At 43.4% G+C, this 277,301-nt stretch overlaps 4 protein-coding genes and 2 long non-coding RNA genes across 19 annotated transcripts; 4 read left to right on the plus strand and 2 right to left on the minus strand.

Annotated features, from left to right (window-relative positions):
• Nucleotides 1-2,387: 2,387 nt before the first annotated feature.
• On the plus strand, nt 2,388-18,676 carry LOC120754311 (uncharacterized). Its single transcript, XR_005701380.2, has 4 exons — nt 2,388-2,436; nt 5,660-5,750; nt 7,511-7,595; nt 17,330-18,676. It is a non-coding gene; the product is annotated as an uncharacterized LOC120754311 (long non-coding RNA).
• Nucleotides 18,677-19,509: 833 nt separating this feature from the next.
• LOC120753997 (homeobox protein SIX4) lies at nt 19,510-30,789 on the minus strand. Of its 2 annotated transcripts, XR_005701307.2 has the most exons (4): nt 29,933-30,789; nt 27,890-28,578; nt 24,339-25,473; nt 19,510-24,240 (listed from the first exon to the last, which is right to left on the minus strand). XR_005701307.2 is itself a non-coding variant. In XM_040067042.2 (3 exons), the coding sequence occupies exons 1-3, from the start codon at nt 30,757-30,759 to the stop codon at nt 24,677-24,679; spliced, it is 2,313 nt and encodes a 770-aa protein (XP_039922976.1). In that variant the 5' UTR covers nt 30,760-30,789; the 3' UTR covers nt 19,510-24,676. The 2 variants fall into 2 exon arrangements, 1 of the variants encoding a protein (XP_039922976.1); XM_040067042.2 differs by having other exon boundaries at nt 19,510-25,473.
• A 1,155-nt stretch (nt 30,790-31,944) lies between these two features.
• On the plus strand, nt 31,945-148,446 carry MNAT1 (MNAT1 component of CDK activating kinase). 6 transcript variants are annotated; one of them, XM_040067468.2, is made up of 8 exons: nt 31,945-32,077; nt 66,022-66,174; nt 67,777-67,850; nt 76,111-76,214; nt 80,256-80,396; nt 85,857-85,982; nt 114,297-114,418; nt 147,805-148,446. In XM_040067468.2, the coding sequence occupies exons 1-8, from the start codon at nt 31,989-31,991 to the stop codon at nt 147,923-147,925; spliced, it is 930 nt and encodes a 309-aa protein (XP_039923402.1). In that variant the 5' UTR covers nt 31,945-31,988; the 3' UTR covers nt 147,926-148,446. The 6 variants fall into 6 exon arrangements, with proteins under 6 accessions (XP_039923402.1, XP_039923406.1, XP_039923405.1 ...); XM_040067472.2 differs by lacking the exon at nt 147,805-148,446 and adding an exon at nt 137,528-137,552 and having other exon boundaries at nt 31,954-32,077; XM_040067471.2 differs by lacking the exon at nt 147,805-148,446 and adding an exon at nt 121,466-121,992 and having other exon boundaries at nt 31,954-32,077.
• A 420-nt stretch (nt 148,447-148,866) lies between these two features.
• On the minus strand, nt 148,867-157,221 carry TRMT5 (tRNA methyltransferase 5). Of its 6 annotated transcripts, none has more exons than XM_040067475.2 (5): nt 157,174-157,221; nt 154,812-155,461; nt 154,367-154,491; nt 152,261-152,915; nt 148,867-151,242 (listed from the first exon to the last, which is right to left on the minus strand). In XM_040067475.2, the coding sequence occupies exons 1-5, from the start codon at nt 157,176-157,178 to the stop codon at nt 151,178-151,180; spliced, it is 1,500 nt and encodes a 499-aa protein (XP_039923409.1). In that variant the 5' UTR covers nt 157,179-157,221; the 3' UTR covers nt 148,867-151,177. The 6 variants fall into 6 exon arrangements, with proteins under 6 accessions (XP_039923409.1, XP_039923411.1, XP_039923408.1 ...); XM_040067477.1 differs by lacking the exon at nt 157,174-157,221 and adding an exon at nt 157,090-157,128 and having other exon boundaries at nt 150,990-151,242; XM_040067474.1 differs by lacking the exon at nt 157,174-157,221 and adding an exon at nt 156,983-157,103 and having other exon boundaries at nt 150,990-151,242.
• Nucleotides 157,222-157,410: 189 nt separating this feature from the next.
• Nucleotides 157,411-195,436, plus strand: SLC38A6 (solute carrier family 38 member 6). The gene is made up of 16 exons (XM_040068334.1): nt 157,411-157,566; nt 158,103-158,224; nt 158,925-158,998; nt 163,052-163,104; nt 165,976-166,015; nt 175,043-175,121; nt 179,527-179,609; nt 180,080-180,138; nt 184,342-184,407; nt 184,616-184,669; nt 186,197-186,276; nt 186,961-187,061; nt 189,109-189,233; nt 190,112-190,256; nt 190,377-190,471; nt 191,596-195,436. Exons 1-16 carry the CDS (start codon nt 157,411-157,413, stop codon nt 191,674-191,676), a joined length of 1,413 nt encoding a protein of 470 aa, XP_039924268.1. The 3' UTR covers nt 191,677-195,436.
• Nucleotides 195,437-222,930: 27,494 nt separating this feature from the next.
• On the plus strand, nt 222,931-231,078 carry LOC120754297 (uncharacterized). Of its 3 annotated transcripts, none has more exons than XR_005701372.1 (4): nt 222,931-223,056; nt 227,019-227,181; nt 227,325-227,764; nt 227,909-231,078. It is a non-coding gene; the product is annotated as an uncharacterized LOC120754297 (long non-coding RNA). The 3 variants fall into 3 exon arrangements; XR_005701371.1 differs by lacking the exon at nt 227,019-227,181 and having other exon boundaries at nt 222,932-223,056; nt 227,909-230,009; nt 230,098-231,078; XR_005701370.1 differs by lacking the exon at nt 227,019-227,181 and having other exon boundaries at nt 222,932-223,056.
• Nucleotides 231,079-277,301: the final 46,223 nt, after the last annotated feature.

The raw sequence follows: 277,301 nt of genomic DNA on the forward strand, positions 1-277,301 counted from the left end.
ACCAAAACAAACACCACTCTTGCTGGGAATAAGCAAATTATCCCGATGCGGCCGGCGGAAGAGCTGACAGACACGGGCGAGGGCTGAACGGAGGCTTCCTCGTGATCCTTAAGCGGGACTGTGTTCTTCCGTCTCATCAAAATTCACACAGGAGGGGACAGACCCGCCGGGATCTACCTGGGAGCTGCCGCAGGCAAGGACCGCTGAGCATCAATCTTCATTAAGGCTCCGGGGTTGGTTTTCCTAAAAACTGGGGACCTTTCATTTTGAACCACGGAAAGAGGCGAATGTGTTTCCAGAACACCCCATCCCATTTAGAGAAAAATCACAAAAGCAACAACAGCTACAAAAGACAGAGAGTTTTGAGCCGCTCAAAAAAATTAAAAACACAAACAAGACAGATGCAAATAAACAAAAAGCCACCGAGCAACACAACGGCGCGGAGATGCCTCCTGCTCCTCTCGGTCCTTCCTTCGGCGGAGGAGCAGGAGCAGCCCGGCAGCATCACCCGGACACATCAGCACGGAGGCATCGCCCCGGCAGCATCACCCGGGCGGCATCGCCCCTCTCCCCTCCCGGCCGGAGCTCCCCGGGGCTGCCCCTGCCGCCGGGGCCTGGGCGGCCGAACGATGCTCGCCCCCATTGCCCGAGCACCCCACCGGCTCTGTTAGTGCGGGAAATTCACTTATTCCCTTATTTATTCGATGTGTTTATACAGCGCAGGGCGGGGATGGAGACGGAGCCCACGCAACGCGCTGCGAGTTTTTCCTCGATTTCGCCAGAAAAATCAAAACAAAGCGAAAAAAAAACCCAAAAAAATGAACCAAATGCATGCCCCATGTCCTGCCGAGCTTAGAAATAAAGTTCTTCCCCAATCAGAAGTAATTTTTTTTTTTTTTTTCTTTTAGTGTGACGGTCTGGAGGAAAGAAATAGCGCAACAAAATAAAACCAGCAGCGGGTTTTTGGGAGCCGCTTCTCGTCGGGATGAGAACCGGGGCTCGAGGCTGGGAGCCGGCGAGGCAGAAACACAACGCTGCCGCTCGCCGAACGTTTCGAGGGCGAAATCCAAAACCGGCCCATTAAGTCAATGAGGTTTGTGTTGTAGAGGCTCCTTTCCCATCCACTTGCTGCTCTGAAAAATAGATCGCATTTCGTTATCTCGAGCGAGGATCTGCAACGCGATACCGGATCCGCGCCGCCTTCCCTGCCGAACGCGAGGCGCGGGGAGACAGCCAGCTTCCCGGCTTATCCCCCAACAATAAAGGATTTGTATTTTCTTTCTCCCCCTCGCTCCCCCCCCATCCTTTATTCTATTTTCTGATGGGGAAGAACAAACCCCTCTCCATGCGCACCGCTCTTCTCTTCGCAGGAGCCTCTGGCCCGGCTCGCCTGCAAACCGGTGCGACCTTTAATTACTTGTTAGTAAATCGCCCTCCCGACACCTGTAAAAACAAAGCCGGTGTCCTCGGGGCGGGGGCCGTGTCCCTGCCCGGGCCCCCAGCCCCGGGGGTGCCCGGCGAGGGGGTCCCCCCGCGCCCAGCGGGGTCAGGCCGGGCCGGGGCTGCCGGAGCAGGGCCGGGCCGGGATGCTGGGGCAGGATAAGGATGAGGGTAAGGCCTTCCCGATGTGGCCGATCCCCAGGGCACAAAGGGCTCTTTCTTCGCGCACTTACCGGGACATTTTTCAAAGGATTAGAGGTGATCACGCGTTTGTTTTTTGTTTTTTTGTTTTTTTTTTTCCTCCGAAGGTCGATACGTCTTTCTGCCCCTGTCCCCCCACCTCCACCTTTATTTCCTCCTGTTTTTGTTATGGGACCCCCAGATCCCGTTCCCGTCCCCCCCGCCCCCCCACCCTCGCTAATGTACCTCCTGGATGCTGACTCTTTTAAGCTACGAAGAATTTCCTTTTCGGAGGCGAAACCCTCCAGCTCCTCCTGTTCAGAGGAAAGTGCTAGTGATGGTAATACGGGGTGACACTAAATAAACAGTTAAAGCAGGGCTGGAAAGATGGAGTTAATTATCCAGTGAGCTACATTTAAACCGAGACCAGGAGGGGCTGATTTGTTTTGGCGCAGGGAACTGAGAGGGAGAGGAGCCACCGAGGTCTCCTTGCTCCTCTTTGGTGGCTCTTTAACTTGTCCTTGCTGTCGCCAGCCCGGGGACCGGCGTCCTTTGGCCCGGGTGGGGGAACCCCCAGCTGGGAATCCCGGATCACGGCCCGCCCGGCCCTTTGGCCGCAGCGCTGGGAGTCTCTGTGGGAGCCGTGCATGGGAGCAGGCGATTTCAGTGGGTCCAGAAGTGATTTTTTCCTTTTTTAAATTTTTTTTCTTTTTTTTCTTTTTCTCTCTTCCCCCCCCCCCCCCCCCCCCCCCCCCCCCCCCCCCCGAAGTTAGATACATTCTCGTCGGTGCGGCTCGCCGGTGCCTGTGTTCTCAGGTAAGTCTGCATCCAAGCAGCAGCCCCGCGATGGGTTGGGTTTTTTGTTTTTTTTTTTTTTTTTAAATTTCCCTTCCTGCTTCTTCCCTATTTTCCTCCGTTTTTTCGTCTTTTTTTTTCCTTTCTTTTTCTTTTTTTTTTTTTTTTTTTTTTTTTTTTTTTTTCTTTTCCCTTTGAGAAGTCTGATATTAATAATCCCCGTATGCCCCGCTTTCCGGGTCATTACGGTACTGCTGGTCTCTAATCAATCCTAATGCGATGGCAATTGGAGTCTCTGATGAATGCATCTCAGGTTTCTTGTAATGGCTCTACCACATTTTCCTGGACCTCCTTCTTTAACCTGAGATGCCAGGGGGACGTCTCCGTTCTCAGCTGCTGATTACTTCAAGATGTTTGGGCTGGTGCTGGGAGAGAGGGAGCGAGCGAGGCAGCCTGCCCCTGAATAATCTGGAACTGAATTGGATGAGCCATTTCCTAAATCAAAGCACGACGGCGGGGTTTAACTCCTTTTCTGCACGGAAGCCCGCCGGCTCGCCTTGCCCGGGCCGCGCTGCCTCTCCCCCCGCGTGTCCGCGTCCCCGACCCCCGGCTACCCGCGGCTCCCCCCATCAGCTGCGGTCCCCCCATCGGCAGGGGACACCCCCACCCCTCTCCGTCAGCTGCTCCCGCCGCCCCAAAGCCGCTCAGCGGGATCCCCACGCCGAGGGGGGAAGGGGCGCTGGGATCCCCCCGCGGGCGCGCAGGGACGCGCGGCATTGGCGCTGCCATTCGCTTTTCCGCGACATTGTTCTCCTGCCTTCTTCCCGGCGTAACAGCATTTGCCGCAACACGAGGGGATGTCAGCGGCAACTCGCGCCTCTTTCTCAATTTTTTTTTTTTTTTTTTTTTTTTTTTTTTTTTTTTTTTTTTTAATAAGATACTGCACCAGGAACTTGGCTGCGGGGCTGCCGCGGGTTCGAGCGCTGCTTCCCCGCGGCCGGCAGGATGTTCCCTGGGGATGCGGCTCCTCCGTGGGAGAAAAACTCGCCCCAGCTGCCCCTCCGCAGCCATTCCTCTGCCGGCAGCGGGATAAATCCCGGAGCGACTCAACACGCGTGGGCAGCTTCGTCTGCTCCTCTGTGAGACGGGGGTGCTCTGAGAGCGAGGGGCAGAATAATATTTAATATTTGAAACGAATAATTGAATCTTTCGGCGCAGGACGCGATGGAAAAAATGAATCCCCGGCAGAAGAGCGGCGAGGGGTGAACCCAGCCTGTTCCCAGCGGGCTCTGGCCCTGCGTAGGGAGGCAGCAGCGCGGTCGCGGGTGGGGTGTTTGTACTGAGGGCGCGGCTGGGTCCCCGCTGCACCTCAGCTGTGCCACATGTGCCAGGGACGAGTCGCTCGCAGAACCGAAACAAACCACGGGCGCCTTCCCCGTGGGGGGAGGCGGCTCCAGCCCGGCCGATCCCCCCGGATCCGGGGGTGCCGGGGCTGAACCGGGGCTGCGGGGCAGCGCAGCCCCCGCCAGCACCCGCGCCGTGACACCCACCCGCGTGTCACCCCACACGGGCCGAGTGTGCACCCAACCCCAGCCGTTCCCCTCCGTGAGCCCACGCCCCCAAATCCGCCCGTGGGCAGGGAGCTCAGGGCTGCCGTGCGGGTGGGTCCCGTCTGTCCCTGCCTTAGGTGACGGCTAGGGCGGGGGCGGGGGAGCTGGACACAGGGAAAACTGAAAAAAAACCAAACCAAACCAAACCAACAAAAAACAACTAACCAACCAAACAAAAACAATCAAAAAAACCCCACCCACAAACTCAAATGAACAAACAAAACCAAAACAAAAAACCCCCCAAAAAACCAAACAACCTCCCCCCCCCCCAATAAAAAGCAAAAAAACCAAAAACCCAACCCCCCTTACTTAAAAAAGGAACAACAAAAAAGCAGCAAGGGTGATTGTTCTTTTTTGTTGCTGTTCTTTTTTTATTTTTCCTTTTTTTTTTTTTTTTTTTTTTTTCCTTTCTTTCTCCCCATCCCCCTGCAATACATTATTGTAATGATTTGCGTGAAAAACACTTGGGAAAAAAGTATAAATTAAATTCTGGGTCCTCCCTGGATCGAGGCAGGCACTTTGAGGGTTCTCCTCCCTCCGTGCCATCCCCCAGCACAAATCCTTCTCCCCACCTGGCCAAGGCACGATCCGCACTGGGAGCAAGGTGCTGCCGGGTGGCAGCTGGGTTGGGGACAGGATTTACATCCCAGGCTCTGCTCTCCTTTGTGCTTTGCATTCGGGTGCTGGACAAACATTTCCATTGCTGGGGGGTTGTGCCGGTTTCGGCTGGGCCGAGGGAAGAGGCACCGTGACCCTTTTGGATGGCTGAGTGTCCCTGCGGCGGCTCAGTGGGCACCCAGGTGCGGGAATGTGGGGTTGTGGGGGGGCCCATCCCGCACCCTCCATCCATCCCGGTGGGTTTCCGAGCTGGCTGCAAGGAGGGGACCTTTCACCTCTCATTAGTGATGCCATCAGTGGCTTGGCAGAGCGGAGCTGAGGTCATGTTACATATGGCACACAGTCTGTTCAGCGCCGGCAACGCCAGCTTTGAAATTTTAGAGAGGGGAAAGGTCACCTTGCGTAAGCCGAGGTCTGGGGGTCCTCCGGTCTGTCTGCGCCCTGGGTGGGTCTCCATATGCCTCTGTCGTCGCCAGCCTTGCTCTGTCTGGCCCTGAGAGATGCTCAGCCCATCATCTCTTCCACCTCCTGAATTTGCAGGCAATCCTTTCACGCTGCCTTTCCTTTTCCCTTACAGCAAGCCTCTCCCAGCGCTGTTTTTTTTCCTCCTTCCTCTTCCCAGAACAAACCTGTCTCTCTAAAAACTGATTAATTTTTTTTTCAAACAACGTATAATGCAGCTTTCCAGGAGCAAGTGAGTCGTCTCTGTTTATCAGCAGATCTGCCCAGACGGATAAGTTTACTCTTCTCAGAGCCGGGTGTATAATTTCATAGACCTTCAAAAGTGTCGTGCTTCCATGGTGATTAAAACTCGCTCCTGAATCTTGCTGGGGCATTTCAGGTTTCATGCCACTGGATCTTTGGAAAGCACATCTGTACAACCGTATATCTTTCATCTGAAGGGCCAAAAAAAAAAAAAAAAAAAAAAAAGCAGACCCAAAATATTTTGTGTTTGGAAAAATATGACACATTGCAATAAATTAATTCCTGGGGTAATTCACTACTTTGAATTTCAGCAGGATCCTGTTGGCGCTTCATCTGGAGTGATCCTGGAGGTGGTGACTGCAGGGAAGAAGTGATCAGTTTTCCATGTATCACAACAGATAGGTAAGTTCATGTCCCTCCTCAGCCCCGCTGCAGAATTTTATTTTTCATTTTTTTGTTTGTTTGGTTGGTTTTTTTGTTTTGTTTTGTTTAAATACGTGGGGCATGATCCTTAAGCTCTTCAAGTAACTTGGCCGGGAGTCTCTGGCATGCAGCTGTTGCAGGGAGCTCTTCAAAAGGACATTTGCTTCTTCACAGGTCATAACTAAAAAGGCTCTAAATGAAATAGATGCTTATCTTGAGAATCCGGGAGAAGCTGGAGCTGAACCAACACGCAGTGGATTCGGGATGCACTTTTCTGTCTGCTCCAGTGAGGCATCCAAACAGCCAAATTAAAGGGAGCTGGATTTGATCTGATTTCCTACAAATAGGGCTACTTGCATGGATTTTCATTTTTCAGTAGGAATATTCTGCCTTTCAAAGGGGGAATTTGGGAGCAGAGGTATGCGAAGGCTTATTTCTAGAAGTGGAGATGCTGCAATGTGTGTAAGGTTCTTGTCATAAATGACGTTTTCCTAGCATGGGGCTAAACTGTGCCCTTGGTTATTGAATGCAAATCTGCTGATTTAAATGGAGTTCATTGCAAGTGGGAAGAGGACTTAGCCATCATTTTCCTCTGCTGTCTAATCGCTGTAGTCTGAAGAAAAGCAACATATGTATAATGGTAGCTGAGATGCAGGAGGGGTGCAAGCTTTCTACCAATGAGAAGCACATTAAATAATTAATTCCCAATTGCCTTTCTACATTAGTGCTTTCGGCTATAAAAGCTGGTCAGCTTTGTAAGGCCCCAGGCAATGAAACATTTGGTGCATTGTCAGTCCAAAAGTGGAGGTAATAGATATCCAGCCTGGCTGGAAAAGTGCTGCTCTCCATCCTGCCATTCACATATTCCAGCTGCACAGCCTCATTCCTCATCCTTTCCTTCACCTTACTGAAGTTTGACAGGACAGCATCTCTTCAGAAGTGGCTGCTGAAGCAGCCAAAAGCATATTTATTTTATCAAAAAAGAGAGGAACTTAACGTTCGAGTCTAAAAATGGAGTGTGCAAAGTTGCTCTCTCTTATCAGCAGACAAATCTGACAGGTTAATAAGGAAAAGGCTGAATTTCCCCCTCCTTTGCCATTTGCCCCCCTTGCCCCATCTGCTGGTCCCCCAAGCCCAGCCTGTCACCTCAGGTCACGATGGGATTTTTTGGTCTCCCACGTCATTCACAAGAAAGGTCTTGCCATGGGAGATGACTTCACAAAGCCTTTTGATGTGCAAGTCATCAGAGGCTGCTCCTCACCTTCTGAGATAAAGATACCTGTGCGTGTGTATGAGGCCAAAGAAGAAAAGGAAGTGTTGGAATAAATTGCCTGGGGCGGTGGGAGATTCTCTGTTTGAAAACAGGTCTAGACAAACATCTGCCAGAAAACACCGACATCTATTTGATCTTGTCTTGGAGCTGGGGGAAAGACTGAACGGTGCTGTCAAGTCCTTTTCAGCCCTGAGAGAACACAGTTACACACATATATCTGCTCAGATGTGTGTGTGTAAATGTATACATTTCCACACTTTCAGGGGCAAGCTCTTGGCCTCTGTGGTAATTTGTGCCTGTGAATCTTGTAGGTTAATCACACCGAGCTTTGCTCTCTCATGGCTTCATCAAATTTGAGTTTCAGTTCTATTCTAATGTGCTTTGTGTCCCAAGTAGATCAGATCACAGTGTCTAATCTGCTGACTCTGTTTTTCTCCCCTCCCCTTCTTCTCATGTTCAAATGAAGTTCCTTCAATCCTGAGAGAGTTCCAGCAATTCCACTTAACTCCCAAAGCACACCTGTGAATGCACATGGGGTTGCACCTCTTGAGGTAAGGTCGTGGTAGTTGAAACTTACCTTTATCATCTTGTAATAGGTGGGTGCTTGGAGGAGTTGTCAGGCTGAGCATGAGGGCAGCATGAAAAATTTGGGGTTTTTTTATGATTATTTTTGTACACAACCAGTTTCCAAAGAATTCCTCAGCTTTCAAGACAACGTGGTCGTGGCTGCTGGCACCCCTATAATTTCTTCCCAAGCATGCAGACATCAAGGGGATCACTGAGCTGCAGGATGCAGCTTTGAGGAGCGTGTTGGTAGCTCATTTGTGTTTGTGCACGAAGGACTGGGAGACGCCAAGGGCCAGGACTTGGGATCCTTTACAGAGCTTCCAATACTAATTACAAATGCTTCCATTAAAATTCATTTGAAAGGGAGTTTTAGCACCGTGATGCTTCCCTAAAGATGGGGTCCTGAGCAACTCAGCGTTGGAGCTAGAGGGGAGTGATAGAAAACTTACAGTCCAGGGAGGTGAAAAAGGGGTTTGCAGGGCTGATGTGGAGGAAACTGCACAAGAATTCTTCTGTTGCTGCCCCCAGAGCACAATTACACCAGGCAATGCCAGTGTTCCCTTGACATCCTGGTGCGTGGAAGCAGGAGGTGCTGCAGCAAGTTCCAGAAATCAAACACTGCCGTTTTGTAGCAGAAATTGTACTCTGAATTTCTGAAGCCAAAAGCTGGGATGGGCCAGGCTGCAAAGGTTTATCTAGGATTTTAGCTTTCAGGAGGTTTCAGAGGTGACTTCTCTTGCTTATCCACCTTATCCTTCCAACAGAACTTTGTGCCCCCCCCTGTAGCAGGACCCTTTGTGACCACATTTGTGATTTGATGTCCTGGCTGAAGTCAGGCTGAAGTCAGGCACTCCTGGCAGAGTGCAGCAGGTTGAACTCCGCAATGAGCATGGAGGGGACCCATCACTGCCTCTGCCAAGACCACAGAGAGGCAGAAACCTTTGTCCTGGGGACAGGCAGGGGCAGAAAGCTCTGAGAGTGCCTGAGAACGAGCAACCAGAGCTCATAAGTGTGTCCCTGGGCAGGGTTTGAAGAGCAGCTGTGAGTTAAGTTCACATTTTGGACGTACCTTCCTGGCAGAGCTGAGCTCTCCTGCATGATCATTCAAGAACTGTGAGCAGCATGGGGGAGAAGGTGAATTAAGAGCTCCTTGGGTGCAGAAAACCGGAGGGGCTCTTGCAGGGTGTGCTGAGTCCCAGCTGATGATGGGCACGGCGCAGGCTTTGACATCAGGACAGGGAACTCTTTGCAGGCCAAGCTCTGTGCAGTGAAGGCAGGGTGAGACAGGGACGGTGACTGTCCCCTAGAGCCACATCCAAGAGGAAAGAGCTGGGAAAGCGAGCACAGGCTGGCTGTGAGCACACAGGAGCTTGATGTTGGGACGAGGTCTCCAGCACGTGTGATGCCCTGCAGCAAGAGCGACAGAAATCCCACTCCTTTCACACAGGAGCCCTGTGGAAGTACAAAGATGGGCTGTTCCCCTTCTCTTATGTCACCCTTTAGTATTTTAAACACCGCTTTTCCTAAGGGCCGCCTGCAGAGGGTGGGGCAGGCAGGACACCAAAGGCAGAATTCCTGTCCAGCCAGTGCCTGTTTGTCCTTCCCAAGGGGCACATTTGCGTCAGCCGTGTCAGATGGGCTTTTGGGGGCAAGGCAGAGGAGGAGGAAGGGGAAAAACTTTCCCCCATTCTGTTTTGTACATTCCTTTTGCTGGTGAACCATTACCACCGTGGCTGGGGAGGTTTTTCTGATGCCTCTTGGGTTTGTTCTTCAGCCAGCACTTCTGATTCTGTCTGGCCACATATTGTATTTGGCTGGTTGTCTCTCTCACTCTAAAAATTCCTCTTTTTCCCCCCCCCATCCTTTCCCCCCCCCCTCCTTTTTTTTTTCTTTTTTTCCCCCTCTGTGGCATTTTAATATCTCATAACTGGCACCCTTACCAAGAGATTAAAGGTTCTCTAAACAAACAGCTGTTTCACAGGCAAGCTTTAACACAGGTAACAAGTAAGAACCCCTTGTAGAAGAGAATTTGGGGAAAATTTCATCAGTGTGGGTAACGCTTTTAAAATATTTCTTCCACAAGACTGAGGTATAACAAACAACTCCTGAGCTAACACTCAAGTAAACCACCAGCAATTATTCAGGTAATTACAACTTTGAGAGCATTTTAGGGGAAACTAGGAGAGAGTGGAGCATTATTGACCTTAAAAAGTTTCTACAGCAATGAGAGAAAATCCATATGCTTTTGGATGGGTGGTAGAGGCAGTCCAGCTGTAGGGAAGGAAAGGGAAGAGCCACAGATCTTCGATGCCAATAATTTGTTTCACATTCTGGTAGAAAAGACGTTGGAACTGTACCCAGGGCTGTGCTGGAATTGTCTTGGCGCTGTAGGCCTGGCCTTTTTATTGAGGTTAGTGAAAGCACTTCAGAGCTTGGCCCTGGGAATTGGGGAGAGCAGGATGATGGGGATCATGCAGCCAACAGGCTCATACAAGGAGCAGGGATCCCTTGGCAGGGAGGCCAGGCGTGGTTTTGTCCTACTGTGAACTTGTGTAAAAGCAGCTTTAACTCAAATCCTTTCCTTTTGACGAGCTAGAGTGGATCTTTTTCTCTTCATCACCTGAGAGTTTCCACGTTCTGCTCTCCATTAAAACCTTCTATCTGGTAAATTCTGGGGAGCTTCTTTCCTGGCAGGGCATCTTCCTGTCCTGCATCCACGCTCTCCTGCCTGGAGATGGAGTGGAATGTGTCAGCAGGTGCTGGGAGGGTGCAAGGGCACAAGTCAGGAGTGACAGCAGCTCAGAGCCCTTCCCAAGGGCTGGGTTTGACAGATTCCAGCCTGGCCCGAGGGCAAGGAGTGCTCAGCTCAAGGGAACAGCGTGGCCCTGGCTCTGCAGGGGGCTGAGGAAGGTGCTGGGTTACAAGGACTTCAGGACAGCCGTGAAACGCGCAGGGGACAGCAGCGTGGAGGTGGATTAGCTAATTAGTGCACAGCTTGATTAGGGGGTCGAAGCCAGGTGTGCAAGCCTTTCTCTCCTCCTCTCCTGGTTCTGACCCCTCCCACCGTGACTGTGACACAGGGAGCCACTGGAGCCCCCGACAGGAGAAGTAAATATGGATGTTTCAAACAGAGGATGGTTTATTCTGCAGCAGAAGAGAGGCTGTGTTCTCTTTGAGAGCCTGCACTGAGCTCGGGGGATTGGAGCCCAGCCAGCTGCCAGCTCCTCTGGCAGGCACGAGCCCAGGTGCCAGGTGTGCCACCCTAAACCCACAGGGGATCTGTGTAGGGCTGCAGTGAACACATCCAGTGGCTCCAGAGATGATCCATCACCTCCTCCCTGCAAGCAGGTCCTTTGCTGGTGTTTGGGCCAGTTTTGGGCCAGGTGCCAGGGCAGGATGGAGTCCCTGGGGTGCCAATGGAGCTGTGAGGGACAGGATGCAACCAGAGCAGGCACAGAGCCGGCGATGCTGGGGGAGAGGAGGGTACAAGCTCTGCCCTTCCCTACTGGAGCTGTGTGATCCTTTGTATAATCCCTTTAGCTTCGATGGCACCATGGTGATTTACAGCACTAATGCTTTGATCCAGAACACGATGGACCATGGGACACGAATTAAAATACGAGAGATGGCTGCAAAGCGCAAGTTTCCATTTGTGGCCGGTTATTTTGTGAAGACGTGACTGCAACCAGGTGTGAAGATCTTGCAGGAGATGAGGGGAAACCAAGGCAGTCCAAGCAGATTTGTCCGAATGTGAATGGGAGCACAGCAGCGTAAGTGCTATTAATAGGATTTACACAGATTAGTAAACTAATCTGTGCATTTCAGATTGGATTTCATATTATGGAAAAGAAAATTAAGCCACATACCACACGGACTTTCCAGGCAGTGATTTGTGAGTGTGATCTGTTTGCTGGTAGAAGTGGCAGCTCAGAGAAGTTGTGACAGCTCTGTTGGGTGGGTCAGTGACACCCACTGGGAGCCCAGGAGGGGAACAGTGTTAGAGGATGCAGAGCTGTGCTGGTGGATTTGGGAGGCAGACAATGAAAGGAGCAGTTTGTTTAAGGAATGGCTCTTTAAAATGCACTGCCAGGAGCTAAAGCAGCATCCAGCCTTGGCTGCATCACCACTGCAGAGGAGTTGTCCTCCTGCCTCAAATGAAATGAGGAGCTGTGGCTGCTTCATCCGTGGCAGTGTTCCAGGCCAGGCTGGATGGGGCTTGCAGCAACCTGGTCTGGTGGAAAGTGTCCCCATCTATGGGATGAGCTCTAAGGTCCCTTCCAAACCAAACCTTTCTATGTCTCTCTGAAAAATAACTTTTCCTCCTCTGTACGTGGACTGAAGAGGACCAGAACTGGTCAAATGTTGCTGAAGTGGGGAGGCAAAGGGCTCCCCAAAGGGAAGGGCAGGGTTCTATCGCTGTGCCCTGCTCCTGGTACCAGTGTGCGGGAGGTGGGAGGCATTGGCACAGCTTGGGGAGGGATGGAGCACCCAGGACAGTTCTGAGCAGTCGTCTGTGTAAGCGGAAAGTTTCACGGCATCCAACAATCCATTATATATATTATGTATATAGAATATCAAACAATACATTTAGATGATATAATATAAACAAACATTACATATGGAATTATATAATAATGTAAATATATTCGATACATTTAAATAGATGTTTCATATAAATAAATAGTTTGATCAGTAGGGCCTGGCCTCAGTATTTTGACTGCGCCATTCCGGATGGGAGAACCCCAGCCTGGCTGTATCTCTTGCCATGGAGGAGGGAATTGCTGTTAGTGTTGTTGTACTGATGAGGAGACGGAAATCCAGATATTCAGGGGCTGGAGTTTTGGTTCCCAGTGGTTAACATCAACTAACCTTGGGATAGTTACTGTTCAAGCTGCCTCTGAGTAGGGCTTGAAAAATAGAGCATAACTCATCTTTCTCTCTGTGCTTCCTGTTATTACGCAAAAATATAAGTATTTGGAACACTTTAACACCCATTATAGTCAGGACTGAAGGAAGACCACCATTAGCCTTTCAGATTTCTGGTTTAGGCCAGAGCTTTAAGAAGCAGCGTGAGCTGAGCAGCCCAGTGATTTTTCTTCTTGCAACACCTTGTTAGCTTACAACAAATAAAAATCCCCAAAATTGATTTGGTTTGTCTGGGAGAACAAACAATTCGGATTTTTCCTGGGCCAGGGATGAGGGTGGCAGTTAATACAAGGCACATCAGGAAGGTTTCTCTCCCTTTTCTGCCTCCTTTCCCACAGCCCTTGAAGGTTCCTCTGGTCCTTGCTATGGGTGATAACTGAGCTGAAAACCATTTGTCACAACCAGGAGCCATTTACTTTGTGACAATTATGGATACACCAAAATGCAGTTTGTGTGCAGACATGTGCTGAGGTGTGGTGTGGAGCTGGGCTCTCCAGAAACCTGCCATGGAATGCTCTGTGCTGCCAGCCTCGAGAGCTGCCAGCAGCAGGATGCTCTGGAAATCCTGCCTGTGTTATACAGGGATGTAGAATGAATTTGCTTGAATTCCTCGAAAACAGAGCTGCTTTTACAGAGCAGATTTTAGGAAACGCATTTGTATGCTGGTTTTGGGGAGTTGTTTTTTGGTCAGTGAAATGTGTCTCTAACTTGAGTTATACTGAGGGTTTTTTTTTTTTTTTTTTTCTTTTTAATCAGCTATTAGCTTTACTGATTATACTGCAATAGTCTAGAAAATTATTTCAGAAGCTTAATTTTAAGTTTATGGAAATTTGGGCCCAGAGGCAGCTTTGACAAATATTCTCTTGAATTTGTAGACCATTTATTAATTTTATTTCCAAAAGGGCACCTATTTTATACCTTCGTTTATTTTCCTGGCATCTTGTTGCACACAGTGCTATCAGACCCAAAGGCTTGGAGAGCATGAGGCAGCACCAGATTTGAGATAAAATGCAGATAGATAGCTAAATAGATGTGATATACCCAAATTTATATGTAGTCTGGCTTGGAGACCATCAGTATCTCCAAATTTATTTCTGTATTTTAAAACCAGGAACTTAAGAATGAAGTTGAACAGGAAGTTGTGGCCGTAACCCCTTCGCCTACTTCCCCTCTCTCACCATCTACTGAGTATTCCAAAGCCCATAAATTGTGAAAGTTGACAAATCAGAGCTTTGCTTAAGTATAAGACTGAGACTCGGGGCCAGGAGGTTTCAAGGCTGCGTTACCTGGAATATATCATCACTAACAGACTTGCTGGGATTCGATTTCTACTGGCTATAAAGTGGGATTCTCAAATTATGTCGTGCCAGCCTCGTTGCCTTTGATGACATGATACTGTGCTTGGAAAGGGAAGAGCCATCAGATGTGACACAGCTTGGCATCTGCCAGCCTTTGGTGCTGTTCCATGCCCTGGTGAACTGGGGAAATGCGATCTGGGCAAGTTCTCTGCAGGGTGGATGGGAAATTGTTCTGAAATGGTGATTGTCTTGTGCTTCCAGGCCAAAATACCACGATCTCTTGATCACGTGTTTCTACTCTGGGCGGCTTCAGGCTTTGTTTGCAAGGACATCTCGGATGTTGGAAGAGGGTGTGTTTATAAAATACAGAAAAACTGGTGATCCTGCACAAGTTTCACAGGGTGGAGTCCTGGATCCTGAAATGTGGGATCTTGTGCTGGAAGTAGAGCTTGCAGGACAGGAGGTATTTCTTCCACTGGACTTGGCTCTGGTAAAACCTAAGCAGGAGTGCTGTCTGGTTTTGGGATTAGGTACAGTCTTACTGCTTTCCAGTGTTATGAGTATGTTCAAAACAGCTGCTTATTTCACATTCATTTATTCTGGCTCCTAAAAAGACCCTAATAATTGAGAATAGTTAAGAGCTGAAGGGAAGTAGGCTCTACCCTGTTCTTTAATCTCAGGGTCTGGTCCCCAGGTCACCAGCAAATGACTATTTCTTGTTTTTCATAAGCATCATTCACCTGAAGCAATACTTGCTTTCCTAACCCAAACTGATCCAAAACATAAGTGAAAAAGTGAAAAGGATTCAGGTATTGGTGAAGAAATCTGGGAGGAACAGGAGCAGTTCTCCCCATGTACAGGTGACCAGTGCTTGCTGCCATTGCTGGGTAACAAGCACAGACTGTGAGCAACGGGTCAAGTGGTTTCATTCCAAAGGAACGGGAGGAAGCTCTCCTGGCTTGAGGCTCAGGTTCACTCTGCTTTGTTTTGCACAAGAAAACCCCCCAAAACAGCTACAGGAAACTGAGGCCAGAAGGGGTTTACTGAGACCTGCAGCAGGAGGTGCCAGATGTCCTGGAGCCACGGAGGGCTGGCTGGCGCTGTGTGATCTCTGTCCTGGGACCAGGCCTCCTGCAGCACTGCTGGTCAGTGCAAGGCAACTGTGCCTGGAATGTGCAGTGTGTCCTGAGCTCCTGGGAGCACTTCCAGGCCCTCCCTGATAAAGCCAGACCTCGAAATAGGCTGCTATCAGCAGCCTGCTGCCAGGTACCGCTGTTTTTGGAAGTCCTGGGTCCCACCTCGTATCAAGAGGTCTGCAGGGCTGAGGGGAAGATGGCAAATGAGAGCAACCCTTAAACACCTCCTTTGGAATTTATCTGGCGGGTCCTGGGGCGGTCACAAGAAAAAAAAATGACCTGGAGGCTGGGCCTGCTGTGATCTTGCACCCAGTCCTTGTCCTTGTGGGCGGATGTGTAAAAGTGAGTCCTGCTTCTCTGCCCTGGAGTTCATCGCTTTCTTGGCAAAGCTGGGGGGCACCAAACCCTGAGGGTGATGTAAGAAGTAAAAACACCTCAGTGTTTTGAAGCTCTGGGGGGGAACAGCACTGCATTAGTAGGAAAGAGGAGGAGAAGTGCTGTAGCAGCCCTCAGAAGCTGATGTGACTCCCCACACAGGGGTGGGATGTGCCTAAATCCCTCCACATGCAGGTGGTGTCACTTCCCTAGAGTCTGCAGCTCTCTCTCTTACTGATACTGAGTCTGCCTCCCCTGCAAGAACAGCACTGACAGGGCAGTCAGCCCCTGCTGCCCTTGTGCCACAGGCTCTGAGCAAGGGGACAGCATGGCTGACAGCAGCAGCTCAGAAATCCAAACCTGTCTGTGGAGTTTTGGGACGGGGCTCTAATATTTGTCACCTGCAAGAGGGAGAAGAGGCTGCACCTCTTGCACGATTCCACAGTGGACCTCAAAATAAAGATTTTTTTTTAGTCTTAATCCGCTCAGTGCTCACTTCCACCTGCATACAACACAACAGATAGTGTTTTTTTAATACAGAAAATTTATACATAAAATTGTATATACAGTTTGTATATTTGTATATACAATGCTTGTATGTGCATTGTGGATGTGCTTGGGATCATATTGAGTGCCGCCTTTTAGAACTGCCTTCTGATCCCCTGGCCTGCCTTGGTTTTATTAAGCAGCAGCAAAGAGCAAAATCCCCAGCATCTCCCTAGGACATGAGTGACATTTTATTGTCATTTGTTCTGAATGTATTCTTTTAAGAAACCACTGACACAGGACATGCAGGAGCATGCACAGCTCAGGCTCTGGACTAACCCTCCCTCATGCCCCTGAGCATTTCTCCCCCTCAGCTCCTTGGACTTGACGGGAGATGAGTCAAACCTTTCTCAGATTGCCTTGACCTGGAGGTGGGTGGCTCTGGAGTCCCCCAGGGCCTGCATGTGCATCCCCCTGAGCTGATGGTCCAGGCAGGAACAGTTTTTTGGAGGCTGAGTGCTTGGAAGCTCAAGGGAATGCTGGTCCGGGGCCAGCCTAGTTATCAACAGAGCTATTGGTCGGCATGGGAAGGTGGCTGTAAAAATAAATCAATAAAATGATAAAAAATGATAAAAAAATAAATAAACAAATGAAAGAAACGAGCTCAGCTTGGGTGCCAGCACCCAACTCCTCTTGTTGCTCTCAAGGGAGGTGGCATCCAAGCGGGACTGGGCTGCCGGGGAGGTGAGCCAGTGGGCAAAGCAACAGGGGGAGTCAGAGACCTGGCTTTGCGACCTGCCCGCGCCAGCCTCCGCCTGCACCGCCCCGGGAACATCACCTCGCTCCTCTCCTCCCTCCTCCCAGCCTGCTTTTATTTCTGGGCCCTGTAAGCCTCCGGGGAGGGGCTGCGTTTACAGCTGCGGGCAGTGTGTACCCTCAGCGCCGAATCGCCGCCTGCCAGCCTGGGAGGGAGATGCGGTGTAACGCTCCGCGAGTGCTCTCGCAAGGTAAAGTCTGCGGCAAAGCGCTCTGGCTGCCACAACAAAGCTTATTGATCAGCCGCGAGGGTTGCAAATTGTGTCTCTGTGCCCGAGAAGTAGCGGGGTGAGGAATTGAAGCACTTACACAGGAGAATATTGTGCGTGGGTTATTGAGTAACCATCAGCAGTGCTCCAGGGCTGCTCCGTTCCTCTGGACTGCAAGGCAACTTCTGAACATTTTATCTCTTTCCTTCAGCTTTTGCAGGCCGGTGCCAGCTTCTGTAGCACATAAACTAGGTGCTATTTTTATTGAATCTGGCTTTAATGCTGGAGGTTTTTCACACGTGTGTTGGTTTTTTATTGCTGGTCTCATTCCTGAACTTTCTGGCACCTCTAAGTGTGAAATCGGTTATGTGCACGTTGCTTGGCAGATGAATTCCTGTTTCTGGGAATCATTTTCCTTCTAAAATGTATTTTTATATTAAAAATGTGATCTATATCCATATACCGGCCTAAGATTCCAGCCCAGAGTTTTCTGCAGCCAGAGATCACCACAACAGAGGATGCAGCCTGGAAGGAGACCTCTGCTTTCCAAGCTGTGAGTATTCGTATTAAAATCTTGTTTCACTGACCTGACCTCTGCCTCTTGGAGCAGCAAAATCCCCTTCTGATCTGGCACCAGGGAAAAATCAAGACAAATATAGAGGACTCTAAGTGCTGTCTTCCAGCATTGTCTCCTTTCCCAGCTTGTCTCCCTGCTAGATCAAGAGAAACCACCAATCTCCCCGAGCCTTCCTACTGTCAGCTCCATCCCAGCTACTGCCTCGGCAGCCCCCCTTCTTCCCTCCAGCATTCCCAGGCCCTGTGTGAAAGGCAGGGGCTCTCAGGGAGCCAGGAGGGTCCTGTCCCCCCTTTCTCCGTCTCCGCACAGGCTGCCAGCAAGAAGGAACCGTGGCTGTGTGTGGTTTTTCTCGCCCAGGGTGACCTGGAACACATCTGCGAAGCCCTCCAGAGTAGCAGGAATGCGCTCCGTTAGGACATGATTCATCCTGCATACCGCATGGGTGGCTGCTCGGGGAGAATTTGGACATTTGCATACGCTGCTGAGACCTTCCGCTTCTCGCTTGCTCTCAAACCCCCGCACTTCATCCAGAGCGAGGGGGCTGCACAGCCAGAAATCCCTTCCCGGGGGAATGGCTGGAGCCAGCCCAGCAGCGGTGGTCCTGGGGCTCCTTCCCCGGTCTGCATCGTGAGGCACAAAGCAGAGAAGCTGCCCCCAGCCAGGCTGAAGGATGGCTTTTAGGTTTTACAAGACCATCCCTTAATGTCTCCCCTGCAGGGATCGGATGAGTAATTTGGGAACTTGCCCCAGTACACCTTTAGTTCTTATGTCCTTTAACTTCAAGAGAACATCCTCTGCTAAACCCGGGCACAGACAACTTTACCCGAATGCAAGTAAGATTTTTTCTACAAGCAAAGCTGGGACAGAGCATGGAATTCGGCATCTGCAGGGCAGGAAAACGCCATCCCAGACCCAGCGCTCAGGCAGAAGCTGGGCACGGCACCGGGAAGCGCTGCGAGCGGGACTGAGCCAAGCACGCTGCTTCTGGGAAGGAAACGGGAATTGGGTAACGAGGGAACTGGCACTGCCAATCCGGGCAACGAGGGAACTGGCACTGCCAATCCAGGATTTGCTTTGGCAGCCGCACGGTGGATCAGCCTCAAGCAGAGAGGGGAGATGCTCCCCAGGCTGGGAGGTGACTTTGTCCTCCCCGTGCTTTGCCATCGAGCAGGACGCGGCTGCGATGGATGGGGAAGGTGGAGGAATGGTGAAAAACACCAAGGTAATGTTTCAGCAAGTAAGAAAATCACGAATTTCATGTTTTTAATTCTATCTATTAAAAAAAAGAAAAAGTCTCTCAGATCTCACCTTGCTTCCTGTGGCCTAAACACAGTTTAAGGGGATGGAAGGGTGTTTTCCTGCTGGCGTGTGTAGGCTGTTAATTATCTCTAAAATGCATATATAACTTCGGTGAGGGAAACTATTCCACCTGCACAGATTAGTCCATTTGGATTTACTGCAGTTCACTTTGGCATCGAAATCATAACCAGGCAATCCTGGTGCTTGGAACACAGATCTGAGGTAATATGGTAATGTGTTTAAATCCTTTAATATCAGGGGAACATAACATTTCAAGCTGTTCTCAAAAGGCTGCCAAAACCAAGTTTGACACTATGTGAAACATTTTAAAGAAAATTTCAGCAAACAGGAATTTAGCAAATACGAGTACACCTACCCCAAAAAAGCCCCTGACACAGAAAGAATGCCAGCGTCATGGGAACCACAAGTAAATACTGACTAGTCCTAACTAGCAGGTGGAAATAGATTTTAATAGTACCTAACTAATTATGGCATAAATTTGGTTTGAGACACAAACAGGTTCAATGTGAGGTATGAGATTTACGTTTTTTAATTTAGTATTTTAGAATTCCAACAAAACCCCCTCAAGTCAACAGAAAGTCTCATTCTTGCTTAAATAGGGCTTCAATCAGATCCCTGGCAAGCACAGGCGTTCCTAGTTGCCATCACCTTTCATGATGAGTCATTAGAAGCCAAGTTTCTACTTCAGATTGCTTTTCTAACTCAAAATTCAAAGCCCTCACATGACATCCAAACAGAAATATTTGCACAAGATGTGTATAAATATAAAGTTTATTCAGTATAGTGTTTAGAAAAATAAGTTCACATCATCTCAGAATACAAATAAAACACTTAATTGTCCAGGCACAAACCCCTATTACAGTACAACAAACATACATACTTTAGATCTCTTTGGTTGGGTAATTAAGCACAGATATGTTTGATGATACACTCTGGGGCAGCATCACCTAACAGTGCAGTAAAGACTTCTTGATTATTCCCTCCTCTAATGCGTACATTCCGCTTAAATTTAATATTTGTTGTAAGGCACAATAAAACCCATATTGGAGAAATAACTGGTTAGTTCTGGACAAACAGTACATGCAGCAAAAGAACAAACATCCTCTGAATGTGAATCCTGAAAGCCAGAAGATTCACCCCCTCCTTGAGTTCAGAAATTTAAGAAGCAAGTTTTAAATTATATGAAACATACAACTAAGGTATAAAATATCCTTCAAGATAATAACTGCTAGGAGATACAGGAAGACTTCAGGCATCCTTGCTTTTAAAGATACCATTATTTTTGTTTTCAGAATTATAAAATTACTATTCTTTTTGATGATTTGACATTCTTCTTGACCACAAGGCCTGGGCAGTTCATGTCCCCAGAGCCCTGAACGAATATTTCATTTGATACTGGAGGGATGCATCCTCCTGTTCATCTGCCCTTGCTAAGAAAAGTGCACAGACACTGGATGCACATGAAAAGCTCCTGTGCAAACAGGGCCAAATTCCACCCTGATTTATTTAACTGAAAATCGTTACTGAGGTGATTTTGCATGATTTGAAGTCAGAACCTGCCCATTCTTGTCATCAGTCTCAGACTGGGAGTAGTAACGACAGTTCCAGCCTCACTTCTGGGTGAAGTCACTTTCTGAATGAGTCTTCCTGAATCCACAGGTAGGGGAAAGCAGTAAATGGGAAGAGGTATATGCTTTGATAGACTGTGACTGTTTGGTTCTACCCAAGTGTCAGCCTTGTGCTCTGCTTTGTGCTGCCACTGTGCAGCTGGGCCAAATCCATCCCTAATCTAAGAGCAGTGAAATGAATGGACCATATTCCCAGCTGGCATGAAAGGACATCAAAGACAATGGAAACGTGCTGGTTTAGCCCAGCTGAGGACCTGGCCAAGAGATGTCTGTGATTTACATTGCTGAAATGTCCTTGCAGGTAAGACCACAGGGATAACGCTGCAAATAGTCCACAGAGAGCATTCAATTCAACGTGGTTCTGGTTTTCTGCAAAACTCTGGGTGAAACAGAGGCAGCTTTAATCAAAAGTAGTAAAGAAGAGAGGGGTTTGTAACATCGTGCTTTGTAAGAATTTGCTTGAACTTTAGGCATATTTTTCAAAGCTGAGTCTGGGACTAGTAAAGCAGTAGAATTTGGCAATGTTTTCTCTAAGATTTCCAGTGGACTTAGAAGTTACAAACATATGTGAAGTTGAAATGATCCTCTATTCTCATCCATAACAGAGAGGGAGGGAAGGGAAGGAACGTGTATGCCAGGTAGACATACCTTCCACTTAAACAACAGAATGTGATAATAAAGGCTGTCTGTGGGGCTTGGACACTCACTGCCCTCCCATGTGTGGGAGACCAGCATCCAAATCCCCTAAACACCACGTAAAAATCCTTGGTTTGGGAATCAGTGGAGCAATGCCTTATTTACAGCAGCCAAAGATCTTGGCCCTGGACACTTTTTGGGGCTTTGAGTACTGTCTACTGAGAGCAGTGAGCCTGCCTGCCTGAGGGCCACAAAATAAGAACTTACCCTTGTAAGGAATAAAACTACTTATTTAAATTTCTATTTTAAACACACTGTACCGTGCAATGAGTCTTTATATTGTGCATATGTACCCGCAGAAAACATGAAGTTATAACTACGTTATCTGGAGGGAATGACACTTATTTTCAACAGGAGAAAGAAAGAAAGAGTCAAAGATAATAAGAAGTTACTTGATATCTGGAAGACTAGAATAGATTAATCTTACTTTGTCCCAAAACACTGCTTTTATGTACATCCTCCACTCCCACAGAAGAGTGGGAAGTCTCCTATTAGAAGTACCAGACACTCCAAGAAACGTGCCACTGTAACAACATACACAGTTTTTCACATCAACTGTGCAGCAAAGCCATGGAATTCAGAGCCTCAGTAACACAACGAATGCAAAGAAGGAAAAATAAAAAATAAAGTAACAGGTACTGTTGTAACACCACGGTCTCTTCAGTTATGAGAGATGATCACACCAACAACTGCTCTGAAATATTCCCTAGCTTGCCTCCAAATATAGTCTGAGCTTCACAGACCACATGTTAATCCACCATCAACTCTTTCAGAGCCAAGTACACATTCTCCATTAAAATGACAGCGATACAGGGTATTCCTAATTTTCCAAAGGGCTGAATGATTTCATGCAAAGCATATAGAGCTACAGCTACTGTCATCACCATCTTAGTTACATGGGTGAGGAAGAGGTGGGAAACAGATTGCTCATGCTGGGGCCCAGCAAACAGATAAACAAGCAGAGCCTTTAGGAGAACTCGAGACTATCCGATTCCCTGCTCACGCGGAGCTCTCGGGAACGTCAGGGAAAGTTGTGCCAGGGGAACATACAGCTCCATGTCCTGTTTGTGATAATCTCTGCTTTAAAGCACTTGCCTCAACCACCCTGTTTGCCTGGGAGCACGTGGGGACAGCCAACTGCTGGTGGGCTGCTCCTGCCTGCAGAGCGTCAGCGACTCCGTACAGCTGCACACTCGTTCTTCCCTTTTCCTGCACTCTTCCCTGCAGCTCTGGAGACTCTGGCTCGCAGCGTGGACTCCAGTGCTCACCAGCAGAGCTCAGCCTCAAGATTCCACAGGAAACCTTGCAAAATACGCAATATAGTGCAAAACTACAACGAGAATGCCGATGCCATGCTCGCGGCACACGGAAAAACCTTCATTCCCCAAAAGCTTTCCATGGAACCAGTCAAGACCAAGAAAAACACACTGGGATATGCCACCTCATTTATCTTTCCTTTCCATTTTTTTTGTCCTTTAAAAGTGGTCTTGTTTTGTCCTGAGCCTGATACAGAGCCCACAGAAGCTTAGGAAAACACTTCCCATTGCCTTCCGAAGGCTTTGGACTAGGCCCCTGATGAGGATGAACACATGCTTTAATTACTGTATATATTGACATCAGGATAAAATATAACAAAACCAAACCCATGAGGATTAACGGCACTGCCATTTTTGTGCATCTGAATTCTTATCATTATTTTAAAGCTTAAAGGATGTGCTTTTCCATGCTACAAAAACTCCTCTGGAGGAAAGGTTAAGATCTGTTCCACCTGCCCAGAGCCCGCCCGCTCCTGCTGTCCCCAGGGAGAAAGGTGTGGACACTCATCCCCAGCCAGGCACGCTGCTGCAGTTCCCACCAGCATCCCCCAGGCTGCTTCTCCTGGGAGGATTTACATAAACACACACTCAACTGCACTCCTGGATGGGGGTCTTGCTCAACCAGCAGCTGAAGCCCTCCCACGCGGGCTGTTTGGCCAATGGGCCCGTGTAAAAGTGGGGTTCCCTTCCTTGCCTTGCACATCCAACCTTTCCTGCCCACCTGCCTGAGGCTGGAGCCAAGAGCTTCCCCTCAGCACAACCCTGTGGTGCTTCTGCAGCCCGCTCCTGTCCTGCTGATGTGGTGCACAAGGACCCATCCTCGGCTCTCTGCGCTGCCAGGAAATGTCACCGTGTCCAAAATCAGCCACGGTGCCCAAAAGACTCTTAAACCTCTGCATCGCCCACGGTGTCCAAAAGACTCTTAAACCTCTGCATCACACACAGTGTCCAAAAGACTCTTAAACCTCTGCATCGCCCACGGTGTCCAAAAGACTCTTAAACCTCTTCTTACTCGTGCAAGCAGGGTCACCCAAGTCAGCGGGTCTACTTGCAGAAGTAAGGCATCAGGATTTGGCCCTGAGGACGGATTATTTGCAAATCAGTGTTTTTATTCCTCCTGCCACTGTGCTTTAGTAACAAAGATAAGGCCACTAGGAAGAAAGGCACGTGGAATTCTGTAAAAAATACACAAAAGGGTTCAACTAATTCGCAAATTACTAACAAAACAAACAAACAAACAAACAAAAAAACCCTGAACACAAAGACAGAGGGGGTAGAAACAGTGACCTCCTGGGTTTGTGAGACTGGGAATTAATTTTCTAGTTTCAGTGTGATTAACATTTTACTTTTACAGTCTATTGCTTGAAAAAAAAAACTACAAAAAAAAAGTAAAACCTTGTCAGAAATAACTACGCTTACTTCCTGCTCAAACAATAAAATAAATTAAAAAGCCAGAAAATGTTTTCCTTTTCAATGCATTGTGTCTAAAGTGAAAGGGAACATAAACCATAAATAAAATCCATTGTACTAATTAAAAAAAAAAAGTCTCCTTTATAAGAACTGAAACAATATTTACATTCATACTGGATAGAAAGCTTCTGAATTGCATAATTAGAGTTTCAAACTGTGCCTTTACTGGTGCACTGACAAAATGCTAGCTGTAGCATTCAGAAACCTGTACATGATTGATGTGAGATTTTTGGTTTGAATGTAAGTCTGCTGGAAAAAAAGCAAACATACCAGTAACAATATTATGATTTTGTTTTGTTTCTTAACCTCAAACAACATAAAAGTAGCCGGAGAGGTATCGTCTGAAGTTCCTTAGAAATCTCTCAATGCCCATGGACTGGAAGTAAACAGAAAAAAAAAAAAAAGTCTGCATTGTTTCTACCATTTTGGAGTGAGATTTTTGTTTTCTGCCTGAAGCTAGGAGTGTATACTTACTGTTAAGAGTATGTTGTACTATGGAGAGTCAAGTTAAATTTTCAGGGTAGTATCTGGTAGCCAATCCTGTACCCATTCCTCAGTACTTGCCCTCGCCATTTCCCTTCTCCTTTAATCTGCTTAAAAGAGAATACTGCATGCAAGCCAAGCGTGGCAACCTAATTCCACTGTCGGAGATTCCTCTGTACATTGATTCAGACCACTTAAATGTTCTTCTGGTTTCTTTAAATGAAAAAAACCCCACCAAACAAAAAACCCCACAAACACCCCACTAGGTGCTTGTTAGGGCCTCAACAGGAGACTTATCTATTAAAACAGAAAGCAAAAAAAGAAAGAAGTTACAAGTCTTGCATAACTTCATCCATCTGAACTGTCTGCAGTTTGGCAAGCTCTTTTTTGTCCGTTTCCAGTTCTTCACACACCGTGTCAACCATGTTACTCATAACATACTTAGATTTGGAATCCAGCATCATTAAACTGCCAGTTGACTTACTCTCAGAATTAGGTAAGAAATTCTCTTTGACATCGGGTACGGCTTGCAGAACCAACCTGTGCTCTCTGCCGAAATCCTGGTGCACCTGTGCAGGGGGCTGGCTGACACGCTCTCCACTGGTCGAAACTATTTCTCCAAGCACGGGCTGCGCTGTGGAAATGGACAACAGATCCTGACTGGTGATGAGGGGACAGTTCTGAAGGGTTGCATAGTTAGTGTTGCTGATAGATATCACTGTAGAGGTACTGGTCACGGGTGAAGACATGGACTGGCTTTCCGAAATACCAGAGCTCAGTTCTGCAGCATTTAAAAGAGTTGGTGGTGTGAGGGAAAAATTATGTGAGGGCGTTACATTCACTAACGAGGAGGCCAGGGACTGGAGTCCTGCGCTGGATATATTTTCAGAAGACATGTTGACGTTCAGCTGCGTGTTCTGACTGACTGGCATCAACTGAGAAAACACCAGGCTTCTTTCCAGTCCTTCCTGCTTGACAGATCCTACTGCCTGGCCCGAATTGGGAACTGTATAAACCACTGCACTTGGAGCAAGGGGGCTGAAGAAAACCTTTCCTTGCTGCACGGTTGAAGATTCGGTCGTAAAAGTTCCTCCATCGGATGTGCTGGGGCTTACTGAAACATTACCTAGGGAAAGGGAAACAAAAGAAAAGAAAACAGAGATTGCAGCTGGCAGGGAGTTATGCAGTCTTGGCTTTTTTTACCTTTGAGGTGTACACATACACTAATACTTCATGCAACACTGAAAAGCAATTCAGGTGAAAAAAGCAATAGCAGGTGAGAGAAAACTTGGTGTAGAGAAATCAATGCTGTTAATAGAAGTTGCTTCTAGAAAGTTAAAAAAAAACCTGTTTCTGGTATATTAGATTAGGTATCTTTCAGACTCTCATTAAGGGGCAAACAGTCCCCAGCCATGTGACTAAAATGAACGTGCTTTGGCCTTCACTAGTTGCCACCACTCAATTTCCATCTAAGAATAGAAGCATGGAAAGCTATTAAAGATAGTTCAGTGACAGACTACAGCTTGTGTGTGGGAACTGGAGACACGTCACATGAAATCCACTACTGCTGGGCAGAACCTGCCCGAGTCAACCCGCACAGAAAACTCAAAAAACCGCTAATTTCTATCGGTCTAAATGGCTGATCCTCAAGCACTCAGCTCTGTTCCCTTTCACCTTGCTTTATCGTGTTTTTCCAAAATCCTAATCCTACCACATCCACCATGCTGTGAAAAGTCACCCAGCACCGCCTGTCCTTGCTGAAAGCCACAGCTCTGCTCGTGTGATGTTGCAGTGAGCCAAAGTAAGAAGAGGCGGCCAGAGATGACCTGAAGTTGTTTCCACTGGATGTGCCGTGTCAGTTGTCATTAAGGTAATTCCTAAAATAAGAAATGCTGGCTCTCGGGGCTGAGTCCCACTTGGAACACCTCTCTTTCTCATAAGCAGTTTAATTATAAAAGATTACAGTTGCACACAGCTGAATATTTTAGAACAGCACCGAAGATGAATTTCTCACATGCAGACTATTTTAGTTCCCTATTAATTACAGTTAATCAGTGATGAATTTTTGCAAGATGTTATGCATATGGGTAAACTAGACTAAGAAAGCCAGGTAGCCTGAAGTTACCTGTCAGTATTATTTACTGGCTTACTTGAAATAGCCTGCAGCATGCTTCACTTGGAATAGACAGCCAGCTACCCACCCAAGAAAACCAGAACTTTTCTCTGCACCAAAGATATGGTGGATCACTTTCCAGTGGGCAGTCAAGTGTTTTTAACCGTTGGGAAAATGGTCAGAGAAGAGATTATGGATCTTAGGACTTTCAAATACAGTAAGTCCTACAAGACTTAAAAAGACAGGACTTTCTCACCTTTGCTGGCTGTTAGCTTATGCCTTGGAGCATGTGGATTAAATGGCTTTAGTAATTACAGGTGGCATTCAGACTAAATGTCTTCTCTCTCTAATCTTGGTTAAACTATGTGCCAATACCTTCCAGTGCCTGTGAGTGCCACATTTTAGGACCTTGTAATTGTGCACCCATTTGAAATGTGGTTGCACGGCTCCAGTGTTCCTCCCTGCGCTTCAGCAAGAACAATTCACACCCTATGCACATTAAATTCAAGAAGCACACGAGCACAATTTGATTTTCATTATAGTATTCACAGCTCCTGAAACTAGAGACAATCATTCCAGTTTAATCATTTTCATAACCAAGGATAAAGTGGCCAATGAGTACCAAAGATGTTTAACTGTGCTTTTTAACTGACCTGCTTCAAAAAAGGGATCCAGAACTAGGTTTGTGCTCCCTGGGATTCTTCCTGGCCAGCTGCAAGATTCAGACTACGGTACGTTAAGACCAGCTCTAAAGCAAACTTGGGGCGGAGCCTGCACACTTGGCACATGAACCTGTGATGACATATTTCCCTTGGACTGAGGGCAGTTTTATCCAAAGAGCCTCACAGTTTCTATCTACTTCTATTGTCTCCCTCAAGTTTAATCTTTCTTAATTATGGAACAGAAAATGTACAAGCAACTGCTTGGTCTTGTTGTGTCTACAGTAATTCAAAATGTATTTTTGTGCACTGCCTTCCTTAAGAAAACAAAACCCCAAAACAACCACCACAAGAACAACAACGGTAACAATTTCCAGCTGCCATAATTTTCATTTTTATGAACCTTCTCATTAAAAGAATTCAGCGGCAAATGGGGAATATTTTGAATTACTGAAACATGTAAAATTTACAGATATTTGTGAAGACTCGTATCACAGACTTCTGTGAACAGCACGAGATGAAAGGGGTGTAAATTACCAGACCTCCTTCCATGCCCTTAACAGAGGAGCTCAGCCTCATCTAACGGTCTGCCCATGAGTATAACCCACTATAAGGGGAGGCAAACAGTATTATTTGATGTTCTGTGCATGGCCATGGCTGAGATAGAAGGTTGGCACCTTGGAAGGAAAGGACCACAGCTTCTAAAATGCTAAGTGAGCCCGATTCCAACTTTTTCTCATACCTCTCACTGCAAGAGGCAAAGCTTTTACCTTGTGAAGCTGCCACAGAAACTGGAGGCAGCTGCAGAGAAGAAAAACCAATGCTTCCGTTCAGCAGCTGGCCATTTGTTCCTGAATTGGGGATCTGGACAATGCCATACTGGTTTATTTGGACAGGAGCAGTAAAAGTAACTACAGAGCCCCCATCCTGGGAAGCAGCAGTTTCTACGCCTTCCCTTTTCACCTCTGAGCTCGGTATCAATCCTGGGAAAGTGACTGGGATGTTGCTAGGGCTGAAGGTTGCTGTGGCATTGGGGACCGAGGCCTGAAGGAGTTTGAAGTCCTTGACATCTTCTGACGACGATGACGACAGTATATCAGTGATGGACACGCCGTTGCTCACAACGCTCGCCGCGGTTTTGGGCGAATTTAAGGTAACAGTCTGCGAAGTGCCCACGCTGAGTCCATTGAGTATGACACTGTTGGGTCCCTGAAGAAACGAGCTACCATTGAGGAAGACAGGAGAGGTACTGGCAGGCATGAGGTTCCCATTCAACAAGACACCAGACGAGCTCAAGGCTATTTTAGTGTTTCCAAGCTGCTGCATGTAGACAGGCTCCATGTGGCCGGGAAGGCTGAGGCTGGTAACGCCATCGGAGGAGCTGGAGAGTGGATGGGGAGATAAATCCTCACGCCCCTTGCTGGATTCATCTTCTGTGCTAGGGTTGCCATCTGACTCGCTATGGGAAAAGATGGAGAGATGACATTGCATTACCACGGCGTGCCAGGATCTCTGCACCAAGGGGGACTTCTAGCCCTAACACAAGCATGTGAGAGTTTCCACGAACAATTTTTTTGCCTTTACAAGGCACTTTAAACGAATATTCAAGCCAAGGGAGAGGAGGTTTCTTAGAATAGAACACATCAAACCAAACACTCGCCAAAGGAGAAACTTTACAGACTGGGTTATGGAGTCGTAAATAAATTCCTCCACCCCGGCGACCGAAGGAGGCTGCCTGGGCCCCCCTCCGCCGGCCCGGGGCGTCCACACGTGTGAGACCGGCCGCGGCCATTTGGCAAAGCGCTGGGAGGTGAGGCAAGGCCGGGAAGCGCCGCCGGACCCTGCGGGCTCAGCGTGCCGCCCCCGGGCCGGGGGAAGGGGGAGACCCCGGCCCGCGCTGCCCCCGGGGCCGGCGGAGGCACCTCCGGCCGTGGCCGCCGGCCTGGGGGAGGGCCGGAGGGACGGGGGGGCGGCCTTTGTGCCTCCGCCCGGGGCTGCGCCGGGTTTTTTCGCTGACTGGTCCGCCCTCGGCTGCATTTTTCGGTCGCTCTCCCCTCCCTCCCCCTCGCCCTTTGATGTGTCCCGCGGAGAGGGGCCGCGGCGGCACAATCGCGCCCTTGGTTGAGAAATGCCTTGGGGCCCCCTCCGCCGGCCGCTTTCCCTCCTTCTCTCCCCGCTCCCTTCCTCCCCCCTCCTCCCCGCGCTTTCTCTCCCCCCTTTCCCGTCCCTTCCCGGAGGAAGGCGGGGGGCGGGAGCGGGGAGGTCACCTCCACCTGCCCGCGCCCCCGCCGCGGGGCGGGGGGAGCCGGGCCCGAGCCCGAGCCGCGGGCGGAGCGGGGCCGGGGCCGGGGCCGCTCTCCCGCCCGGCGGCGCGGCCGGGAGCCCCGGGAACCGGCCCCGCTCCCCCGCTGAAACCCGAGCCCGGCCCGCTCCCGAGTCAGGTTTCAAAACAGAAGGGACCCCGCGCGTCCTCCGGCCGTCAATGATTAACTCTGTCAGGCGCGACAATTGAATAAAAACAAGGAGCGGGGGGAACGAACACCCCCGTGCCGTCCCCTCCCGGGAGTCCGCCCCGCGGCTCCCCCGTGCCGGGAGCTCCCCCGGGAGCGCGGGGCGGCGGGTCCGGGAAGTTTCCCCGCGCCGCCTCGCACGCCCGGGCCGGGTGGGTGTGTTGGGAACGAGGGAGCGGGGAGGAGGAAGGAGGGGAGGACGAGGCGCACCGAAGGTAAGCGCCATGTTTGCAAGGGAAGAAAGAGCCGGGAGAGGGAAAGGCAGGCGGGAGAGGGGGCGGGGAGGAAAAAGTTTTCCCTCACCTTTTGGACTGGGTCTCGGAAGGGTTGCGGTCCCGCTGCCTGCGGTTCTTGAACCAGTTGCTGACCTGCGTGAGGGACAGCCCGGTGATCTTGGCCAGGTTGCGCTTCTCGGCGGGCGAGGGGTATCGGTTCTGCTTGTAGAGCTCCTTCAGCGCGTTGCGGGACTTCTCCTTGAAGCAGTAGACCGTCTCCTCGCCGTCCCAGATGGTCCTGGGCAGGGGGTATTTCCTCCGCAACCTGTACTTGTCCACCGCCCCCAAGGGTCTGCCCCGGGCTCGCTCCGCCTCGGTGTAGCGAGCCTTGTACCAGAGCTCCTGCAGCAGCGGGTGGTTGGAGGAGTCGAAGTTGTGGCTCTCCAGGATGCTGTACAGCTCGGCGTAGATGCCCTGGTGAAAAGCCACCAGCGCCCGGGCTTTCATCAAGCTCTCGTTGCCACGTAGCAGATCGCTCGGGGGCAAAGACCACAGGAACCTGGCCAGGCGGTCCAGGTTCCCACCTTGCTGCAGCGCCTCGCACACGCAGGCGACGTGGTCCGGCGAGAAAGCCAGGGGGGTCTGCGAGGAGGAGGAGGAGGAAGACGAAGAGGAGGGAGAGGAGGCAGCGTGGTGATTCCTGGCCAGGAGTTCCGTATGGAGCAGTACCTGTTCCGCGGCTCCCTCCTCGCCGGCGGCGGCGGAGCCTGCACGCTCCATGGGGAACGGGGCAGCGGCGGGAGGGGGCGGCGGCGCGGGCCCGTCGGGGGCTTCGGAGAGCATTTCCATCACATTTTCCTCCTTGATCTCTACCGCGATCACGATGTCGTCCGTGGCGGGGGAGGCAGAAGACATGTTTCGGTTTGTTTTCCTTTGTTTTTTTTTTTTTTTTTCCTTTTTTTTCACGTGGTCTTTTTTTTTTTTTCCTTCCTCCCTCCCCCCCCCCCACGAGTTCCCTTCTCCTCCTCTCCCCCTCTTCCTATCTCTCTCCTCCTCCTGCCCTAGCCGATCAGGTTTCCCCCGGCCCCGCAGTGACCATCCGGGATCGCTGCTGTATCCCGGCCGCGCTCCGCCGCTCCCCCCGCCGCGACTCCCGCACCCGCCGCAAGACTATGTGGCCCCGCCCACCGCTGCCCCGGCCGCGACCTCCCATTGGCTGCGCCGCGCCGGGGGGGCGGGGCCAAGGCGTCTCCGTGGCAACCGTCAATCAAACGGCGGCGCTCGTCTCTCCGCTTCCCCCCCTTCCCATCTCCACCTGGAGCCCCCGGGAAGCGGCGGCTCCGTCACCTGCGGCTTTTCCTGGAAGGGGAAGGGTTAAAAGGCTCCCGGTGCTGTGGTTACGGGGCGTGAGGGAGTTTTGCTGGAGTACGCTTCTGGGCCCCTCGCTTGAAGAAAGTCATTGAAGTGCTGGAGCGAGTCCAGGGAAGGGTAGCGGAGCTGGTAGAGGGTCTGGAGCACGAGTCCTATGGGGAGCGGTGGAGGGAGCTGGGGGTGTTTCGCCTGGAGGAGATTTGTAAATAAAGGTGACTTTTTCAGCGTCTGCAGCTCCCTGGAAGGAGGCAGTAGCCAGGTGGGGGTCGGGCTCTGCTCCCGGGCTGCCAGCGACAGGATGAGTGCACAGAGTCTTAAGCTGCGCCAGCGGAGGTTTAGGTTGGACATTAGGAGGAATTTCTCCGCGGAAGGGGTGATTAAACATTGGAGCGGGCTGTCCACGGAGGCGGTGGAGTTATCATTCCTGTGGAGGCATTTAAGGATAGACTGGACGTGGCACTTAGTGCCACGGTCTGGTTGACAACGGTGGTCTTTCCCGAAGTAATTGATTCTGCGGCTCCTGTTGGTTAGTCATGGGCGGGTGTCCCCCGCCTCCCCCTGTCAGAACCGGAGCTCTGGGGCCCGGACAGCCCCCCAGCCCCGCCGCCGGGCAGGCGCTGCCGCCCGGGCTCCTTCCCGCTCGGCCGGGCGGTGTCGGGGCCGGGACGCGTGCGGAACGCGCGGGGCGGCGCCGGGCGGCGCCGGGGCCTTTTGGCGGCGGCACCGGAAGGCGGAAGGCGCGGCGGGAGGAGGGAGGGGAGCGGGAGGCGGCCATGGACGACCTGGGCTGCCCGCGGTGCAAGACCACCAAGTATCGCAACCCCTCCCTGAAGCTGATGGTGAACGTCTGCGGGCACACGCTGTGAGTGGCGCCGGGCCCCGGGGGGAGCGGGCGCGGTCCGGAGCTCCGGCCGCTCTGCGGGGCACGGCGCGGCGGGGCCTGGGGGAAGGGGTAGCTCCGGGGGTGGGGGCGACACCGGCTCCGCCAGACCCGAGCGATGTTTGCGAGGCGGCTCCGTGCCGCCCTTTTCTCCCCCGGAGGGTCCGTGTCAGCACGGGCTGGGTCCGGTGTGGCTTTGACGCGCTGCCCTCGGTGCCTTCCCTGCAGTGAAATTCCCGGGAGAAGGGGGGAGGAACCCACGGGACACGGCGTGAGTTCGGGACACCCTCCTGTCCCGCAGCGCTGCGACGCTTCGGGCTGCGAAGCGGGCAACGCATGGAAAAATACATTTCCCATGGAGTTAAACGTTTCTTGTTTAAAACTGTGCTCGGGTTGTGAAGAAAGGTGTGTTGTTGTATTCTTTTAATGTGTTCTGCTGGATGAAGAGCGCTTTGCTGAAGGTTTTGGGCTGGTTTAAATGTTGGAAAATCCTCTTGTGAACCTGTGCTGATGGCAGTCTCAACTAGTTCGTGTTTGTGTTTTTTTTTTTTTATTTCTTTCTATTTTTTTTTTTTTTTCCCCCTAATTTTTTTTTCTTTCCCCCAAGAACGGTCATTACTTTTTTTCCTTTTCTCCCAAAACTCAGCCCTTAGATAGTACCCAGCACTGGCTCTTGCTGATTTAAGTCACAAATAGCCAGAACTCATTCACTTTCAGATCTGGAGACTATCCATAGTTTAAAAGGCTGTACTGTAAATTCTTTCTGGATGTACACCATAGAAGTCCAGTACTGCAGTAGCAGCCCTTTCTACATTTTTATTTTTGACTTGTCATCTTTCCTGTGACCTGTATGTTTTTAAACCACGTGTGAATTACACTGAAAAGATGCAGCCTGAGAGCTTTTGCTTGCCTTGGTACGTTGTTGTAAGTGAACAGGATGAAGGAAGTCAATTACAAGAAGGGATTTATCTGTCTTAGGAGAAAAGAGTTACTTTTCATTCTGTTCCCTGCTCCTGTTCTCTGTGGTCCTGCGAGCACTTCTCTTGCCATGAAAGTGTGGGAAAGGTGGCCTCAGAAGTGTCCCTTTGGTGACAGCAGTGCAGTCTGTGCAAGGGCAGCAGCATCAGCTGGAGCTCAGGAGAAACAGCCCCGTTCAGGCCAGGCTGTGCTGGTGTGAAATGATGCCTCGATCTTGCATTCACCAAAGATCAAAGGACTTGATCAAAGTGGTCCTGATGCGCTTTCGGGCTCCTCCAGAGCCTCTTCCAGCAGAGGACAGCATGTCTCAGTCTGTTCTTCTGCTTTGGTTCTCAGTTGTTTTGGGCTGTTTTTTGTAGCTGAGTTTCGCTTGAGACAATGGTGTTTTCTGCTTTACTGGGTGCAGTTGCTGACTCCGTGGTTGGGGCTGATGTTCTTGTCTTGCTTCTTGTTTCTGCACAAGGGCTGCCTCTGCTTCCCCCAGCTCTTGTTTGCATCTCTGTTGCAGAGTAGGATCTCTGGGTTTGTTTTTGATGTAATTAAGGACTCTCCATCTCGATGTGGTTCAGGTGTATCACTTCTCCTCTGTGTCTTCCTTCCAAGCTCTCCCTCTGGGTTGTATATCTATTATTGTTTCTGTACAGTGTTACAAAGCCTTCATGCTGGGAGTAATGAAGTAATGGTTAGTAAATTTCTGCAGTAACTCATGTAGGAGCTGGAAGCTCAGATGACCCACCTGTGAATGAAAGGAGGTAATTGATACTTGTTTTCATAGATTCACCATATTTCAGTTACAAGGAAGGAACAGTTAATTAGCTCCTAATGCAAATGAGCTAAAGTAAGTTTCTGATCCTTAGTTGATCTATTTTGGTATTTTGTAGTTCTTACCATTGAAAATGCTACTCCTAATTTCCAGTCCAAATTTATTTGCTATAATTGAAGCATTTAAGAAATCTACCGTGAATTTTATACACTTGTGAACTCTTTATTACATCTCTTTTGTAGGAATGTCTGGAATATTTTGAGGGCTTTCTCTTTGGTGTTTTTTACTCTGAAGAAATCCCATTGCTTTAGTCTCCTCTCTTCAGTGATTTTTAATTTTTTTTTTCCTTGGGGGCTGTTCTCACTGGGTTTTTTGGGCCTTTTCCACTTGGTTCACATTTTATTGGAGCTGGACATGGTGTTCCATCTGAGTCATTACTACAACAGCCAGAGTCAAAATTATTTTGTGCTCTTTTCATACCTGCATTTCATCCAGGTAGGATAATGCATCTTGATGTATGTGGTTTTTTTTGTTGGTTTTTTTTTTTTTTTTTCAGTGATACATTTGATTTATATAATATATAAACCCCAGATTCTTTATCAGTTTACCACTCAGCATATCTATGGGCAGAACAGAATTCAATCTTTCTGTGTTATCTTGTGCAAATGATCATTATTACCTTTTGGCTCTGTTAAACAACTTGTTACTTCAGGTGACTTTTGCACTTGCTTCAAGTAACTTTGGATTCTGAGACCCTCCATCCAAGTTTTTGAAGCTGAGATCATTCTCTGTTAACATCCTTGTATTTTCCAATGTGTAGTTTGTGGACAAAATGTCTGGGAGATTTTGGGAATTGTTGCTTGTGCCCATAAGAAATCCAGGTGAGGCAGAGCAAAATAGGAAGTTGCCTGCAGTAAGTTATTTTCATAATAACCTAATTCTCCTGGTTACCTTCTCTAACAGTGGAGAATGTGCAAAGATTAGAACCATGTGAGTGGGCTTGCTACCAATTTTCCCTCTGACTGAAATAATGATAGCTTATCTCTGGGTGTGGGTTTCTAATCATCTCTGACTGCTTCAGTTTGTTCCGCTTTTGTTTAGATTCTGTGACTGTCAGTTTAAGAGTGTCAAAAGTCCAGTTAAACCAGACCTGTATTGCCTATAGTTGCTGTTTCACTGCCTATATTGTGTCACTGGAGGGAATTATATTCCTTTGATACAGTTTGTTCCTAAGAAATTGTGTGTTAAATTTCATCTGTTCTGTTATCTGAAATATGTAGGAGGTAGGTTTTGTCTCAGATTATTTTGGCATCTTCCCAGGATCTGATGGCAAGCCTGACTCTGGTCTGTGTTTTCCTGTGTACTTGTCTCCTGCTCTTTAGAGGCAGGTGCTTTAGTCCTTCTTTAGGTTGCTGGAACTTAATGGAGAAAGCAGAGATGATCCAAAACTGCTTTTGTCAGTTTTCAAAGGGTAAATATTGCATCTACCAGATTTGAAAACCTTGAAGTACTCCTAATGCTGTAACCCCTGGATACAGTCCACAGGTTTATGGACTGCACGTCCATGGGTTTATGGAAGCTCATTAAGCTGTCTGCAGAAGCACAGTGCCTTTATGGTGCTTTTTGTTTGAAGGGTGCCGATAAATCTGCATGGAAAATTCAGAGCCGTGGCTTTGCTGGCTCGGGAGGCTTGGAGCAGTTGCTGTAATGTCTTTCCCAGTTCTAGCCGGGGCTCCTGCTCCTTCTGCTGTGCTATGAGTTACATTAGCCAGCTAATCCATCTTACTGAGTGGAGATTGATGCAGAAAATGCCCCAAGTGCTTTGGCATCATCTGTTAGAGATTTTCCCTCTCGTTGAATCGTGGCTTAATGCGCTCCTGCTTCAGCTGCGCTTTCTTGCATTGCAGGCATTCTGATGGAATATTTTCATTTTACCTTCAGCGCTGTCTCCTGGTAGTTTCTTTCCTAGGGCCCTGCCCTTTCCTATTCTGTCAGCTGTGCTGTTCACTTAATGAAGTGACCTCCAGTGATGTGATTTGTGCTTGCACAAAATACCTTGAATTTTAAAATATTGAAGAGCTTTTACTTAGCTGATTTGTCTGTAAGCTTCAGACCTTTGTTTCATGTGGGTTTCAGAAAGCTTGTGGTTTTACCATGAGTTTGTTTTATTCATTTTGTGACTCTTGTTTTCCCTTCTAAAGAACTGTGAGAGTTGTCTTACGTCTTCTGTCAGCCAGGTTGTTTCCACATTCATGTTCTTAGGTGGTTCTTGCCCTCTGATTAGAATGAAATTAGAAGAGCCATTCCTTTTATCATGGCTTATTTTCTCCCCTCTTTTTTTTACTTCTCACCCCTTATATAAAAAACCCACCTCAGACTATCTGAGAACTTGTTGGGCAACAGATGTCCAGTTTTTTCTTTCTTTTTTGACAGATGGCTGCAGTGAAGGTTCTTCTTGCTCTGGAATCCTGTCCTTTGGAGCTTTAGCTGTTCATTCTTCTCTTTTTCCTCAGTTCATTAATTTAAATCTCATCTGAGGTAGATGCTATGTGTGAAACTCCCTGTGCTGGCTTCCCATCTCTCCTCTTGCTGTGACCTTGACCCTGCCATCAGATTGGTGCTGGATTTTGGCAGAAGTGTGCAGGTAGCGCTTCTCCTCCCTCATCCTTTGCATCTCTTCCCGTGCCAGTGGCTTGACCCTGTGTGAGAAAACTCGGAGTTCCTTTCTCCCAGTGCTGCAGGTTTGGCATGGTCAGTTCCCCCATGGGCAGTGGGGCTCTGGAATGTGCTCCTGCCAGAGTGGGATCAGAGAGCTGATAAGCACAGCAGTGCTGCAGTGGAGATAAGGGATACACAGGTGGCTACAGGAGGATGAAATCGCTCATTTGGTCTTTTATAAACAACTTCCAGGTTGGGATTCCACTCTAGTTTATTCCAAAAGGATCTTGCCAAGCCTTACAAGTGTGGGAATGGTTTTTTTTGGGGGGTTATGTCTTAGTAGTTTGTTTTCCTTGGTTATTGCTTCTTGACCAATATCACCAAAAGTGTAACACCATGTGTTTTTGGCATCAGAGTAATGTTAAATAAGCCTTTTCCACTATAAATCTTCCCTGTCACTGGGAGGGAGGATGATAAATTAGCAGTTAAAAGTTGTTCTAGGATGGGACTTAGTAAGGAAATGCTTAGTTCAGGAATAATGAATGTCTTTTAAAGTTTATTTTCTTAAGTATAACACAGGTTCAAGGCATCAGATACTTGGCTTAAAAAAAAAAAAAAACTTTTGTGCAGGGAAAAGTGTGTCTAATTAAGGAGCAATGCTTGATTAAAGTCCTGTAGTGCCTTAGTTTCTAAGGTGCACTGATGGCTTTGCTTTCTTTCAGGAGTTCACTGAAGAATTGCATTCAAAATCCCTTGTGCATGCATGACAATTTTTGGTTTTTCAGACAATTCCTAGAGTCTTTTCTAAGCACGCAGATGCTGAGTGCGTGCTTGCCAATGGAGTTGTAATCCACCTGGCTTCACTTGAGACCATGAATTATCTTTTACTCTGCCTGCCTGGATTTCATGGGCTGTGTTGAGTTTTAGGAGGCAGGTTAAGCATATCCCACTGATTTACTTACATAAAGAGGAAAGGAAATGCATCCACCCAAACCTGCATTAAAAGAACGTTAAGGTTGTTACTGCAAACAGCAGTGGGTGAAGAGATTTATTCCTGGCTGTAAACTTGGACCATATGGTCTCCAACAAGGAGACACAAAAATGTTAGGTAAAAAAGGTAATTAATTGGGACTGCTGGTTCACCTTTGTTATCCCACTGCCTTTTATAGGGAGCAGGAAGGGGGACTGGTATGTAAAGCTCCTCCTTAGGAGTCAGTCCTGGTGCTCCAGCTACCTGTGAGCTATCCTGGCTTGTAGAGAGAGGAAATGTGGGTGTTTGCACACCAGCAAAAGCAAAGAAACTCCTTTTCTTCCCCACTGTCATGCCAGCTGTTGTGCTGTCTCAGCAAAGTGTCTTTTGACACTTAACATCTCTGGGAAACAGAGGTCAGGGACCAGAGCAGCCTCCACAGAAAACTGGGAAGCTCAATTTCAGCTGCTGCCAGTTTGGTGGTTTTGGGTTTGTTTGTGTACTATCACAATCTTTGATGGTAGTCGATGAACTTGCTTTATTATAAGCTTTTCTGGTCTCTTCCCTGTCTTCAGGAGACTTACGGAAAGGTGTCTGGGCTCCTTACTAAAGGACGGTTCTTTTTCTGAACTGTAGGGTTCTTTTTCTCCTCTTCCCAGAAGAAGATATATTTATTTCTCATTTAATTTGTTAATAAGGCCTCAGAACGAAGATGGTGTAAAAAAGCTCGCTGTCTCTAGGCCCAGCTTTGTGTTGCTCAGGGGAGACATCAGTTCTCCAAGTTGTGTTGTGGGGATTGTCTAATCTGCCCTGCACCCTGTTAGGGTGTTTCCAGGGATTCATTAGGGGGGAAGTGCATCCTTGGAGAGCTCTAATTGCGGTGTTAACAGCTGCAAAGATGAAGAAACAGAGGTCTCATTATTTGCCTATTTATTTTCATGTCAGAAGCCTTTGGAGTTTTGTGGCTGTCAAATTCCCTGGGAGGTAGAAGTAGGAACATCCCTGGTGAATTCAGGGGAACAGGGTCTCATGCCAGTGCGTGGGGCTGGACTTGTTGGAAACCAGTTTGGAATCTTCTTGTTTAAACCCTTTCCAAGTGAAAGGATGGCTTGGCTTCCTGCTGCATTCTTCTCTGCAGTGTGGTTCAAGAAAATGCCTTTCTTCTGGGATGAGGGGAAGCCCTGGAGACTGTGGAAAATAACATAAAGCTGTATTTCAGCCAAGTGAGTTTGACTGAAGAGGTCTAAACTCGAGGTAGGCAGTGCAGATCTGTCAGACCTGTAACTTTTAATTTAGGCATGTGGGAATTATGGGAGCTTAAATGTGCATTTGAGTTTGATTTGGCAAGCTTTTTTTCTAAAGAAAATACCTTGAATGCAAGATCTACAAGGACAATGATTCAGGGCTGTCATTTGTAAACATAAAGGTTGGCTGTGATAGATACGATTTTTAGGCCAAAAAAAGTGGTGTGTGGGCTTTGGAGCACAAACAAGTATGAGAGTGCTGGTTCAGCCGTGGAAGTGTGGATTCAAGATTTGTGAACATGCAGCAGGCACGAGGAAAAGAGCCACCAGGCTTTGGTGCTTACCAGACCCCTGCAGGAGCTGGTCTAGTTTGCTAACCTGGCATAAAATGTGCTTTTTTTGGTCAGTTAATGCTGTTTGTACAGAACTAGTGAGTTGAAGTGGCTTGTGAATGGTTAGCCAGACATCAGAGGTGGTGCAAGGTCACCTGTAGGAATTTGTGACACAGATTCTACCTACAAATGAGGTAGGAATAGGACCTTCCTATGACACAACATTAATTTACCTTTTTTTGCCATTTTGTGAAGTTGCATGCTTTGAAAGTTGGTTTATCTGGGAGAGCAAGTTTTCTGTTTTGTCTCTGAGGCTTGTTTTTTTGCTGTTATTACTGTATCACACCTCAATTTAGATTTCTGCATGGTAAATCCTTGGCTGTATTAAATAATGAATAATCTTGGTGGATTAAAGTGGATTGGGACTACATGCAGTTGAAAATCTCAACCAGAACAGGAACTTGGTGTGATCCTAAAAATGCCTACTTGGCTTTGGGGAGATAAATAGTGAAAGCTATGTAAATGTATTTCATTCCCAATAATCTCCACCTCTGAGAGAATTCCCTTAGTTCCTTCTGTGTGACTTGGGAGACAGATCAGGGAGGTTTTTACTAATTTTGTCAGATTTACTATGAGACTTTAGCTGATGCTTGATTGAAGTAGTTGCACAATCAAAGCTTGTCTGCTTCCTCAAAGGAAGAAGCAAAATTTTATTTTTTTTTAAAAGCTAAGTTGGATGTATTCCCTCTGAAAGAAAGCTTTTTCCTGATTTCTTAGGGAATAAAAATCTAGGTCATCTTTCTTCTTTGTCTTTTTGGAGTTATTCCTGGTTTTATTAATTGGGATTAGATGCTCTTTGGATCCAGTTCCATCCCATTAGTCTTCCAAAGTCTCTACAAGTTAGTCATGGGAGGTGATTAAATCATTGCTGAAATACCCAAGAGGTTATTTCCTTCTGCCATCCAGTTTTGACAGTGGATATTTGCTTTTACATTTGGCTCTGAGTCATGGTCTTGATACTTCTGATGAGGTGGTGTTAATGCCTCAGTTTGATTCTTTTGTTTTAAAACTGGCATATTTAGAAAATCTTCTCTTTTCTCTGTTGAGCTTTCAATTGCCATGTCTGCTTGGTAATACTTCTTGTCTGCTTAGCAAAGCTCACAGAGCCCTTCTTTCCCTCTGAGTACTTTTTGGAAATTTAAGTTATGGTTCTGCTCCTTGTGACCTTGGCAAAAGGAAAGCTGTTGTTTATATCCTGTCTCTCCAGTCAGTAAATGGAAAAGTAAATTATTTTTCCTTAGTTCTGAAAATTCAGTCTGTTTAAATCTGCAGCCTGGATTGGAGACTTTGGAAGAGCTTGCAGTGACAGGATAGGGGAAACGGCTTCACACTGAAAGAGAGCAGATTTAGATTAATTATTAGAAAAAAATTCTTTACTGTGGAGGTGGTAAGGCCCCGGCACAGGCTGCCCAGAGAAGCTGTGGCTGTCCCATCCCTGGAAGTGTCCAAGAAGGAACTGAATGGAGCTCTGAGCAATCTGTTCTAGTGGAAAGTGTGGAATGAAATGATCTTTAAGGTCCCAGCCCAAACCATTCTGTCATTCTGTGATCCTGGGAATGGGTTTGGGTGCCCACCTTGAGGAGTCCTCCACCATGCTCGGCCCCTTCTGGGCTGGGTAAATGCTCACCCTGTTGGGGTGACTGTGGTAATAGTCTGACACAGGTGTGGTGAAAACAAGTGCTTCTCAAAAAGAAGCCAAACACAAGAGCTGTTTAAGCAATTTCATATTAGGCAGGTTTTGCTTTTCTCTTTCTTTTAATTGCATCTACTTCATTTTAATTGAAGCCAATAATTCTGTGGGTTTGCCAAGAGAAGGGACAATGGGCTTGCTTCAGTGTGGTTCCATTAGCTGTCAGATGTTAATAAACCAATATGCATAGGTTTCATATTTATGAAATTAAGCAAATAGCTTCCTGAGTCATTTTGGAAAGCCCGTGTGTCTTGGTAACTGTAAATTCACAGCAGGGCAGATCCAGAAGTGCCCTGGAGTTCACAGAACTTGCATTTGTGTGCATGATCTTTCTTTGGGGCTTTGGTTGGTTGTTCCTGCCCCCTGGACAACTGGAGGTGAAGTTTGAAGAAAAGCCAGGTCAACATTTTGGAAGTTGAATCGAATATTCCAGTGCTCATATCTGGTGAGGAAATAAGGAGAACAATTCCCTGAACGTAACAGACTGTGGGATGGGCACTGTGCTGAGCTTGCACTGGGGACATTTCATTTTCATATTGCTGCTTCCCTCTTTTGGTTTGATGATACACAGGGAACAGTGGATGTTTCCTCACAGACCACTCTGTCTGCAATAAGTCACAGATAGTCATAACAGTTATTTGAATTTTGTAAAGACACTTACCTGATTTCTCTTTGTAAAAAAATATTTTGCAGGAATTTTGATGAGAAGAGATCTTAGCACGAATTGCTGCTATATGCTAAAAACATTTTTTGATGCTCTGAAAATGATGTTAAACTGTTCTTGCTTTGAATACAACATGTGAGGGGAGAGAATATATGAGGAAATTCTTGCAGGTTTTTTTGTGTGAGTAAGTTCAGACCAGTGAGAACACGATGGCTCTGTCACAAAGGAACAATGAGGAAGTCATCTGTCTGATAAGTATTTTGGCTTTGATATGAGAAAGGTGAGGTAAGGATTTTTGCTGTGCCCACACAGTCCTGCCTCAGTGGCTGGCACTAAGGTTAGATTATGTCTAAGCACTTGCAGAATCCTGGCCTCAACGTGAGCATGACAACTTGTTTAACACTTTAGAGAAGAGAAGTGGTATCTTTTATAACTCTGCTGAGAGTTAGGAAATAGTGGGATGGGACAGAGTGAGAAGAAATGTGTTTTGTTGGTTTCCTCATAAGGAGTGTTGAGGTAAAATTTCCCAAGAATGTTGTGCTCTTCAGTTTTTTTTTATTAGTTCCAAGGAGTGTGGCCAGACTGCCAGTCTCTGCCAGGGTGGCAAAGGAGAGCTGATGTTCCTAGACAGCAAAAGGCAAGGGAGTGGTTTGGGCAGTGTTGACACCTTCAGGCTGCTGAGCCAGAATGGGAAGTGTTGGGTCTAACTGGGCAGGAAAGTCTGGCTCTGGGATTAGATGTATTGCGAGAGCTGCCTTCAGAGCCAGGGTGAAGGAGGAAGGTCTCTGGTCGCAGACAAGTAGAGGCAGACAAATGTTTAACTTCTTTGTCTTACTTGAGGGTGCCATGTGTTCATCTGTAAAAAAAAAAAAAAATCATCTTTGTGCGGATTAGGATCTGAACAATCTGTGGGTCTAACTAGTGGCTAGGTAATTTTTACTGTGAGTATATGAATAGCCTTGTGTAAACAGAAGAGACCAGATTGTTCTGGGAGTAGTGTCTGTAGGCTTGAAAAGACTGAAAAAATAATCCTTACACACCCTGGACGGCGTCAGGAAAGACTATCCATGGCAATTGTGTAGTTTGATAAACTTGTGACTGATGTGCTGTGAACTAGAAAAGGGAGGCTGCCTTTAAATCCCCAAGATCCCTTGTTTTAGGAAAAAAATGAAAAGTTATTCAGTTTGGGGTATGATTGTGTTCTGTAAAGGTAGAGAGAGGGATGTTAACAGGATTGAGGGCAGTGTTGGGGTGATGGGATGTTCCTGAACATCATCAGCTGAGCAGGCTTGGAGGAATTCAGGAGCTGGAGAGATTCTTGTCTGTTGAGCTTAGCCTAGAAGTGCTGCATTTCTTTGAACTGTTTAGTTTCTATTCTTGCAATAAAACTTTGCAAAACAAACTTTTGGTTTCTATTCTGTCTGCCTGGTTTTGGGGAAAGGTAATACAGGAGGTGTGTGCAGAATTAGCTGCCTTCACGTGGGCAGGATCTCAGTGATGGGTGTGTGAAACAGCCCCTTGGAGATTTGATTTTTGGGATGAAGTTAGAGACCCCAAATTGCATGGGGTCTGTGGGGGGAAGCTTTGCTGCCAGCTGACAGATTTTGGAAGGGAGCCTTCTCTTCTGACTGGGAAACACCTTGTGGCTCTGGGGAAACTGAAAGGCTGACTCCCAGTCTGACTGTGGCAGTGAAGGAAGCTGCAGAGAGCACAAGGGAGACTTGCTGGAAGAAGGGGATGTTGCTACGTGAGAATTTTGAGAGAAGGAGTGATGAGTATAGGAAGATGTGAAGTTCTTGGAGGATGAAGGTGTGGGAATGTCAGAGGTGAGGACAGTGAGTGTGTGTGTGCTTGAACATTGTGGTGAAGGTCTGTAGGTGCCTAAATGGAAATTAGCCATGCCTGGATACAAAAGTCTTGGCCAGGAGAAGAAGGAAGGGTGCAGAAGGGCACTCGGATCCTGTGTTCCCTCACTGGGCTGGAGCAGCACCTGGGTGTTTGTGTTGTTTTACAGAACCCTGGGGTGGAGCTGGCCAGTTCCTGGAGTGCAGCATTTTGTAGGGGCTCTGCTGTGCCCATGGGATGCCCCTGAGGAAGTGCAGGCTCTGTGCAACTCCTCGAGCCCTCCCTGGGAGCCGGGCTTTGAGCAGAGGAAATCCTATAGAGCGCTAATGCTAATCGCTCTCAAATCAGGAATGTGAAATTTGGGCATGCTTCAAGTATTAATTATAGTGGCTTAATTTCCTTATCTGGTAATGTGGGGATAATGCTACCTCATGGTGGTTTTGAGAAGGTCAGTTATTTAATGCTGACTGTGCATGCCAAAGAAAACTGGAGAGGGGGAGAAAAGCAGTAAACGTGTCGAAGCAGGATTTGAGCAGGGCAGAATAAACAAAGTCTGAGGATAAATTGGCATTGCCTGTGTGTGTTAGCTGAGCGTTGCCTATCCAAAAGGCTGAAAGATGTGGGATCTTAACAAAGTGGAAAGAGCAGCCCCTCATCCTGGTGCCTGGCAGGCCATGCACATTAACTGTAAGGAAAATATGTAATGCCCAGGCTATACATTGTGCAGGTTGTTAGAGGAATAACATGACACTGAGGCCTCTACCCTGCTGCCTGGCTTAGTTGACATAAGGTAATGGATATTGAGGGGAGGAGCTGAGTAGCAGCCTGATTGCATAAGCCTTTTTTTTCCAAAGGAAGCTGGCTAGCACAATGTGGAGATAAAATAAATTTATATTGTGGTGCACGACCACAAGAGGGATCAGACCGCTTGAATTTTCACTTTTGTGTTTTTGATTTTGCCTTCTTTCACGTAACCTGGGTTACATGTGGAGCTTTTAATTGTCTGACGTGCCAATGATAATATGAGAAATTTGGTTGAGCAGTGGGCTTGGCTGTAGTTTTGCTTTCTGTCACAGATGTTTCTTGGCTTCAGCCTCTGCAGTAAAAACAAAGCTGCATTACTGCATGACTTTGATAAATAGATTTACATTTCAGCTTGCACAAGATCTCTTACTGTTTGCTAGGTAAAGCTTCATTTCTAATACTCTGTTTTTTTTAAAGTGAATATTCTGAAAAGTGACTGTGCCATTGAGTTCAGATAAAATACAGAAACTGTATGAGCTCAATCATTCAAACCTGATTTCTCTCTCCTGGAGTATCAGTTGAAAAATTGGCACACATATACAAGACAAATGCTGACCTGAAAGTGACCATTCCTTGAAAATAATGGACCACAGTCACTTTCTCTTATACCTAATTAGTCCAACATTTTGTTTCAAAATCCATTTGTTTTCTAGGGAGAGTAGAAAGATGCAAAGTTGCTTGAAGGAGAATTGTCCCAACTTCTTTCTATGGTGTCCTTCCTCCACAAATATAGAAGCAGCTCTATCATTGAAAATTTAATGAAGCTTTCATCAATATAATGCTGTGCCTCTGCATTCTCTGAAATGTATTCATTTTTAATGAGCTTCTAATTCTAATTTCAGGTAACAGGAACAACTGAACATAACCATAAATCTGATTTGTTTGTGAACAGCGTCCCACGAAATTTACAATTCTTTACGTTGTCACTGATGACTTTTGGCTGCTTTTGCTAGTTTGATAAAAATGGTTTTTTTCAGACCTTTATTTATTTTAACAAAAATCAGCCTCAGCAAACAGAGAGCAATGACCTTAAACCGACAAGGTGGTTGTCCCAGTGTCATATTGGAGTATTTGCATTTTTAAAAGAATCTGTTGTATTTATTTCTTAGCAAGCCTGGGGTTAGTGCCTTAGTTAAAAAGTACAATAGTGGGAAAATATTTGGGGTATGTGGGAGAGCTGGTAATACTGCACAAAATATAGTATTGTGGATAATGAATTACAGAAGATGGAAATAATCTTGGAATAGCTGTGAAAATACCCTACTGCACTCTGGACAGTCTCAAACTGGAGAGACTCATGAAGCATCCAATAACATTGCCCTGCTGGAAGAAACAACCAGACTTACTTGTCTTTTTCTTACTGGGAGTGAATCATAATGCTGAAAAAATGGTATTGTTTACCAAATTTTATGCAATAACAACACCTAGAAGTACATAATTACATTTCAATTAGAATAAGAAAGTATTAACACTGAAACATTGTTTTGGTCATGTGAAAATATATTATTGTTCTATCTGCATTATTTAATTTATGGTCCTTTTATTGTTTCTCATAATCATAATTGACATTTATTCATAAATATTTAATTTGTGTTTTGGATGTTAATTGCAGAAAAAGGCCACATATAATATGATGCCACTGGCTAGAGAAACATAAAATTTAATAACCACAAACATTCTCTACTACACATAGTATTGCCTTTATAATAATACCATGAGTAATGTAGAAAGAAGGGATGGGATGAATACCATTCTTGGCAATGTGCAACTTTTTGTTTCATCTATTAACTTCCTTGAAAAGAAATCTTGATTTAGTACCAGGAGGAAGCTGTACTTGCATGGCACATGTTTGTATTCTAGTTTCTTTTGACAGTTCTCATTTTCTTGCATTGATTTGCTTGGAGCATTACACAGCAGGGTATTTTTTCCATGTATATATTTTTAATCCGACTTTTAAAGGACTTTTTAGCAGCTTGGCAAATGAAAACAGCATGCTGAGCATATTACATGGATATCCTGAGCTGTTTCAGGTATGTGAAGCAGCCCTACAATTTTATTCAACCTTTAGTGAGACTTGGAACTTCTTGACCTTGGTGGTTTCTCCTCAGTGCAGACCAAGAGAAGGTGTTGGGCTGGCATCGCCTGGGAGGTGCAGCTCTGGAGCGGTGTCCTTGGCACTGCCAGCGTTGGCACAGGCTTGGGGTCAGTCCCTGAGGGCACAGCCAGCCAGAATGGGGCAGGGATGATGCCATTCCTGCCCTCAGCCCTGTCCTGCTGCCACGGGAGCCTTTGCCCAGGGGAAGGAAGCTGTGGGGAATGCAGCGGTGCCTGCGGTCCGCTGGGCTGTAATCCCTGCTCTGGGTTGTTCCCTGGTGCGTGGCCCTGCAAGAACACTGCTTTTTTACCTTCTCAGTGTTTTTCTAAGTGATTTTCAAGGCTTTCAGAGACTCCTTCCTTGCAGGATCAGGTCTGGTGTGGGCAGCTAAATCTGACATGTCCTGAAGTAGGAAAGTTTGCTGTGCTGGTCTGTTCTAGAGACTTCACCCTGGGCAGTGCCAGCTCTGTATCAATGACAAACACTTCCGCTGTGGACTGGTACCCATATTTACTGAATTTATGATGGCTAATTACAAAAAATCAATTTTCTGCTTAGAATTTCCATTTCCTAGCCGCTCTGAATGCAGAGCAGTTCAACAGAAGAGTGGCTGAAGGCACTGTGTTAACAAGCCTGTTGTTTCCAAAGACTGGCTCAGTTTATCACTTCCTTGAGTGCCAACATAGCCTCACTCATGCAAGTAGCCCATAGAAATAGTGAAAATCTGCATGTGATGATTACTCTTAGGAGCAAACCCCTGCTATTTATTTTCACTCCTAAAAAATGTACATCAGTTCTTCTGACAGTTGTTTTTCTGTTAAATAGTTTACTTAACACAGACAAACAGTTTATTTAAGATAAGTAGATAGCACCAGACTTGGAGTTTGTCTTAATAAAGTCACCTCTCATATTTGGCTTGGTCTATTTACAGGAGAAGGTGAAGGTGAATGAGATGAGGGAGAGATGTAGGTTTGTGTCAATCTCCCCCTTTAAATATGATCAGTTCAGAGGTCTTAAATGGGTGATAGCAGACCTTTTACATGCCAGTCTTTGGCTTGACTAGGTCAGCTTTTGACTAGGGATTGTAAGAAATACACCAGTCCCACTTCATTTCATGATGAGAGAGCATTTTTTTTTTTTTTTGTGCAAGTTTGGAGCAATTACATTAATAACACTCTGTTTATTTTTCTTTCCTAATATCTGCAGAATTTTTTCTCCAGATTGTTGAAGAATAATTCAAGTATTGTTACTTGGAGTCTATTGAGGAATGTATAGATAGTGCATAAAAGCTACATTCCAAGCTTTGTTTTATATTTTAGCACATAGAAGTTAGAAAACTGCAAAATAAGGACTCAGGCTTAGTGTGGTTCCTCTGTATATATCATAGGGTACTATTATTGAGCTAGAATGGTATTTTTCATCTTGCAGGATGTGTTTTATGCTATAATCACAATATTTTAATCCATTACTCTTTGGGCACATCAAGCATATGCAATGAATAAGAGGATCATTGATTTCTTCATTTTCTTTAGCATTCTTGATATAAAACTTCTTATGCCTATGTATTTTTCCTGTGGTATTAAAGCAATGTTGCCTCATCTTGCTGATGAGAAACATCATAATGATATTATGTGGTCTCTACATTTTTCTGTGCGCTAAAAGGGGAATATAGAACTTTTTCCATCAAGACTTCAAATGCACAGCCCGCTTTCCCAGCAAACAGAACCAGCCTTTTGAAAGCCTCCTAATGTAAAGTGTTAAACTTAGATTGTGCTAATCCTGTGAGTAGCTGCTGGGCATTCCAGAAAAGGGTATTTGCATTAGTTAAGAAAGTTATACTGTAGCTTTTCTCTGCAGCATAATTTTGGATTTTTTTACAAGTTTTAATTTATCATAGAGCGTTAATGAGTTGGAATGGACCTTAAGGTCATCTAGTACCAACCCCCCCTGAAATGTGCAGGGATACCTCTCAAGATCTTAAATTTTGTGTAATGACATTTATTTACCTTTGCCAGGTGTCTTTGGTCGTACCCTTTCCATTGCTTGGGCACAAAATGTTATGGCTCTCCCCACACTCTGCTTTCAGCACAAATGAGCTTTTTACGGGCCAGACAGGTGTAAAATATTTTTATGCCTTGGACATGATCAGACATCACTGGTGGTGATGCCTTTTATGTATAAAGACAACAGGAAGAGAAGTGGTGTGGTTAAGAAAACAAATAAAAATTACCGGCTGCAGGTGTGTATTGACTTCCACTTGAGCCTCACTGGTTAGTCCAGCTAATTAAAATCCAGGTGTTCCCTGTGTCACATGCCTGTCCCATCCTTGTGTTCCAACCCTTTTTTTGTCATTGAATGGTGAATCAGTTCAGGAAGGTGGTCACTTTTAGGGTTTTAGACTACTTATCAGCTGAGTTAGGTCTTTGCACTGCTCCTGAGCATGTGTGCTGTTGTAGAGATTGTAGGGCAGATCTAAAATAGGATAAGTTGCTGTAGGACTAGACTTGACCTTGCACTTGTAGTAGCCATATTTGATACCATAAAAACAGATATATAAATGTGTATGAGGTACCTGCATGTGTCTTTGTTGATAACTTCAGTGCTGTGCCAGAGGAGTGCTGTCCTGGTAACATTCCTACAGCCTAAAGTGCCCTGTAGGTGTGTGTCAGCCATGCAGAAAAAGCTTTGATCTCAAATAATCCCCCACAATTTCCCCAGTACCTACTGTGGGAGTGAAGATGTTTGTTTTACTTGACAGCCTGAGCTTGCAGAGGCTCCATTTGTCTTTAGCTCAAACACGGTGTAGCTTGGATTTGGATTTCACTTAAACAAATGGCAAGAAACTGCCTCTTCATGTTATGTAAAGTTTGCTTCTGAAAATGAAAGGATCACTTTTGGATTACTGAAAGTGTTGCAATTTGAAAAGAGCCGTGTTGGGAAGGAGACAACTTTCTTCTTGAAGTGGCAGAAGAGTTTTCAGACCTCTTCTCATTTTCATGGTCCTTTCAAAACTTGCGTAGGGTTTTGGTTCACGGTGGACTTGTAATATCACCAGTGTGAGTGAAAAGCTGGACTGAGTGATTACTCAGTAGGGTGCACAATATGGTCCTTCATAAGAGTGGTGGGTTTTGTTTGGCCTGTTTTTCTTCTCTACATCAATGAAAATAAAGGTAATACAAAGCAGAATCTGTTTGGAAGGTGATAGGAATGGCAGTGAAGCAAGTTTGATGTTCGATGTGTCGTGGCTGTTGTCACCCAAGCTGCCTTTTCTCTTCTCTTTTCTCTCTCTCTCTCTTTTTTTTTTTTTTTTTTAACATTGTTTACATTGGTAGCAGCCAGAAGACCTTTCATGATTCCCAACTCTCAGTTCTCTGCAAGGAAAGGAAAAACGCTTGAATGAGCTGTAGTCTAAAAAGTAAAGAGATTTGGGCAGGGAAGGTGAAGATATAGCAGGAACAGGGGACAATTTCCTCCTGAGTTAGTTGGTAGAGTGTCTCATGCTGAAGTACTTGCCCAGTTTCATCCTGAGTTTTCAGTGGCGCTCCAGGATGGGATGGGAAATAACACTGGAGCTGGAACTCCATGGAGCATAAGTATTTGTGTCTCCTTATCTCTTGGGTGGGTTTATTTCATCCTCCCCGTGGAACAGAAGAGATGAGCTGGTTGTCAGGGTGTGTCTGCAGTATCAGAGAGATCACATGTATGCAAGTCATCTTTGTCTCCATCTCTTTTGTCCTCTGGCTTGGGAAGCCATCCCACAACTCCTGTCTGAGCTGATGTGTGCAGAGGGAGAGAAGGACAGGAAGATTCACACTCCCATCAGCGTCAGGAAATTACTTTGTGTCTCCAGGAGTGTTAAAATTGGGGTCTTTTCAAAGTGGAATAGATACTGTACAGGTGAGTCAGCCTTTTGTGCTAAGGGCCAGGTTGCTTGACTTATTTTCAGGCTGGCATGCTCGGACACACTGGCATTCATCACATTTGTAAACACTCCTCAGAGCTGAGGAAAGCTTTTGTTTTGTAACCGGTTTTCCTTAATGCTCTGGGAGTGACTGGCTTGACGCATTTTCCCCAGGTGGCATCAGCAGTCTGTGAAACACAGAGGAAGCATTTCTGCTCTGTGACCTTTGCAGCAAAGTGATCTCCAGCAAGGACAACCAGGAGTGAGTGTCTGTACAAATATGGACACTTTTGACTCCAGAATGGGAGTAAAAGGCTCCATGACTTGGAGCCCTTGGGCAATGCAGTTCTTGTCTTCACTTTTCTGCTGCATGTGTATTTGATGGTTGATAAGTCATTCCTGCAGAGCAGGAAGAGAAATCTTTTGGTTTTAGCAGTGGAAAGATTGTTGCTGGTATTGGGAATGGAACAGAGCAGGTTGTGGTCTCCTGTGCTGAGTTTTATGTCAGGTTTAGGCTCCCACTTTTCTGGATGAGTGTTCAGGTTTCCTTGTAGTAATCTAAGTAGTATAATATTAGTCTAAAATATAATAATTCGTTTTTATAGCATTTGTTTTAGAACAAAGACCGGAGAGTATTTGTCTGTAGCAAAGAACAAGTGAAAAGTAGTTCTTGGTGAGTTTTTTACAATATGTGGCATAAGGATGCCCTCAGTGCTGGGGCTGCTTGCAGAGGTAGGTGTTGGGCTGTCCTGGACCATGCAGTGTTGCTAGGGAAAGCAAAAACTCCAGTTATATGGGATTTATCATTGCATGTACTAAGTGTTTTCTCAAGTGTCTAAATCTGTGGTCTGTTTTTTTTTTTTTTTTTTTTTTTTCTCCTTTTTCTGTAGTGGGTTTCTTGTTTGCTTTCAGTAGACCATTGTCTTGAGGGGCCTGGTCTTGCAAACAGTAATGAACAGGCTTTTTGTTTGCCGGTGATACCTGTGAGGCTGTTCAAATAAGTACATGGAGCTGAATCCAGGACCTCCTTGAAGCCCACCAAATACTCAGGGTTTGTTTCCCCTTCTTCCTTGAGACCTCAGTTGCCAGAGTGCCTTGAAGCTAGTTCACCTCTCCCAGTAGTCACTGACTGAAGGATTTGGCCATTTTTTTTTTTTTTTTCATAGTAGAAAAGACCTGGACATATTCACATTTTGACATGTTATGTCTGAGAATGTCCAAGCTTGGGAGCTGCTGTTCAGCTACACAATTTTACCTTATTGATGATGAAGTCTTGAGTGTTAACATGCCTATTAAATGGGTATTTTGGGCATGTGAAAAGTGGCTTAATTGTACATTGTGAAACCCAAAGAACCTCTTTTGGCCTGGCCATTTAATAGACCGTGTAGCCTTACTTGAATCTGCTTTTGATAAAAGCTGCTGAGCAGAAATCACATGGGTTTGTCTTTCACTGTTCACTGCTGTGTAGGTGAGGGTACGAGGCAGGTGCTGGAGACAGTTTGAGCTGTCAGACTTTGTGCCCAGAGTGACAATTGCTACCTCACTAGCAGAACCTAAACATGCATTATCTTATTAGTGCATTCCCATCTTTATGCAATTAAGCCTTATTATGTTTTAAGCTGCATCCACTGTGCACATTCTCACGGTTTTAACAGTTTATCATTTAAAGCCTATGAGAATTTGACCGAGATTTAATTCCACCTGTAGGGGCTGGGCAGCAGTGAAGTGTGATTGTATCTGTGTGGTTTAAGTGCAGCTGCCCTGAGAAGTGAGAGTGCTCCAATCAATATTGTCAAGGTCTTCAGCAGCCAGATAAGGGGGAATGACCAGCAGGAAATGCTCCTTTCTGGAGGAGAGTCTTTGTTCCATGAGAACACTTTCAGATAAAAGGTGAAAATTGATCATCTTTAAGGCATTCCCTTACCTTAAAATTACTTAAGGGCTGGTCAGCAAGGAAGTTTCCTTGCAGTGTTTAATAATACTGATTTCTCCAGAAATCCCAATATTTCACACGTCTCAGTTCTGTTGCTTGAAAGTTTTGCAGATGAGTCCTTGTCAGTTCTGGAAGCTGTAATGTATATTGCCGTTAAGGTGATATTTTAGGGTGGAGTATTTATCTTTTTTTTTTTATGAGTAAGCATCTGTGTCTTAAAACCCTGAGTCATGTATTCTATTTTTTAATACAAAATAGTTTTGAAAGCTCAGCATGTTGTAGTGGTCAAGATATGGCACTAATCATAAAGAGCCATTGAAATACCTCCTGAAAGGAGGAGAAACGCTATTATATCCCTGAGATCACTGAATTAATTAACACATTTATTTATTTCTAATGACTCAGGCAATGCTTGTTTGCAAGCCAATTAAGGTATGTTGATGGGTCCAGTTTTGGGGCAGACATCCCCCTGCCCCAGTTAACTGAGGATGGGTGTTGGTGGCAGGGCAGCAGGTAATGGTTCTGCTTCACCTGTACAGACAGGGCAGGTCTTTTTCTCTTGGATTCAGTCATCTTGGGAATGTGGCCTGATCTTTCTAATTTCCGTGACCGACTGTAGCGTGTTTTTTCACCGGGGAATTTTGTTAAACTTGGTTAACTTTGTGCATTGGAGTCAGGTTGTGCTGCAGTGGGTGTCACCAAACTCGTTTTACAGGGTTTTCCAAGGAAAACACCCAGTGTGGTGTTTTCTGCCCTGGGTAGGCTGTAAATGGCTTTTTCAGTTCAGCTGTAGTCGCTTTTCAGATACCTGAGTTGCACAATGGCACCGTGACTCATGAACCACAGCCTGTGCCCCTAACTGGATTCTTTTGAGGCTTTAATTGTTGTGTGCAATAGCCAGGGTGCAATCTTCAGCATCTACAAGCACTCCATCTTTTCCTTATCTTTGGATGCCTTTTGTTTTATTTTTGTTAGTAAACTTGGTTTATGAGCTTTGTGAGAGTAGAGAAGGCGATCACTTTTCTGTAACATCCTAATGTTTCTCGGAGAAAATACTGGTAAACTATGGAACGCCTTACACGTCTCTCCAAGATGTTGCATGTATATTTTGGGGTGGAAGCAGCATAAATTGCCCTTTAAAAGCTGAAAGTAGCTGAAGTTCACGGGAATCTGAGAGCTTTAGAGAAATTATCAAAAACGTGTTATAAATAGCTGGAATATAAAATAGTATCATAAAATGATGAGAGTAGATTTTTAGTGTGGTATCTCCTTGGAGATTCATTTTTGGGTAGAGAGAATTAAGTATTTTGCACATGTGCAGCTTGCTTTGGTCAAGAAAGTTAGAAGAGGTCAGTGTTACATGGGCACCCCAAAATGTCAGGAATTGGAGGGGTCATTGCTTTCTAAAAATCTCATCCTTTGTTTTACTTTGTGTCTTCACTGGATCTCCCAATCATTGGTCAGCATGGAGTTTGCTAGTAGCTATTGCTTTCTAGAAGGATCTCTAGAATGAAAAAATCACGTGTAAAATAGGCGTGTTGTTTTTTAATTTTTATTTTTTGAGTGGGTGGTTGTGAAAAAATCCTTTTCATTATTGTGTACAAGCTTACAATTTGATTGAGACTAGGAGCATATAAAAAGCATAAAATCCTGTATTTCAAACTTCCTAGAGCTGTGTGCTCAGGGGTGTTCTCTCCTGACTAGTTTTAATTTGACTGCTTTAGTGGCTCTAGATAATATCAGGCATTTATTGTGTGTGATTTATATGGATAGGGAAAATACTGTACACAGTTTCTCAAGCCAGGAACAATGTTCTTTACACATGGCCTTTAGTACAGTTGTGAGCCTAAATAAATGCTGCTTTTGAATATGTGCACAGATCCTGTATAATTATGGAACAGTGTGGTTTATTATGAGATAACCTGCAGTATTGTGGAGTGAGATCCTGTATAATTATGGAACAGTGTGGTTTATTATGACATAACCTGCAGCATTGTGGAGTACTCCTCAGCTGATGTTTGGATAAAACAGATCAGCTCAGATATTGTCTGGAACTGATCATCTGAATCTTGGGTCAGATTTCCTTTTCCTTACTTGTTTTCAATGGATCTTGAGTTAATCAGGGGGGAGTAGTGGGCTCTGGTGGCACAAAGCATATGGATGTAGCCATGGTATGGATGTACCATGGATAATGGTGGGGTTTGGTTGTCTCTGTGATATTCACTGCTGAAGTAGTGAATGGAAATGGAGAACTCCTTCCGTTCCCATTATCATTACACAGAGATAGGAATGAACAAAAATACTCTGCAAAATGAGTGAGTTAGACCAGTCCCGTAGAGGGTGGCAGGTGGGGTTTATGCTAAATCAGGCATTCAAAAATACTCTTCTTGGCTATATCCACACATGAAAACGAGCCACACACAAAATCCCAACAATCTGTACTCTGAATTCGCTGTACGTGGGAGGAACTTCACATAATGAGGAACAGATTTGTGGATATTTATCTGATACTTCAAATCATTTGACAACAATTTGATCACGATCAATCCCGCCAGTGTGGGGAGGCAGCTGTGTGTCCTCCCTCTTGTCCCAGCATCTGCATCCGCTGCTGAGTAACTTCACTGGGGTGTTCTGCTTTGTGTGGTTTGGGGCAGAATGGGTACTGAGAGAAATGCTAACAAGAACAGAATGTATTTTCTTAAAGCTTTTTTGCTTTTGTCTTTTTGATCCTCCGTTAATAATACGAGTTGTCTCACTTCTTGCTCCCTCCGTGCAACTGATTCTCCTCATTGATTTTCCTTCTAACAAACACTGAAGGAATAAATACGCATCACCAATTTGCGTCGTGATAGTATTCTTTGAAATGTGCTGCAACTTTGAGAGAACAGCTCGTGTTACATTTTGTAATGGTGAGTAATGTGTTTGCTCGCTTTGTCCTTTTTGTTTGATAACCTGTGAAGCTCCCTCCAACTTCACTGCAGTAAGGCTGGCTTTTTATTCCCCACAGTCTGTAGAAAATGATTGACATGCCAGCACAGCTAATGAAGGTCTGACATGTTCTCCCTACATTGAATATGACCTTACAATTTAGCTTCAAAAAGTTTGCATGACATTCAAATGGTTTAAGGCACTAGAATGGCAGTTGCCATTTATTTTTCAGGGAAAAAACGTTTTTTTGGAATGATTAAATTTAAAATGCAAAAAAAGTTCTCTACCATGCTATAAGTGGGTCAAGATTTCTGCCACCCGTAGAAAGGAAATTAAAACCTGACCTCTCTATGGCCAGGGTGGGATAGGGGAAGGAGGTTTTGTGTGTTTTTCCTTTTTCTTTCTTTTTTTTTTTTTTTCCCCCTAAAAAGTCAAAATATACTTATTTTTTTGAGATTTGTTTCACTGGCCACATGTTGCATATTATAGGGTATTTCAAGACATCCCTGAAATATTTATCATGCTGTGTCCCACCAAGAATGTAATCTTAAGGTCTCCACTGTTTATGAAGCACAGTCTATATTTTATCTCATGCTGAGAAAAGATGTGATAATGGTTGTTTGGGGATTATGTGAAAATGAAGTGAGGAATGACCCTTAAAAATCGGTAGGAAGTGGGAGATTCCCAAATGAGACCAGGGAGGTGGGAAAACTGAATTGCTGCTATGGGGTTTTTCTAATGAATATCGCCTTTGCACTTATAATGAGGAAAATTAAAACTGGGGAGAGAAAGAAGCATTTAGAGAAAGTGCAATAAAAATCTGTTGGGCTACAGAAATGAAAGCTAAAGCTGTAATTTGGGGAACTTGTGTTTGTCAGTGGTGCAGTTTCAGGGAGTGCAGGGACAGAACCCAAGAAGGTGCCTGTGATGCTAAAGAACATCCGTGGATCAAAAGTGCTGGGAAGTGATCTGATGTAAACGAGCTTCAGGCACAAGTTGGCACAGCCACTCCTCTAAGAGAGACCCATTGCAACATTGGTTTTGGGTTCATTTCTTTACATCTCCTTCAACTTTCTTTAGGTTAAAAAAAGAAAGTAGATTTGCCAAAACTTTTCTTTTTAAGACATACTTGCCTAGGCTTATTTCTTGAAGGATGAAGTCTGAATTTGGATGAAATATGGCAATAAAGTGTTACTGAGTTGCATCTTTTGTTTTTTCTGCAGCTTAATATTCAGAATAATTTGGGCTCTGCTCTGTGAAGTATTAAAGGAGTTCACAGAGATCTTTCTTCCCTCTCTGACATCCAGCTATTCAAATTGCAGTAGTAAAGCCAACAGAGATTTAGCAAGTCATTCTAAATGGTGCTTTAGGGCAGGGAATAAATAATGTCCTAATCAATTGAGATTTCAGCAGGTAATTGTGATGTGATGTAAAATTACCTACATTAGTCCAGAAACCCCATGTGATCTCAACAGCAGAAATATTACGGAGTCCTTAGTATTCAAAGGCTCCTGGTGCTTTTGATCTGTCTCACTGAAAAGGCAGCAGCCTTGAAAAGCACTTCATTCCCTGAGGCTGTATTGGGCTGGAGAGGAGGAAAGGATGATTTTGCTGCAGAAAGGATTTTTTTACTTGCTACTAGAATATATCTCAATAACAAATTGCATGTTCTAGCTGAAGTAGGAACAAGCTGGGGATTCTTACTCCAGTTTCTTCTTTGTGTTGTATTGGCACTTAAGGACAAGCAGAATGGTGTGATCTTATCTTTTCTCTTTGCACAATGTAAAAAAAATGATCCAAGTGAATCAAGTTTGGGTTTCTGACATATATTTATTATGGGTTATCCCAGATAAGATAAACTATTTGCTTTTTAATAGAATAATATTAATTTCTGTTTAATTTGGGAAGACTGCTTTAGGTTGATGGCTAAGAGTGATTACTGTTATGAGCAGAAGATTGAATATTGAAAAAAAAAATTGAAGTAAGACAAACATAGCCCAGATATTCTAAGATGCACATAGTTTTAGCTTTTCTGTCTTCTTTTTTATTTTTCTTCCTAAGCTCTTGTTTCAGGGTTTCAGTTGTTAGAGCACATAACCAGGACTTACAGATAAGTCTGGAGACATCTTTACCAAATCTGGTTACCTATGGAAGACAATCCTCCTCTTGTTAACTTACAAAACCTTTTAAAACTAAGTAATGTTATTTTTTTAAAATTACTCTTTTGTCCTGTTACTCCTGTTGATTCTGATTCCAGACCCCCACTGTTGTGGCTGATAAGTACAGTTTCCAGTATGAAATTTTCCTCTATTGGTTGGACTTGTTACAGTTCAGTAGCCTTTTCTGCTTTTTTCCTGAAAAGCCAGCCTTCCTCATCTTGTGGTTATCTAGTTGCCTTTTTGTGCTTTGATAGAATGAGCTCATCTGTTTTGAGTGTGATTGACCAGAACCACTCTGGTCACTTCAGGTTAATCCTCACATCCTGCTGGTGACTCTTTGCAACACCAGCAGCTCTTCTGCTGCTGCCTTGGGTTCCGTGTGCCTTTTCCTGACTGCACCGCATGGCACAGGGACCACGAGGTGTTATTTAATTGGTACAGGGCTGTCACTTTCTCTGCTTGATGCTCTTCAAGTGATGAGCTCACAGTGACTCTGTGACTTCTTTCAAATGTATTATTTTTTTTTTTTTTTTTCAGTTGTGTTGCCTTCTGTTTCAGTTGTGGAAGGACTTGGCTGTAAAGTAGTCTTGTGTGCTTTGTATAAAATATTCTGAAATAATTTGTTATGGTCTTTTGGCTGTCTTATTTTTAGCAATTCTGGAAAACAGTATTTACCCTCTTTCTGCTACTCCACGTGTTATTGCATTGCTGGTGTTTTAACTGTTCATTGACTCAGCTTTTTAAAGGTGTGTTGATCAAGCAGCTTGCAGGATACCCTGAAATGATGATAAACACTTGTTGGGTCTTTTTTCTCTCCTTATACTTTTGGATCAAGATAAACTAGCTGAGTATGCCTCAAAAGCTTTGGAGGAGGGAAGGAGAAATTCTAATAAACAGCATTGGGTGCTGTTGATTCAGAGGCTGGGAAGAGAAGAACGGCTTTTTATGCCCTCCCACCCAGTGGGATCTTAGTTCAGGGATCTTGTTCAAACTGTAACCTGCCAATGGGAGAGTTTATCTCCCTGGAAAATAACCCAAAAAATAACTGTGTGGCTGCACAAATGTTGTCTTGGCCTCTGGAGGAGGACAGCAGGGGAAGGACAGTGCACAGCAGTGCAGGTTACAGCAGCTTCTCTGGCATTGCTGCTGACTGAGCATGTAGGGACACACTTCTGGTGTCCCCAAGCTGAATATATAAACTCAGGATTGTTGGGACTTCTGCTGCTTGTCAGAATGGCAGATGATGTCTTAACCTTTGAGTTTGGCCATGTATTTTTAATTAAATGAAGAGAAACATTTGATTTTATTGTATCATAAAGCAAGATTTATGCAGGAGCTCCCACTTGGTCATGGCAACTTGTTCTTTCAGTGATTTCAAACAAAGCAAGTTTAGTGGTAGGGAGGACATCACTTTGTTACACTTTGTTTTTTGAGCATTGAGAGGGGTTTCAGAGCTGTCCAGGATACGGGTGATGCAGTTATTGCTCCACCAGGCTGTTTTTTTCAGTTGTTTTTAATCGTGTGTGCATACACCCACACTGTCTCTGTATTTGAATAGCTTGAGGAAACTGGACTGTGTACCTTTCATGCTTCAAGTCAAACACAAGTCTGTGCTCCTGGCAGGAATTTGGCTTGGTTCCTCCCAATAGCAGGGAGAGATGAGCCAACATTCGTAGATCACTCAACAGTATCTTTGCAAAAGATGGCTCAAGATTTTGATTTTTTGGGAGACTTTTAAAGCCTTGCATGTTTCCCATTGAGACCCTAAACCACTGTTGTATTTTGGAAAAACTTGGTTGCATGCCTGACTCTCTGACAGATGTGTCTTATCAATTTTATCTTTTTACTCTGAGATTAGACATGAAAAATGGGAGTGTCTCGTGACAAACCCTCAGTAATGTGGTCAGGATATCCCATCATGCCACAAATACCTTTTAATGTTTTTCCCCTTTTACCGTAAAGCCGCATTTCCTTGTCTTGTTCCCACATGCTGCTGTTGCACTGTAAAACGCATTGAAAATACAGGACAGAAGGTAAAGTCTTGTTTCAGGTCAAGTAAGAGGTTTGTCGTGACTCTTTTGGGACCCCCCCCAAGTGTTTATTTTTTGTTGTCTATGTTTTATTTATTTTTTCCATGTGATTTCTGGCTTCTGTGGATGTTTGGTGTGATGGAGTAAGTGAATGCTCAGAGTACTTGAGTTGGTAAGATCTGTCAGCTCTGGGGGCAGCTCAGCCCACACCATGGTGCAGGACTTTCTCACGAAATATGGAGGGGGAAGGGAGCAACATATCTCCTGTGGAGTCTGGTGTGAGATCTCACACTTGTTAATGATAAGTGTGTTTATTTTGTGAGACAATGGGTGACGCTGAGCTGGATTGTGGCTAAAAAATTGTGGTTTCGTCAGTTTGGACAGACATGGAAAATTTCGTAATTGTGTCTTAAGCTCAGGTGTGCTGTGGGCAGCTGTTGATCCCGATAACCACTTAATTTGATATTTGCTGAGAACTCTGAAAACTTGCAAAGTTCTCATTGAAGAAGAATAAAGCGTAACAAAAAAAAGTTATTGACACAGTTGAATTATTGTTTTAGTGCATGTGTTTGCCCAATGGACCATAATGGATTCAGAGTAGTTGTTCTGGTACACTGAGTAAATTCTGGGTCGGTTTTGGTGTGCCTAGTCATTGTGAAAGCACTTATTTCTCAATGCCACACAGCTGCTCTTGAAGTGTCAAGAATTGGCCTGTCAAGTACTGGCCTGTTGTTTGACCAAACTGGCAGAATGGTGCTGTAAGACATGTTTTTGTGATTGTGTCCTTAATTGACTAGGCAGCACCATGTCAGAAAGAACCACTTTTATTTAAATACCCATAGAAATATTTTTTCTATACTATCAAGAGTTAATAACATATAAGCTTTTCTAATATTTATTTTTTTTTCCCTAGGGGAAAAAAGGCTCATCTGTACTGGATAAAAGTGACTTAAGTTTTAGCTTGCTGCAAATTCTCTTGTCAGGTCCAAGCCCCTTGAAATGGTTTTCTAGTAGAGATGTTGAAACAATGGGTGGTGGAAATGTTTGTTTATTATTAATTGACTCAGTATGTCTTTTTTCTTTTTTTTTTCCTTTTGAAATGCCAGTCAGTCATGGCTGTTGTTCAGTCACTACCTGATCTGCTTTATTTCTGGTGCAGCTGAGATGAAGTGGTCTGTACAGCAGAGTATGTACATGGAAAATAGGAAATAATTTGGAAAATAGGGTTAACTGTGCCTGAAGGTCTCCTAAATTTTTGAGATGTCTGGGCTCATTTAACCTCCTCTTTTCTGCAATATGGAGCAGAACTCGTCTGACAAAACAAAAATGAAACAGAAGTGGTGTGCGTGCATCCTTTTCCCAAAAGATATAAATAGTCGAGGAGGAGGATTGTGTTCTCAGCAACTTGGCAGATGACGCTGAGAATTGACATAACACAGATATAGGCAGAGCACCGGAGTCTCTTTTTGCTTTTGCTTTGTTGCTTAGAGGAGGGGGTTCAGATCAGCTCTCTGGAGTCCTGATACTTTTGGGGGAAAAAAAAAATAAATTGAAAAGTTAGCAAAGCAATCTCAGATTTTGTGCCACAGTGCGTGTGATGGGGCTGAAGAGAAGGGAGCTGCAGACAACTGCAGATAGCTTATCAGCAGTGTTTAAAACCCCCCAAATTTTCATCTGAATTGAGCTCTTCTCGTCTGAATCTGACAGAGTTGTGCTTCCTGCCTGAAAGCTGTGCCCTGTTGCCATGATGAGCTGTAGTCTCTGCGTGGCACATGGGCTGTCTGTGAGACCTGTTTATTTACTAGCTGAAGACAAGACCCATTGTGTGGGTTTTTTTGCCAAATAAGGTTTTGAGAGCATTCTGAAGTTGTCTCCTCACAAGGTAAGGACAGCAAAATCCCCATCGGTGGGACTTAACAGAGTTTGGACAGGATTGAGAGTGATTGGTGTCATCTTCTCCCAACTCCTTCTTGTATTTGGCAGTCAGGGAAGAGATGGTCCCAAAAAACACAGGCAGCAGCTGCTGCAAGTACTTGAATAAGGATTCACGGATTCCCGAGGCTGAGGTGTGAAAAGGAAAAGACTGATTTTTATCCCTAATTCCCTACTGAGCTCTTAAGCTCCTTTATTCTGAGGCTTTCAGAAGCGCTTGATGTCCCTGGAGTCGTGCTTCTCTTTCCTCGGCTTTTGGTCCCTCTCCTGTAACATGGGAATAAATGGCTTTAGCTGGGTTCTTGTGACTCTTTTGGATCACAGAGGTCATGGTTGCTGCAGACTCCAGGAAGAACCTTCCTTCTAGGCTGTGTCTATGAGTTCATCAGCCCAGAAAATAAAGCAAATCCTTGATGAGCTCTTGGCTATGTAGCAGAAACCACTGTGACTTGTTCAATGTACTGGAGGTTATGAAATAAACAGGTTTGACAGCTGCTCCCCTCAAATTGGGCTGTTCTTGTCTCAGTTCAAGAATCACTGCTTGAGAATATCAAATTGTCTAATCCAAGCTAAGCAAGAAGCCCAGGAATGTTTCTAGAAGCATCTTTGATTTAAAAAAAAACTAGATGTCATTCTGTAAGCTTGCTCATGTGTGTATTTTTTATTTTTTTAATATTTCCTCCCCATAAATCAAATTATTCCACTTCTGTAAGTAAATTTCCCTCTGACATTGAAATTGAGGAACAAGTGAAAACACATCATTTTTGCTGATTCTTTCCACTCCTCTTGTCTGTGGTTCAGGTCTTGGCTATGTATTGAGGACTTTTTAATCGAAACTGATTCTTCCCTAGTAGAGAGGATAATTTTTATTGCTTTATATAACAGAAACATCTTGGTTATAAAAGCTGAAGAAAGAGGGGCTTAGAAATTCTAAGTATTTGATACTGTTTAATGAGTGTATCTACTAAAAATAGGCTTTGTAAAGAAGAGTACTAACTCATTCTGTAATACTCCTAGTCAACAGCAAAAGCCATAAAGATTTTTTTTTTTTTTTACTGAAATGATTAATGACTGTATATCTAAAGTCCTGCACATTTTTGTAATGCTCAGCAGAATCTAAAATTTTGAGAGGATGTCTTGTGTTCCTGCTCGTGAAAACAGCTGCTCCTTTAATCTGTTTTGTTTGCTCCCTTGCCAGCCAAGGTAAAAAAGTGAGCAGCACCATCAAGTTATGCTAATGTTGTGAGCCATTTTCATCCCTCCGTGTCCCAGAGGGTTGATTCCTTATCTGCCATCATCCCTGCATGAAGTGGATGTGTGCCTGTGTGAGGAATGCAGGATTGGGCACAAATCTTGTACCCTTTGAAGACACTCTGTCCAAAACAAACATTTAGTTCCCAGTAAGCGTAATTTTGGTGATAAATATCTTAACAGCTTTCTGGGGAGGAACCTCTGCTTGTTTTCTGCAGTGTACCAAAAGCATTTTTAGTACGATCCTGAAGTCCTTGAACATGAGGGCCTGTAGTGCTGTTTGTGCATTAATGGTGCCAGACCATGTTGATGCTTTGTTGTTTGCCTCCCCAAAAAAATGTGGTGTTCTAGACTGCTCAGAGACTGGGCCTTTTGTTTAATGTTTCATGAGGATGAAAGAGAAGAACAACAGATAAAACCCTTGTCCATGAAATGAAAATGAGCATTCTAATGTTTATTGGTGTCAAAGACCAGGAGACTTTATTGTTCTTGGCTGGCATTACTGATTGTCCCTGTTGTACGTCCGTGTGTAAGTCCTTGGGCATTTTCTATTGATATCTTCATCCTGATTACGTGTTCTCAAGACACAAACTCAAATCCAAAAGGAAGTGAAATGTTTTAGTCAGTGTGTGGAGTAGAAAACAGATTGCAGAGGGTGTGCAACCTCTGTGAAGAGGACAGCAACATCACACCCTGTCTGTTTAGATTTCATGTGAAGCTGTTGTCTTCAGACAAACTCAGTGTTGAACAAATGTATGGATGTGATTTTTTTAAAATATGAATACTTGTCATCATTAGTTTACATGTTTAGCATATCTGCATACATAATACACATGCAAATGAAAAATTGCTTATTGAAGGCTCCTAATTTAAGAAAACACAGAGCCATCTGTTTTGGCCCTGATTTGAAGGTGAGCTAAGCAGGTGCTTTGCTCATTTGGGGAAAACCACACATAATGCGTTGGCCAATGAGAGATGTACAGAATGATGTCCTGCTTTCAGGCAACTTCCTTGCAGTAGGGCCAGTGGGGAAGAGCTGGACTTGGAAAGAAATGGAGGGATCTCCTGAGATGATGTGGTCTTGTGTGGCATGAGGAGCTCTCTAATACCAGTTAATAACAGTGGTGGTGGGGTGTCCCTCTGTGCTATTGGACAAGTTGGGTGCTTTTGATAAAGTCACAAAAATTGCTATGTATCTTTAATAACTAGATAACTAATTAATCCATATAAAAATAATGTATTTTTAAATTTTGGGGTGCAAGGTAAATTTTTTTTTTCAAGTCACATTTTGAAATCTTTATTTCAAGATGTGAAAGAATTCATTAAATCCCCCTTTTTAACAATCTGCCTTCCTGGTGATGACACATGCTCTGACATTAGTGGTCTGCAGCAAAACCAAAAGGAATTCCTTGGAGCAGGGTTGGGGAAATGGCTTTTTTTGGATGGAAATGTGTGACCCAACATCTCCATCGATGGTGGAGTGGCTGCTGTTTGTGGAGGCAAGGGTGAGAGATCCGTTTGGAAGGAAACTTGGGATCTGTGTGTATTAAATCTGTCTGGAGTTGGGAGAGGAGGCAGGACGTGGACAGAATCCAGCTCTGCCCTTGGCTTGTCCCATACAACCCCCTTTGAATTCAGAAGGAATTATCTCCAAATAAATATAAGGGTGGATGTGCATGAGTGAGTGAGAATGCGATCACCTGATGTGGGATTCCCATAGTGAGGTGTTGACTCATCTTTTTATGTATGGAAAGCTATTTTGCAGCCTTAGAAACAGTGGTTTCGCTTGGGGAAGGCAGTGGAGCACTTGTGTGAAGTGCTTTTCCAAGGAGGGATTTTTTTTTTTCCATAGTCAAGTCCTGTGCAAACTTGAAATGTCTTTGATTTAGGGCAGGGGGAGTGAAGTAGTTTCAGGTGCTACTGTCTGTGAATAATATCCTGCACATGGAGCCCCTGTTCTCTTGGTCCTTAGGCAACACCGGGATAAAACCAACACAAACACCTGCACTTGGATCCACCTGCTGAGTTCTGTCGCTTTACATTCCCAATTCTGTAACTTAGGAAGGAGGAGGCAGGGGCTTTTCTGTGCTTTGGCTGCTGTGTGGAGGGAGGCACAAACAGCACGAGCTGCCAGAATGAAGGAGGCAGTGAAGCCATCCTTATGTCAGGCTCCTGCTTGCACAGACAGGTTGGGGGAGGAAGGAGAAAACCCCTTCCCTGCCTTGCCTGCTCTCTTGCATTTACTGCTGCTTCTCCTGTAGTGGGGACATAAATTGCTGTCATTAGGTACATTATATTAATTTCTCATTATTTTATCGGTCCGTGTTCCAGCAACTTGTAAATTCCAGGCTTAGTGTGCTAATGGAAGTTTGAGCTTTCCCTACCCAGAAAATTTGTACTTATAAATAACTTTGTTTTCTAACTGAAGGAATTGTGGAGCAGGAAAATGCCTGAGTGAATTCAAGGTTTTCTCTGTAACATTGGCAGCTGCTGTTCAAGGTGCAGGCTGAAGCTGTAGTTCTCCATGTGTTAACAAAAACAACAAAAAAATTGCCTTTATTTTTTTTTTTTTTTAAATTGTGAGATACAATTGTGTTTGTTTTGCACTTTCTAATCTAGAAAACAGAAGCTGGGTAAAACTGGTTGGCTCTCCTCATCTCTGCCTCTGTAAGGACTGGAACCAGTTTAGTTGGGGATAGGTCAGCAGTGTGAAAGTTTTGTTTAAGATCTTTCTCAACCATGTCAGTGTTGTTTCTCTTAACTTGTTTAGCTTTTGTGCTTGGTTTGTGAAGGTAAAACATGGCTTAGCCCTTAATGTACAACTGTTTTGGCTTCAATATAGCAAAGCTATAAATAGGCTCCCCTTTGCCTCCCCAGCATTAGGAAATGACTGCAGCAGGTGTTGTCCTCTGCTAGAAATTTGCCCATTATTACTACCCAAGTACTTTTTTCTTAAAATCAGCTTTTTTTTTTTGTTACGTGTTCTTCCTTTATTAAATGCTAACTGACTGGTCAGCAAGTATCTCGTTAAAATCTGAAGTCTTCATTAGGTCAAAAGAAGTAAAAGCAGAAAGGTATTTTTGGCTTATTTCTGCGCAGCCTCTGCGTAAAGTTTATTTTATATGCAATTTAAAAAGTATTACCAGAAGGTACAGGAGAGCTGTGTAAAGCTGGTTGCTGCCTGAAACGGTTTTGACTCTTCTAGCTTTGCTGGGCTGGAGTTTAGCTCAGGTTTGTTGTGGCAGTTCCTCTGTGACAGGACTGACAGATGCTTGGAAGTCTGCAGGCAAGATTTGTGTCCGTGCTTGGACTGAATTCTCCTTGCGCTGCAGCATCAAGGAAATAAACAGGGGGTTTTGTGCAGCGAGGTGGTGCTTAGGGTAAATAAGGATATTGCAGTCTGCTGCACGTGAACTGGGTTTGGTGGTGTCAGTAAACAAGCTTCCCCTTGATGCAGACCCCATGATTTTGTTTGGGTTGATGTTTGGTGCCGGCGAAGGGCCGGAGCTGTTTGGGCAGGGAGGATCAATGTGTTGGTGGTGCTGAGCCTGTTCTGTTTGGTGGGTGCTGCAGGAGGAGCGAAATCCAGGGGAGATGGGCTGCGCAAACAGCAGAGAAGGGGGACAGTCCTGTGTTTGGGTTCCTGTGTGACACCTGTGTGCCTTTGCACCCCTTCCTTTCTCCCACAGATGCGAGAGCTGTGTGGAGCTGCTGTTTGTGAGAGGGGCTGGGAACTGCCACGAGTGTGACACCCCCCTGAGGAAGAGTAACTTCAGGGTGCAGCTCTTTGAGGATCCTGCTGTCGACAAGGAAGTGGAAATCCGGAAGAAAGTGCTGAAAATGTGAGTGTCCCCATTTAAAAGAACAGAAAGTGGATGCATTGCATGGATCAAAATTTAAAAAAAATTGACTTATCCAGTAGTACAGAGGAAATTTTTCTTTTTTTTTTTAAAGTGGCATACCATAAAACTTCATTTATCACGGAGGGATTTCAGAGATTCCGATTTTGTCCAACAATTGAGAGCTGAATTCTCAATTTAGCCTTGAGGGATTCCTGCTTAGCATTAGAAAATGTTGGGTGTTTTTATGTGGCCTTCTTTGGCAAAGACTTGGCTCCAAAATGGAGATGATTAGATATTGAGGGGGTGAACGTGGCAGTAGAGCAAGAAACAGGACCTTGATTGTTTTGTTCCCTGGGGACCTCTTCTGAGAGTTGAAGGCCAGTTCCCTTCAAAATCAAAACGGGCGAAAGAGAGTTCACATTGTTTTTTGCTTCACACAGCAATTGTTAGTGGAAATGGTTCCTTACGAGCCTGGTGTTACCAGTCTGTCATGCAGATTTGAAAGCTCTTGAAATTGAGATAGATGGGGTCTAAAATTGCATCTCGCTCCCTGTGGCCAGTAAACAGCATTTTATAAGGAAAATAAGTGAGCCACGTGGTGTTTTGAGAGAAGAAAATCTGATAAATGTAACAACCCAGAGAGCTGTGTGTGCCTAAGTGAATTTACAGGTAAATTATAAGCTTGTCAGCCTTTATGCAAAACTCGGTACAATAGTAAATGAATCCTAGGATGTTGCTGAGATGTGGGGAAACTGGTCCACTGAATACCAAGATGCTGATATGAAAAGCAGTAATAATTTTGATGCTGGATTTTAAAGTCTGCTGAAGTTAACAGAAGTCAAAGTGGAATAGGTCAATGGAGTTCACTAAACGTGGAATAAAGTTGAGTTAGAAGGGAGAAGGTTGGAAAATACTTGACCCGCTTGGGTTTGCCTGATTAGTTTTAGGAGGTGGAAAGAATACCCTCAAATTGAAATATGGCTTCAGGTCTTGGGATTTTTATATTCCTGGGTGTCATGGTCCACAGATCAGGCAGAATCTCAGTTTTCTGTTTTCTTGGGAAGAAAGTCTGTGTGTGTTGACCTTCAAAAGCTGTTCTAAGCCAGTTGTCCCTTCATCTTTTTACTTTCTCCAGCTCTGAAGAGGTGAATATGAGTGCTGGAATGGTCTATTGACATGAGATAATTGTATAACATTTTCAGTTTGCAGCTGACATAGGCTTTCTGTTGTTGGCACAAAGCCAAACTCCCTTTTCTCGAAAAGCTTTTTTTTTTTCCTGTGGGTGTTACTGTTGCCTCTGCCTTTGTTAAGAGGCTGGCTGGGAGTTACTCTATCTTGGCCTCTGTGCCCATGTTTACCTGTAACCCTGGAAAAGGAATTGATAAACAACAGGCAAAGATAGCGCTGGTTTCTTCCAGGCTGCCTCCTTTGCTTTGGAACAGGTACTTCTGTCTCCCATTAAAGATTCTGGGCAGTTTGGGAGTCACAAAGCACACAGTAGATAAAACTAGATCAATGCCTAACCAGCTTGCAGCAAAAGCCGCGTTGAATGGAGATTGCATCCTTCTGTGTTTTTATAAATGCTTTTCTCTTCTCTCAAAGATACAATAAAAGAGAGGAAGACTTTCCCACCCTAGATGAATATAATGATTTCTTGGAAGAAATAGAAGAAATTGGTAAGTCTTAATGCTTGCACTTTCGATGTGCTGTGCTTATGAGACCACAGGCTTTTATCTTCTGACTCAGCTGCCTATGAGAGTGTCTAAGTTCAGTTTCTGTAATATGATTTATCATAGTATCAGATTTTTATTTAATTACTTTTTTTCTGGATTTTAATCATATTTGCTGAACTGTAGGACATGGTTAAGTAAAACATTTTGTCTGCCAGAGGGGAAAAAAACCAAAACACAATCCAACGAGGAAGCAAGCTGGAAAGGAAAGGCTTGCAGGGGACTGTCAGTGCTGCACTGGCAAGGATTAAACAAAGAGAGGAGAAATTGAAATTTTCATTATATGCCTCCATTAGCTTTATCTACCATGACAGAAGCCATATGGTGTCTTTCATCATTTTTGCTTCTGCAAGTACAGTAGTTGAATCTGCTTTGAAGCTGATGACCTTACATACCACTGTGGTAGCATTTTATGTTGCTGTGCAGAAGGAGAAGGTTTAGGAACAGACGCTGATTTCTTTCTCTTTGGATTAGCTGAAGCAGAACTTTGCCCTTTGGGGAAGGGACAATGTTATCAACAGAGTTTATTTTCTTCTTAGTTAGGGTGACTTGTGATTTATGGTGGAGTGATGGGTTTTGCTTAGAAAAACAAGGATGTGTTCAAAGGATTGACTCCTAAATGGTTTGTTCTTGGTTTTTATGAGCTTCTGAGGCTTTTCTTTTTTTTGACCTGGAGGAAGAAGAGGTGACTTAGAGCATGCCAGAGGGGCAGTGAATGTGATTTGAAGGAAACCACAGAGATGACACTTTTCCTTCATTTTTCTCAAAGGAGCCCTTGCTCCTTTTTTGCACTGTGGTGTTTTGTAGAAATGAATCCAATACATTTACTGCTGTGAGCAATGTATCATGTTTTTGCTGGCATCAGAAGGCTAAGGCTGGGAAGCCAAATCGTGTGGCTGGGAAACACCAGTCACACTCACATGGCTCCAAATATCTGGAGGAGATGATGTGGGTGTAGCTTTGTTTGTGTATTTTTTGGAATGGTATGGGGGAAGGATGGAATGAATAGAAAGAATGGCCAGAGGATCCTGGAAGAATCTGTGTGCTTATGGAAAGCAAAACTGCTTTTTTTCATGTAGCATTAAATACAATTTCCCACTTTAGTGCTGTTGCAGGGCTTTTCAACAGCTGTAACAAGGGAGTTGAAGTTTTGCCTGAAATTGTCTGAACCTCATGAATTTGTGCAGGATGTTGTGATTCTACAGCTCTTGGGATTAGATGGTTACATTGCAAACGGTTCCAAATCCTGTACTGGGAACTTGGTTTAGAAGCAGCAGAAACCCAGCTGGTCTTGGTAACCTTATAAAAAAATGGAATTGGCCAGTCATTGTTTTGGCCCTGCAAATGCATAGTGAAGAAGCTTGGTAGAGGTTTTAGGAATTAGGAGTTAGTTACCTGAGAGGGACACCTGAAATACTAAAAGGAGTTGGAAGTCCATCTGCATCCTAGTTTGTTCATGTAGCAGCCAGGGTGCTGAGAGGAAAGAAGGGGTGCAGTCAGAAGACTCCTAATTTTCACTGTCAGTGAGTTCATTTATGATATCCCAACTCCAGACAGATCCCAGGGGACAGGTTAGATTCAACAACACCACTTTAGGCAAGTTGAAGCCCTGTTTGCTCTTCCTGGTGACACAGGCCATTGCACATTTGTCTCCAAGCCCATCCCTGCTGTGGTCCTGGGCAGAATTCCCCACCTAGCAGTTGTCTGGTGTGACATTTTCCAGTGCATGTTGTGTGACTGAACGGTGTTAAAAGTCATTGACTCTGTCTGATAATTCCACGCTCCACTGCTGAGAGCAGTTCTTTCATTTTTGTGTGTGTCTGAAATCCCTGCTTGCTTGCTCATGTGCAAAACTGGGCTGCAAGATGGAAAAGAAAGGATGTGCAGGGCAGCTTTGCATTGTGGAGCCAACATTCAGCAGGCTGGCAGTGGCTGGTGCTGGTTGGGAAGGTGAGGAGCCAGGGAACTGGATTTCCCCTCTCTCCCCATGCCCCAAACTTCCAGTTTTTCTGTGAGAGGGACGAAGTGAAGCTTTACCTATTTTTTATTCCTCTTTGCTGGAAGGTTTTGTTTCTGGAGTTGTTGTGGGGGCTTAAATGAAGTAGTTGCTTAGCACAGTTAAAATGTAAACATCTTGTATAGGTGTATTTCATGTGACCCTGATTCTCATAGGTTTTCTAAATACTCCAGGTAGGTCAGCTCCAAAACTAGCAATGGAATGAGACACAGCAGTTGCTGCCCTCACTTGAAACACATTTTTCCCCTTCATATCAGCTGTTTTATACCTACAGACTTTTTCTGTTGAAACAGAAGAGTTGGGTGGTGCAGCAGCAGCGTGTGTGTGTGTGTGGGAAGGTCAAACAAACATTAGGGTAGTCACCTTTTAAGATTTCTATTATAAAAAACAGGTTTTTGAAGTGGTTTAGAGTGTAGCCACTGAATAATGCTTTGGGCTAAAATGTGTTAAACAAGGCTTTAAATAAAAACCACATTTTAAAGCGAGTTTTCCCCCGAAAGAAAAATCGGCTGGACAATTTGAGAACATTGTAAACACAGTTTGTTGTCATTAGCGCTAGGAATAAAAAATAAAGTGAAAGGGTTAAAACCTGCCTTTGGGAAAGGTGTGGACAACATGTACTGAGTGAGTCAGGTCTGTGCCCATGAGATGAGAGGGACCTAGTTAAAGTCCCTTTGAGTGTGGCCGCGAGTTTCGCTCTCTGGACACAACGTGAATTTCACTTGCTCTTTCTACAAAGTTTTCTTTCTCCCAAGTGTTTCTTCTTCCCCTGAGTATCTCTGTAGCCATTTTCCTGGCACCTTGTCCTGGTACCTGAGTGAGGCCCCCGGGCATCACCGCAATAACAATTGTTAGCTGGGAGTTGCTGCTTTTTGAAAACATTCACTGCATTCAGCTTGGAAGGAGGCTGCTGTTATTTGTGTATTCCTGTATCTCCCTGATCCTCCAGGACTTGATGCAACACTGGCTGGTTGCCTCTTGTCTTGCTCAGAGCACTTATCTGACAAGTGATCCTTGGATGGAAGGGGTTTTGCTATCTGTGATCACTTGTGGCTTGTGCTGTTTATTGTTTTGTGGTTTGGTTTTTTCCCCTTTCTGCCTGTGTGTCCTCACACAGGCAATAACCCAACTGCAAATTAGGCAGCTTTATCACTGTTTCTGTCATCTCACCTGAACAAAGATTTCACACTGTTCCAGCCAAAACAGTCTTTCTTAGACTGATGGGGTTGAGTGATTTCAATAATTTGTTACTATTCAGTTTTTCTAGAAAAAATATTGACTCAATAGAAGACCACTGAGGATAAACAGAAACAGTTATTAATAACCAGCTAGACTTTTCTGGCTTAACTCTGGGTTTTCTTTTGTTTCTGATAATTTTTTTATTAAATTCTCGTCCATATCTTTTACCCTTGACTCCTCTCCTCCCCCTTTTAAAAGTAAAGGGATCAGGCATCAAAATCCCCAAGGGAAGGTGCCACAGTAGCCTGGGACATCCAAGGCAGACTGAGGATGAAATTATCACCTTCTGTAGCACTCTGCCATTCCCAGCCTGGGGTTTTATGAAGATAATTGGAGTTGTTTGTAGTAGAATGGGAGGAATATTGTTTACAACGAACTAATGCTAATAATTTTTAGTCTTAGTCTAAAACTGGGAGATTTTTAGGGACTTAGTCCTGCAGTGCGGTGATATTCATTCATAATGCTATGTCTCTGGACAAATTCTTGTGCTATTTAATTAAATTTTTTGTCTCATTTTCTTTTTTATAACTAGGAAAATATTTTTCCATTTGTTGCGGAACTACATAATGAACGTTGTTGTTTTGAAAAGCAGAGAAAGTCTTTCTGTAGAGGCTGAATTTTAGGAGTTGGGAGTTTCACCTAAATAGAATGAAATGTTTCACAAAAACACAATAGTCTTCCTGTTATACTTAACAGATGTCTCAAGGCAAGTCATTTTATAAACCAACCAATGTGAGATGGATAAGTAGATAAATAATTGTTGCATACAAAACAGCTTCTGTTTCTTTTCCCTGAAGGGCTTCAGGCCTCTTATATCGGCTTATGCTATATTTCAACATGGACAAAAATAAGTCTGTCTTCTCTTTGAAACCTTTTCAAACCAGCCATCTGCTTTGCCACTCATATTCAGATCTATACCAATATTTTTTCAGAGTAGGTGTAGCATGTGAGTTGGGATTTTTAACTCTTTCTAGTTCTTCTAGTTCAATTTTTTTTTTTAAGTTAAGTACATTTAAAATAAATTTCTGGCAAAAGCCAAAGCAGGCCAAATCAAAAAAGTGCTGCATAGTCCTAGCTGTGTTAAAGTTAATATGTTGAATATTTGCAACTGTGTTCTTTGGTTTTATAGCTGTTGGGTTTTATATGCCAAGTAACTTGTGGAGGGGACAAGGGACAAGAGAGGGAAATAATATCTTAATTATTTTTTGTGCCCTAGTGCCCCTTGCAAAACAGACTTGTCAGCTGTAATTGTGAGGGTACAATGGCAAGAATTTGTGTTCTATAAATATTGATGAAAAGACGTTTGCAGCTCATGAAAAATTTATTAGAAAATATGTTGAAAGATGTTTTGGCTTGGCTGGCTGGCCACTGGTGACCACGCAGTGTCAAAGAGCAGCTTGTTTTGCTGGTAGGTGTTTATTGTAGAGGGAAGATGCTGTTTTTATGTACTTAAGGACAGCTGTTGACACTGAAGTTGATGTAGACAGATCCAGTGTTACACTTTCCACTGTTTTTCTTTTTTTTTAACACATTTTCTAGTCTTGCAACAAAATGCCTTAAGTGTTCCCACTCTTGGCATGTGCAGGAGTAAGTGTTGCGGAGGAGATGCTTGGGACCAGGACAGCGTTCGTCATGGATGGTTATATATCAGTATTCTCTGGGACAAATTTGCTCTGGCTTTGAGGGTGCTGGAAGTTTGAATCTCTGATTGCTGGTGCCCTGTGATGTCCTTGGGTGCCAAAGCAGAGGAGGATGGACGGAGCAGAGCCAGCATGGTGTGAGCAGATCTGACTGCTGACAGGGTTTTAGCTGTGGTTTGGTTCCAGCCACAGCAGGAGGACAAGGGGGGGATAAACACTTTCACCATGAGCAGAACAGCGAGCTTTTAGGGTGTGCAAGTGGCTGCTGGAAATTTCCCAAGCATTCATGCAGAGATAGATTCTTTAGACAGAAATGTTACTTCCTATGAACACACCCATTTTTGTAAGCCATTCTCAGTAAAGGTAGGCATCTGCATGTGTTTAAAACATTCCTGCTTTTCTCCAGTATGGGTTTTAAATCTTAAGCTTTTTAATTTACAGACCAAATTGGTTGAACCTACTACAGGTAACTGAGAAAGGAGCAAAAAAACCAAACCCTGAAGGTTTCAAGCAGCGATAATTGCAAAACAGAGATCATCAGCTTATTGCTGGATTTATTTTTAGAGAAATATTCAGGATGTTCAGGAGCCTGAAGGCAATTTGGCATCTCCTCATGCACCTGAAGGTGGCATCTGGGCATCCTGCTAGCCCAGCATGGCTCATATGCTATTTCTTTCTCGTGTCGTCATTGAGGAGTTTAGAGAGCTGCTGTGTGGATTTAAGTTGTAGGAAGTGCTGACATTCCCATGCAGCTGCTGTCATTGCAGAGCCCTGGGCTGATTGTGTGCCAGCATTTTCATATGACACCTCTTCTCTGCCCTGATACTCAAATATTAAAACTTCTTGTCAGTGGGCAACTGTAGGCTGGAAATTTGGTGGTCAGATTGCCGTTAAAATGCTAAAGATTTAGACTAAAATAATGTTTTACTAAGGAGAGGTTGCTACAAGCAAAAAAGCGTGTGTTTGTATTTGTCACAATGTGAAATAGGAAAATGTCATGCCTTTTGGAGAGGAAAAAAGTCCCAGAACATTTGGGATGGGTAGCTTGCTTCCCAAAACCGAGGAGCTGAACTTTGAATGGCTTGTTTGGGTTATGACAGTGCCTAGAAGTTCCAGCTGGGATGAGATCAAGACCACAGGGAGAAATGCTGCCTGAAGCTGTAGTGTGGAGATACAGCAGGTGGTGTGGAGGAGAAAGGAACCTTTATTCCCCTTCTCCTGGGTCTTGCCAGTGGGAGACCTCCAGTACAGAGGCCCAGTGGTCTGCCCAGGAACAGCAGCAGAGTTCCAAAATTCAGCTCAGGTGTTGATTCTGAAATTCTTAAAGCACAAACTCAGCCATCTTAGATCTTCTCTCTGAACTTGAGGATGCTGGGGTGGGGCTGGAAGAGTTCAGCTGATTCAGGAGCCAGACTGAATTGAAGTGTCATTCATCTTGATACTGCTTATTTTTTGGAAAAAGGGAAAAATAAATACAGCCTGGGTTTTTTTTTTTTTTTAAGGTTAGGAAGTTCTTGAACTGGATCTTGCTGAGCCCTGCTTTGTTGCAGTTTGAGGAAATTGAGTATTTTTAATAAGAGTGAGATGTTGTGGTGGTTTGGTACTCCTGGAAGGAGAGTATTCCTATTCCCATCTTTACCCTTTTCTTGCCTCCCTGGTACCCTCTCTGGCACTTGCCTGACCCCTGTGTTGAGCCAGTTCAGGTTACTGGAGGATTTCTGCTGACACTCCAGAGCATCCAAGGGAGTTCTGGAATCAGAGCAGGGAAAAGAATGAGGCCTGTGCTTGGGGAGAGGGGCATAACAGCAGGAATGCCTCTCTTGGCAGTAGGGAGCTGGGCTTGGAGATCTCAGCTGCATCCCACAGCTCTACCATTTTGGACCTTCCTGTTTCTCCTTATCTCCAGTTGCTCCTGGCATTGATTTCTTGATGTGTTTCCTTCACTGCTCTCACCTGATTTGCCAGTCTGGGCTACTTTTGGTTTGGTTTGCCCAGAACTCTCCTAACTGCTCACTTCTGCCATCTTACCTCTAGGGAGGTTGACAGAAGGGAAATGATGTTCTCCAAACTGGGATGTGTGTTACCTGATCAGTAACAACAGACTTCGTGCTGCTTCCTTCTGCTCCTCTAGCAGCCTCCCTGCTACGAATGACTTGGCAGTGGTGCCTGTGCCCAGGGTTAGCTTGGCCCTGGTTGCCTAAAAGCCTGGGAGGAGAGAACGGAACCAAAACCTCCCAAGTGCCACGCTGGTGTTTCCACAAGAAGCTCCTTCCCCTGCGCAGGGTGTGACGTAGCTCAGCCACAGCACGGTTGTTTCTTGGGAAGGATTTCTCAATGGCAGCACGGGTTTCTCTGCTGCTCGTTCGTGTAGGCACGTGGCAGAGCTCTTGCAGGCTTTGAGTGCTGTGTGCTGGCCCTGTTCAGTAGCTTTAGGGCCATGGGCATGAGCCCAGCATCCGCTCTGGACTCCCCAGTGACAAGGGCGTTCAGCTGGAATTCACTTGACCCACGAGTGAACCAGTGACCTAGAGGTGAAGGGCTCAGACACTGTATCGAATTACAAATCATCCGAACCATCTACAATATAGAAACTGTTCAATTTCTTGAGATGTTGTCAGTGCCATGTGTAGATAATTGGGAATGTTGTGCTAAACTATGGAGCTTGCTGGCTGACCCTGCTTGCTCATAATTACATGAGATATATCTGTCACCATTGAGAGACATCAAAAGAATGTCAGCTGACCTATTAATCTGCAAGCATCTGCAGATGCCTCATAATAAAGATAATTGTACCTTGGTGTCTTTTAACTTATCAAGCAATGTGATTTTTTTTTGTGTACCTGAGAATTCAGTCACTGTAGTCTTTGTGCATTAGATATTCCCTGTGAAATGGAATGACTTAATTTCTAACCTTGTCTTCATATGCCTGTGTTTGGTCTAATCTAATTTTACAGGAATCACCATGTTCTTAGCTATAACTGCTACTTGAAAAGGTCAATGTTTTATGAGTAGTATGATGATTATTTATGTGTATCATTACCAGTGTCACAAAATGGGATGCGAGATTCAAATTTTAATCTCCTACAGATGTGTAAACCTACAGAAACTCTGCTGGCTTTCATTGAAGTGCAATGACTTAGCAGATTGTCTCTGTCTTTATAGGGCATGTTTAAATAAGTTCTGTTACTGCAATGTTTATATTTGGCTAGAAGGGATAGAGAGCATAAGAATAGTGTTTCAGTGTTTCTTTGTCATAGTCGTGCATGCTGACCTAATACTTTTGCTTTCTGTCTTTATGATATTTTTGCAGTATTTAACTTGACCAACAATGTGGACTTGGAGAACACCAAAAAGAAAATGGAGCTGTATCAAAAGGATAACAAAGAAGTCATTCAGAAGAATAAGTTAAAACTGGTTAGTTAACTTCTCTCCCCTACAATTTTTATTCTTTTGTTAAAGAATTAAAGGATTTGTGGAGTACTTTCTTAAAACAAATCAAAGCTGAAAGCGCTATGCGGAGTTCTTTGTGTTTAAATATTGAGGTTAATAGTTGAAATGTAGTCGTGCTTTATTTTGGGAAGGGCTTGAGAAGAGGGGCAGGCAGTAGAGGCTGTGTCTAATACATCACCACGGCATGTGTGCTGGCAGTGTCGTTGGACAATATCCAGGAGAGATGAAGTTCATTCCTACACCAGGACAATCGTTCCTTTCTCATCTGAAGGAAAAAAAGAATCCAGACTCAGACATTATGAAGCTCCCAGGAGAGAGTTGTAAAATTGAGGCAAAGCACAGGCCTGGTTTATGCAAAATTCAAAATGAAAGATGTTGAAACAAACATTAAAACTTTCGTTCAAGAGCTGATAACAGCAACATCAGGGATATTGTATATACGATCTGTATGCAAAACACAGGGTTCTTTGAAGATTCATTCATTAAATTATGGCTCACATATCATTTTGTTCTTTAAAAATAAACTTGCATGCATCTATGCCTGTAAGAAAAGTTTAATCTGTTAAATATTTTTTTAGCATAAAAATACACATTGTTATCAGTTCTTGAAGGAAAATGTCTGCCCAGAGTGTGACATAACAAGGGTCTGTGTTTATAATCCAGTTGCACTAAGGACTTGCTTTCATATCAGTAGGGGTGAAATCCTCACTCCCCTGAAGTCTGTGGCAAAACTCCGAGTTGATTTCTTAAGCTCTAGGATTTCACAGGAGGAGATTGGAATCTGAAAAATGTTTGTTTGAACCTCTTCCTTTTAAAGGCAAGGAAATTTCCCTAGGGGTCCATCTCTGATCTGTTATCCTGTCTCTGACACTGTGCAATATCCTCTGCTTCAGAGCTTGAAGAGACCTGCCAAAGCTTTGGCTGCATGTCTTATTTTACAATGGAGCTGCAACCCCTGGGGTCACAGTGAGAGCAGCTCTGCCTGCAGCCCACCTTCCCTTCAAGGAAGTGTCTCTGACAGCCTGAGCAGGGGCTGTGTGATGCTGTCAAGCAGCTCTGTAATACCCTGTACCCACTCAAGCCCCCAGGACTTCTGTTTGCTGTGCTCCACAGTCCTGCTGTGCTGGAGGCTGGCTGCTGGAAGCTGAGCAAGCCTGTGTGAATCCAGACTCCCTGAAGAGCTGGAAACATTTCTCTTTTTTTTTTTTTTCTTTTTTAACATTTGAAACATTCATAATATCTTTTTCAACAATTGAAGCATAATAGACTTTACACAGTGGTTATTTCAAAAACTGCATGATCTTGCCTATAAATTTACCCCTCTCCTAAAAGCTGAAGGGTTGCTTTTCCTCTCCAGCTCTTCTTAGGAAATTTTGGAATGTCTTTATTCCATGCATGGTAAAAGGTGTGCTACTTTCTTGCCTTAACTTCTTATGGCCAGCCATTGTCCCTACATTCATGACCTAAACTTTTCTGCCCACTGTAATAGGTTACTTTTGAAGAATATAGATCTTTTCTGTCCCTCTTGTTGGTTTTGTTATCCTTTGCCTGCTCCAGTTTGAATTTGGTTGGCAAAGCAGAAGGGGCCAGAATTGAATGCAGAGATCTTAATGCCTCTGGTGAAGGAACTGTTTTCCCTTCGCTGCTGGAAATACATTGATCCTAAGACTGTTCTTCTCTTGTAGTTTAGAAAAAAAAAGTGAAGATATTGGTCTTCCTGTAATTACAAGTTGCTTTTTATATATAGATATTTATATACACTTTTTATTTATAAGATCTTGCACTCTGAGTGGACTTCAGCTTTTCCTGTGTTTATCGCTTAAATATTTGCAACTCTCTAGTCATATGGTAACTTGTTGCTTCCTACTTTATCACTAGATGTTTAACTTCACTTGCTGCTTTGTGCAGTCTGGAAATAGTTGTGTCTGAATTCTGTGATGTGGATGTGCATGTTTTCTTGATTATCCTTTTCTAAATGTGGCAAAATGTGATTTTACTATCTATTTACTTCTTCATTTGTAGGCTTGAGTTTGCTCTCGGCTTCACTGTCATCATCTTTTCCTTCACATATTAGGACTGTGTATAGATTATCTTTAGTCTGGACACAACTCTTGCTGCCTGTTGAACTCATCTCTTCTCTTTTCCTGTGCTGTTTGGTCTTCCTTTCAAGAATTTGATCTGACACGTGATAATTCTTCCATTTTCCTGCAGTCTGCTCTGGTTTAAGTTTGTTTATCAGTTTACTTATTTCAGACTATAATTTTTCTGGGCTGTTTCTTCAGACTAGGTCTGTCAGCACTTCCCTACAGGTTTTCTTCTGTTTTAGTGTAAATTCCAGTCAGTCTTTAGAGATAAATGTAGAGAGGCTTGGAATGTCTCAGAAAGCACCCTGAGCTCTTAGTTAGTTCTGTTAACCGAACTAACTCAATCCTCTTTAATTCTCAGACATAACCTCAGTTAGAAGTTTGGGGGTTTTCTTGTTTGTTTTTTTCCTTTCATTAAATGCAAAGAGAGCCCAGTTCCAGGTGGTTGCTGGTTGGTGACCAGCTTTTTACCAGTGTCACTGCACCAGTTACAAAATGGGAGCAGGTTCTGTTGGCTCGGTGGCAGGTGATGAGATCTGTCCTGCATCCAGGAGTAACTGGGCCTCACTGGACCCACTGGCTTGATCTGTCTGGTAAAGGGATGGGGTTTTTTTGCCTATTCTGGCTTTTATTAGGTAGCTGTGCGTTATCCTATAATTTTGTGACTGGAACAAACTTCACTATGGTCTTGGCCACGATGATTCCAGAATTGCAGAGTGAGCTGAGTTGGAAAGGACCCACAAGGATTATTGAGTCCAGCTCCTGGCCCTGCACAGCACCACTCCCAAGAGTCATCCTGTGCCTGAGAGCATTGTCCAAACCCTCCTTGGGCTCTGCCAGCCTTGGTGCTGTGACCACTGCCCTGGGGAGCCTGTTCAGTGCCCAGCCACCCTCTGGGTGAAGAACCTTTTCCTAATATCCAACCTAAACCTCCCCTGACACGACATCACGCTCTTCCCTTGGGTCCTATCACTGGGCACCACAGAGGGGAGATCAGTGTCTTCCCCTATGATGTTTTGCTGAAGCTCCCTTCATCAATAAATCATCCATTTAGGTTTATAAAATTTTAATTATCTTGCCATTTTTACTACACCTCCCTTTGCTTTAGTATATTTGGTGGAGAAGATTTGGAACGTGTTTCCCGTATGTTTTTCCTTGTACCTTCTTGCAACCAAACTGACATTCTTTTGATCCACCTTCTTTATAAAACTGTTTAATCTTCTTACTTTCTTCTGCCTCTGAGCCCTCTTCTGTTTCTTTTTTTTTTAATTCGTGTGATTTTCAAATACAGATTGCTAATAGTTTGCACGCTAAAATAAGACTTGCCAAGAAATAGATCTGTAACAAAAACTTGTCATTTTGTACTCGTAATCTTTCTTTTCATCTCATGTCGCATGACTGCAATCCAGGTTATGGGAAATATTCCTTATTTTTTGAAAATGTGACATTTTGACAGTTAATGCTTAAATGCTTAGAGTTATAGGCTTCTCTGTAAATATTCACATGTTTGTAATTTCTCAATTTTCTTCTAGACCACTGATAAGCACAGTGTGCTTTGCTAAGGAGATGCAGCTGATGAGTGGGATGATCAGGAACAGTATTGTGGGATTGTTTTTGCTCGCCCTACTTAAATCATTGAGTTATAGGATGTGTGGGAGCTGAGAGGGGCTCACTTTAGAGTGAAAGTGTAGGGAAAACCCATTCCCTGACATTTAAGGAGTCAGATTTGGGCTCCAGCAAGCAGCAAGTTAAAAATCTTGACTTTACACTGGACAATAAGAAGGTAGGATACTCATCCATAATCACCTTAAGATTCTGCTTTAAAAGATAGAATTTGGCTGCTTTCCCTTTGCATGGCCTGCCTGGGGTCCCCTTGGGGGCTCTGGGGCTGCTGGGAGCTGATTTCTGATTTCCCTTTCAGACACGGGAGCAGGAAGAGCTGGAGGAGGCTCTGGAGGTGGAGCGGCAGGAAAGCGAACAAAGGCGGCTGTTCATACAGAAGGAAGAGCAGCTACAACAGATGATAAAAAGGAAGAATAAACAGGCACTTCTGGATGATCTGGTGAGTAACAAAACCAGAGGCTTTGAATGCTCAGTAGCATTGACATTCATCTCTGTCACTGCTGACTGCGTGGAATTAGCAGATCTGTCCCTGTTTCGTGTGTTCTGTGTTTCCGTTCTCTCACCTGTTATTTATTTCAATGCAAGCCACTCTGGTTTTGCTAGGCTGGGGCTGGGTGAGCAGTGCTTTTGGGATTTGTAGACTTAATTGGACTCTCCCACTGCTGGCTTTTTAAGCAGTTCTGAGGAGTGGCTGATAGTCTGGTGTGTGGAAGCAAAAAAGTCGTCAGGAGGTGCTTCTAGACTCAGCCACCTCTGCAGTGGAGATGGTGGAGAGCAGGGGACAGTAACCTCATGAGTTATCCAAGCATTGGTCAGCCCTTTCTCAGTCAGAACACCTAAATGGTTGGTGGTCCCTTTGCAAAAACTCCTACAACAAAAAGTTTTCTTGCCTTGAGTGTGTCATGCTCTCTCACTGCAACTTCTCCTGTACAAGCTGCTCCTTTTGAAGTGGATGAAGCTTGTGTAGCCAAACAGAGGAAAACTCAGACTACTTTTGGAAGTCGTGGTAATCTTGATTAATTTACTGATTCTGAAATGCAATAATGTGTGGGCATGGAGAAACTCACTCAGTGTGTTACTTACACAAGGTTCACATCTCAGTGTTTTCAATACAGGCGTGTGTACAGACATGCACGCACACACATTCACAGGGGTAACACCCATGAGGACGGTCTGTGTACACATAGTCTGTGTGTAACCTTGAGGGACATCAGAAGAAAGAAGTATGTATGCATACATACACGTGTTCAGCTGGGTCAGTGTGGTTTGAAGCTCCTTGGCATATCTAAATCATATTTTCTCTCTTACATCAATGCATCTCACGCTATTACTGCCTTGTAGTCTTAGTTTTAATTCAGGCGCTTTTCTGCTTTCCCTGGAAAAGCAGAGTTCCTTTTTGAGCCGCTGCAGAAGGCACTGACATGGACAAAGGATCCAAGTGAAATTTAGGAGTTTCAGGGCCTCCTGAAGAGATGCCTTTCTTCAAGTCAGGATTCCTGGCAACCTGTTATTGGTTTTCCTTTTGTAGACAAAAGCAGAGATGAGCAGAAAGGTTCTTTAAAAAAAATCAAGCCTGTATCTTACATCCAACATTCAATTTTCACTTTAAAGGTAAATGTGTTTACAGTCCACGCAATTAGGAATAGTGGATAAATTAATAAGAACTCCACTATGAATTTGAATTTAATTTCTCAGAATATGGGTTTTGAGTTTCTGACTTTTTAAAACCCTGTTCTAAAACACACTCCTAACTGACTAGAGAACAGTGGTGATGTGTGGTTGGTTTAATTATTTTTTTTTTTTTAAAAATAGCATTTGGTTTTACTAGAAACCTTCACCAGGTGGCTTGCAGAAAGAATAGCTATAAATAACCCTTAAAGCATGACTGAAATAAGTAGAGTTAAGTGTGATTGTGTATGTATTGCTATTAAAACATATCTTAATATTCTAAAAAAAACATAAAAGTGATTTTTAAAGGCTGAGGGAGGAAACTGGACAATTTCAAGTTATGTCTCTGTTTCTGAAGGGTCAGTGTCAACTTAAATTTGAGCCAAAACTTGTTTTGTAATACTACTAAGGTTTATAAAACCAGCACCTAAGTGTTTGTATAATGAGTTACAAAGTTACAAAAAACGCTGGAAAACCAGCGTTTATTAAACAAATAAGCATTTCCTATGGTCTCTGAAATCCCTCTAATTCTGTGCTGCAAATCTGAAAATGAAACTGATCATGAGTAAAACTTAATTGAGAAGTGCAGCAAAAGCCAAGCATAAGCAGCAGCAGTGTAGAGGATTAACTTAAAAAATAATCTTATATCTATGGTTGCTGGTTCTGGGTTAAACCAAAAGAAATAATTTCTGGCTCCAGAGGTACCAATGACTCCACTGACTCTGCAGGATTGTGAGAGCAGAGGAAGATGAGAAGCTGACATTGGTTTTGAATCTTCTCCTTTGGACAGAACACCTGGTGTGGTCAACCTACAGCCCAGACCTACTGGATCTTGGGAATTTTTTTTTTCCATGTTTGCCCCCGCCACTGGGCAGCAAGAAAAAATTTAAGATGCATTTTTTGTGTTGTAAGTAGAGATGTCGGGTGTTTTCCTTGTCAAGAAGCGGATTTTACCTTTGGCGCTGAAATCTTACGAAGCTGCAAATCTCATAGAATGATAGAAATGCGTGGGTTGGAAGGATCCTTGGAAACCATCAAATTCCAGCCCCATGCCATGGAGAGGGAAAACATCCACTAGAGCAGGTTGCTCAGAGCCCCATCCAACCTGGCCTTGAACATTCACAGCATTGGGACATCCACAGCTTCTCTGTGCAACCTGTGCCAGGGCCTCAGCACCCTCCATAAAGAGTTTCTTTAGTGTCTGATCTAAACCTGCCCTCTGTCAGTTCGAAGCCATTTCCCCCTTGTCCTGGCTGTTGTAAATAGTCTCTCTCCATCTCTTTTGTCAGCTGATTTCAGGTACTGGAAAGCCACAATTAGGTCACCCCAAAGCTTTCTCTTTTCTGGGCTGAGCAATCTCAATTCCCTCATCCTTTCCTTGTGGGAGAGGTGCTCCTTCCCTCTCGTCATCCTGGTGGTCCAAGTCATTTTATGTGTTACTTATGGTGGCTTCATATGGAGTAAAAGTCTCAGCTGTGTACAAAAGTGTTGGAGAATGCTGTAACATCTTCAGAGAGCTGACAGTTTAGGTAGTCCAGAGGCACAGAAAAATGTTTGGTATTCTGAATGTTGTGCAGTGGGCTCTGGTTTGTGGCCAGGCTGTGGAGTGCAGGAGCTCATGCAGAGAGGGCTGGACCTGGGGCCGAGGCTTCATGGACCCATCCTAGGCTGGGAACAGGGAGGGTGAAAGATCTTCACTGGGCCAGTTTGGCAACTTCTTGGGTTAATTGTTGATTACATGGATTAATCTTGAGGTTGCAAATGTATAGAGTGCCAGGGCAAGCTTAACCGTAATGGAGGGAAGTGAAGTTTAACCAACAGAGAGAGAAAAGAGCATTATTCCTGACAGTGGCAATGGGTAATGCAACTTTGGAATCCAAGTGCAGATATCCTCAGTGATACTGCAAACATATCATATATTTAGACATTAATTGTGTGCAGGAACAAAATGATTATCAAGAGGATGCATGCAGTTTCTGTGTTACCTTCATTGTACCTCTTTTACAATAAAAACTCTCGCTTTAAAAGCACGGCACCCTGGTGTAATTTAGCCTTGCAGTCTCAAATGCAGTTTATGCATCACTGGAAGAGCTATATGAGTGTTTTATTTTGGATTGTTGTTTGTCTGGAGACTTTTTTTAACCTTAGATAATCTTGGATAATCCAGGCTGAGTAAAATATTAAAGCACTTTCTTTATGTGCTGTACAAACTGTCTCACATGTGTACAGAGGATTCTAAGATGATCTCTTCGATGTCTTGTGTGTTATGGGACTTGCACTCTCCTCTTCAACAGCCCATAATTCCCAGGCATGAGCACAGTGGGATTGCAGCACATGGCAGAGGAGCAGGTTTTCCCTGGACTGTGGCATAGCTTGGAGTCAGGCAAAGGCGTCGAAGACGTCATCTCCACACTTTTACCAGAACCTCGAGGGTTTGGAGACAAATCTTCCAGAAATTGTTGCGTATAAGCAGCTTTGTTCATCGTGCAGACAGTTTGTTTTCCCATACAGAAAATTGCTGGTGTGGATAAACACAGGGTTGGAACTTCCACGTGTGTTAATAGTTAACAGAAGGGCTCTGTGCATATTCAAAAGGACAAACAATCAGGATGTGGTGCCTTGCTGGCACAGTGTGGGTTTCCCACAGTTGTGTAATCTGGTTACTGGTCATTGTGCGAACTCTTGAGAAGTTGGTTAAAAATTGGCTTCCTTGAATCATTTTATTAGAAATGCAGTGAGTGTTTAAGGAATATGAATGACGAAATGAACGAGAGAACGCTTTCCACTCTTCCCTTCTTCCACCCACATGTTAAATCTGGTGATTGAAGGAATTCAACATCCTTAACTTCTGCTGACAGCTGGCAGCACAGGCTGCTGCATGCTGGTTAGAGATGTGCAACACTTGAAAGAAGTAGACTCTAAACCAGTGCATTTGTGGTCCAAATTTTCTCCCAGTTGTACAGAAATTAGATGTCTCTACAATTTAGGATTTCAGCATCTTCCCTCCCCTCCTCCCAGCTGATCACAGAAATGCAAGTAGGAACCTGTGCCTTAGTTGTTGTATTTGTGATTGTGGACCAGATCTTGTCATGTGAGATTTTTCTGCTTTTATCTTGCATTCTAGTGGCAAGACAAAGGGAGTGTAATAAAATATAGAGAGGAAAAAAGACTGGAGAATGATGTGAAAAGTCAGTGTACAACATGACTGTTCTTTATGGTCACTTCATAGGATTTCTCTAGGTACCATGAAAGCAGCAAGGCATCTTGTGGCATTAAAAACATCCAACTTCCTACCTTGAACTGAATAATTGAAAAAAATCACCATCCTGTTAATAAAATCTGTTTGGTTTTGTGAGTAAATATGGTTCATAGTTCAGTATTTGCTTGGCTCTTTGAAACAGAAGTAAATGTGATGTGTGAGGGCCTTAGCAATAAAATACTGTGCTAGAGCAGTCCAGGAAGAATCTGAACTTCTTCCCTGCTCTCAACTTCATGGTAATTCTAACCAGGAATTCTCAAGGATTTCTGTGTGCATGTAGATAGTCACATCAGTTTCTTAGAAAATTGGCCAATAATTTCCTGACTCTCTGAAAAATGCACTTACAAATATGCATGACAGTTTAAGTAATTCATTTGCTTAACTATTAATTTTACTACTTTTTATGTATATATATATTTTTAAAAATTGGCTGGCTTCCCTAAAAATAAGTTGCTGAAGGAGAAAATAAATATGCTGTTGGTTGCACTTACAATAGTGCCATTGTGCAGAGCAGAGCAAGGATCATTTCCAAACGGCCTCAGGTGAAATCTAATGGGAAACAATTTCAAACTGGTCTGAGTTCATTGGTAGAAAGAATGTGTCTTAGATAAACATCTGATCCAAGTTATGCTACTCAGTATTATTCCTTCTCTGATTGTGTTCTAATTTTTTTTTTTTTTTTAATAAATACTGTTGCATTGGCCAGTTGGAATAAGGAGCCTGTTATATTGTCTTTAATGTGGATTCTATAAAAATGGTTGTTTGCAGGTTACTCTGATTTATGGGGTTGTTGCAGCTTTTTCTTATTACTGAAAATGATGGTTTTCTGTAAACTGTTTCTGAAGGAGAGGATACTTGGCATTCTGCTGTTCTCCTAGTGATGGCCTTGCAGTCACAACTTGCAGGAATATGCAGTGTTAATTAATATTTGTTTTGGTCTAGGACTCAAATTTATTCCTCCTATGTTTACAGGAGAGCTCTGATCTTCCTGCCTCTCTGCTCTTAGCTCAGCATAAGGACAGATCTACTCAGCTAGAAATGCAGCTGGAAAAACCCAAACCTGTCAAACCAGTCACGTTTTCCACTGGCATCAAAATGGTAAGGTTTGCTTGTTTGGTTGTTTTTTTTAATGCCTTTCAGAAGATCAAGGATTTCCTCATATGAAATTCAGAGGTTGTTTAAACCTGATTTGCATGTTACATGAAATAGACCGTTCTCTTCCAATTAAATAAGTAATTAGGAATTAATTGAAGAATTTCATCATCCTGCTAGTTGGACTATTGTGATGACCCACGCAGAAGGGCCATCACAAATATATGGAACATTTTCATTGCCTAATTGTCAAAAAACAAACTATACTGCTCTCCTTGTGAAGCTGTGGTGTCCTTGAATTAATTTTCTCATTTATGTGCCACTTCTGGAAGTTGAAATTTTGGAAGTTCAAGAATTATCTGTGCTTTCTTCAGATTTATTTTGAACACTGGAATAATATGTGAGTATGAGATTGACAATCTAGAAAATGATGCCAAGGTTAAGGACTCTATTTCATTGTTATTTGGCTCTAGGATGCAGAGTATTTTTTGTAAGTGTGTCACCATTAGGGTGGCAGCTGAAGATCTCTCAGCATTCCTGTTCTGTGTTGTGGCATGGTACAAGCACACACCAGCCTGTGTACATAAATGTAAAGCTGGGGGTGGGAGCACGAGTGACTGGTCTTTTCTGCACCTTACTGGTTTTCTGCTTTGTATTGTTTTAAATCTCTGTACTTTTTTTAGGCTTTGTATTTTAGAATTGATAATGGTAAACTGAGTGTCTTGAAAATAACCAACACACTCTAATGTCCTCAACAAACCAAGAAGCAGCAAGGCAAAAATCTGCGCATCCAGCTAGTTTCCTATCAGTAACGGATTTATTTTTCCCATGAATATTTGTGCTGTGTTCATTATCTGTCAAAATGTTCACAGTGTGGAAGCATTTGCGGCTTATTTTTCCAAAAGCAGTGTCAGTTTTTGCAAAGCTGTGCGGATTGTTTTCTTGTTTTCCTGTGATGTAAATTGATCTTCTTCCTACTTCTTTTAAAATCCAGCAGTCTGGGAGAGATGGATATGCTTCGTGAGAGATTTTCTGTCTGTGTAGAAAAGCCAGACACAAAATGCCTGGTGTTCTGTTTAAAAATACTGCCTGAATGCATGTACTTTTTCTTGCTGTTAAAATATATTGTCAGAATTCCTTAAAGCTGTGGCCTTTCTGTGGGAAAAGGAAGAAGAGCAGCTTATGCATGTGATGGGGACAGTGGAAGTATTTTCTAATTAGTTTAAAACTGAATATTAAATGCAGTATGTGGTAATGGACATTTAAGATCTGCAGCCCTAAGTAAACTTCATCCAGGAGTGGTGAAGGACTTGGATGAAGAGATTCCGAGCAGAAGGACATTTAAATCCTAATGTTTGGAATAATAAGGTATATACCAGATAACAAATTGATAATTTATCAGTGTTCAGAAAATGTGAATAGATAAATAATTTCAATTTGTTCAGTCCCAGAAAACAAAAAATATCTCACCCTGACTAATCTTAGTCCTAAACTGTTCTTTTAACTCTAGTTATTTCTATTAATGTTTTTTAACTGTAAAGTTAAAGATAAAAACATTTGAGGTTGGTCACCACTACTTATGAAAAATGGATTGCATCAAAAATTTCACACCAACAAAATTACAGGTTTTGTTTAGAAAGATGAATGTTTCCTTATTTTCTTTACAGGTGCTTGATTTATTTATTACATGGTGTAATTTTAAAAAATATATGGGAATCATATGACATAATTATAACAATGTTGATACTCTGCACAATAAATGGATGAACTGTCTAAAGCTGTAATTTTTGAAGAAGTTGGTTCCACAGCCTGGGAATGTTCCTGTGGGTGTTCTGCTGGGAGGCAGCTCAGTGCTTGGAAGCAGATGTTGAATTTCTATGGATGATGTGCAAATTGGCAGTTTACAGGGTCGCTTTGACAAACTGGCCTCGTTTGAATGAAATGTGTTTTAATATGGCGAAATGCAAAATGAGAAATAAAAGAGCAAATAACAGGCTCTGGGAAGAGCATTTGGGAGTTTAGCAAAGCAAGTAAACCAGTCTGACCCTTGGGTGTGTGAAAAGTCCAGCAACAAAGAGGAAAGGACTTCTCTTCTGAGTGCAATATTGGGAGGAGTCGTGGACTGCAGAATTCAGCTGGCTGTGTTGTGAGTGCAGAAATCAGAAAGAGCACAAAGAGGAGCCACAAAAGTCCATCCAAAGGCAGAAAGATCTGCTCTGTGTGCTGCATTCTGCGTCTGGTTTGGGAGATGGTTAAGATATGACTCAGTTTACACCAAGTACCTCCTTAGCACAGAACATGCCAAGTCTGAGCAGTGCAGCATTAAACGTAGCAAGAACCAGTAACCTTAGTTAAACAAATACCATCTAAATAGGAACTGAAGGAACTAATAAGACCTAAAGTTGACACAATGTTCTCCTGGTTAATTGGCCTCACAGTTAAAATTGACTTTGGAATGCAGCAAAATGTCAAATTCTTGATGTTTTCACAATCGGATTGGGGTGCATGTTGGAAAGTTACTGTAGTTATCAAATGCGAATTTGCTGGCCTTGGAGCAGGGTTAGTTTGTGAAAAGCAGTTCTGCTCATTGCACAGGATCCATGAAGGCGTGTTCTAGTGACAGTGAGGTGAATTCCCACCTGGCACTCACCTTAGGACATGCTTGTTTGCCAGGCTGAGTGTTTTTCTAAGAACCTGAGATCCTCAGTTCCGCTTGTTTTGCGTAGATGTCCACATGAAGTAGGTGGAGCTTTTCTTGTGCTCTTTGTAGCTGTTTTGGCTTTGTTCCCCTCGAAACCATGGGGTTCACACCACTCCTGTTGGTGTGGGGGCAGCTGTAGGGCAGTACTGAGAATTTTATTATTAATAAATACAATTCTAATTAATGCTCTGGTGCAACAGTTCTGCAAATTCAGTGCATTTCTGTGAGAAGTCTGGATTGTGCCCACTGTCTGAGGTTTAGCAGTGCACATTTAATTAATGGCTATGTATGTCCTTCCCCATGGCTTTTGTTTTTTCCTAATAGTTTGGCCGCTGACCTTTTCTGATGGCTGTTTTCCTCTAATTTTATTTCAAAAGGAGGGAAGCCAGATAGAGCTAGCTGAGATACTGGCTGATCCAGAGCTGGTGTTTACACAAAGGCTATGAAAATATGCCACTTGTGGCAATCCACTGGGTTTTTTTCAGTTTGAACATGAGTGTTTTTCTTTGGTCAGAGATGTTCTTCTGCCTGACTGCTAATCAGACATGTTTCTTGGTGTCTGAGCTAGGAGCATGTCCATTCTAGTCTCCTGGGCAATGCTCAAGGAAGTTGGCTCATTTAAGGTGTCACATTAGTGCTGTGAGTTCCTCTGCTTGCAGGGGGAGGAGGGAAGGTCTTCCACTTGTAAGCTAAGCAAGAGCATCCCCTATAGCATGAGACAGACAATTGGCTCATGGGGACAGGGTCTCCTTCACTTCTCCTCTTGTGAAATGCCTTTTTTTTTTTTTTCTCCTTTCAAGTGGAAGCAGTTTTTCCTCTGTAGTCTGCTCTTTAACTTTTCCAGTAAATTCTATCCTCTGTGCACGAAGCTTACATTCCAAATCAATCAGTTTGATTTACCTCTGTGAGTGGGGGGAGACAATGCTGCCAGGCTTTTTTCCTTATCATGTTCATCATATCAAGAGACATACTTTCAGCACATCTGAATATTTAAAACAGTCTTATTATATCTAATCTCAAATCGGAGTAAAGCTACAATAGAAACTCTAGCAATCTTAATTGCTGCAGTAGTGCTAAAAATGAGATTTCCTGACAATTGTGGTACTTCAGACTTTAGCAGCTGTCAGAAGGAGTGAGGTTCATCAGAAATGAAGGATGTTTCCAGCATTTGTGGGGCTTGTCAGGAGGTGCCAAACAAATCTAAGGTCTGGCAAGAGAACCATTCTTCTGTTTCTTGGGGAATGTAATGACCATTTCTGGTTGTCAGGTAGCTTTAATGTGGAGCTCGTTTTAGGGTGTAAAAGAGATGCTCGCACGCATAGCAGACAAATGGCAGTTTGCAAATGCAACAGGAATTAATTGTTTTGGATGAATTTAGTTTCCTTCTTATGTGTCTGGTGTTTGCAGAACTGTAGAAGGCTTTTCTAGGTCTGTGCTTTACCTCACTGTTGTGGTTAAAAATGAGTAGAGGCGTGGATGTATTTAACTCCTCTTGAATTGATTGAACCTTTGAGTTCTGTCTGGCCCAGCTGTTTCCATGTTTGTAGAAAATCTCGGAGCCTTAGACTGGCTTCAGCTCATGCCATCTCCAGCACATTTCAGGCTGTGTGCCTGTCCCTTCAGTGTTCCTTCCAGTTCTGTAATGTTTCTTTTCTCCCTTCCTCCAGCCTCCCAGGACACTTAGTGATGGTATTCTTGGAGTAATCTCATGCAGTTAAAAACTCAATTACCTCTAACTGGATTGCCCAAAAATGCTGGAAAACAACATAGGTGCCCCCTGGCTTGCTCCCTGCTTGGGAGAGTTTGCCTTCTTGCTTTTTACACCCAAATACCTCAGAATTAATGTAATGCATCATTGACCTTCCAATTCTTATAATTTTTGTTTTATTACTTAATAGCAGTGGGAATATTTATTAATAGAGCTATTAGCGCGGAGTGCTCTCCGTGCTTTATCATTACCAAGATGGTCCCTACCCCAGTGAATTTGCAGTTTAAATAGATGTGTCAGGGAGGGAAGGGAAGCAGATGCCCAGAGGGGATGTTCTCACCCAGGATTAGACAGCAGAGCAGGGGAGGAAGGAGGAATAGGATCCAGCCCTACTGAATTCCTAGCGTTGCTGATCCGGCCTCCATCTCCTGTCAACAGCAGCCCTGAACGGCAGCGAATTAAGAGTGAAATATCTGCTCCAGCTACTGCTTCCCTGTCCAAATCACAGCAGCGGTGTTAAATAGAACTTTGTGGCTCTGAGTATTGCCCACATTTATTCCAGTTCTTGCAGTTTCAGGTTATTAGCAGCTGGATGCTGGGGTGTGCAGCCTGAAGCAGCCAGAGGTTGCAGGAGGGAGAAGTGGTAGAACCAATACTTCGGAGGAATGGATTTGTGTCAGACACAGGATGTCTAGGACACCTCAGGAATGTGTGTTACCGCTAAGCTGCACATAACAAGTGTCAAGGAAGAGATTTTGTGCAGTGTTACACTTGCAGTATTATTCTGATGGGAAATAACGTTCTTATTTTTACCTTGTGTGGAGCTATTTCTTTTAAAACATTGACCTCATCAGCTCGGGTCAAATTAACTGTTCTTTATTATTGCCTTTTCCTGCAATATTGCTTCCTGTGCAAACAACTGCTCAGAGGCTGCTCCTGTTTTTCAGTCTGTTTCTTTTATAGCTGGTGGAGCAATTATCCAAAATCCCGTTCCAAACTCAAAAAAGTCTGTCAAAATACCTTTTTAATCAATCGTGCTCCTTCAAAGTTGCTCAGACATATGCCAGGTACTCTGAGGTAAGTGAGGTGCATGTGACACTGTGGTTTAGGCTGCAGCCATTCTGCAGCTCCTGAGGGGGCTTTACTTTGCCAGTTCTTACTGCTCTGGTTTGGTTGGTTTGTTGGTTTTGGTGCAGTGTGTTTTAGTGTGTGAGGGGAGGGGTTGTGGTGGGGCTTTTTTTGGGTGCTTTTAGCGTTTGCCTGAAGTTAAAAAATAAAGCAGTCAAGGCTTCCTTCATTGTTAGCTCAGCTGGTCTATCTTCAGACTGAAACTCTTCAGATGGAATTGATTTCTTTGAGATGAATGCCAGTTTGAGTTTAATTGGTATTTTGTTTTTAATCTTTGTTTGGCTCATACCACGCACATTTCTCTCTTACAGCTGCCTGGAATATTTCCCTCTTTGCAACCCTTGGTAGTTTAGAATCACAGCAAAATCACACCACTTACTTTCAAGAGCAACTAGTGCGTTTAGACATAGAGATCCTTTTGGAATAGGCGTATTTGTTTAGAGAACATGCATGTAAAGGTGAAATTTCCAGTGGCATTGGGCATTCTGTGTCTCTGTGCCTGTGTGTGCTGGCTATGTCTCAGCTCAGACCCTCTGGGCTCTGTGTCAGTGCAATGAAGCAGAATCTCTTTCCAGAAGAAACCCAAATGCCCCAGCCAGGAGCGTCCCAGCAGTTTCCAGAGGTGCTCAGGGAAGCAGCTTTCCTGCCAAGCAGCTTCCCTGGAGCAGAGATTCACAGGGGTGCACACAGCCCTGGGACAAGTGGGATTCTGCAGTTGCTAAGCAGCATTTCCTGATTCCTAGTCACAGTGGACGTTGTATATTGCTTTAGCATTGAATTTTTGTCATCAGTAACAGTGTCTTGTTTTTAACAATGAGCATTGATTTGCGAAGAAGGATACTATTTCTGAAAAGAAGAGAGGAAAAAGAAATCGTGGCTGCTGGATCTCTACCATTTCTGGCAATATGTGGAACTAGAACTCAAATATATAAACTGAGGGACACCGAATATGCTGGATGATATAACTCAGGTTAGGACTAACATGCTGGATTCAAAAAGTGATCCACAGACCCACCTACTGCTCCCTTAAATCTCATAAGTTTATAAATACAATATGACTGCAACTTCCGAGTAGCTTGATGGAGAATGATTAGCAGTAGTAAATACATTTGTCATGCTAAATCTCTAGCCCTCTGTTTAAATAAAGATGTTTTGTTAAGAGTCAAGCCCATACATGCTGAACTGTGCTTTGAGTTTCTGAACTCTGGTTTTGAAGTGTATGCCAGATAAACTTTTATTTAAGTGATCTATCATCAGAATGCTTCCTGTGCACTCCAGCCCACGGACTGAAGTTTGAAACATTAATTGGGTTCTGGCCTTACTAAGTAATTACTGTTATATCAAAGTGCATAAACATTCAGCACATGATGTTGACTTAATGAATTTTGTTCCTGATGTTGGGAAGAAATGTTTCTGGAGGAAAAAAAGGCAAAGTAAATGACAGTATTTGTTATTTCCCCTCCCTTCATTTACACGGCAACGGCCTTGGAAAAGGAGACTATTTTGAAAATGCAGTACTGTGTCTCCCATAGCTCTCTGCAGGATTTTAGTTTGGAATGCCTTAGGAAATATGCTGTAGTTGAAATTAAGCTGTTTGGTGGACAGACATAATCAGAACTGCTTGACTCGATTCTCTTTTATGGTTGGGCTCTCTGATACTGCTCTGTTAAAATAATATTTGTTCATTTGCTTTGAGGCTCCCTTACAGGCTAAAGCAGCACATGTTTATGTACATATATTAGTATAAATACAAATTAGACCCCTAAGTTTGCACAGCTGTAATGATTGGAATTTAGTAAATGAATTAGTGCCAACAGTGTTAATTGTACAGGAGTGAATGGCATGATCAATGTGCTTGTTAGTTAAAGTGTCTGTGGCAAGCAGTGGAGCAGATCTCTGCTTTAGCTGTCACTTTTGGGAATGGAACTGTTCTTAGGGTTAGGTAGTTTATAAATTATCTTTTTTTTTTTTTTTTTTTTTTTTTTTTTTTTTTTTTTTTTTTTTTTTTTTGAGGTGTGGGGGGGTGTGTGTTGTTTCTTTGTTTTTTTTCTGTCTGGGGTGGTTTGGGTTTTCATTTTGCTGTGTGATTTTTAGTGTCCCGTTTGATTTTTGGAGTTGCCCAAGAGCTTACTTGCATGCCTGACTCTTCCTCACCAGTTCTCAGAGGACATCTCTGTGACATGCCGCATCTTCTGGTCCCATGAAAGGGCTCATAGGGAGAAGGCTGCTGGAAGAGTTCAGCCAGGTTCTCATTTGCTTCCTTGCCTGCATGGGAGCAGGCATTGGGACAGAACAGCAGGAATAGGCTTCAGGCTCTAACGTAGGATGCCCAAATTCCATCCCAAGCAGCAGCCAGACCTGCCACTAGCTAAGATAGCACAAAGACACCTTTTACAGTAATCTAAGGAAAATGCCATTTAAATCAGCCTGAGATCCTCCTGTTTCTGAGTCTTACAGCTCTGAATGTACCTTTGCTTGAGTAGGTGTTACTGTGAGCAATAAGGAGAGATCTGACTGAAAGAAAGAAGGTGGCTGAGAGGAGAGTCCAAAAAAACAGCTGGCAGGGAAATAAAGAATAATAAAAAGTTTCTCAATCATTGTTTGTTTTGGAAAGATCGTGCTTTAAGCACATGGAAATACTTTACACGTTTGAGAAGTGCTGACTTCCTACATGCCTTGTGAAGGAACAGCAAATCATTCATATAATGTAAACACATTTATAGATTGTTCCAATATAACTTTTTTCGGTGCTGCAGTTCTTTTTAACAGGATACAATTCAGTACAGACATGCTCTTTTGATGCTATACTTTGTCCAAGGGTTGCAAACATCATGAACGTTAAATATTAGAGTTTGTGCTAAATGAACGTTGCAAAGTTATTGAATCACACTTTTAATGCAAAAAGCTGTTAAACAGTGCTGTTTGATGCACTGGTTAAAAGTAAACACATGAGAAAGTAGTGCTGGAGTGAAACAGAGAGTAATAGCTTGTCCAAAATTTTAAGTATAAGCATTATGTCATGGTAGAGATGATAAAAAATAGGAATGGACGTGCCAAAAGTAGGCTGTTCTCTACCTCTTTGTAGGAACTTCTTATGTCCTTGAAGATGTCTATGTAAAGAGGACTTCACAGAACTAAATATTTTAAAATATAGGTCTTAAAAAAATAGTTCAGGCACCTTAATTGTCATTTAACAATAAAAACATCGATTTCTTCTGCAGATGGTTGGTAGACTGTCTCCACTCTTACAGACTGGTTGTGAAATGACATTCAGCTGAGGACTTTTTAAAGAGGAAAATTCATTTAAAGAGAGCAGCAAGAACATTTAAAGAACTGTAGTAAGATCAATGAACTATTTGAAGCCATTTAGGGAAGCTATAGTACATTTGTATATGTTCATAGAAGTACGTGTGACCTTTCTGCCATGATCCTTTTTTTTTTTCTTAGCAGTTTTCTGCATCTGTGAGGACATCACATATTTTCTTCTAATCCTTTCTTCTGTTGCTGCTGATCAAAGCAGTTCTGTGTCATTCCTTCATCTTCTCTGCTGTGTACCTGGAGGAGCACTGGTGGCCTGGAATGGCAGAGTAGAGATAATGGCTTTGCAGATTCCTCTGAGTCAGCACTCAGTTGGGCCATGGCTGTTTGTCTTGCTTTCAGAGACTTGCCTATTAGGGCACATGTGTGCAGACTTTCCTCACAGCCTGGTTTCACCCCTGGTAATTACATTTCTCAGTGAACTAGAATCTGTTTGTCGACGTGGAGTGTGTCGATCTCACAGCACAGTTAAAAGATTTCCCACGTGCCTGTATTTTCTTCCTTCCCTGTTCTCAGGGCCACCTTCAGATAAATTTTGGGTAAGCACAGCCCTAGAGCTGGCTTTTCTGAAATTTTTGCCAGACTTGGTCGTATAAAGAGAGCCAAGAGGAGGATGAGGGATGGCCGTAGTGGGAGGCAGTTGCTGGAAGAAATATGCAGGGAAATCAGTAACAAGTGCTGGCAGCAGCAGCAGTGGTGCTGTGCTGGAGCACGGAATCAGTGCTGCTGGAGAAGGGGAAGCACAGGGCAGCAGAAGAGACAGATGGAGGAGGAGGATGTGGGGACTTGGATGTTGAGGTGCTTTGGGGAGAATGTGGGGGGGACATGGCACCATCACTCTTGAGTGGGGAGTTTCGGGGCAGAGTTGGCAGAAGGGTGGGTGTGAGTGGGATGGGAGTTTCTAGGCAGAAGGGCTGAGTGGTTTCTGCACAAGGTCAGGAATTAGTGGGAAGCTCTGGGACAGAAGGATTTGGGGAGCTGGGGATTCCAGGATTCTCATCTGTCACAATCAGTTCTTGTGTAAGAATCCCGCCCTCTAAGGTCAGCCAGGGTGGAGTGTGTGCACTTGTGTGGCTTCCAATGTGACACACGTGTGCTAAGCAGGGCTCTGGATGTAGGCAGGGGTGAACAGGCAGGACTTGTTTCTTGCAGCATCTTCAGTTTTGTCTAAGGTACACCAGCCTTACTGATAAATTAATTACTAATACATTGATTTCTTATGGAGGAAAAAACCCGTCAGCATGTTGGTTGGGGCTGTGGTGCACATATGTGCATGTGCCACCTTTTCTGCACCTTAGCTCCTGCATAAGTGCACACAGCAGATAAATGAATGTTTGCTATAGGGTGTCAGAGAAATCAAACGGGGACATTTGTAAATCAAAAACTTACTTAAAAATTAAGATGCATTTCAAAGGAGCTCTTAGGGGGCTCTAGTTTTCAATTGTCATCACTACCATCCAAGGTGCATCTGTGTTGTGCTAGGGTACTTGAGGAAAGAGATATTTGGATCAGAGAGACAATGTTTAGTGTAAGGAGTCTTCAAAAGTAGTTTTCCTTAGAAATATTTGTTCAGGTGCAGAGGGTGAGAGAAAAGAATATTGTAGTGGCAATCGGTGTTGGAATTCAAAAGGTGGATGTCCCCATACATGTGTAATGATAGTCAGGGTGTCTCTGGAAAGGATTATTAACAGCACTGACTAGTAAGGAAACAAATTACCTTCATGAGGAAGTGCCTTGGTCTCTGAAAATTTGTCTTATCCTCGTGCCTCTTAATATTTTGGGTTTGTTGGGGTTTTTGTTTTAAGGGCAGAAACATAGATAATGGAGTATATTGAAGTAGAGAACTGACTGGTTTAGTTTATTATTTTGCTTTGCCTGAACGCAGTTGCTGCACAGGTAATTTCTGTATTTGGGGGAAATGCGAGGCTCCGGTGTAGCTTGTGACCTGTTACACTTCAGCAGAATGTGTGGCAAAGCAGTAAAATCCTCTGCCTCTTGCAAAGTCAGTAATAGCGTGGTAATAGGCTGTGTTTTATGCAGGCTTCTCTTTTAAAATATAAAGTACTAAAGAATATTGTGACTACAGAGAAAGCTGCTTTGACTCACTTAGACAAATGTGTGCCGCGGTATGGGCAGGAAATGGAAGGACAGAGAGCACATGTGGAACCATCTATCTAAATTAGCTGGATGGGGGCCAGGAGACTGGAACTTGCAACATTTGCCATGATTAGTAGAAAATGAAATGGTGGTTTTGTGTAAGAATAATGATTCTTGTATTATTCTGGGCAAGTGAGGTAGATCCTGCAGGACCCAGATGGCACATTTAAAGTTGGTGCTTGTGGAGTTGGAGAACTTGGAAAAGGTGAGTAGTTTGGAGGGAGGAACAAGTTAAAAGTGAGGGTTGTGCACAGGAGGAAAGCAGCATATATATATATATATATATATATATATATATTTAGGTCTGAGGCCCATTCTCCTGTTTCATCTCTTGAAAGAGACGCATAAATAAATAGAGCATCACTCCCTTCTCCAAGGCATAGAGGGATCACAGAAACGTGATCCTCTGCCAGTCAGTCAGAGGCAATGCTCCAGTAACCAGGAGCTCTGGGGTGGACTGTGGGGTCAGATCTACAGGGATGGACATGGGCACCTGATCCCCACCATCCTCAGGCACTTTGGGGCTGCCTGTGTTTGCTACCTGTGCTACATCAAGCAAAAAAGCCATGTGCATCCCAGTTTGTAATGGTTCCCTCTGATAGCCCTTTGGGTTCAGACAAGCAAACTTGGAATAATCTATTAGTAAATATTTGAAGAATTTTCCGTCTTTCTGAAGGGGTGGCACCATCTTGGCCTTGCCTGCATACCGAACATTCCCCTTTGTGGTTGTTTGTAGGAAAACATGATTAGGATTTTCTTTTGTTATGGGGGAGAAAAAGAGGGCTTGGCTTGAGAGTTAATGGGAGAACATAGAGGGGATTGCAGTGGGACTTTCATCCTTTCTTTGACTTTACCCATTTGGTTTCACTTATGCACTTTAATCTGCCACTTGGTGGGATGATGCCACATTGAATTCCTGCACCTAATCTGAAGCCTAGACAGGGTTAGGCCAAGAATTTATCAGGCCTACCTAATATCAGGCACTTCTGAAATCTGTTTGGAATATGGAGTAAAAACCATCCCAATCCTTAAGGTGCAATTTATATTAAAGCTTAATGTTGTGTCAGTTTAGTTTCATTGATTGAGTTGTGTACAGCATTTGATTTGTACTAATTTTTGACCTGTTCCGTGTCTGGTTAGTTACGTGGATTTGAAATACAAAATTAATCAGATGTGTCACTTTTAAAATAATACAAACATTCTTGAAGACTGCTGTACCCATTTAGCTGTTTGTTGCTTTTAAATTGTAACCAATTTGAGGTGTAGGTGCCAGGTATAATTTGGGCATTTTCTCTCTATCATCTAATTGAAAAATCTTTGGAGTTTTCTTTTTTTAAATCGTGAATGAAGTATTGGGAGGATCAGGGTTACTTTGTTATGAAGACCAAAGCATAAATGTAGCTGCACTTTAGTTTTTATTTGATTTATTTATGAAGAGGCAAAGAACATAGCAACTGCAGCTTTTCAAAATGTGAAATTTCTACTGTAGGAAGAAAGCTCCTTTAGAACAGCAGGTACTTGATCTCTGTTGTTAAATGCAGCACTCTGTGACCGTGCTGGTTCACTTTCTATTGTTTTCAGTCCATCTTTGCTCACTGGTAGCTTCAGATTTAGAAATGAAGGAGTGGACTCTGCTGGAGGTGGCAGAATTGGACCTACAGGGGGAAGTGAATTTAGACAGTAAAAACCACTGCTGCATGTTCTGTTTGGAGAAACTTCTGCCTGCAGCTCTGGAGCCGTGAAACTGCAGTCTGGACCTGGGAAAGGTGGGAGGAGACTGTGTTTCTTTCTATCTTTTGCACAGGGAAGTTTTTGCTGTTGTGCATTCTGTTGTCTTTGGTTTTGCTGGCAGAAAAGGAAGCTGGAAAGCCAAGGGATGGCCAGGTGGCACTTTTAGGGGAGAGAAACCCCCTACCTGTGGGTGACAGGGAGAGACACACGCTGCAGGTCTTTCTTCCTGCGGTGGGAGGGATGTGTGTGTGCACTGTCAATTGTCCATGACAGCTGACAGTGGGGGAGGGAGCTTTTGAGGGGAGCTCTGAGATTTAGATCAGTGAATATTGAGCTTCAGTCAAAATGCTTCAGTTGGGGTTAATACTGAGCGACTGCAGCTAGTTGGAACATGATTTTTGGATTGGAATATCGATGCAACTTAGGTTGAGTGGTTTTTTTTTGTTCTGGTTTCCCTGCCTTCCCTAGCAGGGCATGTTTTGCTGAAGGATCAATTGGAAAACCTGAAGGAATGTGCATGATGACAGGGTTACTACTCTGACCACTTTGGTGGACTCATTGAGTTGATAAAATCTACCGCTTTCACTATTGTTTTATGCTTTTATATTTTCTGATTAATGGAATCTTGAATCTCTTTTTAATTACTTGCATAAGGTCACACAAAGTATTAAGCCAAGGCCACAGAGAATAACTTTATAAATTCTTGCTGCTCTGAAATCTAATTAAAAACCTGCAAACTTCATCATTCATCATTTTACCATAGGAGTGTATTTCATATGGAGACAGTCTAATATCCTGCAGCAACTTCATGGCATTAAAAAAATAATTAATGGACCCTTTTAGGGCAATGTGTGTTGCTACAATGTGGAATAATACTTCAGTGTTGTAAGCGAATGGTGTGCTAGGAAACACTAATCCCTTGTGTATAGTAAGAGGAAGTATGAATATTACTTATTAATAATAATGTAAAACACCTTCACACACATGCTTTTTCCTGGGCACGTCTACCTTTTTGTAAACAACAGCGAATTTTAATTACAGAAAATTGGTGAGAAGCAAGAGGGATTTGTGTGATTAAGACGATCTGTTTATTTAAAAGTCTTCAGAAGCTGTAAGAGATGGAACTTAGCTGTATGTGAGGGATGGATGTTGTGCAATAATGCCCCTTCATTCCCCTTTCATAATAAATCTCTGCAGAGTATTCATCTGAAGGGCTGGATGCCAAAAAGAACAGGTTCGACTTGTCTGTGAGGATTTACACCACAGTGAAAGGCACAACTGCTTTTGTAGAGGTCATAGTGAAGGTCAGGGAGCCAGTACGCAACGCTGAATGGGAGCAGCCCGCAGCAATGGTGTGAGAGGTTGGACTGCCTGAAATCCCTGATTCAAACCTCATCTGAAATGTAGCAATAAGCTGGAATCCTTAAAACACACGGCTTCAAAGCGTGGAGGCTGTTTTGCAAGGAACAAACAGTCTCTTTTGTAGAAGTTTGCGTCTTGTACCCTCTGCTGAATGCGGCTCTGAGCTCAGAAAGCAGGAGTGTGCCCATTTCCTGACAATTAACATTGAAATAGCTGAGCGTGTCTAATATAAACATCCTCAAACCATTAATAATTGCCTCTGTCCAGGTAAAAAAAAAAAACCAAAAAAAACAAACAAACAAACAAAAAAAACCCACAAGGATACTGGATTTAATTATCTGAAATTTGGAGCACCTCTTTTTTTTTTACAAATAAGGTCTGAGTTTGACCGTACGGTCGCTATGTCTTTAAATAAAAGATGATGATCATTTCAAATGGCAACCGGCCATCAGTGGGGTTTAGTGCAGAGATTAATTAGTAAACTTTGGAATGCGCTACAGCAAATGCAGCTGATTGGCAATAGCATGTGGAGCAGCAACTGGTGGAAAGCTGGTGCTGCTGAGCAGCAGAGGTATTTCCAAAAAGACTTAAGGGTGCTGTGATGGGCTGTGCTTTAAATGGCACTGTGCTGATTGCATCAAACCACCGGTTCTCTGTTTGTGCAGTTTGGTAAATGCACGGATTAGAGAAATCTGGTGTGCATTTGGAAAGAAAGCAAGTTTTCTTGTGTTGTTTTGATAAGATGAGGCGCAGCCCATGAATAAGGTGATGCCCCTGAACATTAGTTTACAGGGATTGTCGTTTTACAGGTTTGCAGTGCATTTTACAGGTTTTTTTGATTAAGAAGAGAAATGTTAAATGCTAAGATAAGAATTAGTCTGAAAAGACACCAGCATGGTTGTGGACAATTCAACAGTTATTGCAGATAGCTGTTTCTTAGAATTCTAGTCCACTTATTAAAATCATACAGATTTCTAAGAATGTGTGTCTGCATGATTTATAATTGCTTACTGTCTTCCTTTTAAAGTTTTAAATGCATGATTAGAGAAATTTGGAAACTCTCTCTGTTAACTTTGTAAACTTTGTAAAGAGGTTAACTTTGTAAAGAGGTTTGATGTATTTGGTATGAGTAATGGATCCCATTATGTAAAGTCCCTAGTGGGACCATTTTCTCAATCTGTTTGGTCCGTGGGATTGGGGCCCAGATAATGAACTTAAGGTGATTTATATAATAAAAAACTAATCTTGAGCTATTACTTCGAAGCCAGATACACTTCTTAAAATCTATTCAATAATATCGTACTGGTCTTCTGATGCCCACCTTCATTTAGAAAGCGATGGTCAAACATCCGTTTAAATTGGTAAGAAAACTCGCACCAATACTGGTAGGTTTTTGCTTTGGAAATGGCTCAGAGATGTGGATTAGCCTGGTAAAATTCATCTGGCTGCCTCTAGTATTGAGCTAAAGTCTGCCCTGTGAGCTAATGGTATCACTGAAATAGTCATATAAATTTTTGATCCAAACCTAGCGGAGCTGCTTGATCTCGTAAGATGTGGATCACCGTGGCTTTGACCCAGAAAATCCTTAAGCACGTGCTTTGAAATGAAGCAAGCCTGTTTTCCTCTTGGCTTGACTCTCAGCTCTGTGACCCGGTCCTCGCTGCAGTTCAGTCCCTAGGGCCATCGTGTTTCGTGGTGGATCCATCCCAGCGATGGCACGCATTGGTGGTTGATACCTGGGTACGACCCGCTCCACTTCCCAGCTGCTGGAACGGCCCGTGCAGAGACAAGGAGTGGAGGCTGCAGTTGTGAGGGTGCTGCTTGCTCCTCTGGAGGCCTGTTTGTGCAAGCCTCTGCTTCCTAGAGCGTGGTGTTTATTGCCACAGGTAATTGCAGCGCAGCGGATGGGCTCGGTTTACGCCGTCAGGTTTAGGCTTGCTTGGCTTTGTTGGACTGGACTCGTAGGCCACGATGCAGGCGAAGGCATCGGAATGTGACTGCTCCTTTGGCTTTGCGTGCTGGGAGCTGGGGTAGTTTTCTAAGCTGAATCAGTGATGCTGAAACTGGGTCTAAGCCCCAGGTAAGTGTATGATAAAATTTTCTGATGGCAAATAAATCTATTAGCTTGACATGCCTCTAAATAATTCCCATGTACAAATGTGCACATGATTGGGGCATTACAGAGTTGTGCAAACATTCTGTGATAGTCTTTGTTTAAAACTGTTTAGCTCATGCACTGGATTATTTGCATCTGGGTGTACCTGTGTGTACATACATAGAACAGTAACCTCCATGCACACAAAGAGCATCTCATTAAAAACTGCACTATTTGAGCACTGCAACCAGCTAATTACCGAGGTGTGTTTATTTTATTCAAACTGCTGTGTGTATGTACAGTGTACGCATCCAAGTACATTGTAGAACACTGTGAATAATTAAAAGCAAACTGTAGCCCTTTACAGAAGCAAATGTAGGTACATCAAATGAAGCATTATCCTGGCCAGGCTGCTGGTTTGCTGTGACTCAACTGTTGTATGAATTATAGAATGTTCTTTGTAGCACTAGAGGGCTGCTTCTTAGTATTGGTCTAAATCTGAGATAGAAAAGGTTAAACAAAGTCTGAATTTCTTTGACTTGATAGCAAATAATCACTGCAGTTCCCTATTTGTGCTAATACCCTGGAACAGACCAGTGCAGCTGCTGGAGTAGCTGGGCTGGGGTTTAGGTGATTTCATAAGGTGAGCTGCTTTAGGCTCTGGCAGGCTTTTGTTCCATGTAGGTCTCTTGGTCAGTGCTCCCTGTCCTGGCAGTAAATGTTTCAGCCGACACAGCAACGGCTGTGAACAGGAGATGTGGGAGAAAAAAGTTGATGAAGTGTCATGTTTTAACTGTGCCCTGAGATTAATGTGAAACTGAAGGAGAAAACATGGTTTTCTCAGTCAGCTACCATTGATAAAAGTTTATGTCCGGAGCTAGGGCCAAGTTATTTAGGCTGCTGGTGATTTAAAGGGTGATTTAAATTTGTTTGTTAAAGCTTTTTTTAAAGCTTGCCATCTTTTGCTGAAAATATAATTTTACAGAGTTCTACATCTTAAACTTAATTTTCTTTTTCTTGTCAAATCTTGGACAATTGAAAACAAACCCCCAAAACCCCACCCTGGCTTATTAAGCCAAATGTGCCGTGAAAGCTTCTCGAACAGCTTGCCTTGGCACGCTGAAATTAATGTGGTTATAGTCCAGCCATGGTGGTGGTGGGGAAAATAACCTTCCAAACTGTCAGCACTTGGGCAAGGAAACACAAAAACCTATTATTATTCATATGTAGTGTAGAGTTTCTGATTTGCTCCCATTGACTCGAGCGATACGGTATCAGTTACTGCGATGGCCGTAGCGCCGGGTTTGTGTTTCACGTGATGAAGTGGAGCAGCGATGCAGATGCACAGTAGCCCAGTGTGGCTGGATGGATGGCTTCCAGGTAGATGGACACTGGGGCTGGCCAGCTTAGGAGGCAGTTTGCTGTGGTCAGCCAAAAAATCAGCTCTTGCTGGTGAGTCTGGAAGTGTTTGCGTGCGCTGAGTCAGTCTCTTTATATACCGGGGCGATGGGAGCGCTGATTAGACTGGAGAGGCTTGGCAAATCCTCCTGGTGTGCAAAAACTCGCCTCATTTTCTTTATTTAAATTAGCATCCTCCTGCTTGAGGCCTTTTGGGGAGCACATCTGAGTGAACGGCGTTTTAAGCTAACGCAGTGTTCACAATAAAGGGCAGTTTCAGAGGAGAAGGGTGTGCTTAGGGTTATTTTCCACAGGCTTCTGCCGTGGTACATGTGGAGGGACTCGGTTCTCCTGTGTCCACACATCGTCTTTTGTGAAATCTCTGCTTGAAAGATTTAATATCTTGAAATTTGCTTTATGATCAGCAATTCTTTGAACTCGCAAACAAGAAGGTGCGGATGACTTCAAATATCCATTTGAAGTCTGCTTCTGAGGAATGCTTATGTTGATTTTGACCTTAGAATGTGAAGTTTGATCTCTGTCTCAAAACTACAGTTTTCTAGCGGAAATGTAAATACAGTCTGAACTTTATAAAAAATACCTTTAAAGTGTGCTCTGTCTCTTGAAAACAGGGGCTTTATTCCAGGGATCCTGGATATTCAACTCATGGAAACCTATTTCTCTTCATAAGACCCCAGACTCAGGGGCTGATCTCTTATCAGCAAAGCTCACTTGCATGAGCTTTTGTTCAGGAGACACCAATCTTGGTGGTTTAGACTGGAATATAGGATTTTTGGTGATTTGGTAATCGTGAAACTTCATAGACTAGAGAAGGGTGAAGGGTGGAAGCTGATTGAGATGATTTAGAGTTTTATATAAGCACATAAAGCTGTAAGTTGTCTTGTTGTGTTTGAGTTTGAAAAGCACTTTTTAACTACTTTGACATTGCACTTTTATTCTCAAACATCTGCTTTAGATTGTTTGCCGTAAAAGTGTAAGAATTAATCTTGCCCTCATTTTTGTTATTGCTACCAGAAACCAAACTATTTTTATTGCTGCTTGTATAGGGATTTGGACCCTGAACTATTTTCAAAGTTTAGGAGAAAAGGAATTTGTATTTTATTTTCTTTTCTTCCCCCCTCATGCACTCTTCCCCCTCCCCAAGCTTACAGGTAAAGTTAATTAAATTATAGTTTTTAAGTGCACAAAGATGTTCGGCGTGGCTTGTAAAACTGTGTAGTAAGCTCTACTGTGCTTTATTTGGTTCAATGCTAAGAGTTTTAAGGGGATTCAAATGATAGCTTATGTTGGTTTGTTTCTCAGAGCAGCAGCTGCCCTGAGCCTGGCTAAGCATTTGCATCATCTGGTGAGAGCCTGGTACATATTTTACTGATTGGAAATGATATGTGAAATTCAAAGAAATTAAGACCTTCCTATATGATTAGTCCTTTGATTAACAAATGTTCTTAATGCTTGCTCTTGGGGCTCCCTTTTCTCTGGGACTGGAGCTTGTTTGTGTTGTTTCCCAAGCAGCAGCCAGTGGCCATGGCAAGGGATATCAGTGCAGTCCCTGATGCCCAGCACGCTGCCTTCGAGCCATGGCTTTCCCTGTTGGATATTATTAAATGTCAGGGCACTCTGCTGTGTGCCTTCATCCAGTACTTGTGCCAGAGCATACAGCGGTCTTCCCTCCTACAATGGAAGTGTTGTTTTTGAGGCAAAACTGTCTGTTGTAAGCCTATAGCAGGAAATGCTCAGGCAGCCTCTCCAGCTTGCTGGAAATGCGATGTTTGTGCTGCAGTTGCTTTCACAGCAGTCTCCTCTTTCAGAATCCGTGGCAACACTTGCCTTTTTTTTTTTTTTTTAATTTGAATACAAGTGTTTCAGCAAAAGGGTTCACAACGGAACCAGTGAACAAGATAAAACAGATGAGGCATCTTTTTATTTTGTAAACAGATAAATATGGCTTTTCAGGGACTGAGTGAAATTGCTGTGTGATTCTAACCATTTTTGCTGCCAGGCTCTATTTTCTCTGAAATTGTAGGTTTTTCATGGCAGGAACCATTCCTTTTTCTTTGTGTTAAAGATGTCTTAGATATTTCTGGTTGTGTTTCAAGGAGTTAGGAAGCTGTAGGAACTGAAACCAGGGCAAGGATAGTTCGTTCCTAGGAGGACTTTTTGCAGCTCCCTCAGGATCAGGCAAGGCTTACATAGAGGCTTCTTGGTCCTGTGAAATTCTGTGAATCCTGTCCAAAGGACTGGTAAAATTCAGGTGCCATGGGAAGTAAGTACTCACAACTTGAAAAGCTGTCATGTGTCTGTGGTTCAGACTAAAGCATCTTTTTGTTATATCCACTTAAAACATAGATGGAAACTTGCATGGAAAGAAGCTGAACCTCTCTGGAAGGACACAAGAGTAAATTTTGTGCAGATTAAAAATGCAGTTTCTTCTGCCCCAGGGAGGTGGTTTTTTTTGTTTTTTTTTGTTTTTTTTTAGTTTGAGAGAATTATTGTGCATTTTCGAAGCAGTGCCATGAAGTGTGTGTTATGTTTGCAGTGGGTCCCCTCCTGTCTTGGAATAGTTGGTTCATGTTTACTTGTGTGCCCTGCATGCAAATGGGAAAAGGCTAGAAATAAACTACTTTTACTTTAGTAATATATTTAGAAATTATATTACTTAACAGTTTTCAGTTTTCATTTAAGATGTTGTACTAAATACAGCCAAGAAATATTGTGAAGATGTGTCACATACTGCTAATGTCTGATACGTTCTTAGTTTGTTAACTTTAGTCTTCAGTTTTATAATTCACCCGTGCTGTTTTTCTATTCTCTTCATGCTTTTCCTTTCATCTGCTTTTATTGTCCTTTTCTTAATGTTTTATTCTTCTTTTTTTTTTTTTTTTTTTTTTTTTTTTTTTTTTTTTTTTTTTTTTTTTTTGTCTCTGTTGCTATAAAAACTTCCTCGCTTTCTCTTGCCAGATGATCATCAACCTTTAGGAGCCCCTCCTTAAAATCTAGCTATTCAAGGACTCTAACTTTATTTCTTCCCTTTATCAGGCAGACATAAGCCATACTGAATGTGATCTTCTGCATCTTTATCTGGGTCTAGGCTGGATGCTCAGTAAAACAGGGAATGTCTCTGACTTCCATACACACACACAGAGTTTCTCATTTTCTACAGTCTGAGGTCAGCTTTCTGTTTGGCTTTGTTATTTTAAGCAGTGTTTCTTTTTAAATCATCCATCAGACTTTGCATTCCTCAAAAACAGTGTTGTGGAGCTGTGGCTGTTAGAGAATCCCAGGAAAGAGCAGATAGTGAAGTACAGTGATGTATGATTCTTTATGAGCTGCTGTTCTTCCAACACAGCAGCTGGTTTTTACAGTTTCCACAGTTCTCCAGTTCTCTAGGAAATCCTAGATAATTTTCTTGCATAATAGAGGGATCGTATCTGTGTAACACACAGCTTTAGTTCAGTAAAGGAAGAGCACCAGTAGATTCACCTGTGCAAAGACTCAGGCAGTTGTTGCTGCTTGATGAGTGATGCTTTGTTCTCTGACCTCCACTGCTGTGTCTGTCCCTCTCTCAGTGTTCATGATACACAAAGTGGCATTTGTCATTTATTTCTGCTTCATATCCCTTGAAAAATTAGGTCTTTAATGTGTGTATTTAAAACAATGTTATACTAAAACCTGAAATCCCGTAATTAGACTGGCCATTGTTGCTAGTTGATACTGTGCTTTGTTGATGGCCAAACTGAAATGACCAAGGCTCCAGAAGTCTGGTGGTAGAGATGCAACAAAAGTTTGTTTAGTTCTGCTTAGTGCTGTATTACCAACATAGCACACTGAGGACTGGTGAAACAAACCAAACAGAACATGGGCTTTAAGCCACCTATAATAGAACATTTCTCTGAAAATAGGAAGAGCCTGTGGCTGTACCCTGAGAAGGGCCATGTAGAGCCCTGTAAAAGCCGCTGTAGGGAAAAAAAAAAATACATGAGCTGATAGTGAGGTTTGCAAATGCAACTGGCATTCCCAGGGTGTCAGAAGCCCCCCGGCAGCCAGCTCATGGCATGGCTCTTCAGTCCAGCTGAAGGTGGTCAAACAGGCACCAAGAGCAGGGTGGAGGCCCTGGGGACAGAGCAGAAGGAGCAGAAGTACTGAGCTGTGTCTGCCACAGTGGCATGCACAGAACTCATTTCTTAGGAGCTGAGACAGAGTTGGGAGCAAGATTGAGAAACCAGTGCTGAAAACCAGGAGTGGGCTTATTAGTGACACGAAAATGATGTTGTGTTGTAATTCTTCACTCCCCGAAATAACGCTGTCTTGCGTGCTGGGCTGTCCTTTGAACAGGGGTGGGGATTTTGAGGAAAGCTTGGCAGATCCTGCCAGAACTCTGGGGTCTCCGCTGAAAACGAGAGAGTGACTTGTTGCAGCAAACATGCAGACTATCCCCTGAATCCTGCCGGGCTGCAGCAGGCGGTGCTGGAGAGGACAGCCCCAAGCAGGCGCTGCGATCCATGGGCATGAGGAAAGGGCACCGGGCTTTTCTGTGAAGAGAGCGGGCACTAAATCCTGCCCTGGCTCTGAGCCAGCAGAATTGTATTTCGGCTTGTTAGATGGACACAGGCTTTCTTCTGGGAGATTAGAGAAATGGGGCTTTTTGGCAGGAGCTTCAAGATAAGTCTGGTCAGGTAATTACTTATGTCAGAAAGTTGTAAAGGAAAATTTTGGAGGCAAGTGGAAGTAATGGTGTGATTTAACCCATGTTTCTCCGTGGTTAATTGCCCAGGTACCTGTTTGTGTAACAGATCACGTATATATCTGATTGTCTTTGTTAATAGCTTCTTCAGTGCTGTTGATCTCTTGGCTTGTATCTGTCATTCCTAAAGAAAGCACATCTTTTAAATCTGTTTTGGCATTTGAAAATCAAATTAAGTTTCTGTGGAGGGAAAAAAAATGGTCTAAATTTAGGGAGATTGTTATTAGGCATCAGAAATCATCTACCACACAGAGAAGGGGGGTTGACAATCGTGTGTCTTTGATCTTGCCATTTGTGGTCAGATTTTGGTTTTGACATCAGCAGCAAATCGTAATGTTGGTTCTGTTGCTTTCTGCCAGATAATTTGGTCTTTCAGTTTCACTTCTGAGATATCCTCATAATCTTTTACTTCTCATAATCAAGTAAATACATTAGATTTACTGTTGCTTTTTCAAGAGCAAAGAGAGAACAGTTGATATTTAAGTCTTTGAAAAAGCTTCGCTGGCACAGGAATTTTAGGCCAACAAATAGAATTATACATTTTAGTTTGACATACTTTGTGTTTATTTTAAAAGGCTGTGGAAGACAGAGAGGGTAAAGGTTAAAATAATATTAACCGAGCCCTCCAAATCTATCAGTTTAATTCTCCTTTTCCTGAGTATTACTGTAGTCAAAGTAGTTAATCAGAATCAGAAAGCCACATTGGCATTGTTGACGTGGGTTTGTCAATAGTGAATTGAGAGGGTGGGAACTGGAGGGGGAAAATGAACCCACAACAACCCCAGCAACCCAGCTTCCGGCTCACACCACATCGCCAATGATATCTGCATTGATATCTGTAAGAAATTGTTAACAGAATTCAGGTTTCGGAAAGATTTCATGTTACGAGCTTAACAGTAAAATAGTTTCCAAAGACTGCTTATACTGAAAAATTCATGGCATTTGCAGTTTTGTTTTAATGTTCACTTGAAAGCATTTGGGTAATTGCTCACTCAGATGATGGTGTGTGTAAAAGGGTCTTTGTTAACCTCTCTGTCCTGCCATGTACAATGGAAGCAGCGCTGGGGATGTGTTTTAGCAGCATCGTGTCCTGGCATCCCACAGCCCTTGGTTCCTCCTTGTCTCCTTTTAGCAGATTCAGGAGAGTGACCTGACAGAGAAAAGGGTTAAATAAAAATAACGTTGCTGCAAACTGGCCTGATGAGACCTAGCGCGAGCGTCGCTATTTCTGGTCTCTGACGCGGGCTGTGGAAGTGGGGTGATAGCAGAGCTGAGTAAGTTCCTAAGCAGAGAGAAATTAAAAAAGCAAAAAGATTGGCTCCAGCAACTAGTCCAGCTGCTGCTAGTACAGAAACTTGCCGTGTCTGGACAAGTTTTACTGACCCCAGTCTCTGGCTTCTGTCTCTTGCCTGGAGATGTTTTTGTGGCGTAGCTGTTCCTCCTCTTTCCCCTACTAGTGCATTTTTGGTGTCAGTCTCCCTTCTCCTCCTCCTCGGCTCTTGAGAGATTTCTGGGAAGGCTGTCAGTTGTTTCTTTTTTGCTGCCGAGGGAAGGAGGTGAAGGAAGGCGGTGTTTTGGAGACAGGGGTAGGGAGAGAGGGGAGGACGGGAAGAAGTTTGAACGCTGCAACTTGGGCTGATATTTCTGTACTCTGAGTAAAATAACCTCTTTTCTGCTAGCAGGCAAATACTGATGTACCTGGCTACTGCCAAGAGTCCCTCCCCAAACCTGTGTGAAAGGTGCACTGATACACTATAATTTTGATGTTCAAATAGCCATGATTGTTCCTGAAAGAGTGTTGTTTTTGTTTAAAGTAAGCTTCTTGTTACTGCAAGTTCTTTGTATGTAATCCATGGCTTTTCTTTTATTAATGCCATGTTGTATCACAATCTGAAACCAAAACTGGCCACTGCTTTTGTTTCTTTTTCAGCCGAGAGTTGTCTCAAACAGTCGATCAGCCAGTCAGTTTTGCTTCTAATACAAAGACATTATTCAACCCTCCTCCCAATTTAATCCTGTATGTCTCTCATCTGAGCCCATACAGCACATGAATAGAATGTCAGTTGCTCACAAATCCATTGCTGTGCAGGCTTTTATATAAACAAAGTCCTAAGGATAAGCAAATGCCTTCCTTCTAATTAGCAGCATGTTTTGTGGTTCCATACATTCCAATATGTAATAGACAGCTCCGGTGCCTAAAATAATCCCAGGGAAAACACTGGTAAGCTGTGGAGATTGGGGTGGGAGGGAGAGGAGGCAGGAAAAAGTGTTGTCTGTGTTCTTGGAAGATTTTTCTGTCTTCATTTGGATGCTGTCAGCTTCTTTTACACAAACATTACGGCATCCAAGGAGAATTAGAAACACTTACCCATGACCACATCAGATTTTAGGTTTGTCAGGAGAAAGCAATGCAGAAGCAGGACCTTGGTCCCGCTGCTTTCATTTTGGTTTCAGCATGCTGATAAATGCCTCCTAATGCTCAAAAGAGGTAAGACTGACTGTCTAGGTGGAATACAGGAAATTTAGAAGTCTTACCTCATAGATTAGAAATGGGCTTTGAATCTGTAAAAGTGCTGTGTAAGACCGAAGTAACAGTTATTGTCTGTTGTGGTGTCTCTAAAGTTACACAGCAGCTTCCCTTTTATTACCAGTCTGTTATGAAGTGGTTAGGCACCACTTGGGACAGAGAGACAAAAGTGGGATGCTTCTGGTCAAATGGCTTTTAACTGAGATAATAGTGGTCAAATTGAACATTTTAACTCCAACAAGGTTTTTGTTTTTTTGTGAGTCAGCTTATCCCAACATCAGTTGAAATAGGAAAGGCAATGGTTTTGGTTTGCATCCCAGCCTTTTGCACCAGTCTGGGCCATACCCAGTTCTGGGACCGCACTAACCTGTGCAGGACTAAACAATTTGTAAGTCTGTAAGCTCAGGAGCCTAAAGGGCAGACAGCCATAGGACAGGAACAGCAGCTGATCATGGGGCTTTTTACCCGTTGCGAAGTGGAATGCAATCCCCATTGCCAAAGCCCCTCAGCTGAAGTTGTGATTTTGGGAAATGAAAACAAATGAGCTGTCTCATACAGCTGCACAATCTCCTTAAGGTGCAGATCTGCTGGCTGCACACAAATCAGTGCAGTTGTTTTGCCTTGTAAAAGTCCATCCTGGTTTCTAATACTTGCGCCTTGGGAGGTGAGAAAGACGTAGGAGAGAGTCAATCTGATGAAGCAGAAATGAGCTGCCAGTACTGGCAGTATACGTGCCAGTATGTATAGGTGAAGGTAGTTAACTACTGCTACAACTTACTTAGAGGATGTGCCTGTACCTCTGTGATCTGAGATCTGTAAGTCTAGATTGGATGCCTTTCAAAAGAAGATGTTTTGGCTGAACGGCCAGTCCTTGGGCTTCATACAGGAACACAAAATGTCCTGGCCTGTGCAGGACATGATGTCAGACCAGCTCAAGGGGGGACAGTTTCTATAATTTAGCTCCTCTTCTGACATTCTGCTGTTCTTTAGGCCACCACAGTGAGTTGGTGATGCAATTCCACATTGAGAAGTCCTTCCCCATGACCCCTGTGCTCCCCTGGGGGGCTGACCAGTCAACCTTCCCACCACTCATGGGCAGCTCCCTTACAGTTCCTGCTTGGTCATCTGAGAGATAATGACCATCATGATCCTCTGTGACCTCAGGCACCTTGGGAACCCCACAAAGAGGGGAAGACAAATGAAACATTTTCATCCTGTCCTGCCAGGAGCTTCCAGAGGTGGACATCTCTAGCAGCATCAGTGGTGGTGAGGAAGGAGGACAGTGATGAGCCCAGTCCATGTGTTGGGAGCCTTCCTATGTTCTCTTGGCCAGTGCTGGCAGAAGTTGCTCTCATTAACAAAGTGTCAGGAGGGCACCAGTGGCAACTCTGCTGACAGTGAGCAGCTGTTGTGGTGGTGTCCTCAAGGGATGGGGTGCTTGCAACCTGAGATTCTCCCTTTTTCTGCACAGGAGTAATTTCCCAAAGTACTTAACCATAGTTTTGATCTTTGCCCAAAATCGAAATTTATCTTCGGTTGCTGTAACAAAATTTGGATTTGGAAAGAGTGAGACTTCACTCACTCAGGTGAGGTTGTACACATGTAAAACATTGATATGACTTTCCATTTGGTTTGGTTAGACACAAAGATGTTGCTAAAAATTCAAATCTAAGTCTTATTTAAGCTCTTGCAATGGGTGTAAGAGGCCCACATAAATGTAGCTACAAAGTACTATATTTTAATAAACTTGGATAGATTGTAAATTGACAACTTCTAGGAAAGCAGAAACCCCTGTTTTTATGTCCTAAAATATAATGAAGTGGGATTAAAGTCGAATTTTTAACCTTTCTTTTCCTACTTTTTAAAAATATGTGATAGCCTTCTTTTAATGTTGCAGCAATAGTTTGTAGCACAGAAATAAACGTGCTGACCATGAGAGCTAGAGTGGTGCATGGCAGACTGGAGAACTTCCTTCACATCTCATCTCCAGGACACTGCCCCTGTACCAGTGTCAGCAGCAGTGTCTCCAGTCCCTCAGACAGGGCAGAAAAAGCCTAAAGCTGTCTGTTTTCATCACACACACGGGGCTGTTTCAATGGAAAACTTGAGCCGGTGATATTTCCGTAGAGATCGGCTTAGATCCACGAGAACGCTTCTCAAGGACTTACGTCTTCAGTTTTCTTAGCTATTTTCTGCAACTCCCTAAACAAAAATATCCCTGCTCCAAATTCAGAAAGGTCACTGTCTTCAACCACAAATTTAATTAACAGCTTTCCCCTTCTACAGCCTTTTTCATTCCCCTCTCTAGTTAATTTTAACCCAGTGTCCCACATCAGGAGCCTGTATTTTCCACTTGAGGGAGCAGATGCTCAAAGGAGCGGCCCCGGGGAAGCTCAGCTCAGTCAGTGATCACCAGTGGGAGCCAGGGTTCTACATGGCATTAAACCATGGAAAGCTTCCCATCTCCTGTTTCAGACAAAATGTCTACAAAAACAATACTGCTGCTTTGCTAAATTCCTGCATTCTGCAGATGGGAAGCTCAATTTCTACAGGGAAAGCCAGGCTGTTTTGGGGCAGCCCACGGTGCTCTGTCTTTTTGCTGCTGCTGCTAATTTTTGTGAGCACCATAGAATAGAGTAGAAAATTGAAACTGTGTGAAAGATCAACAGATCAGTGTAGAATGTCACGCAGCAACATCTGTTAACTTTGGCTCTATCTCATATCCTCCTGACCCCCTCCTTCCCAGGCACAGGTCTCCTGTTTTGTGAGAGCTCCGAGTGATAAGGACTTGGAGGAGAGGGGTGTGGAAATGTCTCGCTGTTTCTCAGTGGTCTGAAGGGCTTGCAAAAGTACCATCTGGAGTGAAAGCTCGATGTTTGTGTGCTTCTATATTTTTAGTTATGAAACAAATGGGAATTTGCTGAATGAATTAATTGTGTTGCTCTGTGAAAGTCTGTCTTGAGAGCCATTCTGTATGGGAGCTTACAAAGCCTGTGGAGAGAAAGTGGCTTCCCTTACTAATTAAGGCTTTCAGGAAATCATTGATTACAGAATCAAGTGGGGTTGTTCAGAGACATTTGTTTGATAGTACTTCAGATAAATGAAATTGGTGCCTAATAATAATTTTGCTAGTGACACTGGAAGCAGCTGTACTCTTTAACGGTAAACTTGCCCTGAATGAAGCTTCTTCCCCCTTCCTTCTTGTTCAGACAATTATAGCTAATGAAGCATCACTTCCAATCTGTAGGTCCCAGTAAAAAAATGTAAATCATGAAAAAGTGAGGGATATAGTGAACAGTACGTTTGTAGTGGGAGGATGTTTGTCTGGACCAAGTTATTGCTTGCTCTCATGTTGCATATAAAAAGAGTCAAAACAAAACCTTGACCCATATGTAGAAATATTTGACTACTTTTTTTTTTTTTTTCTCAACAGGGTCAGCATATTTCATTAGCTCCCATTCAGAAGTTAGAGGAAACTTTGTATGAGTATCAGCCTCTGCAAGTGGAGACATACGGACCACAAGTTCCAGAGCCTGAAATGTTGGGAAGGCTGGGGTAAGTAAATCAGCACATTTTCATTCCCATTTCATGGCATTATAGCTGGGATTGTTACCATCTTCAGATTGCCAGGGATGGTTTTTTTCTTTCCCTTTTTTTTTTCAGGGATCTTAACGAAACATTAGACTTCCTGCCCAACCAACATTTTGTTTGGGTGGATAAGCTGCAATTTTTGGTCCTCTTGCCTTTATAGATCTATTGAGAGCTGGACTGGATTGCATTAGTGTTTTTAAGGTTGTCCTTGGCAGTCGTAGTGAAGTAGCTGTTCATTTTCAGTTGCACGGTATTAAAAAATAAATAAATAAAAATCTGGGGCTTAATTTACCCAGCTGTAAGCCAGTAAAAATATTAAAGTTGGGCTCTTTGCCATGGAAAAGGGTAGATTTACTTGTCGGCTGCTGTCTACAGTCAAACTGTGTTTGTGAGAAATGAAGCACAGAGCTTAACTTTGTCAAAAAATATAATGCAGGGCTGGTCCAGCAGCTTGGCGGCATCGTGGTGTGCAGCCATGTGTGGGAGGGAGCTTGGGAGCCTTCTGTGCCTGGGTAAGGCAGGTTAGGAAGTCCAAAAGTGATGTGTCTGCTCTCTAGAGACGTGTTCATAGCTGAAATGCCACCTGAAAACTGCAGCTGCTGGGGGAGTGTCACCCAGCTCATCACAGGCTGACCCCCAGGTCATCAGCGCTTCCAGTGCGTGGAAAACTGCATGGCAGGAAGAATGTGCAGGCTGGCAAAGGCAAAAAAAAAAGAGTTTAAAACATAACAGTTTGTGTTTGGCTGTGCAATCTGGGAAAACTGAAGCCACAAAGTAGCGGACGACTAAGTTGGGGCAATTTAGTGTGCAGTTTTGGAGACCACTGAAATCCAAACAGGAATCCCATCTAGTTCACTGGCATGGGAGAAGTTTTCTCATCCAGGAAATGACAGAGGTAGATGGACTTAGGTAAATAAGGAATCTAATGGTGCTTCAGAAAACTGAAGGCTGTCTGGAATTGAGGCTGTCTCCGTTTTTACTGTTTCTGTGTCCTCCTGATGCCTGTAATTTTTATTATCTGGTATCAAGCTTCTGCAACCGAGCATTAATTAGGAGTTCAAACTTGGGCAGAGCCTGGTTCAGCCTTCGCCACCTGTTTGGATGGAGCACAGCTGTGAGAGACCTCCAGCGTGAGGGGAGCTTGGAGGGGGCCCCTCAGCCTCATCACAAACAAGCAAAAGATGCTTTCTGCAGGGAGGATTCCCTTTGCCCGTGCCCCGTGAATGCTGGTGTCCAAATGCACCAGGAACCCTGTCATCTCTGTCCATTGCATTTAGTGGCACCGCTTTGGAGGCAGCCCAACGCTTTGCAGAACAAAGCCCTTTGAGCCCCGCGGCGTGTGCGTGGGAGCGTGCTCAGAGCGGGCTTTGCGAACAGTGCCACAGTCTTTTCTTGGAGACCCTTTTAAAAGTGGCTTTTTCCTCCTGCGAGCAGGAGCAGCCAGGCTTGTTGGGCTTGGCTCTGGAGGTGATGGAGGAGCTCAGGGGTGCGGGGTGGCTGCGGCGGCTCACGGCTGGCCGGGTTGGTGGTGCCCACCAGAAGAGTTCTTCTGAGTCCCCAGGCTGTTTGCCATTCCAAAACAAATACATCGGTGCTGTGGGTTCCCAGCCAGTACAGCTCTAACCCTATTCCACGGGGTGCCTGAAATACCTTAAACCGTGCAGGGCTCTTGGTTTATATATTTGTGTTTCTGTGTTTATATGAACTCATGCGCATTTCCTGTTGATGATGAATGCTTAACTAATGTGCCTCTGTCCCTGCTTTGGGGCTTTTCAGGCAGCTGCATACAGCTGCCTGGGTGAGGCAGAAGAGCTGGGCACCATGGAAATCTCTCCAGCTAAAGATTTTTAGTTTCCTGTTCATTTGCACTTATAAAAGACCAGGCTGGACGGGGCTTTGAGCCACCTGGCCTAGTGGGTGGCATCACTACCCGTAGCAGGGGGGTCGCAGCTACTTCATCTTTAAGGTCCCTTCCAACCCAGCCCATTCTATGATTGCATTTAGTTGTTTTTATTATTACTATTTTAATTCTAGTTTCCCCTCTTTTCATTTTCCTGTTAATAACTTTGTAGCTTGACATTTATTGCTGCTCAATCGTTCCCTCAAATGTGCAGGCTGTGATCTGAGTTGCTGGAGCCAAAACTCTTGCAAAGGCAATTGTCAGCTTGGTGACTTTGAGTTTACTTCAGGCAGCATAATTTATTGATTTTTTTTTTCTTAAAGATACATTTTATATTCAAAACACTCAGTAGAATGAGTTTTTTGAATATTCCTTAACCTCTTACCTTCAGCAAGACTTGCTTTAAGTTTCAGCATTTTTTCCTTAGTGAATTGCTGTAATAAAGGACACAGCTGGCAAGAAGGTTTTAGCAAAGAGCAAGAAAAAGGGTGAATACTTAAGGGGTCATGTAGAACATTTGTAAGGCATCTTTTATAATTAAAAAAAAAAGCTTTTCAAGATGACTTGTATTATTTGCTTATTAGGCTTTTCAAAAAACTTCATGAGAAAACCATAAACTTAATTTTGCATTTTTCCACTTCTCTTCTGTGTGGAGTTTGCATATTTTGCAAAAAAGGAAATTTATGTTCGAATTGTTCTTACAAATTTGTTTTCAGTTTCCCCGGGGGATGTAAATTTTCTTTTTTTTTTCTTAAGTACCGCAGAAAAGCATTAACATACTCATGCTTTTTTTTTTTTTTTTTTTTTTTTTTTGTTGGAAATCGGAGAATAATGAAGATTTAGAATTTTTTTCCCCCCCCAACACAAATGATTGGTATAATGTGTAGGGATTTGTGTCCTTCAGCCCCCCATGAAGGTCACTTTGGCTGTTCAGAGTCGAGGACCAGCTCATGCCTGTCTCAGCTGTCAGATGGAAACGTGACTTGGAAAAGGGGAGAGGATGCGTGAGAGCATCTCCCAAACATGTGGTGCTGCCATTGGAGGGTCTTGGATCACTGGAACATGCCCATCCTTGGGGCAGCTTCTGCAGCTGCCTGTCCCTCCACCATGACTTACAGCCCTGGTGCGTGTGCCTGTGTCACTGCTCCAAATTACTCAAGTGTTCATGGAAATAGCTGGTTTCTGCATGGAGCTGGGGGCAACCTATTGAAGTGTTTGGAGAGAGATCCCTGTCTTATCAGGGGCTGCACTGGCGCTTCTGCTGTCAGCACAAACTCTCAGTTTGGACCGAAGTGGGAAGTGTCACCTTTTGGTTCAAATCGGTGCAAATCTGTTGAATTGCCTTTTGGGGAGCAGAGGTGTGTGCTGCAAGAGAACATGAGGGGCACCTGGATGCTTGGGCACTTGCTGCCAGTATTTACTTGGAGATTTTCTTAGATGGGCAAAAAAGGCTTGCCTCTCCATTGTATTTGGTTTTTTTTTTATCCTGGTGTTTTAGCTGAACAGGCTGAATTTGTGTGGTTGGAGGTCTGCATTTTTCTTACTGGAAAACAAAAGAAATGAAAAATATAACCGACATGCCAAGTAGCGTAAGAATAACCCAGGATGGGGATGGAAAGTAGTGTGTTGCTTTAAAAGTATATGTTTGATATATAGTTTTGATTGTAAAGGAAAAACAAAACAAAAAAGCCCCTGAGTATCCAAATTATGTTTTTTTGGAGGTCCTGAAGAATGTAAAGACATTCTTGGCAGTAATTGTAAGCCTGTCTAACAGGAGTGGCCACTGAGTTTTACAGCTGTGAAGAGCCGTTCACAAGCTACTTAAAAACCGTAAATTGAAAATCTGCTTATGTGATTAGCATTTTGGGTAAAGATACGCACATTTCATGACTCAAGGTTTAGAAACAGTCTCTTGTAATCCAAAGTGGATCATACTCAACACAGTGCCAGTCATATCCTCACCACTCTCATAAAATTGAGGTAATTTACAAGTCAGTTTAAAAAATTCTCTTTGCAGCAGACCTTGTAATCAAGTCAAGCCTAGGCTGCTTAAAATAAAATTGTGTTTGCCTACTTAGCTTTGGAGAGATCCAACCTGAAAATATATGTCTAAATATGTATATGTATATTAAAAAAATCAGGCTTGCTCCAAAAATCTTTCCCTTAGGGAAAAATGTGACTTCCCTTTGATCTATCAACTTGTTTTCATGTATAACTACATTGTTAGGAGCACTCTGGTCAGTGTTTTGTTTAAATAAGATGCAGAAAACGAAGTTCAATAGTGAGCACTAATCTAATGAGGATTGGTAATATACTTTGATAAATTAAAAGTTAAATCTAAACAGAATGTCATTTGTGGAGTTGAGGGGGTAAGCACTGAAGCAGAGTGGGAGTGCTGTGAAAATCTGTACGTACAGTGAACATGTTTTATCCCACTGCTTTTTCTTCTGAGCAACTGGATTGATTCATTCCTTTTTTCCTAGTATAGGACAGCTCAGGCATTTTAAATCTCGCATTAAGATGAGGTTGGGTTTCATATCTGTTAGAGCTTTGTTAGTGTTTAATTTTTAACCTTCACTTCAAGTGGAAAATTTCTGCATATTTCTTTGTTGTACAGTGTTGTAGTGTAATTTGAAACACATGTAGAGTTCTGGCACTTAAATCTAGAAATGACTCGTGTAACTTCTTTGCTGTCAGTCATTGTGATTTTTTTTTTTTTTTTTTTGGTTAAGTGAGGCAATAGTCAGGATGGTCTCCAAACTATTCTTACAGCGTAGCTGAGCTGGTTTTTGGCTGGATTAGCTTCTGCTAGAACCCTGTCAGTGTCAGTGTAGGGTTTGAGGCAGTGAAATAACTGAGAATTGATTTTGAGTGGGTGACAGGACCGCTGGGCTTTAAAAGTCATAGCAGGTGATTTTTCACATCTGCTCTGTCACTGGGGTATGCAGATATTTCTTGAATCTTGGAAAAGGAGAAAAGCCACAAATGAAGGGCTGATTTGATCTGCTTTGGCCCATTGGTTTTGAACACTGAATTCATTCTGCTCCTTTTAATGGAATCTAGTCTCTCAATAAGCTCAGTAGTCAGAGTCAAAAGATTGAGTAAGAGCAAGGGAAGCTTGTCTTGCTTTGGAGGGCACATAGAGGGCTGCACTCCTTGCAGGAATTCTCTTGGCCACCAAGGCATATGGTCTGAATTTCCCAGAGTCTCCTGTTGCAGGGCCTGATCCTCAGTAGTGATTTCTGTCACAGTTCTGCGTGGGCTACCTAATGAATGAGAATTGGCACGAAAGGAGTGATTATTGCTTTAAAGACTCGGCTGTGTTTTCCATACAGCCTTTTGTTTTTTGTTCGTTTTATCATGACTAACTAAATAAAAACCTGTGAATGGTAAAACAAGTACTGTGTGGGGTGCCCGTTTTTGGAATCGTGAGTATGGCCAAGTGTGCTGTCTCTTTCAGGGCAGGAGGGAACAAGGCAACCGAACTGCCTGTAAACCATTTTAACCTGGTTTGATATAGAAACTGTCTGGTACTGCTTTAGCATTCCACAGAAATCCTACACAGCCTTCATTTCAGGATTTTGGAAGGATGCAGATTTAATATAGGGGAGGTTAGATTAGCACCAATTTTTTCCAGCTGAATGGAAATCAAGGAGTGCAGCCTTTAGTAAGTCTGAAATCTTACTGTTTCAGGAATCAGCTCTCTGGCAAAAAAGGTCTACGAACATTTCAAACGACACCCCGTAGAATAGGGTGGTTTGCATGGAGCTCTTCTGTCAAGGTCATTAGCAATTGAATATATTAAAAGTGGACTGCTTATGAAATGGAGAGCTGTGCTTCCTGCCCGCCCACCTGTGGGTATAGTGTGGGTTCTGTAACTGTAAAAGGTCTCAGGAGGGTTATAAAAGCAGAGAATATGGAAAATATATATAAAGAAACAAAGAAAGAAGCCTGCATATACCACACAGTTTCTTACATGTGAAGCTGGCTGGAGCTGTGTGTGTACCACTAAATGAACCTCCAAAGCTGGCCCTGACAGCAGAATGTCCGTGGCGATTGTTTTTGTTGGCGTTTGGCTTCGAAATTAACTCATCGATCTAACACGAGTCTCTGTGCTCGGAATACAGGTCTGGTAATGTTTTTTTACTTTTTCATGCAATCATGGAAAAAATATGTTTCTGCTCGAAGCAGTTGTCAAACAAGCTTCTTTCATCGACAATCAGACACAGGGCAGCTGAGTAAGGCTGTTTAGTCTAGAATAAATACTCGTGAGATTACAAGGTCGCTGTAGGAAATGTAATTATACCGTTTATTCCAGAACAGTCTTTCTGTAGTGTGCGCTTGCCGAATGCTAAATCATACATTCATTAAAATACCTACAATATGAAGAGGAAAAATTAAAAAAAAAAAAATCAGAGCCTTAACGGAGCGGAGATTTGTCAGCAAACTGTGCTACGGGAACAAGCGGTGAATATTTCAAATGACTTCCAAAAATCAGGATGGCTTTATTCTTGAGAATTTGTAGGAGGCCAGCCCTGAGTTGTCTCTGCAGGTGTGGAGGCAGTGCTGCTAAGTGGGCAGCTGAAAGGTGTCAGGCAAAGCTGTCTGCTGAAGGATTATAACGTGCCAGGAGGCATCCAGCAATCTCATGGGCCAAATGCCCTGTTTTCTGTGCTCTTTGTGTCTCGGCAAATCACAGCCTCATTACTACCAGCCACTTAAAAGGACCTGATTGTCTGTGACAGTTCTTATCTGTTATTGAAAGCCCTTCTTTGCTTTCATCCCTCCCTCCATCCCCTGAGTTGATACTGCTATTGATGTCTGGTTCTCTTGTGACTTTGTTTGTCCATAGGCTTTCCTCCTTAGCTGCTGTATTTTGGTAGAAGTTAAGTTTTAGGACTTCCCTTGCATCTCTGAAATTATGTGGTAAATTTGAGATCCGTGGTTTTTGTGCTCTGTATTTTCCTTTTCTTTACATTTTCTCTTCCTTGCTTCTCCTGCACTCCGTCATGTTGCCCTTTTTGAGTCTTTTTGGCTCCTCAGCCAGATGGATAATTGCACTGGGAATTGTGTGGTTGCCACAAGAAAAACAATATGTTTTGCACATGCAGGAAGGATCTGTCCTGATTATCTCTCACTTCAACAACAGCGAGCACCTCAGTGTCCTCCGGTTTTTGTCGTTCTTCCTGGGACAGAGCCCCCAGATGATTTCTTTAAGCCCAGTGTTAGAGTACAGCGGCATCAACACAGTCATGGGGAGTGTGGGAGCTCATGGAAGCCCATTGCTGAGCTCCTCCTCTTCATCAACATCTGGGCATTGCTCCTGCTCTGTGCCTGGCTGTCAGGAGAGGTGGCACAACAAGGACTTGCTCCGGAGCAGCCTGAGAAAACCCTGGCATTTTCTCCTGAAGGGTCTATTCAGATGCAGTAATCTTAAACTATATCGTCTCAGATGTGGTTGAATTAGAAAGGTGATGAGGATCCTATCTGAATTTGCCTTCTGAAGCATTTGTAAAAATTCATTGCAATAAAAATCAGAAAGGAAGTGTGGAAAGGAGAGAGAGTCTTCCTGAGCCCTTCAACACTTCTTTTAAGAAGAGGGGGTTATGTAAAATAAAAATACTTTGCCAGAGACCGCCAGCAAAATAAACATAAAGAGAAAAATAAAGCCATTGACACTGATAAATACAGTTGTAAAGCAGCATTCTTAATGAAAATTTTGTTCAGGTAACAAATGGCTGAAAAGGTGAGTTACGAGTTTCTTTAAATGGCAGAGGGAAGCATGGGGTTGTGTCTTGATCGAAGCTTTCTGAACCTTTTGAAGCAGTAGTTTGTGATTCTTTATCCCCCTTCAGATGGCTTTGTTGAAGGAGTCTGTAATGCTTAAAGCTCCTCTGAAGAGTGCTCAGTGACAGGAATGAGGGATCTCCTCCTGGAGGAGCAGGTCAGGTGCCAAAGTCACCAATTCCATTGATAAATTTCATCCTATGTATGTAACTGCCCTCAATCCTGATAACGGTGGATGACAAGATTTTTAAGGGTTGGGCTGGCAGTCTCTATTTCCTTGTTTTGATACTGACCCTGTGGTGTCTCAGATTAGATCACACTGGAGGAAGAAGTAGAGCCAGAGAACTTTCCTGAAGAGTTAATGGTATTCCATCACAGGTGTGTTCACTTCTTTATTTTTCCCAGTTTCCTTTAAAAAAAAAAAACAGCAAACCAAAAACGTCCAAGTCTTCCTCACCTGTAAGAATTGGAGTTTCTGGCTCCTTCCATTCCAACAGCTTGTGCATCTCTCCCTGATGGCTGTCACACTTGGTGGAACAGCAGAGATTTTAGGAGTAACTGGTGCCAGAGCTGCTGCGTGGAAGGGAGTGCTTGAATGTGGAGGGGGGACCCTAAAAGTACCTTCACTGAAGTTCTTTGGATCTTTGAAATTGGAAGATGTCCAAGGACAAGTTAAAGGTTATCATCTCAGGTACCTTTTGAAGTTAGAGACTCGTATGTTGGTTCAAGAGGGCAAAATACAAAATATGGGTTTTCTATCATGCATTACAGCTATTTCTGACTTTTTTTTTTGTGTTAGTAATGCTGCTTACAGGGGGTTGAGGAAAGTACCCACAATTAAAATGGTTGGCTGGAGATTATGTACACACATTTAGGAACCAATTTCATGGCTTTGGTTTTACAGCCTTGCTAGTAGTTATTTGAAAACTGTTCTAGGTAAACAAGACATGTAGTGCCAGGCTTCCAGAAAGAATTGAGTTGTTCGCTACTCCCTCTTCCAAATTGAAGTATTTGAGTTGGGCTGTGTTTCTAATAACAAAGCAGAGGTTTGAACATAATGGGACTTCACAGCTGAACTATTGCTCAGGCTTGAAGGTAACGCCACCATATTTTTGTTTCTTTAACTGGTATTAAATGTAAAAACATAAATCCTTTTCAGTGGGAGAGGAGGAGGAGAGATGGTTTTCATTTGGCATAATTTCCTGTGAGACGTGGTTCTAAACAAGGCCCATATTTACACAAGACAATACAGTTTTACATGTACTGGTATATCCAGCACGTTTTAAAATTGTTTAGCCAGCTCCGGGTATTAAATACCTTCACAATAAATGTGTTTAATAAAAGTAGATGAAGTTTGAAATAATTTTTTAATAATTTTACAGTAGAAACACCAGTTAAATCAACCCCACTGCAGTAATAAATGTCACAAAAACAATTAATTATAGTTGCTTGCCACTGCAAAATCAATTGTGTAACTGTTCTTCTAAAACTGACTTTTACATTACTAAATCCTAAACACTACACTTCTGTAACTTGTCAGAATCAGGTTTTGGTTAATAGATATTTTCAGTGATGTAATGGGAACTTCTGGCATGGAGTCAGAATATAATGGACTGTGATTAATGTTTTAATAAGCACTTTTCTTCTACTTATGATGCAGCAGTGAAATGGTTTCCTGCTTAGATTGATAGAAAAGCAGGTGTGCGTACATACTTTTTCCTTTCGGTAAGAATAAGTTTTTCAATGCTTCTGCTTGAAAATGTTTAATGTTTTTCCTTGAGTCAAACACTCCTGGTTTGGGGGCTTCAGTTTGTTTGTTTTAAATCCAGCTCTTGCTGATATTTGTCAGCTGAAACTGGAAGGTGCCGTGGAAATCTTTTCAGTACTTAAAGTAATTGCTTTGTAAAAAGGGAAACTCATTAGTTTAGAAAATAATTTTGATATATTGACGTTTTCTTCAGTGAAAGGATTTGTTTAAATTAGTGTTGGAGTAATTCGAAAGTGTGCAAGAACAAATACAGTGTTGAAAATATTAGCAGGTTGATTTATTATGGAGGTTGATGTAATGCACTTGCTACATCATGCTTGGTTACTTTTGCCCAGGAAGTGGTTGTGTTATTCTGTATTTTAAATATTTATTTAAAACAAATAAATAAATAAATAGGTATTTTAGTCACTGCTTTTAATGACCCAACAATCCAGGTTTTTTACAGGTATAGCTGTTCTTGCTTAGGGGTCAAGTCAGCTCTTTGTCCTGGTAGCGTTTCTTCTAAGATGGTGCCAAAGGTGAGCAAATTCTGCAGGCTCTTTAACATCCTAATGATAGCTGTTGGTGGTTGTGCACTTGGTCTCCACTATTCCTCTGCAGAGGAATATATATACATAGAAGAATTATATTTAGTATAACCACAGAGCATGAGGAGTGTCTTCTGTGGAAAACAAAGTAGTCTCTTTCCTTTCCTTTTCTTTCCTTCTCAAGAGTCCTTGTAGACTCGATGGGAACAATGGGTATACCTGTGATGAGAAGAGAGTAAAAACTGTAGAAAGAGGAGGGTCCTGTGTCTTGCTGGCATCATTCCACTAGCCTGGATTCCAGGCACCTCTGCTCTCCACTTCTGAAAGCTGAGTGAGCCTTTCTGGAAAGATGGAAGAGGTGCTCTGGTCCTGGCTCCAGTGCAGGCACTTTTCTCTCATCTCCAGAATCTGTTGACGTTAATTGAGATTCAGGATAATAGTGTCTCCATCTCTTTCTTCTTTCCCCTAAACCTGGGAATCTTACTGACTCCTCTGTTCTCAGGAGCATCGACCTATGTTTTAATTTTTCCATCAACTTTGGAAAAAATGCTGATGTCAGCGTACTTGTGTTTTTAATATTTATTGAGAATTTACCAAGTGGCCTCTATACCTTGGGTTTGTGCCAGCTCTCTCTACTGTGGTATTGTCTGCCTTGCACAGAGAAGGTTACTTATGGTTTCCTTTATTTGCTACTGCTGCATTTGTCTAGTTCTCCCTTAAAAAGATGCAGGAGGTGAGTGCTGGCTGCTATCTTTATTTTCTGACTCTCTTCCAGAATTCATGAGGAAATGCTCCTGAATAAAGCCAGAAAAAATTCTACACCTCTTCTCCCCTTCCTGTCATTAGAAGGTTCTCTCTCTCTTCCCCCTCTTTTCACATTTAGGCCCTGATGGATTGGGCAGACTTCTTGCTCTGTGGCCATTGATTCTACTAATTGTCAAAAGCTATTCCAGAAACGAGAGGGAAGAGATTTTGCACTCTGAGGCCATCTGAAAACTTGGAAGCATAAAGGCTCTGCTGTTCCAGTCTCTCTTCAGCACACAGTTAATTTTGGAATGAAAAGTCCCACAGATAGAGAGTCTGCAAACAATCTGAAATATGGAAACCATATCTTGCCTTTTAATTTTTTCCCTTGTTCCATGATGTAGGTGCATCCTGCTCTTTTTCTCCTCAGGATCAAGGCAAGTATTGTAGTCAAGGTGTGAGTGCAATGAGGAGTTTTGCTTTCAGGAGTCTGCTGTGACTGAGCAGTCCCTTACCTTGAACATTTTGGGCCATAGGATCCTTCTGGATCTTTTGGCTTTTGTCTAAGAGCAGTCACTGAAGTTGTTATTTTTGTATTTTGCATTCATTACCTCTCTCTCTTTTTTCGCTCACCCAGAAGTGCTCTATAGATTTTTTAGGTCTGCTGTATTTACTCAATTTATCCAGACCTTGGAAAAGCTTGGACTAGCAGAAGAACGCCCAAAATTGGTGTTGTCCATTTCTACAAACATCTGAGCAATTGACAGTGTCATAACAGAGCCTGGAGATGACAGCAGGGATAACTCAGTGCAGCTCCCTCCTCACCGTTTTCACAGGTTCTCACTGTTAACACCTCCAGACTCCTTCTCTGCCTTCTCCAAAGAGCTGTAGGAAGTTCACATGTTCCCTCACTTGGTTTTGTCTCTGGTGTCAAAACACTATTCTGAAAAATTCCCATTGAATTTGTTTGGGTGTTAGGTTTAAAAATTAAGAAAAGCCCCACAAGGATCCAGTTCTGCTCCCAGCTCTGGCAGAGGAATTTGTAGTGGCTTCAGCGGGAGCAGGATTAGACCTCACAGAAATGCCTTTATAATGTTCCTGTCCTTGGGCAGGCTTGGTGGAGACTTTCTTTTGCAATACAGATGAACTGTGTGTGCTCACAGGCTCTTCCATATCATTGAGGAGGGTGCTGTCACAGGGCTCAGGGGTGTTTGCAAACAGAGCAGAGGAATGCAGTTACCTGTAGGACAGAGCGTGGGCAGTGGAGCCCTGTGCTGCAGGCTCTTCATCTCAGAGTTTGTAGATATTTGGCTTTTCTGGGAGCGGTTGGCTGCTGGTTGATTTTCCTGTGTTTCGAAATGAATGTGGAAAACTTGCCTGGAGCTCCCTGCTCAGATCAGCTGCCCATATGTACTACAGCAGCAGGTTTTACGGGCTGTCTGCCCTGGGAATTGAAGACCAGAAAAAGAAAAGAAAATCAATGTATTTTCTTTTAATGCTATTTTTATCTCTGTAGAAAAAGACTATGAATGGGGCTAGCCAATAAATGAGATTTCAGTGCTCATGTATGGGTCCATTTCATGCCTTCCTCGTGCACTTGTGCATTTTTTTGTTTTATTTCTTTCTCTCATTGCTGCTTTGGTTCACTCTCTGAAAAATGGAAATATCTGATTTGAGATGTCAGCATTAGATTCTGGGAAGAACTTGCCACTTCCAGTAGAGAGAACCATGTAAATTGGAGTGGCTGGGTGGAGGTGATAGCCCAGGCTCCTGGTGTCTGCAAAGAGCAGTGCATCCTCTATTTTGGGCTGCTTTGAAGGATGTTATTTGCAACAAATCCCAGAGTTTTTGTTGACTCATGACTTATATTTTGGTTTTATTCAGCTCTTTTTTTTTTTTTTGTCCTTTGAGGGCTCCAGCAGCTGAAACAGCATCGTCTTACCACAGGGCAGTTTCAGCTGAGCCTGGTGTTTGAAATGGCAACACTGCTAAATGTTTGTGACTTGTTTTTAGAACACCGTTTCAGCTGCCAGTTTCCTTGAGAAAGCAAAAACAATATGAAAAACAAGAAATGCAAATAAAGGAGAGGCCTTAAAATATTTCTGATATTAAAAAAAAGCCAAAAAACCAAAACAACAACAAAAACTCTCAAAAAACATGCAGAAGACGTGCTAAATTTAGCAGAATTTCTTGAATAAGAAAGTGACATCTAAATAAGCATGCATTACTTTGATTCCCTTCTCCTTTTCTCCAGCCTATACATAAACTCATTGATTAAATCCTCTCTTAAAGAGCTGCTTCTAAGAATTTTGCCTTTCCTCTGATAAATGGCTTGGGTGCTCCCAGAAGAATAGCTGCCACATGGTGAGAGTAGATACAGGGGAGGATGAGAGCTCCCCAAAACTCTGCTTCCTGACGAAGTGATGAAGAAACTGCAGTGGTACCATTTATTTCTCCAAGCAGAGGGCAGGATTTAGGGCATCAGGAATAACAACTTTGAGGGGATGATCTCTGCACCCAGGAAAGCTGTCGTTTCTGCTGTAATTATTTTATTGATACATATGTTTGTGCAGGTCTGTGTGTGTGTGCAGATATTGTTATGGATCATTTTACATTTACAACGTGATAACTCCTTGCTGTTATTGCTGTTGTATTATTAGGTGTTCTGTAGGTCTGGCAGTGCAGTGATTGTTTTCAGCAAGTGCAGCTGAAGCTCAGCGTTTTGCCCCAGAAAAGAGAATGTAACACTCAGAGAACTCACTTCAGAAAACCGGAGGGAATTCTGAATTCCCCTACTCGATACTACTTTGTGTCTGCACCCACCTCCTTACCTCCAGAAGCTCAGGTTTTGTAACTCAGCTACCATTATCTGTGTTGTTTCCAGTATTAATTAATTTGTGGTGCTGTGTTTGTGTGACCTGTTCTTAGCTCCTGGCTGTGTGACCTTTGCTATTAAGCCGTCTCTAGCATGGAAAAAGTCCATGTTAGTAAGTGCTACATGGATTAGTCTGAATCATTTATCCATTTCCCCAGCCCCCTCAGAGTTTTTGACAGGGGTACATTCTGCAATGGATGACTTTTATATTTTCTTTCAAATCATAGATGAAAGTTGTTGAGTATCACTAGGATAAAATGAGATCCCTGCAGGGAAAATACCTCTTTGGATGATGAATCCCCATTTACACTTACTTCTTAAGACCTATCAGTGTAAATCATGCTTAAGTTTTGGTTTTTTTTTTGGTTTTTTTTTTTTTTTTTTTTTTTTTTTTTTGTTTTGTTTTGTTTTGTTTTTTTTTTTTGCATAGCACCTCTGAAAATTAATTTGAATATGGTACTTTAAAAAAATAAATCACTGCCTGCTTTTATTGTAAAGCTGAAGGTGAGCTTGAGCTTTTCATTGGGGTATGTCACTGAGGTGAGTGGTTAGTTCTTGGGGTAAAGAAATTTGAGACCAATATTGGTTCAATCCATAGGTCAGTGTAGAATATTTTCAGTGGCAGTGCATTAAATGGACAGGGCATATAGTGGAAACTTTTGTACTCCAGGGGGTTGAGAGATAATAGTGCTGATGCAGAAGGATAGCTAAGTCAGAAAGATGACCCACAGGACTCCTCTGGGAATATTACCAGGTTATTTTCCTTGAAAAAATCACATGTTTTCTGTACAAAAAAAAAAAAAAAAAAAAAAAAGAAGAGTTTGCATTCATACAGATTTAACCTCCATAAGGAGTTACAGGAAAATTCTGCCAAACTGGTGGTAAAGTTTGTGTGTGGGGCTACATTTGAGCTGGCTTTTAGGGCAGCCCAGGCTCACGTGTGCTGCAGCCTGTGTTGGAGTAGCACAGAGGTGGTCTGGGAGGACCCAGCTCTGCTTCCCCTGTGGTTTTTGCTCTTCCATGGCTCCAGCTGGTAGAACCTTTGTAGTACAAGAAGTTCTCGCTCACAAAGGGCATCAGGTTAGCCTTTAGTAGATTTATGTGCCGTAATATTATTTAAGCCGTTGAAAACGTGCACACGGCTCTCGAGGCAGATAATGCAGCACTTGTATGGGGCCACTTCCAAGTGAGCTGTGTGGGGTGCTGGCCCTGCTGCTGGGAGATCAGTACAGTCCTGTGCTCCCTGCCCTTCAGTCACATCAGCAGCTGTCAGACGTGATGCACTGCTCCACCAGCTCAACAGGCATCAGCTTGATTCTGGTAGGAGACAGATTTTCATGGCCCAAACCCCCTTTCTCAACAGAGTGGCCTTTGGTGTTTTACTTCAGAACAAGTCTGTGCCCAAATAGAAGTGACGTTTTCTTCTGTGATGTGCTCTTCGTTGCTGCTCAGGGACATAAAATCTGTGGAGTGTAGGCCCACAGAGACCTTGAGGTTGTTTCCCAGGTGTGCATGCAGTGAGTGCTCCCAGTTGCTGGCTGCCACCTGGGAGAGCTGCGTTACTGGTCTGGCTGCTTTTAAGAGTTGATTACGAGGAGAGGCATTTCAGCAGAGAGGCGTTTTCATGCCTGCCTTACCCACCGTGCTGCTTTGTGTTCGTGTTTTAACCGGAGAACTGCGTTAAGCACGTTGTGTGTGTGTTACCCTTCCCTCCTCTGCTGCCTTTGATGACGAGGTTTATCCATTATGTGCAGCAAACATTAAATTGGAGCTAATGGGGGATGGGTTTGGGCCTGAGCTCTGATGCCTATAAAACGTGATGAGATGTGGCAACTGACTTATTGCATGACATGCAATCTAGTGGCATCACATTGGATGGTGTTTCACAGAGCACTAATATTTTATGTAGCCTTTAGGAAAAATCTTGGTTATAACACTCAATGCATTAACATGCATGTAGCTGTTCACGGCAGTACGTTAAAGCAGTGGCCCACGCTGTTTCTTACATTTCTTGATGCAGCAAGGAGCTTATATATCTTAGTAGTATGAGAAATTAAGCAGTTCAAGAACAGAGAGCAGGAAAAAGACCTGCTTTAATTTTCTACAGATGTTTCTGATGACTGAAGACTAAAGGAGTTTCATAATGAAATAGCAAATTGCATGAAAGAGGTTAAACTTCAGTACAAAGTTAGGCTGTATTTTAATATTCCAGGGCAGTGTATACTAATAGAATAATCACTCACCTCGTCTTGCAGCTTTTGACTTGACACAGCAGTGGAACTTCCCTTTAAAGCACAGTAATTTCTATATAAGCTGTTTGATCTGTCAGATAGGTGTAGGAGCTTGTGTCAGACTTGAAGAAGGGAGCAGATTCGGCTCTGACAGATGGTACAAGTACAGTGAAGTTAATTGACTTTGCCAGGGGAGAAAATTCTTCCTCCCAATTATGTCAGCTGCCAGACAACTTTCCAGAGGTGTGGAAAGAAATATGCCTAAAGGACAAGCCTGACACTGCTTTTCTAGTAGGTGCTTGCTCTGCTATATTTTTATTTTTAACTTTTTTATTATTTAAGCTTTAATAAAATTGACTAGCTCAACTACCTCTTCATTTGGGGATTCTCAGACCTCATAAATCCATTGCCCCTCTGCGTTCCTCTAGGATTTTCTGCCTGGTTTTGCGAAGATAACAAATTTCAGGAGAGTCTTGTGAAGCAGGGACCTCCCGGGCTTCTTATTTCTGCCAGGGTTAGGTGTTCTGCTTCTTTGGCTTCATACTGGCACAATTTAAACTCTGTCAGAGTCAACAGGTTTCTGTCACATTCTAAGATTTTAGTATTTGGAAGGCAGAGGAGGGGACTGGGCTTTTGACTTTGTTTGCTGGTCCCATGTCAGACCTATAGCCTTTCTCATATGTGAACCTCTGCAGTTTTGTGTTCCAGCACCACATGATTCTTTTACAGAAATTTCCTGTCAGTGGAGAAGGAGCCAGGAAGGCTGTCATGATAGGGTTTATTGTTTGGAGAAATAAAACTCCCCTTTTCTCCGCTCTGGCACCTTTTCTCCCCTCTCAGCCCCATTTTTGTTTTCAGTTCATGGGTTTTTCCACTGCAACTCGTGATAAGTGTTACTGCCAAGAGATGATAAGTAGAATAAATAATAAAAAGAGATTGATGTAGACAACTTTTTATTCTCTGTCACCTTCTTGTGAGGTTGTGATGGATGGGTGGGCAGGTCATGCACAACCCTTCAGTTTTGTTTCGCAGTGAAGGTAGAATCCATTCCAATTTCCTTTTCTTTTGTGGCCCAAATTTACTATATATAACTGGCCCTCCTGTTCAGTTACTGTTACAGCTTTTTCAAGAACATGTTGGTAAATCTGACTGTTTATATTTTATGTGGTTGGGCTGTTTGGTTGTTTATCACTGGGCTTTGCCTTACAGAAGTGCCTAGGGACATAATTCCATCCCTAGACCCTGTACAACAGTTCAGAGGTGTGTGGAACAGTCCCTGCCTCAAGTGGAGGATGCCACCTTTAAAAGGAAAACGTTAAATACCGTGCAATGGTAGCAAACCATCTCCCTTTTACTCCTCCTGCACTTGACTCTCTTCCTGCTAAATGTGGCAGTACTGTCAAAACTTCTCATTCTTTTGGCTTCTCCCTGTCAGTATAACTGTTCCAGATCTTTCAGTAGCCAAGAACTCCATTCTGTTTGTGGGTTCCAAATTTTTACTCATCCTTGCATCTGGTTTTGTTGCCTTAAACCCCAGATACTTTCAGATTGACACAATATTGATCACAGTTGCATTTGGTTAAATTTGAGGTTAGTTGACATGAGTCAGTGATGAAATTGCATGTGACACTTTTTTGGACATTGGGAATTCATTATCTTTAAAATTATTTTTGAGAAACTGTATTCAGCCGCTAAATATACTTTTATTAAAACAAGCCCTTCGTATGCATAATTGAGATTTGGAATCGTGGTGTTTGTTTTTTCACATTTCTTGGAGCGTGCTTTCAGTTTAGCTAAACTAAACACCATTCTATTTAGGGCATAATTTTAAGAATATTTTTTGTAATTCTGGCAGCAAATGCTGTGACATTATAATTATACCATTAGCTTTCAATGTTTATCCATCATAAACTGGCTTTAATCCCAGTTCTGGAATACAGCTTTCTTGTTGCTCTGGATTCTTCAAGTGAAGGGGCAATTTTGTCTGCAGAAATGATTTTTTAAGGAAGTCCACCATGTGGGACTAAAACAGCTCAAAAAGAGAAGTCTGTCTCTCCCTCTGAAGTCATAAATTGAAGTTTCCTTGAAGGAGGTTCACTTTTAAGGACAAGTTGAACCAGCAGATACTGTTCAGAAACAGACTCAATTCTCTCATATGTTAAAATATTCCACTCATTTAACCAGCTAAATTTAAAAATGGGAACGGCTTAAACCAATACAATCTAATATTGTTAACATGCCTGGTTATTTGTGGGTTTGAAAGCAGAGCAGGACTCAGTGGTTCACCCCAGGAGTACATTCTGGGACCCGCACCCTCTTCTTTCCCACCTGGCTGTGGAAGGAGCTCTTCCTCAGCAGGTTTGCAGGTGATGCAAAGGCCAGAGGAGCAGCTTGTGCTCCAGATGGTTGTGCTGCCCTTCAGAGGGACCTCAGCAGGCTGGAGAAATGGTGTCACAGCAGTCTGAGAGAAATGCAGGGCGCTGCACCTGGCTGGGATAACCCCATGTGCCAGCATGGGCTGGAGCCGACCTGCTGGGAAAGCAGCTCCGTGGAGAGGGGCCTGGAGCACCCCATGGTGGCCCCATGGTGACCTGGGGTCTGTCCCCTGCAGCCTGTCCTGGTGGGGAAGAAAAGCCACCAGCTTCCTGGGCTGTGCCAGGCAGTGTCACCAGGAGGTTGAGGGAGGTCTCGGCGCTGGTGAGGGACACATCCAGCGTCCCTCACGTGGACATGCTGGAGCAGGTAGGGTTTGGGGTGTCTGTTGTGAAACTGAGGTGAAACTGAGGGAAGCTTCAATGTGGAGAAGAAAAGTTTTGGGAGGACCTTGTGGATGTGTGTAAATACCTGATGGGGAGGGCAGGGAGTGAAGGGGACAGAGCCAGGCTCTTTTCAGTATTCCCAGGGAGAGGAGGAGATGTCATGGACACAAATGGTAATACATAGAATTCCATTGGAATGAATTTACTGCAAGGGAGGTCAAACCCTGGGACAAGTTGTCCATGTAGTTAGTGGGGTGTTCCTCCTTGGAGATACTAAAACTTGACTGGATACAGCCCTGAGCAGACCCAGACCCTGCTGAGCAGGGAGGCTGGACCAAGTGGGATCCCCGTGTGCCTTCCAGCCTCAGCCTTCTCAGTGTTACTGTCCTGCTCTGATTGCATGGCAAGGTGGGGAAATTTCACCAAGTAATCTCAGCAATAAGATACGTAAAAAAAAAAAAAAAAAAGGTAAATATTTTAAAATAAAGATAATATTTATTTCAATTTGATGACTTCTAGGGCAGAATCCACTAGGAAGTGTCTTTTTTTGTCTGCAGGCTGTCTTTGTCATCTTAGTTCCTTTTTCCAGAGGTCTCAGAGGTTGCTCCACCAGTTTGTGAAGTGGGGTGTTGGATGCTGAGGTTGGAGTTGCCATCAGGTGTGGGCTCAGTAGCATGAAATCAGTGGAGCTGCGTTGGTGTAAGGCATGGTGTGTGGTACAGCTGTGTCACCATGAGATTTCAGAGGTGATCGAGTGTTGAACTGCCTCTCTGTTCTGTTTCCCCCGTCAATTGTGTGCTTTCACCACTGAGTTTAAACTCTCCAGGGAAAAAAAAACCAACAACAAATACTGAAGTACAAAGGTACATCTGCTCATAAAAGAGGAACAAATTGTCAATGCCCTGCTGGTCCCACTGGAGTGGTCAGGTTCCTGTGCACTCCCTTTTCTGCTCCTGGAGAGGGATGGCTGGGGTGGAGGGAGCGTGAGTCTGACCCAGTCCAGCTTTCCTTAGCTGCACTGTTAAACACCTTTAGCTCTTACTCAGGGTATGAAACTGAGCCTGCATAACGCCAACCAGATAAAAATCCAATTGTCTGTAGCAAACATAGCAAATGGCATCACTTTGTTGTAGCAAAGAGCAAAGTGCTTGTTGTGCCTTTGATCTCTGAAGTGCTCTGATGTGGTGAGGTCATCTTGAGGAAGCACTAACAGGCCTTTCCTCGGATTTTGAATTTAACTCCATGTAAAAGGAAGAAGGGAAAATGGAATTGAATGTGTGCTTATTGTGATAATTAATTTCAGTCAACAATTAGCTTGCTTTTCAAAGTTCCTGCACAGGACTTGGTATTGGAATGGGACTTTGGCAAATGACTTTATTAGTTTTCACTGAAAATTAATACGTCTGTCAGCTTTTCAGTGCAGGGCTCGTTTTGCTCTCCAGATCAGTAAGACTATTGGCTTCCCTTTCAAAAGTTATTTTCTTTATCGGTATATTTGCTTGTGTGTCTTTAATCCTTCCAGTTACTGCTTTAGAAGATGTGGGAAGGAATACTCGGTCCCTGAAGGTTGCTGTGAAGCAGTCACTGCTCGTATGAATGAAGTATTTTCATACACCGTAAAACTTTATCTCAAAGAAAGCCTTGAGAAGTTAAAATAATGGTAAATGTTCTCTAGACTAACTCTTGCAAGGGCTAAATAGCCTGGCTGTGGTCCAGGAAGGCACTTAACAATGTGCTTAACTTTAAGCGCATTGAATATTCTTCCTGGCATGAGTGAAAAATCAATGAGGCTGCTCACATGCTTAAAATAAGACATGTGCTTAAGTGTCTTTCTGGACCTCAGCCAGAGCGTTCAGCCTGTGAGATGAGCTGAGTTCTAACCGTGGGCAAAAGGCAGTAGTGTTTCATTTTGCTTGTCTTGTGCCTTTCTGAAGAATTCATTGATATTGTCTGTGTTTATTTTAATTGGCCTCCATTTCCCATCTACGCCCTACCAACTCCGAGGCTCTGGGAGTAAAATAGATGTGCAACTTAGGGCTGTCAAACAGCTTGTCAGGGGTAGTACTTAGACTGTATATATTGCTCTAGAGCAGGAACTGAACTTCAGAAAAGCTGGGAAAAGATGAGGTGAAACATGATTGTTTTCTTTGGTAGCCAAGGTTTTAATATCGAGAGAAAATGAAGAGGAGAGAAGAGAAGGGCTGGTGACATGTCGCACCTTTTCAGTTAACATAGTTGCTTCTTAGGAAACATTAAAGAATGCAGACAGATGCATTAATAATCTGCTGGCAGTGGCTGTAGCCTTGGCAAGTTGGCTTTCCTACCTACTATTGATTTTTCTGACTCTCAGGCAGCAATTTGCAATGGGTGGCATGATCCCTTACCCTCAAAGTGGGCAGTGAGAGGAGTTGTCACAGCCAAAATAATTTTTACTTTCCAACCAACCCCTCCTGTTTCTTCAACAGCATCTTTTCCTGCTTAGATGACAATTTCCACTGCTGACAACTGCGAATGATAAAATATCCTATATTTAAACACAAACAGCCTCCATGGCTAGAGGTGCAAAATAACCCTCCACAATGCGCTGAGCTCGGTGCTGGCACCAGCCACGCTTGGGGAAGCACCCCTCAAGTGCTTTAAATCTGGGGTGTTACGGCTTGGCAAGTGGAAAAGCAGTGCAGCCATGGGCATCTCGGAGAAATCTTTGCTGTCAACTCAGACTTTCATGTCTGAGGAAACACGAGTGTCATTTTGTTTTGCAAAACAAATTGCCTTTTGTTTTTCAGCATTTAGACAGTGCTTGGCTTTCCCTCTCTGTATTTACAGCTTCCTCCTAACACCTCTTTGTTTCCTCGTGTATTTGATTTATACAGGATGAGAGAGAAACTTGGAGGAGTTGAAAGGAAAGTGGCCAGAATAAAGGAAAACGGAGCATAGATGTTTATTAAAGGGTTAAATATGTAAAACTAGAAACAAGCAGTTGAATTTTGTGTGTAGTTACAAAAGTATTCCTGAAAATGCACCTCTGTGAGGGAGCAGCTGCCATTTTTATCAGATCTTTTTCACACTGAGTCTTGAGCACTTTTGAATGAGTTTGTTTGTAGGTTGTTGATTTTCTTTCAGCTGCAGAAGTTGTGTTTGCAGAAATTTTTAGCACTCCAGGCTGGATTTCAAGTTTGCTTCAGGGTTACTCACAGTGTATGTTTTTATTGTGTTCTTGTCCTAGTGGCCATTTATTTCTTTAAACAGTGAATGTCTTTTTAATTACGTAAAAGCTTAATAGAATCACTTGTCACATACAGAATTTCATCTGAATTGAGTAAGATGTGATTGAAGGTTCATGTTTAGAAAGGTGTGTATTATTCTGGGATAGCTTAAATGGTGAAATAACATGCACTGGGGATATCAGAGGCAGAATTTGAACGGGAAGAGTGGATGGAAAATGGGATCTTAGAACTGTTTTGCTTTCAACTGTTTTCTCCTTAGCTTTTTTTAAAATCAAGCTCAAGTTAATTCTGTGAGTGTATCTGTCTGCAGGTGTCTTCAGTGTGACAGAGCCGTCTGCCACCTAGTGTTACTGGGAGCTCTCCTCAGCAGGAGAACTTGTTAAATGTCATTTTATTAGCAATCCCCACTAATTGCTGGGCACTTTCTTTGAATGGTTAAAAAGGCACTTTCTGCACCAGTTTCAGGATCAGTTCAGTCACTAGGCACAACTTCTTTGGAGACAGATTTTGGGGATGCAGTTTGCAAGTTGAGTCGAGTTGTTAACAAATAATCCATGGAGAATTTCAGCAGTTGTGGATGTCACTGCTTTGTTACCGCTCTGTTGGTATTTTCTCTCCCAAGTGAAACTAAGGGGTTCTGCCTAACTCAGCACACTCCTGTTTCATATCTGGGCTTCTGCTGTTTCAGGATATTGGATGAGACTGAAAGCAGCGGAAAATTAAAATTAATTCAACAGAAATCATATAAAGAATGATTCAATTTAGACACTTAAATCATTGTCTTTTTAGAAGAGTAAAATAAAGATCTCCTATCATCACTGCATTTTTCCCCTCTAGAAATTCTACCAGGGCACAATAGAGAAGAAAATAAAATCCAGAGAATTTCACCCAGATTTCACAATAGAATTGTTAAGCTGTTAAAACAGAAAAATATTCTTAATGATGCTTTATATTTAAGCCAAATTATAATAGCTGCTACCATATGCTGACAGATAGGAGGAAATAGCCTAGGATTGAAGGAGTGGGTTATTTTCACCTTCGTTCCCCTGTAAAAGATATTTTCAGGCGAACAGAGCAACTTTTCCCTCCTCCCCCACCTGTGGGAGCTCTGCAGCTCCTTTGCAGTCAGGGTTTGAGAGCTCAGCCCAAAGGCTGCTCCTGCCTGGGGCAGACTCTTCTCACCCTTCACCCATCCCTGGTGTTGAGGAGAAGTTGAGGAGCTCCTGTCCTCTTTGCTCTCTCCCACCTCTTCCAGACATTCCTGAGGAACAAACGCCAGCCTGGCTGAGAGCTGTAAACCTGATCCTCAGCATCAGCCTGAAATGCTGACCTGACCAGCAGCAACTAGAACCTGAGGCAGCCCAGGGGCTGGTGCATTAGAGCACAAGTCAGCTGCAGGAGAAAGAGACCTGGTTTTCACCTTCTTTTGACCTGAACGATCTCATCTTCTTTAAATACTGTCATTCAAACTGCAATATTTGCTTTCAACAATGACACTTTTCACATTCTGCCCAAAGAAAATAACTTTGGGTTCTTGTTATCTGAAATAAATAACCAAGAGTTTGTAGTTTTTCATTTGAGATAATTAGTAGGTTTGGCAGCTTACTTATCTGATCAGTATCAGCAGCTAAAAACCCTCTAGAAATTCTTGTGCTATTTTGAGTCATATTAAACTGGAATTGCCATATGATGTGAATTCATTGCTACTTAGTCAGAACAGAGGGTGCTGTGTCACAGTGAAAACAGAACTGACTTTCTGACTGGCGAAACTATTTCAAAGCTGAGGTTATAACCACTTTTTCTGTGTTCATATGATTTTTTTCCATCAGCAGTGATTTGGGGGCAAAGCCTGTTGCCGTGCCTGATACACGAGTCAGCCAGGGGCTCTGCTCTTCCTTGCTGGGACTAAAGCAAGTCCTCAAATGCAAGAAAAGCTTTAAAAGCATTCTGCCACTTCATTTTCCAGCCTTAGGCCTGAAATCAAGGTCCTTACCAGTGCTCCTGGGGCTAAAACACCTCCTGTCTGCTTGGAGCCATCCTGAACTCTGCAGTTGTGTCCTGAGCTGGTGGGTGGCATCCCTGTGTCCATGGCAGGGGGATTGGAATTGGATGATCTTTAATGTTTCTTCCATCCCAAATCATTCTGTGATTCTCTACTACAATCACAACTGTCCTCATCTGTTGCCCCATAACTGTGCATCAAGCAAAATGTGCTAAAAAGAGGGAGAAAAAAGTGTCTGTGCATCTCCATCCTCCTTCTGGAGGTGTTCCTGAGTGAGTGCTCTGTTCAGAAAGGACACCCTTTGCCTACAGATGCATAATTTATATGGAAGCTGGTGCAGGAGGAATCTCTTTCATGTAGCTCTCCCAAAGCCCCAGTTCATCAATATGGATCTCTGGCTGTGCGCTGGGGGATTCATGGTGCTCGGTGGGGTGTATGGAACACGGAAAAAAAGGCAGAGTGGGAGGAACGGGAGGGAATTTTTATCCTAAAAGAAGAGTTTGCGTGTCCAAAAGAACTGTCTTTCAGAATAAAAGCTGTGTTCTCCCTTCCAGCCTGCAGAAGTGATGCTGTATTCCCAGAGTCCAGCCCAGGGGAAAGGCACAGTGGTCTCTTTAAAACTGAACTTGCCCTATCCTTACATAAAAAAGATAAGGCTGTGAAAACAGTCTTGGCTTAGGTAGAAAGTAACAGAACAGTGGTTAGCTTCCTCAGAGTTCTAATAAATATTTAAACACATCCGTGTTCTTCTTGTGCCCTTTGTCCTAAACACAGTGCGTGGGAGGAGGAGTGGAGTGGGAGGACGGAGGGAAAGACGAAGAATTTGGTGATCAGTCCGTGCCAAAACATTTCCACAGCACATTAAAGAGAGAGCTGCTTTGCAATGGCAGAAATGGCGGCTTAATGGTTGTTTTAGCCACTGAAAAAGAAAAAAAAAAACACCAACCCCAAAAACATCCAATATCGCAGCTGAGAAAAGGCCCTTGTGTTCAATGACATTCTTCCCGGGGTCAAGAACGAGCAGAGCCTGATTTAGTCAGGCACCAAACGTAGCTGCAGTTCTGCAGCGCTCCCGCCGTGACCCGTGCCGGTCGCGCAGCGCAGCGCCGGGCTCCAGCGGGCACCGCGGCGTCCTTGTGCGCAGCGGGGCCGCTCGGGGCCGTGACAGCGCTCCGCTGGCGCTTGTCGCGGCGCTTTCTCTGCGGGCTGATTGATTTACTGGAGCTGGAAGTCCAGACCTGGAAAGCCGAGCGTGGGGAGAATGCCTTGAGCGCGGTGCTGAGGCCGGGTGTTGAGAGGACAGACAGCTGGCGGGTGACCTCAGGAAGATGACAAACGGGGGAGCAGGTGCCCCCCGCTCATCCCCGAGCGCCGCCGGCCCCTCTGGAGTTACGGAAGTCGCTGGCGCTGAAGGAAGGCTTCCTGTGAGCGAGGCTTCTAGAAATAAACGCTAACCTCTCGTTACAGCTAAGTGCACGGGGGTAAGGAATCCAAGCAGCTATTAAGGAAGGAGTTGAAGCAGGGATCCTTGTGGTTAAAAGGGAACAAAATAAATGAATCCAAAGGGTGGCAGCGCCTGTGCACGTTTTGGAGCTGGCGGGAATGCGCGGTGCGGAGATGCGTGGTGAGCAACAAGAAGCCAGCTGTTTACACAGCGCAGTTGGTGATGGCTCTTCTCTGCCATGTAAGGAGCCATCCAAACAACTGCATGTTTTACTGGGAGGAAAGTGAGATACGAGGAAGCCCCCCAACAATGGAAGAAAGAGAAGTCAGCGTAGAATTTGGATAAAATATCCTTTATGGAGTTGAAACACGTGACCAAAAAGAACTTGTATAGCTTTTAGTTTTCCTTTGCTTGCAAAGGATTCGTGTGTTTGCAGGTTCTGCTTTCCATTTCCTGTTGTTATTTTTAAATAGGCAGTCGTGTGCTAAAATGAGCAGAACTTTCAGATAATCCTTATCTTGAATCCACGCTGCACCAGCGCAGAATCCTATAACCCGTGTTGCCTTAGACCTGCTGAGGATATGCTTCCTTTCTCTAAGGGGTCCTTAGTGGGGTTGTGATGTACTTTAGCAGCTTCAGCGCTGTTTTTCTTTTCAACTAAAAGCACCCAACTAAACAAGATGACTTCTGTCATCACTTGAACTTTTGAGACTATGTTCAGGATTTCCCACATTAGCTCAGAATCACTGAGTGCTCCGAGGACCGCACTGGCTGCTCTCTTGCACTGGTATTCACATTTTCTAAGGCTGGAACTGTTCTACCTTGTCTGAAGTGATGCTGCCTGATCAAATGCTGAGAGAAGCTGATGAAATGTAGCATTTGATTATTATCAATATGCAGACACCCACTGTGAATTGTGGGCTCATATGAGGGGAGAAATGTGTTTCTCATACATGCACTGGATTTACACATGGGAATTCTTGTTGAATGTGAACCTCTAGCTTAGATAACTCCTCAGTGAAAAGGGGAGGTTTATTTAACTTGTTAGGGTTTGTAACATCTCCAGGTATAATTTGATTTGCAGTTCCTTTTGAAGACGGGAATAAGTAGTTTTTTATATCTGCAGTTTACAGTGTTCTAAGTTGACAGTCTCAACGTCTGTAGTCCATTGTACTTGGAGTTTATGGATTTTTCTTCATTAAATATATCAAGGTGGTGCCTTCTCAGGTAGGGCCCTGCACTGGGATGGGGATTGTCCAAACCTCATTTTTTTGGCCGTGCCTGCACGTCCTGTCCCAGGGCTGCATCCAGCCTGCAGCAGAGGAAGTGTGCAAAATGCATATCAGGGCAGAGGAGTACAAAGCTTCTTTTATTCTATAAAACCTTTTTCATCGTTAGTTTCCTGTCTTTACACTTTAAAACATCCACTTCTTTTAAAATTATATCAGTTTCTGGGAGGCGGAAGGCATTTCTCCTTTTCCTTTGATCTCAATTTCTTTGTAGCTTTTCATCTTACCTCAAGGCAACAGCACTGGCTTCTCAGTTACTCCAAAAGCAAATGTTTATGTGTTAAATAAATGCAAGTACCTGAGTCTGGTCTCACATCTATTTAAAAACCAGGGCAGCAGTAGAATTGCAGTGCTGGGAAAATGCTGGAGAACCAGGTGCTCTCTACAACTTTTCTTCCTTTAAAATCCTTTTTTGCGCCAGTAGAAGAACTGGGGTTTTTTATGAGGAGCACTGGAGGTGTATTTTGAGGTAGCTGTCATAAGGAAATTTCCCTCCAGTCCACTCCCTAATCTATTAGCTTTTCAGTGGAAATGTTTGGTTTCTGGACTCTGGATTTCATCACAAAAAGAGGAAGTTTTTAGGGAAAGTAGCATGGGAAAATCTGATTCTGTTCTCTTCCCCCACTGCGGAGAGCTTCTGTGACTTTGAGTCTTTACATTTCAAGGTTTTTCTACTGTAAGGTTCACGACTGCACTCACCAGTTCACGGGTAATCTGTAATAAACTCTCTGAGATGGGTCATTAGATTTATCTTTCAGGTCATGTATGGGTTTCACCATTAACAGAGGAAGCAGTTCACGTGAAACATCAAATAAAAGTGCTGTAGTTTTTACCTTAAACCCTCGGAAATTCTTGTATTGGTCACTGCAGGAGCTGGCTGGGAGGGAGCACTGAGCCCCAGGCTGCTGCTGGGTCACTGTTGCAGCAGGACACTGGTGGCTTTGGGTTTCCAGGTTCCAAAATGTTTGCCCTTTATATAAAGGACATTATGGGCGAAAAGAGGGTGGAATAACCCATCACTAATTTCTGCCTTTGGAGTCAGAACTGGCTTTATCAGTGACAGCTGTTTCACAGGTAATATCACATTTTGAGAAGCTTTTTTGCCTCTTTCAGTGTCTGGTAGCAGAACTCTGTCCTGTTCCATCTTAGCTGAGATGTGCTGTGGCAGACCTGTTTTGTTTCAGTTTTAAAGTACTTTGTTTCACCACACACAGTTTATACACACTCAGGCCCTGAGAAAACTCTGACAGTGCTTGAAACAAATTGCTGTTTAGAAAAAGCAGATGGAAGAGGTTAAAAAGAATCACTGGGAGTCCTGTATTTCTCCTATTGATTTGCTGGGCTGGGGCATTTCCTGTCTTTTCTACTGGGGAAGTTTATTTCTGGTAGAACACAGAAAACCTAAAGTGGAGAAATAAAAGTTCTAGGAGCTTAAACTCTCAATTATGTTTTTTTCTTAATCCTTAACTGTAACAAAAAGAGATCCATTAGAGACAAAAGGGATCTGCTTTTGCAGAATTTATTGCAAGATGAAGGCACTAAATTTCCTTGCTGGAAATCGGAATTGTGCTGAGCGAGCGATGGTTCTGCAGCAGGTTCCTGGGCCATGGCTGAGTGAACTGGGCTGAGCAAGTCTGGGGCATGGAGAAGGGTCTGGCATTCATCTGACACCTCAGAGAGCAATTGCTGCTCCCTAAGCCCTCAGAAGGCAGCACAGGGTTATTAATAATAACAAAACAGCCTGGCTTGCTAAGCTGAACGTGCACAGCACTGCTGTCTGCAGGTGAGGTTGCTGGGGCTGCAGGGGCAGGGTCTGTGCTGGATCACTTGTTTTTGGCAGGATTTTAGCAGCCAAAACTCTGTTTTGGTATTTAGAGTGACTTTTCCTTGTACCCCTGCACTGTGGGTTGTGTTCAGTCCATAAGGTACCATAATCTAGGTAAAAATGTATTTTTTATCTCTCTGCCTTGGGATCTGTCATATTGGGACCTCACCATGCTTAGCCCTGTTTTGACATCCACACTGCTGCAATTTTATACAGACAAGCATTGAAAAAAACCCCCAAACAAATAGCAGAACTCCTTCAGTGATTGCACCTATTAAACAAATTTTCTCCCATTTTGTCTGTGTGGTCTGGAGGGTGGAGGAGAGGAGTGGCTGGTGGCAGGTGCCCATCAGGGCTGGCAGTGTGACCTCGGGCAGGGAGGGGTTGGGTTGGGCTCATGAGGAGCCCTTGCTGAGCTCATGGCTGTGTTAAACTCGAATTCTGTGTCAGCTGGGGTTCTGCAGCAACTTCTCACACCAGTCACAGCCGGTGGCTTTAACATCTAAATACAATCACAGTGCCCAAATGCTAAAATGGATGAAAGTCTACTCTTTTTTTTTTTTTTTTTTTTCTTTCTTTTTAATTTGAGGATCAGGCTTGTAGCTACTCCCTGGAACGATGAATTGCTATTCTGGGTTTGAGTACCGGCTTTGTGCCTTGTATTTTTGCCCTGCTTTAGTCACATTAGTCAGAGAGGGAGAACCACACCACATTTGAGTAACACCCAGTGAAGGCCCATCCCCAAATGCATTTCCTGGGGCTGTTTAACAGCAATGGACCCGGCTCATTTTAGAAACAAATTCTGTTTGGCTGCACGGAGCGACTGTGGTCGAGCTGACTGGTTGGAAGGAAAGCAGAGCTGAGCAGAGGAGCTCAGTTTGTACCTGCTCAGGGATTAGAGAGTAACCCAGGCCAGACCCAGTGCAGCTCCTTACGTGCCTCTCTCCTCTGACCCCGTCTCTGCAGCTCGCCCTGAGGAACGCAGCAATAGCTCATCCTAGGGATTGGTAAATCCAATGAAAATGCTGTCTCCAGAAAGGCTCAGGAATGCAGCAGTCTCTGCTACTGCCTTGCTAATGCTTCACACAATTTTCCAGACTGGAGTATTTTGCTTGCTTTATGCAACCACTGTTTATTATTTAAATGATGAATCTGGAAAATTTCCCAGATCTAATGTCTGCCCCGTTACTTTCTGTCTTGGATACTGCAGATAATCGCATGAGCAGTAGATCTGCTCTGTGGAATAGAATTAAATTCTTTCTTTTTTATTTTTTTTTTCCCTGTCAGACGACTTGTGAATGATTTTTCTTTTCTTCACTCCCATGAAATACCTAATAGGTAAAAATAATCTGTATGCCAAATACACAGTTATTCCATATGTATCTCGAAGTAGTGCATCTGCAGAAACACCCCTGGGAGTGTATTTACCTCAGGTAGCAGAGAAGATGGTGTGAAATAATCCCTAGCGCTGGAACGTTCAGTTGGGTGAGTGAAGGGACATGCCATGGGGTGGTTTGGGCTTGCTGGTTGTGTGTTTGGTTCTTTTTGTTGGTTTAGGTGGGGGATTTTAGCTTTGTTTGGTTTTTGGTTGGTGTTTATTTTAGCCAGATTTGATTGCGCCGTGTCTCCATTCTCTCTGATTGTTTCTGACGACTTTTCCTGAATTTCCCTGGAACCAGCCCACCCTGCTGAGCAGTGAGGGGATGTTTGCCAGTGGCCCTGGGAGCTGCTGAGCTGGTCTTGGTTCCTCTGGCTGTCAGCAGTGCCAAGGGGACTGGGGCTGTGCTGGGCAGGCACAGGGGGATGTTATCCATTGCCACGCTGAGCCCACATAGCTCTCCACGGTCCTGGCCTCTCTTGGTGAAATGGTTGTGACAGAGCCTTGGGAAAGGAGAAAATGTGAAGAAAACCCCTCCCAGGAGCAACCAGCTTGATTTTGAGCCTCCACAGAATGTGAACGACACCTCTTTCCTTGAAAACAGGAGGGGTTTTGTTGGTTTTTTTCCTCCCAGCCCCTCCATGGGGATGAGAAACTGCAGGTCAGGAATGGGCCCCCCAAGGCTCGTGAAGAACAAACTATGATGTATTTTCACTCACATGAAAGGTTAATGGGGAAGATCAACATCCAAAGGCTGCAGCCAAGGAAAGGGGGCTTGTTTGGGCAGAGCCTGAAGCAGAGCATAGGCATTGCTGGGAATGGGAAGTGTGAAATGGGGGGCCAGGGAACACACAGCCCTTTAGCCCTGCTCAAAAATAATAGCGTGGGCTTTTTTTAACTTCAGAGTTTAGGGTTTAGTCTGCCCTCAGTAAAAACAAGTTACATTAAAAAACCGTGCACCAGAAAAAGCAAACCTCTTTTTCCTGGTTTCTGCTTATAAGATTTACAGGTACTTAAAATAAACCTATGAAAAACAGACCCAGTGTGCTGGAATTTGCTAACTAGTGAGAGCAATTACCTCCAGGTCCCAAGACCTAACGGAGCTCGGCTTTTTTGGAAATAAAACTTGGCAAGCGCTTCTTCCTGCTGCTGTTGTAAAGGTGTACATGAAAAGATGTGCTGACCTCTGCCAGAAACCCCAGGGATCCAGTTCAGAGAGATTCTCCTGTGGAGGGGATGGCTGGAATCAGGCAGCACAGATGGGGACCGCTGTGGAAAAGCCGGCAAAAACCCATTGGCTTCTCATTGTGTGGCTTCAGCGTGGCAGATTCTTTGCAATTGCCTGGTGTACCACAGTAATTAAATGGGTCAAGAGCAGTAAGTTCAGATACTTAACAAGAAAATAAAGACCTCGCTTGACAGCCAGCAGCGGGCCGTGCTTGTTTCACAGGAGTGAGGAGAATTAGGGCAGGTTGTGCAGTAAAAGTCGAAGGGAGCCTTTTTGGCAATGATTTTGTGTTGCTTCAGAGATCACCTCCCAATTAACTGCAAGCGCTGCAGTGGCTGGAAGTCAGGTTGTCTTATGAAACTAACGCTCCAATTTCAGATGTCCTAGAAAAAGGGAAACAATGGACTCTGTTTTTCTCCTTTCAGTGATATAGAAGTAAGAGAAGATAAGAAAAGTAATGAGAAAGACACAACCAACCTTTGTTACTATTGAAATGTAAAATAATCCTGTTTTCACTGGACTGTTTCATGCATGAGGGGAAAATGAAGTTGTGCAATGAAATAAATATGATAGAAGTGAAAGCCAAGATGGGAACTGATTTTTATAAGACTCTCTGGTTTGGAGGGTAGAGGTAGTTTCACACCAGCATTTTGAAGGAAATTTGTTGTTGTTGTCAGTGCCCATCATTCCTGGCTAGGGAAAGGAGCTCCTGTTTCCCACAGCAGTTTTAAAAGCCCTTTGGGAAGGATGAGATCTTCCTCTTAAAATATTAAGGGACAAGTAACAAGAATGTTAAAAAAAAAAAAATAAAACTCATAAAATGTCTTGTGCCACAAACCAGAAGCTCTCTGCAGACCACCACCCCGTGCAAATTAAGAGATGGGACCAGCTTTGTTGCTGTATTTGTAGATTCTTTTGGACTGAGCACTATTAAAAGGGTTTATTATCATTTTGTGCTCTCCTGCTTGTGTCTGTGCTGATGGGAATCAGTGTCTGGCAGTGAGGGCCAGATTCTGTCACAGCTTGGTACAAAACACCTCAACTCAGTCACAGGAGGTAAATTCAATCTCAGCTTCAGCGTCTCACCAAGAATCCCTCAGAAACATTGCTCATGTCTGTGCATTGTGGTTATTAGGTGCAAGAAATACAGTTTTTAAAACTGTAATTAATCATTTCTCAGTAATCTCTTTTTCTATGCTTTTATGGCATCAATGGGTATGACTGTTTATTATGTCTTACCTATAAAATCTGACCTGTTTTATATACTCTTTATGGAAACAGTGTACAGTCATAAATTAAAAGATGCAACTGTTTTGGATATTTTACTGGTGGTCCTGTATTTTCCTGCCAAAAGTGCAGCTGTTTTAGGTTTCTCAGGATAACGTTATAAAAGGCTGTGTGCGTTTTGCAAGTTTATGCTTGGATTGCCAAGCCAGAGGTGGAGTGACTCAACCTTCCCAGGAGCAGCGTGTACCAGGAGAGGAATCAAAACAGCGGCCGAAGCGCGGCCCCTGTGGAAAGCACTTAGTGGTGGTCAGGATTGGAGGTGGTTCTCGTGCTGCTCCTGCTTGGATCTGTCTGTTTGAGGGGGGTTTGGTGCAGAGCTAGTGGAGAATCTGTCCTGTACTTGTCTCACGGGGTGCAAGAGCTGTGGGGTTACGGTGTGGGATGGAGCCATTCTTTAACAGGAGATCTCGGTGTGTGTGGCTGGGGTGGAGCCCTTGGAAGGAGCCAAGGAGAGCCAGGAGCAGCAGTGCCAGCACAGGCAGTGTGTTTGTGTTTCCAAGCCAACTCCTGCTTCCATGTCAAGGTTTGGGGTAGAATTAGATGGCTCTGTAAACGGGTGATGATGCTTAATTAATGGGGAAATTTAGAACCATCTTTAGCCAAAATGATGGTGGCCTCCCACAGATCTAACTCCTGGGGTCAGTGGGCACAGGTAACAAGCTCAGCCCTGTGGTCATCAGAGCAACTGGCACAGTCAGCCTGGGGGAGTGTCTGGCATGAAGTGGCAGAGCTGAAACCCTCCTGTTCCTGTGGGAGTGCAGGAAAGCTTCTGGTGGTGTCCTTGTGTTGGCAGGACCTGTGGAAGAGGGGACATGAGGCACCCCCAGAGCGAGCACAAGGAACACGAGCCCCTGGGTGCCTCAACCCTGTGCCACCAGAGCGCTGCCTGAGGCAGCCTGGCTGAAGGTGCATCACTGCTTTAACTCATGGAAGTTTTATCCTCGTGGGTCCAGGGGGCAGTGGGCAGCTCCATCTCCTTGCTTTCTCCTAAAAAGTAGCCTCAGCCACGCTGTGCTGGGAGCAGCAGGGGTGTTGGATGTGTTTGCTCTGCTCTGAAATAATGCCGCTCTTTGCTGCAGGTACCTGACCCACGTCCGAGCCGCCTCTCCGCAGGACCTGGCCGGGGGCTACACGTCCTCCCTGGCTTGTCACCGGGCCCTGCAGGACGCTTTCAGCGGGCTCTTCTGGCACCCCAGTTAGCCAGGGAGCACCAGCCTGTGGCCAAGGGACACCCAGCGGGGCCAGGAGCGACCCGAGCCGGCAAAGGTGGGGCGGGATCGGTGCCAGCTGCATCGGCCGGGCTGCGCTCGGTGCTCTGCGCACCCCTCTGCTGCAAAACCAGCTGCCTTTGAGCCTGAAAGGGAAAAACAAACCCCGTCTGCACGAGAGCTTTGTGAAATGGTAGATACATTCTTGTGGATGGGGGAAACTCGTTAGTCATGTGGCACTTTGCTGAGGGAGGCTGAAGCAATAAGCCACATCTAATGGAAGATGTGAATAACTCGGCTGTGTACGTTTGAGGCTTAAAGAAATACACTTGTAAATTTTTTTTAAAATAAAGCCAGACTTTAATAAAGTTTGTGGTTTTACTCTTATTGCAGGGTTTTATTTGCACAAGCATTTAAATGCCATTTTGATTATAACATTTAGTGTCAATATTCAAGCCTACATTTTTTTTTCCCATAAAACTAGTTTCCCCAGTTTAGACAAGTGGGTTTTTCCTCCTGCCAGCTGGATGAGATGAGAAACTCTGGAAATATGCTGACACAACTCTTGTGTGGGATCCTTCCTCCGTGTGTCACTTGGTTCTTACCTTTGCTTGGAAATCAAATCTTTAGCTCAAGGTCTTTCAGCTGAGGTGCTCTAGAAACAATCTAAGAAACCTTGATACAAAGTGAAGTCACTGAAGTAGTCAAAATTGTGGGGTTCCCTGTTGGGGTTTGTTTGTTTCACTTTTGTATGTTTGCTTTTTTCCTGTTTATCTCTATTTGCAACTTATGTCATAAACTCAAGAGCTTCTTTAGGTGGGAACATCCCTTTGGCTTTGGGGATGATCCCTGCCATGTGACGTGATCCTTTTTGTATTCCTTGCCTGCTCCTTGCAATGGAACGTTGACCAGCTGCAGGAGATGGGAAGCTGCTCAGGACAGCCGTGGACCATGTTTTATAGGCCACCTGCTCATAGCTGTTGAATCCTGCTCTGAGGAGTGCACTAGATGGATGTATTTTTTCTATGCTGTAATAAAGAGAAGAATAAGATCTATTCCAGACTTTGTGTTTTCTTATTAAAGACAATGTGGGCAGATGGCAAAATTTCCATTGCCCTTTGAAATCCCTTTGGTTGTGCCCAGAACAGCTGCTGACAAGGAGTGTTACAGAAGGCAGAGGTGAAGAGATCAGACTCTCTCCTCTCCTCTCCTCTCCTCTCCTCTCCTCTCCTCTCCTCTCCTCTCCTCTCCTCTCCTCTCCTCTCCTCTCCTCTCCTCTCCTCTCCTCTCCTCATCTCTTTATATTCAACTCTGGAAAGCCCCAGGTCATGCCCTAATGAATGCAGAACTGCATATGCATATTAATATTTATAATTTCAATACTGATTAACTTGTGTGTAGCTTGGCTATTATTTATTATGTCCTTTCTTGTACACAGAACTGGCAACTGCACAGAAAGCTGGAAAACCCCTGGTTGTGAGGATAGTGATATATCTGCCAGACTGGCACCGAAACTGAAGTTATGCTGCTGGAATAACGCTGGCATCCAGTCCTTAAGGGAAAAAAACTTACCAGTTCAAATCCTTCCCTGCCCTGGGACACTTAGCGAAAATGAGTTAAGTATTTTACAGGCTTGAGCCAGCAATGGTGATCTAAGCCTGGTTTCTGTTGGCGCAGTGGTGCCAAGCCCTAGATGTGCAGGGACCCGCAGTCTGTGTCAGGCAGTGATCCCAGGGTGGCTGCACCATTCCAGCCTGGTGGAGAGCCTTACTGCTCCAGCAGTGTTTGTGGGGGGCTCCAGAGAACGGGAGATGTTCATGGAAAGGCAGAGGGCAGCAGCTGGAGAGCAGCAGAGGGGCCAGGAAATGGGAGAGGCAGCGGAGCAGCAGCAAGGCCGGGGCAGAATCGCAGCACAGCAGTGCCTGGGAGGAGAGCAGTGCCAGGCTGGAGCTGCAGGGCGTGTTAAAGGCCCGAGCAGGAGAGCCGGGCTCAGCGCAGACCAGGGAGCGATCAGCATTCCCGGCTGAGTCAGGATGGGCTCCCTGGGGATGGATAAACGTGATCCTGCAGGAACCAGGCTGCCAGGGCTCGCTGCAAACACCGGAGCCAAGGGAAGGAAAGGCCGTCGCACAGAGCCACGAGCAAAACAAATCCGTGGCCCTTGGTGGTGTTTGGGTGAGAACCAAAAATGCAGCGGGCTGCAGGCTCAGGGCTGGAGCCACAGCAGCAGGGCCACGAGGGTGACAGACATCTGGTTGCTGGGCGTGAGCTCGGAGCTTGGGCTGAGGGAAAATATCTGAAACTGAGAGGGCGAGCCGGGTTCTCTGGCCAAATAAACTATTTGTGGTTGACATTGCCCAACAATAGTTTGGAAGAGTAAGAAAAGGAAATCAAAGGCAGAGGCTTTTCAAATCCCCGCAGAATACAAGCAGCCAGCCAGAAAGATCATCCAGGGACTGCAGCAGGGGAGCAGGCAGAGGTGGGGAGAGCTGGGAGAGGGCAGAGGCACAAAAGCCAAGGGAGGACACGGTTTCTGGAGGACAGAACTGTTTTTCAGGTGCTGGTTTCAGCCTGGAACTGCAAAGCAAGCATGAACTTCATCTGCAAATGTGCAAAAACCATTAAAGTCTTTCTGGCTCTAACCATGGGCAAACACAAAGTTAGAAGTCAGCTAATCCCTAACTAAATCTTGGTGTTAAAAAGCATTTTTTACTGAAAACCTCAGGATATTGGGCTGTTTGGCCCTTTTTGGTAATCTCAGGTTAAGCTTTTGAAAGGTTACCTTGCTTACACAAGAGTTGTTTGTGCATCTGCTAACCATAATCCAATATTCTGAAACCAAAACAGTTTTCAGGGAGACTCCAGGGCAGGGGTTATATAAGTCACCTTTCCAGACCCGACAAGACATAAAAATCTGTTCTCCCCACAACTTGCACATTATCAAAATGCTACAGCAGAAAACCACCCCAGGCCCTGCCACTGAGTTAGCACAGGGCATGAAACAATAGAGAGCAGAGAAGTACCAAAACACATTTATTATAAAAGAATAAAGCTTTAATTTTTTTGTAGTAACAACAATTTTAATCGATCCCACAATGAGAAGATGACTGCAGGAAGCAAGGCTCCCAAAGGAAAGCTGCAACTTGATGGGAACACAGGTCTTCTCCTTATAACTCAAGAGGTAAAACAGAGACACCCCAAATACCCTTTACACAAAGTAAGGTAGTCACCATAGCTCTGGTCTTCAACTCAGCACCTTCTCTTCTGAAGAATCTTGGCTGGTACACAGACGTTTTGAGGCTGGTTTTGCTGGAAAAGGTTAGAAAAAGTAAATTATTTAATGTACAGTAAGCAGACTGACCTGACCACAAGCTCTGGAACAGGGAGCTCTGTTAAGGGATTTAACAGGAAGGGATGAGAGTTAAAATCAGGATTAACAGTCACAAATGAAAGCTCTTCGAGCAATAATGAGGGGTCTTTACTGAATGCCAAAAAAGACTTTCAAAAAATCTGTATGGGGCTACATTTTCACCAATATTTCAGTGCTACCCAACAACAGCATAAATATAAGATTCATGGCATTCAAGCTTTATAAAACCCTTTCCTCCAGTTCATGTAACTGAACTGCAGACTGAGAGCCTCCCTCTGCTCCCTTTGCCATGTAGTGCAGAGCCCAAGATAACTGAAAAAAACAGTTCCTACAAGTACTTTAAGAACAAATGAACAATTATAAACAAACAAAAAAAACCCCACAAAACAACCAAATTCAGCATTGAAGCTCTCTAAAGGTATCTGTGTCTCAAATTGAATCAGGTACAGAACCTGATTCTGCTGACGTGGTGACTCCAGACCTCACTGAGTCTGTGTGAGCGTAAGGACAAGGTCAGAGCTGGGACCAGTCCCTTGGAAGTGATCTGGGCAAAACCGCAGCTCCAGTTCTGAGGGACTGAGCTAACAGAGATGTGTGCTTGGCATTAGATCACAGAGCCACTGAATATCCTGCACTGGAAGGGCCCACAAGGATCCCCGAGTCCCCGTCCTCCCCCAGTGCACAACCTGAGGCATAAGGGTCTGGTTTATGGCCTGTGGGGTGATCCTGTCCAGTCCACCATTTTTCTGGGGAGGCTCATGCTGGGATCAGAGGAGCAGGCTGCTCTTTCCAAAGCCAGGAAGCCCCGCAGCTGCTGCACACGTGCAGAGGCTTGGTCCTGCCGGCCACCTCCGCGCTCAGCGCCACATCCACACCGCTGTCACACGCCTGGAGTGGCCCATGGGGCTGACCAGGTGGGACCAGCCTGAAATCCCACATGGGAGGTTTGCTCCTTACCCTCATCGGGGCAGGGCCTCTTGTAGAGCACATCTGCCGGGATCTGGAAGCTGAGGCACAGCATCTCCTTGTTGGGCGCCACGTTCCTGACTAGGACAGTGGAACAGCGTCCAGCCAAGGAGGTTCCCAGCGTAGCTTCCGCTCGCTCCTGAATGTCTCTGGCTGGGTTGCTGTCTTTGGAGAACCCGTAGCAGTGCACAGTGGGAAGGCCAGCAGGGCTGCAGGGCTCCCCGGCCAGGAGATGCCTGAAAACATCCAGAAACTCCACAGCTAGAGCTGGCAAATTCATCACAATGTGGAAAGCGGTTTTCTGTTCTTCCTTCAGGAGCGGGAGCTCTTTGCTGAGCTCCTCCCTCACCGGCCCCCGCAGGAAATCCCTGCCGTCCATGTTGAACGCCTTCACCTTGGTGTCCACTTTGTTGAGCTTGCAGTTGTGCAGGAGCCAGGCGTAGGACTCGGGGTTGAGGTCGTTGGCAAACACTCGGCACCTCCTCTTGGCTGCCGGGATGGCGAAAGGCCCGATCCCGGCAAAGACGTCGAAGAGGACATCGCCCGCCCTCAGCAGCTCCGCTATACGGCCGTGCTCTGTGGACAGGCGCGGGTTCCAGTACACTTTGGAGAAGTCCAGTTCATAGGAAATGTTATTTTCTTTGACCTGGAAGCCCAAAACATTTGCTTAAGCCTCTGTGTTCAAATGCCAGGCAGATTTAAGCATTATCGCTAACTAAGAAAATGAAAACCCCCAAGGTGCCTTCTCGAGAGGTAATGTGTACATCAGCATTGTCCCACTGGTAGCACACAGGAATCTTAAATTAACAGATCAACTAAGTAAGCAAATAAACAGATCTTAACTCATCAGAGACAGGCATGTCCCCAGTGTCAATCCCGATGGCTGGCTTTACACAGGTCTCAATCACCAGGTGGAAATAAAGCAGCAACTTAAAATGACCCTAAAAAAACCTGAGGGTTTTCAAGAGCTTTGTGGCTGGCTGACAACTCCTTTATTGAAAGCAGACCTTGGAAAGATGCCTCAAGCCCTCCTTTGTGCAGTGCACACAGTAAATAACCGTCTGAGAATGATAGGCCCAAGAACAGGAACCGTCAGCCAAATCCAAAGCCACTGGGAGCCAGTTCTGCAGCTTGAAAAAAATACTGTATTTCATCTCCCAGGGTGACAGAGTCTAGAAACGGATCCAAACCCAAGCTTTGGGATGACCAGTGTCTTAAGAACAGACCTGAAAAGGAACAGTATTTATTCAGATGAGAATGGGATGCAAGATAATACTCTCTTTGCACCAGCATGTGGAAATGTCTGATTCCAAAGTACAGGAACCTGGGATCCAGATCACCACATCGTTTGCTTTGCCAGCAAGAAACATCCTGAAGTGTCTCTGCACTCCTGGGTGCAGCTCCATGGTGAGCCAGGTGTGTGGTGACAACATCTGCGTAATATTCAATTGTCACTGCTGCCTTTACAATCCAACAACCTTCTCTCTGCACAAACAGGATGTTCTACCAAGCTATTCAACCTTTTATTTGATAATCTCATGTTTTCTCCTTTGAAAGCATAAAGCTGCTAACAGATAAGAGAAATATTTTTGTGGAAGCAGTGGCCAAGTTTCCAGCTACAGACAAGAAACCCTATGTGAAGAACAGCACTTGGCAGTTACACAGTGATTACACCTGATAAATGTCAGAGCAGAGGAGACAGGAGGTTTGTCTTGCTGCTGACAGCAGAGGAAAAAAGCAAAGGCAAAATGCTGCCTAAGCTGCAAAGCTGGTGAGATAGAAATTTCTGTACCAGCCGCTGTACAAGGCTTGGTGAAGTTAGGAAACTGGATTATCTTAGATCAAATCCCCATCATTAAATCTAGGCTGTGAACATGGAAGAATACATGCCTTCCTGATCCCTGTGGCTGAGTTTGCCCTTGGCAGAGCAGGACAAAGGAATGCAGAAGTGACAGCCAACCCTTAGGCTCAGACAGGTGTCAGGAAGGGCACTTGCAAAGGAAGGGTCTCATCAGCATCCCCGCATCACATCTCTCCAGAAGATGCCTTTGGGTTTTGGCACATTAAATTTAAAATACCAGGGGAAAAGGCCTGTACCTTGGTCACCAGGTTGTTCTCTCCAGCAAGCACTTCCATTTCAAAATTCCTGTATGTGCTGTCAATAATACTGGTTTTATTCACTACACAGGTGATTCCTGGATTCTTGTCCATTATAACCTGACCTGAAAGAGAGGGTGAGAGATAATTATGGTTAAGGGACCTTTTAACCTTCTACAAGAGCCACAACAAGCCTGCTGTTTACAGCTAAATTAACAAAATTAAGTGTGTGTTGGACCAACCTCCCTCTAATGACTCAAGGCTGCAGCTGTGACCTTTCCAAGGCACACACTTCACCCTGGCCCAGCGCAGTGAGAGCACCACGCTGTGAGAGGAGAGAACTGTGCCCCTCAGTACAGTGACTTTTCAACAATATACAAATTGTTACTGTATTGTTATTCGTTATTGACACAAATACCTTCCTGGGAGGAGCTGTTTCACCTACCAATCAAGTGTCTGTAGGGCAGCTGGTGATCCCTGAGATTCAAATGAGCAATGTGGCCAACACGGCTGAATCCAGAGGTGACATCTTGACCTTGGGGAAGGACGGCTCGAAGGATCTCCTCCACCTTGAAATTCTCATAGGTCAGCTCCAGGTGGTACCTGGACACCTCAGGATGGACATTGAGCTGCTTCAGGACCTGTTGCTCTGACTCTCCTAATGAGAATCCCGGTACTTTATGAGGATCCAGGATAACAAATCTACTGTCCTCATCCTCTGGATCCTCCACCACCCGCTTGAGGCCGGGACGCTGCAGTACTGATTGTTTTAGGGACTTCAGCACACTATGCACAATTTCTTTCTTGACTTTAAGAGCTGGAACCACCACTGTCCTTTTGAAAGCCTCTCTGTCGAGCAGGGTCATCCCACGCACTCCAGGATGTGGCAAATACAGTTCTGGATTGGTTTTATCCTCCACGTTTTCGGGCATTGTGAAGAAAGTATTTTTTTTAACTACTACAAAGAGCCCAGGTATTCTGCCAGAATGTTGTGCCAATAGCATCCAAACTGCTGGAAATGATGTATTTGATGCAGCTGTCCTAAAATGATTAGTTTTCAGTAGTCTGGCACAGTATCCCAATCTCCACAAAGTCCTAGAAGAGAAATTATTCATTTTATAGACATTATGTAATCATTCCATTTAAAAGGCTGCAAATCACATGGATTTGCTGTTCTCTTAAACCAGAATTTCCATCTGTACCAAACAATCCACAACAGTTTAGTAAAGCTCTTTATTATGAAATATATGCTGCAAATTTCTGTTATTTTGCAAATGTACTTTTAGACTCGAACGTTGACTGACTTCAAGCAGCGAGCTAATCCCCTCCTGCCAAAAAACAATGACCTCTCTTTGTTCTAATAAATGTGATATTAATCTCAGTAAGCCAGATGGAAAGACTTCTACCGTCTTGATCCTACTCCTGTTGGATCCCTCCTGTGTCTGGTAAAATTCATTACCAAGCAGTGGTTGCTAGAAAACAGTTATTAGCAACAGTGGTCATGATCACTCTGGTGATTTCTGCCTTCCATGCCCCAGTGCAAGGGGTTCCGTGCTCTGTGAGATCTTTGCTCCATGAGGTCATGCCAGAAAGGTCATTAATTAATTGCAATTTCCCCATAAATTTATAGACAGTGTTACAGTATTAAACTTAATCCATGGGAAAAAAAAACAAACAAAAAATCCTGGAAGGAAATTTTAGTATTTTATGTTAAGAAACTAGAAAGCTAGTTAAGCTAGAAAAATTCAAAGGGCAGTGAAAAGGGCAGTGAAGAAGAACTGTGGAAAGTGCATAGAGAAGTATCAGTAATGTCTGTTCCTGCCACTGAGCCCCGGTTCATCCATGGGATGGGAATTTGAAAAGTGGCTTTACACTTCTCTAAATTGTTTCCTCCACTAGGTACAGACCAAAAGGGCCCAATTTTCTGCCTTGGCACTGGCTGCTCCAAGGCAGGAGCTAATGGTTTAATCGGTGCTGGAGGCTGGCGTTTCTCTTGATTTTTTTGAAAGCTTCTTTTGAGAGAGAGGCTCTGCAAGGAAATTGGTTTTCCTGCCTGCCTCCCTCAGCCCTGCCCCTCTCCAGGGTAACACAGGCTGTGTGCTCTCTCTCCTTCACAAACCGGCTCTTCCCAAACCCCGCTGAAGCTGGTCCTGCTCCCATCCCCTGTCCTGCCCAAATCCCCGCTCCTCACCGGGACTCTTTACATCTCCCAGGCAGCCCCACTGCCCTAAGCCAGGGTTTTGGCAGAGCACACCTCCTTCAGAAAGACACGCTGCATTCCTCACCCAGAGGCCTGAGCATCCCCGTGCCTTTCCTGGGGCATTTTCCTGGGGGTGGAAACCCGTGGCCTGGTTCTCAGAACCAGAGAATCGAACAGGCTGGGAAAGGCTTCTGGGATCATCGAGTCGAACTGTGACCGAACGGCCACCACCACGGCACGGGGTGCCTCGCCCGATCTTTCCTTAAACACCTCCAGGACAGTGACTCCACCATTTTGCTGGACATCATTCTAACGTCTGATCACCCTTTCGGTCAAGAAATTCTTCCTAATGTCCAAACAGAGCCTCCCCTGGCGCAACCCGGGACCACGTCCTCTCATCCTGTCGCTTCTCGTACCGCATTAAACCCACAAGACAAAGCCGCCCGCAACGCTGCATCTGGCTGGAGGCCACTGCCGCCACCTTCCCAAGGCGCCTACGGAGAGACACCGTCCCTTCCCTCACCGCCACGATCCCGGTTTATCCCGTTCTCCCCTCAGGGAATTCTCTCCCCCCGCCCCGCTCAGTCCCCCCCGCCCCCGCCCTCACCTCATGCCGGGCCCCGCGCGCCGCGCGCGCGCGTCATCGCCGCTGCGCCGGGGCGGGCGGGGCCGGGGCCGTGACCACGCCCACAACGCCCCGCCCCTCCATGGCTCCGCAGCGGGGCGGGCGCGAGGCGCAGCGGCCCCGCCCCTCACTGGTGGCCGCGCCCCCGCTTTGATCACGCCCCCACTTGGCCCCGCCCCCGGCGCTCCCCTCGGAGGCGCTCGGCGGGCGCGGGGGGCGATGGCGGCGGCGCCGCCTTGGGGGTCCGGGCGGGTCCGGCCCCTGCCCGCCCGCGGCTGGTACCTCTCCGCCCGCGAGCGGCGGGACGAGGACGAGGAGGAGGACGAGGAGGAGGACGGGGAGACCGCCCCGCTGCTGCCGCCGCCGCCGGGCAGCGTGCGTGTGAGGGGCGGCGGGGAGGGAGCGCCCTGAGGGGGCTGCGCTGGGCGCTGAGGGGGAGCGCGGCTTCAAAGGACCGGGCCGGGGCTGTGCGGGCCGGCTCCGGGGTGACAGCACCGGGAGGGATAATCACGGAGAGCGGGATGAGCCTCCGCTCCCATCGCTGCTCCCCATCCCTTCGATTCCCTGCTTGCTGAGCGCTTGGAAGTGCTACCATGTGCCCTCGGCCCTGTTGCGGGCACGCAGGGAGAGCCTGCTCCGAGCCGTGAATCTGGCTGTGCTCGTTTTGCGCTCCGCTTTCGCCCTGCTCAAAGGCTGTGGGCGTCTTGAGATGCTTACGGGGCGGCGTCGCGTGTGCACAAGGATCTGCGTCGTTTTAGCATGAGAAGCGAGAGTTTAGATTAAAGAAGGAAAAGTTGACTATTGCCCCCTCCCTTGAATTTCATTTTAGGGAAGGTCAAGATATCTCTTCCACTAATTGTACTCTTTTTTAATTATTATTTTATTTTTTTCTTTTTCCTGTCCTTTCACAGAGTTCTTCAAGTCGTGGTTCTTCCTTTGCTTTCTCAGTGTTTAACTTAATGAACGCAATCATGGGCAGTGGGATACTTGGCTTATCCTATGCCATGGCCAACACAGGGATCATGGGGTTTAGGTAAGTTTTCAGTTTTCACATATACTCTTTTTTAAACTCATCTTGTAGGTTTAAATTGAACAAAACTTGATTACTGAGACTCCTGTGCAAATCTGAGGAAGAAATACATAGCTTGTGCCTTTCAGCATTGTTGATTAAGGTCTTCCCCTTTTTGATTTAGTCATTCAGATCTGGCCTAACGTAAGTCCTACCCAGACGTTGCATTAAATTGCCACAGGGTGGCAATTTCTTGGCCCTTACTCCTGACAGATTGATATTTTCCTTTCGAAACTGATCTCCTTTGGTTTCAGGAATGGGCCTTGTGGAATAGGATGGATATGTGCCTGAAAACTGTGAATCAACTTGTGCTTTTGTTTGCACTTTTGCTTGTTGCAAGTGCTAACCTGTAGGTAACGGGGCCAAAGTCACTGGAATTGTCACTTTGACCATTTCCTAAGCATTGGTTTCACTTCACTGGAGGATGTGTATTTCTGTATATGTGCACACACAAACTCCCATGGTTATGACCATTTTGTAATCCATGTGTCAGAGCAACTTGGCAAATATTGGGAAGATTAGAGACCACGTGAACCAGTCAGCAGATACAAGCCATAAAATGAGGAAATCTTGTAGCTTAGTTCTTGCAAGAGTAGCATTCTTATAGCTTGAAAGTGCATTGTACTGTAAAAGTGCTTAACTGTGGATATTTTGTGGTTTTTAGTATCCTGCTGCTGATTGTTGCCTGCCTGGCTTCTTACTCTGTGTTTCTTCTGCTCAGTATGTGCACTCAGACTGGTAAGTGGCAAGGATTTATCTAACAGTGAGCTCTGAAATATTTCCTCAGTTTTATCACGGACATATGACCCAGTATTCTGATTGACTGACCTTGAAATAGTTAATGTTTTTAACAATTAATATCTGCCACTTAAAAACAGGATTTTGAGTCTTTTTTATGCAAAGCCAATGCCAAACTGACTGGTTTCTAAATTTTTGATTTTTTTTTTTTTTTTCCAAATACCTCTCTTATCTTTTTGGAGTGACCCTCTATTTCTGCAGCAAAATTATTTTGGTGCTGGCTGAACCTCACTACTTCAGTGTGTGCTTTGGCTTTCAGTGAATGCTTAAGAGCAATAAAATAGCAGCCTTTCATTCTCCTAGGAGCAGTACTTATATTTTTGTCCATGGTTTGAAATGGATAAATTTCAGGTTTTTCAATCATATTGGATTATCATTATTCTGGTGGTTCTTTATAGATGCAGCTTATAGAGCATTTTTGATGCTGAATAAGAAGTCATGATGCAGTCCTTGGAAACTGCACTGCTTTGGGACAGTTCAAACAGTCCATTCTAACAGCTGCAGTCAAATCTTCTCATGTTTTAATTCCTTCTTTTAAATTGCTACTAAAACAACTGAGTCGTTCCTTGATTTCTTGTACACAAAGATCATGTTACAGCCGGAAGTATCCCTGCTTATTGTTTCCCTCTCATCTGTTTTCCTCTCTTTTCAGAGGTGGTGGGAAAAAGCTTCTGCTTCTTTCCTTCTTGGCTTTTTTTCTTCAGCTGCCTTTGGTCTCTCAGATGATTGCTTCCTGATTCTTCTTAGATCTGCTGCTCCTGTCCCCACCTGTTGAGTGATCTTCTTCATACATTCTTAAAAAACACCCCTCAGAGGTAGGGTAACTTTTATAGTTGGTATTGTTGGCTGCTTGATGATTTGGGATTAAGTCTTTGGTATTTTTTTTTTTTTTTTTCTTTTTGGAGTGCTGCTTATTAGAAAGGAATCAGAACCTGAAACACGTAGCTAAAGAGCTACATAAGAAACAAAATAAAAGGGGGACTTGAGGTAATTTTAATGGCCTTTTTAACCTCTTATTTCAGGCTGAATAGTTCTGTATTTTATGGGCATTAAGCAGTATTAAGCTGTTGTCTAGTAAAAAAATAAGGAGATTCTTGCAAAAGAATTATGATGGTGAGGAGAACTAAGGATTTAAGTTTATTGAAGTAAGAAGAGTTTGGATGTTCTGAACTCAGAGGCCTGATATGCAAGAAGGGTTTAACTCCTCAGTTCTTGTCCAAAGGCAACAGTCCACCTCAGGAAAGTGTTTTTGAAATGCATACAGCTGAGGTGTCAGGATGAAGAATTTCTCTTGTCTGAAATGAATAATTAGCTATCACCTAATGCTGATAGGTAGGAGTTGCACCAGAACTATGTCTGGATAAGTTTGCTGGATTTATGACCTTTTGTGTTTCGATTTTTTAAAACAAGATTTGAAATTATATTTCCTATAATTCCTGTCAGCTATTGAAGTAATTAAATGTTAGATAACATTTCAAGTTTTTCCTTGGAACACTGTCTTTAAAAAGTGGGAAATACAACCTGTTGTACCGTGACAAAGCAAAATCTCTGTACGTGTTTGATTCCAAAGTAGGTAATTAAACTTTTTCTTTTAAAAAAATCTATGTTAATTTGTAAAGAGTGTTACAGTATTAAACTTAATCCATGGGAAGAAATTGGAAGGAAATGTTAGTATTTTTATATTAAAAACAAGCTAGAAAAATTCAAAGGGTGGTGAAGAGGAACTGTGTAAAGTGTTTGTAAATTATTATTTAGGAAGGAGATGACCTATAAAACATCTTCTGAAAAGAAAGCACTAATACTAATTCCATTTTTAACAGAGGCCAGGATTTATTAAGTACGGGCATTTTAGTTGCAGTTCAAAAGTAAAGAAGTGTCTTCAGTTACTCATTTACATTGGTCTGGACTTTGACAAAATCGAGTGATTTGTGTAGACCAAAAGGCTTAGCAAAAAAAATACTCCCAAGTGTCAAGTGTTGAGTCAGTGCTTGTCCTGGTGTTAATTCAGTATGACCTGTGTTGTTGTGGGCTGATAAAAGGCTAAGCTTGCTCTGTAAAGCAGAGGAATTGGGAATTTAAGTGGGATGCACTTTGAAGTTTTGTGGCAGTTGTTTTTGTTTTCATTTTAGGAGTTAGTCACAAATATTGCTGGTACTATACTTGCCTCTTCACGTTTAAAGGGATAATTTCCATGGAGTGTTAATAACATGATAAAAATTAGGCTAATCAGGCAGAGCTTATTTATCTTTATGTAAATTGCACTAAATATTGTGTTCCACATATTCTTGAAATTACAGATGTAGTGTGATCAAGTAATAGGGCTTCCCAGTGTTCACAGGATTAAGCTGATCACAGAAACAGTTACTGCAGAAAATACTCTAAGGTTTCATATTGCCCTTTTAAAATTGTGTGGGAAATTTTGTTCTCTTTGCTGATATCTCCTCATACATGTGTGCTGTATATTTATTACCACGTGGTAAAAACAACTTGCTCTTAAATTTGTTCACCATTTTGCTGGTTTTTGTTTTTTTAATGGTAGTGAAGATGCCTGCCTAAAATGCCCTTTTTTTTTTCCTTGTGATGAGCTACTTTATAAATGAAAGTTAGGAAGAACACAGGGTGAAATCTAGTAAGACACGTTTTTTGTTTAATTATCTGTTAGAGATAGTCCAGGTTTTTGCTGAGCACTGACTCTGGCTCATTTAATTTTGTCATTTCATTTACATTGTCACTGTGTGCTGGTGTCTGTAGTAGAGCAGAATGGGAAACATTGCCCTTGAGAAAATCAGATGAGAAAATTGATGAAGCTTTGTTAGGTTTGGTTTTTGTTTTGTTCTTTCCCCCTCTGGGGCACTGATCTGATTGCTTGCAGAACTTTAGTAAAATAAAACCACCTAAGCTTGGGCAAGTCTGAGGCTCCAGTCCTGTCATCTGATCTCTGGGAGGCACCTGTGTCTCCCACCTTGTGTCATTTACTTCAGAGAATGGGGCACCACTCAGGTGTGAAAAGCTCAGCTCAGCAAAGCTGGGCCCTCAATTAAGATGTGGCAGGAGCAGGAGTAGTATTGGACCCAACAGAACCAGGGAAGAGAAACTAAGTGTGCTGACAACATAATCACGTGGGTTTGAGATTAATTTTACCTCTGAGGCATTCACAGCTGTTTTATTACATCCCAAGAAAGTGAGCGGTGTTTCTCAGAAAACTTTCATCTTTTTGATACTGCTTGAGTTTCCAATAACAAAATACAGGGTAACAATGAAAGGCTTTAATGTGACTTCCTTCTCTCTGAGAAGGGATTGTTTTGAGTTAGCTGCAATAATAGAAGTGAGCTTCAGCTAAAACCCAGCAAAATTATACAGGAAACCACAGGCTGTTTTAATGTCATTATGTAAGTTGGGTGCAGGTAGGGGCAGGATTTTTGTTTTGATTTGGGTTTTCTTGTGGATTTTTTTTTTTTTTTTAATAATAGATTTCAAACAAAGAAGGTGCTTACCTTCAGCTCTCTTGAAAATAGATAGGGCCTAGTTCTTAAAAAGCTGGAAAGATGGTAATGTTTATATTTGTAGAAAGATGAAAATATATCCTCTATATATCCTGTTGTCATCCTAATTTTAAAAAACCTGCTGTTTTAAGAAGTATGGAAATATCTTCTATATAATTGCTAATTCTAATTTCATAGTTCTTCACCCACAAAGAAAATCTTTGGGAGAAGGCAATTTGCCATTAATGTACTACTATTGTATTTTAAATATTGCAACTGCAAATATTAAATTGAGTTTCTGAAGTCTCTGAATGTTTGAGTTTAGAGCTGTATTTCATAGCAGGAGTAAAAGTGTATATAAAAGCTATTTTATAAGTAAAAAAATACTATGAAATATTCTTTTAGTTGAGTTTTATTGATTTAAAAAGGGGGGAAAGGGCCAAAAATAGAGCTTTCAAGCTTTTCAAGTTAGAGATATTTTAGCTCTTTTCTTTTTTTCCCTTACCAACAGCTGCCACTTCTTATGAAGACCTTGGCCTGTTTGCATTTGGATCAGCTGGAAGGGTGAGTATTCATTTTTACCTCTGTTTTTCTTCATGGTCTCGTGCTTCTGATATGCAACTGTTGTTTGCACAGTAAAGAGACATAAATGAAATAAGTAGTATATTACTGACACTGTAGCATGCTGAAAAATCCATTACAGCCTGAAGCTTTTCACTTGGTTTCAGTTTGTATGTCTGCTCTGTCAGTTAAATTTACACTCCCTAAAAGCAGGATTTTGTGCTGTTTTCCTGTCAGAGTGTTCACTTTCAGTTGTCTGTACAAATCTGCTCGCTGGCATTGTTGTCACATTGGCTCAAGGTTCAGATTTGATACAGTCCTGCCTCTGTTGTACAAGTGTTAAGAGACAGGTAAATGATGGATTTGCTCTTGATGTTTCAGCATTTAACAGGGATCTAGGATAAGGGATGGCTTTTCATGTCATTTCCACAGTAGGAACAACTGTGGAAATGTACATATAATGCATGCTTTTTGTTTCCTTTTGTTTAACAAGCTCTTCACATGAATGTTTCTTACTGCTTTTATCTCATGACTAAAAAAACCCCGCAAAACCCCTAAAAAATCAAACCAACAAACAAAAACAACCGAACAAAACCAGCATCAAATGTAACAATTTCTGATATAAGACTAATCAAAATGTTAGCTATGATATTTTTGTAGTGCATTCTGAATCTCTTTTTCCTAATAGTGATACTATGCAATAACAGTGGGTGCACAGGAAGTACTGCCTGTGAATACTGCACATTTAATGTTATGAATTCTGTGCTCTGTGTTCCAGTTACACCTTGCTGAAAACAGGTTTTTACCACACACAAGTGTGATTTTAATGTTTCACTGAAACAATGCGAATTTTTTAAAATTAGTTCTGCTTAACAGGCTAGAGACTGCTTTCTTATATCTAAATGTCAGTGAGAATTAAACCTGAGCTATCAGGTGTTTGTAAGGCTTCCATTAGCAGTAATGAGCAGATGAGAGTAGTCTGAGGATCAATATTTATTGATCAAGTTAAGAAGTGATCAACTTCAAGACCTAATAAGCCTTGATAACAGCAAGGTATGAGACACAGTTATTTTTTTACAGGAGCTGTTCTGTTCACATTAACCATGAGCCATTACTTGAAAAAGTAAAGAAAAGTAGAGTTTAAAAAACTAAAATGTGACTTACTCTGTGTTTGCCCTGAAGCAGGGCTGAACATACATAAACCATTCTTGGCAGATGTTTGTCTAATCTGTTATTTAAAAACTTAAGTGAAGGAGATTTCACAGCTTCACATCATAGTCAACATGTGTATTTTTAAAAAATTCTTCTTAATATACTGTTTCATAATTTGCAGTTTAAGTAATCCGTGCTGAAAATCATCTGGCCTTTTATTTTCAGTGTGCATGGAGAGCACTGGAATATTTCTGTGTTGGGAAGCTGTTCTTTTGATAAAACAATCCAAGTTCACCCAGCTTTCCTGGTGAACTGATGTTTTCTGGAGCGGTTGTCTTTGTCACTTGAAGCATCTTTGATATTTATACACTTTTCTAAAAACTTGCCTGCAAGACAGGCTTTGCTGCTTCTGACTCTGTTATCTCAGACTGTTTTCTCTTTGCCATCCAGTAACCCTTAAGTGATGTATTTGAGGTCTGCTTCCTGAATGCCTTGCTTTTAACTGATTTTGTTGATTTTTAGGCTTTTCTACTTCACCACAACCATTCTGAATTCTCATCTGCCCCTGAATACTTCAGTCAGGCACAGATGACTTTTTGCTTTGCTTTTTTCCTCTGCAGCAGTACTTACTTTTCCCTCACACATAGGAGATGAAGCTGCCAGGCCAGTGTAGAACCTTGCTTGAACTGGCAGCTTAGTTTGAGTAAACTACTGGTTAACTACTAAGCAGAGCAATTATTCAACCTGGTGATGACCTTCCAAATGTATTTTTCTGAGATTTGTAAGAATGGAAATATTCTGCTGTTGGAAGATTGCTGATTCTCCCTTTCCAAAGGTGTGAACTATTTGTTTCCATCTATGAGCAAATTCCAAGGTTTTTTTTTTTTTTTTTCTTCCTTTCCTTGGTGAATTTTGAACTGACATTGAATTAATTAAAAATCTGAAATTGTTTTTTTTCAAAAAAAACATTACTGTGGCTTAATTTTTTTCCAAGTTGACTTAATGGCAGCACTCATTTAGGAAATGTCCTGTATCAAGAAGAGCAGTGGGTAGAAAGAAAACTAAAGCTGATGATCACTGTATTTTAGAGCTAAACTCAAAAGAAAACATTTGAAAAACTTTACAGCCGCTTTTAGGGATTTTTTTTTTTCAGTTGAAAATTAATTTTTTTTTTTGATTCAGACAAGTATTTTAATAGCTTGTGATTGTTTTTGCTTCCATATCAGTCCAGTATGAATAATCACAAGTGCTCAGGAAAAGTCTATCTGGTTTATGAGTTTAAAAAAACAATAACATTCCCGACAGTCAGAAATCTTCAGGAGTAGGGAAGTACATTTGAGCTTGTACAAATCTCTGCTGTCTGTCTTTTCAGAGATAAGTGGTAATTTTCATTTGTATTCACCTGATACCAGTTGGAGTCCACTTATGTCTTCAGTTTTATGGTTTTTTCTGCACAAGAGGCTTCACAGTGTAATTACTCTTGCTTTGTCTCAGAATAAAAATGTGATATTTTCAGGAAGAATTTTTGTTTCTGTTTGTTTTAGATTGTGCTGGTTTCCATGTGTTAAACTCCTCACTGAGGAGAAGATTCCCTTCCTTTCAGTACTTGCTATCACTGCTACATCTGGTGTGTTTAAGATAATACACATGTGGTTTCTGCCTGCTATAGGCATATGATTTTAGTTATCCTTACCCTTTCTAAAGAAATCAATTTTTTTATAGGTCCTTGTTGCAACTACAATAATTATCCAGAATATTGGAGGTAAGAGACTTCATATGCTCAGTATTAACTGTGTGATAGGCTTCAAAGCTCCACGAGCACCAAAGGCAACAATTAAAGTGTTTTTAAGAAACTGATGAAAAGGACAGAAAACTTAAGGGAAAAGGCTTTTGTGATGGTGCTAGGCAGAAGGGCTGTAGTTGTGGGATGGTTAGGGAAATTCTGGGGCTTGGATTTTCTGCCTGTTGCTGCATCCCAGGATGTGGAGCACATCCATTGGAGCTGCACTGCTCACTGAAAGGGGCTCAGGAAGCTGCATCTCCTCTCTGCTGCTATCTGGTAGCTGCATTTCACCGTTCATGTGTTTTGGGTTTCGCTGTTGGAACCTGCTTATGCATTTTAGTGATTTGTGCAGCAAGTGAATGTTTACTTAGCAATGATGTTTCATATGTTCTGCATTAATGGAAGCTTTCTTTTTTTTTAGCTCAATAACTTGTTTTTTGGGGGGAATTTTTTATTGTCCTGACTTATATCATGTGGGCTGTCCACTTCCACTGTTCGTATTTTGTCTTCCTTGGCACATGGCATAATAAAATAACACTCCCTGTTTTTGTGCATGAGCTCTTAATCGGGTATGCTCACACACTTGACAGTCACTAAGTATTTAGAAATTATTTGTCCGAAAGTAGACAGAATAATCTGAAGTCTAATAGAATAATTTTAATTCTTCTTTTGTTGTAAATATTTTGTATGCTTTCTTTTAAATGAGGGAATTATCTGAAAGCTTCCTCCTCTGTTCCCTACCACAAGCAGATACCCATGTTCACATGCATCAACATAAGGATTCCAGTGCTGTTCTTCTTTCCTTTAAGATTACCTGTCTAGTCCAGAGAAACAGATTGCTGGTTTTTGTCACTGTGTAAACACCTAGAACTAGACAAAGTAACTGTGCTTTCTTGATCAACCTGGAATATTTTCTTATACTCAAAGTTCCAATTTAATAAAAGCTGCCCAAATTGAAATGGCTATAAAAATCCAAGCATTAATTTTAGACAGGAGTGACTGTAGCAATTCCAAGATTAAGGACTATTTATTCATACAGGTTTTAGAGGATGTTCTGTAGCAATGAACAAATCTTTTCATTTCCTTTCCCATTTGAGTGGACCTCTAAATAAACAGTGCAAGAAAAGGAGGGATACACAGAGCAGGTTCTGGAGATTTTGGGATCATGTACAAGACTGTTGTCAAAGGAAATATGACTCTCATTTCTTCCTCATCACAGTTCATAACCTCCTCTATGCCATTCTAAATAAAATTCAGCTCAGTAACTCTAGAGCCCCAAACCAGTCCTGGGTATCCTGGTAATAGGAACCAGTCAAGCCCAAGTCCCCCATGTCAGGAACCGGCTCTGAAGGTGACTGTACTGCAGGCTGACAGGCTCCTAAAAAAATACAAGATATGAAGAGTTCTCTTCACTTCTCACACAGCCTTGACTCTTAAAGAACTGCACGGAAAGAAAAGAGTTTTTCTTGTTTTTCTGGTCCTTCTGCAGATTTTACATGGGAAAACTGTGCAGTGTAGTTTGTCCTGAATGGGATCCATGCTGGGATTAAGTGTAAAACCTGGACTCTGCCTGTCGTGCTGGTTTGGAGGGTTCCCCTCTTTCTGTTTTTTTGTGTGGCTGAAGGAACCAGGAACATGGGGCGTGTTGGGCAGACATCCAGACTCTGTCAACATCTTTGATTTCAGGGGAAGACTAAAAATAAAATTGTTTTGTGTTACCTCTTCCATAATCAGACCTGGGTTGCATCATACTGTATCTTATTTCAGAAGTGATTAGAGAGCATGAGATAATGAAAGATGGCTTGTGATTAAGCAATTTTACTGGGGTTATTGTCACTATCTGCATCTAGTCTGGGCTTTTTTTAAAGTTTGCTCTGATCCCTTCTAAAAATAGTCTAAGTGCAGAAGTGATTTACGTTAATTTGTGGTGGAGAGAGCATTTTAGTAATGATTTTAATAGTTATGCTTTCCAATTTGTCATCTTCGTGTTTTTTTAAAAGAAAGCCTAAAGTGCAAATTTGAATTTGACATTCTAATTGCCTACACTTAGGGATTTGTGTATGTAGGGGAATAGACTTTTTCTATTACCAGGATAGCCAAGGGAAAAATAAACATTTTTGTTCAGCTGCAGGAAAGCACTGATTGGTCAAATTAAGGTTAAAAAAAATGATTTCAAGTACATTGTTTGGAATTTTAACATGTATCTCTAACATGAGTATTCAACTTTTCCTGCAGATTTTTAATTGCCCCTTGGAAGGCTTTTAATTCATGTAATACAAATCAAATACCAAAATCCATTAAAGTACCAAGGTTAACTAAGGATGCATCAGGTTACTAAGTTAACTTTTCAACATCCAAATGTAAATTAGAGTCATTTTAATACCATAACTCAAAAGACTTTATAGAATATGTAGAGCTTAGTGACTAAACTTGGAGACCATTTGCCTTGCTTTCCTTTTAATGAGTATGTTCTTGTTCTGGCAATATAGGTATTAGTTAATGAGGGAAAACAAAAGGTTGGATGGGATGGCCAGTGCTACTGATCTTTACATTCCATTTCTCAGTTTTTGACCCAATCCAGCAGCCCTTTAATGTAAACAAGCAGTGCTTAGTTTCCTGTGAACTGCCTTGTTTCTGAAAGGGCTGGTTGGTGTGTGTGGGTTCAAAGAAAAAGGGAACTGTCAAATTGCACTTCCTCTCCCCCCAACCTTTCCTGTCACGCACATCTTTCCCTGGAGTGATCTTCCCAATGTCTATTTCTCACCTGCTGTGAGGATCTTGAAGGGTCCCAGATTGTGTCAAGTGTCCTCAAAGAAGGGAGAGAGCCCTTGAGGAATTGCAGGACTGGAGGCACACCAGGAGAGAGGGAGGCTGCTGTTGGAAATGCTGAATTCCACGGCTCTGCTGGCTCTTCATGCCATCCTTCCCAGGAGCAGCTGGAGTTGGATGGATTCCCTGCTATTGTTTAATAGTGTTGTGCTTCTAGGAAGTGATGGATGAGGCACAGTGGGCCAAAGCCGTGGCTGGGAATCACACAGCCCTTCCCTCTCCTCTGCCAGGGAGGTTTGGTGAACTTCCTAGGTGCTTTCTGAAGCAGGGGAGGAAGGAGGCAGCAGTTTCTCCTAGAATTGTCCTTTCTGTGGATGTGACTGAAAAGGAGGACAGTTCATAGCTGTGTACCCAAGAGAAAATCTTTAGGACTCCTAAGGCACACATCATAAAGTTAGAGAAGGGCTGATCTTTAGCAAGGCTGGTGGAAAAATGGAGACAAACACAATAAAGTGTTGCACAAGAGCAGCTCTCAGCCCGTTGCCAGCACTAACAAATCCCAGCACTGAGGTCTAGCAGGAAGCATGTGGAGTTCTCCAGCGTGCTTCCCAGGCTGGGGCTGCCATCAGCTGAAGGTCACTGCTGCCTGAGCTGTGGCTGTGATGCACACAAACATCAGCCCAAATTGCTGAGAGCAAGAGTTTAATCATTTAAAATTTATTATCAGTGGGATTAAGTGCTGCAGTAGAACCTGCATTACCACCATATAGCTTAGATGGTCTCTGTGAGGATTTTTGCAATATATATATGTTTTTAATTTCTTCAGATATCCTGTCTTGGATTGTACCCAGGTTGCCATTGCAGTCATTCATTGGAACTAAACTTTCCAGACAGTGATCTTAATTTTACAAAGAATTATTTGTTTTCTCACATAAATATGGTTTAATTCTGTGTAATTTCTATGACTTTTAGACTTTTTTTTTTTCTATATTCTGGAGATAACATGTCCTCAAAGGTACACGCTTTTCCTCTTTGTAAGAATCAATGACGAAAAACCTCATTTTGTATCCCTGGAAAGATTTTTATCCTCACCGCTGCCTGAATGCTGCAGGATTCATTCCAATGGGTGATGCTGCTGTGTAGATTTTATGGCCTGTTAATACAGTCAAGGTGACAGACAATACACAGAGACCCTGCTGGGAGTGTAAGACCCCCTAAATATGTATTTACAATCGCGTGGCTCGTATTTTTCAAGCTTCCTGGAATTAACCGAGAGGAGTAGCCGCTGTGCAGAGCAGATATTTTTAAAAAGCAGCACCACCCTCTGCTGGCCTGGCTGCCTTCCCGGGAGAGCTGCCGGCAGCTTCTGCTGTGTTCCACATCCCCTCCCCTTTGTTTTACTGAGGTAAACAGAGAAATATTTAACTTACCTCCTCCCATTAAAAAAAAAATAAAATATATATATATATATATATATATATATATATGTGCTTTCTGTGAGTGCCTGCTTAGAGGTGCTGTGCCAAGACTAAAAAAAACCTCTTTTATCAAGCTAATTGGGTATTTTTAGTTTGCAAATTATTTTTTCTTTGTTTTTCTTTTTTTTTCTCCCTCCCCCCCACCCCCCCAAGTACATCCATTCTGCGGTTTAGTTCTAAAGGTGTTTACAAAATTTGTAAATAAAACAAATATTTCTTCAGACTGAGAGGGCAGACGGGAATAACCTTGTTAATCAGTGAGAACAATATTCCAGAAACTTTGAAAACTAAAAAATTGTGCAAATCATGGAGGAATAAAATAAAATACAGCTTGTTATGTGCTGAGACCCACATCCTTAATACCTTAAGAAATTACTGAGTTTCCTTTAAGTATGGGAAATTGTATTTTGTTTTCAAACAAACTTGAGTGTTTGTTTTCACAGCACGGTTTACTTTTGACCTGAAAGCCTAATTATCCTGACTGGTTCAAAGTGAGGATTTCCAGTGCAGAGCTGCCTTAATTAAGGGCAGGTTTGTCAGCTCCTGTACTAATTTAACAATTGATGACCCATGTTCCTGTGTTTTCCTGTTGCACTGAATGGTTCTTGGAAGGTTTGATATTGTAAAGAATATTAAGCTTGTTTTAAATAATACAAAAAAAAAAAAAAAAAAACAACCCAAAAGAACAGTAATCCCAACCTGCAGCTGTACTGCAGAATGGAATATATGATGAGCTATGTAGGAAACTTTTCTATTCTTTTAGCATAAATGTACATATATAATTAAACTAATGAAGTTTTATCAAAATAAATCTTCCTGTGTGTTCTGTGTAGAATAAAAATAATTTTTTGTTTGTTTTTTTAAGCTTGCTTAGGTTAGTTCCAGACTAATTCAGGTAAAAGCTAAAGATAGAAGGAAAACTAAGCAGGGGAGCAGAAAATCATCAGGTTGAGTCTTCACAGTAGGAAGACAAGCAAAGAAACTGATAACCTGTTTCAGTTTTCTTGGAATTTCTCCATATGAACAAGGATTACATTTTCTGTCACACACTCCGCTCTACATCTACATTTAAAACCAAATAAATTATCCCAACATTCTTTTTTTATGCTTCCACTGAAAGGAAATATTAAAACCAGTACCTGCCCTCTCTTCTCCTGTGGGAAGTTTGGAGGGGAGCTTGTTTCCATCTTTGCACGGTGCTTAAAAATGCAAGACATCTTTATAGGGCTCTAATACGATCATCTACAGTGGCAGATGAGGAAAAGCTGACCAGAAGAGTCAGTGCCTTCAATGAAAAGATTTGAAGGGATTTATCACCATAAATTCTCTGTTTACTTATAAGTTTATTGTACATTCTCTCACATCCTTGCTGTGGACTTCAGCACTTGGTCTCTTTTAGGATAGGATAATAAGAAAAATGTTACTTCCCCCCCCCCCCCCCCCCCCTTTTTTTTTTTTTCTGTTAACTAAACAGCCACCCACATATTTTAAGTCTGGGCTACCTCAGAAGAGGTATTTTTGAGGACTATTTAAAAAACAACCTTTTCTCTAGTAACTGTTTTTTTTTTTTTTCAGATGGGGCACTGCTCAGTGTTAGGCAGCACTGGTAGCACAGCACAGACATTCTGAATGATGTATGTGTGCTGTGTGTATTTATAGAGAGCCACAGCTCATGCTGGCACTGCAGGCTCTAGTAATGGAAGTGTAAACAATTACTCTGTTTTTTTATTTTAATAAACTTTTTGCCTTTTCTGTCAAAAAGCTAATACCAAGTTTTCAGATCATGGCAAAGAGATAGGTATTTTAAGACCAATATTTCTTACTGCTTTCAACACTGTGTAAGTTTACAGAATAATAAACTAATAACATAATTATGATTTCTGGTGTGCTGAAGCCTGTTGAGAAGTTCACAACTGTTCTCCATCAAGTAGCTCTTGGTGCATACTGAAGATTACCTAAAGCTGACATAATACATTCAAATTCAGAACCTGAAAATTAGGAAGTGACCATGTGACAGCAGTCACGTTGTTCTAGCTCAGCCCTTGTGGCATCCTCCTGTTGCTGCAGCCTCAGACTAGGCCATTGCACTCGGTTGGTTCTGCAGGAAATCTGTGTCCCTCAGTGCTGGCATAGGTGTCTCGTGTCAGTGTTTCAGAGTGGGGTGAATCAGAGCACAGGGCTGTGTTCAGTAGTGCCACAGCTCGGTCTCTTGGCTGTGTGATCTCTTCCCTCCGTCGCACATTAAGGCTGCCGAGGAGAGCTTAATTTTCATTTGTACAACGCAACCCGGTGGCCATGGGGGCAAGCAGGGAGTGAGGCTCATTTAGAGCAAAGGATACTTTGTGACACTTGTCTGCTACGTTCTATGCTCTCGACTCCTCAAGTAGGAAAAGACTGTCACATTGTTTTAGTTTTTCTTGGTTTAGTTTCATCTTTAGAAAACACACACAAACCAACCGTGTTCTTTGCTCACTCTGTAGTGTGTTGCAGAGTTACACAGCGGTTCGTATCTTCATTCCAAGTAAAGATGTTTCTCCTGAGGAGAATTAAAACTGTGTTTGCAAATGAACGAAAAGCAGAATTTGGCTTTTTAAGCTGTATTGACATCCTGCTCGGATTCATGCACAAGATTCAGGTCTTGTTTAAGCAGCAGGATATAAATAAAATCATTCAATATTCATCTTCTAGAACAAGCAGGAGAATATAAAAAAATCCCACTATGTGAGGTTGTTTCCCATATGCCCAGAGAAAGGAAGAAAGTTGCATACAAATGTTCAGCCTGTACAAGTTTCTTGGTGCAGGACTGGCTCCCTCCTTAGGGGTGGAATTCAGTGAAATAGGACTCCTCTCAAAAACAAAGAGTGAGCAACAAAGGATAAGTGATCAAGTGATTAGCCAGAGGCTAATAGGAATGCAAGGGCAGAGTGACAGATTGCATATTGGAGGAAATCTGATCTGGAAATTAATTTGAAGGTTTCTGCAGTGGAGACTGCAGAAGAACTGGTTTTGAAATCTTTCTGAAAGACATAAATAAATGAAAATTCTGACTTGCTTGTGTATAAAGTATTTATCATACAAGAGAGAAGGCTAATGGGTAAATAAGGTTGAATTGCAGTTTAGAGGAATTTTCCTTTCCCTCCTTGTCCACTTTAGTTTTTTTAAAATTAGAATGAAATATGCAGCTGCCTGTAACTTAGCTTGAAAAATTGGGTTAATTTACTTACAAATTCTAGTGACTTAGAAATATGCATGCTATAATTCTCTCTGGTTGAACCTACATTCTGTTGTAGGAGAGTAAATGAGGACAGCAGTTAAATACTTCAGCACACAAAATCAACAGCTACATATCACTAAATATACATAAATATTGGAAAAAACCCAGAGCTTTTAATTATGAAGAAGTGAATATTACTATTTAGGGACTTAGCAAATGGTTTTAATTTAACCTAGTGGTAGGTAGATGTCACTTTGTATTAATAGAATTCTCTTTCTTTATAGGGACCACCTTACCTTTTCAAAATTTAACAGTAACTGCTGTAGTTCAGCAGTGTCTGAGTCCACACATCTTTTATTTTAAGTTTCAAAAAATCCCTTCAATAAAAAAACCCACACAAACATATTCAAATATCAGCTTATGAAAGTTTGCTGGTTTGCCTTTTCAAAATGTATGTTTTCATTTTAAAACATGAATAAGTGGTAAAATTCTAAAGAATTACTAAATACAGAACAGTAAAATTTGAGTACAACAGATGAGTTTTTGTCAGGGATTGAATGTAACTAAGCTTTTACTGACACATTCCTAAAACTACTTGCTGCTGCAGGATGGAAATTACTTTTCACGTAGCCTTTGGTGCTCATTGAAGCTCTTTGTAAAACTTGATTTTTTGAGTAATTCTCTGCTGGTTACATAAAAAAAAGCAACTTGAATAGTATGTGAAGGCATCAGACTAGTATAAATTGGGATTTAAAAACCTTCTCATTCATTCCTTTGATCACAGTATTTAGTGAAGGAGAAAAGTGACGCTGTGAAGGAGCTTTTGGATTGCTTTCTGCTGCATGGAATTAAAAACACTTAATTTCAAGTCAATACTCTTGTAAGAGTAGCTGAAAATTTCTACTTCACGGTTCCTGTACAGTTCTGCACTTGATTTTATTGTTGGGGATCTTGTTGGTGTTGGATTTATCATGAGAAGATGGGATCTGTCACTGATAATCCTCTTAGCTCTGATGACCAATCCTTGCAGTATGTAAAAAACCCTTTCAAGTCCTATACTTATGTTTGAATTTCTGTCTTATATTTATTTAGTGCAACAGCAGTTGAGCAACTATGAAAACTGAATCTTTAAAAAACCCTGTTGTACTGAGAGAAACAAATGTTATCTGCTCTCATCATGAATATTGTCTCATAAAGAGGAAGGAGGAGTGCTGCAGCCTTACAGTCTGTCTCTAGCCTGTAGGTCTACATTCCCAGGTAGAAGGGCAGGCCTATATTTTATATTATTTTGCCTTTTAGTCTTCTGGATTATGTTTTCCTTGTTTCAAGACTCACATTGTACGAGTCTCTTTGGAGGCATTAGCTGACATCAGTGCAATACTTGCAGCTATTTTTAAAGGAAGTATACGAGAAAATAAATTCTGGTTCTGGTGCCGCGGTGTCTCACACGGAGCTGAGATGTTCCAGGCGTAACCCTGCCGGTCCAGCCGTGCTGGCTGAGATGCTGCTGCTCCTTTGCTAAATCTGTCCTGCTTCTGTTTGCAGCCATGTCATCTTATCTGTTAATTGTGAAGTCTGAACTTCCTGGGGCTGTTGCGGGGTTTTTGAGTGGAGCCGAGAGCGGGTAAGGAAAAATGCTTCGTGCATTCTGTGTTTGTCTTAAAGAAAAAAGGGGCTTAGCGCTGCTGGAAGAGGTGGGTACTGACACTTCTCTGATCTCTCATGTGAAAATAGTAATTTACGTGAGTTGTTGGAATATGAAATGTATTTGGCAAGTGCAGTTCTTTTGCAGCACACACACACAGAGCGTGATTCTTTCCTCATGGCGATTTCCTATCCTACAACCTTAAAAGTCAGTGGCAAAACTCCATCTACAGGGATCTCCTTTCTGTAATATTTTAAAAGGGGAAGTGGAAGCAGGAAGGTACTGGGAGGGAGAGGAGAAGAAACATTTCCACTGCTGTCATGTTATCACTTCTTCACATAATTCAAAGTCACAGTACAAAAAATGGCAGGCATTTATATTGAGATATTTTGTTGTCTTGCAATTGGACTTGTCTTGGGAAGAATGCCAGGTTTCCAGACTTGGTTTATAATTCCTAAACTTGGCTCCCAGTAAAGAAGTTATTTCTCGCAGTTGAGCTGTAAAGTTGTTTGTAAGGAGTGTGTCCCTCACATTTCCACCAGAACTGTCCCAAGAAATCTAAGGCAAACGCTGCAGCTTCGGCCCTGAAATACCTTTTTTGAGTTGTTCCAGTGCTGCTGTAATTCGTAACAGTGTATCTTGGAGTGCATTACAGCTGTTTTTCACACTGCTATTTTCAGATGTTTTGAGCTCAAAACTTGCTCTGGATTGAAATGTGATGAAATTGTCCCAAAGCTGTGTGATACCTTTATGATTCCTGGATGTTGTGGGTGAATTTTAAGTGGGATATCAGTTTGTTAAAAGGTACTTTAGTTGATTTTCTATTTTATCACTTGCAACTTCTGGATTTTATAATCAGTTTGAAAAAATAATTGTGGCTATAATCTTGCTTTCTATCTTTCTGCCCTCCAGGCTCTCACAGTTTTAGTAAGTTTTTTTGTCAGTTTTCTCTTTTTTGTAAACTGTTACATTTTATGTTATTTTTAGTCTGATGATGTATCTCTTCCAGCTGTGGTAGTCATCAGCTTTTTATTTGGGTTCTGTAACCTTCTCCTTCAAGCTCATACTTCAGCCTCACTCTCCATCCACAGTGCTGTTGAGCTGCTGCTGTATCTGCTGTGTGTATCCCAATCTGTCCAGCCCCACATTGAGCATCTAACATCTCTTACTACTGGCTTTAATTTTATGTCGGCTCTGTTTGTGCAAAGTGACTTTTCTTTCAGCAAAGATAGACTTTGAAATAAACAGCTTAAGAAAGCTCCTTCTAGGTAGAACCTGGAGGTATCCTGTGCTGCTCAAAGGGTTGTTCTGTCTGAAAAAGGCACTGTGAAAACTTCTTCATCAAAGTTTCTGTGGGATAATGCTCCCAACAGCTTTGTCTGTCCAGGTCCTACCTCACATCTCCTGGATGTGAGCACTCAGACTAGTTACAGTGTTGAACTGTTTATTACAAATCACCTGAGCTGCTGTAATTCTCAGTGATCTGCCAGCACCCATGCTTCTTGCTTAGCTGAAATTACAGTTGGAGATGGGAATGAAGTTCAGCTTAGCATTTAGAAAGAGCTGAGATTGTCCATAGGAATCCTAACCACAGCTCCAGTGCTTAGGTGATTGGCAGCCTGGCCTTATCCAGTTTCTGCCTCTGTGAATTGGAGTTCTTGCATCAATCAATGTCGATTTAACCCAATTTCCTTCCTGTAGTATTTGTCCAAGCAAATTGTTCAAGTGCAGTGGTCAAGAAGTATTCCAGGAACAGGCACATGTGCATGCCCACATCTATATTTCATTTCTTTTGCCGTGGTAGATCATAAGCTTTTGTTTCTGTGTATTTTTTTGCAGATGTTGTGTATATTTTTACTAGCAGACATTTGAAATTGCAGGAAATTGTTCAACAAAAATAGGTAGTTAAACACCTAAGAAGCAACTTATTTATGCAAAGGGCATAAATATTGAATAAACTGATTCAACTTCTTTACCTGGACCACTTGTTTCCAGATGGGATTGCACAACTGTTCTGTTTCTGTTAAATCATTAAAGCATCTGATATGCTTTCATTTGGTGCAGAATTTATCTTAACTGTAGTTAAGATGTATCAAAAGTGTCAGTTAAACTATCTGTGAAAGTATTTTATATGCATAAACCCTCCCAAGTTGTACATTTGGGAAAGCCATTTAAAGAATGTTCTGTGCATTAAATTGTTTTTGTCGTTAGAGGTTAGCAGGTGTGTGTGTGTGGTTGAAAGGCTCAGAGGCAATCTAACACATCCTCATGACTTTTTAAGAAACAAAACCATACAATATGAACACTTACTAATACTGAGTGGAGATGTTTCTGTCTGCATAACAAGAATTCCACATAGTTTTGATGACATGAACATAGTTTCAAATGAGGATTGTGTTAAAAAGTTGTAATTTGTGAGCCCTCTGTTAGCATCTAATGACCCTGTCAGAGGATGTGATTGATGCAATTAAGTTGTCTTGCTTGTGTGTTGTATAATTGATATGAACTGAGAGTAAGATCCTAATTTACAACATATGAATATCTTGTTCTGTTGAATTCAGGAATGAAATTAAAGCGATTTATAAATGTCTGCTTTTAGTTAAAATATGGGGGAGGGAGGAGAAACATCTGCATGCCAAAGCTTTTTCAGCAGAGTCAAGGATTTATATTCTGAAATTCACATTTTGAATGCTTTTATCATATAGAATTAAATTTACGATCAGATTGATTTTAAAGGCACTATCAAAACATTTATTCTGCCTTCAGAAAATAAGTGTATTTTTACAACACTACTTTGAGGGGAAAATGGACACATTTTCCAATAGCCAGTCCACTATGCAGTTGTTTTGAGATCTTTTTAAGTATAAGAATTGGTATTCCAGAATGTAGCAGTGTACAAAATTACTTTTTCTCCTTCATTTCCTCACTGCTGTTTTCCTCTCTGTTCCCCGTCTCACCCACAAACATTTCTTCATTTACCATAAAATAACCAAAATAATTTTCTGTCTGTTCTGCTGAACTTGTGAACCTCGGTGGCAGCTGTGGGTTTGCTGCATGTTTAGAATCAGGAGATTTGAACAGAGGTCTCACATCTACAGATAGTACATGATCCTTATGTTTTCTGCCATGGTGATGTTCCCCCTAATCTGTGCATCCACCAGACTGGAAAGAAAGAAAAAGTTTAAAAATATATGAATGCTAAGTAATAACCACGTGAAGAGTAAATGCTACAGCAAGAAGCTGATCTTGGCAGAGTAGCTTCTTCACTGTAGCAGTAGCAGACATAGATAATAATATACTTTTTGAAGAATTATGTATTTTGACTTGTTCTTAATATAGACATTGTCACCTAATGGTTGCTTTGGGTTTGATACAGTCAAGATGCCCTCAACCTTGAAATGTCTCTGTTCACTTCCATTACATCTTCTTTTCAAACAAGTGACACAAATGGCTGTCCATGATGTATAGCAGTAGTTAATATCCCTATATGATAATTCTTCTTTACCACAGGTGTTATGGCACTTCCCTCATGATAACTTGAGGTGCTGCCTGTTTATTAGGTGCTAACCATATCCTGGACTAAATAAACTGGAAGGTCAAAAGTCAAGGTGTTTATAGGTGGTAATGTTGGAGGCTGATGTGCAAGATGTTTATCAGTACAGGATATGGTTATTGCCAAGTCAGGGCAGCCACCCTCAAGATGTTTCTGTTACTTAACAACTTATCCATCTGTGCTTTCCTCACTTCAGACATGGGGTTTTGATGCTTCAAATAGATTTTAAATGTGTGAGGACTTCATGTGCCTCTACAATGCTTTTTTAATATGTGGCTTTATGTATAAACATTCTACCAGATTTCATCAGCATAATCTTTATCCCTTCTGTCCTTTACATCTTTCATGAATGTATGCAAGGAAGGGATGCTCAGCAATGAGAGGGAATTGATGTTGCTGTTTCTTCAGGTGTGTAAATATGCAGCTCATTGTAATCCAGTTTTAGATACACACTGTGCTGTGTAACTACTTCTGCTGGAAGTCTGTGAAATAGCCTTGCCTCTGACCACTGCTGTGAATCAAGGCAAGGATTTGCATTTTTTGCTGATGAGAAATATTAATTGGCACACATCAGCCCCCTGATCCATGCAGACACTTGCCTGTGGAACATGGCTTACAATGTTGGTTTCTTATGGAATCCGTCATTATCTGGGAGCTCTGTTTTATATCAGTGTAGAAAGTAGGAGTACAAATTCGTGCAAATAGCATGTGAGACAGGAAATTATTTTTTTCTTGTCCTAGTGGTTGCTTTGGCTAAGATCACAGTTCTAAATTAAACATATTTTTAGGACTCCTGGGCTTTGTATCAATCCTAAATCAATTTTCCAACAGGTCTTGGTACCTCGATGGGAGACTGCTGCTGCTGCTTACTTCAGTCTGCATTGTTTTTCCTCTCGCCCTTCTTCCTAAAATTGGTGAGTAATTAAAGGAGAGAAGCGAATATTATTCTACTTTAGTAGCAATTACAGTTGAAGACTTTAAAACCTTAATGGGTTATTTATTTATTTAAACTGGCGGGGGGCTGCTGGTGCTGGTGATTACTTAAGTTGTTGCAGTGTGTTCTGCCTTCCAGCCCTGCCTAGTTAACCTATTACTTGGGTTGCAGTAGTATTTTGTCTGCAATACTAAAATAAAATCTTTACAGCAGAACATTAAAGAGCTGCATTTACTTACAGCATGCCATTAGTGGTAAGCCAGTTCTAATTCTGCCCTACAAAACTACATAAATGATCTGTGACAGGCAGTTAGAATGTTGTTATTTTGAGTCCTAAGCCCCAGATACCAAGCACTGTAATAGAAAACATGCCTAAAATGTAAAGCTTTAGCTGTACATTAGGATCACTTTCCTTATAAATTCTCTTTTATTTTTACTGTTATTTTACAGGCTTTCTTGGCTACACAAGTAGTTTATCATTTTTCTTTACGGTGTACTTTACTCTTGTGGTAAGTTAAAAATCTCTGCGCAGCTTATATATTTTTTTTCCTTATTGTTTGAATGTTTTCATAAGCCTGTTTTGAAATTAATTGTCTTCCCCTCCCCCTTAATTTTTTATGTGAAATTTAGAATTTTCTTCAAGTTCAGAATGTGCTTGCTTGGACAGATTATATTTGTTTTGCTGAGGCTGGGAAATGTGTATGAACTTCCAAACATATGAAAATATTTAAAATAATCATATTTTGGGCTGGTAGATATAACAATTTTTTTTTTCTGATGTTGCGGCAAAGGGAGCTGGCAAATATGTTTGTGTTTCCCTACTAGCAGAAAAATGAAATTCTGTTTTCTTAACTTCTAACTATTACTTACTGCAACTAGTGCAGCAGAAAATTTAATATACTCCAAAATAAATTAAATTTACATGTCTAATGGAGTGACAAGAGTTCAGAAAAAGACAAAGAGAACTAGAACTTCATTAAGGCAGTTTACAAGATTCATTAATATGTCAATGACCTTATTCTCCTTTCCAGCTGAAAGGAAAAGTTCTTTTCTCTGAGCCATATGGGGGTTTTTGACCCTGATGTTCACCCTCTCAAGGCCCCTGTGAGGTAGATGTTTCCAAATATCAAAAGTGAGACCTGCTAGGCAGATCTAAGAGAGAAAATGTGCCTTTAAGTTACACTTTCTTTTCTTTTCACAGGGAAAAAGTGTGTTAATGCACATGTGTAATATATGGTACAACTGAGCAACTCTCACTCTGTCATCTATTTGAATCTTATTTGGGAGCCTGGCAAAAATGTTCCCCCTCTGCCCTGTCATTCTGGCTTGCATTGACTTGCATTTAATACCTGTTTTACAAAGGGATAAACAGAGTTGAAGGCAAGTTGAACAAACATGCCATCCAGGAGACCAAGGCAATCCATTAGGAACTAAACCATGTGATAAAACCAAACTTCAAAGCTGTCAAAACATCTCCCTAGAGTATCCCTGGAGAGCTGCAGTGTTTGTAGGACCTTGGGAAGTATTCTTCTTAAGCTGAACATTGAGAGGCAGCCTCAGCCTCTCCAGAGTTAATGGAAATTCATTTGTAATATTTATAAATTACCTTAACTTTTGACCTCTCTCCTAAAATTTATCTTAAAAAAAAAAAAAATAGAAAAAAAAAAGGTAAGAAAAGGCGCTAACTATAATGCTGACACAGGCCTTTGGCTGAAGCAAGTTGCAAGGGTTTTAAAACCAGTTCAGCTCCTGGATTTCAAAGGGAATGTGTATGGATCTCTGAGGAAAGCTGTTGTAATGGATGGATGCATTTGAAAACAGCTTCAGTCCCTGAAAAAGCAAATGTGTAAGCGAGAGTTGTGTGCAGCCATGCCAAGCTGGGATGAGTTAAACTAGGTTTTAGTTTGTGATTCTCTACCAAAAAAGTGGGTAGAAAGTGCTAATGAAGGAGTACAGAGTGCTGGATTTTTTATGAAATGGTTGAGTTTGCGTGCTTAATCTTTCTTGTTAAACGGCAAAGCAGCAGCCACAGTAAATCTAACCAAGGTCAAAATTTTTAAAAGCCGTTACAGATATTTCCAGAAAACCAATACTCTTGACAGAATATTCCCTCTGACTTGTTCAGGCCCTGAAAGTCAAAGGCATTAAATGTGGTTTAGTTTTCATATCTAATTGCTTTGAAGTGGGTGATATGTGCTGTTGAAACGGTGTTTTAGTTTGCACACTGTTAATTTCTGTGTGGCAGATATGTTTTAATTTGTTCCAGAAGAGAACCGTGTTAGTCATATGGAAGTGATATAATTATATTTTGCATATACAGTAATTCTGTGCCTTTTCAAGTGCACGCCATCTGTTCAGCTTTTTGCCAGCAAGCCACAATTTTACTGCAGCCTGCAGCAAAGAGACGTCTTGGTCAGTCTGGTCAGGGAGTGCACGGAGCAAAGGGCTGGAGACTTCTTTGTTCTGGGTCTCAAATGTCTTCTCTGTGCCTCAGTATCTCTTCCTTTAAAGCCAAAAAAATGGTTCTAGGCTCAAAAGCATTGCAAGCACTGAGATGAGCTGATCTAGGAGAAAAACAAGTATGTGTAACTATTAATTCAAAGCCAGATTCTGTGAGGTCCTGAGCACTTTTGTTGCTCAGTTATTGAATACTTCACTGACTTGGATACTCAGGGAAAAGAAATTGTGATTGTTAAACCTTTTTGTTATTGCCTTCCCTCTTGCTGTATTGAATATTGGTGAAGCGTGAAGACAGACAAATATTTTTATTGTGTGTCCGGAGACAGCATTATTGGTAGCTTGTTCAGCAAAGGTGATAATGATTGCTGATGGTGTTTGTCTAAATCTCTTGTTTATGTTCCCAGAACAAAACATGTTGCAGATTGGGAACCTTCCATAAGCAATGAATGATGTTATGCACAGACGGCCCCTTTGCTGAGAGCTGTCAGTACTGCTGGAATAAAGGCATTCCTCTTTTCCCTCTGCAGGATACAGAAAATTACTGAGAGCATTAGAACACTTGGAGCCTCTAACTTCATTCTTTAGCAATGTTTTTGGTGTGGGCTTGAAATACCCTTTTTCCACTAGAATCTCTCTGGATTTTTAAGTTTTGTTTTTTGTTTTTTTTTTTTTTTTTCACTTAAAACCAAACATTTGTTATACTCAAAAGAATGTTTATATGAAATAGGCTTAAAAGTTCTCGAGGAGGGTTGTGGTGCCTGCATGATTGCTCAGCTAACTGAGCTGTGCTGCCAGCTTAAAAATCCTTTCCTGTTGGGGAACCTCATTAGACTACAATTGGAAACCCAAACACATATGAATAATTAAGCAGGTGGACAAATATAAATACAGATTTTCCAAATGCACCTAGTACATTTTATTTTGTCTTTTTTTTATTTCCACTTCAGTCTGATTTTAGTGTGTATTACATTTATTTTAGAAAAATGTTCTCCAGCCTTTTAGGTTTGGCTTGCCTTGTTCTCCCTCTGCAATGTTTATATATATATTTTCGCTCTTTAGCTTGCAGGAAATCGTCCCCTCACCACTGCCAGGCACGTTTTACTTTCCCCAAACATTGCCCTTCAGCTGCGTGCCCCTGTCCAGTGCCTATTCCAGCTTTAGACTGGAGTGGGGGATTTCCCACAGAGCTGACTCCTTTGGAGCCTTCAAAGCCTTCCCCTGTCTGGGTGCCTTTGAATGCAACCCAGGCCCAAATTATATTTTAGTGTTTGGTGTTTGCAGGCTCCCACCTAGTTCCATACCTTGAGTGAGTTGTTCTCGTGCGGTTTAAAACGCGTTACTGCCACGATGCACTCCGCCTGCTGCGTACCCACAGCTTTCTTTCCCCACATTTTGGCCAGAGGTAACATTTGTTTGCCTCTCCTGGCACTGGTGACAAGAGGGAGCATCTAATCCTCTGGGAAACACCACTTGGCAGCGTGCAAAGCACAGCTCTCTGAGCCAGGAGAACAGCTCCCTTGCATGTTATTCTTCTCGTGAATCTGAGTCTTTAATTAAGTTTTTAATTATTTGCTTTAGGCTTCAAAAGAATTATAACCTCTAAAGCCAGGCAACTACAATAGGAAATTAATTAGGGTGAGGAGAGCAATGCAACTATCATTTTAAACCGGGCTCCTGAAAAAGGAGGTAACATTTCTTATTTTAATTTCCCTTTGATTTTCAGCCCTGTTACTTGGCAGTCCCTAAACCAGCGGGGTGCAGCTGAAGGCCCAATGACATTCTGGGACAATAATTGCATTTATTGTTTTTCCTTTGCTTTCTAGTCCAAACCATATGTTTCTGCCTTTTAAGATTAGCCCTAGGCTCTGCTCTATCTCTGCTGAGGGTTTGCGCGCTCCGGGCGCGAGCCTGGGATCGCCAACGCGGCAGCAATTCCGGCCCGGAGGCGCTCGGTGTGGAGCCCAGGGAGAGCGCCTGGGGAGCACTGGTTGGATTTCAGCTGGTGTCAGAGCCCGCTGCAGCGCCCCAGCTCCAGATCCATGAGGCTGCCAGCTGCGCAGGGCCAGCAGCTGGGTGGAATGGCACCGAGGGGCTTTTCTGTCCAGTCTCCTTTCTGGTGGCCTGGCTGTGATTTACTGGGGCTGTAGCTCCCTGCTGTGTGTTCCAACAGGCCGATACTTCAGCTGCGCGGATCAAAATTGAAAACTGGTTTTTAGGATCTTATTCATACGTGAAATGCACTGTCTCTGCAGGTTATGATTAAAAAATGGTCGATCCCTTGTCCTCTACCTCTGAGTAGTGCCATAGAGACTTTACAGGTAAAGTGCATGCTGGTTTGAAGTTCTAATTTTACTAGTAGACTGTATTGCTTTTTTTACATTAACACTTTCAGAATGGCTTGCAATTTAAATTCCTTATTTTATTAATCATCACAGAATCTGAAAAGTTTCATGTCTGTGGTTTGGGCTTATTCTTTCATTTTGCCTTTTTTTTTTTTTTTTTTTTTTTTGCATTTACGTTTTACAGGTTTCAAATTCTACTGGGGATTGTAAAGCAAAGCTCTTTCATCTTTCAAAAGAGGTAATCTCTATTAACAATACACAAACTTAAAGGGGGGTAGTGGTTTTTAAAAAATGGGGGTTTAAACCTTACCCAGGGTAAGCTGTCCTTGTGTAAAACTCGTTATGGGCTGCTGAAATATTTTCTGTACCAGCTGCCAAGTGTTACCCAGTCTCACTCTATTTTTTTTTTATGAATGCTGACTGTCCAAGTTAGCATTTATGAAAATATATTGGAAGTATGACTGAAGGAGAAAGTATAACAGATGAAGCAGTGGTCAACCTCATCGTGCAGTCAGATCAAACCAACTTAACATGGCCTCAGCTGGAAGTCGGTGCTACTTGGCGGTGTGCTCTTAGTTCCTGGCAGGGTAGAGCAGGTTTCCTGACACTGCCTGGACCTAACTTTAGTTTTTCCTTACCTGAAGCTGATTCCTCAGGCCTGATGCCATCTTGTGCATCTCATTGGGTGCCAGCTCTGGTATTTGTTAATTAACGTGGCATTTAAGTCATGTAACCACCCATTAAGGCCATTGTAGAGCCCTTGTCTCTGTGGGATGAAGAGGAAGGGAAAAAGGTAAATCTGGAATAGCCCTGTAGTGGGATTTAGGAGGGGTGTTGCTGCATTTCTCTGAAAAAACAGAAGTCCACCCTACCCTCCCAAAAAAAAGGGAAGGAAAAAAAGAAAAAAGGCTTGGGAAATCAAACATCAGACAAATGTTGCCTGTAGATCAAAGAAGAAATGGTGCTTTGACCAGAAATATTTACTGTTTCTGAGATTCTGGCCTTTGTGCTTTGAACAATCTTGGGACTCATCTCTACTTCTTTCTTAAAATTAGCTTTATCAATAGAAAGTGACATATCTTTACCAGTATGGGCCTGATTATTTCAGCACAAAAGTGTTTGTTATAGTTCAGCTTATTCTACTTGGCAATTGCAGGAAGCTGTACTAGATGATTCATCTCTTTTATTACAAATATTTGGAATAATACACTGCTAATTGTGTGGTTGCATCTTTAATTACATAACTGTCTTAAAACTCTAGATGCCAAAGTATGTTATATTTCCTGTTAATATTTTCTTTTATATTTTATGTTTTATCCAAATTTCTCTGAAGGAGTAATAAAATAGTGAGTTCAGGGTGAAGGAGTCAGTAATTTGACAGGTAGCCATGGATATTAAAATTTGGAAAACTTCTTAGAGAATTTCACAAATGGTGCACTGGCTCTGGGACACATCCTGCTCTTTCTACATAATACTTGGCTTCAGTATAGTCAAAAAATAATCTTCCAGTTTTTGGCTTAGAGGCAGCAGGATGATGATGAAACTGAGCTATGTCCACTTGAACTTACATGACTTGAAAAGGTTGAATTTTTGTTGACTGATTTGGAGACACCATTTCTGTCTTGTGGAGATTTATCTCAAAGCATTCATCTGGGAATATTTCCACTGACTTCCAACACTTGACCTGAATTCTGAGTTCATACAGATATTTTTCCAACCTGCAGTTGCAGCAAACAACTTACAAGATGTTTTCTTTCTATTTCAGAGTGCTTATGCAATACCAACTATGGCCTTCTCTTTTCTGTGCCATACCTCAGTCTTGCCAATCTATTGTGAGCTCCAAAGGTAATGTATGAATCCATGCCATATTAAAATATATATAAAATATAACCTTTTATGTAATACTTTCCCTAAATAAATCCCAAGTAATTTTTATTTTTAAGTCAGTGCCATCAAACACTGCAGAATAAGGATCTTTTATGGTTTTGGGAAATGTACAGTTTTGGTTTGTACTGGCTTTTTCTCTTGTAGAGGAGAGAAAAGTAGCAAATATGGTTCCATCATCAATGTCAGGATATTGTCCTGCCCTGGACAATGAGGAGAAAAAAAAAAGGTCATTTCTTGAGGTACTTTGATGGTCAATTTTTATGGCTGTGACTGAATCTGCATTTGGCCATTTCTGATCCAGGGAGGGTTTCTGACATAGATTCTGGTCCTGGCTCTGAATATATATCATCCTGTGTAAATCCCAATTTTCATTTAAAAGAGACACTGGGATGCCTAAATTCCATACAAGATGGGGACAGTGTTAATTGTCTGCCTGAAAAGTGCCCCTTTAATTAGCAGATTAAAAATACTTTTAAACCCCCTAAGTATCAGTAACAGCACAGACCTCAGCAAATACTCAGTGGCCTTAAATTAGGCCAATATTTCTTTATGAAAGGCAAGGTACTGTATAGATTGTGCTGTGTTTAATCATCCTCAATACAGAAAAAACAATACTGATTTCCCTTTCTTTTTCCATTTTAGTCCATCCAAAAGGAGAATGCAGAAAGTAACTGTCACAGGAATTGGTCTGAGTTTCCTAATTTACTTTATATCTGCTCTCTTTGGGTACCTGACATTTTATGGTAAGTGTATTTATTCTTCAACTATTCCTTGGAACAAAGGTTAATGATAAATGATAAATATCTTCTGCCTGGAATGCTGCAGGTGCTAATACACTTGAACCCTCAGATTTTAAAAATTCAAAAGGATGGGCTTTGAGCTGGGTTTTCCAGCACATGCTTCTGGTCTTGCATGCAGGTCCTGAGCCACAAACGTGTCTGTCTGATACATGAACTGAACCAAGAAGTGCACTTTTCTTAGAAATGTTGTTGACATTTGATGAAGTAACTATACCTTTTTATTACCAATCAGAAGAATGATTGCTATCATACTTGCCCTACCAAATCCTACGGGAATTTTCACTTGCTGTAGAGTTTAGGTGACTCTGCTGCAGTACCAGTTCAATTATGCTGCATTCGGACTTCTAAATACTGCTGGGTACAGATTTTTAGTAGAGTTTAAACATAGATGACTTCTTCTGTCTGGCATTCTTGTGCTTCTCAAGTGCACAGAAGGATTTCAGACCCCTTGTCTATACAGTGGCCTTCTTTTGAAGGTCCATCACAGACAGCCCTGGCAGAAGTAGGTGAGTTTCTATTTCATACAGCAATGATAACACAACTAGTTTATTTAATTTCCCCTACTTGCTGATTCTGTTGCAGTTTCATACCAGCGCTGTCACATAACTGCATCACAGTCATCCACAAGGATCCTTCTGATGTCTTCTGAAAACCCTGATTATGAGATGATCACATGCTAATCTTGATTGATTGGAATGAATAAAAATTCTTACAGGAGACTGTAAGGCAGTAAGATGAAAGTTCTGATTAGGATTTCCTCTCCTTTCAAGTGTTTTATAATTCTTGATTGTGGGGATGAGATAGTGTCAGACAAAGCACCAAGAATATTAGCTTTCAGCATCTAATAACTCCAGATTTTTAAGAACTCTTGTACCTTTTACCCTCAAGTGTAAGCATGTCTGAAAATATTCCCTAGATAGCCAGAAACTTTAGAAAAATTACATGGGGAGTCTTGAACGCTGTAATAGCCTATTGGCCACTACTGCTGTTTCCTGAGTGTCTCCATGAGTTTTGCTGGAGAATATAAATTTAAGTGCAGCTCAGAGAGGTTCAGTAGGCAGTGCAGGGTAATCATCTGTCCAGATGAAATCTTAATAAGAAGGGGAAAAAAACCCAAAAAACAAAAAAGGGGAAAATAGAAATATTCCTGGAAGCCATCCCATTTCCTGTTACCTTAACTGCCATGATTTCTTGGGACCAGACCCTGTCTTGACTGTAGCCTTTCAGTCTGTTTTCACTGGGAATGCTTTTGGTTTTCTGCAGGCTTGATTTCTTTTACTAACTCTAAGACTCAGGAGCATGAAATGCTGGAATCAAGAGTGGATATCTGTAAGAGAGTTGTTTTGTTTTGTTGGGTTGTTTTTTTTTTTCCCTTGCAAGCTTCTTCTCCTTTTCACTTTTTGGTTGTCTTGTTTAATTAACTTACTTCTTTAAACAGAGAAAGCCTGCTCCCTGTTCCTAGAACACCAGTCTGAGAAAATGTAAAACATTTTATTTTAAATTGGAAACAAAAGAAATGTTCCCTCTTTGAAATGAGGCATGTTTCATCTCTCTGTGGTTCCGATGGTTTCTTCTGTTTTCTGTGAATTTGAAACTTCACAGGGTGACCAGACTTTGAAAATTTCAGTCCATTCCGAAGTCCAAAAAAGTAGAGTCAAGATTTAATAAAAAAAATAAATTAGGGTAGCAGACCACTCTCAGTGCTGACTTTTGCTGTTAAATTTCCTTTTCCTTTTTTTTTTTAAATGCTGTCTCCTTCATATTTGTGTCTTTTTTTAGGCATCTTTGGCTTCAGCAGAGGCTCTGCCTGGTCTTGCCTCCTGAAATTTTTCATTTCCCTGAAGTTTTTGCATCCTAGTGTATCAGTATTGCCAGAGTGTATCTGCATCCCCCAAGCAGATGGATCCACTTGAATGTCACCTTAATATGCCTTGCTAATTACCTTATCTCTCTGGCAATTAACAAAGCAATTAATTTGTCTCGTTTTCAGACAAAGTGGACTCTGAACTGCTCCAAGGTTACTCCAGGTACCTGCCCCACGATACCATCATCATGACTGTGAGAGCAGCCATTCTGTTTGCTGTGCTCCTGACAGTGCCTCTAATCCATTTCCCAGTGAGTATTCCTGAGAGCTCTGGAGCTGGCAGTGAGCACTGGTCACTAATGTTTTGCAGACTGCAATTCTTGAGTCACATCTAGTCTTGTGTATCTTATTCACTTGTCAAGTGATTGATCAAAGACCACATATTTGCATATGTTCCATGAAAGCTCCAAAATAACAACTAACCACTAAGCTAATTTGTGCTCTGGAGACAGATTTCAGATTAAAACTAGCCCACAGCATTGTTTTTAATTTAGAGAATTCAGAACTTCTAAAGTTTATTTAGTTTGATTTTTTTTTTTCTCTTAAATTGAGTTTTGCTGACTTGGTTTTTCCTTTCTGCATGCACGCACCCACACACAAATACCCTTATACTTGAAACTCAGTTTAATCGTAAATTAAAAACACATATAGACCTATTTCACAAAAAACCCCACCCCTTAGTTTAGCTTATCAATACTGTGGTAGAACAGAAAATTCATTCTTTTAGAACCAAAAACAATTGTGCAGGCAAAACTGTGTATGGAAGCACTGGATAGATTATGTATCAATTAGCAGCATGCTGACATTTGCTACCAGGCATTTTCAAAGAGACAAAGCACTATCCCCCAGACCTTCTTTTGTCCCTTCAATAAAGGGAGGGGCCAGCAATTTCTCAAGACTAATGACCGTGTGATAAATCTTGCTTTAATGCAGTAATAAATTACATTCTGCACTACAGAGAGACAAAGCATTAAACTATTGCTAAGCTTCTGGCATTCTGATTTTTTAAAATCTTCTTTCACATCTGGAATGATGTAATTCTTAAGGTTATGAAACTGAGGTAAGAATGAAAAATAAGTGTGTGTGTATATATATTTACCCACACAATGTTTGTCTTTGTATTGTGTAGGCAAGGAAAGCTGTGTTGATGGTATTTTTCTCTCATCTTCCTGCGTCCTGGATTTGCCATATCCTTGTCACCTTAACACTGAATGCAGCTGTTGTTCTGTTCGCAATGTACGTGCCAGACATTAAAAATGTGTTTGGCGTAGTTGGTAAGTTCTTGTGGTGGTTGGTTTTCTTGGCTTTTATCTTCACTTCAAGAAATTCAGTATATGATTCTGCAATGTGCTTCAGTCTTGTCTAAACAAAATCTTACTTTCTCTTTTTTAAAGGTTCAACCACATCAACATGTTTGCTTTTTGTATATCCTGGATTATTTTATCTTAAACTTAACAGAGAGGACTTTATATCACCACAGAAACTTGGGGTATGTTTTCTGGTTTTTCATCTGCACTAGTAATATTTAAACAGGCTCATTTTAAATGCATTTTAATACACGGTGCAGCACACAATCCGAGGGGCAAAGCTCGTTTTCGTTGCACCTCACAAAAGCTCTGAGCATTTTCTTTCATCCTTCTTGGTAGCTCTGGTCTTTCTGAAACTCCTTCTTCACCAGAGATTTTTGGCAAGCAGTGTGTCCACGTACTGGATCATTGATCTGAGTATGTGCTTTTCCCTATGATTTTCAGATGCTGACTTTGAGCAGTTTCTGCTGAATTTTTACCTGTTACTCTGTTGTCTGGGCGCTTGGGACAAAGCTGAATTGCATTTAAGTGAAACAGTTTTTGTGCTTGTTTTCTATAAAAGACTGCAAAACCACTTTTTTTTTTCTTCATTCTCTTCATTTTTGTTGTTCTCATCTTTGTGGTTTCTCTTTTGTTGTAATAGGTTAAGTTCTGGGTTGGCATTTGTACAGAAGCCTGCTTTTTGCACTGTAACTGTCTGTCTTCATTTTAACCACTGCTCAGCAGAGCAACTTCATGGCAGTGACCAAAATTCTGGGAAGCTGTTTATGCATAGTCTTTCTGCCATTCTTATGATTCATGGGGCTGCTCTTGTATTGACAAAACAGGGAATCTGAAAGAAAATCTAATAATGATGCCCTCTGACCATCTAAAGTCATGATTATTTCCAGCAGATTTGGGGGCTTGTTATAAATCAGCAAGTTGCAATCTTTTGAACTGTGGTTTTATTATCATCTGGCTATTCGAAATTGTAAAAAATCCATTGTAATTTTAATTGTATTTTGAGTAAAATACGAATCAGTTTCTTGATTTGTTTAAAGTTGTAAAGGGCAAATTACTTTTTGTGCAGCTGGATAATGTGAGCAGGGAAACCAGACTGCTCCAGGAGATCCCAGTGAAACAATCCCAGGCTTGGTTTTGTTTTCCACTAAGCAGATACTTTGTGTTTCACGATTGAATAATTGGAAACATTTCAGATTATTTTAAAAGACACTATTTGTACCTGTTCTTGTGGACTTTCATAAGCCTTGGACCTGTAAAATGCTTCTTTCAGCAAAACATTGATTTTTGCTTTTCTTTCTTACAGGCATGTGCCTTGGTTATTTTTGGCATTTGTGTTGGCCTTCTCAGTTTGGTTCTAATAATTTTCAATTGGGTTGATCAATAACAGCCTGTTGACACTGAACGGGACTTCAGGAGGACAGCAAGAACCAGAGAGGTGCCAACACTACTGCAGTGAGTGCTGGACATCCTAAAGGAACACTGACCAAAGGTGCCAGTGGAAGAAGGAATGCTCTTTTCAGCTCCATTACTGATGGTCCTTCTTTAATCTTGAGTCACTCTCTTCAGTTACTGGACAATTCATCTTTGCCATTCTAAAATGGGAGTTTTTGATGATGTAGTAATGACAGGTAAAAGGGTCTCGAGAGTTTCTGCAAAGCAAAAATGGTTTAGGGCACATGGTGAACAAAACAGAAACTTGAAATAACTTGTCCTTTCAAGACAACAAGGTGAATAGACATTACATCAGGCTTTTTGTGCATAATGTGATATATGCACATAGGAGAATGCACATTGTCCTAATCCTTGAAAGACTTATATTGCTTGACTAATTTCCAAAATTTCAGCCAGTTCACATTAAGAACTTATTGATTCCAAGTGTTTACCCTAATTTATCCTAAGATGGATCCAGAGGCCAACTGCCTTAGCTCAGTTTAATGGGCATGTCATGATAATGTTTGTTAATTGTTTTTTAAAATACAGTTTTTCTATGTCAGCACACTTGAGTCATCCTGATGTAATTTTTAAATTAGCAGGCTTTGCCCATCAAGCATAATAGCCTTTAGTAGCATTTTGTTTTGGTGTTTCCATTTTGCAGTTAATAGACATTTTTCAATTAATATCTGCTTTTGTAGTACTCAAAGTACCTCAATATTCCTCCAAGTGAAAGGCTGTTCTCTTTTTCTCTCTTATTCCCATTTTTACAAATGTTTCAGGTTTGAACTAAAGTGTTTCTATATTTTATGTTCTTTTGTGCGTCAGGGAAGATTTGGGCTTAAAAGATGAAAATCTTCCTCTGTTGAAAACAAAGGTAAATTTGACTTTTATGGAACCCTAATTTTACCTCAGATGTCTATGAACTTCCATGTAGTCTTTATAACTCCTTATTTTTTAGCCCCCTGAACGTGAATACAATTTTCCACATCAGCTGGGCTTTGTTGGAAATGGTGTTGGGTACTCCCAAGAAAACGTTCCTCATTTTAGTAGATTGAAAGCAGTGGATGAGACCACGGTGAGGTTTTTAGCTTTTGCTTCTATCAGGTGGGATCTGATGGCCCTAAAGTGTCCTTATCTCTTCAGGGATTCCATGCCCTAAGGAAGCAAAGGCTGATTGAATGTGCTTGATCCTCTCCTGTCTAATGGGGAGGGGCAGCAAAGAGCAGAGTTGGAATCACCTTCTCTGTTCCTGAGCTGGCAGACTAGGATTTCTCATGCCAACAGATCACTTGGCTCTCTCAGGGTCCAGAAGTTACTTTTCATTTTTGATGGATGGCCTGAAAGCACCCAGGTGAGGCAGGTTAGTACTGCATCAGAAATCCTTTTTGCTTGGAAGTATCCTTCCACCTAGGAGTTTCATTTAGAAATAGACACATGTGATGAGGCCAGGGAACTAACTCAGAAATTTTGGTAGGATCCCAAAGAAAAAGATCCCTGGAAAAGACTACAGTTATTTTTATAACAAACTTTCTAGCAGAGGTTTCTTGACTCCAGGTGAGCCATGTAATAGTTTGGCAGTACCAGAAGCAGTGCATCCACTCTTGGCCAGGAGTTCCCAGCTCCTCCTGAGGCACTGGCAGTGGCTCCTGTCAGCATGTTTACCCAGCAGCAAACCAAGGTGACCACCAGATACGATGTTATGTGCCTAAAAAGTGAACTTTGTTTTTCCAATTTAATCTCCTGCTAGCCAGGTGTAGCTGCCTTCCTGCCTGCGGCTGCCATCTGATAGCTGAGTCTCACAGGCTTTGTTGCACTGCAGGGATTCAGATGCTCATTGAATCTCTGGCCCTGTTGTAGAAAACTAAATATATGCCTTGTAAAAGTGTACCTTGAGTCAGCACTGACAGCTGCACATCAGGAAGTGATTTTCTGTTTGATTGAACCGAAACTTTCTTGGAAAACAGGAGAACTTACATTGATGAGAATTAACTCAGGGATTTTTGTCTGACACTAGAATTTAGGGAGTGTATTTATTAGAAATTTTATGGAAATTGTTTCTCATTTATTATCTGCTCTTGTAGCGTACTGTTGAGTAGTACTGCTAGGTCATTACTGCAGTCACTTTTATTTTAAACTCTAACTAATAATGCCTAAGTCTGAATACTTAGAATATCTGTGAGGGGACAGAAAGTTGGCAAAGCTTTGCTAAGATTTTGCTCTTCCCTCCTCTCCCTGAAAAAGCTGAGTCTTACCATGCACTCTAATGCTCTGTTGCCCTCGAGCAGTTTGGTTTGTGTGCATCATCTTGAAAATGTGACTGAGAAAATACCTGAAATGCAGTGTTAATTCTACAGTGGATTCCTGTGGTGCTGCAGAAATCACTATAGTATTGTTTTTAATCCTTGGGTATTATCCTAACTAGCCTGGCTATTGACTGACTGTCCTGTTAGGTAGACTTTGGAATGATGAATTCCAGTGTATGGAGTTAATACTTGATGAGGATGAATGGAAGCAATTCACAGCTCTGCTGAGCTCTATTATTACATTTTGGCTGTGGTGCAGAAAGGAGAGCACAGGCGTTTGCAGAATGCCTGTTACCTTTCTTCTGAAAAAGAATTAGAAATGCTGCTACTTCTGAGTTTCTGTAGTTCATAACTTAAAATATGGAGGGAGGGAGAGAGGGGCAGAAAAATAATTTCTGTTCCCAAATTTAGGACGTATGAGTGTTATCCTCAATGAAAAACCAGAGTAATTTATCCTTCTCATTTCCCATGGCTGTGCTGTGCATTGTGTCTCTCAAGGGTTTTTCTACAATTGTGCACTTCCATGAAGTTTTTGAGCAGAAGAGGCCTCTCCAGTCTGGAACTCTCAGTTCATTTAAATGCTGACAAATATTTTCTTCATTATTCTTGCATACAGATATTTTTTCTTCCAAATGTTCAGATTTATGAATTTCAATGATTCTACTTTATTGCCTGTCATCAGCATTTTCCAACCTTCTTCACTGAAGACTTGACAGAAACAGATGATGGGACCCACAGCATTTCTGAACTCACTTGGAAAGGTTCTCTTTCCCCAGTTGAGCAGGAGGAACAATGTGAGAGATGAAAACTAATTGGTTGCCTTTGATTTATTTTCTCTTTTTCTCCTATTTCCATTCCTTGTCCATTTGGAGGCCGCTCAAGTTTCAGCTGGGCTGTGGTAAGTTGGGTGTGAAGAGTGGTTTTTGTAACCAGGGAGGAGACTGCCAAACAACAGTGCTCAAAACTAGGATTATTGTAGAACTCTTTTCCTAGTTGGATTTAATTTAACACTTTACCTGAAATAATTGTTTTCCAGTTGATTTTGATGTTGAAACCATTCATTGTAGCTGCTCTCCATACAATGAAACCCTTGGACATGTTTACTCCTACTGCCAGTGGGAGAGAATTTTCAGTATTGTACAAGTGCTGTGTAATTTCTGCAGTTTATGGTGGTGGTCTTGGTATTTGTGTGCTTCCCTAGTGTTCATCCAGTCATGCTTCATGTGGAAATGGAATTCCCAAAAGAAATTAATAATGATCTGAATGTAAAAATTGCCCAGCTCGTGTCAAACCTGTGTGTTGTACAGCAGATTTTCTCTTTTGAGTTCTCCATGCCTCAGGGTCACTGTGGAACAGCCAGGGCATGTTCCAAAAAATGACCAGCAAAAAATAAAGGACAGTTTACACAGTTGTGTGTGATCCCCACTGTTGTGCAGGTGATGATTTGCAGCACATCCTGGAATGTTCCCAGTTGCCCCTTCCAGGCTGATCTGCTCCTAGTGATGGGTTTTACTCTTTGGACTGTGCTCTCCAAAACACCAGGATGCAAAAAAATGAGAAATGCAGTTATTGTTCTCCAGGGTATTGGTTCGTGGACAGCAATCCTGACTTTTCTGCACTGATCTGGTCCCCCCTGTGAACAGGAGCCAGCAGAATTTATCCCAGAGGCTGTGGCTGCACAGCTCCGTGCCAGCACTGTCTCTGGGATGTGGGGAAAAGGTGAGCAGCTGGCCTGGCAGTGCATAATGGGGTGAAAAACTGCTCATGGAGACCCTTTGGAAAAGGAAAACCTTCTTGTTCAGCAAGGTGAGATCAGTCATGGGGAGGAGGCCATGGGGGTAGCAGCAGAGGAACGATGCCTGGCCAGGCGGGGCTCTGAAGCATGGATGTGCTTTTTGGCTGTAAGTCTTTGTGCTCTCCAATAGCTGTGTCCTCTGAGTGCAGCTCCAAGCACTTTGCAAGGTCCAAGGGAGTCCTGAGTATAAGCAAACAGGAAAACCCCCTCATTATTGTGCTCCTGGCTTGATTCCAGGGCTGTAGGAACACTCACACACGTGGACATGAATATCAGCAACTGTTTACTTAACGGTGTTAGCCCCAAGTGGAACGGGAACCAAAGAGCACAAATCCCAGCATTTTCAATGCAGTGCAGGATTCTGTCCTGTGCTGTTTTGTTGCTGAGCGTGTCCTGTCCGTGCTCAGCCTTTCTCCTGCCCCCAGCATCCCTGCTCACACGTCAGGGCTCAGCGCCGCAGCTGCACCCCGCCAGGCAGCTCCCGGCACCTGGTTTGAATTTAGAGCTCCTTTGCACATGATGTCACCCTTTCATTGTCAGCCCGGCCAAGGTCAGGACAGTTCATCTTGGGAGGGTTTGCACTGAGCCTTTACATTGCTGCCATTAATGCCTTCCCCACCTGATTTACATTTCAGATTTCAGGCGTGATGTAATCAAAGTCGCTGTGTATCTGCGATGGATGGGGAGGTTGGTGTGGTGGCTGATCAGCCCGGGGTGTAGGACTACTTTTCTGGAGACAGTGGAAATTCCTGCTCCATGCATCATGTAGCAAATTACAGAGGTGGCCAAGGAGAGTTAATGAGCCCTGGAGGCTCAGGGTGGTTGTTCCAGTCTGTTGCCTTTCAGGTGCCTGTCTCACCACTCGATGGACCAAAGTGAGACGGGATCCTGGGAGCCCCTTCTCTTCTCCTGCCCAAGTAGCTCCACTTGATAGTGGGATTTACATGCAGGGATGGAGAAAAGATTTGGGATGTGGTTATGACAGCACAGAACCTGTCAGGCTGGAGTTGAGGGCCCTGAAAATCTCAGGCTTTATTCTCACCTCCAGTCATGCTTGGCTGTTTCACTCTGCTTTGGGCTGGAAGTGGGGCTTTACTGTAGCATTTCCCCAGCTGGGTTTGTGCAGCTCTGGCTGTGAATCTCCTGTAGGAAGGGGTTAAAGAGCCTCTGTTTTACAGCTTCCTGCAGGTCTGGCACTGGGATGGCTCGGGGGACTCACTATTCATATTTTGCTCCCTGTTTTGATGAGCAGCTTCCCTAGATAAGTGAATGCATGGGGTTTATTCACTTCACCATTCACACTGCTACAATCCACTTCTCTTTCTCCAAATATAATAATCAATAATTGATCCTTTGGATGAAAGCAGTGAGTTAGAATGAGCTGTACTTTGATGGGTACAGAGACAGCCTGGGCAGAAGCTGTGCAGAGGGGATCCCTGCTGACCCACGTGTGCATGGCACTGGGGCAAACTTGGGAATAACACCACCCTCCTCCTCCTGGTGCATTTCAGTTGCTGCTTGTTGTGTGGTCATAGGAGGCTCCTCACCCTGAGCTTTGGGTAGGGGTGCAGGGGGATTTCCACTGTTTCTCACTGATCAGGTGCTAACCGAGTTCTTCAGCACTTGGAGAGGCGCTGGGAGCTTTGGTGAAATCCCATGTGGTGGATGAGAGGTGTAGATGGAAGATCTGTCTGGAAGTGGCTTTGCTCAAACAAGGAGAGATGAGGCCACTAGAAAGGATTTGAGACTCAGCACTCACACAGTCCTCTACTCTGCCCAGGTCCAGCAGGGGGTCATGGCCTTCACTGCCCTGCTGGTGTTACCGATGTGTTTGGGTGTAGGGTGACTGCACACATTTATCTCAACAGTAATGTGTGGAATTTATGCCCTCAAATTGCTGCATCATCAGAAAGCTGGTTCTTTTACCCCTCCTGGTTGTGTGCTCTTCTAGGGAACAGTGCAGCACAGTGAGGTCCTGCTCACAGACAACAACTTGCCAGGCACTAGTGGAAGGGAAAGGTGGAGTGAAGAGCTCCGAGCCCTTTCCTTACATGATTTACTATTTATTCATTAACTGTGTCACATGAAATTGGCCTGCTTTGGATTTGGTGGGCACAGGCACCAGGGAAGTGCAAAAGGAGCCATTCCCATGGCACTTTGGGTTTGCCAGCTGTCCCCACAGCACTCCCCAAGAACTTGAGGTGGGGATGAGCCTCAGCTGTTACACAACCAGTGATAGCATCAAGGGCAACCAGGCCTTGTGCACAAGTGATCACCAGATGGGATTAAGGAGAAAGGCCCATGTCTCGAGGGACACCATCCCACTGCCAGAGTGTCACTGCTGGACCCAGCTCAACAATTGTTGAAATGGTAGAGTTTTCCTTTTGGTGTTTGCTGGTACAGTTTCCATTGCCATTTACAAGTCGTACGTTCTGGAATCATCTGAGCAACGGGAACATTCGTCTGGTCCTTTTCCAAGGGGAGATTACTCTGATGATGAGACATTGTCTTGGCCTGGGTAGCCAAAGACAAACTCTGCCTTGCCATTCCTTAATCTGACAGTTCAGTTTGGTGGGTCGCAAGCCAAGGAATGACATTTCCCCAGGGGATGCAAAGCCTTGGGCTGAAACTGCATGGAAACCGTGGACAGATTTTTTTTTTTTTTTCCACCCACAAATGCTGAAAGTTGATATTCCACCTTCCTCCATCCCCTGAAGCCTTCCTACAGAGCCTGTGCCTCATGTTTGCCATGGCTTATCTAAACAAGGCCATTCCCTTTGAGCAGAGGTGTCGCCGCACATTCTCCAGTGCGCTGTGAAGCGGGAAACATTTGGCTTTAGCACTTCCCTGCCACCCCATGCTCCCGCTGCAGGGGTGGAACACAAACACCAGGGTTTTAGGGGTCCCAGGGGAGGCCAAGCAAAATTCCTTGCTTTGAAACGAACGTTAATGCTGAGAAACTAAGTTGTAACGGTGAGAATAAAGAAACTCCACATACGTTCATGTTTTGATAGCTCAGCATTATCCATTAGGCTCCAGCATCTGGAGTTCAGGGGACTGTGGAACAATCTACTGAATGGTGATTTTGAGTGCTTTGTGGATTTTGTGCACATTTTAGCCCCAGTTTTGACTTGCATGATTTGCTTCTCCTGGCTTCAAGGAGAGTTGGATCAGTCTTTTGAAGGTGTTTTCTTAAGGGACTTTACCTCTGTGAAAGTGGAGTGGAGCAGCCTTGGCTATATAAATCAATTTGGAAGTGACTTATAAAGAGCTTAATTTGCCTTCCATTAAAATTCTTTATCATCTCTCTGCTCCCTCCAGCTTGCTGTTAAAAGACCTCTTGGGAAACTGAGGATTGAAGTCCTTTTCTATGCTGCACAGAGAATGTGCTTGACTGAAAAAGTTGAAAAAAGCAGGGTCCAGTGGATGTTACCTGGAGCAACTCATGAGGTTTTGTAGTAATTTAGTGAATATAAAAGCTCTTTGTTGTCCTGGGGCTTAGAGTGATGGTAAAGGACATGAGCAGGTGAGGGTCAGTCCCTTCTCCTGGTGGCTTCCTGTAGAAAATATTTGGGGGCCCATATGCTAGGGGCTTTCAATGATTGCTGGAATCTTCAGGCTCCAGGCCCTAAAGAGGGGCTTCTTCTGGCCAGGCTGGGCTCTGACACAACCCATCTGCTTCTGGAGCAGCCACAGAACTGCTGTAGGTTGCTGCAGCTGCAGGGAGGCCAAGACTAAAGATCACCAAGGCACAAAAGTTCCTCAGCCTTTCCATTCCCCAGGGAAGGAGGAAGCAAGGTGAGGGAGGATTTGTTGGGTTGTCTCTTGAAGTTGTGGTTTGCCAACGTGAAAACAAAGTGTCCACTCAAAAGTGCGTGGCACCATCCCTGCTGTGCAGGGGGTCTGTGGGTTGGGAGGGGACACCAGCCCCTCTGCTCTGTCACCCTCTGTGAATCAGCTGCCTGTGCCCCCCTGTGATCCTTGCCTGGTTTGCCCTCACCCCCCACGATGGTCCCATTGTGGTCACTCATCTTGGAGCCTTGTCCTCCTCCTTCAAGGAAACCAGAGGAGAGCCTGAGGTCACAGCCTGGCACTCAGCCCCTTCAGAGCCGGCCATAAACACACTCGCCTGTCCCCAAGGATCCAGACAAGCCACAGGAGGTGGCTCAGTGGGTGGGAGACGCTCCCAGCACCAGCGTGGCCCCTCCCGGGCTGCATCCCTGAAATGGCTCCACCAGCATTAACACTGGCATCATTTAACCACTGTCACTGCCCTGGGGACCAGACAAAGTTGGCCGTCACAGCCCTCTGTGATGGGCACATGGCATGGGCAGAGCAGCCACAGGGCTTTTGATGCATCCCAGCAGCTCCAGATGGTTTGGTCTCTACTGAGCTTCACTGAGCCAAAAAAACTTTGGCGAGCAGCTGTGGGAGCTGACTCCCACCCAGCCTGGGTGTGGGGACAAGTGTGGGGCACAGGGATGGCTCTCTAAGAGGAGATCTAGCAGCAAAGCAAACCTTGCTTCCAACTTCCTGTTCCATGTGGGGACTGTTTGTTGCTGCCAACAGTGACGAGCAAAATAGAGCTTCGCCTGAGGATGTTGCAGCAAGTTTTTGACCTTTCCCACCCAGGCTAGTCAGATAAAGACTCAACTTTTCTGGTTTAATTGACACTACAGAGGCACCCAGGTTGCTGGAAGGATTTCTAAAACGAGCCTGGAAAGCAGCATGTTGTCAGGAGCTGCTGAGCAAGCAGAGTTTAACAGGGTGGCACAACTGTTTTTCCTTCTATTCTCTGCAAAACAAGGTGGAATCACAAGGACTGAAGAGAGCCATGTGCTGAACCTGCACATCTATTTTTACTCCCCCGCTCCATAATGTTCCAAGAATAATTTTTTTAGTGCGCAGCAGGGTAGGAAAAAACTCGTGCTGATGGCATCTCTGCTATCCCCATTGTGCTGGGAGGAAGGAGGCAGCTGCTTTGCTGACCTGTCACTTCTATGAACCCGCATTCCAGGTACTGAGGCCATTTGCTCATCGGCGTTTGTTTGACGAAATGGCCACCGGGGTTTATATTTAGATCCTGCCTGTCCTGCCAAGTTCTCTTAAATTCCTGTAAGTTGAATGAAGCTGGAGGGGGTGGGAGAGGAGCAGCTTGAAAAATAGAGCCGCTAATCTGCCGGTGCCTCTGGGAGAGCCTGTGGGATGCCCTGGTGCTTCGAGCATCCCCGGGCATCCCGCTGGGAGGGGGAAGCAGCTGGTGCCCCCACGCCAGCCTGGGGCTTTGGGCTGCTCCACTGAGGCTGTGGCCGCTGCTGGGGTGCCAGGGCATTGAGTGATGGGGGAAGGTTGGGAGGAATATTTATAGCTTGTCTGGGTGCTGGGCCTGGGGTGATCACCCTCCCAAGGATGTGAAGGGCACAAGTGTTCAGGGCAGCTCCCCAAGGACAGCAGGATGCAGGGATCAGGAACATGAATGCCCTGATGGTGAGGGCAAGGGCTTTGCAGTGCCATCTCTTGCTGGGGAGAGCCCCCAGCCTCTCCATCATTTAAAGCAGAGCGGGACAAAACACCCAGGGCTGGAAGGGCAGCTCATACCCAGGGATGACCAGTGGACACTTTGGTGACACACTCAGACCCTGCCCTCTTCTTTATTCAAGCTGTTCTTGAGGATTGCACGGCTTCCCTTGGATTGTGCTTCTTTGGTTATGCTGGACAAACTCACAGGTTTTGAGATAGGAAAACATTGCCCTGGTCCCCAGCACCATCACAGTGGGAAAAGCCCAGGGCAGCCCCAGCCCTGCAGCCAGACCTTCATCTGCCCTGGGCATCTGCTCCCTCCCCCTGGAGATTTTGGGAAATGACCAACAGTGACTGGATTTAATGTTAGTTCTTGTGTCTGCCTTGTCTCAATAATATTTTCCCTTTTTTTTTTTTTTTTCCCTGAAAATATTCGGAATAATTTGCGCCTTTCCTTGGATAGAAAGGAAATTCCTTTCCTTATCTCCTTCCGAATTCAAATGTCTGCTTGATACAGTTGGTTTTTTATGTTTTCTTTTATGATCACTTGTCAGTTCCGAAATCTGACTCCAGAGTCCCAGGGTAAGCAGGAGAACTGTGCCACATCACCAATTTTCACCACTTCAGTAGGAATGAAAAGAATTAGCCATGCCTGATCATCATATAGAGACTGTCTGCTTTAAGGTTGTGCCAGCAGTCAGAATTTAATCTTTTAAAACAAAAAATCCCTTTACTTCTCATGACTGTAGAGTGGATCTGGGACATACAAGTGCACAGCCAAGGTGCGCTCAATATATTGTTGTGAAAAACCTCATGGTGCTCAGCGCTGACTTGGAAGCAGAGCTTGGAGCTGGCTTAGGGAGTTGGATGCTTGGATTTGGTGAGGTCTTTCATCTCTCTTTTCATATGAGATGTGAATGATGAGCCAGTGAGAGGCAGGTGTCCTCAGCCCACCACGCAGGGCAGGGAATTACAGCAGGTCCTTGCGTAGGGAAGGGAGCACACTCCTGGGCAAAGCTCAGCACCCCCTCCTGCTGCTTGCAGGGAGCTCTGTGTGTGTCCTCTGACAGAGAGCAAGGGTGCTTCCCCATGGTGCTGCCAGGAGATTTGGGAGGGTTGGTTTTGGGTTTAGGGAGGTGAGCACCAGGTGAACTCCCCAGAGGCTGGTTCTGCAGCACGTATGCCCTCAGCAGCCACCGCCTGCCAGCTGCGAGATTTTGTTCCTCGAGCTTGACTTTGTTTGCTGCACGGGGATTATTTGACTCTCCAGAGATCCATGCCTGATTCGCTTTGTTTTTTGGCCAGCTCTGCTGGCAATTCTTTCCTCTCCGTGGAAGGGGCACAGGAGACATTTGGCTGACAGAATTCCCCGTCTGTCCCTGTGTGCCAGGCACCTGTCTGCCCAAAGATCCCCCCGGTGTACGCGCATCCGGAGCCACAGCTTTGTTCTTTGGGGATGTCTGGTTTTTATTTCAGCTCAAATTCCTCCCTTCCTCCTCCTCATCGGGCTGTCAGGCCCAGCACCAGGACTGGCCAGGTCTGGGAGCCCTGGGCAGATATTTCTGAGCTGGCAAAACCCACACCAAGCTGTGAGTCCTATTGTCTTTGCTGCTTTCTGCAGTGAAATTTATTGACAACTGTGTGCACCAATGGGCCACATAAATGTTCCTCTGCCATGGAGGTGTAGCTCCTGCTGGAGTGGGCACACAATTCCCTTGAGTTTGGTCAGACTCCATCCAGGAAAAGGTAGGTTGCCACACTGTGGACACACCTTGCTTTTCTCCAACCTGCTGGTAGCTCAGTCTTTACATAAATTCTGATACTGTTAAAAATGTGGGTAAAATGTTATTTTTCTCTGGTTTATTTTTTTCTTTTTTTTTAAACCCCATCACTTGGTCAGCATCCTGTGGTGTTTTCAGAGTTGTCTGTGCACTTTTCCTGTTGATCCCAGCTGAGCAATAACAGACCTCTGCAAGATCTGCCTGGTGGTGGGGAGAGTCCTCTGTCATCCTGCTTGCACCCCAGGATTCAGGGAAATGTTACCCAGAAAATATTACCTTTCTGGAGAGTTTGGCTTCTCCTGAAGGCTTGCATCAAAACATTTCAAACCCAGAAGCAAAATTTTCTCAAATATCCCAGGGGACAGAAATCTATGGGAAATGATGGAAGTTTATCTTGAACCAGTGCATTGTCAGTCAGGCATTGCTGCTCCTGCAATGCCAAGAGTAGCTGGTACTGTTGCTGGAACAGTAAGACCAGGGTGTCTTTGATACATGTTTGCTTTGTTCAAAATTTCTTAGTTGTATGCACTGGTGACTGTGTCATAAATTATTTTAAGGGATTCCCTGTGAATTTCATGGAAATTGCCACTTCATTAGTTAAAATACAGCTCTGTAATGAGCTCTCATAAGGTTGCCTCAGGTAAAACCTCTGCTGCAATGTCTCTGTCTAGGCCAACGACTCTGCGAGAAACACCTCAGTTTGCATTCCACTTCTAGTAAATTCTTTTCTATCAACCAATGTTGTGAGGCCAAGAGCACCAGTTGCATAAGTGTCTGCTCACAGCACGAGTGAGTCCTGCTGGGAAATGGGATTTCAGGAATGGCTTTGAGGCATGTTTCGGTCTTTGCTAAGCAGGACTAAAGTTGTTCTCCAACCATTCCATCCTGCTGTGGCTCATGCAGAACACAGCTCTTATCACAGAATAGTTTGGGTTTGGGAAGGGACATTAAAGCTCATCCCAATCCAACCCTTTGCCATGGGCAGGGACATCTTCCACTAGACCAGGTTGCTCCAAGCCCCATCCAAACCGGCCTGGAACACTCCCAGTGATGGGGCATCTACATCTTCTCTGGGCGATCTGTGGCAGAGCCTCACCCCTCACAGTCAAGAATTTCTTCCCAATATCTATTTTAAGTCTCACCTCTTTTGTTTCAAAGCCATTCCCCCTTGTCCTATCACTATCTGCTTATCAAAAAGTTGCTCTCCCATATCATCTCTGCTTTCCAATTTTACCCTTTGGCCTGGCATGGGAGGTTGGGCGCTGAAAATCTTGGAAACCCCTACACCTACATCACTTTGTGCACCCAGGATGGAGTATTGCTGTGCCTTTATATCCTCATGGATAACACAGGAATGAGAGCTGGACTCCCTCTCACAGGGTCTCTTTGCTGGAAGGAGGGTGTGCTCTTGGGCTTTGGAGTGCTGGGAAGAGACCCCTTCTTCAGGTTCCTCCTGCATGAAGGATGGGGAACATTCACCCCTGAGAAACACTGCAAATGCTACTGAATTCTGCCAGTGCTTTGGTGAGGTGGATCTGCTGCTGCTTCAATGGAACCATTAGCTTTGGCTTAAAAATGCACATCCCTACCTCAGTATCTCCCTGTTCAAACATCACTCTCTGAAATGTCCACCCAGAAAAAAATCTGGCTTGTTCTTTGGTGCTCCTGCCTTGTCCAGCTGTGAGCAGCAGCACATCCCACAGATTCCATTGGGGCAAGAAGGCTGAGGTTTGCTTTTTATTCCAGGTCAGGCACTTTTGCCGTGTAACCTTGACAGGCAAATAACTCCCCTGGAATCGCTGAATTTGCTAATACATGAGGCCTTTATACAGAGGTGGTGTGGTGAGGTTGGTGCCCTGTGACTGGCTTGTTCAGCGCAATAAAAATATATTGGGTTCTTAAGATGTTGACCAATGGGTTTGGGGAACAGATGATTGATTCCCACAGCTGAGAAACGGGGATTATAATATGTTTTGCCAGAGGAGACCAGTTTGACGGATGAGTTCATTTAAGGATTATGCTATAGATAGAGCTGTTGACAGAATGAATTTGTTTTTATTTTTCATCAGTAGGTATAACACAAAGCAGAACTAATTGAAAGTAGTTTCCTCGTGGCATATGGTTGTGTTTCTTGCTTTAAGTCTTTCACACACTGTAAAATTACACCAAGGGCTTTTCTTCGCTTCCATTCGCCTTCCAAGTTTTCCATCACCGTTGCGCGTGGGGTCCCGGTGCGTCAGACACTTTGGGAAGTTGCAGGCTGCACAAGAAACGGAGCTGGGCCATCATTCATTATCGCACGAATGTTCTGGTGCTCATCCCAAATCCACACCGGGGTGTTCTCACCTTGGGGCTGATGGCAAAACTGAAACACGAATGCCCTCGCAGATATTTCTGATGGCGTTTTAAACCGTGACCTGTGCTAAATATGATTCCTGTGCGGAGTGATCTCGTTCTGAGTAAGGCCCAAACCTGGAAGGGGATTGTGTTTACCCAAGGAGGTGTTCTGAGGTTGAAGGAAGGTGTTGACTTGAGTTCTGGAAACAGCTTTTCCAATCAGGCAGAGAGAACAAATCCCAGGGTTTCTTCAGGGATTTGGCTCGCTGCGTTCATTGCTCTCTTGGTTGGAGTGCTATCGCCTGCTGGCTCGGGCTGGCCGATGGGAGCAGGGGCTCAGCTCCCCGAGTTCTTCCTTCGGCTATTTGTGGTTATGTCTGTGCTGAGATCATGCAGGCTGTCAGGGTGAAAAACTGGGCTCTGTGGTTCAAACCCATCCTACAGATTCGATCTGTGGGTTTTGGATTGTTTTTGGGTTTTTTTTCCCTCTCTCTTTCTTTTCCAGTTGTGGTCAAATCAGAGTTTTCCAGAACTGACTCATGCAGAGCCAAAGAACAGGAATGCAGTGAGCGTGGCGGCGCCTGCCAAACCAACAGCCTCACCATCGCAAGGGAGAAAACACCCCCAGGCCTCTGCCACTGAGGCCAACACCTGAGGAAAAGAGCCCATGTGATTTCAGGATTACATTGCAGGCTAGATCCTAGCCTCCACTTGGCCTCAGACCTGAACTTTAAGCCCCAGCCAAAACATAATCTGAATCTGAGCACTGGCTATTGGTCTGTCTCATCTCCTGCTCCTCATATGTGCAGTCATTCAACAGAAGCTGAAATGTGCTTTCTCTGCCAAGAGCCGTTGGTTTCCAAACAACTACATCAGCGTGGTGAGTGATGGAGTTTCCATCAACTGCTGTAGGCCAAATGCAGTCATCTGAATTCAGGTCTTGGCAGATATAGAAACTTGGAATCATCAATGATTTTTATATGAAATGGTAATTAATTAGAGTTTTTCATCCTGTGCTTTAGTTCTGTGAAAGCTCTTGGAACTGCAGATGAATGGGAGCTTTTTTATGTCTTAGCTAGTGAGATTTTCTGTTCTTTAATTGACCTTTGAAATAACTTAGTCTGGGCTTGGATCTGAGTTAAATATAGCTGGTTATTTTCACTCTGAGTATGTAATACATGAAAGAACCTAGGTATCCTTTGAATGTGTTTTGACAAGTGCCCTGTCTGTGTGCAGGTATGTATTTATAAACATTTGTGCTGCGTGCACTAAAATGACACTTCCAAAAGCAAACACTTTCTCCCCTGTAGCAAAACATTTGTCCAAAATGCACTGTTAGGCTTCCAAAAACTGGGCAGTTCAGAGTAGGACACTTGGGGAGAAGCAAGCAGGGAGGGGATGTGGATTGAGCCCTCAGTAGTTAAGAAGTGAACATGGAGCTGTTATCCACTTTATCCCATAAAACCAGGACTAGATGGTGCCTAAAGCACTTGCCTGAGAGAAAAGTTAAAGGCAGCAAAGGGAACTATCATAGAATCATAGGTACATCCTGGGTTGGAAGGGCTCACAAGGATCATGGAGTCCAACTCCTGGCCCTGCACAGGATATCCCAAGAATAACTCCATGTGCCTGAGAGTGTTGCCCAAATTCTTCCTGGTGCTGTGAGCACTGCCCTGGGGAGTCTGTTCAGTGCCCAGCCACCCTCTGGGTGAAGAATCTTTTCCTATTTTCCAACCTAAACCTTCCCTAACACAGCTCCAGCCATTCCCTCAGGTTCTGACACAGGTGCCCAGAGAGGTCAATACCTGCTCCGCTGCTTTCCCATCTAAGAGGTCTCATGGCAATGCAGGACACCTCACTAGTGGTGTCATGGTGGCAAAAGCTTTCCAAGGAAGGGATTACACAGGCTCATGGAAAACAGCACACACTGTGCCTGTTCATTGCAGAAGCCATTTGGATGCTGCAGCTGCCTTCAAAAGACCCTGAACTACTGTGGGCTGTGTGGGTGGTACCACTGCTCTTCCCTTTCTGATACTTGTTTTCAAAGCATTTATTCTGTCTCCTGTCAGAGATGAGGTGCTGATGAGATCCAGTTCTTTTTAGAGATGATAATTGTTATCTTCCTAATTTATACAGGTCCATTAATTCTGAGGAGCTACTACCTGCAAAACAGAAGCAAGATCTCAACAGTTTCTTGCTGCCAATCCTTTGACTAAAGCTGATTTCAGTTCAAAAGAATCAATAGCAACAATGAAAGAATAATAAATTCAAAGCATTTGACAGCTCTTTCCTCTGTGTTTTAGAGACACAATGTCCAGGGGCACCTTGCACTAGACCAGGTTGCTGAGATCCCAGTCCTGCCTGGCCTTGAACACTTCCAGGGATGGGGATCAGTAACCTCTTGTGGCATTAAAATGGGGGGAGCAGTTACTGGGCTAGCAGGGTGTTAAAATAAAATCTGAGTTTAGTGAGTGAGACTCGAGGCTCAGTCACACTTGTACAGGTTTGAAGTTCATAGGAATGGGCCAGATTCCTGTAAACAGCTGAATCTGCTCCTGGTTTTCACCATTTCTGGTGTTTTAGGAGCCACCAGGAAACCACCTGTGTAGCACATCAATATTTGGCCAGTGCACATTTGCATATTGTATAAATACAATTATTTGGAAACAATTTGTTATTTGGGAACAGTTCCTCTCTTACAGGGATCCACTCCCTGGAGAGAAAAAATACCCAACTGTTGAATCCAACCCAAAAGAAAGAAAAACTCTCCATGTAAACTGAGTCCTACATAGTGGAGGAATCCTCTGGTTCTGAAAGAGCCAATGGATTTGAGTGGTGGCAGTGCCAGGACAGAGGAGATGTCTACCACTGGAACTGGTCCTTGAGACCAGTCCCATTCACCTCCTTGAGCAGGGAAAGCACTTGAGACTCTGAGCAGGATCAGGCTGAATGGAATTGGACTTGATTCATATCTGGGTTGGACTCAATGATCTCAAAGGTCTCTTCCAACCTAGAGATTCTGTGTGAATTTCACATACCCACATTCTGCCTTCCTGCCTTTCACCTGCTAGTCATCACTTCTCTTCTCATGTTTGATACAGGAGCAAGGTCCCATCTTTGCTTGTTTGAGGCTTGCAGCCTCCCCGAGGAGCTGGCTCTGGTTCATCATTACCCTGCTGTTTATGTAGCCCTTTACACCCAAATTCCTACTCATTTGCAACGTGTGCTTGTCTCAAGTGTAAATAGGTGTCTGGAATAGACCAGCATCGCATCTGCTCTGCTTTCTACTGCCTGCTTGTGATGGTTTTAGTCTTCTAGGTGGTTTTAATCCTCTCCAGATTGAAAGATTTGGCAGGCATTGCTCCATGGGACTTCTACTGCTCTTACCTTTCCCCTTGCCATCAGTGTGGAACAGTGCAAAAAGATCAGCACAAGTCTAGAAAGTGTGTCTGCAGCAGTGGGAGTGAAGATGGGAGCATCCCATGCATTCTCTGGGAGGGAAAAGGTAAAAATGACCCATTCTCAGAGGGTAAAGCAACCTCTGGCTCTCTGTCCTGACATCTGTGATCTGAGTCATCTAATTCCCTTCTGCTGTAACTGCTGCCACTTTTCTGGGGGTGGAAAGCCCTGCTAGCTCAGACCTACCAGTGCCACTTGGCAGCTGTGGTAAATTACAGCAGAGAAGACTCATCTGCAACCTGTCAAGGCATGATCTCCAACTTCATTTGAAATACTTCTGCTCCTCCAGATGATTTACTGCTCAAGCACAAGGTGGTCATTTTATCTCTCTTCTCTTCTCCCCTGGTCCACGACAGACTGGATCCCCCTTCCAGGGTGTTGTGGAATGAGGGAGATAAAAGCTGCTCCATTTTTCACGAGCCCTCCTGAGCAGTTCTGCTGGGCGGTGACCATGCAGCTGATGGCCGTGTCCATTTTGCTGGCACCTCCAGCATTTTATGCCGTGTGTGAGTCTCAGCAGGCTCCCCACGCCTGCTAATGGCTTTGCAGCACAGCCAATCAGTTGGTTATTTATGGCAGGCACGTCTCAAAACGGTCGGGTCAAGTTTTCCTATCCTGATGTATTTTCTTCAGAGGAGCACATAAATCCTCTCCTGCCATTTGCAGCTTAAACCTCCTGAGTGTGAAGCCAGCGGGTTAAAGTTTCCAGCAATAGTAGCAAACTGTATTTTAAAGGGTTGTTCTCCTGACTCTTAGGAGCTTGGGCGCTTTGTCTGAGTCATGAATCAGTTCACACTGCAAGATTTATAGGCACTAAACTCTGTCTTTGGTGTCCTTTAGCTCTGGAGTTTGAAGTCATAAGCAAGGAAATTGAGATTTCTCCTCCGTTCCAGTGCTTTTCCGTTTTAAGGTGCTCTTCTGGAGGGTCACAATGACATCTTCATTAGGTGCTCTAAAGTGAGATACAGAATTCCTGCACTTTCAGAGTCTGGTGCTGCTGCACCAAAATTCATAAGCTCATGAATGGAAAGATGAAGCGCTTGTGTAAAGTGAACTCTGGATTTTGTTATAAAGCCTCTGAAGACTGTAACGCTCCCATTGCTTGGAGCTGTGCAAATCTTGGTGCCAGAGCAATATGGGTCAAACACAACTCAGAAGATTTCCCAGCCTCTTTAAGACCTTCCAATCACAAAAACTTCCCAGTTTTGAAGGTTTAAATACCAACCACTGAAGCACAACTATTTATAGCAGCAGCTACTTTGCATGAAGGGCATCTCAGGAAGCCTGGGGTAATTGCTGGGCACACTCTTTAGAAGTGGATGAGACAGGATCACAGCCAAATTTCTGTTCAGCCTACACTGGTATCATTTCAACACATCTGCATGTTTAGAAAAAAAAAAGGCAACTTTAAAATGAAGTGAGAGAAATTATAATAAACCCAGCTTCTGAAGCCACGAACACTGTGCTGCATTTCAGGGATTTGGAAAGTAATTTGCTTACAAAAGGAAACTAACTGTTAATGACACAAAGTGGAGGTTTTGTCTGGTCTCATGATAGAAAATAATTTTCCCTGTCAGGATGTAAGCAGCCTTGGAACTGGCAGCATACTGCAAGCGCACCTTTAGATTTCAACCTTTCTACAGTTTGGAAAATATTATCTGACAAATCCAAGCACCGCATGTGGCCTTGCCCACAGCACTTTAAATTAAATTTGATTCAACAGATAAATTAAATTTGATTCAACAGATTTGGACCACAAAATGTCATGTGATTAAACAAGGGGTTCCCCTCTTCTGTCTGGGGCTGGGATCCTGTGCAAGACAGTATGGGACTCATCTTCTTTTCCCCAGAGCTCTCAGAAGCACGTTGCTGCTGAACACTGATGAGCACTGCAAAAGGACAAGCAGAACATGAATGAGACCTTGAATGGAGGAGGAGGAGCCCTGACTTTTCTGAGCTAGCTTAAAATATACTGAATTTATGTGGACTACTGGTTGCCGCATGATGGTCTTACATAAGTTCATTTAGGTCCATGTCTGGGAATGAGGAAGACCCCTGTCCTTCTTGGCATCAGTAATGACTTCTGCTGACAAGAACAATTTCCACCCAGGATGGCTCAATATTTGCAAGGCTTTGTGGCATTTCTCTCTTTACAAATGGAGACCACTTAAGCTCAGCAAATTTTTAATGCACGGGCATTTGTGAGCACAAACAGAAACTAATAAGAAGATATAAACACCAAAGTGTTAACCCTTGAGTGACCTCTGAAACAGCTGCATGGGGAATGGGGGGGCTTAAAAAAACTCTCCTTTTGTGGCACTTCAGTGAGTGATTTGAGGGATATTTTCAAAGATGAACGGGCCCTTGTTAGAGAGTGGTAATGCACGATGCATGCACACGTCTGAAAGTCCTTGGTGAAAGCCAAGGCAGGCACCTGGAGAGGCTGTGGAAGATGGAGGTGCCTTGGCTGTGCTGTGGTGTTATCAGCCCCACGGCTGTGTGGGGAACGGCGCTGTGTGTGGTGGAAGTTTTTAAAACGATTTTCATCAACATGATTAAATACTTATTACATGAGTCAGCCATACGGGCTTCATTAAACCAGTGAACTCAGAGGAGCCTCCTCATCTGTTTATGAAATCCATCTGGAATCACGGATGGCTCAGGAGAAGGAGGATGAATGCAGCTCAGTGTGACAGAAGCCCGTTCCCCTCCCGGGAGCCTGCCTGCACTGGCACACACTGCACTCCTCGCCCCACACTCAGGGAAAAGGGCTTTTATTTTTCTTTCTGCACATTCCCGGGCAAAGAACCAAGGCCTGCCATGACTTTGACAGTGAGACTTTAAATATACCCTGTCAGGATGTGACACAGGCACCTTTTTCTGGTGGCAGGATATAACACGGCTTTAAAGAAATAAAAAAAAAAAAATAGATGCAAGCTTTTGCACTGGAGAGAAGTATACCTTGAAAGGAATGGCTTAATGAACTTTAACCAGTCTTCCAAGATCTTTATTAGCTGCCCCTTTATCAAATTAAATTCACACTGTGCTAGGCAGGTTAAGTACTGCAAGTTGATGTCATGTGCTAAATGCCGAAGTAGGCTTTAATTGGCTGTTTAAATGAGAAAAGGGGTCCTGCTGTGCAGCACATGCACGTACACACAAGAGCTCAGCTTGCACTAAACAAGGTACCAGATTTTTCTTCAACCAGCTGGAAAGGTTTTGCTTCTTGTCAGCTTCAGCCTCTTCTCTACCAGGACAAATAAGTGAAGGAAAAGTTGCACAAAGGCCCCTAAGCTCTGGGTTGTAGGTGATACAAGGTGTCTTGTCCATAGTGGATGTGCTTCAAGGTAAGCTGGATGAGATGCTCCTTCCAGAAATGTTGTCCCATGGAATTACTCAGAGTTGGCTCTTTCTGAGCAGCACTCCTGAGGAATGCCTGCTGATTAACCTGGCAGGGTTTTAATAAAGATTTTTTGTATTGGTCACAGCTCGGTTTCATCGATCACGAATTAGTCACAGATGTCAACAAGAGTAGCTGGAACAGTGAAGGCCAGATGGAGGCGAGCAGGTCACCTGTCCCGCAGAAGGATTTTCATCTTAAAAACACTTTACATCAGCAGCAGTGGTGACTGCAGAGTTAAGATTACAGAAAATGGGGGGTCCTTTACCTTCCCAGTGGGAATCTCTGGCCTCCCAGGAGGAACAGTTAGTCACACATGGAGAAATCCTGCTGGCATTGCTCGTGTGGGATCGTCCAAGGCAACCACTTGCATGACTAACAGCTCTACCCCTTTGTGAGAAGGATGAAAAATGAAGTGGCGGTGGCGATTCGTACTCCTGCGGCCCAGACGGAACAAGGGTGAAAGTGCTGCTGGAACTTGCTAAATTTGAACAGTTGTTTTCTGTTAACACACGGCCTTAAAAATGTGATTTGAGAAGCTTGTTAGAGAGTTAGTGTTAACATCTAGTCCCAGTGCAATTGGGCCCAGCTGGGCGACAAGCCTCCGGAGCATCCTGCTTTTCCCATCCAGCTGCACCCTCCTGTCCCAGGCACCAGCCTTTGCTTGATCTGCCATGGTGGCAAGCTCCAGTGCTGCCTGGGAACACCCTCCCTGCCCATCCTGACCCACGGGGTGAGCAGCTGAACCCTCAGCTTGATCTCCACAAGATCTGGCACTGGGTAGCAGTGGCACTTGAGCACTGGTGTCTGCTGTTCTCTGCTCTCCTGGGCAGTGATGTTGGTGGTGCCTGTGGGGCTTCGCAGCAGCATCACAAGCCACAAATCTCTTTCTCTTCCTTCTTTGTTAAGCATGCAAAAAGCAATTTTTCACTGATAGAAAGCCTTGCAGTAGGTCCTGCTCCCTTCCTCTCCCTCCTCTCCTTCCCCTGCCTTCCCTTCCAGCTCTTTGGTTTCCTCCCAGCCCCTCTCACATCCCCATCCCTGAGTTTACCTTCTCCCTCTCTCTTTCCTACTGCTTCCCCCATTAAGCTGGACACTTTGGGGAACTCCTGTCTCCTCTCTGCAGCTTGCAGCAGATTTTATCTGCCCCCCAGGGATGGTTTTCATAGGGCAACAGCCAGCGCAGAGGTGCGGAGGCTTCCGGCACTCGCACTAACCTGCATTCCAACATTAAAGATAATGGATACAATGGAAAATCAATGGAGAATATGTAACTTTATCCCGTTCATAGCTTCATATTGCATTACACCATGGCCTTCAGATACATAAAAGTGATATATGGCTGAACTTGGCAGCAGAAAAGAACACAGGAAACAAATATCTTCGGTAAGAATCACAGTCTAGGTATAACTTATACAGCAAATAGGCCTGAAGATCTTCTGGTTTTCATGAAATTTTGCTTTGTAATTATTTTCCAGTAATATGCCAGAGTGTAAAAAATAAATCAAGGCTTTGTGCTTGTTACAATTTCCCCTGAGTGAGATAAGAGAGGGAAAGAAAATGACTGCTTGACTTTCCAACCTCAACCATATGCCAAATCTGTCAGAAATACTGCTTTTTTTACATTATATCAATGGAGGAAATTATAGCTGCTGTTATCTGCCCTTTGGTCAGGAGCACATTCTGCACCTTGGCTAATGTGCCTTTGTGGCGCAGCCACCTGCACTTTTTCGGGGAGTTCATCTAATTACGGGGTAGATGAGTCAGGCTGCATTTCCTATGGGCTGTCTACAAACATAGGAAGTTATTAATACCGATTAGCTGAAAAAGTCCAGGTCTTCTCCACGACGTTCCCTGGCTAATATTAGACACACCTTCTGTGCTTGGAGCTGTGATGGCTGATAAGAACCAGTAGTGCGGCCACCGAGGTTTTACGGCCATGGGTGCAGCGTGGGACGGGCTGTCCCAGGAGGGTTTTCTTCTTACACCTCCGAATGTGTTCAAGCAGACAGGCTGGAATGAGAATAGGAAACTAAAAGCAGAGGCTACAGCCCTGAATAAAGTGATGTGCAAGCCTCTTAGGAAATGATGTGGGAGCGGCAACGATGTTGCCTTGCCTTGGTGCCTGGCAGCAGAAGAAAGTTATTGGGAAATTTTCCTTTCACTAGAAAGAGATATGTCCCCAAAGGAGAGCAGAAAGTTCCTAGGAGATGTTGTTGTAAGACTCGAGCTCCTTGTTTTGGAAGAAGATTAAAAGAAACTTGACTGTTTAATGAGAATTAAGCAGCTGTAGCCGAGCTCTAACAACAGGCGCGACAGAGACCTGCTGTGCCAGAGGTCCCTGCACAATCCCTGGGATAACCAGGGTTTGGAGACAGAGAGAAGGCCGAGTGGCACTGAATAAAGAGATGCTGCAAGGTTGGTTTTCAGGTCTTCCATCAATCTGCAAATCCTTGCTGGGTTGTTCCCTGAGCCCTCTTTCACCCTGGGCCAGGCTCTTCTGTGCAACCCGCCAGGGCCAGGGGCTGGTGGTGGAGTTCCAGCTTCACATTGGGTTTGTGGGGCTCCCCAGGACTCCCACACTGACCTAAGCCATGCTCCTTGCCATTATTCCGTGGGAAGAGATGGAAAAGGAGATGTCCTATGGCCCAGTGGGTGGAGGGACTGGAGTTTGGTGGTGATGGGAAGCTCAGCTCATGCCTGTCCCTGCCTGAGCAGTGACTGTGGCTCCTAGAGGCAGCAAAGGGATGGAAATAACGAGGTAGCACAGCTGGGCCCACTGTTGGCAATGGGGACTTCACTGGTGTCACGTGGAAGGTTTTCAGATGATAAACCAGAAGGCAGAAAATGGGACAGATGGGTAGAGTTATGGAGACAAATGGGTAGAGTTATGGAGATTTATCCAAGTCGTGCAAAGGGGAATACGGAACACAGCCAGAAAATTCTTGAGATGTAAGTGATTATACCTTAGGAAATAGGTAAAATAATAATAACCCAGCAACCAGGACTGGGAGCCAGAAGAACAGAGATTAAATGCTTTAAACATTCACAAAACAAATCTTGTATCACAGATGTCTTGATGCTTTATCTCTTGATTTATTTCACTTTTGCAAGCCACAGAAAAATGGTACGTGATGGTTTTTCCTTTTCAGTTCCCACTACTGAGCTTACAAAGCTTGCCAAGTGTGGAGAACTTCACAGAAATCGAGAAGAAAAAGCTTCCTGGCTGGCTGGATTTTCCATTGCTTTCTCAGCTGCACCACAGTGGCTCCTCTGATTTATCCTGCAACCAGAGGGGACAACTGGGCACAGCATGGGCACATGGGATGGGGAAAAGTGGCTGGCACATGGCACCACAGCTGCTCTGGAATCTAAGGAAAATCGATTTGGGGTGGAAGGGCTGTGTTCTCCCTGCTCCCTGGGAGAAGGAGGAATGTGCTGAGGACTGTGGCATTGCATGGGCATAATGGTGAAAGGGGGAGAAGCATGCTGCAAATGCCTTTCCTCCCCAGGTCCCTTGGGTTTATATTCTTAGTCAGAGCACATCATACAACAGGAAATTATGCTTCCTTTCTCCCTCACTTTCCTGGGTTTGATTTCAGCTCCTCCTGTGTGGCACAGCTAGTACAGGTAAAGTTATTTTACAGCATAAGGTCGGTGCCTCTCCAAGTAATTAAACTAATGTTTATAACACTATCCTCTGTAAAAGGGCTAAGTGTTATCCCCATTTTACAGGTGTGGAAATCAAGACAATTTGGCCACGGTGTTGAAAGGAAATTATGTGGAACTCATAGCATGGAATTCATGTAACTCATCCCACTCCTTGACTGTGGATCAGCGTTTGTAATCATGCTCTATAAATATCTGCCAGCAAGTATATGTGAAATATAAAAAGCCTACCCTTCCCTCAAACTTTGATTCAGCCTAGATGTATCTTTCTCAAGCCTGGTTTTACTATATTTGGCTTAAAAACCCAGAAACAGAGTCACGCACAGAAACTTTGGGGAGAAGATTGCCAGAAACAGGGCTTCTCTTGGAGGCTGCTGCCCAGTCCTAACCTGAGCTTTTCCTGTCTCACTTGCAGATGAGATGGAAAATCTGTGCTGCTTTGGCCAGAAGCTTATCCTGGATTCAGAGTCTCATTTCCGCCGCCCCCCACCACCCCAAACATTATGTACAATTACTGCACTGCTTTGCAATACAGAAAAGCAAGATTCAGGAGTTGGGCTTTGATGATCCTTGTGGATCCCTTCCAGCTCAGGGTATCCTATGTTTCTGTGAGGATACTTCCACGTCTGATTGTTGGAACTGGGATGCATCTCATTTATAAAGTCAAATGGCACACACAGAAGTAGGCAAAAAATATGGGGAAAAAACCAAAACAGTGAGAAGCAACTTTCAGGAAATCATTAAAAAACAGAAGACAGAATTTCTTCCTTATTGAATTGCTTTTGCCCAGAAACATTCTAGTCCTAAGGCAAATCCAGAAACTGTTGTGAGTTTGTGACATGACTCGTATCTTGAGAGTTTATAGCAGATTGCAACAGGCTGAGATGACATTTAGGCAGCTGAAGCCACATCCACTAAGTTATGTTTTGCAGGGAAAAATTCCCTGCCTGGTGGGAATGTTGTGCTGTTGGGTGGCAGAATGCATCATCATCATCATCATCATCATTATTATTAATATCATTATTATTATTATTATTACTATTAGAGATGGCAAGGATCTATTGTGGCCTTTGTTCTTGAAACAAGAAATTTGCAGTTTGCAGTTTACTCCTTTGTTTGCTCGCTTTTGTATTGACTGGGTTTCTGTGAGTGCATATTTCTGCTCATGCAAAAATAGAGCCTCTTTTATTGCAGCATTTCACAGAACTTTTCCAGCTTAAATGAGCCAGTTTCCAAATCAAAAGGATAAACCCTGATGAAAAGTTGGCTTCTGAATGTGAGCTTGTTCATTGTCCACATTCCGTCGGCTTTTAAAGGAATAAAAAAGTATTTGTATAATGAAGAGAACTCATATTTTAAGGAGGTTGTAACCATTCTCTAGCAAATGGTAAAAATTGTGTTGGATTGAGGAGGGTGGGTTTTTTCCACCAGTTCTCCGCCACCCCTTGTTTCTTTATTCTTGCAGAACGCAAAGTGAAGAGGATGGAAATGCTCAGGAATGAAAAATATCTTTGATTTCCAAAGTTCTCCTCATGTTTGAGGAGCTGCCAGGTCTTGTGTTAGTGGTGATTTTGTGAACGTGAGAGGCATCTTGCTGATCTGGAGGCAGAACCATCACCCACACCCCAATGGCTCTTGTGGGCACAGCCAGGTTCCCTCTCCCATTCCTGCCTGCCCAGGGTGACAGATAACACATCTGCACGTTTGAACACTGATCCCTCTGATTCCTGTTTGGCACAGGGCAACTCGGACTTTGCAAAATGGAGCCTGGAAAACTCTTTAAGGGGTCTTAATTCAAAAGTACACATCTGCTTTTGCACTGATTTTATATATATTTTTTTAATGATTTGTAATAACTCACCTGTGGCAGGTACAGGGAGTGTCCCAACACCCTGAAATGCTTCCATAGGGCCATTCGTTCCCAAAACGAAAAGAGCAAAGTCAACAAGGTAAGCAGTGCTTGGATTGTGCCTCAAAGAAGGAAAAGACATGAAAGATTTTCAAGCAAGGTGCTCCATGGAAAAAACTACTCTAACACAGAAAATCCTTAATTTTGCATGAAGTCCAGCATCTTTACCTTTGCAATTATCTTATTGTGGCCTTTCAGAACCTGAGAGGACCCTACAAGAGAGCTGGAGAGGGACTTGGGACAAGGGCATGCGGTGGCAGAGCAATGGGGAATGGCTTCAACCTGACAGAGAGCAAGATTGGATTGGCTAGTGGATATTTTGGAAGAAATTCTTGGCTGTGAGGGCAGTCAAGCACTGGAAAAAATTGCCCAGAGAAGCTGTGGAGGCTTTTCAGCCCCTTCCCTGGCAGTGTTCAAGGCCAGGCTGGAAGGGATTTGGAGCAACCTGGTCTAGAGGAAGGTGTCCCTGCCCTCCACTTCAGCTCAAAGATTTCTGCCAGCTGGGATAGAGGATGAGAGGCTGCCCTGTGCACTCACTTCTCAGCCCAGACTGCAGCCATCTCTTCCAACAGCACTCCTGCTGTCAGGACTGACCAGCTGAAGGTGAGTGAAGTTAGTATTTAGTTGTTTAGTCTAAAAATAGATTGATGCAGCCTGTAAAAGTCTAAATATATAATGTAAAAAAAAAGAGACTGATGTCTTTTCTTATATTCCTCCAGTTACACAGTGCTGGATGATGAAGAAGATGATGATGCAGCAAATTAATTCCTGATTCTGCAAGTGCTTCTGAGGAGCTGAAAAATTGCTTGGCTAAGGTGACAGAAGGGTCACAGAGGACAGTGAAGTCAACCTTCTTGATGTAGGAGCTACAAAATCTGGCTAAACCAAGACATTTGTAGCACTTTTCAGTACCCATCAGTAACTCTCAGAGAAGTTTGAATAAGGGAGTTAATTTGGGGTTTTTTTCTCAAATAATGCAAAATTGCACTGGGATGGGAAGGCTTCTCAAAGGTGTTTCTGCTTAACTCAACATTTCAGTCTAGAAGGCTGAGTGGAAAGGATGGACACACATGGGTTTGTAACCGTGGACCTGAGCAGCCCAGCTTTGATGCTGCTGCAAGATTTACTGCTAGATTGAGGAGAAGAGGAAAAAACAAAAAAAACCCACCCTGAATTACCTAGAGTTTCTACAAGTCCGTGATAAATAATGGGGCATCATCCACTAACCTAAGGTGTTCTGGGAAGAGTCAAAATCTGAAGTGAAGGAAAAGGAAATGCCCTACTTGAGAGGGTAGATAAGCAGAGGGAGTTGACTTGAAACATTGTTCAAGCCCCATAAAACAATAAAAATTGAACTGGCATATAAAGGACAAAAAGAGTTCTCTTACAGCCTTTCAATTTGCAATTTAAGAAAGAAAAATTAATCCTGGCTGCAGAAAAAGCCTTTTAACATACAAAATAATCTGGAATAGAATTTCAGAAGTGCCCAATACAAGCTTTTCCCCCAACACCTGCTAGAGGAGGTGGCACAAAGATGAAGAGTCAGTGCAAAGTGCATCCCAGTTGAGACCTGCACAGAGATTCAGGGAAACTGGGCTTTTGTGGAGCAAGTAGGAATTCCCACCATCTACTGAGCATTTCTGATAAGGATATTATAGAGCAAGGAATGACTGTAAAATGTGGCTTTCAGAGATGTGTGTGTGGAGGGGCAAAGGGCTGCAGAAAAAGCAAGTTAAGGTCTCTAAATTGTCCTTGGACTGGTGCCAGCACAGGGCAGTACCTCTAAATGGGGAAAACAACAGGGTAGGACATTTTCTGAAAAGGAACCAGGATCTGCTTTTCAGATCTCATAGAGGCACAGGTGCTAAAACTAATCCAGGTACTGACAGGAACAGGCTGATTAAGCAATCACTCCACTGGCTAGGAACAGAAGAAGAGGATTTTTGTACTACTGAGTAAATGGATTAACTAAGCATAATTAAACCTGAAGTCACAGAATGACTTGGGTTGGAAGGGACCTTAAAGGTCAGGTAGTTCCTATCCCCTTGCCATGGGTTGGGACACCTTGGATAAAGGTCAGCCAAGCCCTGACCTTCATCCAATTCATACTGTGAAACAGGATGACAGCACAAGTGAATGCTGGAAAATTAAATACAATCATTTTAAATGCTGAATGTTGCTTGTATAGAGATGATGTTAAGAATGCTGTAGTGGATTCAGGTGGGCTTTTCTTACCGGATCTGGAAAAATAGTGGTGGACACAAAAGGCAGGAAGATAAAAGCCCTGCCCTTAGAGCAAGAAGAGGCTGGTACTCATTTAAAGATATGGCTTTCAGCTTGAAAATGCACCATCCATTGTTAAAGAGGGTCTGGTGGTATGTGTCATTTGTGCAGTGTGTTATACCTACCTGAAATCCCATTGCATCCAGAGTCTTTGAAGGGGAACCCATAAATTTTTAAAAGTGGTTTGTGATAAGAAATGTGAGGAGCCTTGGGGAAAAAAAAAAAAGTTTATCTTTCATGTATTGAATGGGAGAACACCAGGGATGGAAAATAGTTATTCAAGTTAAGGCAGAGCCACAGCATGGAAACAACTGGGTATAAACTGCTCAGGAATAAAATTAAATTGGAAACTGGAAGGAGTTCTGTTCTGGACATGTTTTTATAGGAGAAGTGAGAAAGAGTTTATGAAGGAGACAGCAGATTCCAAAGAAAGAATAAATATTCCTCAGGGACCCTCTCAAAAGACAGATGTAACAAAAACAAGCAGGAAGATTAAAATCCCCCCAGGAGGTTTGTACAGGAGAGAGCTCTGACTGAGCTCGTGGTATGAAAGCATCATGACACAAGGCTGAGGCTCCTGATTATGGCCATGCCATTTGTAACCTGTCCACTATCCTTTTCTCTGCTTGGTGTGGACCCAGCAAGAGGCAGGAGAAGATGGGATGCTGTTCCCCTGGAAAACAGCCTCCCAGAGAATGGTTTGGTCTCAGGATAGTGGTGGTCTCACTGCTTTCTTCCTTCTATGGTGAAACAGCTCCTTTATTTAGTAGCAGCCGAAAAAAAAAAAAAAAAAAAAAAAAAAAAAGAAGCAGAGCAGATCACAAGGCAAATAATTTAAAAACTGAGTTGAGAAGCTAAAAGGATATGGAGACATTCCTGGGACATTTCTATTTCCTATGATAAAGAGCCTGATGCTATTTGATAGAGAAGAGTGGGCAAGAACAGCGAGGGATAAAGCAAACATAAGGCACATCCTGAAGAAGAACAAAGAACAAAAGGTTTAGGGCAGCATGGGGGTGAGCAAAGAAGCAGCCTCCTGCTGTTTGATCCCATCACATCCTGGCACATGGGGATCAGTTTGCATTTCCTAAAAATAAACAGAGTGGTGGTGAAGGGGCATCTGGCCACAGCTCAGCTCAGTATCCTCCTCTTGGAAACACCCCGAGACCATCCGGATCGAGGGAGTTGACAAGACACCCACGTGTGCACACACAGCAGTTAAAGCTCTCTCTCTCCTTTATTGTAAAATAATCACATGCTGCAGAACTGTCCTGCACTGCAGCAAAAGCAAAACCCATCTGATTCCAGCTCCTCTCCAAAGAACAAAAATGCATCACCTCTTGTGAGCACGAGGTGCCCCTTGCATCACAAAAAGGGTGCTAAAATAAGGGTTTCTTTTATAGTATAACAGTTGTAAATCTTATTTCAAATATGCCAAAGAGCCTGGAATTCCTTAGGTTTCAATATTCCCGCTCTCTCCTTCTTTGAACAGTCATTTCTTTTGATCCTTTTCTGTACCTTGTCGTTGCATTCCAGCTTTTGATACCAGTGGACGACTTCTGTGTAAAAAAGTGAATTTTGAAGTAGTTTCAGAATATGCTGAATTTCTTTACCCTAAAATTCATAGGAGGTAATTCATATCCTCAGTCCATTCTGGGTCTAAGGGAATCTTCTGCGTTCTGAATGACAACTCCCCAGAAAGTGTTTTTCTATCCCCCCACCCAGAAGTTTGGCCCTGAGCATGCAAAGGAAGCCTTTAAATTCTTGTTAAATTTGGGATCAGCCTCTATTGAGTCTTAGCCAATATGTTTTTCTGGCTGTGGGAAGGATTGTAATAGTTTCTTGGGATAAACCCCAAGCACCGCACACGCAATGTTCAGAAATGTATGCATTGATCACAGGTTTGTATCTGATTTTAGAAACCAATGGAGCATGCAGCATATACCAGTAACATTATTTCATGGCATATTCCTGAATGTCAAAGAATGGTGTCATATCTTTTTTTTATTTGTTCCCAGAAATTAGATTTTACTGATAATCCAACACATAAATGACTGCTTCTCCTTAGAAGCCACTGTTACTCACAAGATTCATACATCTTGAGAATTGTACTTAAAGAGCTGTTAAATAGCTTTAAACCTTAATGCAGACACAATAACCCTCAAGTCAGTGGCCTGGAGAAGAATTTGAGCACATTTCAGGAGAGTTTGTCACTGGCTAACTGAAATCCCAGAATATCTTAAAACATCAGAGGGCAGTTGTTCAGGAGGGGGTGACTGCCAATGGCTGCCTGGCCAGCCTCAGGAGAGAATGTGTGTTTTGGTTTGGTTTTTAAATGCCTACAAGGTTTAGCTAACAAATGCTCTCCTCATCTGCGAGGAAGTTCTCCACTTCTTTTAAAGCTGTCATGGAGCAAGCTGCTAAAATGAATAGAGCTCTCCTTTACAAGAACTTCAAATCTTTCCTCTTCTTTCAAAGCAACTCCAAACTGATAACTGTGGATTAAAATGTGGAATCTGGATTTTTTTTTTCAGCATCCCAGAGCTGCAGTTCAGACTGGGACAATGGTGGATGCAGGATTCCCAGGGGTTTTCCTAGGTCAGTGCCCAAGGGCTCAGAGCACCTGCACAGCACCTGCACAGCACCTGCAGGCAAGTTATTGAAGGTAATTAGCCTGAAGATCTCCACTTGCTGTCAGCCTCCTCCCTCATTTATATCAATTGCTGGGCTTCACAGAGGGACTCTGACAAGCATTCACCATGAATGGGAGGGTCTTTTCTTTTCTCCAGGGATGAAGTGGAGGATTTACCCTGTTCCCAAGATGGACTAAAAGTCTTAGGCACACCACCAGCAACTACAAATGAAGTATCTCAGGTAACACCAAATGCTGATATTTTGAGTTGATTTCTGTTGCAGGATAACTCCCAGTTTTGGTCTGTTCCCATCTGTGATACCATTCACAGTTGTGGGACATGAGGACATTGAAATTGAGGTAGAGGGAGGAAAACCCTTTGGGGTCAGCAAAGATGGGACACTGGAGGCCACCAGATCCTGGTGCAGGGAGGTGTGGCAGAACGTGCTCCTGTGTCTCACAGGTTGAATCCATCTCTCTCCCTGCTGCAGAAGGAACAACCAGCTCAGAGGGTTGTGTAGAGCAGCAGTGCCTGGCAGGGTGCTAAACTCCCATGAAATAATGGGCTTTCTCGTGGTGGAGGTTGGAATGCTGCCTCCTTCCCTGTGGCATGTTTTCCTCCATTTGAACCCTCCCTCAAGCTCTGGCCTGCAGAGCCCTCATAGTCCCCTGGTTGTGCTGCATTAGGATTTTATCTTTTATATTTTTCAAAGCCTGTACTGCATTATTGTATAACTCCATACTCAATATAAAATGTTAATTATCTGTCTTCACACTTTGGTCAGACAAAGCATTCCCTCTAGGCCTGAAATCCAAGAACACCCTACTGCCTCAGGCCCTGAAATGTATAAACAAAAGTGAGTTAAAGGGGGGGCAAACTGAGGGTGTTTGACTTCATTACCTGGAGCTGTAATTGGAGGCTTAACCCCTGATATTTAAATGGATCAAACTTATATTTGTCTGAAAAACTCGTGACCATCGTCCAGCTTGGGTGTAGCCTCTGGAAGGCTTCTGACTGCCCAGGTTGTACCTGTTTGAAGGTAATAAATACCCACTTTATTCTCTTAATCTTGTCTAGCCTCTGCTCTAGGCAGCCACTCCAAGGCATCAGCTGTGTCAGGGGACACGTGTTAATCCTGACAGGCACCATGTGATAAAGCTGAACTCAGGAGCATCCCCATCTGATCCAGCTGAGAGGACAGGGACATCTCAGGAGACCTGGGCTGGCTTGGGTGATGCCACTTGACCAGGATTTTCCCTGGTTGTGAGGACTGGTGTGTCCTGGGCCTTATAATTCCAGAGGTGCTGAGCACAAGAGGCCAACAGCCCTCGTGTGTGATGGAAGGATCGCTGTCCCCCAGACGTGTCCTGCAAGGAGGTGCTGCCTCTTCCTCACAGAGGAGTTGGGAGATGCTTTTTTCTGTCCTTTAGAACTGGTTCGTGCATCGTTTTGGGGGGACATCAGGTGTCCCCATTTTCCTGGCTCTCAGTCTTATTTCTATCAACTCCCCCCAACACCTTTTGGCAGGGAAGGCGTGACAAGGTAGTTTCTTTTGAGGAAGCACAGCTCCAGGGTTTTTCTGCAGCGGCACCATCTGATGATTTTCCTTTTTTATTTTTTTCAAGAAAAAGAAATCTTTAGAAACACACCCAAGCCATGGATTTCAGATCAGGATACATATTTTTTTAAAATACACTAAAGTTGGGAAGTGCTTGCCCTAGAGCAACTGTTGGACTGTCTTCAGCCTTCTAAACTAGCCCTGCCCAAAATCTGAACCCCACCCTTCAGTCTCATGCCTTTCTATAGCAAAAGAGGAAATAGAAATAAAATCTAATTTTATTTGAAATTTTTGCTTCAAAATGCTTATAAATTCTCTTTAGTTTTGTTTTCTTAATAATTCACGTCTGTTTAAAAAAAAAAAAAAAAGGGTCTCTTGACCTCTTTGCCCCCTCAACCAGCAGTTTTCCAAGCCTTGTCTGTCAGGGGTTAAGGAAAGGAGGCCTGAGAGAAACTGCCACTCATTAACTGTGACAGCCAAAATCCTTGACATTGCTATTGAACTTGGAACCTTGTGTGCTATTGTTCTTCGCTCCTCTGCTGGAGTCTTGCATGATGGTGGTTTGGATGGGAACATTTTTGGGCAGGTCCCTGGAAAAACAATGGGAAAAAGCTCTTTTAAACCACCCTGCGAAAGCCAGCAATGGCAACACTGACCAGAACTCGCAGATTTAATTTTGTGCCTCTGGAATTGAAGGGAAACTTTCTCCCAGGCTGATGGCAAAAGTCCACCTGTCTGTCAGGGCTCAGGGACCAAACTCTTTCCAGGCATAAGGACTAACTAAGGTTGCAGTACACCTTTCCAGGTGACAGGATTAAACATGGATTTTGGGAAACCACCTTGTTGTTTTCAGCCTACCAGTCAACTGCTGGTTATTGTGAAAACCAGTCTTGAGACTTAAGTGTCTTGAGACACCTCTCAAAGTGTCAAAAGTACCTCGAGATACTTCTCCACCATTTTTTCTGGTACCTGTAGTGAGCACAGTAGATGTGGGAAAAGGCTGCAGAGCTCAGCCTGAGCACTGAAATCTTCTGCTGGATGTCTACCTGTAATTGCTCTGAAGAGGGCATAGAGAGAGAAAGAGAAGAGGAGTCAAAACTGTGTTTTCCCTGGTTCTTGGCCACTGGCAAGCAACAGTGGGTTTGCTTGTGTATTATTTCATAGGCTGCATGCAGTGGAGCAGCCTGTGAAAAAGCTTTTGCCACATTATTTCAGCTTTGTTAAGGCATACAGCTTTTGACCCCTCAAAAGAACTCTACTCATTTTGTCCTTGTGGAATGCTTTTTGAGCAAAGAGGACTTTAGGACTCGGCCCAATATTTTTCTTCTGGGCAGTTATGGTTTTCTGGCCTTTCCAAAAGAGAATACCATACCCATGTGTGTACTAGTACCACACAATCCTTGTTTTAATTAAGATGATCAGCAGATTCATGTGAATCCAAGCAGAAATGTGGAACGATGTCCACGAGCTGCCCTCTGGCTTACATAGGCTTCTTTTCCTTTAGCACAGTCTTAGGATCCGAGCAGGATGTACCTGCCAAGAGTGGCTTGTGCTGCTGAAAATATTTCTTTTTGGGAAACCTCAAAATGCTCTTGTTGGGACCCTTGAAGGCTGCTGTGCTCTAGAGAAGCTACCCCTAGCCCTGCTCCGTATGGAGCAGCACTCCAGTCTCCAGAAGAAATGTACTCCCAGGCATGGGATAGATGGAAATTTCTTCCCTCCCTCTTGTATCAGCCACTGCAACAGGCACAGCTCAGCTGCAGAGAACTCTGGAATCTCAACTGACCCTGGATGAACCTTGTCATAAAATAATAACAATAAAAACAATACAGGAATATGAATCCTGTAAATCACTGACTTCTTCTGAGAGTAGACTGGATCTCTTTTAACGTTTTAAAGATTCACTTAGCGCTGTCTTTATGGCCGGCTTGTATGTCATCATGGCATGGCCAGGTCTTCAGCTGAAATAAATCCCAGAGCCTCCACTAAAACTGTCATTTCACTTTTGATTTACGGTCTCCTGAGTGACACAGTCCCTGTGCTATTTCTATTCAGATAACAAACTCAAGAAAGTTGTTATCAGAACATATAACACTCTAATTATTCTGACATTGGAGACAGATTAGAAAGCAGATCTTTGGAAGCCTCTTGAATTGGGCTGATGCTCTTTGAATCGTAAATATCTTCTGACTTGCAACTGTGATTGCACTTGCAAATTTATCAGGCCCTTAATGTTATTTCAGCATGCCTGAATAGCTGATTTTATTTGCTTGCTTTGTGATTAAAAGTAATGAGAGCAGACCACAACTTCATGCTGTGTTTCCATATAGCAGAGTAATTACAGAACAGGCTTTGAAAATACATCTGCAATGCAGGTATTTCTCAGTCAGGTTTTTACTAGGGGGCATGGCCACTTTTTTGCATGTATTCTGACTTTCCATGTGTTTAGAGCATCCAGGGAGTTTGATTACCCCTTAAAGCCTGGCACAGGAACACCTGTCAAAATACCACTTCTGTTCATGGAGATTAAGAAGTAATTTATTTCTTGCCATTTGCTAACTTATTCTTAGCTTGACATCCCTGTCTTGTATTTGATACGGACATATCTGTAGCTGACAAATTCAATTTCCTGACAAACCTGACAGGAGCATTTCTGGCAGAATACAGCTCTGGCTTGATCGTGTGTCTGGGCATGAGAAGAGCAGGAAGAGGGGTCAAGGCAGCAAACAGAGAAGGAACCAAAGACCTGAGCTGCAGCCAGAGATGTGCTTAGAGCCTGACCTAGAGAGAATAACACAGAGAATATGGGTGAGCAACTGATTGCAGTGAGATTAGATGTTGTCCCCACATGCTATTTGATTTCTGCTCTGCTCAGAGAAACTAGATTGGGTTAATAAAGAGGTTTTGATCATTAACTTTGAAAAACAACTCAAGTGAGTTTCTTCTCCCAGTGGGAACAGTGAGACCCCCTAAGACCACTGAACTGCTGGGAGACAGCACTGCAAGGACCACTCAGGGCTCCAGCAGCACACGATGACCTCATCCCTGTTCTCTTGGACCTCTCGTGGAAGAGCAGAATGGCTGAGAGGAGGCTGAGGAAAACCAGCCACTTCCCGGTGTGTGCAGCCCCTGCCTGGAGCATCAGCGAGCAGCAGATGGGATGGGGAGGTGAGCCAAGGAGCTGCTGAGCCCGCTGAGGTGTTACACAGCCCCTCGAGCGAGACGTGCCTGGCCAGGATCACCCAGGACATGTGTCCCACCACCAAGGCAGCGGGGATATAAATCCTTGCACGGACTGGACAGCGAGCTGTCTGAGCACATGGAAAAGGAGCATCAGCCCCTGCTCTGGGGTTGTTGATAATGGCTAGAATTGCTCAGTTTAGAAAATGAGGTAAGTGTAATGTTACTAGAAAGTGGAAAGCTTCCAAGCTTGATCCTGCCTCATGCCCCTGCTGCTCTTCAGCTTGAGAACAGACTTCTGGGGCAAGCTTTACCCTGCAGCAAATGTTTACTGCGATGTTGTGGTCCCTCACAGGAAAGGAGGGTTTGTGATGGAAGTGATGATGGAGTATGAAGCGCCATGGTGCTTTGTGAGCAGCACAGCTACAACAACAACAAACCCACACCAGTAAAAAGGAAAAACGTCCTCTCTGTCAAGGTGGGGAGGCAGGAGATACAACCCTACTGTACGTAACACCAGAGACTTTCCAAATCCTACTCCAAAGCTTTTAATCCCTTCAGCCCTAAACGGTTCAAAATTACATCATCATTTCCTCCATTTCAGACAGAGCTTTGCCCCTTCTGCTTCTTAGCTGCAGTGCAGCTTAATAGGACTCATACTTCTTCATCTTAAATGGAAAAATGTATGTCAAGGCAAAACAAAGCACAGATTCTAGATCTCCACGGGGGGCGAGGGGGGTGTCCCATAAATCTGTGTGTGATTAAAGGCAGCTGCAGATTGACATGGACAGTTTGAGCTTGTCAGTCCCTTGTGTGATGGATGGCTGTTGGAGCGAGCCAGCAGTGGCAAGCTCAAGACAATGAATTTCCTGCACTTCCTAATCTCATTGCCGAGGACTGGGAAATAGATGCCTCATCAGCCCTCTCTTGGTAAGGGCCCTAACCCAAACCCCAGCACAAGCACTGCAAGTTTTCAGCCTGGCCATTTATTCTCAGCTCTTTCAACCTCTCGTTTCAATAACAGCAAATGGGGAGAAGTACAATGAATTCCTTTCTGGTAACCTGAGAATATCAGCTAATGGAAAAAACAAAAAGTGCTCTGCAACTATATTAAATTTTCAGGGATTTTTCCCTCCTGCCCCCAACTGGCTGATGCTAACATTTTTTCCAGTGTCCTTGAGATTGCAGCAAACAGCTTGCAGGGAAAAGAAAAACCAAACAGCTTGAACCACATCCTCAGCTGGCACAAAATGATGCAACTCTCCTTTTTACACCAGCTGAGGAGCCAGGGTACCACTGCTTTTGTATCAGATTCACAACAGAGTTACCATCGTAAAAGTGAGATACTGAGATGAGTTTTGCTCCAAGTGACATCATAAATTTGCAAGGAGCAGGAAATGTCTTGGCAGAGCTGAATGGGGCGCTGAGCACGGAGCCCATTTGGCACCAGCAACTAAATCCAGGATCCATGGGGATGCATCCAAGGACACAGTCTTATATTTTGTATTCTGATTTTATGAACATCAGACTGATCTGTGTGTTTAGAAATGGAAGTAGAAAAAATAATGGTGAAAACACGCATCCAATGTTATGGTTTGCATATCCAATATTATTGTAATTCTGGTTATCTAGCATGTTTCACGATAAAAAATTGAGTGATTTAGGAAGAATAGAATGAATATTTCAGTTGGAATGTACAATGCTCCAACTATCTGACCACTTCAGGGTAGACCAGAGCATTAAGGGCAAATGTTCAAATGCCTCCTAAACACTGACAGATTTGGAGTGTCAAGCACCTCTCTAGGAAGTCTGTTGCAGTGTCTGACCATCCTCTTGGTAAAGAAATGCTTCCTAATGAGCAGTCTAAACCTTTCCTGGTGCAGCTTTGGACAATTCCCAAGTGTCCTGTCACTGGATTAATCACAGGGAGATTGAATTTGTCATAGAAAGAATCACAGAGTGGTTTGGGTTGGTGATATTGGTGGTGTCCAACAGCATCTGGAAGGAGGAGGAGGCATCTAATCTGAGGTGTGAATTTAGGGAACTTTGCTGCTGGGCCCTAGGGATCCTGCATAGTTTCAGGGTGTGAAGTTTATAGACAGGAGTTTGGGGATTTCAAGTTTGGATTTAGATACAACTCCCACATCTCTCAAAGGTGCTGTAAATACTCATACTTTGTCTGGGAGAAGAGATATTTGGAGAACTGCAAGACTGGGGCTTAAAATATGCTGAGATCCCACATTACCAGGGATGTACTGATGTGAGTAAAAGCTAAAACAAAAGAGCCTATTAAAGTAAAGAGGACTCTAATGTGCTCCAGAAGACCTTTTGGAAAAGCTGATTCCAGAATTCAGTATTTGCAAACTGAAGACCTCACTGTTTGAGGTTTTGGGGACTGAAAATTACTACATGAAATTTGGAAGTCATGTTTTCAGAGGTGAATTTGAAAGACAAAGGTAAGGAACCTACAAAAGTGCTGTTTTGTGTAAACTGACCAGTAATTGCTTTTTGAGCAGTCTTTCTCTCTCTTCTGTATTTTAACAGAACCATAATTCATATTCCAAATGGTTGGAGTATAAAAAAACTTTGGCAAAAAGATCAGGCTTGGCAGCAACTTGTTTCAAGACTTTGAAAATGAGATTAATGAGGAAGAAGGTGCTGAAAAAGAGGGCCAGAGAAGATGAGGATTGATGCTATTGTAGCACAGACATCCTTGTACCACTTATCAGGATTTCCTGCTTTTAATTCATTTTTGCATTATTCACCTGGAAAGGAAAAAAAACCCTGAAGTTCATGCACTTCATTGGAACACACTGGTCTCAAAGAGATATGTTTGCTATTTTCACATGGGAATGGTTACTCCTTGGCATCTATTCTGAATTCAGAACGCATTGGGTCAAACCCATCTGTGTTGTAGCCTTCTCAAATTGCGGGATTTCCACTCAGGATGCGTTTGGCCCGGTGTGCTCTGCCTGTTTTGGCTTCAATACATTATGTGATTGTTAGTTCCATATCCCCTGAAGGATTATATTCTTCCTTGGGCACAGAGCCCACTCAGGTCTCTGTGTTTCACTAAACCAGACTATAAAGAATAGGTGCAAACCCTGCACAGAAACTTTCCTCATCCTATCGATGCCATTTCAAGCTGCCCTTGGAAAGAGGATATTTAGTGATGGGCTTGGTTTGCTCTTCTCAGTCATAAAAGATTTGAGGATTGAGTCCTTCTATACAGCTACCCTTAATTTGGGGAATTAAATCCTGCCAACCCCTTCAGCACAGTGCCCATTACCCAGTGTAGTCACAGCACCCGCGCTGCTCTGCTGTCTGGGAAACATCCTGCACGTCAGCACCTCCAGCCTGCCCAGTGCTCAGCTCCTGTTGGGAATCCTCCAAAGCAAACTCCTCCTTTCCCCATTCCAGGGCCACACATCCCTTGTCCCTGAGCTGCACAGGGCTCAGGCAGTGCTCCCCCCATCTCAGCACAGAGCTGCTTACAGACAGATGGGCAGAGCTGAGGAACTTTGGGCAATGGCAATTTTGGGTAACGTGGTGTGGATCCCATGTGGCAGATTCGAACATCACCACACCACCATGGAATTCTTTCTGTAGCACAGCACTACAGCTTCCTGAGGTACAAGGAGGAGAAGAGGACCACAGTCCAGGGCTGTGTGCCTTACACTCTGTGTACATGACTTTTCCGAGCTCACCCTGCAGGTTACAGCCCAGAAAGTCTGAAATTACGCCTCTACACTGAATTCCCCCCAAATCTCCCTTGGTCATGCAAGTCTGGAATGGCTCCAAACACTTGGGAAAGGAGAAAAAACAAATAAGAGCTTTTCTGTCACGTTTCATCACTGTTTGATGAGAAGCCTTCATCAGGATCAGAAACAGAGCCTGCTGTGACTGGGGTTCTAGACTGGAATGCAAAAGAAGCGTGTATGAGGTCTCTGGGCATAGTTTATCTACAGCCTTGAGTAAATCACTCATTTCTCTTTTGCAGGAAGCATTTGCAGCCTGTGTCTGTCTCTCTTACCCTGGCAGACTCAAAGGTGCTTTGTCAAGGCCGTGGTTTGGAAAGCGTTAAGCAAGTTTGGCCAAGGCACATAGGTGCTCCTGTGACACAAGGCAGGAAGAGCAGCAACATTTAATGGGACTCTCCCTCAGGAATGATGGAGGAAGAGAGATCCTTTCTGGAGCTGAACACTGCTATGGTCTGCATTACTACAAAACTAAACTGAAGTTCAAGGTAAATCTGGTTTCTTTTGTTGACTTTATCAAAGGCAAAAACCTGATAATTTCTAATAAGCATAAAATAGAAATTTAAATGACTTAAGCTTCATAAAAAGACTGGCCTGGGAGTAGCCTGTGCAGTTTTCAGTGTAAGAAGCAGGCCATAACCCCTCCATAGGCAAGACAATTAATCAAACAATACAATTATGCTAAGCCAGTGCTGACGATCATTTCAAGGGATAAGTATAGTTATTCTGGCTTGCAAATAAAAAACAAAAGTAGATGAAAGTTAGAACACAGAGCAAATGGACGACTCTGAATCCTCCCTCTATTGTTAAACTGTACAAATCTATTGCTTTTCTAATAAATATTCCCAGCGCAGAGCATTTTCTTGCCAATATTTTCAGCAGTGGAAGCCAAGCCAGAAGGTTCTGAAACCAACATATTGGCATTGGGTGGTTTTTTTTTTCCTCCTTCTTCTAATATGCCATGGAATCTAGTTAAATATTTTTCCACTTCTTACTTCTCTCTGCGTCTTCTGGAGAAAATGTGAGTCCTATTTCCTCATAAAAATATCTTAGCAGTTGACAGGTTGGGTGTCTTTGATCCTGAAATGTTTTTGGATGATTTTTCTCCCCCGCTTTGACTTTGTAATATAACGCTCCATAAAAAGTATATGCATATATGCAACTTTAAAAGGGGATCCTTATTTGAAATTAAACTTTTACACCAATTAACCTCCTCCCAGTGCTCAATAAAGTGCAGTAAAAACAGTGCTCTTACAGAGACCCTTGCAATTCTCAGATTGATGCCTCCCTGGCTGTGGAACCCCGAACATCTGCTTTAAATTAGCTCTGATGGAAGGTCTACTTGTAAATGCATGACTTAATCAGCCTTACTAAAGTAAATGGCACATACTGTAGCAGAGGGTGCTTCAGAGTCAGACTCAAACCTGTCTTTCTTTTGAAGCAGAGAGAGGGGGAAAAAGGGGGGGTGGTGGTGGTGCAGAGGGGGCAAACTTTAAACCGAAGGCGGTTTCTTTTCTTTTTTTTTCTTTTATTTTCCTTTTTTTTTTTTTTTTTTTTTTTTTTTTTTTTTTTTTTTTTTTTTCCTTTTATGAGCTGACATTAGCAGACGTGTGGCTGTACCATAGCCAGTGTAACTCGCAGCACCATGTGCAGCTGTGCAGGGCAAGCCTGCCTCGCTCCTCCCCATCCTCATGTACCCACGCTTTCAGGCAGCCCCCGTTTAGGAGGAGGCTGCGGAGAATTCCATGGAGGAGTGCTGGGAAATCTCCTCCTTTGCCTGAAGGCTCTGAGCATCCCCCAGTTTGTCCTGAGGGAAGTCTAGAGACAGCTAATCCAGCCAGCTTTGCCCAAGGATGAGTCTCCCTGCAGTGCCCAGTCCCTGCTCACCTTCCCTGAGCAAAAGGAGCCACAGGCTTCCTGTCGGCTTTTAACAGTGGGGATTGTGAAGGGTGAAGAGTTGCAGAAGGTCCTTATGAGGCTGAGTGACTGGGCAATAAAATGACAGATGAAATTCAGTCTATATAAACAGAAAGTAGTGCATGTGGGAAGAAACAACCCCCAGATTCATTATAAAATGATGGGCTCTGAGCTGACTATTGTGACTAAGAAGTGAGTCTTGAATGAAAACATCAGTTCAGGGCTCAAAATCCACCAGAAAAAAAAAAAGAAAAAAAAAAAAAAAAAGAAAAAAAAAGTAAATTGAATGTTAGGAATCATTAGGAAAGAAATAGAAAGCAAAACAAAAATCATTTCATCCCTTTCTATAGCTATGGGTCATCCACACCCCAAATAACATATGTTGTTCTGGCCCCTCATCTGAAAAATAAAGCATGTAGTAAACTGGAAAAGGTTCTAAAAAAGGTTAAAAGGGTGATCAAAGGTTTGGAATAACTTCCATATAAGACATGATTGAATCTGGAAAAGGACAGATTGGGAGTGGGGGTACAACAGAGATCTAGAATACCACAAATGATAAGGAAGGATAAGCAGGGATACACTGTTCACTGTCTTTTCCCTGGAAGAGTTCGAGACAAGGCTGGATGGGGCTTGAAGAAAGGTGTCCCTGCTCATCACTGGGGGGTGGAAACTGGTGATGTTTAAAGTCCCTTCCAACCCAAACCATTCTGTGATTTTTTTCAGCACAAGAACAAGTGGCCATGATAAGGAGCTTGTAAAATCCAGGTTAAAAACGATAGGAAGTTTTTCTTCACATGAAAGTAACAGAGCTGTGAAATCCCTGCCAGGAGAAGTTCTGGATGCAAGAAATTTAGTGATTTCAGGAGAGAATGGTGAGAATTTAGAAGAGATGGTCAGTAGATAGGACCCAGAGAAAATGCTGACAGATGAGCAGAACAGTCTGAGTTGTTTAAGTGTGTGTCCATCATTTCCTCCAGTCTTTGATCAGCACAGTGGTGCACAAATCTCAGCATCCAAAACCTGGAACGGCTACTCCCTTCCACTTTCTGCACTACAGACCTCCCACAGATGGATTCAGAAATCCTTCTGCTACACCACGCTACCAAAAGGCTTAGATTTTATTTCTTCTAAAAGGAAAGCTCTGCAAGTTCAGCTTGTGCAGGTTTGGCAAAGCAGCCTTGTCTTCCCTTTCCTCTGTTGATGTGTTTGGGACTCCGTCTGAATTACTCTGCACAATGCAATATAAAAATATGGTTTCTGTGAAAAGCCTCCTCTCCCTCTGCTGGCTCCACTCAAACCAGGATTAAACCAGAGTTCAATGGGAGCTTTCAAACCCCAGCGTTTCCTGGGGGCCTGCTCTCTGCTATCATCCATCATTTCTTTACAGCTCATTTTTAGATGCATTTGTTACAAGTTACTCTCTGGCTACACCCTTTTTAATGTCATAAATCTGTTGCTTTTGGCCTGTCTGGACACTGCCCAGTCCTCCCAGTGCCATTACTACCAGCCCTCCAAAAACACAGCAGACTGAGTCATACCTCAGGAAAAGGTCAGTAATTGCCCAATTTCATGTCACTTCTTCTCCATTAGAAAGCCAAACTAGAGGTGGCCATTTACATTTTTGGGATAATACATATTCTAAATAAGGCTTTGTTGCTGTTTTCTTTTCTTCTTCTTCCACTTCCTTTTTGGTTTATTCATTATATGTGATTCTAAAAACCCATTTATTTAGCGTTGGTCTTTTAGTGTTAGGAGAATGGGAGACATATTGATTGGTAGTTGCTCATGTGAAGTTGTTTAAATGGTACTTTAAAAGACATTAAGCAGCATTTCAAATCAAAAACCACTCAGACACGTGTATTTGGAAAGATACTGACTAGACTCATATTTCCTGTATTAAAATACTTGTATAAAAATATGTTCTTTTCTGATTTATCAAACGAGCAAATGACCCTCTGGAGAGTTTCTGGTTCAGACACGAATACCTAAGCAAAACCTTGGTGAATCATTTGAACTTGCTAGAATTTTTCCATATGAAGACTATTATAAATGTATCAATATTATGGTGTGATCTTATTCAATACATGCCTGAAATCTGTATCACTGCTGTGTTGGCCCTTGGGATTTAAAAGGAAAAATGCACACAAGAACATCAAGATGTATGGAGAATATTAATTCCTTACACAAATTTGGTTTGTTACACACTGACAAAATGTTTAGCTGAACTTACCTCCTTGGCTCAGCACCATAAAATTTAAGCTTTAATTGAATTTAATTATAATTTAAACTTTTTTTTTTTTTTTCCCATTTCACATAATTGTTTTGCACATTTAGGGACAAGAAAACACTAGAGTGAGACCCATTGAGCAAATCTTGGTAGATAATTTTACCCATCTGTAAGATTTAGGAGTAGGTTGGGAGATGTCAAAATATTTTAAGCTATTTAAAAGTCATGTGTCTAATCATCCCTCAGATATAGATGCATTAAAAAACTCTACCAGATGTTGTAAGAAAGGCAGAGAATTGTGTCAGAAGTGGGAAAATCAGAGAAAAAAGAGAAGGGTGAACATGGAGGTTTTGGCTTAGACCAAGATTTCAGGTCCTGATCTGAAACCCAGAGGGATGACAGAAAGATTCCTGTTGTCCTCAAAAGCTTTTCCTAATATTACCTAAAAACATTAGAGGCAAGGAAGCACTGAGATATCACTGGAGCAACATTTACTGTGCCTGATGCAGATTAGAAGGATTTTAGTTTAAGCCTGAATGAAGCTGAGAGAGAGACATATGGATGACAAATATGTGTGTTTGTCTGTGCATCCATGTATACACATATTTATAATGAGTTTTATGGAATTACTGTCTTGCTCTGAAGCCAGAGAGGAGTTTGCTCCAGCCCAGAGGAAGGATGATGGGCTGGATGTAATTCTGGTCCTTCTCCTGTTGAGAAAGAGGTCAAAATGAGTTCAATACCAACCTTACAATGAGACTGACAGAGGGAGAAAAAAATCTCCCCAAATATATGTTCCCCGTGCATAAACTTTTACACTGTTAAAATACTTCCATAATCCAAGCATTTGAACACCAGTGGATTTTGGACACTTTAACAAAATAGCTCTTTTAAAAGCAATTTGTTTTAGGACAGCGAATCAGACAGCACAGGAAACAGCTCAGAGTGCAGCTGAAGGAGCTAAATTAGAGGAATTTATAGTGCTACCTCCACGGCAAATGGAATTTCTGAACTCAGGATGCTGTGCCCCACCATGGAAGGAGCTCTAAACTGGATGGAGAGATCCTCCCCTGTCCTGCAGGGAGGATTGAGAGATGAGATGGGAGACTGCACATCCCAGGTGGGTCCTGCTCAGGGATTTGCATCACAGTCTGGGCAGCTCTCTTGAAGTCAGGATTGCAAGTTCAGCTGTGTGGTGATGGGGAGAAGGGGTCTGCTTGCCAGGATTTCACAGTTCCTGCTCTCCAGGTAAAGGTTTAACATAAGGGAACACAATTACTTTTAACAGGCGCAGTGGAATCGCAGCTAACCCCACACAGGAGTCGGAAGGGATCATTATTTCTCTTCCTTCAGGTTTTTGGGGCAAGCAGGTCCTCTCTTGCAGTGTCAGAGCTGCAATGAACTCAGGGAATTTGTGGCTGTTAGCAGCAGAACAGCATCACCTCCATCACTACTCCCACCATCCACAGGGATGGGATTCTCCTGGGATTCACATCTCCAACTTGTCCATCACAATGGGCTCAAACACACGGATTGATCCAGGGTGGCTTCCTGGGTAGGGACACTTGTTGGTGCTTTTTCAGGTCTGTAGTTCATTTGAGTGGCCACCTTGGGTTAGCCAGGAGAACAGTGCCTGGAATTACATACATTTTTCTAGCCAGCAGTGAAAAATATTCCCTTGTGGATCTTTATATTTCTAGACCTCTGTGAAGGCAAGGCTGGTCAGCCACTTCTGGAATGACTGTTAACCACAGGATTTCATTCAGCCTGTTCATAATGGAGAGGCATTGCAGGCCAAATATTAAAAGCCTCCCTGCAAAAGAGTGTCTCTAGTAATTGTTAGTGCCAACATGTGAGAGCTTAGCTGAAATATCCTGCAGTTCTGCACCTGACACGGGTGCTCCTGGATATCCCTCATCAACTGATACCTGGTTAGACTCATCTGCAGAGTGATCTTTTACTGTGTTACTGAAGCATTAGCACATCTAAGTCCATGTGGATGTGTGTCTGTCCGTGTGCTTCTGCTGTTGCAGGAATTAACTCCATTTCTGTATTTCCATTCATAGGAAGGGATGATTTCCTGCACTTTATGTTCATCAGGAGTTTATCTGACTCTGCAGCTTGAGAAGTCCAGAGTTATGAGCTATAATTCAGGAACTTCAAGGTCTGTAAACCATCAAATATTCCACTATTGCTTCTTTTGTTCTGTATTTGTCTTCCCTCATATAACTCCCTGCTTTCTCTTGGTTAAAATCCATGCTGTGGTGGCCTGGGATAATGCGTGTCAACTGTCCCTGTGTGTGCACTGAGTGGAAGCTACTCCAGAGTTCCCCTTTCAGCGAGAGGGCTTTGAGACAGGAACATAAATCTTTGAAGTATGTGTTGAGCCAGCTGCCGCATCATTTAAAAATAGTCAGGTTGGTGCCAACAAGACAGATCACTCAACTTGGGGGCCATAAACAGAAATCAAAGGCATGCATTAGCAATGCCCCAGTGTTTGTGTGGTTCCATGACGAGCCCTCTGCCCCTTCCAGCACGTATGTGCTGGTGTTAGAGAAGAGCCTGCTGTCACTTCTACCGCAGATCAATGTCACCCAGCCCAGGAAGGTGCCGTCTGTCGAGGGCTGTGTGAAGGGGGAAGATATTTTCCGACTTTTTGTGTTAAGATTGCGGCCAGCTTTCTCAGCTTCACAATAAAAGACAGGTTTTAAGAGTCCTAATAGCCCCAGCAACTCTGGTGACCTGCCATTTGGGTATTAAATACTTGAAAAGGGTCAAAACCTACGAAGTGGTCAAAGGGAACAGAAACAAGGTCAAAAGTTTAAGCCATGATACACAGTAGGCAGGGAGAACTCATATTTTAAGGAGTCTAGACAGCATATTAGCAGAGAAAGCTCACTGTGTTGTACCCTGTTTATGGGAGTTTTCCATAAACTGCAAAAATTATTAGGAATGCAGCATAACCAAAGCTTTGCTTTTCTCTGTTGAGAATAAGCTGCTGTGCAGTTTTATGTTCAAAGAGCGTGGCACCTATACACATTTAATTCAAGTACAAGGGACAAAGGGCCTTAGGGAAAAAGATTAAAAAAAAAAAATAGTTTATTTAAGATGGTTTTCTCCTGCTAAAAAAAACCCCAACATTAATTTATGTATCTGTCTGGAGACATAACAGGTATAACCTAGCTGTTGGTGCTTTATAGCAGATTTAGGAGGCCAGTGCAGCACTTGGGCACCTGCGTTTTTTATGTTCATGCATATATATTTTCTTGTTTTCAGAATGAAAAATATGCAGTCCTGACTCATTTACTTTGCTCGGCTTGTTTCAAGCTTTTTTCTTTTTTCTTTCTTGCTGAACAAAAAGCAAAGTATGTGCCATTTTCAGTCCATAAATCTTGCTTGCTGTGGGCTAAGTTCTGCCCACAGCTCTTATTCAGAGTAAGTTAATGAGGCCAACATGTACCCCAGGGCAGAATTTGGACCTCTGAGGCTACCTGGGTGAGTGGGAGGATGGATAAAGCACTGGCTTGGGACTTGGGTTCAGCTCAGGGAGCTCAGCTCTGTGATGTGACCTCTGAGATCTTGAGGGAAAATGCTTATGGTCTCCCAGCCTCCATGGCTCTGCTCCATGATGGTCCTGGATTGAAACACTTACACCCTTTATTTTCTTCAATTCACACCCTTACCTGCCCCTTTGCACCACTACAGAAGTGGAAAAAATCATTATTTTTATCTGACATGATTAACAGTTCTTTAGTGCAGAGAGCACTCTTGTTCCTTTGATTCACTTCTACAAGAAAGTAAAATTGTCTCAAATATTCTGTTAGAAGTAGTAGCATCAAAAAATTGCTTGTGGTGTACCATACAGTTGACTTTTATTAGCTCTAATCGAGGAGTTCTTCCCAAAAATAATTTGAGAAGTATTGTTCTTGCCCTCTATGGTTACCTGCAGATACTGAGCTAAAAAGAGGGCACTGAATCAGCGGGCCACAGGGGTGCACATCTAAAATACAACTGTCAAGACAATTTAATGCAAAATGCCTTATCTATTCCAGTTCTGTCTCACTTGGATTGACTCAGTGTCTAAATTGTGAAGCCATTGTCCTCATGAGGTGGAGCCTCCTTTCTGGACTCTGACCTAGAAACCAACAGCATCAATCAAGTACTTGGAGAAGAACAGCATTTTTGGGGAATAATTTCTGAACCGTAGATCAGTAGTTTAAGATATTGCAGTGGGATTTTCAAAAGCCCTCCTTGGAAGCTGTGCTGGGCCATTTCGGAGCAGTTTTGTAAAGGTCAGGATGAGTTCTGAGCCATGCTGCCCTCCTACCTGCAGGTGTTTACTGAGGTTATACTGAGCATTTTGCCTAATCTTGCATGTATACAAACACTGTCAGGTTATCAGGTTCAGTCTGATTGTGGCTGGATATCTATTTTGGAAAAGCGAGGCCATGAGGAGAGAGATCAGGGAGAAATACTGATTGAGAAAGAGGAAGGCAGGAAGATTGGGAAAAAACCAAGAGGTGGGAGCTATGTGAAACAGCAAAACAAGAATAGAGAAAAACTATTAATTAACAATATTCTCTATATGAAGTATAAAAGTGTTAGGAGACACACCAGTTCTTACAAAAATGTTGTGATACAGCAAAAGAGTCTTTTGTCTAGTGCAAAATATAAATTTGTATGATATTGCTTATGTGTGTGGGGCCTTCAAGCATCACTGAACAAGGAGCCAGCTGCTCTCTGCCAGGAAGATTGCTGGGATTTGAATCCCAAATAGGATTCATGCCACAAAGCCAAGGTGCTGCAGGTCCAGTCACCAGGATGCCAGGTCAGAAAGAAAAGTGAATTTTCTTCCCAAGAGAGCAGTGATGTGTGAACTTCTAGCAAGGTAAGCTGAGGAAATTCACATGGAGCAGAAATCTCCCTGTGAAGATGAGATGAGGAAGGATTTTTAGCAACACATACTGATGAGTCATTGCAGCTTCTATTAATATAATTGGCACATTTGTAAATAAATTCACATGTGCTCCTCTGGAAAGTCAGCTCATGAGATCAGTCAGCAATAATAAACCAAGAAGAAATGCAGTTTTATAGAAACAGTGACCCATGGCATTATTTTCCAGGTGTTTTGGAAAGAAGAGGAACTCCATGGTCCTTTGCAGTGGGATAAACGGCCGTGTATCTCAGGGATTCTCTTTTAGCTCTGCACATGGCTCCACAGAAAAGATTGCTAAGGAAATTCGTGCATTCTCTGATTTCTTAAAGATAACCTATGGTGTGTCATGGCCAGACCTGGGAAAGGAAATCAGCACAGCGCCCTGGGGGCCAGTGGAGCTTCAATACCCATCGAGGACCTGCCCATGTTCACCAGGAGCTGGATGAAGCCCTTTCCTCTTCCAGGTAGTGTTAAACATCAGCACCACAATGTAGGGCTGCCTTTTCCCCCTCTCCTTGTAAAAGTCTGAAACCTGCTGCCTATTACACCCTTAGCCACCCATTCATAGTTCAGACACCCTTGAGTCCAACATTGTACAAGCAGAAACTTGTATTTTCTGAACAAAAGCTGCTGCTGCTCTTAGGGTGGGACTTCCCAGACTTATGGGTTATCCTAATAAAACCCAGGAATGTTTTAGAGGCAGTAGCTTTAGGGACCACCAACTATTTTATTGTTCAAGCCTAAAAGAAGAATCTGTTATACCTGAGATTGACCCTGTTGGGTTTCTTTTAGCAGGCAGCTTAGAAAAGTAGAAGGGCTGAATTTCTATAAGGGCATTAATGCATTATTTTAGATTGCATGAATCTGGATATTTACACACAACCATACAGTAAGCAATGAGAAAATCAACTGGATTTGGCCCCACCAAATCTCCTTTTTAACACAGAGGACAGAAGAAACAGTATAAACAGAGAGGATGAAATCTTGCCTGTTGAGCATGGCTATTTTTACTTTTCTGGATGTTTATTCTGTCCTCATCAGTGTAACATGTGAGCAAAACATACCTAAAACACATCAAAATATCCCTCCTTCCTCACAGTCTTCCCACAAAACAGACCACAGCTAATAAACAAACAGGGAATTTTGCAGGCTGAAAACTGGGTCACCTACAACTGAAAACCTGAAACGCCTCAAGGTGGCTCAGTGACAATTTCCATTGACTTAAATGGACTGACTGCACCTGGTGGATCTGAGTTTCCCGTGCCCAAGGCTGTGTAAGAAGGTATCAGGTAATGAGTTCAGTTCCCTTGAGAGCCAAGTCACATAACTTATTTCAACGCTTGTCCTTCTGAAGGTAATAAAACAGGTGACGTGAAAGCAACCTGTGGTCCATGGCTAGTGGCTCTTTGTCCTAAGTACGCGGCTTTGAATTTTTGGAAACACTGATGGCAGGTTAGCATATGGTACCTCAACTTAGATTCAGTGATCCAATTGTCTCATCTGGAGTTCTAAATGGTCCAATTGTCTCATCTGGAGTTCTAGATGGTCCAATTGTCTCATCTGGAGTTCTAGATGGTCATATGATAATGCAGAACTTCCTTCACCAGCCAGAGCCTTTGCCATTAATTCTAGTCTGGTGGTGACTGTGTTAATATTTCTACCACGAAGCACTGTCTGTGGAGGACGTGAACATCTAATGCAGGTTTTAAGGGATGAAAATTGAATTATTTGAGCTCTTGTCTTCTCAAAACAGCGGCGTCCACTGCCTCTCAGTGCAGGGTGAATATGCAGCCAGGAAGATCTGAGCCTTGCCATAAAACTCGTGCAGCCTTGACACTTGAGACTCGGGGCCAGGTTTGTCCAGCTCCCAGACAAAGAACTGCTGTTCGAAATACACGGAGGGAACCTGGAGCTCCACATGGAGCATCCGCCGCGGCGTGTGAGGTAACCTCATTTACACCTACCAGTCCCCGTCAGTGTTTGTGCTGTCTGCTGATAGGGAAGGCTCCAGGAACTGCTCTGAAAGAAGCCCTGCAGAGCTGGCTCCTTGCCTTGCTAATTCAGAAGAAAATTCTTGCTAATTTGACCGTTCTTTAAGTTTTACTTCAAACCACAGGCAAAAACAAAATGAAAATGTTGAATACACCTTGGCCTTGTCTTGACTTAAATTAAAATGAAATGCTTGACGTGGGATTACCTCTTAAAATGTCCATGCTTGATTCCACCTCTACCTACGAGGGAAGAAAATCAGACACAAAGGAATAAGATCCAGAGATTTAAAAATCACCTGGTGTGCTTAGTCCGATGTATTCCCTGACCTACCCATACGTTTATACTCCTGCTCACACACAGACAGAATTAATTCATCCCAAGATGCAATGGTGCATCTGTTTTATATATTTGACCAGTCACTTCAGGAACATTTTTAACTTGTGGGGAGCATTTACAAGTGTAAGAGCAGGAAAGGTGACAAACAAAGGCGAGAGTATACATTTGCCAGACAAGAATAAGGAGACATAACAACTATGGACAAAAATCTACTTCTCTGTGATCCATCCTGTACGTAATCCCCAGCAGGGATTCGGTGATTTCACCTGGAAAGTATGGAGAGGTTGGAAGGAAATCCTGCCTGTTCCTAGGCATAGGTAGCAGTCAGGTTGTATCCACAGCTGCAGTAGCACAAATTTCTGCTGCTTGGATTGAAGGTGATCTCAAGATGTTGTGTGAGTCAGGCCAGCAGCTATCCAAACCAGCACGTGACAATGTGAAATAATAGACAGGAGTGTACAAGGCAGGATAAATTCTAAATAAAGGACCCTGTCATTTTCCAGACAAGCTTTTTGTTTCCCCAGGTGAACCTTTGCCTTCATTCCTACTAATGAATTCTGAATCTTCCTACTAAAAATCAAAGGTTCTGCCCTCCCTCTGACAGCAATTGGGTATTTAAAAGTTTCCTGACTAAATTTGCCCTCACACAAATGCAAGTTGGAGCTCTGTGTCTGATCTGAGCCCCTGCTCTTTCCCAGTTTCTTAAGCTGACAGGGATTTCTCTTTCCCTCTAATCCGAGGATCCCCACTGACAGAGCTGCAGGAGAGGAAAGGAGGCTGGCCACAAAATGCTGGAAAGGGAACTACCTCCAGCTTCCTCCAAATCCTTTTCCCAGTCCCAGAGGAATGCATTCAGGAGGCCAAATGTCTCAGGAAGCAGCTGCCACACTAAATACTTCTATCTGGGGACCGGTCCTGAGACGGTGGGAAAGTTGAACGGGTTTGGAAAATGTTGGTGAAAGCCCCCCAAAACCAGCTCAGCAGAGAGCTGCCCCCCAGCTCGTGTTTCAGTGGCACGGAGGAGATAAGAACCTCCCTCACAATGCAGAGGCAAGGGGCTTTTAGCACTTGATATGTCAAATCTTGTTTAGGGTAGATAAGCAAAATCACAGTGCTCCCTTGCTTTGGAGCTGGGATTGTGTTTCCCCCTCCTGAAGGATGACAGTCCATTTTATGCAGCACACCTAAGGGTGCAATGTCAGGAAAAGATGTCTGCAGACATGCATTTGAGAATTGTGGAGGTACAGGGGGATTTAAAGCACGCTGCCTCCTCTGAGATTGTGTTCTGGCCGTGCTGCAGGAGCAAGGCTGCATCCCAGCACGGGCAATGTGTGTGTGTGGAAAGGAAAGAAAAGCTGATTGCAGTTGTGGCTTGCTATACTTCATTTTTTATGTCCTTGGTTAGTGTAAGTGCAAATGTTGGGCTGAAAAAGGCAATAAAAAGCCTTGATTCGGCATATTTATACCAAAACTAGCTTATTCTCCAGTTACCAGAATTTTCTTTGGAAATAAGATTTATCTTTTGCTTTTCACATTTCTTTGGATAGATAATACGACTTGGGAGGATCATCATCACTTTTTTTTTTTTTTTTTTTTAACATAAATTCTTGTGAACAACCCCGTATCTCTGCTTTAGAGAGAAACTTCAACAAATCCTTTTTTGAGGAGGGGATGAAATCTTTCCAAGTTCTAATACTCCTAATCCCCAAAGTGTTTTAGGAGGAGCAGACATGCTGTCTGCAGTGTGTTGCAGGCAAGACCGACCTCTGCAGGACAAAGTAGGGCAGCTCTGAAGAAAACTGGGCTGAATGTCCCTTGCAGTACTCAAAAGTAAGTGTTCTCCCATTTTTTTGGAGAAAGACTCTCCTCCTTCCTATTTTCTTGGGTCAAACTCGTAGTGTGAGTTTACAGAAAGGGGCAGGTGGAATTTTTTGTGTGAGCTCCAGCCCTCCCCAAAGAGTTTCCTCTGCTCCCACTGATGCACAGAACGGCTGTGAGGGGTAATAAACTCTTGCCACTAGTTCTGCTCAGGGTGAGAAACTCCCTGCAATGTGGTTGTCGGGGTTTAGGGCACTTTGCTATGAGTTTAAAAAGTCACACAGTGCTGAAACTCAGCCTAACACTGAAAAGGGGATTAATATTTTTCCAAGACCCCTAGGACCAAACCGAGATGGGGGGACACGATGTGTGGGATGTGTGTGGCAGACTGGGGAGTGTTTCTCCTGCTACATGCTGAAACTGAGTTGAATTTTTTTTTTTTTTTTTTTCCTTTAGGCATCCTGAATGAAAAAGTTGCCTTTACTGTTTTAATGGCTCTTCTGGTTCTTTTCCTTCTAATTTCTTGCCAGCACCAGAGCGTGTTGCTCTGGTACAGTCATCACTGCAGATTCTTTGGAGACCCCAGAACAGCTGAATAAAAGCTCCTAAGCCTCACAATTTGCTCAGTGAGCAGTGGAACGTGTGAATCCAGGCTTCCTGTGCCCCTGCAGTGTGGGTGCTTTGGTGGCCAATAACACCAAAGTCTCTGCACACGTGGCTTCTCTGATGGCTGATAAAAAGGTGAGCTCACACCCTGGTTCTCCTCCTCTGAGGAGTCTCTGACTGAGAAGCTCTCCCCTTTCCTGATGCTTAATGTGAGGAGCAGGAACTCGGTGTGTTTGAGCCCTCAGCCCTGCTGTGAGGCTTGGTGGATGTTTGGTGGCCAGACAGATTTAAGAGCTGTGCAGGGGGAGAATAGCAAAGACTGATGAACACATGTGCACATGTGGAGTGATTTGGTGGCCTAAAAAGCTGTGAAGGATTGGGTTTGGGTCTTAGATTTGGGTTAATAAGACTTCATGGCTTATTTTTTTGTCAGCCAGCACCATTCTCTCCTCTGCTTTGCTGTACAAACACTTCCTGCAGAGACAGGGATGGGATGAGGGGATGCAAGTATTTTGTCTTTACATTGGCAGCACCTGGTTTAAAGACACACTGAACCACAGGCACAGAGAGAATACAACTCTTCTTTCTTAAGAAAATAAACCTAAAATTATCTATTATTAAAAAAAAAAAAAAAAAAAAAGTGGGTTTTATACCTAGCAGAGGAAGAAAAATATAAAACCAATGGTCAAAACTTGAAAATTTGTTTTTCCACCTGCTCTTAGACAGAGAGATATTTCTTTTTGCTAAAAAAATGAAAGGAGCAGAGCAAAGAGGTTTTGCAGCTACACCAGACTCTCAAATATAGATCCAGGCATAAGGATTTTAACAAAAATTTCAAATTACCATGTAAAAATAGCAGTGGGGAAGTCATGGCAAGAATACAACAGCCATGATGAGATAATCACACCAAAAGCACTGCCTAAGGATGCTTAAACCTCCATCAGTTGGTACTGGATGATGTTCCATGGAGGAGGTAGAGTTTCTATGAGCACCCAACGGCTTTCCTATATGTCCAACTTGCTTTCTATTGGATTTTTGAGCCGTTCTCTCTTTTAAAAAATGACATAATAGCATAACTGAAATTCTCTCTCAGATCTAGGTGGATTGCATGTCATGCTTCTGGCTGTGGGAATATCAGGGAAAAATCTCATGCTTGTGTAATGCAGGAGATCTAATCAGGTTATCACAATTATTCCTTATGGCCCAAAAAAGAATCTGTAAACGTATCACTGCCTGGGCTTTGGATACTGAAAAACCCCCCAGGTTTTTGTTGACATTGAGCTTTTGAGACTTGTTTTCTAAGGGCTGGAAAGTTCTCCGTTTTCAGGTGTATTTTGTATGTGGAAGAGCCTTGGTGGCTGCTTCCTTTGTGACGCAGTGGTAATCCTAATTTCTGTTCCAATTCATTGTTTTTCAGAGCCACACCTGGTGACAAAGACAGACTGATTCTGGTTTGGATGTCCTGTTTCTGGAACTCTGCAGACTTTCAGGACTTGCATCTTGAATGGCCAGGAAGGTCTGAAGTCCTTGCTATAATTTCTTCCTCAGTATCCCTCCTGCTGTCTGTTGTTGTTGTTATTCTTGCCATTGCTGAAGCTGCATGACCTGGAAGAGAAAGACAAGCTCTCTCCCCCAAAGGCCTGCTTGTTTCCACTTCACATCATACTCATGTTATGGCTATCAGCGCACTGCATTCGTGCTCCTAAATCTGCACTCTACCACGGGAGGTAGCTAAGAGAGAACTCGTGCACAAAATACTATTTTGGGCAGAAGTGTTACTTCAGGTAGAATGTCGGGGGCTTACCCCAACATTGAGGTGGTTTCAGGGTCCTTTGCTCCCCTGCACAGCTCCGAGCCGAGCCGAAGGAAGAGATGGAGTTCTCAGGTTTAGATTTTTCAAGGTTGCATACTTCGTTTATTGTTTCTTATCTTACCATTTTCTCGGAGTCCGACAAGATGTTCGCAGCTGCATGGATTCCTCACGTCTCCCCCCGAGCTGGGCTGTCCTTATCTTTTATACTAATTACTACGTATTTCTTGTTTACTATTTCTTACCAATGTCTATCACTATTACTAAAAAGGTCATCTTTACTTTGACCCAATCCTCACTAACTACTTTGTGCCACGTCAATGCAGCAATGGAGTGAGGGAAGAAGGAGAAGGAGAAGGAGACAACGCCCCAGATTCTCCATCTTGTCCCCATTCACTTCAATGCTAGGAACCTAAAACTATTATTTTCTCATTCTCTGATAAGCTAAACTACTATTTCTCACATTCTTGTGGCATGTAAACCTTCTCTCAGTGTAGGAAGTTTTTCCCATGGACTGAAATCAAAGCCAGTGTCTCTCTGAGCCCTGGGCTGGGGTCCCAGAACCCCCTGTCCAGGTCCCTGACCCTCCAGGGCAACCAAAGGAATGCCCTGGACTCCAACAGTAGAACAGAAATGACAAACTCTGAGGACACATATTTCCCCTTCCATAGATTATTCTGGAGTTAGAAATCAGGAAAGCCAACAGCGTTGGGGTTGGTGATCATCTGACACCTGCCCTGCCATGACCAATGCAATGGGAGAACACAGCAGTGCAATGTCCACCATTACCTACAATATTCCTCATATTCCTGCTTTGTCCTTTTACTGAAAAATTAATTACAGTCCCAGTTACTCTTCTGTAGTCTCTGTGCTGCAGAAACACACTGGAATTGAGACAAATGCCTGTATTTTTTGATCGAAGCAAAGCAGTCAAGTAATTGATTTCTTGGAGGGTTTTGTTTGATTATACCCCAGTCACTGGACTCCTGAGCTGCTTCAGTTCCTTGCTTGCTTCCAGGAGGCTTTCATTTTGAATAACCTCAGTCCCTGCTCCCCTGCCATCTGGCTTTGAGCTCTTCAGCATTTTCCTCCTAATCCCCTTCTTATGCAAGCCCAGAATTAAGGAGTTTCTTCCAGCTCCAGATAAGTAGTAGCTGGGTTTTTCTCTCCTGGTTGCCAAAACTGCCACAGTTCATTACAGGAAACAGTACAGCTACACATTTGACCTACTGGACCTTGGTTGAGGCATTTGGCCTTCAAGTCCTACTGCAGGATGAGTTGAGTCGTGTGTTGGGGGAAATGAAAATACATCTGCAAAGCTGATCACAGAAATCAAAGTTTTCTTTGCTGAAGACACAATATTTTTGCTATTTTGCCAGGAAGTTTCAACCAGCACTAGTGAAATGTGTCCAGGTGGAAGTGCCTACGGTGCAATCATCTGCACTCTGCATTTCTTTACAGTCCATGGAGGGAAAGGCATATGGGGTCTGTGATTTATCTCATTCAGGATAGTATTTCTTTCAAGAAGTAATTCAGATGAGCTAGACCTGGAAGTGATGTAGCTCATCTTCATTCTCTCCTGTGATTAAAAGGAGCTTTAAGTGGTTACAAAGCAGACCTCTAAGTGCAAAATCCTTTCTAAGCCCTTAGAGAAATAAGATGTCTGAAAGTCTGAACTTTGTTGATTTCAAGATTGCACTTCTTTCACCAGGTCCAGGCTGAGCTCTACTTGCTCTGAGCATCTTGGGATGATTGTAAGAATCAGGTGTAGCTGTGACATTATTACCATAAGCTGCAGCTCAGAAATGCCTCCAGATCAGCTGAAATGTGCTTTCCATCAACACCAGGCAGGGACAAGTCTCTTTCCCTTCCTTTTTGTCTGCAGGGAGGGCAAAGGGGAGCAAACCACGTCTTTTGCAATTCAAAACTGAACAGTCTCCGATTGTGTCAGTGCTCCCACATGACTTTGTTGCAGTTCAGTGGGATCTCATGGAACAGAGGATATTGTTTCACACACATCTGTCTTTTTCAAACCCACGTCACCACAGCAGCAAGCACTCGGTTTTAGTGACCTCCTGTGCCCATATTTGTGTCTCATTGTGGAGGGAAAGGATTTTCCTCCCTTGGCAGGTGAACATCTAGGTGGTGTCTCATATTCCATCTCCTCAGAGGCGAGGCCTGCAGAACAGGCATCAGGAATGCAGCAGACTTTAGGCCTCAGGAGAATGAGCCAGTGTTATTAAACCTGTGCTTTTTATCCCCTTTGCAACACTATTTTTCAGCCTGTGGTGTGTGTGCCTCTGGGAGTCTATAGAATACTCCAAGAGGTCCATGAAAACCAGCTAACAGGAGCAAGCCTATTGTCAGTAGGTTTAAATTCCCTAAGCAAGGATACATACCTCTTCCAGGGAAAAAAAAAAAAAAAAAAAAAAAAAAAAAAAAAAAAGAAAAACAGGCAGATTGTAAATTGAAAACTGTTGAAAACTGCAGCTCTGCAATGTTCGAAGGAATAATTTTTCTGAACACTTAGATGTGTGAAGGGTCAGAGGGTGAATTATTCTAGCCCGGTGGTTAGCAGTTGCTTTAATAATCATTTAATTATTTTGTACAAACAGGAGAGGCTGAAAATTTCTTACCTCTGAGTATCCTGTAGTGCAGGAATTAGGAAAATCTTTGGGAAGGTGAGGGGCTTGGATCGGGCAGAGAAAAATGTTGAAAGCTTAGCACATATATGGGGAAAGTTCCCTCCTACTCCGTACTGGATATATAAAAGCAACACCTCTCCACACATCTCCTTTCTCAATGTTTTGTGCTGTTTGGACTCTGGTAAATGTTTCCTTGTGGCTGAACAGTTGGAGTGGCTGTACATGTGCTCAGTGTTGGGGTGGTGTGGTGGAGGAAGAGGCTGTGAGGGTGGAAGTGCAGAGGAGCAGCTCCACTGGCACTGCTCCCATGGTGCTGGAAGTCTGCGTTTTGAGTCTGGTGTTTTGCTGGAAGGAGCTTTGAGATTAAGCCTTTTGTGGCTCACCCAAGGCCACAGGAGTTCTTGGTGAAGAAAGGGTGTGAGCTCAAGTTTACCAAATATAACACCAGTACCTTTGCCACAAGGCTCTGTTAACACAAGGGTAGCGGCGGCCAGGTTAAGGGTGAGCAAGAGGTGCTTTTTCCCCCCAGAGAATTTTAAAAGAGAACCAGCACATGGCAGTGCTACACACCAAGGAACCTGTGCCAAGGGAGGAGAGGGGGAGGACAAAGCCCCGTGTTGGATGTGGAAAGTAGAGCTGTGGTGCAGATAGAAATGTAAGGTGACATCCACAAATCAGAGGAGGGGTTACATGCTGCTCCAAGATGGGCTTCCCACTGGATTTCCACACACAGCTCACAGCATCCTTATGAGGTGGGTACCTGGCTCTAGTGGAAAGGACACTCAGTTTAAAGAAATGGATCAGCTTAAAAGAATGAACAGCTTCTTACTCCTCCAAAGAGCTGTAATTGAAATCAAGACGATCTACTGCTTCCTGAGGGCTTGGTCATATCCTTCAGATATCCTGAGGATCCATAATTGGATTTTTACCGTAAACAAGCATTGAGAAATATGTTTCTTATTTAGGTTGTTCATGTGCTTTTTTCCTTCCCTCTTAGTCAAGAGAATTTCCGTGGATACAAATGGGGAACAGGAAGGGAATTTGTCATGTGGGGAAAGGCAAACTTTCCAAAGTCCACAGAACTCAAAACTATTAACCTATTTTGGGTATTTAGAAAACAAAATGTTTACCCTCACAAACTTGGTCTGCCTGTAATTTAAACTCATTTTCTCTCCCATGCCATTTAAACAGATTACATTTCAAAACCAAACAGATTTTCTAGGCAGCCTGCTTATGTATTAAAGAAAGCTGACAAAAGCAAAGCAGCCACAGATCAATCCTATGGAAAGGATTTCTGCATGCCCTGCCCTCATACTTTCTAATATTTCTTTTGGAAAACGTTTAAAGTTTTTTTGTATTACATTACATATATAAATTATGTATTACATAAATTCAATAACACACATTAAATAATTATAAATTTGCATTTGTTATATTCATTGCTTGAATTTATTTGTATTTTTGTTTGTATGTATCGTGTCCACTGAAGCTTCTGGTTTTTTCTCTCCCTTTCACTTTATTGTGTCTCTGTCAACTTCTCCCAGCAGTGCATGTCTTAGTGAGAGGTTATGCTCTGTTTAGAAAACATGAATCCAATAACATGGAGAATAACTTTCTGACCTAATTTACTGACATTGTCAAAGAATTTGGCAAATTTGGAAAATTTCAAACTTTAAGGTCAAACCAGCCGAGAAAGCAAATATTTAAATATGTTAAATCTTGGGAGATTGTGGATTATCCTTCAAACTCCCCTTTCTTGTTGGTCTCACTTTGATGATTAAAACTGATTCAGTTCTGCAGGCAGGGTACTGTGAATGGGAGTAACATTCCTGTTTGTGTTACAGTGACAACCAAACAACTGGTAATGATAAGGGGATTTTCTATTACAAGTCAAGAGGTCCTGGAGGGAAGAGCCAAAGTTGAGCTTCCAGATCTAACTCTCCATGTTCTGACAGCTGTGTATTTGATTTTTCAATGTTATGATTTACTGCTAGCCCAGAAACACTATAATGAGAGTTTAGAAGCACAGCGATAAAATTGGTTTGTGCTGTGGTCTCTGAAAGTAAATAGCGTGAAAACAATTTGGCTGCAGTATTTTAATTGAATTTAGCTGAATTGAAATACTTAATTTTTTAAAGAACAGGACCATTTGTGAAACTTCTAATTTTTTAACCCACATGCTGTATTTTTGTGCTCGTTTTGTCTTCTAAGGAGTTACGTTTTATTCCTTTATCTATTCAGAAAGTTTTGAGCGTATCACTCTCAAAAAACGCAGGGCGAGTGGTTCTGAATGCAACGCTGAAGAACAAGTCCCATGGAAACCTGTGGATATATTCTCACCCCATGGACATGAAAAGTAGGTCTGGATTCCCAGTGGGTCCGAGTCAAAAGCTCACAAAATCATTCTGAGCTTTCCCTGTGACTCCAGTTATCTTTGGCTCATGTTCAGTGAATGGGGAGTCAGTTGACTTGTAATTCTGACCCCAACTTATTTTTATTTATTATGAGCGGACACCAGCTGCTTCTTTGTTGTCTGAAATGTGCTGTGTGCCCTTGAACTTCGACATCTTCCTTCCAAGAGGATGATTTAGGCTTTGTCCAAGGTTTGCCAAACCAGCAGGCTCCCCCATACTTTTGGACTTCCGACAGACCACGAGGGACCAATCCCCTGCCTACCTTTGGAGCGATGCATAAAGTAAAATAAGGAAAACATAAAAACGAGGCCTTATGAAATGGAAGCGCTGATCGACAGGGCCACAGTTTGTGTGCTACCTTTGCTGATATGTTCAATTAACAGTCCTGTCAAGGAGAACCTGGCTTTGGTCACTCAACCTTACTTCATTTAAGTTGATAACCCTCGATATCCAACAGTGGGATAAACCAGATTCCTCAGCTTTGTTTGTTTTGGCCTACCGTGTCTCTTTATGAGGAAAATGGTCAAAGTAAAGTGCTTCCTCTGTGTATTTTGACAGGAAACAGTACTAATATGCTTTCCTTTTGTCGTATGCCTTGCTCTTTTCTCCCGGCGTTGTTTAAATATTTTCGGTCCAATGACATATTTATTAACCCACCACTCTCTGCATGGGGTCAGACTTTGATTGGCCCATCTGTAAAGACTCTCGGTTAAGGTGGTTTTTTCAGCGAGAGTTAATAATATTACTACTCCTCACGTAAAACTCTGAGACAATCTCTTTAAAAATGGAGCACATTTATCTAAAACAGCTGGTTAAGGGAGCATGAGGGCCCAGCTAGAGTCGGCAAGGTCGGGGGTCAGGGTTAACACCAATCTCTGTGGAACTTTGAAGCTGACATTTTACAGATTATATGTGTCTCAGTGCACAGTGGGCATGGCATATAAATTGGTCTTAGAGGCCCCTATTTGTTCCCTGCATTTTTATGAGCCCACAGAGTTGTTCTTTGAAGCAGCACACACAGAAAATAAAAACTCATTTTAATGTTGTGGAACTATTTGCAGTAAATCATGTTAACATCCTGGCTTTTCTTTGGAGAGTTGCGGGGTGTTTTTCCATGTTCTTGGGTGCTGTGGTTGCCTCTGATTTAATCCTGTATTTTTCCTTCTAATCTCACTTCATACATCTTGTCTTCTCTCCTGTCCCCAGTTCGGTGTTTGCACAGTTCTCCTGCGTGCCTGGCTGATTTTAAGCTCCAAGGACACCTTCATTTTGCTTCATGCAGTGACTTGGTTACTGTAAGTGCTTACTCCCTCCTCTATCAAAAATCCCCTGGCACTATAAATCCCTTGCTATTGTGTGCCACTGCAGTCTTAGAAGAAAGCATCTGATTTCAAAGAGACCAAGTTCCATTCTGGAACTAATTATATAATTTATTTTATGATTTTTTTTTTTTTTTTTAATTGCTAGGTGTTTTAACTGGAAAATGCTGAATTCTGTAGAGCCACAAGGAACAGACACTGCTAACAGAATCTGCTGGAGGTATTTTAGCCACCTAATTAATTTTCAATAAATGCTTCCAATAGGTAATTTGCTTCTGGCCAAATGTAAATCAACTGGAGACAAATAGGGTTAAAATTGGAAATGTGTGATGGGGACAATGTTTATGGACAAAATAACCTGGCACTCCTAGAAATAACTTGCTGACAGTAATAGAAAATTGGACCACACAGATGTTAACAAAACCTGAACACTGTGTGTCACATGGCCCTGGCAGAGTTTCTCCAGCTGGACACACAACTGGCTCCTGTGTGTGGGTCTCACCACACAGGGCCCTTTTATCCTAATCTTCCTTTGGAATGGATCGGGCATGACATGCTTCAGTCCTCTTGTACCTGGCATCCTTCCTAAGGTGCCTTTTCTCCATTCTCTTTTGCAAAAATTTACTTTATTGTCCTCTGGAACCTCCAAAAAACCTCAGAGACACTCCAGAGAGTAGAAATATCCTCTGCTGAGCTCCAGGATTTCATGTTCTCAAGGCTTAGGGGTCATATTTTCAGGGGTACATAACACGTGAAACATAGACAATGGATGAATAAAATTTTCTAACTTTTAAATTAGTAATGGTACTAATCAACACCATCTTCTGAGATGAATTTAAAATTAAAGATTGAAAAAATATAAACTCTTCTTGCATATTTGTTTTTTTTTTAAGTTTCCTCACCCCTTTCACATATTTTTCATTGCTTCTAATTCCATGAAAAATCCCATTGTCCTCTTCAGAAAATGAAGTCGGTATCTGTCCCTTCCCAAAGGGGTTGTTAAGAGATTAATTTTGTACTTCCCAGTATTTCCATGCCAGGTGGCCCCTGGACAGGGCTGTCTCATGGCCAAGGTCCCCCATGAAATGACACACTGCCCAAGTCTCTTCCTGCCCTTAAATCCAAACTGGAAAAAGTCTGACCTGGGCAGAAACAGACTCTTTATCCATGGAAACCTTCATATGAAAAGTGTTAAGGTCTGATGCCTTTTTACTATGGATGTTAAGTCACTCTCCTTTATAATTTAGAATAAATTCAACAATTTGTTTCAGAGACAATGACAGGATTGGAGTTACTTGCTCCTGGTGTACCTGCGGGTGCTGGGAGAGACTTCAGAGCATATTCCAGCTGCTGTATGAATAGAGAAATCTCCCAAAGCTGGTGCAGCCCAGCAGCAGCCCTAACGAGATGTGGTGGAGCTGCAGTGACATTGTCATCCTGAGAAACAGGCCACAGATAACTCTGTGGCACGAGGTGTGACCAACATAGGCTGCTGCCAAAGAAACATAAAGACAAGAGACCTTTGGAGGTGTTTGATTGCCCTTCTTGCTTTAGCATTTTCTGGAAGCAAAACTCAGCATGTGGGCTCCACTCACTTTTACAAACTTCTCTAAACATAAAGGTGACAAAGCAAATGACGACAATTATCCTGCCATTCTCCTAGTCTCTGTTACTGAAAAGGCACTCACACGGTCTCAGCATTTCCCTAATTTTAGTGGATTTAGGTCTGGTCATACCCTATTGGCAGGATCTCTGTCAACTTCAGGAAAACGGCTTGGCAGCAAGTCTGTTGGTTGGTCTAGCAAATCTTTTAACGCTGTAGAATCATGAGGGGGTCTGGAAAATTTTGTTCACCATTTTGAAGTCCCACAAAGTTTATTTCTGCCACTTTTATTTTTCCGTGATGGCCAGAGTATGGAAAATGGCACCGTATCAGGCTCCGTTCCTGTCTCAAGCAGCCCCAAACAAGGCCGTGTGCTGGCTCCCACGCTGGTTTCCTTCTTTTTCTTGGCTGTGCTGGCAGAGACGTTTTGCTGACACTGGGAGAGGAATATTTATTTAGTTCTATACCAATGGAAAGTTTCTCCATCTGTAGCGCTGCTCATCAGAGATCTTGGGGTTTTGTTGTTTTTTTTTTTTTCAAATGGCTCAATGCTGGCAATGTCCTCCGTCGAAGACATTTGCTCCGTGTCCCTTCTGCTGAGCAGGCAGACGAGTGGGGTTCATGACTGGACAACAGGATGGGCATGTCCATCCTGCTCCTGCTTGTCTCCAGTCTGGAGAGCTTTGCTGGTTGGGAAGAATGCTGTGACAGGAGCTGCCCAGGAGATTAACCACGGCAAGGCTTTGTGCTGTGGTTGTGGCCACACCTCTGTTTCAGCATTGTGAAACTAAGCAGTAATGACGATGTCTGTCAGAATGTCCAGCTCATGCTGTTCCTTCTTCCTTGTAAGACACGCTGTTGCTCCATCAAAACCCACCCTAAAGAGCCTCTATGCTTTGGTTTCACCTATTGGTGAGACTACGTGGTGGGGTGAAATACCTAATGCACAAATCCCTGCATATTGACAAATTGCTCTCATTGAAAGCAGAGTCTGCCTAGAGACCTTAATATACGGCTTGAAAATTCTTAAGGAAATACTTTATGATCAACAAAACCAAACCAGCTGTTCCCATTTTGCCGGGGTAATGCAAACCCAGCTGGAAAGTGAGCTGCACTGACCCCTGCCCTGAGGAGGCAGCAGCCCACAGCAGAGCAGGGTGGTGCCAACAGTGCTGGGAAGGTCTTTGCAAGGAATCCTGAATTGTACAGAAACAGAGCACCGTTCCCTGATTTGATAATTCCTCCTCTTCCACATCTAGCTGTTCTAAAGACTTTTGCACAGCTCCATTTTCCAGTGTCTATGATGGATGTTTTCTGCACTCAGGTGTGCTGAAATCAGCGTGAGTTTCCCTCATTTCTGATGAGATAACAAGAAAGGCAAGTAAGAGCTGAATTCAACAGGATTGTGCAGCTTGATGCAGAATCCCATTACAGATATTTTAGATGTGTTTCCCAGAGCAATATTCTAAAGTAGTCAAAAAAATGGATAAAGGAAATAACTGGGAAAAAATATGTTGTAAAGATGAGGACAGATTCTCAGCTGGCCTAAATTTCCGTAGCTCTGCTGAAACCAGTGGAGCCTTTTCATACTTTGCTATACTGGTGTTTCAGCACATAAAGCTGTCATTTCATGTCCATCATTAATTATGAGCTGTATTTTTGAAATTCATAGTCAGACAAATAATTCTGTACTTAGTATTGTGACTGAACCTGCCTTTAGGGTTGCAGGAAGAGGGACCAGTTAATCTAACGACCAATAAAAGAGCAATTCACATGAGGAAAGAGAATCTGATTCTGGATGGCATTTTAGGAATTTTAAGAATATTTTTCTTCTGTGTCATGAAGCAGATTGATTAATTAACCCTGAATCACATTTAATAATCAAGCAATCAGTTATGTGTTCCAGGAATTCTGATTTTATGACCCATCTCCCTGTAAGAGCAAATTACCTTTCCTAATTGTGTTTAAGGTGGAAGTTATTATAAATTCTTTTGACTGCTGGAAGAACTGATGGTCATAACATCAGACAGATCGATCAGTTTTGGATAATAATCTTGAATTTTGAAGGAGGGCAGTTCTTCTACTCCAAGATTTCTATTAACATAAAGGATAGCAAGTTTTCTTAAGCCTGGTTCTACCCAGTAGTACGAGCTAGTTAATGAGGGACTTAGAAGTTGCTGGAAATACTTTATTTTTGAGTTTATGGACATTTGATACAGTGCTGAATCCATATATTGCCTTTAAATCTAAAAAGCATAACAAAACTCTACATTTTCTGTATTAATCTAGATGTATTTAATTAGCAGTAAAGCACGAGGCTGGGAGCCAGGAGGTCTGGGCTGTAACCGCTCTGGGGATCCTTTGCAAGCCTTGCCTTTGCCTGTCACCTGGGAATAAAAGTCTCTCCAGGGAGCATTTGCCACAGTGGAACTTAATTTACTGATGTTTTTAAAGCACTTTAAAGGACTGAAATGGGAGGCACAGGAGAAATGAGAATTGTGAGGATCTATTGTGCATCCCAGGACCCCGGCAGCTGTTAATGATGGACACATGGCAGAAAGTTTACAGAACAGCTTAGATAGCCACGTATTTGGGTACTTACCAAACACAAAGACTGCTCCTGCTGAAATCAATGGAAGTCCTGTGCTAAACCTCATGAGAGTGAGACCAGTCCTTGTTCTCTGGGTCTGTGTCAAAAAAATGGGGCAGAGACATGCTGTCATAAAATTTTCTCACCAGGACTGCCTTCATCACGTTGAAGTAGAAAGTGCAAAGGAAGAGGGAAGCAAGATATGTATCTCCTTAAATGAAATGGAATTTTATTTTTAATCTCAAGACAGGCTTTTCTTGATTGCTGTGCACAAATTTGTTTTACTTTGCCATTGCCAAATTTCTTGAGCTACTGCCAGTCGTAATTCATCGGAGCTCCTATGTCATGATTAAACACGTTGAGTGACTGAATGAAGATGGGAAATGCCAGTGTATGTAAATCACAACAGACTGCCAGTTGTTCTCCATTTGCTTCCTCCTGCTCCTCCTCGTTGCCTCCCAGCACCCATGATCAGTGCTGTTTCCTGATTGCTTCACTCACATGTGTCCTGATCCTGCCTTTCTTACAGCTTAGTTTACAAAAGCTTCTCTCTTGTTCTGCCAAGTAATCCTTGTTTCTGGGAAAAGCCCATCTGGAACACTCAGGTGAGTCAAATCCAGTGGCTTTGATGCCTTGGGAAGGCTGACCTGAAACAGACACTGGACAGAGCTAAAGTAGATATTTATTAAAAGGTCCTTAGGATACACCTTGGGCAAGGCAAGAGCCTGGCCAGAGCTACACCCAAGATGGACCCCAAATGGTCACAAAATGGACACAAAATGGATGACCAGTCATGAGGTCTCGCACTTTTTAAAGCTTTGGTCCATTTGCATATCGGAGTTAATTGTCCAATTACAACTTCAGATTATGAAGTCCTATCCTTCTTGTTTATCTTTTCAGTTCACCCACTGCTGTTTGTGCTTTTGGGCCTGAAACTTGGACTCGTTGTCCTTGGTCTTCAGCAGGAAAAGGATTTGTTTCATCTACCTGCTCTGTGAAGAGAGCTGAGTGACACTGAATGTGAGGCTCAGAATCTGAAGAACATGAACACTAAAACTTAAGGCATCAGCTTCCATTAGCATTGCAGGGATACAGGGAAAAACCAGCTGGAAAAACCCATTCAGCTTGACATTTCAGCCACCTGAGAAACGAAACCAATCCCCACCTCTTGTTCTCATGGCTCTACCCCATCAATGGCTCCTACCCCGGGCTAAAGAGTCTTTAAGCTCACAGCCAGTGGAAGAAAGTGTACAGAAAACTGGTGCTACATCTCAGCCCAGGCTGATGAAGATGGAGGATCGTGCTCTGGGCTGCTAGCAGCTTCCTTTGACAGAAGGTCACACACAAAAATGATACGCAAAAATACTGAAAAAAAAATGGTAAATCACTCAAGGAAAACTACATCTATTTTGTTTTGTCCTGAGGTGTTTCATTATAATCATAAACTATAAGGTGTTAAAGGGGTTAACAGGCTCTCAACTCATTGTCAACTAATTATCTTTAAGGTGTTGTCATCACATACTAATCGCTGGGTGAATGCCAGTCCCACCACAGGGAGGTGCCCAACCCCAGGGTGACCTTCTCTCACCTAACAGATGCTTACTTCATTAACTTCAGCCATCACTTGCACGGAAAAAAGCTTTTAGGGGCTTTCATCTTTTTAAAAGGGCAGGGAAAAAACCTCTAATAAACTGGTAGCCTGGTTAGCAGTAGGGGACAGCTTTAGCTTCAGGCACCATGGGTGGCTAAGATGTATGAGAAACAGATGTAAGGCCTTTGGTGATAGGTCTGCACTTTCTATTTATTGACAAATGAAACAGGCAATAGAAGGCAATTAAAAGCCAATGATTGCGCACAAACAGTGCAAACCACAACAGCAGAGAGGAAAGAAAAGCAACAGCACAGTGCAGCTCAACTTGTTCAGGGCCAAGCAAAAATGTGATGTCCTTGCAAAGAAAATGTTTTGAGTTTAAGGCTGAAGAGGTTTGATAGTTGTTCTTGCTTTTGTATTCTGTTTTTCCCTAAGGGCTGCCCAGTTACAAGGTACTTCCCAGCTGTGTGACTCTGGTTTTCTTTCTGGGGTTCAAAGAGGAGCTTTAGGATTGGTTTTAATTGGTGGAATGGATAAGAAAGATCATCAAATGTGAATAGGCAGCAAAGGGACAGTCCTTCATTGAATTGTGACAGTGTTTTGATACCAGACCTCAAGTCTGACAGCCTCTTTTTATCTTAATGTTTTCTAAACAGGCAGCTGAGACCTGGACACGGAAAGATAAATTCAAATTCCTCTACTCAGGTTCTCTAGAAAGACAGATTTATCCATTTTCATTACTAGTCTTCAGTCCTCAGGAAATCAGCTTGCCAGACAGTTTATCCCTGAAAGAACTCGAGGAGCGTGAGCTCTGCTCATAGGCTGACCTCCCTGATCCCAGAACATACAGACAGAGGGGATCTTCTTTGTAGGCACTTGAACCACCAGACCTGGGATAACACCTACTTTTCACTTAGTACGATGAAGGTGCAAATCCATAGGCCCAATTTAAGCGAGTCTTCATTCTGCAAACTATAATTTTGCACCAGAGGCAAGGAGAAAACCAGCTCACCCTCCCAGGATGATGTTACGGCCGAGCAGAATCTCATTAAAAATCAATTCCTCATGTCCATAAAACAAGTTTATTTTATCTTGTGGGAGCCTGCTGTTAGCACTCACACAGTCCCATTGTGTGGAATTCCTGCCCCTAGTTGTATGCCAAACTGCACAGTGTACCATTAACAAGTTTCAATTTTATGCTAAGCTTTTCAATATTTTCGGTGTCATTAACCGCAGGTTATTTTGCCAGCATGTGGTGTCTTATAACATATGTTATTAATAGTGATGACATGTTTAGGTTCTGAAGGTTTAAACAAGACCTCCAATATTTACATTTATAAAAGGGGGAAATGATGAGAGCAGGGCTGCCATTGGCCACTGAAGGCTCCAGCTGTGCAGGTATTCATCCTAACCCTCACAGGTCAAGGCTTGCTGGCCAACTGTTACAAAAACATAATGCAAAACACATTTTATAAGCACCACAAGCCAAGCCAATACATGTTAATTATCTATGGATCTGCCCTTTTTGCAGAGGGTAACAGGAGGGACACGTGTTTGGCGTTATGCTTTGCAGCAGGGATGATGGCACCTGGGTGATCTGGGTGCCATGGGCTCAGGTGTCCTAAGCACTTACACCAGCTGAACACCACAGATAATCTCAGAATAGCCAGAGCTGGAAGGGATTCACAGAGGTCATTAAGCCCAGCTCCTGGCCCTGCACAGGACAGCCCCAAAAATCACACCATGTGCTTGAGAGCGTTGTTCAAACACTGTGGCAGAGCTCAAGATGCTCAGCAGCATTTCTCCACTGACACCATGCCACGAAAGCAAGGTAAAATACAGTCATATCTGAAAAAAAGAGGTCTGAGTTAATGCATTTTATGCCTTACTGCAACAGGTTAAGGATATGCATGTGCTCAGTAAATAGTTTTTCTGACCTACGGTGATTTAAACTTCTGTTACTTGATTCTATCTCTGGGCCTTTCATCTGCAGGACTTTTACATCTCTCTCTCTCTCTCTCTCTCTCTCTCTCTCTCTCTCTCTCTCTCTCTGTGTTCTGGTTGAAAAATGCCATTTGGGATTTTTAGGCAATATTGTAATTAATGAAAAATGGTTTCATAATAATTTAGAAATTTCACTTTTGCAAGCTGTGAAGAAAACACCGTATGTTCAAAGTATTGCTAATCCTGCATGTGTGTGTTTGGGAAGAGAGAAGGAGGGAATTGCAGTCCTTAGTAATAGACATAATTAGGATGATTAGTCAGGGCTGACTACACTGTAAATTACAGGGAGCAAAGAATGGTGCTTGAGCGATGCTTTGTGGCGCTAGGAAATGATTCAGGTCTAGGAAGGATAAATACAGAGTCTGAAATGAATTATCATATACTGTATTTAGAGTGACAGAAAGAGTCTAATTTTCATTTTTTAAAATTTCTGGTGCACCTAAGATTGCAAGCCTAGGATTTTCGAAAGAACACATCCAGCTCTATTTAGGCAATCAACTAATTGACTTTGTTTACTTCATTAAATTTCCCTTAGAAATTCCAGTGGCACTGGTTTAGGGTTTTGGTTCACAAAAAAGTACAGGCATGGAAAAATGCTGCTTGAAGTGAAACTTCCTGTGAACACAGAGAATTGCTGTGTTTATAGCAGGTAAGTGTAGGAGCAAGGAAGTGATGGTCACAAACGTGCCTGTGGGTCCAGCTCCTGAGCAGAACCAGGCATGGGACCTCTTGGGAGAAGACACTCAGTTTTCATTCTTTACATAATTACTGTGCTTTTTGTAACAGTGATGTTATTTGCTGTAATCTCAGGTGCTTCAATTAAAATACAGGTAATTAAAAATATGATGTGACCTAATGCTGCTGTCTCTGGAATGAGTGGTCAAAGAGCACAGACAAGACCTTGGTGACACATCAATTTTTTGGTTCACCAGGGAGCCCAAGATCTCTGTTCCTCAAACCTGTCTGGGCATAGGAGATGTCATGATTAGTCAATTTATTTCATTTTCCCATTATTTTGAATTGAAATTTCACAATAAATAAAGTGAGGGATAAAATAGAGCTGAAATTATCCTTACGGTTTCATGTAAGGAACCAAACAAAATACCTAACACATCACATATTCTCACACCCGTATTTTTGGTTTCCATTCACCCAATAAAATTGTGTGAAATTTTTAGAGAATTTCAACCAAATCAGGCAAACAGAAAGAAGATTTAAAGTAAGGATTCACAGGGGATTCCTACAGTTTCTTTGAAAGAGATGTCTGTGTAAAATGGAAACTCCTTTCAGTACTTCAAGGGAGCTCACAAAAAGAGTGAGAGCTACTTTATACACAAGGAGATAGAGATAGGACAAAGTAGAAATGGTTTTAAACTGAAAGAGGAGAGGTTCAGAGTGAAAGAAATTCTTCCCTGTGAGGGGGCTGAGGTCCTGGCACAGGTTGCCCAGAAAGCTGTGGCTGCTCCATCCCTGGAAATTTTCAAGGCCAGGTTGTTTGGGGCTTGGAGCAACCTGGGATAGTGGAAGGTGCCCATGGCAGGGGAATGAGAAGACCTTTAAGGTCCCTTCCAACCCAAGGCATTCTGTGATGATTCTGTGAAAGATGTAAATAAAAGCCCCTCTGACAGAGAGGCAGCAGCACAGCTCCTGCTGCACTGACAGAAATGGGAAACTCCTGTGAAACTGTCACGCTGAACACCCCAAGAAGGGAAGAAGCCTGTGCTGGAGTTCATGCTGTGTTAGACAAAGGGTGATCCAAGCGTGAGACACTGCCACAGGTTTCACGAGTTATGGTGTTTACAGAACCCTTTGGCTTTAGACCCCCACCCCCCAAAATTAAAATTCAATTTGAATTCAGCATCATAAAATAGCATCTATGAAATGGAGTACTTGCAGTGTGGTCAGGACACTGAAGAGTGATTCTATTTTGTTTAAAAGGCTTGTTTTTATGAGTTCTCTCAAAGGTTACACACAGAAGAAATAATTTGTTGGGTAAGTTCTTAAAAGTCAAGAAAAGTCACTCAAATTTTATTTTCTTTCTAGTTAATGAATTTCAAAATATAATTCATCAGAATTTTTCGAGGCAAATGGGCAAGTTAGGCATGCATCTCCTGCTGGCTTTCAGTGGGGACTCAACAATTCACTGCCATATTTTTTCTTTAAAACTCTCCTCCGCCACCATGCAACTATTCATTTAGGCAGGACTGATTTTGTATAGAAGGAGTGCCAGAACATTAACACAGCTTGTAAATAACAGAGGGCTCTGCTGGGTGGTGAACTGGGTCCTGTCTCACCATGCTGCAGCCTTCTCACACCAGCTAACCCCGGATTCAGGCATCCAGCACTAGGAGTGCAAATTGAGAAATGCAGCTGGTGGCTTTTTGCTTCATTTTTATTTTTCCCCTCCTCTTAGAAGTCTCCAGGCCAGCTAGAATTCCACAGCATGGCCCCCTGCAGACAGCAGGAGCAAAGTGGTTGGTGGAGCGAGAATTTTGGAGAACCAGAACGATCTGATCTTCATTGTTGACCCTCTTGGTTCGTATTTATTTCTGGTTTGGGAAGTGGCACTGCCTCCCTACAGCATCTCTTAGAGGTCACCTGTGGAACTCTCCAGAATTTTTAAGAGCCCTCAAGTTTCTCCAGGTCACCTGGTGACAAAAGGACGGGATGGCACAGCGCTGTGCCCGGGAAGGCTCGGAAGGAAAGCGTGAGCTGGGCTCGGGCGTGCCAGCTGCTGCTGGGGGCAGGAGGGTCCATGTGCACTGAGCTGGCTCTCCCAGCTCATCCTTTCATTCAGTGTGGGCTCTCTGCCCTGCTCTTAACCTCAGCACAGGCTCCTGCCTCTTCCCTGACACGGGATTTACAGTGCAGCAGCTGAACAGGGTCAGGAGCAGCGTTTTTTGTCCCTCTTTGCCTAAAACTCCCCTTTCCAAGGGCTCAAACCATGCGGGTGGCTGTTTTGGAGGAGCACGCAGAAATTCGGGTTTTGCAGCAGGTTCTAAATTCAGTTAGTGCTTTGAAGTCATTACAGTAATCAACAGCAAAAGCACACAGATTCAGATGCACTCTCCTGCTTTCCTCATTTTTGGGCACTCTTCGGGATCAAGGCAGAGTTCTTGCAGGTCTGGCTCCTTCTCATTCTCACCATGTCTTGTCTTCAGGACCTGGGAGCCTTTTCTGCTTCTCTCCTGCAGGTTTTCTTTATCTCAGCTGGCCCTGAAATCAACATTCTCCAGGATAAAATCATCTCCCATTTCCTGTGGGTGGTGTCTTTCCCAAAACCTACAGACCCTTTGGTCTCTTCATTTGCAGTTCCATGCCACTGTTTTCTGCTATTCCCTCTCTTGTCAGGTGGCCTTGATCAGCCTCTGAAGTTGTCCAAGTCCCCACCTGATGATCAGTAGCTGAGTCTTCTTCCCTCCCAGTCCCTGAGATGTTCATCATACTTAAGAAATGAGGTAGCAGCTTTCTCCTTATCCATGGCTGTTGCAGTGGAACAGACTTTTGGCAGCATTCGGTGACCCTTTTTTTTTATTAGCTCTGTGAAAAGGCACTAAAGTTTCTCTCATCACCTCCTGTGGATTCTGGGACACTCTAAGACCGAGGGGGCCAAGAAAGAAAAAGATTCCCTGCTCGGAGTAGGTTTTGTAGCCTCTCAGACACGCAGAGGGAGTCCCAGAGAACAAGCAGAATTCACAAGCTGTGTGTGGAGAGATTGCCCAACTTGTCACTTAACATGAAATTTTACAGTCTTTCCCTAGGAACGTATATTACTTTAACAAAATAAAAAGACTTTCCCCTTATCAAGCATTATTCTTTTACATTTACAGTTTGCCTGACATACAGGAGTAATATTCCATGGTTTGCTACAACTTGTAAGTTTATGACTCTTCTGTGGCAGATCAGACTAAACATAATTCATTCACAGCTACTTAGTGTTCTGGGAAATAAACCCCTGAACTTAAATAACTATAGTGTGACCTCTGTAAAATATTATTTATGGGTTAAGAACTGTTATTATGTACATATCAAGATATGCCAAAGGTTATAAAACAAACGCTAGTCAGCAAACTGCACTGTTTACTGGCCAAGTCACTCGTGGCTCGCTTTCTGGTTATAGTCCTACAAATTCTGTAAATGGAGAAAAAATTTGACTTGGCTGCCTTGGTAATTAGAATGAAGTCGAAGCTATTGACCCCTAAGGATTCGATAACAAATAATTCTCTGTCGTAAACAGAATGCCAAAATATGACCAAAGCAATCCAATGGAAACACGTGGTGTTTTCCATTTAAAGAGCATTGATTGCCGCAAGGGTGCAGCCACTGTCCCCATCAGCAGGGGAATGAGAGCCCTTCACCCGCTGCTCATTTTGCAAATCAAATCAGGGGAAAGCTCCAGGCGCGTATGTAATGCCTCCAGGAGGGAATTTCAGGTTCTGGTTTTGATATCTGCCATCCCACGGGGGGCTTGGGGAGCACGTGAGGGCGTACTCATTGCTCTGCTTGTCCGTGCGTAATTCACCTTTGTCAGAGCACATCCTGTGCACAAGGCTCCCGAAATGTTTTACAGGCAGGGCTGCACAGACACGTAGGTCAGGAACGTTCATATCAGTCAAAACCACATCATATAATTTTATGTGTGAAATCTGTCACGGTTTATTTCCTTTTCCCCTTACTCTCCCCCATCCCCTCCCCGCCCTGAATAATGATAATGGTAATAAAAGAAAAAAAGAAAAGACAAGAAAGGTTTGAATGAAACCTTAACCACCGACTTCATGTGGATGAGTCTTATATCAGTCACATTAATGTCATAGGACAGACCCTTCTATCCCTTTTTGAGACAGAGAAGTTCCCCAGGAATGTCAAAGGGATTTTAATAATTTCTGCAGTGAGGACAGAGGTAAGTACCTGCATACGGTTTTTTCGGGCTCTCACATCAAGTGTAGTAGTGCTCAGCTCACAAAGATCCTTTTCAACTTGCTCTTTAGACAACAGGGACGGTTTTAGGCATGTCAAATAAATTACTGTGGGGAAACAAAAAATTTTTTTAGTCCTCTGAAGAGAAAATTTTTCTGTGGTTAAATCAGGGGACTATTTCTTTTCTCATCTTAGTACAAAACTCCCAAGTAGGAGAGCTGGTACCAAAACAGCCAACAGCCCTGTGCTTAGGACAACGCCTGGAGGCGGTGAAGACTGAAATTCATGTTCTTTTGCAAGCTTTGGACTTGCACCTTGGTGTGCCACATGCCATGAGAGTGCCCAGCCTGCTGACCCTTCTCTGCTGAACAAAATCCCATGCTGGGCTGAGCCAGCTTTCCCCCTGGGAGCTGGGTGGAAACCAGCACCTTTCACTGGGATGTTCCAATCAATTTTGTCCAACAGGTCTCTTCTGCCCTGCTAGATCACGCTTATTCCACAGTGTTTGCACTGAGGGACCTCGGTTACACATCCTAACATTCCCTTCATGACTGGATCCCGTTACAGAGTGACTCTGGGTGTTTACAGAAACACCATTTTCATTGGACTGAGGCTGCTGAAAGACCCCAGTTTAACAGAAAGGAGAAGCCAGGTCTTGCACCAATATGATGCAGAATTGGAGGAGTTTATAAACAGTATTTATTAAAAAAAAAATACGGTTTGCTTCTGTATTGTCACTTCTGGATGGAGTTGCATGAATTCCAGGATGATATCCCCAGTCTGGATGGACACTGGCTGTTAGCATGTGAGCCAAACTGCTCACTAAACCCCTCTGGGCTTCCCTTCGAATGTGGCAGGTGCAGATTTAGCCACCAGTCTCCTGGGATATGGGAGGTATTGGACCAGGCAGAGTTTGAAGTGCTGGGTGTATTTTCCTTTGAAAAATTGAAGAGAAGGCATTTCCAAACATTTGGTTCCTTTTGCTAGGTCACGGTTTAGGTTAAGGTTTACTCACACTCAGTGAGTAAACATTTCCCGTGAGCTGCTCCAGTTTAGCAGAAGCAGGACTGGGGGCCTGGCTTTCTGAAGGGCTCTGCATCCAGGTCTGTATCCTAGGAGGAAAAACCCAGCCCACGGGGAAACCAGCACACTGTGAGCACAGAGCATCTGAGACACTGTGAGCCAAGGAGGGGGATCCTGGCAGGGGAACTGGGTGACCTGTGTCCTACTCCTGGCTCTGTCCCGTCTGCTGGTTAGTCTCAGACCAACACTTTTCTTCTCTTTGGTCTGTTTTCACAGAATTTACAGAATATTTTCCTTCTTCCCTTATGCACTGTCTGTTTTGATGGTAAGCTGTGTTTCTCCCAAGGTGTTCACCCAGTACAGGGCAGTCTATGCTTATTTCAGTCCCCTAAGGCACCAGTAAAAAGCAAATAACATGAGAGAACTGAACATTTTTGCTCTTATGTATTTCATAAGATTAAATATGTATTTTAAATGTGAGCCCCTTCGAGTCTCCTGGCTTTTTTTTTTTTTAAACCCCAGAGTCATTTTCATCTTTGATTGCACAGGAGGCTTTAACATTTTTATCCTTGGAAAGTTGAAAGCACAGCCCTGTGCTGCTCAGTGCAGTCCCAGCCTGCCCAGTCTAACCAAGCAGAATCAAATTAAAGCGCATCATAAAATTACAACATGCTTTTCTGTAAAGTTTTATTTTCACTTTCCTGGGCCTGGCTTTGAGGTTTCATTAGGAGCAGAGCTCCCTGTGGGCTGAGGGTACCCTCTAGAGGAACAGGCACTGGCAGCAGTGAAACTCAGGGATGCTCTGTCTCTTCCCAGGAGTTTTTTAGGCTGATGAGAAATTGGGGAATAGGAAATGCTGACTCTGGATCCTGCCCATTTGTGCTGCTCGCTCTGCACAAGGGTGACAGGGTGCAGGAGGTTTTAGGGGTCATGTGTAAAGGGAGATTTGTGCTTCTTCTCCAATCCTCCCAAAATCAGGAGTTTGTGGTTCTCAGGCTGGTGGGAATAGTGCAGTGCAAAGAGGGACACGACTCTTGGAGTTTCCTCCTGTGCACAGTGCCGGCAGAGAATCATTTAGGTTGGAAAAGACCTTTCAGGTCATCAAATCCAACCATTGTCCAGCAGTGCCAAGCCCACCACTAATCCATGTCCCCAAGTGCCCCATCTAAAAGTTTTTGAAATACTTCCAGGGACTGTTATTATTATTATTCCACCACTTCCCCAAACAGCCTGTTTGGGGTGGTTTAACCACCTTTGTAGTGAAGAAATTGTTCCTAATATCCAATCTAAACTTCCTCTGGTGAGGCCATTTCCTTTTGTCCTATCTCTTGTTCCCTGGGAGCAGAGCCTGAGCCTCTCCTGTCAGGGAGTTGTGGAGAGCCAGAAGGGCCCCTCTGAGCCTCCTCTTCTCCAGGCTGAGCCCTTCCAGCTCCCTCAGCTGCTCCTCATCAGACTTGTGCTCCAGATCCTTCCCCAGCTCCATTCCCTCCTCCGTACCAGCCCCTCAATGTGGTTCTTGTTGTGAGGATCCCAAAACTGACCCCAGGATTTGAGCTGTGGCTGTGGTGGTCCCTCCCAGGTTTAAGGGATGCTGCAGGCTGAGCACAACATTCAGGCTGTCAATTCTTTCAGTCTGGCCAGCCCTGCTGGGAGAATTGCTTCCACTGTCTGTGGAATGGGGAAAATCTTCCCGAAATGAAGCCCCACTTTATGGGAGGAAAGCGGTTCTTTGCTATCCAAAATTTTTGCAGCCTTTCCCTCTTCATAGGGATATTCTTTACATTCAGAGCTCAGCACTCTCGAGTTGAATCTGTCTCTTCACCCCCAAACTATTGGAAGGAGTGACTTTTGTAAGCAAGGGCACTGACAACACAGCTGGTTTCTCAAAGAATTATGGAGAAGCTGACAGTGTCTAATGACAGCACAACCTGTATCCAGAATAATGCTCCCATTCCATTCTCCCGCCGCAAATGCCTAAGCTGTATACTCCTATTTTTATTTTATGTTTACTTATTTTGCCTTTCCTTATGGCAGTACTTCAGCAGCTCTTGCTCTGTTTGAAAACAAAAGAGGCAGCTCCATCTAGAGGTCTGTGACAAGGAGAGAAATCCTGGTTTTCACAGCTCTGCTCTCAGGAGCTTCTGTTGATGCAGCCTTGTGTACGTGGGAGCGCTTTCTCCTGTTCAGCGTGGCTTTTCCTTCAGTTTTCTAAATGTTTTATAAGTTCTAAGGTTTTTGGCGCAAGGTCTTGAAGTTTTTGAGCAATCCCGAGCTATTCTTGTATCTCCAGCTTATTCAGGGTGAGCTGCAGCTCAGCAAGAGCATCCCTGCGTGTAGTTTGCTGCCTGTGTGCAGAGTTTGGGATGATCAGGGAGGCCCTGAGCATTGTTTCTCCCTGGTTCTCTACGGACATCTGAGAATTTCTCAAGGCAGTGTGGGAGAGAGGACTGTGCTCAAGCCTGCACTGGCATTTTCTGGCTGAGGGAACACTCTGATCCCAAAGAAGGGAAGAGTGCCACCGTGGGAGCCACCATGGAGTGGGGATGGGGACATGCAGGTAACTTTTGCTCATGGGTGTGCACCAACAGAAGGGTTATTTTAATTAATTAGGAATCTAACAGTCTGACTCAAAGGCTCCTTGGGATGGCATCTTCATATCCCAGGGCTCTTGTGGTTTGCTGAGATTTTAAAGATCTCAGTAAAACTGCATACAGAGGTGTGGTGGTTGGTGGTTTTTTTTGGTTTTGTGTTTGTTTTTTTGTTTTGTTTTGTTTTGTGTTTGTTTTTTTTTTTCCCTCCCAGTGATGATGAAAGAAAAACCACAGAGATTCATCCCCTGCACAGCACATCCCAGAGTGCAGCACTCACACAGCACTACAGTCCTGTGCTGGGGTTTGTGTTGGGGTTTGGTTCTGAACCAAGAGGAGAGCTCTTTGTAATGGACTGAAGAACAAAAATCAATACCCCTTGGATAGAATTTAAAGGTCAATAATGCCCAATACCTCCTATGTGTTTCTTTTTCTTCTGGCCATTCAGTCCAGGTTAATTGTTCCATTCTCCCTTTGAGCAACTTTCATCATCATTAAATTCTCCATAGAGTACTCTCGTTAGAATACTTTTAACTCCATTATTTCTAACCCTTTCCTGCTGCCTTTTCAACTTCCATCTGTACTATAGGTATTGAAGATGACAGACCTTGTGGTTACTAGAAAATGTACAGATAAATAGAAATTATTGGTCAATAGCTGCATTTCAGTAGAACAGAGTTCAGCTTCTGGGTTGAAGAAAGAATTTGCAGTTCCTGGCAGATAGGAGTTTGTTCTGATGAGAAGAAGGGAATTTTATGAGAGACATGGCAGGAAACTGAAAGATCAGGCTCAGTCTTGACTGAAAAAAGAACTTTGAGAGCTTGTTGATCCTTTGCCAGTATTAAAGGACTCAACTCAGCTAAGTATTCTCAGCTAATATAATCAGTCTGCAACACGTAGTTGTAGTAGCCCCATAACATTAATGCTTTTTTTTTTTTTTTTCCTCCTATTTAGTCTGCTTAGTGTTAAACAATGTCTACTATTGTTTTAGCTCAGCTCACAGTTCAGTCTTTGGAGGACTTAGAAAAATGCGAAAATAAATTATTCAAGAAAAGAACACCCTACTTCTTAAGGAATAATATTAATATTAGATAAATGTTGCAGTGAGCAAGGCCATCTTTAACTAGATCAGGTTGCTCAGAGCCCCATCCAACCTGATCTTGAATGTTTCCAGGGATGGGACATCCACAGCTTCTCTGTATCAGTGTTTAACCACCCTTGTTGTAAAAAATTCTTATATCTGATCTAAATTGACCTTCTTTTAGTTTAAAACCATTACTCTTACTAAAAGTTTGTTCCCAGTCTGTCTTCCAAGTACCCTTTAAGTATTAAAAAGTCTCCCTGGAGCCTTCTCCAGGCTGAACACCCCCAGCTCTCTCAGCCTTTCCTCACAGCAGAGGAGCTCCAGCCCTCTGAGCACCTTCATGGTCTCCTTTGGACCATCTCCAAAGGTTCTTTGCTGTGCTGGGGATCCCAGAGCTGGATGCAGCACTCCAGGTGGGCAAAGACTCTGGGGTCTCTTCGGTGTTTGAACAATCCTGCCGTTCCTCATGGAAAATCCCGGGATTTATCATGTTCCTCATGGAAAATCCCGGGATTTATCACGTTCCTCATGGAAAATCCCAGGATTTATTATGTTCTGAGCTGACGAGAAGCTGAAAGAGGCAGAGATGCTCTTTTACTCCACCCCATTTCCACAAGGTAAAGAGAATGCGCACTCCTGACAGTCTGGGGCCATTCCCAGCAAGCTTCTGCTGCTTAAAGGCACAAAGTGCAGATCCCTGGGCTTCTTAAGCACTTCTGAATTTCTTGTCCAACTGGTTCCATTGCACAACATGTCAGCACGTGCTGGCTTGGGAAAGAGGGTAGGAAGGAAGTTGTTATCAGAAGCTGATAGGAGGGCAGCTGTATCCCAAGTGCCGTGTTTATGGCAGGGGCAGATAAGCTGACTCACATCTCCGAGTCCCCAGCACTACAATATCCCCATGCTCATACCACGTGAGGCACAGGCGTGGGCACACACAAGAGGCTTTAACCCCTGCCCCAGGGATGACAGAAGCACTTTTTAATCCTTGGTTGTACAAACCAGCAGTGCCTTGAGCCTGCTCTTAGCAAAATCTCTCAGCTTTTTCCTCTTGATGTTGGATCCGTTGGCTGCCGTAGCATCTGAATGGGCATGCAGGTGGCACCGGGCTGATGTAATCTGACCAAATTTGAAGTCCATGCTTGTCCTCTGACCACTTTGTGTGTAGTCAAACCACGATAAGATCCCATTTCACGAGCCAGAGGGAGGGGAACAGGGCTGGTGAGGCACCTCCAGCGTGATGCGTTCAGATCCTGCACCGTGAATCACTTTATTTGGAGGAGTGTGACCTCTCCTCTCCAGAGTTAAGCATCACATGTGCCACCAATACCCTGTGCTGGTTGTGGGCCTCTCTGATTGGATCACCTACACCAGGTGTGCCTTTGTAGGAGAGAACAACTGTAAAAATACCACTGGTAACTGCAGGGCCGTAGGAAAAGACCACCAGCTCAGAAATTGAGTTATTTCAATACCATGAAGTATACCCAGCCACACAGAGGGTAAAGCACAGTCGTTACACACATCTCTGCCTCTGAAGTGCTGATAGTTGTCTAGCACTGATGGAGGGAATCTGGAAGATCCTGTTCCCAAAGAGCACCAACAACTCATTTCTGGGTGTCTCCTCCCTCGTTTGTGGCACTGCAGGTTGAAGAGCACTGCTCAGACTGCTCCAGGAAAAGCTGCGGCCAGTCCTTCGTGGCATTTTGGCACTGGTGTTGTTCCTCCATTGCTTTGAATTCCTAAAAGGGGAAGAAAGCAGAGAGAAAAGTGGATCAGGGGCCTTCAGCATTCAAAATGTGGACGGGAAGGTCTTTTGTATCTCGGTAATCCTGGGCAATGTTCCTCATGTGCAGGCATTTGCAAGATCGTGGTTCTAAGCTTACTTGTAAGCCACAAGGCCAGAAGAGAACTGAACAATTATCTGGACTAAATGTTAATGGGGGACAGAAAACATTCACCCTCAGTTGATGCATCAGTCCCCATGAGGAGGAAGTAAAAGACATTTTTAAACTTGAATGGTGGATTTCAGTGAATTAGAAAGAGAGAACCGTGAGCGAGACAGAAGATTTTCCTGCCCCCTACGTGCAAATTACTGGATCTTTTACTTAAATCCCATTATTACGTGTGTGGATGGAAGCTGCTGCCCAGCAGAAAAAATACAGAAAAATCAGGAAAGCAGAGGGCACTGCAGATGTCTGGTGCCTCAGAGCTCTGTGCTTTAGAGGAGAGGTTTATTGGGCTCAGGGGTAGGGGACTGGCATGAGAGCTGAGTGTCCACATGGATGTCTTGAACCCATTTCTGAGCGTGTCCGTCATGTTCGGGAATAAGTGAGAAACTGAATTATAAATAATACAGCAAGACTGCTGGGAAAGAAATAAACCCCAGTAAACCAGAACAATCAGTTTGTTCTCCAGTGTTTCCTGTACAAGTAATAAAATCTAATAACTGAGTTGCTGTTAACAGTTAATGACCACTGCATTTGTTAATGGACCCAGACAAATGAGAGCAGTTTAATACAACAAACAGGCCATTAGCTGTATTAATGGTTGGCTTGTAGGAGTTAGTGCCCTTATAAACTATATTCTGCAGTTTATAATACCAGCACTTTATAAAATGACCCGGTGTTTTCCAAAAAATAAAAAATAATAAGGATCGGGTGAGCTACAATTTGGTAGTGGAAAATCAGTATGCGTGGCAACTAGGAAAAGCTGATATTAGGCTGCCACCTCTTTTTCTATTTTGCACTGGAATAAATCAGGATCAACAGCAAACATACAAACCAGGGCTGATTTTTGCATAGCTTAAATGAGTGGCAGCTTTGCTTTTGACTTCAGTGAGTTTTGGATTGATCCTTGATCCTATAATTATTATCATTAGAGAGGAATTTGATCTTTTTTTTTTTTTTTTTCCCTTCTCCCTAGACCACAAATGATTCCACATATGGGATATTCAGTCCTCAGCAGCTGTCACTGTTTAAAGGTTTAACAAGCGGTCCTATAGGAAGAACTATAGAAGGGAAGTGATATAAATAGACTAAAATTAATAGAGGAACAAAATAGAGTTAGTTCCTACTTCAAATGCCTCTGCAGTTCTCTTAATTTTTGTATTTTTTATAGTGTATTTAGCTGCAGTTTCAGTTACAAAAAGTGTCACTGGCACTTTCTGCAGTGACACTTTCTGTGAAAGACAAAATTCTTCCATTGCTTTACAGACTCACTGCTGAACGTAACCAGTGTCTTGTAGAAATTTTATGTGGAGCAATTTAAGACTATCCCTAAACCTGTCAAATGAGGATGATACAAAATTATTACAGAATTATAGGTTACTGTGGAAGGGAATAACACACAGTTTGGTAGGAAAAAGAAATGGAGATTTTTACAGGGTGCATGAACGGGCTCTAATTTGTGTACATCTGTAGTGTGAGATGGGGCCAGGCTTAAATCATAATGTTACAACAGGGCTTGGCCAAGCTCTTCGGCTTTGTTTGTGGAACTGAACTGGAAGTTTTTCAGCCAGATTCCCAAAAACGTAAGAGAGAAGTTGCATAAACTTATCCTTAAGGTTACTGTGATCTGAAGGAAGAGTGCAGGAGTAAACTTAGAGAGTTGTTCCCATCTTTGACCATTCACCCACCTGCAGGGAATGGTGCCTAAGCCAGCCTAAGGAGGTGTCATTCTTCAGTTCTTTACCTAGATATAGAAATCACAGTTCAGAGGAACGTAGCATGCGCACTGTGCCCCTCCTAGGTCCATCATACCTCAGCCATGCTGTTCCATGTTCTTCCTGTTGATTCCTTTAACCTGCAATTTGTGGTTTAAGACATTCCTGGGCCCGGGTTTATCTCATGGTCAGCAGCCAGTATTAAGTCTCTCCTCCATTAACACCTAGCCCAGGATAAGCCTGTTTATATTTCTGGCCTCCTTTTTTTGCAATGAACTCCAAATTATAACCATGCATTCTGTGAAAAGGCATTTGCTTCTGAGTGTTTTTAAACTTCTGACCTTAAAACAATTGTAAGTGTCCTTTAGGTCGTGGCTGGGAAAGAATGAAAAATCCTTTCCTATTCATACAGCTCATGTGGTTTATGAGAGTAGAGATCTTGCTCATATTTTCCTTTTCATTCATTCCTTCCCAGACTTAGAAATATCAAGCTAGGCAGTCTCTTTCCCTTCACAATCATGTCTCGTACCTTTCATCACCTTTGTCATCTTTTTCTATGCCTCTCCTAGATCTGTTCTGCATTCTTTGAGATGGAGGGAGCAGCAGGCTTGCACACAATGAATGGTATGAGGGTGTCATTTATGCAGTGCCTGAGTGACAGTTTTGGCATTGCTGTCAGTTGTTTCAAACAATCACCAATAGTCTACTTGTCTTTTTGATTGCTGGTGAGCTCTAAGGTGTCGTGGGTTTTTTTGTTTTTTTCCAGAGGGTTTTCCACCACTACACTAAAACCTTCTCCCAGAGCAGCAGGTTAATAAGATTGCCTGTAACCTGGCTTGTTTATCCTGTAATTTACCCATAATTCAGACTGCACTGCCTGTCTGCTTTATTTTCTATTTGCTGCCACCGCACGTCTCCCACCGCTCTGCTGCTCGGGCACATCAGGAGCTCTGCTCACTCTTCTCAGTGGGTTCCTTGAGCAGCTCTGTGTCACGGGCTGACTGCTCAGGGAACCATCCAGCTTGGCAGGAAGCACTGGGAAGAGCTCAGCCTCCCTGAGTACTCGAGGGCACAGGATGGATCACCCTGCCATGCCGGCAGCCTGGTCTCCCAGGTCCTGCTGAGGAAAGGAAGAGAATCCACACTCCTGCAGACCTGACTGGCCCCCAGGGCTGTGCAGGGAGGAACAGTGCAGCCATCACCAGATGGTGCTGCTGCATTCAGCCTTGCAAGGTCATGGTGTGCAGGGGTGTTTTGATTCTTGGAAGAAAATACCTAACTGGGGATGTTTTTTCCCCTGCATGGATGTCTGGAGAGTAGGCAGGGTATGTTCTGACTTCATGTCGCTGCTCAGTTCTCTTTGAGAACAGGACATTTGGGCTTTGGCTGGGAGCTCAGAATAGGGGTGTGTTCAGATGCTGTTTGAGATGATCTGTTCCAGACTGGTTTGAGTGGATAAACAAAATTAATTAGATTCACATCATATGAGTCCACAGGATTGATTTTTTCCTCCAGCAGAAAACTGGCTCACACTGCTGTTCACCAGAAATACTTACAACTGTGGCTCACCTGTTTTTTTCCATGAGTTTTACAATACTTGCTAGGTTTTTTTTGAAGTCTGGGTAGAGGAATCATGTTATCACATGAGATTCCAATGGACCACTGTATAGGTAAAGTTCCTTAAGTCCTCATTCCTATTGCTATTATAGATGAAACTCCAGCATGGCAAAGTACTTCGCCTTGTGTGATTAAGCAGAGGAAATGTCACTGTCTGAGCCTTTAACCAGCAGATTTTTGTCTTCTCCTTGTTTCTGGCAGAAAATATGTGTGCCAGCCATTACTTCTAACAAGTAATACCTGGGATGACTTTCATCTCTGCCTGCTCAGGAAATTGAGGAAAAGGTAAAGAGAAATTTTGACAGTACTGTGGCAGTCTGCGACTGTAATTCATGTTTATCTCTTAACTACAGTCTCCTAGTGCCAAACAATCGCTGCTATTGCACCGAGCCCTTTGAAAGGGCTCTAAGCCAAGTAAAATCTATATTTGATGATTTGGAATTTAGAGAGTGAGTGCTCCAGCCTTTCTAAGGCCTTCAGCCTTATCCTTTGGGCACCCATGTTGGGTCCTTTAAAGTTTAGACTGTCTTTAAACCTTGTCTGCAGCCCTGAGTCCTGGTGAAGTCTTCTGAGAACTGTGGGTTGCCCATGATGGTCAGTATGGATTCTGCCCTGGCATCAGGGGACAGCTCATAACTAAGAAGGACAGAAGTGGTAAAAGTACAAAAGGACAGATATTGGTGCTCTGGAAAAGGTAAATGAGGAACTTTTTATTTTATGGTGTCATGAAAGAAGTTATGCATCCAGATACAAAAGCAGTAGCAGATATACAGCTGATAAAAGGAAATATTTATTTCTGACCAGCTTACTGCTGTGGGATACTGGAATCCAAGAAGGTACAAAGACTAAAACCAAGGAAAATAAAATTACCTAGAATGATCACAGCTAATACTAAAATAATACATTACCAGAAGGAACATCAACACAAAAATCCCAAATCTACAAGTCATTTATAAGAAGAGAGTACTCTGTGTTTACTTGGCCATATCTGCTGTTACAAGACCTGGAGTCAATCACCCCTGGAAACAAAATCCCAGAACCCGGGGTGGCAATTTCAAAAACTAAGCCTGTATTCCTGCTCAGGATGAGCTGTCCTAACCAAGCTCAAAAAAATCTTACACACTTGTCTTCTTCAGTTAATACTGACAAGGAACTTAAAAGCCTCGAAAGGAGACCTGTCAGAAGTCTGATTTAGGAGTCTACAAGTTTTTCTGGCAGAACAGTTGCTTCCATGTGAGGAGTGATCACATTACTGAACCTGTTCCACCTGCTCTCTCCAGAGGAGGCAATCA

Source organism: Hirundo rustica, chromosome 6 (assembly GCF_015227805.2).
Source record: "Hirundo rustica isolate bHirRus1 chromosome 6, bHirRus1.pri.v3, whole genome shotgun sequence".
Lineage (NCBI taxonomy): Eukaryota > Metazoa > Chordata > Aves > Passeriformes > Hirundinidae > Hirundo > Hirundo rustica.

Coding starts and splice junctions, on each gene's coding strand:
- SLC38A6 (XM_040068334.1), top strand. CDS start 157,411: ATGGCGGCGGCGCCGCCTTGGGGGTCCGGGCGGGTCCGGCCCCTGCCC. Junction 179,610..180,079: donor CGCCCTTCTTCCTAAAATTG/GTGAGTAATTAA, acceptor GTTATTTTACAG/GCTTTCTTGGCTACACAAGT. Junction 184,408..184,615: donor GTGCCATAGAGACTTTACAG/GTAAAGTGCATG, acceptor TACGTTTTACAG/GTTTCAAATTCTACTGGGGA.
- MNAT1 (XM_040067468.2), top strand. CDS start 31,989: ATGGACGACCTGGGCTGCCCGCGGTGCAAGACCACCAAGTATCGCAAC. Junction 80,397..85,856: donor AGGCACTTCTGGATGATCTG/GTGAGTAACAAA, acceptor CTATGTTTACAG/GAGAGCTCTGATCTTCCTGC. Junction 114,419..147,804: donor GAAATGTTGGGAAGGCTGGG/GTAAGTAAATCA, acceptor TCTTTGCTGCAG/GTACCTGACCCACGTCCGAG.
- LOC120753997 (XM_040067042.2), bottom strand. CDS start 30,759: ATGTCTTCTGCCTCCCCCGCCACGGACGACATCGTGATCGCGGTAGAG. Junction 28,579..29,932: donor TCCGAGACCCAGTCCAAAAG/GTGAGGGAAAAC, acceptor CTTTTCCCATAG/CGAGTCAGATGGCAACCCTA. Junction 25,474..27,889: donor TTCTGTGGCAGCTTCACAAG/GTAAAAGCTTTG, acceptor CCCTTTCCCTAG/GTAATGTTTCAGTAAGCCCC.
- TRMT5 (XM_040067479.2), bottom strand. CDS start 156,767: ATGATCCCAGAAGCCTTTCCCAGCCTGTTCGATTCTCTGGTTCTGAGA. Junction 154,492..154,811: donor GCCCTACAGACACTTGATTG/GTAGGTGAAACA, acceptor CCTCTCTTTCAG/GTCAGGTTATAATGGACAAG. Junction 151,243..152,260: donor GAGGCCCTGCCCCGATGAGG/GTAAGGAGCAAA, acceptor AACCTTTTCCAG/CAAAACCAGCCTCAAAACGT.